The 278,498-nt window shown below is 57.9% G+C and overlaps 3 protein-coding genes and 1 long non-coding RNA gene across 30 annotated transcripts in view; 3 read left to right on the top strand and 1 right to left on the bottom strand.

Moving 5' to 3' along the window:
- The window catches only part of ABLIM2 (actin binding LIM protein family member 2), a 142,283-nt gene extending 24,398 nt beyond the window's left edge, over positions 1 to 117,885 (top strand). Inside the window, exons 1-23 of one of the 19 annotated variants that reach the window (XR_008421862.1) lie at positions 149 to 264; positions 14,770 to 14,913; positions 21,668 to 21,851; positions 29,464 to 29,579; positions 35,104 to 35,230; positions 37,990 to 38,083; positions 48,281 to 48,368; positions 50,786 to 50,844; positions 56,887 to 56,964; positions 63,920 to 64,066; positions 66,531 to 66,563; positions 68,421 to 68,541; positions 71,059 to 71,157; positions 77,519 to 77,620; positions 78,061 to 78,114; positions 83,305 to 83,424; positions 84,460 to 84,512; positions 85,237 to 85,378; positions 96,881 to 96,942; positions 101,838 to 101,892; positions 103,328 to 103,393; positions 103,545 to 103,625; positions 116,081 to 117,885. Coding sequence is in view for 3 of the 19 variants with exons in the window: in XM_053901738.1 (XP_053757713.1) it covers positions 10,109 to 10,160; positions 14,770 to 14,913; positions 21,668 to 21,851; positions 29,464 to 29,579; positions 35,104 to 35,230; positions 37,990 to 38,083; positions 48,281 to 48,368; positions 50,786 to 50,844; positions 56,887 to 56,964; positions 63,920 to 64,066; positions 66,531 to 66,563; positions 68,421 to 68,541; positions 71,059 to 71,157; positions 77,519 to 77,620; positions 78,061 to 78,114; positions 84,460 to 84,512; positions 85,237 to 85,378; positions 96,881 to 96,942; positions 101,838 to 101,892; positions 103,328 to 103,335; positions 103,545 to 103,625; positions 116,081 to 116,194 (2,013 nt within the window). In the remaining 16 variants the exon portion in view is untranslated. Of the gene's footprint in view, positions 1 to 148; positions 265 to 10,093; positions 10,161 to 14,769; positions 14,914 to 21,667; positions 21,852 to 29,463; positions 29,580 to 35,103; positions 35,231 to 37,989; positions 38,084 to 48,280; positions 48,369 to 50,785; positions 50,845 to 56,886; positions 56,965 to 63,919; positions 64,067 to 66,530; positions 66,564 to 68,420; positions 68,542 to 71,058; positions 71,158 to 77,518; positions 77,621 to 78,060; positions 78,115 to 83,304; positions 83,425 to 84,459; positions 84,513 to 85,236; positions 85,512 to 96,880; positions 96,943 to 101,837; positions 101,893 to 103,327; positions 103,394 to 103,544; positions 103,626 to 116,080 lie in introns of those variants that run through there. The other 18 variants (XR_008421861.1, XR_008421860.1, XR_008421864.1 and 15 more) reach the window with 18 other exon arrangements.
- On the top strand, positions 68,717 to 71,052 carry LOC128776682 (uncharacterized). The gene is made up of 3 exons (XR_008421877.1): positions 68,717 to 69,620; positions 69,923 to 70,090; positions 70,350 to 71,052. It is a non-coding gene; the product is annotated as an uncharacterized LOC128776682 (long non-coding RNA).
- An 8,300-nt stretch (positions 117,886 to 126,185) lies between the features above and the next one.
- AFAP1 (actin filament associated protein 1) lies at positions 126,186 to 272,223 on the top strand. 9 transcript variants are annotated; one of them, XM_053901721.1, is made up of 20 exons: positions 126,186 to 126,395; positions 181,233 to 181,420; positions 181,708 to 181,823; positions 188,029 to 188,157; positions 190,071 to 190,168; positions 201,308 to 201,416; positions 209,408 to 209,619; positions 212,948 to 213,127; positions 226,164 to 226,259; positions 227,888 to 227,969; positions 233,226 to 233,375; positions 239,914 to 240,125; positions 244,964 to 245,109; positions 251,713 to 251,830; positions 255,202 to 255,459; positions 257,583 to 257,697; positions 261,444 to 261,608; positions 263,203 to 263,393; positions 265,584 to 265,745; positions 268,065 to 272,223. In XM_053901721.1, exons 3-20 carry the CDS (start codon positions 181,793 to 181,795, stop codon positions 268,089 to 268,091), a joined length of 2,481 nt encoding a protein of 826 aa, XP_053757696.1. In that variant the 5' UTR covers positions 126,186 to 126,395; positions 181,233 to 181,420; positions 181,708 to 181,792; the 3' UTR covers positions 268,092 to 272,223. The 9 variants fall into 9 exon arrangements, with proteins under 9 accessions (XP_053757696.1, XP_053757698.1, XP_053757699.1 ...); XM_053901725.1 differs by lacking the exon at positions 126,186 to 126,395 and adding an exon at positions 158,386 to 158,407; XM_053901719.1 differs by lacking the exon at positions 126,186 to 126,395 and adding an exon at positions 169,463 to 169,483.
- LOC109269560 (proline-rich proteoglycan 2) lies at positions 126,286 to 127,260 on the bottom strand. Its single transcript, XM_053900724.1, has one exon. It carries the CDS (start codon positions 127,258 to 127,260, stop codon positions 126,286 to 126,288), a length of 975 nt encoding a protein of 324 aa, XP_053756699.1.
- Positions 272,224 to 278,498: the final 6,275 nt, after the last annotated feature.

Below are 278,498 nucleotides of genomic sequence, written 5' to 3'. Positions count from 1 at the left end.
AAAGTCCCTTTCCCGGACGCCCGGGGAAACAGGTGCACCTTTGGGGGTTGGTGGGAGTCTATTTCGGTGTGCCGGGAAGGGGTTGGCCCTGCCCTTCCTCGGGCGTGTGGATGGCAGCTGCCACGTGACCTTCTGGAGAGTCCGGGTGGAGACGTGCCGGCCCCAGAGACTCTTCTGCTGGTTCAGCCGCGGCCCGCAGCCTCACCCGGTGCCGGTCCCCGGAGAGGAGGCCACGCTCCATGGGGATGCCGGGAGGAGACACAGGTAAAGCTGGCAAGTGCCCTTTTGGCCGAGACCTTCCGGGCGGAGGGGAAAGCTTGAGTCCCACAAGCAAGCTGTGGGGGGTCTGACACGAAGGGAGGCGGTCTGACGGAGCGCCGCTGTTTGTGAACGTGGTGAGGGCCAGCACTTGTGAGCGCCGACTGTATGCCAGGCTTTGGGGACTTTCCGTGACGGCGTCTTGATAACAGCCCTGTGGAGTGACCCATCTCACAGACGAACAGGCCGAAACCCGGGGAAAGGGAGCTTGGACCCCCAGGAACAGAGGGAGGCGGGGATGTACCAGGAAGAGCTTCTGAAGCCCGGGCGGTGGGGGGAGGGGGTGCGGTGCCTGCCTCCCGCAGGTGCCTCGCCTCATGGGGCCTCTGTCTGGGCACGAGTGGGCACCTCATGTCCGGGCGGCTGGGACAGATCCTTCCCCTCACCGGTTCTTCCTGCAGAGTAGGGGCCGGGACCCCCTCACCCCTATCTCCCCGTCCACGTCTCACACTCCGGGGCAGCTCTGGGGCAGCGTGGCCCGGAAGCTGACCGGTGAGACCCGAGCCCCTCTGGCCTGGCCTTGCTGCGCCCTGGACAGGGCACTTGGCCGCTCCCGGGGGCGCCCCAGCGACCCCCCCCCCGTAACCTGAGGTTGATTGTGGCTCCGCTGCCCGAGGTGTCGCGAGCGGACACGGCGGACATTTGACACTCGTTTCCCCGAAGCTTGTGGCTTCGCCCCCGCTGGCCGTGCTTACGGCACCAGCTGGCTTGGGGTCAGGTGACGTCCCCCCGGCCTGGCGGGTGTGCCGGATTGTTCCGAAATCCCCAGTGGATCCCGGGAGCCCAGGCATGTGACCATGATGTGCGTTTCTCCAGTGGAATTTCCATGCTGACGCGGGATGGGTCTCCCTGCTCAGCCGGACACACCGTGTCCTTCGCACCGGACGGCGGGCGGGGACGCTGGTGGCGAGGGGCGAACAGGGGTCATGAAAGATGGCCCAGACCCTGTGCAGTAGGGACCGCTGCTCCCGGTTGACGGATGAAGAAACGGCATCTTGTGATAAAAATTGCAGTAAAGGAAATGTGGTTCTATTTATGTAAAATTATAGTAAAAGCTAAAAACTAAAAATGCTGTGGATCCCTCAGGAAAAAAAAAATCAGGCTAAATCTCTGTGCTCTCAGATGAAGCGGTGCTTTCTTAGAAACGACAGCACGGACACAGCCAAAGAAAACGCGAATAAACCGGATGTCGTCAAAATTAAACATTCTCATCCCGCGAAGAACATTGTGAGGAAGATAAAAACAGCTTGCAGATCTGGAGACGGCCGTCGCCAGTGTTGTATGTGATCAAGGACTTATGTGTGGAACATGCACACAACCCTTATAGCTCGGGTCTCCAGAAAGCACACTAAACGGACAAAGGGTCCGAATAGACGCTTCCCCGCAAGAGATTTTCAAGTCTGAACAAGCACACGCAAGGTGTTCAACGTCACTAGTCGTGGGTATGGGCAGCTCCCACCTGCTCAGTGGCCGTGGTCGGAAAAACAAGGATGTGGGGACTCTGGAGGCTCGCCCCCTGCGGCTGGTAGGAATGGGAAACGGCAGAGCCATGTAGCCAAAGGTCTGGCGGGTCCTCAAATGGCTAAACACGGAGTCACCGTGCGAATGGCCACTTCCCAATTCAGACGTACCCAAGGGAAATGGACTCACATGTCCACACGAAGGGGATCGTGCCCGAATGGTCACAGCAGGCCGAAAAGTGGGAACAACCGTAGAGCCCGTCAACTGACAGGTGGATGCGTTCGTGGGATGGAATGTTAGTGGCCGTTAAGAGCCCTTCAGCCCTGACTCACGCTCCAGTGCGGATGAACCGTGGAAGCCAATCTGTAGAGACAGAAAGTCAATTATCAGTTGTCAGGGGCTGGGACAGAGGAGGGATGGGGGGGGTGACGGAAATGGGCGGGGGAGTCTTTTTGGGACGATGAAAATGTGCTAAAATTGATCGTGGCGACCGACGCCCTACTCTGTGAAAACAGATGATGCCTGAACAACACAGGTTTGAACCGAGCAGGTCCATTTATACGTGGATTTTTTTCAGCAAATATACATACAACACAGGAAATGTGTTTTCTCTTCCTTATGATGATATTTATTTTTATTTTTTTTAATTTTTTTTAACGCTTATTTATTATCCAGAGAAAGAGACAGAGCACGAGCAGGGGAGGAGCAGAGAGGGGGGGACACAGAATCCGAAGCAGGCTCCAGGCTCCGAGCTGTCAGCACAGAGCCCGACGCGGGCTCAAACCTGAGATCATGACCTGTGCTGAAGTCGGACGCTTAACCGACTGAGCCACCCAGGCGCCCCCCGATGATAGTTTTAATAGCATTTTCTTTCCCCTAGCTTACGCTATTGTAAAACCCCAGCATATAGTCCACGTAACATACAAAATACACGTTAATCGACTCTTTCCGTTGTCTGTAGGCTCTGGGCAATAGGAGGCTAGCAGTCGTTAAGGTTTTGGGGACTCAAAAGTTATGCTTGGATTTTCAACTGCATTAGGGGTGGTTGGCGCCTCCAACCCCGTGTCGTTCAAGGGTCACCTTTACACCAATAGTCATAAAGTTGTGCATTTTAGGCAGGTGAGTTGTGTGGCACGTGAATTGTAGCTCAATAAAAGTTTCGTTTGAAGTGGACGCGGGGCACCTTCTGGAGAGCGGCGTGGGTCCTGGGCGCGTGCTCAGGGTATTGTTTTTGAAGAGAGTGCGTCTGGGACACGAGGGCAGGGCATCGGTTCTGTCCCCCGAGAAGATTACGTTGTTATATCGTATCGCATCCCAGGTCGTAGCATGTCACATGTCCTAGGTGTGCGTGTGTGCGTGTGTGTGTGTGTGTGTGTGTGTGTGTGTGTAAGAACGTATACGGATAATGTCTTATTTGCGGCTCACGGGGCTGCCTGCTGGGAGGGTCACGGTGGCTAATGTCAGCGTAGAAGGTTAGCAGGGATTGTAATTCTTCTTCAACTTCTGTGTGCTGTTTGGGTCACCAAAAAGAAGGTATTTTTGTTGTCGAAACCTAAGGAATTGTGGTCTCGGGGGGCGGGCAGCGGCTCCGGGACGGGCTCCCACGCGGCACCACGTGACATCAGAAGGCCACAGGTCTGGGCCCGTCCGGGTGGAGCAGGGGCCCGTCACCGAGGACGGGCTGTGTGACCGGGCGTCGGTGACCCTGGTGCACCTGAGCTCAGCGGGGGGTGGGGTCTGTGGCTGTTGGTTTGTGCACTGGACCCTGTCAAATGCCCCGGGAGACGTCGGGGTGACGGGCGGTGTGGTGTGTGTGTCGAACTGATGTCCTGCACGTCTCAGCTTTCCCTGGGCCCCAGGCCAGCACTCTGGATGCCTGGTTTTAATTAGACTCAGGACATGCTTCCCCTGCCACGGCCCTTCCGTGGCCCGGCGAGCAGGAGGAAAGCACAGAGGGGCCCGCACGTGAGTGGGGGAAGGGCCCGAGGAGGACAAACCAGTCCTGTGACCGCCCCCCTCCCCGTTCCAGCTACAGCTGTGTGATCTTCCCAAGCTGCTGAGCATCTCTGAGCCCCAGGCTGCTTATCTGCAGAGTGGGGTGGTCACAGCCCTCGGGCCCACAACGGACGGGGGGCATCGTCACACCCTGAACCCGCCCGCGTCTGCTCCTATGCCGTTACAGCCCCCAAATCACGGGAAGCTGAAGTTTGTCTCTGCCCGCTTGTAGGTCAGCGCTGGTGGTCGCCCCCCGCCCCATGACTCCAAGGGGACCCCCAACCTCACCCCCAGACGCCGCCCCGCTGGGCAGATGTGTCTCAGGGGCTCCCATGAGCGTCTGGTGTTATCCTCCCCAGGCCCTGGCGGTCCCACGGAGGAAGGAGGGAGGGCACGGAGGCCTGGAGGGGCACGGCTGCCCAGCAGAGGTGAGAACGGGGGCCCACAAGCCCCGGCCAGACGTCCCGCAGGCTCCCCGCCCCTCCAGGCTCACCCCTGCGTCCTGGTGGCCTGGGGTATCTGGTGTGGTCGGATTCCCCGGCAATGACCCTTTATCACCAACACAGACCACTAAACAGGCTGGTAACGCTCACGTTTCCCGGAGAAAAGTGGCATCGCCCAGCGGGCCCCTCGCTGCCCTCGACGCTCGCCGTGGGCGGGGGAGGTGCCGCACGAGCCCCGAGGAGCCTCAGGAAATGGGCGGCGTCCTCGTGGGACACAGACAGGGAGGCGAGGTCAAGGGGGGACAGTGACCTCTCAGACCCCTGTGGCCACCCCTGCCGGATCCAAAGCCAAGGGCGCTCCCAGGGGCTTGGACTTGCCGACGGCGTCCAGTGGGGCAGCTGGGCCCCCGTCCGGGCGGGGTGTCTCCGGGTCACGGCTGCAGCCCTGTCTTCTGAGTCCTGGGCTGCACAGGCCGGTGATCCTGACTGGCCAGGGTGCACCGGGGCGCACTGGCAGCCTCCGGCCAGCGGGCCCCACACCGACAGGGTCCCGTGGCAGCTGGCCCGGCGGGAGGGCCTCGGCCCTCACAGACCTCGGTGGGAGGCCACAGCTGGGGCCGGAGGTCACGTGGCTCGCGTTCCTGTCTCAGCTGTCCCCCGTCCCCGTATCCTGCTCTGGGAGCCGATCGGGGACGGAAACCGCCGAATGCAGCGCCTGGCACTTAGCCCGGGCACGGGAACCGAAAGATGATGTCACACACGTCATTGTCACCCGTGCTGATGCCCCGTGCAGTGCTTTGAGTCATCAGATACGTGTCCTGTTCCCGTTAGATTTGAGGAACGTTTACTGGGGCATATGCCGGGTACTGGACCCTGGGTGTACGTTCCGACCCAGACAGGGTCGCTGTCGGACTCTGGCCTGTGGCCTGTGGCCACGTGACCGGAGGGTCAAGTACCGGCCTGGGGGCCTGGAGACCCCAGCCCCGCGCCCGGCCTGCCCAGACTCTGTGTGACCTGGGCGGGGCCCGCCCCTCTCTGCCATTGGCCATTCCCCCTGGGCCTGTGTGGCGCCAGGACGGGCCCAGATGCCCTGACCTTCCGGAATGCCACCCGTGAGGTCCTCAGATGCCTCTCCGGTCAGGAGGAGCCGCTCTTCCGGCAATGAAATAATACCCTCGGGGACGTGGGTGGAGAGGCCTCCCGGACCAGCTGCTTGGAGCGTGGAGCATCCTGGGAATTGCCAGGAGCCCCGGCTGAGGCCTGCGGGAGGCCCTGCGGCCAGCCTGAGCTTCCGGGGGCTGCTCACGGCCGCGTTACCCCCCGCTTCTGCCTCGGGGAGGAGCCCCCCCCACCCCATGGGCCAGCCCTGCCCCGTCTCCCTCCTCAGAAAGCCTGGCGGGGGGGTGGGGGTGGCGGGTAACATCATCGTCCCCCTGCGGATGGAAAACAGGCTCGGGGGGGGGGGGGTGGGGTGGGGCACCAGCACATCCCAGGCCTGGCTTCCAGCTCTTTCCACCCGTGGGGATGGTGGGTTTTTTTCCTGGGGATGCAGTAACAAAGTCCTACCGACTGGGGCTTGTCCAGTAGATGTCGGCTCACATTCTGGAGGGGGGGGGGGGGCCCTGAGATCAAGGTGTCACCAGGGTGGGGTCCTTCCGACGGCCGTGAGGGAAGGACCTCTCCTCGGCTTGCAGACAATTGTCCTGTCTCTGTGTCTGCACGTGGTCCCCTCTGTGTCCTGATGTCCGCTGTGCATAAGGACGGTCGTGTTGGAGCAGGACCCACCCGATGATCTCACTTTAGCTTGACCACTTGTGTGAAGACCTTGCCTCCAAGTCAGGTCATATTCTGAAGCGCTGGGGGCTAGGGGGTCAACGTATGAATCTGGGGGGGACACAATTCAGCTGTCACAGACGGGCTCTTTCTGTGGCCCCTGGGACCCCCCTTTTGACCACACACACTCTCTGCAGGGAGGGAGGGAGACAGGGCCGGCTTTTCGTCCCTCCCCCCATCAAGTATGAGGCTCATTCCAGGCTCCGTGGGGCTGCCTGGTGTCCCTCCCCCCCCCGCCAGGCTGTGTGTGGCTGAGAGTGACTTTGTGGGAATGTGCTCCCATCTCCGGGCAGGAAGAACCACGGGGCAGCGGGGGTCTGAGCTCCGTCCGCCGGGATCCCGACGCCGAGCTGCTGTCACTCCGATGGAGAGTGATCTCTGACCCCCGGCCTCCCTGGGTCTGGTGGGGTTGACCCTGTGCAGCTCCCCCAACCTACCCAAAGGGCCCGCAGCAGTGCCCTGGGAGCAAGGGGCCCACGTCGGGCGGGGCGGCCCAGGATGCACACCCACACCCGGGCCTCTTGGACGGGGAGCGTGAGCCAGGCGGTCTGAGGTGAACTGGGTCCTCTGTTTCCCCAGCCCCGTGCTGGCCTTTAGGGGGCCCCGGAGAGAGACGGGAGCCCCCAGTGGGGTCTCCAGCAGAGGCGGCCAGAGGTTCACTGGCCGTTTTGGAGAGGAGATGTCGCTTGTTCCAGGTGGCAGTCGGTGGCCCAGGGGGACCCCCCTGCCGGGTGTCAGTTTTCAGGTCTGTCAAATGGGAGCAGCATCCTGACAGGGCTGCTGCGGCATCGAGAGGAGCCAGTGCCCAGAGCGCCCCCCAGGGCGTGGGGCTCAGCACGCGGGCTCCCTGTGAGCGCGTTGTGGGTACAGAGGAGGCCCGAGAGGTCAGTCGTCTTCGCGGGTGAAGGGGCAGGAGCCGCACTCCCAGGAGACGGCGTGGCGGGGGCCGGGGCTGGTGCTGGGACCGTCGAGGACAACTTTGGGAAAGGGTCTGGGATCAGCAAGCAGGGGGGGAGAAGTCAGGGAACCAGGTGGGCGCGGGGCGTGGAGGCGTGGGGGTCCCTCGGGGACATGGGTCCTATGGGCTGTGGGCAGGGTATTGAGCAGGTCAGGGACCCGAGCAAAGGACCTGACCTTGCTGGTGCTCAAGGCCGCCTTCCCTGGTCCTGCCACCTTGCCAGCTGGGAGAGCTTGCCCTGGGGGCTCCGTCGTCCGTGCTGTCCCCTTGCTGTGAGCCCGTGGGCACAAGGGGACAGTCTCCCACCAGGTCCAAATGGGGACCTCCCGAGACACTTGGGACTTTGGAGCCAGGGTAGGTTGGCGGGAGGAGGGCAGACCGGGGATTGAATCTTGAGTCCACCCCTCCTGGCTGTGTGGCCTTGGGCTGGTTAGCTTACCTCTCTGAGCTTGGTTTCTCACTCTGCCAAAAGGGCACAAGAGTGTCTACCCCAGGGTGGCAGGAAGGACTCCAGACAAGGTCATGCCAGACTTTGGGCATTTCCTTCCCTGAATCAAAGCAGCCAGCACAACCTCGCGGGACTTGGGCCGTGGAGGGAGGGAGGTTCCTGTGTCTGGAGAGGTCTGGAGTGAGCCTCAGGCCGGCTGTGTGCAGAGGTGGGAGGCACGCCATGTCGGGACTTGGCAGGGGATTCTGGGGGTCTGGCTGTGGTTTTCTGCGACCGAATAACACGCCGCCCCAAATCTTCAGCACTGAACGTGCATTCTGGGACATTCACGGGTTCCGAGGGTCAGACATCCAGAAAGGGCACGGCAGGGGCGTTTTCTGTCCTCTCCACGATGTCTGTGGTTTCGCCTGGGAAGACATAAAGACTGGGGGTGACCCGAGAGCTGGGGATGACGGAGCCCCTGGAGGCGTTGTGGCTCACGTGGCTGGCGGCCCATGTGGCTGGCGGCCAGAACAGCTTCACGTGCGCGCTGCGTGCGATCGCTCTGCATTTGGGGTGCGCAGCGTGGCCTCTGGGCTCCAAGAATGAGCGTCCTTAAAAGCAAGTTTGTGGCATGATGATCTGGCCTGGAAGCCACGTGGAGTTGTTTCCATCACATTGTTGGCCGAGGCTGTCCCCAGATGTCCACCCGTGTTCCAGGGGAGGGGTCTCACACCCCGACACTTAGTGGGAGATGTGGTAAAGCCACCTTGGAGAAGAGCTTTGTGGGACGGGCACTGCCTCCCGGAACTGCTCGGAGCGGTGAGCGTCCAGACCTCCAGAAGGAGGGGCGGTCACATCGCCGGATGCCCAGGCACGCGGCGTGCAGGTGGAGACGGGCACCTGTCCCAAAATGTTGCAGTTCAGTGTGGTATGTGTTGATTCGTCCTATTTCTCGATCGCCTAGCAGGGGCCAGGCGCTGGGCTGGGTGCGGGGCCCCCGAGGGTGAAGGGGACGTTCAGCGCAGTGGGGTGAACAGGAGAGGAGGTTCGGCTCAGCCACCCAGCAGACACTTATCGCCGTGTCCCCGGCCCTGAGCGGGGCCCAGGGGACCCCCGGTGGCTCTGCCCCCGGACGTCATGGTGTCGGGCAGAAGTTGGCCGGGAGTGTGCAGCACTTTAACGTGCTCAGTTCTGCCTGCGAACGTTTGTGCTGAGCCCACGTCCCCGTCCTAGAACCCGGTCAAGCAGAGCTGATCGCTGCCGGCCGAGTGCAGTCTGGTCCTGGGGCAGGCCAAGGGCTCGTGTGGGCGCACTCAGCCCCACAGAGAAACCAGAGGCCACGTCTGTGGGGAGCCGGCCGAGGGCCAGGTCACTCCCGGGGGGTGGAGGGAACAGCTTCCCACGAGGTGGCATCCCCAGGGGGACAGGGCTCCCTGCGGTCCGACGGTGTGGGTATCGAAACGGGCCTGAGGGTGGCTGCTACGGGGGTTCAGGCGTCTGGTGCAACGAGCTTCTGGGTGGGGCGTTCCTGTCCCCCAACTCTGTGCCCTGGAGTGCAGACCCCTGGGGGTGGGAACTGCCGGGGCCCTGGCCCAGCCCCGAGCTCGGCAGGGAGCAGGCACCCGCAGCATCTTCGCCGGCGCTGGTGGAGGACTGGATGAATGACTTCCTGGAAGGGTCAGACAGGATCGCCCCTCTGGCCCGTCTGGGGAGCCTGCTTGCTGGGCCCAGGCTGCCGACGGCCTCGGAGAGAACGGCCAGCTCCGTGATTATAATTAGCAGTCGGCCCGTAAGTAGGTTAGTGAAGGGAGCGCTCCCGTGTGATTTGAAGCGATTTTCCGACACGCAGCACGGGGGAGGGCGGCGGGAGAGAGCGGGACCTACTCCCGACCTGAGGCACAGCCTGTAAAAGAGCGTTCTGAGGGCAGGGCAGACAGACCCTCCAGGGCGCGGGGGTGGGGGCGTCATTAACTCTGTACTTAGAAAACCAGCGCAAAGAAACACGCGTGCCGGAGGGGTGCGCAAGCCACAGGGATGCTTATGGCCACGTGGGGCGTGCGAGAGCCATCCCCCCAGACCCGGCCCGAGGGACACACACTTCCCAGACTTGGCCCCTGGCCCTGGGGGCCTTCCACGCGGGGGGAGGCGGGCACACAGGCCGACGGGCAGGGGCCACCCGGCGTGGTCGGGACTGTGATGGAAATGAGCACGGTGACGTGCACTTGCTGAAGACCCAGAAGGCACCTGCCTACCTCGTGTCACCTCCTCCCGGAAGTTCTCCTTGATTGCACACAGGCCCATGCCCCCCTGTGTGCCTGGGACCCACCCTGGGCGTAGCGGAGTCTCAGGAGTGGGTGTGCCCGCATGGTTTAGGAGGCTATTTGATATTAGAACACAGTCACGCAGCTTGGAACCCCGGCCGGTGGTTTGCAGGATGCAAACAGCAGAGGGGAGAGCACAGCGAAGCCATCACGGCTGGCGGGGCCGTGGGGTCCAGTCAGAACCGGAGCGCACAGGGTCCCACGTCCTGTTCCGAGGTGCGTGTCCGTCCGGAGCAAACCCTGCACCAGATGACCAGGGACTGTGGGTCTTTGGCCCCGCCAGGCACAGCCAGCTCGGGCTCCAGCACGAACTGGACCCTCGGGGAAGGAACAGAACACCAGCACCAACATGAGAAAACGGAAGAAACGGCTAGAAATGTCCCGAGGATCACGAACGGCAGGTGCCTTGCGGTCTGGGAAGTGGGAGATGCATCGGGGTCCCCCATCTGGGAATGCCTATCCCCATCGCGGAGGTGGAAACAGGCTTCGGAGGGCATGTGACCTGCCCAAGGTGTCAGGGCCAGGGGCGGGCATAGCTCGCGTCAGTACGGCTCTCCGCCCCCCACCCCACCCCCACCGTCGTCTACCCCGGCACATCACGAGGTGACTGGAGTGTGGAGGCAAATCTGGGGACATCTACAGACGAGGCTGGCGATTGAGCCGAAGCACGGCCCTCTGGGAGCTTCCGGTCTCCCTCCGGGCAGCCTTCTCCCCGTCCCCACCCCCAGCTGCGAGGAGGCCCCTGAGATCTGGGGACCTGGGGACCACCAGGCCAGCCTTGCCCCAGGGGCTTCCTCGACTTTAATGGAGCCTAAAACAATTCCTCAGGAGACCGAGCTCCAATGTATAGATGTGAAAACTGAGGCTTCTTGGGATTCGGTCAGCTCTCCAAGGTCACGCGGCCGCCCCCGGATGTCACAGCCCGCCCTGCTGGCTCCCGTCCCAGCTCCAGCAGCACACGGCTTCTCCTGGAGAGAGAGCACGGTCGCAGCCTGGAGGGGCTGCCGGGCATCGCGGGGGCTGCGGGGCCGGCCCCCGGTCAGGGCGCGCTGGCCGCGTCCCTCCCCTGTGACCGCGGGCGTTACGCAGTGATGGTGCCTGTAGTAAGTCCTGTTCCCTGCGAGGCCCTCGGTGCCGGGATTTCACTAGCACAGGGGGATTAAGGGGCCACAGCCCTTTGTGGGATCGATTCGTGCCACTCGCGTTTGTTTTACGTGATGATCACGGCTGGGGGTCTGTCGTGCGAAGAGCCCGCTGTGCATGTGGTTAGGGCTCCGGCGTGGCCGTTCTCTCTCTCTCTCTCTCTCTCCTTTTCGTTTAAAAATTTTCCCCGACGTCGTCTCCTAGAGTGGCCTTCCGTCCACAGCAACACCGAACAGACAGCGGGGTTCCCATGGACGCCACCCCCGGAACTTTCCGCTGGGGTTTGCATCTTGCGGTGGTGGGGTGTGCTTGCCGTAGAATGAGCTGAAGTTTCCGCTGGGGTGACTCCAGGCGGGACGAGTGTGCCACGACAGGTGTCCCCACGGGGGTCTCGTGGCCGTAAACGCCCTCTGTGTGCCCGTTCACCCCTCCCGCCCCCACGCCCTGGCGACCGCTGATCTTTGTTTCCTGTTTGCATGGTTTTGCCTTTTCCAGAATGCCCTGTGCGTGGGACCCTACAGCCCTGTAGCGGGCTGGTTCTCTTGGTAACGTGCATGTAGGATTCTCCCTCTTTTTGAGGCTTGGTAGCTAGTTTCTTGAGAATTCTCTTTTTTTTAACGTACCACCCACACCCCGGACACCAGGCCTGGCCAGAACAGCCCATCCCTGTCCCGGGGCCGAGTGGAGAAAACCCTGGGTGTCGTCACGCGCCGGGCCTGGGCCATCTCTCCGGGCCTCAGCTCCCCCGGCAGCATCAGGGACAACAGCTCACCGAGGACACATACCCCAGCGTGGTCTGCGTACGGGGGTTTCTTGCAAGTGGGCATGTGCAGGAGGCGCAAGGGGTGAGTCCGTCTCGGGGGGTCAGAGGGCCCACGCCACGGTCTGCAGGATTCACGGGTGGGATCCGAGCAGGCGCCCGGCCGGAGGGAACGCCTGTGCGCGAGGCCCACGGCTGTCTCCGTGGCGCAGTGTCTTCTTCCCGCCGCCAGAGGGCAGCACCACCGCTCTCACCGCCCGGAGGTCCCAGGAGGCTTTAGAGGGTCCCCTCCTCCGTGGGCAGGGTCGGGTCCCCTCAGCAAAGCGTGTCTTAAAGCAGCTCTGCCCGCAGGTCCGATATATCTCCAGGAGCCAGGCAGCTGAGGGTGTCAGGCCGTGTGTTCTGGAAAAGGACAATAGCTATTGGGTACCCAGCCCACATCCTAGCAACGCTCTGGGGCAGGTGATTGAACGAGGCAGCCGGGCGGAGGGACAGCTGCGTGGAAGGCTGGACGTTCCAGGTCACAGCACGTAGGAGGTGAGGCTGGGGCTGCGCCCAGGCCATCTGCCCCCACGGCCTGCACTCCCCCCGGGACTCTGACAGTGACCTTCCCTCCCTGGACTTGAGCCAGATCCCAGCAGTATAAAAACTTGCTTGTCTGCTCACGGACAGACGATCGGCTGTTGTCCTTTGTGTGCCGGACAGATGAGAAGATAACAGTGTCCAGTGTCGAGGATCTCAGTCCTCCCTCCTCCGCCCCCCCCTGCCCCCACCGCCCCTGCACAGTCTCCATGGAGCCTCGGAGGAGGACAGGGTGACTCCATAGCCCGCCGGGCCATTCACTGGCTTCAAACCCGGATTCCAGCGGCTCATCCCGCAAGGGGAGTCTTAAATTGAAGCCCGGTCTTGAATTTCGAGTCTTAAATTCAAATCCCGCCGTCTGCCTTCTTCCGCTAATTTTATCAAATAGTAGATGAGACAATTTCTGCACTCGTTCTGCAGGAAGGAGAAGCCCAGGGAGAGCCCAATGTTGGCACTTCAGCTAGAGCGGGGAGGGTCGCTGTGGCTGCAGGAGGGCAGCAGAACTCGAGGGGCCCCGCCGGGCTCTGCCCCCGCAGTCTGCTGTTTGGATCCCTCTGGAGACACAAGGCAGGCGCTGACTCCCGGCCCAGGGAGACGCCAAATTACTTTTCATGCCGCTCACCTCCTTTCCTGCACCTGCTGCTCATCCCCAGATAGCCGGAACCCTGCTACCCTCGGGGTGTTCACAGCCTTCTCCTCCTCAGACAGCCTGCTGTCCCCAGCATGGCCCGCTCCCCCTCTGTGCCGCCCACGCAATGTCCCCACCTCGGGCGGGGACCGCAGCAGAGAGGAACCCCGCCCTGGTGGATGGGGGGCCGCCGGGATGCGGGGTCCTGGGGGCAAGGGGTAGGGGGGGGAATTGGATGGAGAAATGTCCTTCTCTGTCTGGCATGACCTCCTTGATGTTTGCGAGGAGACCCCGAGGTGTGGTGCTCGCTCAAAGCTGGCATTAGACAACCGTGTTCGTGGATACAAGTAGCTTAATGCTCCAACGAAGTGTGGCAGGTCCTTCCTCGGCCACCCCACACCCCTCAGCCCACCTGGGCTTTCTCCTGCAGGCTTCCTGCCCCAGGTACGCCACCTGCACCCTGTCCAGACCAAGAAAGGAGGGTGGCATTAGAGGATGTGAAAATAGGGACGCCTGGGTGGCTCAGTCGGTTGAGCGTCTGACTTTGGCTCAGGTCATGATCTCACAGCTCTGTGAGTTCGAGCCCCACGTCGGGCTCTGTGCTGACAGCTCGGAGCCTGGAGCCTGTTTCGGATTCTGTGTCTCCCTCTCTCTCTGACCCTCCCCTGTTCATGCTCTGTCTCTCTCTGTCTCAAAAATAAATAAACATCAAAATAAATAAAATAAATAAAAAGAAGATGTGAAAATAAGCAAAGACCCCCAAATGAGAAAGTCAAAGCTGTCTCCCCGGTGCTGGCTGGAGTGGGAGGTCGTCCCCCCTCACTTGCGTTTGCCAGAGCCCCCGAGGCAGGCAGAGCAGTGGGGGGCTTCCCAGAGGAGGAAAGAGGCTGGGGTGGGTCTGATGGGAGGCCGGGGAGGCCGGGAGGCCAGGAGGCCGGGAAGTCCGCTGAAAGGGGTGACCACACGGCTGGTCAGGGAAGCAGGTTTGGCTTTCTTGGGTTGGTCCTGAGTCGGAAGGATCCAGGTGACTCAGGTCCCTGCGTGGGCCATGCTCTCTGCCCGGCAGGCCTCCGTGCCAGCCTCCAGCTCTGCCATCGGCCGGCTCCTCCCTGTGTTTCAAGCGACTCTGCTGGTCCCCAGCCCCTGGGCCTCCCCCGGCATCAGCTCTGCCCCTTGGGCTGTCTTCACCGCCAGGCTGGGGCTCCTTAAGGGGCTGGCCTGCTGTGGGCCCCTGTGTCCTGTCCGCTGGCCTCCACAGGTGCTTTTGGAGGATGTGGGAGAGGAGCATATGGCCCCCCCAGACCCCAAGAGCCCCAGAGCCGGGCCCTTTGACCATCCACCCCGACCTGCCCCTCAGTGGGTTTCTACACCTCCACAAACACCCCAGGCCATGGCTGGCTCGGAGGAGGGCCGCACCAGTACTCAGGTTCACGTCCCCGGGACACAGAGGGACTTTGAAGCATGCTCCAAGGAGGACCGTGGCTATTGCTGTCGCAGAAGAGAGGACTGTGGGTCTCCCGGCCATAGACGGGATGCCCGGCTCACTGGGCGGGGGGAGGGGGCTGCTTCTGAGGCCCTGCTGGTCAACGCAGCAAGAGACCAGGATACCCTTTGGGACGGGGTCGAGATCTCCCCACCACGGCAGGCACGCACACAGCGATGGGGGACCAATGGCCCGCGTGTGGGGGCGCCAGAGACAGGAGCCGCTCACTGGGGTTGACCAGATGGCCTCAAGTTATCCGATTCTCTCTGGTCCCCCAGGAAAGAAGATGGGCCTGTGCCCCGACGCCCTATGGGGCTTGAGCTGGCGGGGGGGGGGGGGCGAGCGCAGTCACTGGTTTACTCGCCTGCGCCTGGTGTGTCCCACCCTTTAACGTGACCTTTCTTCCCCCAGCAGTGTCGGAGCCCCAGGCTGCTCACAGCCCCCTGGAGAAGTCGCCCAGCACGGCCATCCTGTGCAACACGTGTGGAAATGTGTGCAAGGGGGAGGTGCTGAGGGTCCAGAACAAGTATTTCCACATCAAGTGCTTTGTCTGTAAAGGTGAGCATCTCTGGTCTCTGTTCTTTGAGGTCTTGTGAGGACATAGATACACCCGCTAAACTAAGGTCTGGGGGTGGGGGGTGAGGAAGGGTCTGGAAGCTTCCAGGGAGGGCTTCGCAGAGGAGGTGGTGTTTGGGCTCTGACTTGGAGTGAGGAGGAGCCCGTCAGGCCGACCCAGGCGGCAGGGGCAGGTGCACACGGTGTGGGGTGCAGGTCGGCGGTTGGACTGCGGGGTGCTGCAGGGCCGGAGGGGGATGGGGCTGGGGGCCCAGGCTCCCCCCTGTGCCAGCGGCCCTGCGAGGGACCCAAGAGTGTCACCCGAGGGGGCGGCTGGGGCCTGGAGATGTGGGAGCCTGTCCAGGGCTGGATGGTGGCCTCTGATGAGTCCCGGGCAGGGTGCCGGGCGGAGTGCCGTGGGAGACTCGGGGGTCCTGCGGGGGCCAGTGGCCCAGGGAAGACCCCAGCGCCCCCAGTGGCCCCCACCCAGGGACCTCTGGGGCGACACCATCTCTGGCAGGGGTGGGCGCGTCCTGGGACCCTCGGTCTGAGGGTGACCCTGGCCCTGCCCGTCAGAGGGGCACAGCCTGCAAGTGGTGTTTTCTGGGAAAGGACGGGGCAGCGCCGTGTGGACGTGTGAGAACGGCGACCCTGTAGCATCCTGGGGACACCACCTCTGCCTACGACGCGGCTCCCCCACTGCGGACCATGCCCCCACCCCTTCTGTGGCCGGTGCCCCACCCCCAGGTGGAGAGTGCCCACCCCCCTCGCCTGAAGCTTCTCCTTTTCATCAGAGCTTCCCAGGGATTTGTCTGGGTTAATTCTCTCTACTCTCCAAAAGATCAATTTGCTGTGTCCGAAAAGCAAAATCCATTAAAATGCTCTTTTTCGATGCTGACTTTAAAAGACGGGGGAAGTGGCCGCTGTGTTTCAAAGGATTGTCCGTAAGCACAGGCCTTAGGAACGCGATAAAAGGCATCAGAACGGAGTCCTGGTTTGACCCGGGGGGGTTGGGAGGAGGGGAGCCCCCGCCGTCCCACAGCGTCACCGGGGACAGATCACTTTGTCCTCCGTGAGCGGCCCCTTCGTCACGGCCCGCAGGCGGGTGGTGCTGGCGGGCACCCGGGACGCGCCTCTGTGCGCCGCGGCCGCTCCCAGCGCTTGCTGTGGGGGTGGCACGGGGGGCGGGAGCCCGTGGGCACGCGGGCCCCCTTTCGAGACCGCTGCCCACACGCGCAGGCAGCCACAGAGCCTCACGCTGTGCCGGGCGGCCGTGCCCAGCGGGGCCCCTGCCCTTGGCGGTGGGGGCATCCCTGCTTCACCTGCTCGGAACGACGTGCGGCGGCTGAGGTTGCCTGCAGGCTGGAAAGAACGGCGTTTGTTTAAGCGTGAAGGTTACACGGCCTCCGATTGGGCTTCTATCCAGTTTCTCTGAAAGTGCAAAGCCTCTGAGTCACTGAGGGCACTTTGGGATGAATCAAAATGAATTATCCAACTCCTAGTGTCTTAAACAGCATGGATACTTATCATCTGGTTTTTAACGCTTATTTAGTTTTGAGAGAGAGAGAGAGAGAGAGAGAGAGAGAGCAGGGCAGGGGCAGAGAGGGAGGGGGACAGAGGATCTAAAGCAGGCTCTGTGCTGAGTGGAGAGCCCGACGCGGGGCTCGAACCCACGAACTGTGAGATCATGACCTGAGCCGAAGTCGGACACTTAACCGACTGAGCCACCCAGGCGCCTCGGATGTTTATCGTCTTAACGTAAAGCCTGGAAGTGGCCCCTTTCCCCGGAGTTGGGTAACTTAACAGCTCAACGGGGTCATTAAAGATGCAGATTTCTTCACTGCCCCACCCCCACTTCCCCTCGCCCCCCCCCCCCGCCCCGCATCCTGTGCATGGCAGAGGTGCCTGTCCTCATGGTCTCAAGGTGGCTGCCATAGCTCCAAGCATCACATCCTCACAGGATAGTATCCAACTCGGGAAGAGGGATAGACACAGGCAGAGGCCTCCCTGCTCACGTGACTCTCCCTTCTTTGATCAGGGAGAACCCTTTCCCTGAGGCCCTCCCAAAGACTTCTAATATGGCTCATTGGCCGGAACTGGGTCACGTGTCCACCCACAGGGCCACAGAGGACCCAGGAGGAGGATGGCGATTCACAGAGACCAGTCATGTCTGTCCCTGGGTGGGCACGTTGCCAGGCGCCCACAGCATCTCACAAGAGGCCCCGGTGGGATGGGTTCTTGCCACCTCGGCACGTGTTTGGCATGCCTCAGTTTGCCTGGGAGAGCCCACGAAATAATTATGTAATTACACTCTGCCTCATGGATGCCCCAGGCTTGGGCTTTGATGCTTGGAGGTCTGGGCTCAAATCCCACCTCTGCCACCGCCTGCTCGTGTGGGTCCTGTGCACGTTTCTAACCTCGGGGTTTGTACAGCAACATTTCTCGGGCCGCTGCCACGCTCAGGCGGTGTTCTGGGCGCTTGAGATGCATCCGTGAGCACGACGGACACCCTTGTTCTCATGGAGATCACGTTCTGGCAAACGGGGGACGGACGGGAAACACTGGACAGGATAGAGACATCTTACCGTGTGCCGGAAGGTGCCAGACAGGAAGGGAGGGAGAGGGGCAGAGTTGCTGTTTCCCGTTGAGCAATCAGGGTGGGCCTCACAGAGGAGGTGACCTGAGTGAAGACTTGAGGGACGTTTGGGAAGAGCCTTGCAGCCGGAGGGAGCAGCTGGGACGAAGACGAGAAAGCGGGGTGCGTGCCTGGTGGACGTGGGAAAAGGCTGGAGCAGAATGAGCGATGGGCAGGGGTCCGTGTGAGGCTCTTGGCTCTGGGGCCCAGGGGCAGTGGACAGAGGAGGGCTCCGGTCCACCTTCGTTTCCCCAGACCTCTGTGCGGAGGGCCACGGTGGGCGTGGGGAAGGGGCCAGGGGCCGGAGACGGGTGTCCACCGTGCGGGGACGTGGGATTCCGGCTGTGTGTAGGGATCTTGTCGCCTCTATTCTCACGCTGCAACATGTGATCCAAACGTGGAAAACACCCAGCACGTAGTAGGTCCTCAAGAAAGAAGTGAGAGCGTGTTTACCAACAGCTTGAAATTTGCCTGGAGAACCCAGTGTGGTCCCCTTGACTTTGTGTGTGCGGCCAAGGTCTGCGCTTTTAGGACCCTGGTTCTTGATTGCACCCTGCTCGTAGCGCCCTGGAAACACAGCCCCGGCCCCTAAGTGACGACCACAGGAGGCCACATCCACCCGTGATGCCCAGCAAGCGGGCGTTTTCTGATCCGAGAAGCAGCAGGGCTGAGCAGGACCGGGATGGCGGGAAAGTCCCCCCAGGAGGGAAGGAGGTGGGCAGGGCAGCGAGCCCACTGGCTCTGCCACATCTCTCTGGGACCGCCACCGGAGAGCTGCTCTGGGCACCTGGGGGTGACAAGGGAGTGGTACAACATGCCCACACTCTCTCCTTTTGGGGTGCCCCCGGGGCATTTATGAGAAACCAACCAACGGCTTCCAGAACCAAAGGAAAGCTTCGTCTGCCGGCCCCGGGCAGGTGTCCTTGTGCACAGCCTGCCCCTCACAGGGCGATCCAGGACCCGCGGGCCCCGTGGCAGGGAGGTCGCTCTGGGGACAGGGGCCTGTTAGTACAGATGGAGGGTCCCGGGCAGAGATCGGGGCGAGCCCTGGCTGGCAGTGGCCGTGAGCCCCGAGCCAGCGCACTCAGATCAGGCCGCGGGGCCGCCTCCGTCGTTTCCTCGTGCTCTGATGTTAGCGGCTGCCTCCTCCCTCCTCCACCCACCAGCGCAGGGAGGCGTAAGGGAGAGTGGAAACACCCCCCAGGGGCCCCCCCCAGTGGACTCCTGTCGGGTTCGGGTCGGTAGGCAGCCCCTCCATCCCGTCCCTCGCGAGTCTCTTTAATTGGAGGTCTCGTTACATACGCTCCTCTGTGTCCCGATTTATTCACCTCCCGGACCGTGGGCGCCCTCTCCCCATCATGCAAATCCTTCCATGTCAGTTTCAGTATCTGCCCCGATTCCTCACAGGCAAGGCCAGCGGTGACCTTGGCCATTCCTCTGCCGTCGGACACGTAAGCCGGTTCCATCCGGCGCTGAGCGAACCCTATGTTGCAGGGGACGACTCGGAGGTTCAGAGAGGCTAAGTAGCTCGCCCAAGGTCACACAGCTGAGCAGCAGCGGAGGGAGGGTTCCGGCCCAGGCTGCCTGGCTCCAAAGCCCGGCGTTAATTGCCTACGTCGTTTGCATCGCGGCTGCAGCCTACACTGGCCAGCAGTGCTCTGTGGCTATTCCTGGTCATTTCCTGGGAATGAAGTCCCAGAAAAGAGATTGACGGGTCGGGGGGGCAGGAGCGGTTTTCACGTTCTGTAGCGTCCGTGCTAAGTGGTATTCCGGGAAGAGCCCCCCACCCCCGTCCCCGCTCCTGTTTCTGGAGAAGGACCACAGTGAAGGCGCAGGACCGAGCCTCGGGGAGGCCCTCTGCAGAGGCCCAGAAAGGTTAAGGAACTTGCCCAGGACGCACAGCCGAGGGCACGGGCAGAGCTGGGGTCCAAAGCCAGGCAGCTCCAGCGTCTGGGCTCAGCTGCTCAGCTGACGTCTCACCTCGTCTGCAGAAGCTCACATCTCCTTGGAGAACCGCTCCTGGTCTCCACAACTGGCACATCGCACGTGCCACCCTGTGGCCCGGGCGAGGGGTCCACCACCCACCTTGTGTGGGGGATGGGAGCTGAGCTGAGGGGGGGCTCCCCTCCCCGCGGGGCCGCCGGAGCCCCCGGGCAGCAGGCGACGGGGCAGGTGGTGGGCACTGAGTGGGGTTGTGAGCTGAGGGGGGCTCTGCGGACCGGGCCGAGCGGACCGGGCCCCCGGGAGGACCCCGACTCCCAGAGGTTCAGTCTCCAGACTCCAAATTTCCGCAAATGCTCTTCCGAAACCCGAGCCCCCGAGAAGGCACCTGTCCGGAAGGAAGGCCGCCAGGCTTCCCCTCGCCTCCCAGACTCCCAGGGCACCAAGAAAAGGTTCCACGGTCGGGGCTCCTTGACCGGACACCGGGCGTTCCCCTCGGTCAACACCATCCGTGGCACCGAGAGCTTACGTAGAAAGGTTTTCTCTGTCTCCAACGACTTATCCGAATTTATAATGTATGTGTTACTTTGCTAGCTTTCTACTCATCTTAGTAAAAAAAAAAAACCCAATCCAGAATAACTTATTAAATATTTAGAGCCTTGTGACCACAAGGACATTCCCAAGAAATCAATGTCCACGTTGACTCTGAATTTTTTCCTGCGGAGAAGGCGAGGCGGCACTTCCGGTCTTAAAACACGTTACGTTCGCGTGCGGTTCTTTGGGGAAGTAGAAGGGAACTAGGCTTTCCAGGCAAAGGGGGACAAGGTGAAGTTTCCACTTTACGAATGCTGGCTGTGGGCTTTGCTAGAAGATGCTGGCGGTCTCGCTCTGGCGAGACCTCCCACTGGATGTGCTCGAAAGGACGACATGAGTTAAAGCAAAAGATTGCCGATACTCAGAATTCCCCAGAAGCAGCATCCTTTGCAATCAATTAATGTTTTAATGAAAAATTTTAAGTGCTGATGCAATATTATGATGAAGAAGGAAGGAAGGAGAGAAGGAAGGAAGGAAGGAAAGGAGGAAGGAAGGAGAGAAGGAAGGAGGAAGGAAAGAAGGAAGGAAGGAGAGAAGGAAGGAAGGGAGGGAGGAAGGGAGGAAGGAAGGGAGGAAGAAAGGAAGGGAGGAAGAAGGAAGGAAGGAAGGAGGAAGGAAGGAAGGAAGGAAGGAAGGAAGGGAGGAAGGAAGGAGAGAAGGAAGGAGGAAGGAAAGAAGGAAGGAAGGAGAGAAGGAAGGAGGGAGGAAGGAAGGGAGGAAGAAAGGAAGGAAGGAAGGAAGGAAGGAAGGAAGGAAGGAAGGAAGGAAGGAAGGAAGGAAGGACGGATGTGGTTTTCAAGACTCTGCTTGGGGGGCTGTGACCCAGGAGGACCCAGGACTGGCCCAGCTGGCAGGGTCTGGAGCTGCAGGGGCGCCCTCTTGGTCCCCAGCAGGGAGGGGCTGGGCCAGCCAGGGAGAGCATAGGCTGCTCCCTCTGAAACCGTGCATGGCTCCCACGTGCCCCTGGGCTGGAGGGGGGGTGTGGGGGCGGGGAGGGGAGGGCACGGGTGTCCCGGACGCACACCGGCAGGCTGTCCTGAGGCAAGTCGCCCCGTTCCCCACCTGGCAAAGTTCTCAGAGCCCCTCCGCGGGGCTCTTCCTGGGGCCACAAGAGTGTGTTTAGGGCACAGGGGACGAAAGGATTTGTGCTCAAGTGACCATGGCCTGTGGGAGTCTGTGGGAGTCTGGCCTTGGGAGACAGACGTGAGACGTGGAGACGGACATTGGAGGGGGCGTCGGGACTTCCTCGGTGGCCTGGGGACAACCACGGCGACGCGTCTGCCCTCCGCCCCGCGGGGCTTCCTTCCCAGGACGGGGCGCCTTCCGGGCCCCTGTGTCCCGTGCTGGGAACGGCCCGGGGAGCGGAGGGTCTCGGGGGCGTCGGCGCTCCTTCCCTGCCGGGGGGCCGAGGGGGCTGGCGAGGCGGCGCGACTCCCGGCCCGGGTGGGGGCCGCTCTTCCGGAAGCTTCCGCGGGAGAGTCCGCGACCCGCGCAGGGCGGGGGTGGGGGGGTGGGGGGAGGGGGCCGCGTGCGGCGGGAAACCCGCCCGGGGTCCCCGCCCTGCTGACGCCGCGGCCCGCCCCCCAGCGTGTGGCTGTGACCTGGCCGAGGGCGGCTTCTTCGTGCGCCAGGGCGAGTACATCTGCACGCGGGACTACCAGAGGCTGTACGGGACCCGCTGCTTCAGCTGCGACCGGTTCATCGAGGGCGAGGTGGTGTCCGCGCTGGGCAAGACCTACCACCCCGACTGCTTCGTGTGCGCCGTGTGCCGGTGAGTGAGGCCGCGGGCTCCCCGCGCCTTCCCTGTCCTTCTCCCCTCCGTCCCTCCCTCCCTCCCTCCTCTCCCTCCGTCCCTCCCTCCCTCCCTCCCTCCTCTCCCTCCCTCCCTCCCTCCCTCCTCTCCCTCCCTCCTCTCCCTCCCTTCCTCCTTCCTTCTCTCCCTCCCTCCTTCTCCCCTCCCCCTCCCTCTCCCTCCCCTCCCTCTCCCTCCCCTCCCCCCTCCCTCTCCCTCCCCCCCTCCCCCTCCCTTCCTCCTGTTGGGCCACAGCTGGGAGCAGAGGCAGGTCCCAGCCCAGGGCCGGCAGGCGGACATGCACCCAGGCACATCCTCGCCCGGCCCCGACGCTGCAGGCGTCCACCCCTTGCCCCCAGCACAAGACCAGGCCCCCAGGCCCTCTTTCCCGGGGGGCACAGAGTGCAGCGGGTTCTGGGCTTCTGGGAAGGGGCTCCCTCCCCGCCCTCCGCGGCCCCCTCGGTCAGCTCCTCTCCCGCCGGCACTCTCCACACGTTTCTTCTCTTGCGTTGGTGCCTGTGGAGGCCACGCTTAGCCCCTCCTCAGCTGCCCCTGTCCTCGATCTGTGGGTGGCACCCCACCCGCCCCCCCCGGGGGCAGGACCCCCAAGCGTGAGAGTCTCCCGGATCTGGGGAAGGGCCCCTCCCTTGCTACGCTCTCCCCAGCCGCGACCCCCACCGAGGCTTCAACACGTGCCTGCTTGGGGTCCTGCCGCGGCCTCCACGCCAGGGTCCCCGCCTCTGTGTCTGTCGCTCCCCCTCGCTGCCCCCCCCGCCCGGCATCCCTGAGAAAGTCCGGGCTCCTCAGCCTGGCTGAGGGGACTTCGCAGTCTGCTCTAGTTCATTCATTCATTCATTCGTTCGTATCCTTCCTTCCTGCAACCAGGCTTTTTCAGCACCTGCGTGGGCCTGGTACAGGGCCAGTGCTGGTGACTCAGGGAGGCATTAGCCCAGACTCTAAGGGCTCAGCACCCAGAGACCCTGAAGTACGAGGGTGCACCGTCAGGGCCTTTCCTACCCTGGGGGGCAGCTCCCCTCCCTCGTCAGGGCACCACTGTGCCCTGCACAGGTGCTCACCTGGGCCCCACGGCACCTTCCCAGCAGCACGTCTCTGGAGTTGCGTGCGGGCAGGGGCTGGGCCTGCTTCCTCTGTGGTGCCCTGTGCCTGGCCCAGAGCAGGGGTGAGGCGGAGGGTCGCTGGAGATGGACTGAGGGCCTGATCCTCATGGCAGGGCCACAACCGGCTCCCCTCTCTGCCCTGCACCTCAGGGGGCTCAGCAGGGAGGCCAGAGCACCCTGCTCTGGCCAGAGCACAGGCCAGTTTTCTCATGAGCACCCGGCCCCCAGACACATGGCTCCAGCCCCCAGGAACATGTTCCATTTCTGAGAGACAAAGAATAATAATAAAAAAAAAAACTCCCCAGAGTTAACTTCTGCTCTGTGTTCTCTGTCTCACCACACCCAGTTTCAAGGGCAGTTTTTGAGCTGTTGGCTGTAGTTACAGCCTTGGTGCCAGACAGAAGTGGATATTTTCGTCAGGGAGGTGCAGAGACGGGGGAACGATGACAAGGAACGTTTCTAATGACAGTCACTGTGCTCTCGTGCCACGTTCAGGCCCAAGTTCCCATCAGGACTATCAAATAGTTGGTTTCTGTGCATGTAGCTTAGAGACGAGGAGACGTGATCACCATTGGCTAGAAGGATCACCTCTGGATAATCTCCTGTTTTGAAAACAACAGCAGACGGTTCTGTCACGCTGCATTGACCGCGTTGCACTTACCAACCTCCGTACACGACTATAAAACTGGACAAAATACACGAAACAACTGTTTTCAGGCACCGGAGCACAGGCTGCTTGGGACTAAGCCTGGGGACACAGGCAGCAGACTCTGAAAATACCCAGCTTTGTGCCCGGAGACAGTTTCTGGAGCCGTAGTACCAGGAGGGGAGACCGAGTCAGGAGGCGGTGATCCGAGCAGCAGGAGCTGTACTCCGGAGGGGAGGGGGCCCCGCAGAGCGAGTGCAGAGAGCAACGTGGGGGCGCCTCTGAGCCTTTGACTGGACACAAAGCCACCCAGGCAGAGAGGACATTTCACCAGCTGGACAGAGAGCGACCGGATCGCTGTAAGCTGAACCGTTCCCAGGGCTGGGAGACGTTCAAGTTGTGACCAGGGCTGTTGAACACCCAGGTACGCAGTGGGGGGTCGTGCCTGATTAGTGGGGCTAAAATAGCCTGTGTGCGAAAGCTGCAAACACCTGCTGCCACGAAGAAAAGGGTCAAACCCACAAAAGGTCGCACTGATCTACAAACGAGCCTCTGCCAGAAGAGACCCGGCACTCTCCATAGGAAGAGTGGGGTCCAGCCCTCGGCATCATAGAATGCGGCGCCCAACATCCGATCAAATAGGACTAGTCACAGAAGAAGCTGGAAAGTGAGACCCAAAGCCAGGAGAAAAACGAGTCAATAGAAGTAGACCCAGAAATGAGAGTGATGTGAGAGTAGCAGCCGGTGGCTTGAAAAAGTATTGGAAATATGCTTCGGTATTTAAAGGAAAATGTGAATATAAGTGGGAGTGCCACAGGACGCATGAAAAGAAACCGAGTGGGATTCCTGCAGATGAAAATTACAGTTTCTGAGACGAAAATTCCTTCAAAGGATTAGCGGTAGAGTAAGTATTGCAGAGGAAAGGCTTGGTGAACCTGAAGACAAAACCATAGGATCTATTCAGACTACAGCAAAGAGACAGAAAAGACTGGGAAACATGGGGACAAGCTCAGGAATCTGAGAATAAAGGATCTTTTTACCTGTCCAAGGGGGGGGGGATCCAGGAGGTGGGGGAAGAGCGGATAATTGAAGCAATAATGGCTGAACGATTTCTAGTTTGATGAAAACTGTTAACTCGTGGATCCAGGAATGTTGATAAATCTCAAGTAGCATAAACACAACAGAAACCTACTAAGCCCGTCGTCATCAGATTTCTGAAAAATAGTAACACATCTAACAAGGAGCAAGAGGGGGGAAAAACCCCACATCACAGACGATGGAACAAAGGAATTATTACAGACTTCTCACCTAAAACTATGCCCAACAGAAGACAATGGGCTAGTATCTTTAAAGACTTACAAGAAAGAAATCAATTCCATGCCAAGCCTCCCGCCCACCCCCCACACATCAAAAAAGAAAAAAAAAAAAAGAAAAACACTTTCAAAAGTGAAGGCACGACCACTAAGGAATATGGGGTTTCTTGTTCGGGGCGACGAAAAAGTCCTCAAATTGATTGTGGGGATAAACGCCCAAGTCTGAGTAGCCTAGAAACCACGTTGAATGACATGAATGTCACACAGGCACCCTCACTTTGTTCGCTTCAGTTTATCGTGCTTTGCAGACACTGTGTGTTTTACAAGTTGAAGGTTGTGCCCAGCGCTGCATCGAGCGAGCGTGTCGGTGCCATTTTCCGACAGTATCTGCTCCCTTCGTGTCTCTGTCACCTTTCGGTCATTCTCACAACATGTCAAGCTTTTTCAGTTTCGTATTTGTTGGGCTGATGTGTGATCAGTGACTACGACTTACTGAAAGTTCGGGTGACGGTTAGCATTTTTTAGCAACAAAGTACTTTTTAAGGTACGTACGTGGTTTTTTTGACTTTGTGCTACTGCACATCTAATAGACCACAGCGTAAACATACCTTTTCTACGCCCCGGGAAACCGAAGATCCATTTGACTTGCTCTGTTGCAATATTTGCTTTATTGCAGTGGTTTGGAACTGAACCCGTAGTATCTCTGAGGGATGCCTGTAGTGTGTGATTAAAATGACATCAATAAATGTGTCCCCCTCCAAAATAATGAAGGCAAAATCAAGACTTCTGTCAGCACACAAAAGCTGAGAGAACTTGTTGCCAACACCACCCGCGTGACGGGAAAGTTAAAGGAAGAAAAATAATGTCAAAAGCTATCAATAAAGTTCCGAAGCAAGCCATCAGCTGGTAGAGAATATACATCTGATGAGGCATCGGCATCCAAATACGTACAGAACTTCTACAAGTCAGCAGCAAGAAGGTAAACCAAAATCCTATGGAAAATGGGCAGAAAGGTTTAACAGACACTCCACAAAAGAATATAGACGAATGGCCATAAGCACATAAAAACAGTGCAGATTGAAATGGTGAGGAACCATCAGCTAGCCACCAGAACGTCTAGAACGGAAACGGAAGGTAATGGCGATTGTTGGCGAGGGTATGAGCCTGAAGGAACCCCTCACGTGTTGCCGGTGGGAATGCAAAGTGGTGCGACCTCTCTGGAGATCAGTTTGGTGGTTCACTACAAACTTAATCACAGAGTTAGCATATGCCCCGGGTACGTACCCAAGAGCAGTGAAAGCACGTGACCACAGAATGACTTGTCACTGAACGTTCTCAGCAGCTTTATTTGTAACAGCCCCAAACTGGAAAGAACCCAGATGTCTGTCAACGGTGAATGGAATCGTGTTCCTCACCTGTCCAGGGGAGCACCGCTCAGTAGTAACGAGGTGCAAGCTATTGATGTGTGCAGCATGCGAGTGACTGTCAGGGGCAGGACGCTGAACCAGACATCAGAGGCTGTGTCCTGTGTGAGTCCATGTATATGTAGTTCCAGAAAAGGCATATCCGATCCATGGCGACAGAATGCCCACCACGGTTGCCTGGGGTCAAGGGTGGTGGTGATGGAGGGTGGGGGAGTCATTACAGAAAATCACAGGGGACTTTTTGCAGTGGATGGAATGTCCCATATCATGACTGTGGTGTTGATAACATTAATGGGAACATTTTTCAAAGTATATTTCAATAAAGTTGAGCTAATACAATCATAGCTATCATTTATTCAGCCCCTCATGGTCCCAGGCAGTATGCTAGAGCTTTCCATACAATTTGTCCAATGGAGGGATGGATGGATGGATGGGTGGATGGGTGGATGGATGGATGGATGGATGGGGGATGGGTGATGGATGGATGGATGTGGGTGGGAATGGATGGATGCATGGATGGATGGATGGATGGATGGATGGATGGATGGTGTATGGATGCATGGTTGGGGATGGGTGATGGATGGATGGATGATGGATGGATGGGTGGATGGATGGATGGGTGGAAGGATGGGTGGGTGATGGATGGATGGATGGATGTGGGTGGGAATGGATGGATGCATGGATGGATGGATGGATGGATGGATTGGTGAATGGATGGGTGATGGATGGGTGATGGATGGATGGGTAGATGGATGGATGGGTGGCTGGATGGGGGATGGGTGATGGATGGATGGATGGATGGATGGATGGATGGATGGATGGGTTGGTGGATGGATGGGTGATGGATGGATGGATGGATGTGGGTGGGAATGGATGGATGGATGGATGGATGGTGTATGGATGCATGGTTGGGGGATGGGTGATGGATGGATGGATGGATGAATGGATGTGGGTGGGAATGGATATATCCATAAATGGATGGATGCATGGATGGATGGATGGATGGATGGATTGGTGAATGGATGGGTGATGGATGGGTGATGGATGGATGGGTAGATGGATGGATGGGTGGCTGGATGGGGGATGGGTGATGGATGGATGGATGGATGGATGTGGGTGGGAATGGATGGATGGATGGATGGTGTATGGATGCATGGTTGGGGGATGGGTGATGGATGGATGGATGGATGAATGGATGTGGGTGGGAATGGATATATCCATAAATGGATGGATGGATGAATGGATGGATGGATGGATGGGTTGGTGGTTGGATGGGTGATGGATGGGTGATGGATGGATGGGTGCATGGATGGACGCATGGATGGATGAATCGCAGCCCGATGAGACAGGTATTTTCAGTCTCACTTCACAGGTGAGAAACAGGACTCGGACAGGGTAAGTAACCTGCTCTGGGTTACACAGCCAGAGACCCTGTGAGTGCACATGCAGGGAAGGTGAGGACCCCCCACTCTGTCCTAACACCGCACATTAGCAGGCCAGATGCAAGAGTCTAAGAGGGAGCAGCAGAGCACAGCGCTGACCACAGGTGACACAGCACAAGGCGTCAGCTGTGAAGGTTCCGGGCCCCGAGCAACCAGGTCTGCAGGGCTGTCTCACAAGCCTGGGGAGACAGGCCAGCTCAGCTTGTATTTGTCGTCGGTCCCCAAGAGCAGGAACTGGCCCAGTGGGGACCCGAGAACACACCTGCCGAATGACCCCCGGCCGCACAAGGTGGGGGCGATGGCAGGCTCTGTTGGGGGGACCCCTGCTGCAGGGTTCGGGCTGGCCTGGGGCCGGTGTGACCGGGCAGGCCTCGTGGGGAGGCCAGCCGGGTGAGGACGGCTGAGTTAGGCCTCCTGGGGGCCTCTGGTCATTCACTCGTTCACTCACCCATTCACGCATTACCAAGCACCTGCTGAGCGCCTGGGGTGTGCCGTGGACTGTCCAGCCCTGAGAAGGCAAAGTGGAGACGACACAGGTTTAACCAGAGGAAAGGGCATGTGCTGGTCCAGGCTCCTGGCCCAGAGAGTTCTGCAGGCTCCTGGCCCAGAGAGTTCTGCAGGCTCCTGGCCCCAGAGCACGGCTTCTCCGACCAGGCTGAGCCGGGGAAGGAACATGGCCCGGGGGCTGCCAGGAGCTCAGAGGCAGCAGGTGGCCGGGATGGGACATGGGCAGGACACTCGGGTCCGTCTTCCGGCCCCCGACTGCAGGTGGCCTGTCCCTGGCTCACCAGAGAGCCGGAGGGGAGGTCCTCGGTGAAGGAGGCTAGTAGGCTCCCTGCTGCCCCTTCCAGCCTGGCTCAGGGCAGCCCCGGGCCATGACCTACCTCGCACCGGGGCTGGGATTCACTCTGGATGCAGAATTCAGCAAGTGCCAGAACGCTCAGCAATCCAGGTAAACGATATTTCAGTGGGGTAGTCTCAAAAATTAAACTGTCTACAGGCACTGACTTTTTAGAGGCCTCAGTAGGTAAATCATGCGGCTCTGCAGCGGGGCAGGCCTTGCTTTGACTCCGGTTCTGACATGCATCTGCTGTGTGTCCTTGGAAAAGTTAACTATCCTCTCTGAACTTGGGTTTTCTCACCTAGGGAGCCAAAAATGAAGCAAACTCCAGCTTGGACAAATGTCCTCAAGTTATTAAATGAGGCATGCATGTGAGGCATCTATGGTGAGACGTGGCAGCTGGCATAGAGTAGGTGCTCAATAAATGCTCGCCATTGCCATTATCATTGAACTGATTTGGACACAGCATCCTGGGCGGTCAGAGGAGGCAGGGTCGAGTGGAGGAGGGAGTCGTCGACGCTGCCTGGTTGGTTGCCGTGAGCCAAGCACGGGGCTGGCCCTCGCTGCCCCTCACCGGGGCGTTGCGATTCTGCCTGTTTGCACAGAGAGGAAACTGAGGCTTAGGTGTGGGCGACTGGCCTGGGCTCGCAGCAGGTCGGGGGGGCCCTGCGTGTCCTCAGCCTGCGGCACCCGTCTGCGCGAGGCCCCCGGGGAAGCGGTGGTATACGGGGCAGGGGGGTCTCGGTCCCCCACCCCGGGAGAAGAGCCGGAGGCAATGCTGGCCGGTCACACGTTCTCTTATTTCAGGTTGCCCTTCCCGCCTGGGGACCGAGTGACCTTCAACGGGAAGGAATGCGTGTGTCAGAAGTGCTCCCTGCCCAAGACAGCGGGCGGCAGCGTGCACCTGTCCCAGGGCCTCTGGAGTAAGTGGGCACCGAGCGGTATGTGGGGGGAGGGGGTGGCTGGCCTCGCGGTGTCCGGGAGGGACCTGACCTCCCGGGGCACAGGCCGTGGGAGTGAACCCCTGACTGTGGACAAACACAGGGGACAGAAGGGGACAGAAGCCTCTGGGGCTCCTGGACCTCCAAGCGTTCGCGCAGCGATGAGGGCGAGGCAGGGGCTCTTCCGCAGACCTGCAGCTCTGCTGGGCCGGACGTGGGGCGCCGGGACTGGGAAGGGGGCCCCGCGCTCCCGGGCCTGCTGCTGCCTGGTTCCCTGGGCAGGATTGGAGTTTCCGGGCCCACCCGCATGGAGTTTCCGGGCCCACCCTGCGTGCCACGGCCACTGTGGTGTCCCCGGTGCCTGAGTCACGTGTCCCTTGACAGAGGAGGGCTTTGTGCTGACGTCTATCACAGTTCATTCCTGCTCCCCCCCCCCCCCCGTTAAGCACCTTCTTCTTCCTCGCCCACCTTGTCTGCCACGTTGAAAATCTCTCCAGGAGAGATTGTACCTCCAGCCTTCCAGAAGCTCGGTGCTCCAGGGCCTGGTAGTAATTTCACTCTGTGGAGGGAGGCGAAGCCCTCATCTCTTGGGGAGACAAACTAGCAGCCGCGTCCGTTGGTGAGGCTGTTGCTTTGGGGCTTGCTGGGAGAGTCCTCCATTCAAGGATTTCTCTCCCGCTGAGGTCTGCATTGATTGAACTTCTGGCGATTTGCGTCGCAGTTGATGCTATTATAATTAAATCTGAAATAGTAATAAAAAGCTCTAACAAGCAAGATTAGAAGGGGGGAGGTTAGTTTGAACAGTTTGTCCAGAGCTCCCCGGCAGCCAGAGTAAAAAGAGAAACGTGCCTGACGACAGACTCCTTGTCTAAGAATTTTTTGAGTTGGGAAAGGCTCTGCCCTTTCCAAATATAAAAGTATTTTAAAATACCAAATTTACATTTCCAGAGAACAAATGCTCCCTTGACCCCCAGGTGATCTAATAACGTAACCCGCCCCATCTTCCAGTCCGCACTGAAAATCTCCCGCCTAGAACCTTTTTGGTGTCTGGGGACTGTTAAACATTCCCCACCGGCTCCTGCCTCCTGTGTGGATATCTGCAGAATCCTCCCCATCAATCCCCGCTTCCTTGTGTCCCCAGAGCAGCCCCGTCAGGCAGGATGCCTCCTCTCCGTCCCAGAAGTGCCCTGAGTCGGGCGGGGAGGTGGGTGTGTGTGTGCCAGGAGCCGGGTGTCCCGCTAGGCTCGAGCCAAGGGCTTCAAACTCCAAAGCAGGGGTGCAGGTGGCCCTTGTTCTGAAACTTGAAACACAGGTTCCAGTGGGTGGACACGGAAAGGAAGATGCTACAGGACAGGGAGAGAGCGGGCAGCCACCCGATCCTCGTGAGTGGACCAGCGGGGGGCTGCTACGTGGGGGGACAAGGGACGGAATGAAGCGGGAGAGACGGACACCAGATGGCAAAGCCGTGCCCAGTCCCACTGCATCCCGGAGGCAATGAGGAGCCATAGATGGCTGTTGAGTGAGGGATGCCAGGAGAAGCTTGAGCGGCAGCGTGGTCGGCCCGCAGGTCTCGGGGCCGGAGGAGCGCGGTGGGCGGAAGGGGGAAGCGGCTCTTCCCCGGGCAGCTGTAGAGGTCGGAGTCCAGCTGGAGCCCTGGGGCTCTGAGCGCCCCTCAGCATCCGTCTTGGCTCTGGCCCTGTGCCTGTTGCTTAGCAACAGGATAAGCGCTCTGCACTGCACGCCCACGCTGTTCCATCCCTGGAGGAGACACCACTCCTTCTGAATCTTGCACAACAGCTTCTGCCCCGGGCTGCCTCCCCCGCTGCCCCGAGGAGGGTCTCCTCCCCGAGAGCTCTTTTTGCTTCTCCCTCCCCCCCCCCCGCTTCCCTTCCCTGGGCTCCCCCCTCCCCGGCCTCCAGCTCCGAACTGGGAGCTGGGGCTTGGAGGCCCCTCCAGAGTCAGGAGGGGTGGTGCACCCTCAGCAGGAATGGGGGTGGGGGTGAGGGTCCACGGCCCTCCCCTCTGAGACCCGTGGCCTGTGGCCCTTGGGGCTTCCCCGTCTTCTGCCCGAAAGAGCCTACGTTGCTCAGGTGCTCAGGGGTCGGCGGTGGGGCCCTGGAACCCCAGCCCCCTCGCTGGCCCGCTGCTGCCTGGGAAACGGGGCAGCGAGGCCGTGAGGTCGCATGCCCAGTAGGGTACGGTGACGGCTCTGTGCCCTTAATGGGGTGCTTCTGTCTTAGGGTGCGTCTGCCTTGGGGGGTGCTGCGGCCCCCAGGAGTCAACACGCTCTCGTCCCCGCGCTGCCGTCCGGGGTGGGTGTCGCCAGCTCAGCTCAGAGCCCCGGTGCGTGGGGGCACGCTCGATCCGGTTTATCTTTCCCTGCCGTTGCCCCAGGCCCTTCCACTCAGTCCGGGCTTTCAGAGCAATGACGGGCCCCCTCAGGACGTGTCGGGCATTTTCAAGTTTTAGACGTCAGTCGGCTCCGTGCTTTCAAAAGTCAATCTCAGATCCGACTCTGAGCCCTTCCCTGCTCCCCGACCCAGTTTGACCTGGGGGCCAGTGGGTGACGGTGGGTCTGTCCCGCCTTGACCATGACCCCCCTCCCCCCCCCCCGCCCTGTTCACAACCGGGCTTCAGAGAGGCCGCCCTGCACGTCCTGTGTCCCACGCAAGTTAGCGGCAGAGCTGAAGATCTCATGACCACGTCCGCTAGAGGAGGGAGCGCTTTGGGGCAGACAGGAAGCTGTCTGGAACTTTCTAGAAGGGTCATGCTGGGGCAGCGGCCCAGGCTCAGCCCGTTGCTGTGACGGCAGAGCCAGTCCCCTTTGCCGACAGCTGTTGTCGGCGGGATTCATCACACGGGGTTCTGTACCGTCGTCTGCAAAGCCCTGCAAAGCTATGCTGAGCTCCAGTCGTGTTTGGAGAGTGGCGATTGCTGTTGCCGTGGCAACGGTCCTTCCTGCAAGCGCTCTGGCCTCGGAGTTCACAGCCCACTATTAGCGAGACTCTGCCCCAGGCTCGCTGGGGTGGGTGTGGGGTCCCCGTCCTCCTGCAGACACAGCCGGCTCGCTCCGGGAGCCTCTGGACGCCCCCCCCAGCCCCCCGGGGCCGGACAGGCGTGAATATGGTAGCTGGCGGGGGTGACAATGTGGGAGATGTCCTCAGGTGGCTTCCCGCAGGGAGCTGGGCCCCCGGGTCTTCCGGCAACAATCACGGCGTTGGGCCTCTTGCGCGTTTATTCAGTTATCAAACACATCCACGGGCCTGTGGCCTCATAACAAGCGTGCGAGCCTACACTGCTGTTGGCCCCGTAGAATGCACCCCCTTCGTACCGGGCACAGAGAGGCCAAGCGACTAGCCCACAGTCGCACAGCGGGTGAGGGCAGCCAGACTCCAAGGGCCAGGTTTCTAACCACTGCGCTACCCTGCCCCCTCCCCCTCCCCCCGGCCCTGGGCACAATGCGGCGTGGCCTGCTCCCTCACTTAGTCCATGTACAGAGAAGCAAACTAAGGCTCCAAGCCCGGTTTCTCGACTCTGGAGCCACTGACAGTTGGGGCCGGATGATTCTGTGCGGTGGGACCATCCTTGCACGCCGGAGGGCCCCGAGCGGCGGGCCTGGCCTCGCCCGCCAGGTGCCTGGGGCATGCCCCCCGCAGTGGGGACAATCAAAAGTGTGTCCGGACATTGCCAGGTGTCCCCTGGGGAGCACAGCCGTCCTCGGTCGACAGGCGGTGATGTGGAGCTTACGGGGCGAGCCCGCAGTCGAAGCCAGCCCGCGGGAGTCCGGAACTGGCGAGCCGCCGTTGCCTCCGTGCTGCTGGGGACCCACGGAGGTCGACGGTTGGGGAGGGGCTCTGGGTGCTTCCTGAACTGGAGAAAGGAGGGCGTTCTCTCGGTCCCCACTCATTCATTCACGCGTGCGCGCACGCACTCATTGGCCCAGCGTTCTCCAGCTGCCGGCCGCGCTGGGCCTCGAGGGGCCCCGGCTGAGCGAGCTGCCTGCTTCCCCCGCCCGCAGTCTTGGAGCAGGAGTCTGTTCTTTGGGCGTTTGGTGCGCAGTTTGCGTGTGATAATTTAGGAAAGCCAGAGCTCGACCAACGGTTCTGTGGGCGTCAAATGGTTTTTTTTCTGAAAACAATAGGACGCTGCCATCTGCCAAGGAGAAGAGCATTTGTGGAGCCCCCGCCGTGCGCCAGGCCCGTGCGTGCCCCCCGCCCCCGCCACCCTGTGCCTTTGTGTTTTGTCATTCGATGGGATGGCCCCACCCCCCACCCCCCCAGTGAGGACACAGGGCCCAGAGGGGACAGAGCTCGGCCCAGTGCGGCCCCGTGAGCCGTGGGGGCCAGGACCGGTAGCCGGGCCTGTCGTGCCCTGGGCTACCCTCTCTCATCTCGGGGTGCGGGGTCCCCGCTCGGCCTGCGAGCCCCTCGGCTGAGCCCGGGTTGCTGCGGGCTCCTGTGGGCCGTGGGGGCCGTTTGCCAGATGCCTTCTCCTTGTGTCTGCTCATCAGGACCCTGCGGGGCCCCCGAGGCCCATCCTGCCCCTGACACACCCAGATACACACACACACACACACACACACACACACACACACACCAGGCAGGCGATGCCGCCAGTGTCTGTGCCCCAGGCTCCCCTGGCCTGGCTCCACCCCGTCATCCTGGGGACCCCGGTGCGGTCCCCAGGCCAGGCCTCAGAGGCCTACGCGCTGAGGGGTGGGCCTGGGACCCAGGGGCCATTGAGCAGGGAGGGGCACACTGGGAGGGGCAGCGGGGGCGTGGGGAGGCCAGTGCCCCGATGGGCGGGGGCCACAGGGTGAGGGGTGCGTATCACCTGGGGGTGGTCCACCAAGGGAGGAGCCCCCAGGCTGACCGACCAGGGCCCGGCTCAGACGTGGGCTGAGGCCCGGAGCACAGGTGGGGACGGGGCGGTCCGTATCGGGGATGCCGATGTCTGCATCGGGTACAGACGGCCACGGGAGGAGGTCCAGACAAGTGGGTCGGGAGGGCTTCCTGGGGGGGGGCATCAGGGCAGGCGAGGGCCCAGAGGAAGGAATGGCAGGGGTGACAGCTCAGACCTCCCTAATGCAGTGCATTTCCTCGGGGGGCACGTTGGCCGGGTCACTTAGGTTCACTCTGCTTTAAGACAGAGGAGGACGCGCTGCCCGCCCCTCCAGGCGGCCCCCACCCTGCAGTGTGGTCTTGTCCCAGGACACACCCGCTGCCAGGCCCCGGCCCCATCCTCTGCAAGGCAGGGCCCTTTCAGCTCCCAGCCCAGGCTGCATGCAGTCGGCGCTCAATGCCTGCGGAGACGAACCTCGTGGCTCGTTTCTCGGCACTTGTGCCGGCTGGCGTGTAGCAGGGTCCCTCCAGCACAGCCAGCTGGACTGTCCCCTCTGTCCCCTCCCACAGACCGTGGGCACTTCTGAGCCCGGAGGCCCGGCGGGATAGGCCCCCACGCCTCCTGGCCCACGATGGCCATGTCTGTGTCCTGCTCTTTCTTTCAGGTTGCGGGGGCTGCGGCACGGAAATTAAAAACGGCCAGTCCCTGGTGGCTTTGGACAAACACTGGCACTTGGGCTGTTTTAAGTGCGAGACGTGTGGGAAACAGCTGGACGCGGAATACATCAGCAAGTGAGTGGTCGGCCCTCCTGCGTCTGCCTGTGCTGACGGTCCCTCCCGGGGCCGCGGCTGCCCCGTGGCCCGCGCGGCCCAGGCCCCTGCGTGTCTGTCCCCCCGCCCGGCGCCCCCTCCCACCAGCCTCGCCTCCAAAGTGTTTCCGTGGATCGAAGCAGAGACCGTGGCCCCCACCTTAGCCTTTGTAAGTTGCCTCCCTACACCCGTCCCCGGGTGTCACCCTCCCGTGGCGCCTGGATCGCCTGCAGAGTGCACCGAGCGCCGGCTGACCACAGCAGCGGGAGCGAGGGGGCGAGGGCTGACCAGCCTCAGCTGTCACCGACGTGGTGGCTCAGCCCCACGCAACAGCTTGGGCGGTCCCTGGGCATTGGGCAGCTCCCCCTGGCCGGCCCGGTGTCCCCACGCGTGCAGCCCGGATGCGGTGATGGCTGGTTTGCGCGGGGGTCGGAGGGCACATCTCATCAGAAGGCCGTGCAGAGGGAGCCTCTGGGGGCGGGGGGGGGTGGTCAGCCCCGAGCAGGAGCAGCTGGCTTGCCAGGGAGGGGTGCGTTTGCTGGGATCGGCGGACCGAGTCAGGGAAGGCCCCACCGTGGCACAGAGTCGGGGGGAGCTGAGATGTGCAGGCTCCTTCCTGCAAGTCAGGGGGCGCTGTGGGCCACTAACGTGAGGGACCCTGCTGGCTCCTGATGCCGGAGGGAGCGGGTCTGTCACAGGAACCCACCGTGCGGGGGAACCGCGCAGAGTGAACCCCGCGTGCACGCACACCCTCACGCAGGAGTACCGGCCACACCCGGGGAATCGGAATCAGGCCGCCGACGTGCCAGCTGCTCTGGTGCTCTCGTGCTGCACGAGGCCACCCCGGGGGCAACGGGGCGAAGGGGGCGCGGGGTCCCTCCGTCTCCTTCCTCACGGCTGCGTGAGAGGGCACGCTTCTCTCAGAACAAAACGTTTTCAGTTAAAGCCCCCAAGCCAAGACGATCCAGGCTGGATGGGGCTGGGGGAGGTACCGGCCGTGCCTCTGTCGTAGTAAAGGAAGGGGTGACTCACGTGAGGGCAGCCCGGGAGGCCGAGCCCTCGAAGGCACCATAGCGAGCGCCCAGCCCCCAGCGCTGGCTGCCTCTGGAGCCCACCCACACGCACGCCTGTCACTCAGCGGCCTTCAGAGCTGTCCCAGAATTGTCGGGGAGGCTGCGTGGGTGTTGCCATGGAGACGTTATCTTTGAACCTCCTGGGTTTGGGGCACAACCGTTCCCAGTGGGGGATAACAGGGGCCCTGAGGTCAGCAGGCCTTTGAAAGCAGATCCTGAGGGCTCGATTTACAGGCTCCTCTGCTGGAAGGCAGCGCTTCCTCCCTCCGAGGCTGGGGGGGGGTCGGAGAAATGCCCTGCGGCCACCACGGCCCCGGGGGCTTGAACCCCACCCCCCCCACCCTTCCTCTCCTGCCTGAGGCCTTGGGACCAACAGAAGGTCCAGAGCTTTGAGGGAAAGACAGCGGCATTAGCTGCGGTCTCCCCACAGCTCGAGAAGCTTACCCCTGTCGGCAGCTGGAAACCTGGAAACCAGTCACGACCACACTGGGAGGAACGTGGCAGCTTTGGCAGTGGGGGGAGGGGGGATGCCCTGGGGCAGCGGGTGTCCCCGCGTGCCCGTGGCCTCTGCGCCCGACTCCCGCTGGGCGGGGCCGAGGGCCAGCCCCGGTCAGCAACGACAGCGGCCTCGGCCACCAGTTGGCGAGTGCCTGCCCTGTGCTAGGCGCTGACCACACCTTCTCTTCTTTAGACCTTACGGTCACCTCTCCCATTTCACAGCTGGGGAAGCTGAGGCTCAGAGAGGTTAAGTGACCTGCCCAGGGGCACACAGCTGGGCCTTGGCGTTTGAGGGCAAGCCTGTTCACTTCGCCGCCACACGGCCTCCCGCCGTGCTGTGTTGACCTCAAAATAGTCATTGCAGTCGCTGGTAGAGGGGCTCCCACCACGTGTCCCATGCTGTGCCGGGCGACGTGCCTGCACTGTGTTCCCTCGTCAGCACCCCGAAAACCGGACCAAAGCCCGCCCAAGCCCGCCCAGTACTCGGGAGCAGTGCCCCACACGCGGTGTGCCCCACGCCACGAACAGCACCCGCGGCAGATACGCGTGCCCTGTGGCCCTCCCGCTCCCTCCCTCGCAGCCGGATGCCTCTGCCACCACAGCCGGGGACAGCGAGGGTTGTCCCAACCCAGCCCAAGTGCCAGGCCCTGATGGTTCGTCACACACCCTTTGTGGCTCGTGGTCTCGTAGGGCAGCCCGGACCCCTTTCGGAGGGAGTGGGAAGCCACCTGCTGAGTAAATAGGCCGCCTCCCACCCAGATGCCGAAGGTGGGACAGAATGAACCGGAAGCAAGAGCCACGTCCCTGGAAACATCTTTGATTTCCCAGATACGGCTTTTATTCTCTCGGCTGAGCCTCCGGAGGCGGCTGCCACCTCTGCCCCCCCCCCCCAGCTCCACTGCTGGGCCCGGGGCGCCCCGCTCTGTGCGCCTCAGTTTCTGCCCCTGTAAAACGGGCCCCTCTTCCCGGCATTTCTCGTGGGGCCAGGGCGGCGGTGGAGGAGGTGTGCTGGCACCCAAAGCGCCCAGGAAACGCTGATGGTGGCCATCTGGAGTAGGAGGAAGTGGCGTTTCCCCCTTTGACGCGGTCCCTCTCGTTGGCAACGGCTGTGGGGTCTCGGGGGCCCCGGGGTGAAGCCCCCGCGCGTCCTGACCGCCCGTCTCGTTGCAGGGACGGGCTGCCCTACTGCGAGACCGACTACCACACCAAGTTCGGCATCCGCTGTGACGGCTGTGAGAAGTACATCACGGGGCACGTGCTGGAGGTGAGTGGGCCTCCGGGCGCCCTCTCCGGGCAGGTCCTGCTCTGTGCCTCGCGCGGAGCCCCGTGTTCCTGTGTGTGCGCGCAAGGATACGTGCCCCCGAGCCCTTGCCTCCTCACTCCTCTCGGCTCTGCCGGAAGACAGCTTCCTCAGCCTTCCGGGGCCTGCTCGCTGGGGGCCACCTCCTCCAGGAAGCCCTCTCCGGACAGTCTCCCCTGTGCCCTCTGCAAGCTGATGGAGTCGGTGGGAAGGGTTGAGATCTGGGTCCAGCCCTTCCGCATCTAGATGGGGGTCTGAGACCTGCAGGAGGTCCAGGCGGCAGGACCGGGTGCCCGTAGGAAGCCTAGAGTGGTCTCCCGGCAGGCCCGGTCACACGGCAGCCACGGGGCAGGCAGGCTTTCTGGGGTGCCCACGCTGTGTCTTTTGATCCCGGTGGGAGTTACGTGGCTGTGTCTCTTTGTGGAAGTAACATATATCATGCACTTCGGTACATTTGTTCCCAAGATACATCTCATGGGACGACCGAACCCCAGCCACCTGGTCGTCAGACCCAGCTCGTCCCCGTATCCATTCTTCAGCCCCTCCTTGGCTTTGTCCATGGGGAAGGCACAGGTGACGGGGGCCTCAGGGGACAGGGAGGGGGGTCACAGAGGAGCCCCCGGGGGCGGGAAGATAGGGGGCCCCCCCCGGCCATCCCCGACAAAGGCTTTTGAGCCAGGGAGTGCCTGGGGGCCAGGGACAGTGGGACACGTGGGGTGCCCCTCGCGTCCCCAAGGATGTCTGCCCTGCCTGTACCCACAGCCAGTGCCTGGCCCACGAGCGGGGTCTCAGGTGCTGCAGTGGAATCATACCTGGAACTCTGAGTTGCTTTTCTCGAAATTACACCTGGCATCTGAGTGACGGGGACAGAGTTGCTGCAGGCCCTCAGCCCCACCTCTTTCCACCCCAGCCCTCTCTTGCCCCTGCACCCAGGGGTGGGAAGGGGAGAGGGGAGAGGGGTATCACACCCACAGGCAGCAGACCTGCCCCTCTCCTCATTCCCGGGGTGGGAAACCCTGGAGACCAGCATGGTGGGGGCAGCCCTGCCTCTGCGGAGGGGCCCGAGGATGGGTGTGGTCACACGCGTGCGGACTGGGGACAGGGTGCAGAGTCCAGAGAAGGGGAGAGCCGCGGGTAATGTGATCCGGGGTAGCTTCGCTTCTCGGCTGGTTTCCTTCCAGTTTTTTCTCTCTTGACGTAATTACAGTTCAGACCAAACTGTTTGTGCGTTATATCCTGATTCTGTCCGGTTCACATTTCCTCCTTAGCAGATTCTCCTGTTTTCGTTTTTGTTTTGTAAGATGGGCTTTTAAATTTTTTTTTTATTTTTTATTTTTATTTATTTACTCTTAATCTAATTCATCATCAAGGTGGCTAACACACAGGGTGTAGAGCGTGCTCCTGGTTTTGGGGGTAGATGCCCGTGTTTCATCGCTTACATACGACACCCAGTGCTCGTCCCAACACGTGCCCTCCTCAATGCCCGTCACCCATTTGCATGGGCCTTTTCTCAAACCGCTCGATTGGAACATAGCTCACGTGCGGCTCCGTGGCCGTCAGTTTCTGCGTCGACGCACGCACCTCGTGCCGTTGTTTTAGAGCGTTTCCGGCACCTCCAGGAGAACCCGAGGTCCTGGCTGTTCCCGCCCCACCCAGCCCTGACACCACGGCCTCTGTCTCTCTAGACTTACCTGTTCTGCACAGTCACACAAATGGGGTCAGACGGCGTGTGGCCCTCTGACTGGCTGCTTTCTCACGGGGCGGGTTTTCAAGTCTCATCCACACTGAGCGTGGCTCCGTCTTGCGTTATCTTCTGCCCTAGGACTATTCCAGAACCCAGTAAGCTGATGGTTTATTGTCAGGCGGAGCATGGCTTCCTAGTTTTCTTTTCTTTCTTTTTTTACTACAATAAACAGCACTGAGATGAACATCTTTTTCTTTTTTTGCATTTCTAATTTTTCTTAAGATTTATTCCCAGAAATGTCGAAGTTCAGCCAGCAACTATGAACTTTACAAGAGTCTTGATGCTTGCGAAGCGCTTTCCAGAAAGATCATTCTAATTTACCCTCTTACCTGCAGAGCTTGGTGTCCCATCCCCCACGGTGAGTGTGGTCTCTGTGGAATCCGAGCTGGTTCGACAGCTGGGAACGTGGGTCCTCGCTCGCTCTCGTGACTTTCTTCCGGCCCTTGAAGCTGGTCTTTCCGACGGCTGAGCGGACCCCAACGCCTGCGTCGTAGCCGCTTTCCACGCGCTGCCTGGTTCCACACGGGGTCTTTGACCTTCAGCTCTGTCTGGGCATGCGGGTCACGTGACGAAACTGTTGGCATTTAGTCTGAGGGCGTCTTTTACCCTGTTAGCGGGGTAGTGACCATACCTAACGCTTATACCCACACTCTCCGAATCTGTGGACGGAGGCTACGCCCTCTCTGGGGTTCCACGTGGCGCCGTAAACATTGGGGACAGGACTCCACGGCCAGCAGCTCAAACCGTTTCTCTCTGTTCCCCGCGAAGTTTGGTCCCGACCTTCCGCTGTCTCCTGGGCTCCCCGCGCATCTGTGCTGGGCCGTCGGCCACCTCCAAGCAGGTGGCGGAGCCAGACTGGAACCCAGGCCGCCCCGGGCTCCCGGTGCCGTCCGGTCCCCTCGTGGGGTGTGAACGCTGCTTTGCACTTGGTGTTAGCACCGTGCCCCACTGGGATACCTGACGGCTGCCAGCGGGGTGCGTCTCGGGCTCGGGGGGCGCTGAGCTCTTGCTCTGTGGCACGAGTGTGGATCTAGCCTGGCCTGCTTCCTGGCAACCGTGGGCTCCGGTCACTGTGCCCTGGGGCAGGGGTGGACGCCTGACCTCGACCCTGCTGCCTGCCCTGACCCAGAGAACACTCCAGAACCTCAGGGATTCAATGAGACGTCGTGTGTGAAGTGTTCTCCAGCCCAGTAACGGGGGCTGGGGGCTTCCTTACTGTCACCGGGCAGTCAGTGGGGCTCCCCTTGAGGGGTCGAGGGGGAAGGGTGACCCCGTCTGCACCGCGGGGCCTGATGCTTAATGCTGGGCCAAATACAGAACGTGGGGGGGCTCGGTGCCTGAGCCCCTCCGGTGCACTCTGGTTTGCCCTCAGGCAGGGGACCGTCCTCATTGCGAAGAGCAGGAGAAAAACAGGTCCGGGTTTTCCTCCTCGTCGGTGGAGGATACGGGGCCTCCCGGGGAAGATTCATGCTTTTGTTCGCGAGCTCCCTGGCGCGGCTGAGTCGGCGGGCTCTGCAAAGCTCTGAGCAGCCTCCTCGCGAGGTGGCAGCTGCGGGCGGGCAGAGACGAGCCCGACTCCGCGGAAGGGGAGCAGCCGCCACGGCGGCGTCACCTGAACTTGGCCCGGAGCGTGCTGGCGCCCCGCCGGGAGGGCCGTGGGCTCTTGGGGGCGGCCGGTGGCGGGTGGCAGGAGAAAGAAGGGAGAAGGATCCGGACCGCTGGCTGAAGGCGGGGGCTGGCCGTCCTCACGGGCACGCCGTCCGTTCCAGCTGACTGTCTGGGGCGCGGGCGCTGGACAGGGGCAGTGGGGGCCGGCCGATCGGACCGGGCTCCGTCGCGAGGACCCCGTGCAGGTAGGGAGCCTGGCCGGGCGCTTCGGAGGGCCGGTGGTGAGGCCGGAGGGGCCGCGCCGGGTTGCAGGAGGGTGGGCTCGCGAGGAGCTGGGCCACGTCGGCCAGGTGAGACCCCCCCCGACGCCCCTGTCGTCCCCCCACCCCGTTCTGTCCTCCCGTGAGATGTGTGTCACACTCAGAGCTTTCCTGCCCTCGGAGCCCGAGCCGGAGAGCAGCCCGGGCCCCCCTCCCCGCCCGCGGGAGCCATCGATCTGTGCCGCGTCTGTGTGCGTCGGGCAGCATGCCATGTCAGTGCCAGGCGCCCCAGAGCCCGCCTGTCTGCCCGCGAAGTGTGCGTTCGGTGGCGACGGTGGGGCCCTTCCTCCCCCTGCCTCAGCTACTCCCAAATCTGCAGCCTCCCTTTCTGCGTGTTTTCTCGCATCCTGCGTGTCTCGGGGCGTCCCCTGCCGCGCGCTGGGGCGCAGGTGGAGGAGCCTCGTGGGTCTGGTGGGGACTCGCAGGGGCCGTGTGCCCCCACCCTACTGCCGAGACGGGCGTCTGGGAGTGTGGGGAGGGCTGGGGTGGGGGTGGGGGCCCCGGGCGGTCCTCTGCAGGGCTGGCTCCAGGGATGGACTCGCCCCCCGGGGCAGGGCTAAAAGGTGGCTGGAGAACTGCCTGCCAGGGACAGCGGTGTCAGCCAGACCAGCTAGACCAGAGTCTGATAAGGGGGTGCTGAGTGAGGGAGAGTCCCTGGCTCGGTCCTCCCCATCACCCCACCCCTGCCTTATTCTCCTTTGGCTGGAATGCTTCCCTGCACAGGTGGGAGTGCGCGGGGGCGGGGACTGGCCCCGCCCTCCTTAACCCCTGCCTTGCTGCTGTCTGAGCCCCTCCTGCCTGGTGCAGCCTGCCTGTCTCCATGGTAACCAGAAGCCCAGGGTACCTCTGGGACCACTAATGAATTCCTCCCTCCCTCTCTCCCTCCCCCTGCCTGCCTTCCCGTCTTTCCATCTCCCTCAACCCACCACTCACCTCCAGACCCTCTGAACATGCGTTGTGTCCTCCCCCACTCCCACCCCCCCGCCCCGGGCTGGAGCCTGGGCTCGATGCCTCCCCGCTAGGAGCCCTGGTGGGAGGGGGCACCCTGGCCAGCTCCCACCCTGGGTCAGGCAGCCAGCTAAACGTTTCTGCACTTCACGTAAACCACCACTGTCACTGCGGGGCATCGGTTACTTGCTTTCTCTTGTCTTCCTTCGGCATGTCCCATTTCGCCCTCCTACGCGGGCGTGACTTTTATCACTGGGAGAAAACAAACCATATGTTCCAGAGAAATAAACGCATTATCTCAGGACAGAAGCAAAGTCAACTTCCCCAGGCCCTACCTTCTCCCCCTCTTTTTGCAATTTAATGGCTGCGTTTATTTAACAAACATATTCAGAACCAATACCTGTTTATCATAGAGTAAACTGAAAAATCATCCGTAATAAATGACATCACCCAGACTAACTACCATTGGCGTTTAGAAATCACCATTTTAGGTTGTGCACACACGTACGCAGATGAACACAGGCACACGCACACACACAAATACACACACAGATACAGGAGTGCATACACAGACACACACAGATACAGGGGCACACGCAGGTATAGACACACATTACAGGCACACACAGATACACGCAGATACACCCAGATATACACGCGGATACAGGCACACACTGACACAGACAGAGACCCAGTGTGCGACGTGCTCTTAGCCTGATACCGTGCCCCTGCTCATGCATCCAGTAACGAATGGGAGCCTGGGTCTTTACCCTTCCCACTGCATCTACGCCGGTGGGGCCGTGTCCCCTGGTCTTCTGGGTCTGAGGTGCCGGGCAAGGGCACTGAGCCGAGGCCTTTGCTGAGGGCCTCTTAGAGCCGTGATACGCTGATATGCCCACGGACACACCCAAAGGTAGAAGGGATGATTCATCTGCTCCCACACTCACTTGGTCCAAACCCTCCTTTTGTCCTGTAGGGGCCACTTAGGAACAACTTGTCTCTACCAGCCCACTCCTGCACGTGGCTCTGCTGCAGGGCCTGGGGGACCGTGGAGAACAAGGGGACAGCGTGCGGTGCTCCTGAAGGGCATGACCTAGATGGGGCTCGACGGCGGCGGCGGGAACGAGGGAGAGGGAGCAGGAGAAGGAGAGGGAGCGCGAGGGAGCGAGCTGGCTCAGCCCGGCGACATGCGTTCCGGGCAGAGACCCCACCCTGAGCATGAACACGTGGGGTCAGCCGCGGGAGAGTGGCAGGGGTGAGGTCAGGGCTCCCCTCTGGGGAGGGGGCTGCAGATGGCCCCGCATGGCGAGGAGCTGGGCTTCTCGCGGGGAGGCGGCTCCCGGCAGGAGGGCATTTGTGCAGCTGCCCTGGGAAGTCTGTGCGGCTCCTGCCGAAGGTTTTGATGAGCTTCGACGTAGATTTCGTCATGTTGGCTGGTGACGAGGCCTTTTAAGATCCGGACTCGGTTCTAGGCAGTCAACGAGGAAACTCAGCTTTGAATCGGGCTGGAGGATGTGGACGCCTGGCCCCCCGGGAGCCGTGTGGCCCGGTGGGGGGCCTCGACGCGGCACAGGCCCCGCCCTCGGCGGTCTGGAATCCAGGGATGAGGGGACGCCTGCCTCACGCGTGCCGGGCATGTCACGGTCGAGGGCTGTCCCTCTGTGCTGCCGTGGCCGGGTGAGGGAGGGAGGGGCGGGGGTCTCTGGAGCCCAGAGGCATTGCCCCCGGTCCCCAGTGCTGGTCGCCCCTGCGTGCCGGCCGTGGGCTGTGCTCCAGGCTCGGCTCCCACTTGCTTCTGAGTAAGACACGGTGTTTTTTGCGTGCCCCTGGAGCCAGAGTTCCTGTATTCCTCATGAGCGTTGTTCTGTCTCATTAACGATGACAGCCGCTTGTCAGAAGGCACAAGACATCTTTTTAAAACCACGCACCGAAAAAAATCTCATGGGCTTTTAATATTCTTTAAAAACACCTGAGCCATCTTGAGAGACCCAACTAGCAAGGGGCTGGGCCACCTGCCCGGCGGGGGGCTGGGCGACGGGTACTGGCGTTCGAGGCCTTTCCTGCGTGGCAACTGGGAGGAGACGCCTGCGAGAGCAGGGGTGCGGCAGCGTTCCGATGACGAGGAATGTCCGGTCACTGTGGCCGTGGTGGGGGTTGATACGAGGAGTGAGGGCGCCTTGACGTTTGACTCTATCGCCCGTCCTGGGCTGCTGGGGCTGCTGCAGCCACGCTGGACCCTGTGTGCTGAGACCCCAGGCCACGTCTTTCCCTGCGCAGCAAGCCACAATTCAGGTGCCGGCCCATTCGGTTCCTGGGGACAGTCCCCCCCCCCCCCCCGGACCGCAGACGGCCACCAGATTCTCCCTGTGTCCTCACGTGGCGGAGACAGAGCTCTGGCGTCCCACCTTGACATCAGGGGCCCCACGAGTCAGGTCTCCTTCCCTTCTAAGGCTGGCTAATATTCCGTTGTGTGGATGGGCCACAGTTTGGACCGTTTGCACCCTGTGGCCTCTGAAAATCGCTGCCGTGGACGTTCACACGCGGGCTGCGGGGCAGACCTGGGTTCGCTTTGCTTACCACGACCGTCGGTTTTCTCACTCCCACCAGCAGAACTGCTGGGTCACGTGGTAACTGTGTCACCTTCCCAGGCACCGGGCGCTGCCCCAGTCACGTCCCTGCCGCAGGTGCACGGGGGCCCCGGCTGCCCCACGTCCTCGCCGGCGCTGACTTCCCGCTCTGGCTCGGTTCGCTTTGATTACAGCCGCCCTCACGGGTGCGGAGCGGCCTCTCGTTGGGGTTTGGATCTGCACTCCCTCCGCGGTGGCGATGTGGGGGCATCCTCTACGTGCTTCCTGGCCGTTTGTGCACCTTCTTTGGAAAAATGGCTCTTCCGGTCCTTTGCCCGTTTTCTCATTGGACCGGTCTTCTCTTTGCTGCTGGGCTGTGAGAAGTCTCCATTCTGGATGCGAAGCCCTCGTCAGATCTACGATTTCAAATGTTTTCTCCCCTTCTACGGGCTGTCTTTCCACATTCCCGACGGTGTCCTCAGATGCGCGATAGTTTTAACTTTCGTGAAAAAAAGAATCTGTTTTCGTTGTTGCTGCTCATGCCTTTGGTGTGAAACCCAGGGCTCTGTTGCTAAATCTGGGGTCGCGAAGATGTGCTCCCGTGTCCTCCTCTAAGAGACGTACAGTCTCGGCTCTTGCTGGCATGTCCCACAGAGGAGTGCGCAGATCACACGTGCGCAGCTTGGTAAATGCCCACAAGCCAGACTCGTGGGTGTGCCCGGCACCCAGGTCAGGAAGGAGGATGTGCCCAGCCCCCCGGGACCCCCGGGGGCAGCCACCACCCTGACAAACCAGACTCGTCTGCCTCATCCTGAACTTCACGCGGATGGAATCCGTACTCTTTAGCGTCTGTTTCTCGACTCGCGCTCAGGGAGTCTCCGTGTTGATTGCCTAGGGCGGGGACTGGGGGGCATGTGAGGTCGGGGTCAGCACCCTGGAGCCGGGACCGCCAGGCCGGGGGCTGAGAGGCCACAAAGGGCCACACTCCTGGGCTCCACTCCTGTTCTGCCACCTGCGTGCTGTGTGACCTTCCCCAGCTTCCTCCGCCTCTCTGTGCACCATGCGGAAAATGAGGACAATAATGTGCCTCGTAGGGCTTCTGGAGGGTGGAGACAGGTTAGTGCGCAAAAGGGCCTCTGCTCGAGCTGTAGTAACGGTCGCCGAGTCGCCTTTATTTTTGGAGGTGGGGACGTTCGCCAGGCCGGGGACGAGAACGCTTCCCGGATGGCAGAGAGTGTGGACACAGGGCCGGCCCCCTCACAGCGGCCCAGGGCTGCGTCTCCCCTCCGGATGAGTCTCATCCGCCTGGTTGGGGTTTCGAGCCTGTTGTCTTAGAAACCAGCCCCGCATTTTTCTCTCTCCTCCTACTCAGGTGTAGACCTGACTCGTAGAGGCCTCGTGTACACCCCACGGTCTGTTTTCCCTCCAGGGCGAGCTTTCTCCTGCACGCGGCTGTCACAGAACCCCTGCTGTTTGAGGTCACAGAGTCCGCCCCCCACCCAGGGTGAAGGGGGGGCCTGGGTGACGTGGGTGTGAGGACAGGTCCAGGGGCACAATGTTTAAATCACTGCAGGGCCGCCTGGGAGGCTCCGTCGGTTGGGCGTCCGACTTGGGCTCAGGTCACGATCTCGTGGTTCGTGGGTTCGAGGCCCGCGTCGGGCTCTGTGCCGACAGCTCGGAGCCTGGAGCCTGTTTCAGATTCTGTGTCTCCCTCTCTCTCTGCCCCTCCCCCGCTCACGCTCTGTCTCTCTCTCTTTCCCGAAAATAAATAAACATTAAAAACATTTTTTAAGTCCCCAGAATGGCTGCTTTGCCCCGGTTCTGCCTGGGCCAGGGCTGCCGTGTGACCTGCTCCCCCGACAGACCCCCACAACTAGCAGTGGCCGTGGCGGGGCCCTGCCCCCCAGGTGGGGAAGAGGGAACTGCAGGAGCCCAGGAGGGAGGAGTGCCCGGGAGGCTTTCAGGAGGAGGCACCTTTGAGATGAGATAAAGAACATTCAGGGCCCCCGGGCAGGAGCGGGGGCGGCACTCCTGGGGGAACAGCTTCCTGAGGCAGACGGGGTTTTGGGGGGGGGTGGCACAGCATCTTAGAGCTTTGCCCGGAGACACCGGTGGGCCATGCCCGTGGGCACCCCACTCGGGAGGGGAGCGAGCTCTGGATTCCTCCTCGCACAGGGGTCCCCTTGGGCCAGGCTTCCGCCGGGGGCACCAGTGATGGGGCGAGCTGTTCCTGATGCGGTTCCCCCACTCCCAGCTCCTTCAGGGAACCGGTTATTACCGGCTCACACCCTGGGAGTGATGCTCAGCCTTCTTGCCATTTTGGGAAAGAGTGAGGCACGGGCCTTAGCGCGGCCCGCCTTCCCCAGGGTGGAGGGTATGGCCACCAAGAGGCGCCCAGTACGCTCTTCTGGGGTGATTGCCCTGCACCACGTAGAACGAAGCCAGACCAGCCACCATAACCTGTTCAGGTTATTCCGGTGTTAATGTTTCCACCTAGTCCAATGGTGATGTTAGGAATTATAAAAATAGTAGATGCTAAGTAAGAAGCCTGAGCAGTACAGGGACCCGTGGGACCGTGACTAATCGTCTTTCACCCCACTCGTCCTGTGCCTCCACCTGGGGAAATCACGTTAGCTCCGGCCTCCCCTCTGCCATCCCCCACCGCCGCCCCCCTGCCAGCTACAGAGATGGACGGGACCGGGCCCCCCTGCCTTGTGAGGATTTGCGGGGCGATAGCCCTGCTCCCCTGGGGACGTCGGGCGGCACAGCTGGGTCTCTGCTCCCCCCACTCAGCACCCCAGAAAGCCTGGGAGCACCCACTGGCCCCGGACTCTCCGTGGTGCCGTCCCGAGCCCCCGGGGCGCACGGGAGGCCCCGACACACCCTCTGCTTCTCCTGAGGACCCCACGTGCGGGCGTGCTCCCTTGACCACCCTCCCTTCAGCGGAAACACCTCTGCTCCGTTCTTCCCACAGGCAGGAGAGAAACACTATCACCCCTTGTGTGCGCTATGTGTCAGGTGCGGCCGGATGTTTGCGGAAGGCGAGGAGATGTATCTTCAAGGTGAGCACACGACCAGGCCGCCCGGTCCCCTAGGGCCGGGGATTGCTGGCGGGTCACCTGCGGTAGCTCGAGTGCTGCTTGGGAAGCCGGCCACGCAACCCGGGGCTGGGGGAGCAGAGCCCGAGCGGGCTTGCCCGGGCGACGCGGTGGGATGGCGGGCAGCGTGCGGGCGGCACCCGTGGGACCTGGTGATGGCCGGGACGTGGGGGCGGGGACCTTCCCCCAGAGGATGGGCCCCTTCTCTGCGGCCACCATTGCTTCTCAATGCTCCCTCTGTGTCCAGCGTCCCTGGAGGGGAGCAGAGCGGGGCTGGGCGGACGGCAGGGCCACACACGGGCTGTTCCATGACCTCACGCGGTGGTCATCCCAGGGCGGTGTGTCAGACAGGCCTGCCTTTCTGAGCCGGACCTCGTGGGCTGATGTCAGCTGGGACGGCCTCGTCCCCAGCGTCCCCTCTTGTTCCTCAAGTCGCTGCTTGAGAGTCCGTGAAAGGGGTCCTTTGCTCTGCCCCCACCCCACCCCCTGCTGCTCGGATGTCTGGGTGGGAGGGGCCCCTTGCCCCGGGCACCACCCCTGCTGTAAATAGTGCCTTCAGGCCTGCCCGACACCGAGCATGGGGACACGAGCTCGCCATCAAGGGGCCCCAGTGTCAGGGAATAAAGATGCTCGTCATGGCTCTGGGCTGAGGCCGGCGCCCCGTGTCTAAAGCGGGCCCTCCCGTGACTTTCTGTGGGACCTTGGAACCAGTCCCATCCCTCTCCCAGCTTCAGATTTCCGGGTCGGTGTGACAAGGGGTCAAAACCCAGGTCAGAGCTTTTCAGTGGTACATTGTGGAACCCCGGAGTCCTGTGGCCAGGGGGTCCTTGGGGGGCCCGGCCCCCACCCTGCCTGGTCCGCCTGGATGCTGGGGCGCCATGAAGGCATTGACAGGTGAATCCTGTACAGCCGAAGCTGTGAGAAGCAGGGGGCCCGGTGAGCCCTGCAGCCTTCGAGGATGGTGAGACAGGCCACCCCCTCCCCGCTACCACCGGCACCCCTACCGTGGGCAACACCTTCCTGATAAATATGACGGAGGGGCTGTTGACTCCCAGGAATTGTCGGGGAGACCCGGATGAAAATAATAACGAGATGCTATTTCCCCCCATTCGATTGACAATCGAAGGGCACACCCACGTTGTGAGGAACCTGGCTGGTGAGGCAAGAATTGGGAAATTGCCTTAAAAATGCCCACACCCTTTGAGCCGAGACTTCACTTCTTGGAGTCCTCAAGTAGGAGGGACGTGCTAGGACTTGGGTGCTGTGGACCCCCTCCCCCCCCAATGGGACTTAGAGAGAAAACCCCACATCCCACGGCCAGGGACAGATCCATCCTCTTTCCACGTGGTGGAATGCTACGCAGCCCTTAAGGGTTACGCTTCTGCTGTTTAAGTGTATGAGGAAATGTGCAGGACTCGAAAACAAAGCTCCCAAGACGTAAAAATACGTACGTACAACATTATCCACATTCTACGACCAATGCACGTGTGTGCCCGAAGGCTGCCCGGCCAGAAGTGGCTCGGAGATTATAGATGGTTTTCATTTTCTTACTTCTATTTTGTTGGGGTTCTTTAATCTTTAAAAATTTTTTAATGTTTGCTTATTTTTGAGAGAGAGAGAGAGAGAGAGGGAGGGAGCGTGCGTGGGGGAAGGACAGAAAGAGAGAGAGAGGGAGACACAGAATCCGAAGCAGCTCCAGGCTCTGAGTTGTCAGCACAGAATCTAACGTGGGGCTTGAACTCATGAACCTTGAGATCATCACCTGAGCCGAAGTCAGATACTTAACTGACTGAGCCACCCAGCCACCTTATTCATTGTTAATAAGGGCCATCAATTACTCATCTATGACTTTTGTCATCAAAAACGTTGTCAAAAATGACTGTTTTACACACACACGCACACACACACACACACACACACACACACACAATTAAATCGTGGTCTCCCCAGGAGCTCCAGGCCCGTGCAGATGTTTTCCAGGGAGGGACAGTGATAAGTTCCACCCCCAGGCGTTAGCTCCTGTGACCTGGGAGGCTTTGCAAGCAGGAGATAGGATGTAGCGCTTTCCTTCACATGCACCTGTCAGCCCCATGAGGTGCCAGGCTCTGTGTGCCTGGTCTCTGGGGTGGAAGAGACACCACCCCCTCCTGGCTGGGGCACGAACCCACACACAGAGCCGCAGGGAGAGGGAGCAGGGGGTCGGGCTGAGGTCCAGGGGGAACCCGTACGGAGAGCAAGTGCTCTGGGCCCTGGAAGGAGGGCTGACCTGTGCCGGGAGTCCCAGGGGAGCGCCGCGGACGTATAGGCGGCCTCCGACTCTCCGCACGGCCCCTGCATCGCGGGAAGGGACACTGAGCGCTTCGTCTTGGGTCTGTCCGCAGGTTCCTCCATCTGGCACCCGGCGTGCCGACAAGCAGCCAGAACTGAAGACAAAAACAAGGTTGGTGGGGTTTACGATCTGCTCCCGTGCGTTCTTCAGCGCCGTGTGCGGTCACCCGCTTCTGTAGACTCACCGGCTGGTCATACCCACCCACGGGCCAGGCAGACCCGCCCACGGGCCACCCCGGGGAGGCCTGGGGGTGCCGAGGCGCGCCGGGTGGATCCACCGAGGGGCTGGTGCGAGGTGGGGCACGCACGGGCATCCCGGGGCCTCCCAGCGCTGGCCCGCTGACCTCCCCACGGGTCCCGTGGACTCGAGGGCCGCAAAAGCTTGGGGACAGCTCTGACGTTAGCAGGTCTCCAAATAGTCTCCAGACTGCCCACACTTATGACACCAGCTGCAAGGTTGAGGGGCCCCAAACTGCCCTCGGTCTCAGTCGTTCGTTGGAAAGACTCACAGACACGCTGAAGGCTATCCTCATCATGGTTACGGTTTATTGCGCGAGAAATCAGCCAGAGAAAGAGGGCACGGGGCAGGGTCCGGGAGCGGTCCAGCCCCAGAGCCGCTCCTCTCCCGCGGAGACAGGACGTGGCACGCCCCGGCCCACGCGTGACCGCACACGCCGGGTGTTACCAACCAGGGAAGCTGTGTGTCCAGAGATCTTACTGGGGCTCCACTCACTGACTGACTGACTGACTGATTGCCACATGGTTGATTTCACCCCAGATCACACGGTGTCTCTCTGGTGCCGGCCCCACCCTAAGCCTGTTGGGTGAGGGTGACCCCCTCCCCGAGCAGACAGTCCATCAGGTGGACACAGATCACCCCTCAGGGTCGAGGGCGCAGGCCAGGCCTCTCTCTGGACAAGGCAAATCCCTCGCTGCCCAGAGGCCCAGCTGGGCGCTGGGCACAGAGGCGTCACAGTGAGGAAGAAGGGTGGCCCTCTTGGGACCGAGTTCTAGGGAGAGACGGAAATCGACGCCCAAACGAGCAATGATGCGACAGAGGCTGGTGTCGGGGGCAGGACGGATGGTCAGGGAGGGCCTCGGGAGGACATGGGGTGGGAGCTAGGCCTGCGGGATGAGCCGGGGCGGCCCTGGCGGGAAGGAGCGGGGAGGGCTGCCGGGGGGCGTGCAGAGTCCCCTCGCCCTTAGCCCTGCAGCGAGGGCAGGGCTCAACCGGCAAGCCCCAGCTGGGCCCGTCTGTGGGACTAGAAGGTTTTTGGAATTTCCGTGAGGCTGGATGGAGAGCCCATGGGCTCAGGCCGCTGAGGTTCACAGGGCTGTTGGCTGGCGGAGGAGACGCTCCTCCGGGCCCCCGCAGGATGGGTGGGCTCCCCCAGGTCGGCTGTCGCTTGCCAAGCCTGTTCTGAAAGACCCCAGCAGAGGGAAGTGCTCCCGCATCCTGTAGAAACTGAGTCCGGTGGGTTCGGAGGCCCCTGCTTCTCACGCACTCGCTCACGGTGCTGCCTCTTTCGTTTGTCGTTCATTCAGCAGAGCTTTACCCAGCGTCCGGTTGTGCCGAGCCCTGTTCTTGGCCCCGGGGCCCAGAGGTGACTGAGTCCTGCCCCAGCGTGCTGGGGACGCAGGGGGAATGGGTGGGCACACGGGGACGCCCAGCCTGTCACCGAGACACGAGGGCGGGGGGCCCTGGGCCGGGGCAGGAGGGCTCCGTGGAGGAGAGGGGCCTCCTCTCGCGTCCCCAAGCCTCCCCTAACCCGTGACAGCCTCGCATGGTTGCTCAGCCCCTTTCCGTGGACGCCGGGCCGGCCCGAGGGAACCGTGCCTCTGAGCTCTCCTCTTCCGGCCTGACGCTTCCTTCCACCTGCCAGCTCGTTCCTCCCGATTTTAAAGTAGTGCCAGTTGCTTTTCTCAGAGTTGTCAAAGTGCCTGCACAGGGCTCTGGTTTAATTCAGGTTCAGATGGTCACCTTTGATGGCCACAGAGAGGAGGTCCACTCAGCGTTAAGCGCTGCTGGGCACAGACCTCCATGTGGCCACTGCTCCGGCCTCGGGCCTGGGGGTGGGCAGAGGCAGGGGACCCGGCCCTGGGTACAGGGAGCCACAGGAGTGGAGGGCGGGGTCTTGTCCCCTTGGGGAGGGCAGGTCTGTGGCCACTGGACCCTGGCTTGGGCCACTGCCCATGTCTGCTGAGACTCAGGAGGCCGAGGGACTGACGACCGTGCAGAGGGAAGCAAGGGGCGGGGGAGCCCGACAGCCTGGGAAGAGACCCCGGGGGCTTCAGCGGCCGGGCTCACTGTCCCCTGTCACCCTTCCGGCTAGATTCCCAGACTGTAGCCCCAACTAGAGAACACTGGGATTTGGGCTGCGAGCCGCCCGCCTGGCCTGCCCCCTGCCCCTCAATCTCGGGGACTGAAGCTACTGTGCCCTGGGGTCCCCCCCACCCCGCTGCCAGGGGTGGGGTGCAGAGGTTGTGAAGGGTGGTGCCCCACCCCAGGCCCTGCGCGGGGGGACTGTGTGAAGGTGAGGAAGGGGGACAGGCCCACATGACGGTGGTCCTCCCAGCTACAGGGACACAGAGCCGTGGAGACTGTGGCTTCCTGTGGCTGCTGTAATGAATTACCACAAATTTAGTGGCTGGAAGGAGCACAGATGTATCCCCTCCCTCGGGGGCCGGAGGCTGAGATGGGCCAGCAGGGCTGTGCTCCCTCTGGAGGCTCCAGGGAGAAGCCCCTCCTCATTCGTTGCCACATCTGGAGCCTGCGGGGTTGGCTCCCGGCCCCACGTCCTTCAGACCCCGCTTTCGTCGCCACATGGGCCCCGGCCCCCCAGCCTCCCTCAAACGACCCTGAGACCCCAGGGAGCCCACCTCCCAACTCGAGCTCCTTACTCCCGTCGGCAGAGACCCTTTGGTCACACGTGGGCATCCTCATGGATGTTACTCTGCTCCCACGGTGACAGGATATGCCCGGTTGGTCTCGTTCACGGGCAGGGTCACAGTAAGTGGCGGGCACGCCCCACTGTGCACCATATCCTCTCACATCATACAGCCCACGATTCCCTCCATAACCCGCCCCCGTGCCACCCCGGGCACATCCCTGCCCTCACAGAACCAGCGTCCCTGACCCGGAAGTGACCACGGGGTCCTGTCTGCGGGACTCCTCCCCGAATCCCAACCCAGAGGCCTATCGGAGGGACCTGCCGGAGGGACCCCCACATGCCAAGAGGCCTCCAGGCCCGTCTCCGGGGCGTGACCGGGTTAGAATGGGGGACCCGGGCCAGCCTGCTCAAGGACAGGTCGGGTGGCCAGCCCTGCTCGTGGCCTCTGGACCCGGCTGCGAGGCTGGCCTCGGGGCCTGTGGGGAGCCCGGCTCCCTCTGCTCTCAGCCCGGGGGTCCGCCTGTGATGACCGCAGCCGCCGGCCCGAGGAAGGGAGGCCCTGTGAACAGTGGACGGGGAGAAGGAGAGGGCACAGCCGGAGCTGGCTTCCTGGGCTGTGTCTCCACAGACGCCTTGGGAACATCTGGGGCCGAGGCCGTCCCATGAGGACAGCTGTCCCCTCGGTGCTGCGCCCTGGGGCTGGCACGGCTCGGGGCCCGCCCCTCTGTGTCCTGGGATGGCATCCAGGCCCCGGCCGTGCCCTGCTTGCCCCTCACTTCACCCTCCCTCGCTCCAGCCCCTCAGAGCCTCTTCTGTCTCGCCTGAGAAATGAGAATAGACCCGGGCGGGGACGGGCGGTGAGCGCCCGGGTGACAGGAAGGCAGAGCCCTACGCGTGTCCTGTGTTGCTTCCTGCAAGCTGGTCGGGGAGCACGAGCCGGCAGCCCCGGCCAGCGTTGGGTCAGCGTGGCGGAGCCAGCCCCGGAGACACGCAGCAGAGGTGGTGTGGGCCTCGCTGAGTCTCTGGTGGGGGGTGATCCAGACAAGAGGCACCCGCCAGGAACTGACCAGCAGCCCCGTCATTTACCAAGTGCCCTGCCCCTGCCAGGCTCCGGGACCCGTAGGACCAGCTGGGTCCCGGCCTCCCAGTTGCTCTCCAGCAAGAAAGGCTGGCCCTGGGGTCCCTGCAGGGACGGGCGAGGAGGCAGAGGGTACTGTGTCCTCCCTGACCGCATACCCCGGGGGCACGGCCGCTCCCCAGGGCAAGGATGACCCCTGGGTGTCTGCTGAGGGCGCTCAAGGAAAGCCTTCCGGAAGGCTGTGGCCCTGACTGCCTGTCCCCGGCACGTCCTTGGTCATTGGGTCACTCAACACACAGCCGGCCCGTGAGTGCCCATCGGCTGGGTGGCAGAACACAGACGCGGGGAAGACTGGCGGCCTCCCTGCCCTGGAGGCACGTGTGGGATGAGGGGGCTCCCGCAGGGTGCCCCCCGGGCGACGGGGAGGGGCGGCCCCCCTGGACGGGCCTCGGCGGCAGGGTGGGGGAGAGGATGTCTTCCTGGAGCCGAGCCTTGGCAGGTGGTGCGGGAGGTGGGTCTCGGGGCCTGTGCCTGGGGAGCCGGGGGTCTGCAGGGCACTGAGACTGAGGGATTGTTCTAGAGCCTGGCCGAGGGTGGCCCCAGGCCTGCCAAGTAGCTGGAGAAGAGCTCCAGGGGGCCTGGAGCTGGGGCCCAGCGGCCCTGGGAGACAGGGCAGGCCCGGAGGGGAGGGGGCGGCCCCACGCCCAGTCCTGGAGGAGGCCGTACCCAGGAGCGTGGAGGGGGCGGCCGGCGCTGATGAGCGGGCGAGCGGGCGCCTCACTGAAGAGGTGAGCCCCGGCATCACGCCCTCTGCCTCTTCTCTTTCCTCCCCAGATGCAGAAGCAGGCTTGCAGTCAGGTTTACCCGGGCACCACCCCCTGTGCCTTGCAGGTTTGTCCCTCCCACTGCCGTGGTGGCCTCACATCTGCTCCTGGTGTTGTCCTGTCCTTGCTGCTGTCCTGCCGACAGTGTAGGAGGTGCTGGGCATCCTCCAACTGGGAGGGCAGGGCTCCACGGCCCGTGCCAGTGTCCTGGGGCCGCTGTGTACAATGGTGCAGGCTGGACCCTCAGCCAGCAGGGATTTATTCTCTCTCGGTCCTGGAGGCTGGGAGTCCTGGCTCAAAATGTGGGCTGGTTAGTTCCCTCTGAGGCCTCCTCCTTGGCGTGTAGACGGCGGTCTTCTCCCTGTGTCCTCACGTGGTCGTCTCCTGTGTGCATCTGTGTCCTGATATCCTCCTCTTGTAAGGACACCAGGCCCACCCTAGTGACCTCATTTTACCTTAATTACATCTTTAAGTGCCCCGTCTCCAAACATGGTCACACTCTGGGGTGCCAGGGGTTAGGGCTTGAACATGCGAGTTTTGAGAGATATAATTCAGCCTGTGATGTGGCCCCTCCCAGGGCCACTGCAGCAGGTGTGGGCCACCGAGAGGGATAGAGACAAGGTAGGAGGCAGCCAGCCGGAGCTGTCAGGAGGCAGGGGGAGGCCAGGCAGGGGTGGAGGCTGGACCAGGAGGGGCGAGCACGTCCTACCGGTGGGGTTGGATGGACGCCGGTATGAGTGATGGGAGCCAGGGAAGAAGGGTGTCCACGCAGGGTTGGGCCGGCCTGGCGTGCAGAACAGAGGAGGGGCCTGGGGAAACTGTTGCCTCCGGGGAAGCAGGAGATGTGGCCGAGGAGGGAGGAGGGGCAGGGGTGGGCACTCGGGGAGCGGGTCACAGATGCGGTGGCCGCAGAGTCTGACAGCAGAGGACCGGGTTGGTAGAACGAGCTAAACACGCCCCCCACCCCTATAACCTGGGTGGAAAATAACATCTCCGAGCAGCAAAATTCTGGGTAAAAGGGACGGCCTTGGCCTCTGGAGTGCGCAGAATCCCTTGCTCTCGTCCTCCGAAAAACAGATAATTTCCTTGCGTGAAGCCGGGTGATCATCGGAGCGTTTCCAGCGGCGCGGAGAACGTGCTGGTCGGCTCGGAGTTGGCGTCACCTGCCGCGTCTGATTACAGCTTTCCAGCCGCTCACTGAAGCCCGCGTGTTTATTTTAAGAACTCTTTCAATCTGAAAAAAAAAAAAAAAAGTCGTTACTGGCATTTCTGTCGGAGTGTGACCTGTGATCATTGCATCTGGAAGGTTCTGGAATCAACATATCCCGCTTTCAGTCTCCTCCTGTCGCCTTCCTTTCCAGGAAACCAGGAGCTCCTCAGAGAGCATCATTTCTGTACCTGCTTCCAGCACCTCGGGGTCTCCGAGCCGCGTGATCTATGTGAGTTGGAGAGTGGGGAGGCCCGTGGTGGGAGGGTCCGGACCTGGGTCATGGCCAGGGGTGCCCTTGGGGGCCGGGGCGTCCTCAGGTGCTGGGGTGCAGAGCCGGGGCTCTCGCCGCGGCCGTGGGGTGCAGACTGGTGCAGACTTCGGGAGGTTAACGCCGAGCTTTCGGTGAGGACCATCACGTGACCCCGCAGCTCCTGGGTGACGCGGTGGTGGTGCCCAAAGAGATGTGCTCACAACTGTTGTCCATAATGGTGTCGGCTCAACACCGCCCGAAAAAGTGACACTCGGCACACGGGGGACCGGGCTGGTGTCACCAATAGGCGTGCAGATCTGCACCTGCTACCTGGGAAGCGTTTCTAACGTGCTCCTACGCGAGGCTTGTGAAGGATAATCTATGTTATGCGGTCCCGTTTTCATTAAAGAGTATACGTGTGTATGCGTGTGTGTGTGCGTATGGGTATATATGTGTACAGATGTATGTGTGTTTACATACGTGTGTGTGTGCATATGGGTATATGTGTGTATGGGTGTGCATATGGGTGTGCATATGGGTATATCTCTGTACAGATGTGTATATACATGTATAAATGTGTGTGTTTACATATGTGCATGTGTGCATATGGCTACATATGTGTATGGGTGTATGTATGTGTGTGCATATGGGTATATGTGTGTACAGATGTGTGTGGGCGTGCACCTATGAGGATATACGTGTGTAAATGTATGTGTTTACATATGTGTATATGGATATATATGTGTATGGGTGTGCATATGTGTGTGCATATGGGTATATGTGTGTACAGATGTATGTGTGTTTACATACGTGTGTGTGTGCATATGGGTATATGTGTGTATGGGTGTGCATATGTGTGTGCATATGTACAGATGTGTATATACATGTATAAGTGTATGCGTTTACATATGTGCATGTGTGCATATGGCTATATATGTGTATGGGTGTATGTGTGTATGTGTGTGCATATGGGTATATGTGTGTACAAATGTATGTGCGTTTACATACGTGTGTGTGTGCATATGGGTATATGTGTGTACAGATGTGTGTGGGCGTGCACATATGGGGATATACATGTGTAAATGTATGTGTTTACATATGTGTATGTGTGTGTATGGATATATACGTGTATGTGTGTGCATATGGGTAGATGTGCGTGCAGGTGTGTGTGGTATGTGCATGTATGTGTGTATGCACGCACATGGGTATACACGTGTGTAAATGTATATGTTTACATATGTGTGTGTGTGCATGTGGTATATGTATATATAGGTATATTGTGTGTGCACAGATTTATATGTACATGTGCATATGGGTATATGTATGTGAAAATATGGATTTGGCAGGACCTAACCCAGTGCATAGTGCATCGCTGTCATTAAAAATAGTAATCGTGATAGTATCTTTTTAAATGTTTATTTTTGAGAGAGAGACAGAGAGACAGAGCAGAGAGAGAGGGAGACACAGAACCCGAAACAGGCTCCAGGCTCTGAGCCATCAGCACAGAGCCCGACGCGGGGCTCGAGCCCATGAGCCGTGAGATCGTGACCTGAGCCCGAGTCGGACGCTCAACTGAGTGAGCCACCCAGACGCCCCAAACACGAACCACTCTTTTAAACACACTGGCGTTTGTGAAAGACCAGGTATTGTTGTGACCGTGCAGTGAGCAGAGACACTGGTCACTGTTGTCACAACTACTTGCAAGGCTCCGCGACAGTCCACAGTGGCGCTTACTGGGTTTGCCTTCGACTGAAGCAGACGGGCCTCAGGCCGGAGCACCCCGGCTGTCCCTCCCCCGTTAGCGTGGTGCCCGCTCCCAGTTGGCGCACGTCCTCGACCTCCCTCACCGAGGAGGCGTGAGTCCTGCGAGACGAGCCCTTCCTATCTCGGGGCTCTGCCTTGCTTTTGCTTTCGTGTCTTTCCTGGCATCTGCTGTTGCCCTACTGTGTTGCCTGTGTTCACCATGGCAGTAAATCAGTAACTAGGCATACGTAACATCAGCGTTATTGCGTTATGACCTATTATTATGGACAGCTATCGTAAGTATGATGTCCTGTGTGGCCGTGTATTGTTATTGTTTATTATGCCGGGTGGAGTGTGGGAGAGAGAAAGGCGCAGGGAAACCACATGAACCTGTACACACGCCCCAGTGGCCCTCCGCCAGTCAGAGAGCCTGTTGTCACGGCGACCGCCGAAGGCTTTGGCGGGAGAGGAAATGGGTCTGTGAGCCCCGCTGGGCGGGACAGATGCCCAAGAGCCAGGCGGAGCCACTTTCCGGGGTGGGAGCCGGCACGAATGGCGCCATCAGGCCGCCTCTGCGGTCCCTGCTGTCAGGGGCCGACCCAGGGCAGGGCCGGCCTCACTGACCCGGGCACCGCGGGGCTGGGACGGCCGCGGGCAGATGCTCTGATCGGGGTGGGGTCCCGAGGCAGGGACTGGGGGGAGGCACCTGCAGACCTTGCCCCGCCCCTCACTCCACTGTCAGCTTGAATTTGATGTCCGCGGAATCCAACAGGTGGTGTCCCCATTTTACATGCGGAGACGGAGGCCCAGAGCGTCCTCCTGACTTTGGCAAATGCCCCGTGGATTTTAATTCAGTTCTCAAGCACGTCCCAAGGACCTTGCCGTGCCGGGCACGGAGTCAGGGAGAAGGACTCCATCATGAATCCTTGGAGACTCGTTGGGCCCCCAGGAGCCGCAGGCCCAGACAAGGGGAGACAGACACACCTACCAACGTCTGCACCTTGACTTAAAGGAGACAAACACAAACGTGAAACCAGATGGCGGAGGGGAGCAGGGACAGTCTCCCAGACAGGGAGGCCTGGACTGGGTCTGGAAGAACAGCCAGGCAAAAGGGACTGCGATGGGCGTGGCCTAGAGAGAGAGAGAGAGAGAGAGAGAGAGCGCACGGGAGTGCAAGCTCACAGCAGGTGCCAGGCCCCCGGGCTCTGGATGGCTGGGCAGCCATAAGGAGCTCCTTGTGGCAGGTAGCATGGCTCTGAGGGGCGGGTCACTAGGACAGGCAGAGGCACAGGGTCCCCTGAGGGACAGCTCAGAAGTTCTGATCAGGGTCCATCCCGACTACGGACAACAGACTTAGAAATTTAAAAAAAATTTTTTTTTAACGTTTATTTATTATTGGGAGACAGAGGGACATAGAGCGTGAGCAGGGGAGGGGCAGAGAGGGGAGGAGACACAGAATCGAAAGCGGGCTCCAGGCTCTGAGCTGCCAGGACAGAGCCCGACGTGGGGCTCGAACTCAAACTGCGAGATCATGACCTGAGCCGAAATCGGTCACCCAACTAACAGAACCACCCAGGGGCCCCCAGACTTAGGATTTGAACTCAGGTCCTCAGAACCCTGCCCAGGCTCCAAAGGGAAGAGTAAGAGATCTGAGACCTCACACATTCACTCTCTCAACCTGTGTCACAAACGGCAGCATTCACCCCGAGAGCACCCACCAGACTCATGAGAGCCCTGGGGTCAGGTGGTCAGGGAAGGCTTCCTAGAGGAGGTGGGCTGGGGCTACTGAACCGGGGGCTGAGCCTGGCATGCGGGGGCACAGGGAGGAGGCCCCTCAGGGCCAGCAGGCTGGGAATGTCAGCAGCGCACTTGGGGAACCACAGCGAGGGCTTGCGTCACCCACCCAGAGGGGCTGGAGGGCAGGGTGTCGTCGCTGGGGCTCCAGAGACGCGGCCCTGGCAGGGAAGGGGGCGATGGTGGGGAGCACGGCTCTGGCGTCAGACAGCCTGGGCCTCTTCCCGCCCACGCCTCCCTGGCTGTGTGACTCTGGGCGAGCTACCTAACCTCTCTGGGCTCTGGACTCGTCGTCGATGAAGTGGAGCGACCGTGGGTGCCCCCAGCACGGGCTCGCTCTGAGAATCTGGTGAGCCAAGAATAGAAGGCTTAGTCTCGTGCCATCCCGGGCAAGAGCTCGTGGTATCGGCAGCTGCTGTTGGCGACGTTTGTTCGGAGCAAGTGCGGCAGGAAGGCCCCCAGGAGGCTCTTGCTGGGTCCAGATGTGAGCGGTGAGGGCCTGGACCAGAGCCGCCTGGGCTGGAAAGGGACAGCTAGTCGCACAGCGGACAGGAGCGTGGGACCCGTGCCGGCCCTGGTACGGATGCTACGGGACACCGGGGCCGAGTAGAGGCTTCTCTCCGGGTCTGGGGAGAGCCGAGCCGGTGGGGACAGCCTGACCGCCACCTTTGCCCACGGCCGGCGACGCCAGGCTGAGACGGATCCCGAGAGGGGAACGCGGTGGGGAGGAGGTGACCCCGTGCGTCGGCTCCGGGACGGGTGGGCACGTGGGCACCTGCAAGGGGAACGTGGGGACCGACACAGATAATCGTCCCCGCCGTGACCGCTGGGGGTCAGGTTGCGTGTGTGCTCCTGCCCAGCTCTAGCACCTGTTTGAGCCCGTCGTGTGCCCCCAGGCAGCCCCCGGAGCCAGGGAGGGGCGGCAGCCGGGGGCAATAGCCTGGGAGCAGTGGGGGGCGGTGCAGGGGGGAGGCTGGGCCGAGTCACAGGGGAGCAAGGGGCCAGGGGGCCCTCACCAGCGCAAGCGAGCGTCACCAGTGAGCGCCTGCCGTGGGGCGGGGTGCGGTCCTTGCCCCACCTGAGCCCGGGGCCCAGCCGGCCTGTCAGACGCCAGGCACTTTGCTGCCGTATCTCAAGAGCTCAAAATTGCTGCGTGTGCGTGCGTGTGTGTGCGTGCATGTGCGTGTGTGTATGGGTGTGTGTGCGTGCACGCGCGTGTGTGCGTGCGTGTAAGGGTGTGTGTCGATGTGTACTGGTTTGGGAGGGTGCCGTTATGTGTGCAAGTACGTGCTATTGCACAGGAGTGGGTGTGTGGGTGTGAGTGTGTGTGCGTGTGCGTGCGTGTGTGTGCCTGCATGTGCGTGTAAGGGTGTGTGTTGATGTGTACTGGTTTAGGAGGGTGCCGTTATGTGTGCAAGTATGTGCTGTTGCACAGGAGTGTGTGTGTGTGTGCGTGTGCGTGCGTGGGTGTGTGTGTAAGAGTATGTGTTGATGTGTACTGGTTTGGGAGGGTGCCACTATGTGCACAAGTATGTGCTGTTGCACGGGAGTGGGTATGTATGTGCGTGCGTGTGTGCGTGCATGTGTGTGCGTGTAAGGGTGTGTGTCAGCAAGTATGTGCTGTTGCACGGGAGTGGGTGTGTATGTGCGTGCGTGTGTGCGTGCATGTGTGTGCGTGTAAGGGTGTGTGTCGATGTGCGCTGGTTTGGGAGGGTGCCGTCATATGTGCAAGTATGTGCTGTTGCACGGGAGTGTGTGTGTGTGTGTGCGTGTGTGTGCGTGCGTGCGTGTGCATTTATGGGTGTGTGTCGATGTGTACTGGTTTGGGAGGGTGACGTTATGTGTGCGTGTGTGTGTGCGTGTGTGTGCGTGTGTGCGTGTGCGTGTAAGGTTGTGTGTCGATGTGTACTGGTTTGGGAAGGTGCTGTCATGTGTGCAAGTATGTGCTGTCGCACGGGAGTGGGGGTGTGTGCGTGCGTGTGCGTGTAAGGGTGTGTGTCAATGTGTACTGGTTTGGGAGGGTGCCATCATGTGTGCAAGTATGTGCTGTTGCATGGGAGTGGGGGTGTGTGCGTGTGTGTGCGTGTGTGCGTGCGCGTGCGTGCGTGTGCGTGCGTGCATGTGCGTGTAAGGGTGTGTGTCAATGTATACTGGTTTGGGAGGGTGCCGTTATGTGTGCAAGTACGTGCTATTGCACAGGAGTGGGTGTGTGGGTGTGAGTGTGTGTGCGCGTGTGCGTGTGTGTGCGTGCGTGTGCCTGTGTGTGCATGTAAGGGTGTGTGTTGATGTGTACTGGTTTGGGAGGGTGCCGTTATGTGTGCAAGTATGTGCTGTTGCACAGGAGTGGGTGTGTGGGTGTGAGTATGTGTGTGTGTGCGTGCGTGGGTGTGTGTGTAAGAGTATGTGTTGCTGTGTACTGGTTTGGGAGGGTGCCACTATGCGCAAGTATGTGCTGTTGCACGGGAGTGGGTGTGTATGTGCGTGCGTGTGTGCGTGCATGTGTGTGCGTGTAAGGGTGTGTGTCGATGTGTGCTGGTTTCGGAGGGTGTTGTCATTTGTGCAAGTATGTGCTGTTGCACGGGAGTGGGGGTGTGTGCGTGCGTGCGCGTGCGCGCGCGTGTAAGGGTGTCTGTCAATGTGTACTGGTTTGGGAGGGTGCCGTCATGTGTGCAAGTATATACTGTTGCACGGGAGTGGGTGTGTGGGTGTGAGTGCGTGTGTGTATGAGCGAGCGTGTGGGCCCGGGTGGCGCGACCGTGCATTGGCGTGGGTGTGGGAGTGAGGGTGACCGGTGCGTCTGCGAGTGTGGTGTGGGAGAGGCTGTGGGTTGTGCAGACGTGTGTGCCAGTGTGTGGCCGGGGGCACGAGCCAGTTGGCGGCTGTGTAGGTGGCTGACTTCCACAGTCTTAGACGGGACGTCCTCTGGGCACGCGTGCGGGTGCAGAAGCGTGTACCCCGGTGTTTGCACACTTGCTTGCATCGCACACCGTGTGCGTATAGACGCGTGCGTGCGTACGTGTGTTTGGGCGGTGGGCCGAGCCTCACGGTCTGCCGGGCTCCGCACCAGGCAGGTCACGGGCTCCGCGTCTCTGATCCCTGAGCCGTCCCTGTGGAAGCTTCCGGCTCGGCGGAGGGGGTCTGCCTGAGGGACGCTTCCTCGGGACCACGTGGTCTTCGGAGGTGGGGCCGAGGGCCTCAGGCCCACGTGACAATGAGACACACACACACACACACACACACACACACACACACACACACGTGCCCCTTCACCCCGTGTCACCGCGACGTGGCTCTGGGCCACGCGGCTGCCGGAGCACCTGCTGCGGGCCGGGCCCCGGGGCCGCTGCCCTGTGGCGTGTGGGGCCGACGGCGCCCTCTGCTGGCTCTCTCCTCTCAGGCGAAGCTGGGCGATGAGATTCTCGACTACAGGGACCTGGCCGCCCTTCCCAAAAGCAAGGCCATCTACAACATCGACCGCCCCGACATGATCTCCTACTCGCCGTACATCAGCCACTCGGTGGCCGACAGACAGAGCTGCAGCGAGGTAGGGCACCTGCAGGGAGGGGGTGGGGGGGGAGGGGTGCCCACGGCAGGGGCCCCGTCCGCTTCCGCCCCCTCTGACGGCCTGTGCGCCTCCCCTTGAGGGAGGCCGCGGCGGGTGCTGCCCCTAGCCTCGCGGGCCACGCGCAGCAGGCTGCAGGGCTGAGTCGAGAGGAGCCCCCCGAAACGGGAGGGAACGCGGGAGACGTGCCCGAGTGTAGCAAAGCGCCGGGAACCGAGCGACAGTCTCCTTTTCTTCGGTTCGGGACGATTCCCCTACTGCGTGAATCGTGTCCTTCTCCTCTCTCCAGAACATTCCTGGCCTGGCCGCCGTCCTCAGCGGCTGGCCTGCCCCTAAGTCTCGGGACTTCCTTGTGTTGGTTCGACCCCCTGTTTGGGGCGCAAATGACCGATTCCCTAGTGTCCGTGGGCAGTGTCCCTCCGTGGTGAATCTGCTCCACTTTACGTGCAGCCCCCTGCTGATTTTCCCTTGTCTTCGGTGGCGTTGAGGCTTGCGTGTGGCTGTGGGCGCCCGGGATAGACGAGAAGAGCATTTGGCCGGCTGTCGGCCTGAGCGTGTGTGCTGTTCGTGTGTGGGCGACCCAGACGGGCCCTCCCCTGGGGGCAGGAGAACCCGGGACCTTTGCACATCTCCCCCGGGCCTTCCTGTTTGCTTCTCTGGGAGCGAGGCTGAGGCTCGGGGACACCATGCTCGGGGGCGGGTGCAGCCACGGAGGCAGGTGGGAGGGTGAGACGGACCCCGCTTCCCTTGCTCCGCGGCCAGCGGGCACCCCTCCTGACTGGCTTCTGCCGCAGGGGACCCCTGGGACCTGAGGACCAGGCGATGAGCCCCGTCAAGAGGCAGGGCAGGGAGCGGTCACGGACCTGGGCTCTGCACGGGGCTTTGGCGTCCAGCACCGGGTCCAAGCTCCAATGGACAGCGCCGGAAGAGGGTCAGAGAGGTCAACGCCCTTGGCCGTGGTCCCCCAGGTGGCGAGCCCCAGCCGAGACAGGATCCTTTCTGCCCCAGAGACCACATTCTGGCTGTTTCCTTAACCGCCCCTCACGCCGCCTCGAAGACAGGGGAGCCAGGTCCAGAGGGCCGGGTTCGAGTTCCCCGTCCACCCGCTGGCAGCCGTGCGACACCCCGCCCTCGCTGGCTGGAGCCTGAGGTTTCCCGCGCAGACGGGGGCTGGGAAGGGCCACGCGCGCCTGTGGGTGCGGGGTGTGGTCGCTGCCCGTCCTGCTTCCACGGGTCACATGAATGTCGGCAGACACGCACACGGTCCGCGCTGTGGCCTCTGACCCTGCACCCCTCCAGTGGGGCGCACTGTATGCGGGTGCTACCCGCGGGGGGGTGGGGGTGGGGGTGGGAAGGGAGGTCCCGGGTCACATGTGTTCACACTGAGGCTCTCCTGCCAGATGCAGGGCAGCCCGGGGCACAGAAATCCTCTGTTCAGGGACCGGTCACGCCGTAGTGTCACGGTCCCTACTCCCCCCAGGCCTGCTCACTCTGCACGGACACCGGGCTTTCCTGTGTACCCGTGGCCCGTGGCCCTGCACCTTGGGAGTGACTGTCCCAGGATACAGATGAGGACGCAAGGCTCAGGGGCCGTGCTGGCCCAGGGCCGTGCGGCTGACAGAGGCAGAGCCCTGTCACCAGGGGTCACCAGCTCTGGTCACCGTGGCACCCCTGCCGGCGTCTGCCATTGTCCTGAGGTGTCAGAGCGCCCTCACTCCCTCAGCTCGGGGCCCCTGAGGGCTCCCCCCTCTCCAGGCCCTGCCACACCCTGGCTGGGAGCCTGCTTGGTGCCAGTCTCCCCGGGGACCCTTCTGTGGGCACATGACGGGGTGAGGACTGGGAAGCCACAGGAGGCTCAGGGCACCGCGCTGAGCAGACTTGGGCCTCAGGGCTGGAATTCTCTGGAATGGCAGCCGTCCAGCAGTTGAGCACCAGTGCGGGAACCCAGCAGGGAAAGGAGAGCAGGCTGGAAGCTCAGAGATCTGGCTTCACCTCTCTGAGCCTCAGTCTCCCCTTCCGTGAAATGGGGAGATTGGGAGACACTTGCCCCTTTCCATTCTGAGGAGAAGGAAACCCCAAACCCCGAGGCCCCGAATCACCCTCCTCTTCTCTGGGCCCCTTTTGTCTCCTTTCCGGAGAAGACCGAGGCAGATGGACTCAGGATGTTGCCACCCTGGGCCCTGACCGTCTCCCTCTAGGAAAATACGTCTTCACGGGAGAGCAGTGGGCGTAGGGCGCACTCAAAGAAGCGTCCTGGGGAACCTCTTTCCTGGGGTGCCATTGGCCCTACTTCTCCAAAAAGGTCTTGGCTCCTGGGTCGTGTCTGGTGGTAGGTTCCTTGCCCGTTTGGAGGAGGGTCTGGTCGTGAGGATGTGTCTGTGCCCTGGGCTGTTTCTTCTTCCCCACGTGACCAAGGCACTAACAGGCCACTCTGTTGTGTCCACAGTCCCCACAGGTACTCTCGCCAACGCCGACAGAGGTAACCGCCTGCCCCCCGGCCCGCCACCCTCCCACCCCGTTTGCTCATGGTGCTTCCCCCCCCCCTCCCCGGGTTATAAAGATAACTGCCACGGCACCCCCAGCAGGGCCTCTGTGGCTCCTGACCGTGGGGTCTGGGGCCACGGTCCTTGGTGGCCTTAAGTGCTGTCCTCGGCATTGGTTATTTTTATAATCACGTCTCATCACGTCTCATCTGCATGCCCCCTGTGCACCTGTCGGCCCTGTAGTCACAGACACGTGGGACGTGGCTCTCTCGAGGTCTGGGTCATGGCTTTCTTTTAATTTTTTTTTAACGTTTATTTATCTTAGAGAGAGAAAGAGAGAGAGACAGAGCATGAGCAGGGGAGGGGGGGAGAGAGGGAGTCACAGAATCCGAAGCAGGCTCCAGGCTCCGAGCCGTCAGCACAGAGCCCGACGCGGGGCTCGAACCCACGGACCGTGAGATCCTGACCCGAGCCGAAGCCAGATGCTCAGCCGCCTGAGCCACCCAGGCGCCCCACGGCTTTCTTTGGAGAAAAACCCCGGGAGCCTGGGTTGGCCCAGGGCCCACGTCACTCCTCTGAGTGGGACGAGGAGGCAGCCAGACCCTCGCAGATGAATATTCCAAAAGCGTTCCTCTGTCAGATTTATAGTGAGCGGCTCCGGGTCCCTGTTTCCAGCCTCAGCCAGTGACGTGGACAGCTGTCGTCAGTCAGACTTCCATCTGCACTGGCGTCGGACCCTCGGGTCCGGGAACGCGGCGACACCGGGACGGTGGTTAGCTCGTGTAGAGCTTCTACAACCACACGTGGCCGGCGAGCCCCACGGACAGGCTAGGCGCGGAGACAGGGCGCCCGTGGGCTGGAAGCCGGCCCGAGGGGCTGAGCAGAGGACGGCCAGAGATGCCGCCGCCCCTGGGGCGAGGGGGCCCCTCACCGTGGGTGGGGATGAGCCACACGGGCTCAGGGCCCGCCCGGCAGGTGCAGTCGCAGCACGAGGGCCGGCTTGAGCACAGCCTGGAGGCGGGTGTGCGGGCAGGCTTCGGGGACGGCGGCTCAGTGGGTTCGGTCGGAGGGCAAGCCTCAGGAGGCAGAAGGTAAAGCCCAGAAAGGGCGAGAGCCGGGAGCGCCAGACCCACACTCTCGTCGCCCGTGCTTGTCCTCGTGCCGGCCTTCAGGGCCCAGCCAGTGGCGTCGGCACCACGGCATCCTGGGCCGTCTCACGACTGCGGCCTTCGTGCCCTGCAGCCTGGCCGTCCCCCGTCCCTGCTGCCGGGTCATCTCACGCCGCCTGCCGCCCGCTCCAAACGGTTGCCCGTCCTGCTTGAACGGAGTCTTGTGGGCCAGTGTTTGCGGGTCCGATTCAACTGAGCCTTCGGGCCTGGGAGGGGTGCTGTGGTGCCTCCCGGGCCCGGGAGCCCCCGTTGTGGGGCAGGCGGGGGCGGGGGTGAAGAATGCAGAAGCTCAAGGTTCTCAGAGACCTGGTGGTTGCCAGGACCCCGGGTGCCGGGGAGGGGGTGGGGCAGGAGCACAGGTGCAGCCAGGTCCCTCTACCACCTTTTGGGGAGCCCGGACACAAGGAGGGGCTGGTGGGGACCCTGCCCTCTGGGACCCGGGGGCACAGGGACCGGGCTCAGGCCAAGGCGGGGTGGTGTGAGGTCCCCCCCACCTGGTGAGGTGAGGTCGGGCCCCCACCTGGCCCTCCCGATGTGCCCTGGCAGGTGCAGAGGCTTTCTCCCTGGGGCCACATTGAGTCAGCCCCGAGGGTCTGGGGGGCGAATGCCAGGAGGAGGGTGGGCGGCGGGCGGGGCGGGCAGTGCCCTCAGCTCCTGCGTTCACCAGGCCGCCTTCCCTCCCAGGGGGATCAGGACGACCGTTCGTACAAGCAGTGCCGGACCTCCAGCCCCAGCTCCACCGGCTCCGTCAGCCTCGGGCGCTACACCCCGACCTCGCGGTCGCCCCAGCACTACAGCCGTCCAGGTACTTGGCGCCCGCGGCTTCCCTGACCCCGGATGAAGATCTGCTTCCTATTGCCCTCCCTCTCTTTCGAATCGTGCCTTACTTTACACACCTGGTAAAGCGACGGGCCGGGCGTGGGGTTCCCGGTGGGTGACGGGAGAAGCTGTCCGTTTAACTCGCCCATGGTGGTGGGGACGGCAGAGGCGGCTGGTGAACCCGTGGGTCAGAGGGGCCGTCCGGGAACACGCAGGCAGCACCGAGCGCTCAGAACCGAGCTGGTGTTTCGGTCACGGGCGGCAAGAAGGTTACGGAGCGTGAGTGTTGGAGACCAGAAGCCCGTCAGTCCCGGGCTCACCTGGGGTCTGAGGGGCTTCGAGCCGTGAGGACGGCGTCAGCGGCCAAAAAGAGAGCCAGCTTTCTTCACGCGCAGCTGGGTTGGTGGCCCCAAAGACAGCCCCGTGGAAATTGGCGAGAGGCCAGGGGCGGGCCCGTCCCCGCAGGGGGACGCCCGGTGCGGGGTGCTCCCCCCCCCCCCCCAGCGCGCCTCCTTCCCTGCCTGGCGCCCGGCTGCGTATTGCTGTCCCTTAGCTTTGAAAGCCCGCCGCCGCCCTCGGTGTGTCAAAGCCGCAGGACGCTCCACGCACACTCTGCCTTCGTGAGGGGTTTTTCCAAGCCGCTTCCTCCGTGGCGGCTGCTGCATGGCGCCATTTCCACGTCCATGGACTCCGGCTCTTAGTTTCACAGCCTTTGTGGAAAAATCAACTCATTCGTCTGCAGTCCTTTCCATTGACTCCCTGCTGTGTCCTTGGAACGTCCCGCTCACTGGGTGTCTGGAAAGTGGATGAGTCAGTGTGTGTGTGTTGGGGGGGGGTGTGGATGAGTGTGTGGGTAGATGGAGGGGGGAGTGACTGTGTGAATGAGTGTGCATCTGGGTGTGTGTGGGTGAGTGAATGAGTGAGTGAATGAGTGTATGAGTGTGTGTGAGTGTATGGGTGAGTGAATGAGTGTGTGTCTGGGTGTGTGTGTGTATCTGGATAAGTGGGTATGTAGGTGAGTGTGTGAGTGTGAATGTGTGTAAATGGGTGTGTGTCTAGGTAAGTGTGAAGGTGAGTGCGTGTGGGGTGTGTCTCAAGCGTGTGAGTGGGTGAGCGTGGGTGTGTCTAGGTAAGTGTGTGAGTGAATGTGTGGGTGACTGTGAATGTGTCAATGAGTGTGTCTAGGTAAGTGTGTGGGTGAGTGAGTGGGTGAGTGTGGGTGTGTGGGTGTGTCCAGGTAAATGCATGAGTGTGTGGGGGGGGTGTCTGGATGAGTGTGTGAGTGGGTGTGGGTGCGTCTAGGTAAATGTGTGAGTGAGTGTGTGGGTGAGTGTGAATGTGTGTGAATGAGTGTGTGTCTAGGTAAGTGTGGGGGGAGTGTGGGGGAGTGTGTGTGTCTGGATGAGCGTGTGAGCAAGTGGGTGAGTGTGAACGTGTGTGAATGAGTGTGTGTCTAGGTAAGTGTGTGGGGGAGTGTGTCTGGATGAGTGTGTGAGTGGGTGTGGGTGCGTCTAGGTAAATGTGTGAGTGGGTGTGTGAGTGTGGGTGAGTGTGGATGTGTGTGAATGAGTGTGTGTCTAGGTAAGTGTGGGTGTGGGTGGGTGTGTCTGGATGAACATGTAAGTGGGTGAGTGTGGGTGTGTCTAGGTAAATGTGTGAGTGTGTGGGTGTGTGTGTGGGTGAGTGTGAATGTGTGTCAATGAGTGTGTGTGTCTAGGTAAGTGTGTGGGTGAGTGAGTGGGTGAGTGTGGGTGTGTGGGTGTGTCCAGGTAAATGCGTGAGTGTGGGGGGGAGTGTGTCTGGATGAGTGGGTATGTGGGTATGTCAGTGAGTGGGTGAGTGTGAACGTGTGTGAATGAGTGTGTGTCTAGGTAAGTGAGTGGGTGAGTGTGGGTGTGTCTAGGTAAACGTGTGAGTGAGTGAGTGTGTGGGTGGGTGAGTGAGTGAGTGTGTGGGTGAGCGGGCGAGCAGGCGGGTGCGGGGTGAAGGGCAGTCAGCGTCCTCGCACGCCCTCTCCGAGGGCCCCTCTCCTGACCCCCGGCCACCGTCCTTTGGGTCACCTGGGCGTGTGGCCGTGCCTGGCCGGGTGGCCACCTCCGAGAGCTGAGACGTGCGCCTCAGCGGGGCGAGGCCGGGCGACCGTCCCGTGCGCGCTCGCCCCGGCCCGGCCAGCCGCTCTCCGCCTGTCCTTGACCCCACGGAGCCCCCCCCCGCCCCGGGGTGGAGTGACAGGCAGGCCTCCGGGGGCCGGTGGCGGCCGTCCGGCCACGCCGGGGGCTGCCGCCCTGTCCCCTAGAGAGCGGGCCCCCCCCCCCCCCCGGCGGGACCGGAGCCGACCGAGCTAAAGCGTCCTCGGCGACTCCCCCTCAGGTGCCTCGAAATGGTGCGCTTTCTTCGGGAGAGGAAGCAAAATGTTCCTAGCAGAGCGGGGCCTAGGAATATTTTGTGGCTTTGCGGCCGGCGAGCACGGGGTGGGCTCTGACTTGCTCTCTGTTGCCCGCAGCTGGTACTGTGAGTGTTGGTACCAGTAGCTGCCTGTCCCTGTCCCAACACCCAAGCCCTACATCCGTGTTCAGACATCATTACATCCCCTACTTCCGAGGTAAGGTGCGCGGTGCCGCGGGCTGTGGGCGCTCGCAGGGCCTCCCGCCACGCGTCTGTGTCTCGCTGTCCCGTGTCCGCCGCATGGCTTCCCCGAGCCCTGTGTGTCCGCCCGTGCCCCTTGCTGTGTGTCTCGTGAGTCCAGCTCCGTCTCTGTCGGTGTGTAAATGTTCCTGGGAGGAGGCCGTGGGCAGCTCGTGGCGAGAGGAGTGAGCGGTGAGGGCGGAGCTCGAGCCGGAGGGACAGGAGGCGAGGCCGTCCCCCGGCGCCCGGCCCCGGGGCCCATTGTGAGAGCCCTCGCCCGTTGCCCGTGTTCCTTCCCACGTCAGCTGCGAGGGGCAGAGGGACCGCTCCCGGCCGTTACCTAGAGCAAAGCCCAGGAGGCCGTGACGCGTCCGTGGCCTCGGGCTCAGGGTGGCCGGGGCAGGATGCGCCCGGACAGGCTCCGAGGTCCCGCCTCCTCCCGGGGTGCAGACCGCCCGCCGTTCGCATCCCTGCACGGGCATCGTCGGACACAAATCACACCAGGGAGATGGCCAAGCTCTTCTCCTGCACGTTGGGAACTGAATTGCGTCCGACTCGTGTGTTAGAGCCCCACCCAGCAGCGTGACTGCCTCTGGAGATGGGTCCTCGGGAGGCCGTCGGGGTTACCCCAAGTCACTAAGGCGAGGCCCTGATCGGTGGCCTTACGAGAAGAGGAAGAGGCACCAGGACGTCTCTCTCGCTCCCTCTGCACGTGGTCGGGGGAAAGACCGTGAGGCCACGTGAGACCAGGGTGGCCGCCTGCGAGCGGGGAGGAGGGCCCTCGCCGCACACCAGACCCCGCCACAATTTGGCCTGGGACTTGCAGCCTCCAGAACCGCGAGAAACACGTGTCTGTTGCTGAAGCCGCCCGGTGCGGCACTTTGTCGAGAGGCCCTAGTGGCCGGAGACACCCTAGGAAGACCCTCGAGGCGTTAGAGGAAGCAGGTAGGATGTTCTTGCTGACGCCCCCGAGATGCATGAAGTCCCCAGCCCGTACCGCGCCGGGTGGAAGACGTCCGGCCCGAAGGGACCGGGAGGCGAGCCAAGCTCAGCTGGATCGTTCCACCGTGTGCCGGTCTCAGACGGGGCTCGTCGGAACTTGTGCGTCCCCCGCGTACGTCACCGGTCGTGTAGGCGCGAGCCCCGTCGGTCAGCAGCAGAGCCGGAAATGGTGCGCCCCGCCCCCGTGCGTGGGAAAGCCGGAAATGGTGCACCCCGGGGGGGAAGTAGCCAGCACGGCCTTGCCACACGCATCCGCGTGGCACGTGAGTGTCGAATGACCAAGAGGCACACGGAACACTCACAGCAAACCAGAGTGAATTTGACTGTTAGGTCACCAGGGAGACGTGTCTGCTTCCTTTGCTCACACGTCCAAAGGCCCTGGGCACACGGCTCCCCTCCCCACCCCCCAACAACCACCGCCACCTGCCGCTCCGTTTTGGGTGGGGCTGTTCCCCCGGGGGGCTCTGGTCGAGGCGTGGCCCGCAGACCACGGGCTGGGAGCAGACCCTGTGAGCCTCCTCTGCTCCTTTCTGACCCTCCACCCTCGAGTTCTTTCTGTGCCAGGGTGAGGAGAGCCACGTGGACCCTCGGCCAAGGGCAGACACCCCGGGCGGCGCCTCAGACCTGCAGCATGCCTGCTCCGGGCGGGTCGGGGGGAGCAGCACCCCGTCCTCAGCCCCGTTGAGAGGGGGCCAGGGAGAGGCAGCCCCATTGTCCTCGGACAAGAGCAGCGAGGCCCTTCCCTCCATCCCGTGTGGGGGAAGACTGTGCAGACAGACCCCGCCCCCCGCCCCCCAAAATGTGGTCCAGAAACTATTTCCTGGCTGGGCCAAGGGCATCCCCCACGGGCAGGGGCTCAGTCCCCGTGCGGTGCGGTGGCCGGGTGGGTGGACACAGGCACCCGCCCAGTGTGGGGCCTTTGAGGCCCGTGTCTGCCCTGGCTCCCTCCTGGCTGCTTTGGCCACCAATTCCCTTTGTCAGAGGTCAGACACAGCCTCCCCACCCTGCTCTCGGGGTCAGACGTGGGGGAGCCCTGACCGCATGGCTCTGCCCCACGCCCGACTTCCAGGGCCACGTGTGACCTGGGGTTTGCCCAGCCTCTTTCCAGGACTCACCCCAGAGGAGACCGAGGCTCAGAGACACCCGGGCCCTGAAATCCCAAAGCTCCTTGGGACAGACCCGAGTCAGGCTCCCGTTCACAAGCCGTGTCCACCACAGGTCCCGGGTCCACCTCAGAGGCCACACCGAGGGAGCCCGTGCCCTTCCCCTTGATGCTCGTTCAGCCCCGCGCTCTAGTGCGTCCCAGCCTATGGGCGTTCCAGTGGCCAGCTGTGCCCACGGCCTGCCCTCCTCCAGCTGGTCACGGCCCTGGGTCTACCCACAGTCCCCGGAAAAGCTGTTCCCGGCCTCTCCTCATCCCTCCTTAGCATCCCTGACTCCACTAGGTGGAAATTTCCCTAAGAATGCTGCTGTGGCTGGAGGGCTCCCCGAGGGGAGGCATGCCCTCCCCACGGCCAGCACCTGCCCCGACCCGCCAGATGCTGACAAGGGCCCCTTGCTTCCCTCCTCTTTCCCTGCTGGACGCCCCTCCCAGTCACACCTACCCACCCCTGTCTCCGTGCCTAGGGCTGCCCCTCCACCAAGACCTTGCCCACAGCAGCAGTGCTGATGGTAGTCAGGTACACTTTAGTATGAATTCCGGGCAGTGTGGGCTTAAGGCTGACCTGTCACCTGTTAAGGAGCGGGCAGGTGTGGGAGGCGGTTGCTGCTGGAATCTCTTCACCGGGCAGCTGCCACTTACCGCCCAGCGAGCCTCCTCCCCACGAGGCATGGGAGGGAGAGGAGGGAAGGGGCTTCTGGTGCAGAGCCTCAGGTCAGGGTCCTCTTCCCACCGCTCGCTGCGCCCCAGAGGTACCTCTCCATCCGGCCCCAATCCCTGGGCCATGCACCTTACCGGGTGGTCGTGGTCGAGGCTCAGGGGGCCTGTGGCGGAGCATTGCACACGGGAGGACCCACCCACGTCTCGGCGTTCGTCCTTAACGCTCCCCTGCGCACGGATGGGGGCTGGCCTTGCTTCTGGCCGCCTGGAGAGGAGCCAACTGGGGGCAAAGATGGGACAACTGAAGAGTGGACTGAATGAAGAGTATTGACCCAAGAGTATTGACCCAAGAGTAACCCAAGGTGTGAGATGAGGGTCCGTGAGTCCACACTGACACGAATACATAAAGGAGGGAGAAGGGACAGATCTCTCCCCTGCAGAAGAACCTCCAGTGATCTACGTGGAGATATCACCCCCGAGGAGGGGGGCCCCCTCCCCAGTCCTCAGGTGGGCGCTGAGCGCCGTGACCTCCCGCTAAGAGTGCAACGCGGGACGGCAGGGAGGGGGCCGTGCGGTGGGGAAGCCCGGCAAACCCGGCCGGGGGGTCAAGGTCAGCATCCCGGTGACGGAGGGTGCCCTTGACGGGACGCGAGGAGAGGGCACTCCACCACCCCGGTCTTCCTCCCGGGGACCCGCGATCCCCGTGTAAGCACGGGAGACGACCAGACGAGTCCCGGCCGAGGGACCTCGCAAACAACCCCTGGCCGGGACTCCTCGCAGAAATCGTCACAACATGGCAAGTCTGAGGAACCGTCCCAGCCCCGAGGAGCCGGGAGACGGGCGGACAAAGCGTCACGTGATGTCCTGGGCGGGCTCCTGGGCAGGGAGGGGACATTGGGGGAAGTAAGGAAATCCAAACAAAGTGTGGCGTTCAGAGAGTACCAAAGGGGCAGTGCACGGCTGTGACGTGGGCCCTGAACCGGCGGGGACTGGCCAAGAGCACACAGGAGCCTCTGCACAGCCTGAAACGGCTCCAAAATAAATCACTTACTTAACTTTTAAAAGGAAGAAGCGCCCCCCCCCCCAGTAGAGCTCAGGTTCTGCCCTCCTTCCTGAACTGCCTCCAGAAGCCACGAGCCTCCTCAGAAGGGGCTTCTGTGCCTTTTCAAAGTCACCGCACAGCCAGGCTCTCCTCTGGGTTTCCCACATCCTTGGTGACATCAGTGGTTTGGGGTTTTTACCCTGAAGGCCCACGGGGGAAGCTGGCCCCCGGGGCATGACGGGAGCCTCTAGAGGGACTCGGTGAGCGGGCCGGAGCTGGGTCTCACCGGGGCCCTGGCACCTGTCACCCAGGCCCTCCCGGCCCCGCCCTCCTGCAGATGGCAGCTGAGGTGGTGGGAGCCCTGCAGGGCCGACGCGGGCCGAGCACCGCAATGGGCCCTGGAGGTTGACGTTGGCGGTGTGCGATCATGAAGTGACGAAGCGAGTCCAGAGAAGGGAGTGGTCAGCAGTGGCCTGTGTCTTCCGGGGAAGCTGGGTACTGGAGCCTTGACCCAGGAAGTCTTGACTAGTGGGGAAGATTACAAAGGGGGTTCTGGCGGGGGCGGGGAGGGGAAGGAGGGCTGGGGGACTGGGACAAGGTGGCAGAGTTTGGTGACCAGTGCGTCCCTGGATGGCAGGTGCGGGCGGGCATGACGGGCCACTGTTTCTGTGTCCCCACCTGCCTCTGGGTCTTGTGCCCTGTGAGTACCCGAGGGACGCTGCGGGCGCTCCCCAGACAGATGGGCACATGTACACGGGGGCTTGCGTGTGATGTAAGAGGGCACCGCGCTGTAGGCTTGGGGACTGGGGGGACAGGAGCCCTCAGGAGCCTATGTTTGATGGCCTGGGGCCGCCTGGGCAAGAGCTGGGTGGACCAGGGCCAGTGAATTCCGGGCAGAAGGAAATGAGCTGTTCGAAGCCCCCCGGATTCTACGGGCCAGCCGGGAGCACGCCCAGCCTAGCCATGACACCCCGAATGCGCCGTCCTCCGCTGCTCTGGAGCCCATGCAAGTAGATTTTTTCAAGCCTGTGCTTCCGCCACGTTTCTCTGCCCTTGGGGATGGATCCAGTCGCAGCCACAGTTGGTAGAACCAACCCGCGGTTTCCTTTGTGTGCGTGGGGCGTGGTTTCCCCGGGAGCTAAGAAATGGCCCGGATTGGCGAAGAGCTCTGGAAGGCCCTGGAAGGCCCCACTGGAGGGGCGTGGCTCAGGAGAAGGCGGGGTTCACGCTGCGACAGGGGGCAGTCACCTGCCTGAAACTCCATCAACGCCGACGGGTGAAATTGGAGCCCAGGCGTGGGAAGATGCTCGAAGCTGCGGTCAGCAGCCCGTTTTGTGGTCTCAGCCCACACAGGTGTGCCCGCACGCCCTCCCCGGTTCCCAGTGCACCTGCCCCGGGCCACAGCTCGCTCTGAGCCCACGCCCGCCGCGCCATCCTTGTTAGCCACTGTGCGGCCCCCTGCCAGTCCACTCCCAGCCCCGCGGAAGGGCTGCTTCACTTCCCCGTCACCTTGGGGTCCCGATGCTACAACGCCCAGAGCTCCTTCCAAGGCAGGAGAGCCCCTTGCGTTCGCCAGGCCGCGATCTGAGGCAGCACAGGGTTCCCGAGGCTAACGGGAAAGGAAAGGAGGTGTGCCTTATGCGTGTGTTGCTAAAACGAGCCGTAAACCTCATCATCCAAAGTGTTCAGTGCCCATCGCATTCTGTCTATCATGCCATTCCTCAAATAGGTACCTGTAGGGCGGGGAGGTTCCCTGGGGGCGGGGGGGGGGCGGGGGGACCGTGGCCGCCTGAACTTGTGACTTGATAATCCAACCTTGTTCAAAACACAGAAATTACAAATCCACCCGGGATAAGGAATCGGAGCCAGAATTGGAGACTCCTTTTCATTTGATTTGCCAAAAATAGCTTTATTTGGGAGCATGGCCGCTGACACCAACTTCCTCTTATTCTCCTGTGGCCCGTAAAAGTTTACTCCGTGGCTTTGAGGGACAGATTCAGTGATCCTGTGCTGGATGGTTAATCCGCGGGTTTTCCAAGCAGGCGGCATCTTCTTACACAAGGATACTCAGAAAGGGAGGCTTTGGTTTTGGTGACTTTGCGGTTTGCTGGATGCAGGCATCAGCCGTGGCTGAGCAGCGGGCCAGCTGTGCACCCCAAGGAGAGTGGGGGGCCAGCCCAGAGCCAGGCCAGCCTCCCCATGAACTAGCAACCAGCAAACCCTTTGCCTTCAAGGCCACTATTCCTTCGCCACGGGGCCGTTGGACGGGGTCCACCCAGGTTGGATTAACAAGCCATGGGGCCCGGTCTGGAAATGTCAGTGGGGGCCACCCTCCCTTCCCTGTGCAGAGGGGTGGGGGTGGGGGGCCCCACCAGGCAGGGGAGAGGGCTCGCGGGGAACAAGTGTTCCTATTTGACGTACTCTCCTTTCCCTTCCCCTTCCTCCCTTCTGCTGTCTTTGCTCTTCCGTCTGGAGGCAGTGAAAGTGGCCGGAGTACCCCGAGCCTCTCGGTGCTCTCAGACAGCAAGCCTCCCCCCTGCACCTACCAGCAGGCGCCTCGCCACTTCCACGTCCCAGGTAGGCACCCAGGACGCGTGGTGGGGCTCGCCATGCAGAGCGTCTGTTTGCACGGAAGGGCCATGGTTCCCAAGCCTCTCCGCCCCCCGCCCCCCATTCTGCGGGTTTGCACACCCCGCAGCTGGCCTGTGTTTGAGCTTCTCCCGAAGCCATACAAGCACCAGGGAGACGTTTTTGCCCTCCTGGAAACGCGCTGGAGGGAAGGCGCCGTCCGGCCGGCCGTGCACCTTAGCCGCCTCCCTCCCTCTGCCCCTTGAACTAGGTTCTGGCATCGGGCTGGGCGACGCTTAGCTTGCGGTGTGGGTCCCGGGCATCAGTCACCTGTGGGGCGCCAGATCCTTTCTGGCCACTTAGGATCTGGTGCCTGAGGGCTGACGTGGGATGGAAACCTCCGGTCTGCTGGCTCACCCTGCTCTTCTCCTCTCTCTCTTCTTTCCCAGACACTGGCGTAAAAGATAACATCTATAGGAAACCCCCCATCTACAAACAGCATGGTACATTCAGCTCTCCTCTGTCGCTGGCTCCCTGCATGCCTGTCGCACTCTCTTGCCGTGACCCGATGGGCGATGGGGAAGGCTCCGCGGGCAGTCTTGAATGTTACATGTGTTCGCTAGCAGGCTCCCCGGAGCCTCTTCTCAAATCGCTACAGAGGGTGCCCCTGAGTAAGGGCGCCTCTGTGTGTCGTAAGGCCGAGGCTGACACGCGTCGCTGGGCTCGGGGAGGGTGTTCACAACCGAGAGCGGGTTTCCATGAAAACTGCTTCGCTTTTTTAAAAAAATTTACTTAATGTTTATTTATTTCGGGAGGGAGACAGAGCATAAGCAGGGGAGGGGCACAGAGAGAGAGGGAGACACAGAATCCGAAGCAGGCTCCAGGCTCCGAGCTGTCAGCACAGGGCCCGACGCGGGGCTCGAACTCACGGACCGCGAGATCACGACCTGAGCCGAAGTCGGACGCCCAACCGACTGAGCCCCCCAGGCGCCCCAACACTGTTTCGCTCTGAGTGAAGCAGCCAGATTGGCTTTAACCAAGGTGGTGGGGGACAAAGGCTTCTTGGACCACAGCCCAACCCAGCCTGATTTTTGGGAAACATAACAAACCAGATTTAGTCATTTATTCCTGCGTTTTAGGAATTTCTGACGATAGAATTAATAGCTAGTTTTCAGGTAAAGAGATTGTTGCCTCAACAGATAGGGGCTGGGGACGTCTAGCAGCGAGGGGGTCCCCTCAGCCCCCAGTTTCTCTCTCTAAGCGAGGGGACTGCCCGCCTCCGCTCCACCGGAGTCTGCCCGCCTGGGACAGGTGCACAGGCAGCACGTGGCTAGAGCCATGGAGCAGGAAGCAGAAGGCTCAAGGTCTCCCCTCTGTTTCTTGACGGAATTGCTGGGCGATTTGGGCATGTTGCTTCACCATCCTGAGCCTCTGTTTCCTCATCTGCAAAATGGGACCGAGCCCTCTGCCCCGCCCTTTCCACAGGCCGGTTCTGAGACCAGATGGAATAATGAATGTGGAAATGCATTATAAACCGTGACGTGCTGTGCACGTGACGGGGAGATGGGAAGAGGAATTCTCACGTTTACAGTTCTTGTCTAGATGCGCCCAGAGAAAACAGCCACGTCCCGTGTTGACCACTGCATCACTGTGAGACAGAATCCTGTAAGAGTGTGCTTTCTGTGACTTACTGGTAAATCAGTGCTCTGACCGTACAGACAACAAGGTTCTTACTCTTTCCTTGATTGCAGTAGGCCCCGTGCTTTGCGCCTGCACGTGTCTCCTCTTCCCAAGAAGGAAGAGAATGGATTCCACTCTCAGGTGCCGAGAGGGCAGTGACTTTCAGACCGTGGCCTCTCAGCCGGGGAAGCTTGGAGCACAGATCTCCCAGAGGGATCAGAGAGGGGTGGGCTAGTTAGACGCCAGGGCTCGTAGAGATTGTCCAGACCAGCCCCCTCTTGTTACCAGCGGGGAGCCTGAGGCCCAGCCGAGGGAAGGAGCCGTCGCGTTAAGTGCCGTCTTCACATCACGGCACCCGTGTTCGAGCCTGCGTGGAAAGCGGCTTCTGTTCTGTTCTTGGCCCACAAGTGGGATTCACAGACTTGGCCTTTTATTAACCTCAAACATGTAATTAACGCACGAGGTAGAGGAGGGACCCGCTCCTTAGAAAGCGGAAGAGGCCGTAAATCAGATAATGAACCTGCTCGACGACATCTGAAAGCCAGTTCGGAGACAGAGGACTTCCGACATTAAGTCCTTTGATTAGATCGCCCAAGGGAGACATTTGATTTTTACTGTTACCAGCGATAATCCTGGTGCTGTTGTTTTTAAACTGGATGCGAAGGCCCCTCCTACCCAAAAGCGAGTGAATTCCAATATAACTGAGCCCCGAGCCATGACTGAAGCCCATTGATTTCGGGCATCTGGCATGTCGAGTCTTTTATGAAGGAAGCTCTGTGGAGTACCTCCTGTCCACCGGGCATTGGCCACATTCCGGGGATACACACGAATGAAGTCTCTCCCTTTGTGCACGTACATGGGCTGTGAATGGAGGGGTCAGCATGTGGCGTGCACTGTCCTTGACCAGGCTTCCTTACGTAGCGCTCGGCAAATGATGGTTGTGTTAGGATACGTTTGGTTTTGAACATATTTGAGATGTTTGGGTTACAAGATTTCCCCCATCCAGGTGAGCACATCCTGTAGAAGTATGTGCGTGTGAGAGTGTGTGTGTGTGTGTGTGTGTGAGTGTGGGCATGTGTTGTGAGTGTGTGTGAGTGCGTGTGTGTGCACCTCCCCCCCCCACTATGTTGAGCAAAGTGACCACCCATCATCTCGCAGGAGAGAGGAGTGTAGTTCAGGTTTAAGAAGCCATTCTTTGACTCTCCACCTGTCTTGGGACCCTCTGGGTGATGATGTTAAGTTACTGGACCATTTAACTACTTTAAGATAACATATCTATTTAACTACTTTAAGATGATATATCCAACCAGTTTAAAAAGCATAGTTTTTTTAAAATTTTCTGTTTGAGTTTATTTATTTTGAGAGAGACAGAGATAGCATGAGTGGGGGAGGGGCAGGGAGAGAGGGAGACGGAGAGGATCCCAGGCAGGCTCCGCACCGCCAGCGCAGAACCCGATGCGGGGCTTGAACTCACGAAACCGCGAGATCGTGACCTGAGCTGAAACCAAGAGTCGGACGCTTAACCGACTGAGCCACCCAGGCGCCCCTAAAAATCAGTTTTTAATCAATGCGTTTACTTTTCAATTCCCTGTTTCCAACCCATAAAAGGTTTTTGTCGTGGTTGTTTTTAATTAGCATCCCGCTTTTCTGGGGCTCGCGTCCCATTCCTGTTTTGGGGGAAGCGAGCCTCCAGCCTACCGGCTGAGGACGAGGCCGGTTAGCGCCCCATCGGCCGCCGTGAATGCATCCCTGCTCTGCACAGGCGCTCCATCGCTGTCAGTGCCTTTCCTGTTGGCCACTCTGAGGGGGGCACTGAGCCTGGGGACGAGAAGTGGCCGCTCTGTGGCCCAGCTGGTGCTCACCCCCAGGTCTGCCTGACCCCCGACCTCCAGCCCCCGACCTTTCTGCTCTCGTACAGCATTTAGGGCCCGACGGTATATTCTTGTACTGTATTTGTTCCAGCTCTGCTTGGTTGTGATTTAACGGCTTTAAAACAAAAATAGTAAGAAGAAAGGAAGCAAAAGGGAGTGAATGGAAAATAGGAAACAGTGGGGGGACAGGCCAGGCCAGGACGAGAAAAGCCCTTTCCTGCACAGTCAGGGACAGACGCGGAGCAGGGCCAGCCGCGGGACGCTGAGTGCAGGCAGGACCAGGGCGCTGTGCTGGGGAGCCCGGTGACCTTGGTGAGGCAGGCACGGCTCCGGCCTCGGCCGCTCCCCGTCCCCGCCTGAGAGTGGGCTCCAGGCTGCTCTGCCATCGAGCTTTGACGCGAGGCGCAGAGCGGAGCTTTCCGGTGGTGGATGCCCCGGGTGGGGCAAAGCTGTGCTAGGTTTCAGACTGCTCCAAATGAATTCCAGAGGAAAACAGAACACGTTCCCCGCCCCCCCCCCCCCACCTCCCAGGAAGCCGAGTGTCCAGACGCAGGCACGGGACTTGCATTTTCCCAAACGCTGTCTCATTTGTAAGCCAGCAGAGCTCTCGGCCGGCGGCCGTGGGAGTCGAAGTCCCTGCCCAGGAGCCCTGCACCTGCAGCCGCCCCACTGGCGAAGGAAGGGTGCTCGCTCCATCCTCCCGCCCGGGCCAGACAGCAGACGTGGCCCCGTGGGGCATGCACGCTATTCCTCTGGTCCCTGGTGTGAAACGGGAAGCGATCGCTTCTCATGTGTGTCTCTGGGATTCCTTTGTGGTGAGGTTGAGCCTCGTCTTGGGGGTTTGGGGAACGTGTCTTGGGATGAGAGGAACGAGAAGGCAGGTGGGCTGTGGGTCCAGAAAGAAACTCGGAAGCCTGCCACCCTCCTGGGGATGCCTCCGACGGAGGGTCCCCGGGGCTGTCCCAGGAGGGCTCCTCACGGCAGACGCATCCCAGGCTCGGAGGGAACTGCCTGGTGTCTTAGGACAGACACAACCCGATTTCCTGGCCGTCTTCTGCCCACACTGTGAGACACCCTGCTGCCAGTCGGCCTCAAAGCTGGCCTCTTGTTTTCTCCTGATTTTTCCAGACCTCTCCCAGCGTGTTACCGCATCCACATACGTTATCTCACACATCCTTGCAACTTGAGGGTGGGCGTCACTTGCCCGCTTTACAGATCAGGAAACTGAGGCTCGGGGTTGTTAAGGAAGCAGGCCACAAATTATACAAAGTTCTGGGTTTCCTGTATTTTCCTCCCCCTGCTTCCGCATCTTAGAATCTGTCGTGTGTGTCTCCGGCTGGCACACTTCGCCTTTGGAAAGCCCCTGGTGTGAGCCTGGCTCTAAGCTGTGCACGCGCATGTGGCAGAGACTCGGCAGAGAAAGTTGCTAAATCCCGGCGGGATTCTTCCTCGTCGGGTGGTGGGGCCATGTTTTGAACCCCGAGGTCGCTCTGCAGCCGGCACATGTGCGGCCCAACCTGTCACCCACGGCTGTGTGACCTCCTCAGACCCAAGATGGCCTCTGGTCCCTGTGGCCTGAACTCCAAGGGCTAGGATTTCACGTCCCAAAGAGCCCCTTGGCTTTTTTTTTTTTTTTTACACTCGCAAATTACCCCCACTGTGGGGTAATTTGGGGGCCCCCGAGGGCTCGTGAGGGGTGCGCTCACTGACTCACCCGTGAACCCAGCCCTGGAGGCCTTCTCTGGGCTGGGCGATGGCTGTGCTCCCAGGGCTCCAAGTAGCCACTAGCCTGATTGTCCCCAGGGCTTGCTGGGCCACTGGCTGCCAGGAGTCTTGGCTGATGTTCGGCCAGACCCTCGGGGCTCTGCTACCCAGCGAAGGCCGTTGTCTGGGCAACGGGCGAGCCCTGGCTGGTGGGCATGCGTCTGCCTCGGTTCCCTGCCCCCTGCTCTCTGCCCGTCACGGTGCTTGTCACGCAAGCTGGCTGTAAATTGGCCTCCAGGAGTGGAGAGAGCAGGGTTTTCATTTTCATGCTGGAAAATCACTGTCTCTCCTGGAAGAAGGAGAAACAGGTGGCCGTCAGGAGTAATGAGATGTCAGCGTATCCAGAACGGTCTTCAATTGTGACCTTATCTTGTCAAGGTCCTGTAGCCCAATCCCCAATTTCCAAGCTCTCGGGCCTGATGTCAGTCTTGTCCTTGGTGGTGCACAAGGCAGGGTGCTCCAAAAGGCTAGAAGGTCCAAGCCCTCCGTGGGCTGCAGGTAAGAAGCCCACCCCTGGCATGTCCTTCCCGTGGCCTCGGTCCCCGTGGAGGGTGGGGAAGGACCCTGGGGTTCTCCTTTCATCGCCCGTGCATGGGGGTCCGTGTTCTTGTATGGGAAGTCCCGAGTCAGATCCTGAGAACTGTCGGGATGCCCTTGTACGATTTGCTTGATCAGACGTCCTTGGAGGTGATGTCAGCCCAGCTGGGTGACAACCCCCACCCCCACCGAGAAAAAAAAAAAAAAAGCCCAGTGGAGAATACAGACTCCTTCCTCCTCAGCTCCAAATAGCTCTCTTGGTAGGCACACTGCTGCTAAGTGGACTTTCGCTTGCTCGAGTCCGCTGAGGTCGCCTCTGGCTGTATGTCGTACCTCCTTTCCTGCTCTTCGAGGACCTTCTCCAGGGGCAGAACTCACTGACTGCTGTGTGCTCTGCGGGAGGCAGGAAGCGAGGGGGGCAGACAGAGGGAGGACTTTGGAGACAGACCATCTGGGTTCAAACGTCAGCCTCTGCCACCCCCCATCCATGGTCTTGAGCAAGGCCATCATGTCTCTGAGCCTCAGTCTCCCGATCTGTGAAAGGGGTTGCATGGGCATGAGCGGTAGTGCCTTACCGGCTGAGTCGGACACAGTAGGCGCTGGTTGGCCAAAACCTCCTCTTACTTTATGTTAAACTGGGAAAGCAGAGAATGCGTTCTTCCAAAGGCCAAGCGGCCGCATCGGAAAACACGGCTCGATCTCTCTGTTGTGTGTGGAGGGCGGGGAATTGGCTGGAGTTTTAAGAGCTCATCACTGTGCACACCGCTCTTGGTTTTAAGAATCGTCACACGTGAGGGCGCGTGGCCGCTGCCCACGGTGTCCCCGCGGGAGCCTTCTCCAGCGTGTCCTGTCCCCCAGCCCCGAAAAGGCACTCGTAGTGTTGACCTTGGCTTGATCACCCTCTGTCTCTGAGCACACTGTGGAGCGGGAATGCTGTGGCGGGGAGGCGCGGCCTAGATGCTGCATTACCCTGACAGGCCGCCTCTTCCCTTCCAGCCGTGAGGCGACCGGACGGAGAGGACGGCAGTTTCGAGCAGGATAACAGGAAGGTAATACGGGGGCAGGTCTGGTTTAAGGCCACCCTGCCCGGAGGGAGCCTGGTTTCGTGGGGATTCTCCAGCGGAAACCTCAGGTCCCCTCGCTGACATTCTGCTCCTGGTTGGGTCCCACGAGGCTGTGCGCCCCAGGGGCCAGATTTACGAGGTGCCCCCCGCCCCCAGCCTCCTCCTCACACGCAGGAGTAGCTCGTCTCCTGCCGAAGTCCCCCTTAGGTGCCCGTGTCACCTTCCTGGTTCTATAACTGAGCAGATGTCCGAAAGTAAAGGAAAATACGTCAGCGTGTGTTCTGGGGGCATCTGGGTGATTGCTCGAGATCGGGCTTGGCGGAGTGCTCCGTAAAGGGTCCGAGGGTAAATATTTAGGGCTTGGGGGCCGTGCCGTCTCTGGTGCGGCTCCTTTGCTGTGAAAACAGCCAGGGGTGGAGCGTGGAGTCACGGGCACGGCCACGTCCCGCAACGTGTCAACTACGAAAGCAGGCTGCGGGCAGGGTTTGGCCCCCGGGCCGAGTTTCCCCGGCCGCCCCCGCCTGGAGAGCCAGGGCCCTTGTCGCCAAGGGAGGGAGGCGTGTGTGGAGAGAGCCCACACCTGGCTCCCCGCCCCCCATGCACCGCCGTGAGAAGCCCTGACCTGCTCGAACCCATTTTCTCATCTGTAAAATGGGGCAGTGCCATAGCCGATGACCTGGAAATTCACGTGACTTGTTTTTTCTCTCAGCAGAAGACCAGCTGGCTGATTCTCAAGGGGGACGCAGACACTAGGACTAATTCTCCAGACCTAGACAGCCAGTCTTTGTCCCTCAGTAGCGGGACCGATAGAGACCCTCTCCAAACAATGCAAGGGGACAACTTTTACTCACGTGAGTGGTTCTTTTGAGCAAAGAGCTGTACGTGTGGCTTGAGAGGCCTCACAGCAAAGGGGCCCCGCAGCCTGGAACCCGTCCCCCCAGATCCAAGCCTTGCTCATTAAAAAAAATACATAAGAGCAAACCAGGTGGGAGTGAGGACCCTTTTCTGTTTGAGTTTCCCTCGGACATCGTCAGCTGGCGAGCTGCCAGCGGGCATGCTGGCTTGTCTCCTGGAACATTCCGGAGCCGGCCAGAGCCCAGAAAGCCAAATGGGGCTCCCGGGCTCTTTGGCAAAGAAGGCGTCTCGGGCCGCCAGGCTGCAAGCTGAGGGCCTGTTTCCCAGAGCAGACGTAAGCATGGTCCAGGCAGGGGAGTCCAGACTGGGAGTCAATGACAGGGCACTGCCACCCGGTGCTGGTCCTGAGCAGAGATCCGGGGACTGGGGGCTTCCCGTCCCCAGGGAGCACAGATGACGACTGTCTGGCTCTGGGGGCCGTGAGGGCTGGATTAGGAGTGGTTTTCAGATGTAGGGCGAGGCTCCACACGGTATTCTAGAGGCTGTGAGTTCCCGGGGAAACCACGGCCAGCTACAGGGGGATGCCCCCGGGAGGTCTGGACGTGGTCTTCGGGCCCCAGAGGGGCCGTGGGTGGTGCCCGGTGGGTGAGCGTGAGGTGGAGCGCGAACGCGAAGGATGAGGACGGGCGTGAGAAGGCAGAGAGCGCAGAGGATGCCGGCCGGGCCGCTCCTTCGTCGCGGGGCCTCTGTGCCACCCACCTGCCTGGCCGGGCGGGTAGAGACCAGAGGAGGGGACACGCACGCACAGCCAGCGCTCTGCCTGGCCCATAGTAGGTGCTCAGCGAACAGACCGTCATTGTCATCCTCACCTCCATGACTGAGCCGTAACGGGGCTGACAAATGAAAGCCTTCGCGGGCAGGGGAGGGGTGGAGAAGGCCGGGCATCGCCGATGGTTGAAAAAGAGGCCCAAGCACAGCAAAGACGCACCGTTTTGTGGATGAGTTTCGTAAGCAGACATCTGTGAGCCCACCCCAGCCCCGCCTTGCGCCTCCGGCCCTGCCTGGGGTGCAGACTTCTAAATGTGGGGATCTCTGGGCCGGCGCAAAGGGTGGTTGTCACCGCGGGAAGGCCACACCAAAGCAGTCCCCCAGAGTGACCCGTCCACCACGGGGGCACCCCTCCCGGCTGCCCGTACCGCCCGCAGGCAGGGTGCAGGCCCGGGGCCGGTCCCAGCACGACCCACCGACCGGGCAGCCGCAGTCCATCCCCCAGCCCGTCTCTCCTCCAGGCACCCGGCGCCCCGGGTGGCTCAGGACTGACACCCGGGCCCCCGGCCGTTGCTGCTTTGTGTTCCCTTGTTCCTCACGGCAGCTGTTTTGGAAGGCGGTGCCTCCAGCCGCCCTCCTGTGCCCGGATGTCCTGGCGTTCCCGGCGAGGCCCAGGAGCTCTCAGGAAGCCAGTGTCTGGGGACGTCAGGGTGGCCCTTTCCAGCCTTCCGCCCTCTGCTTGCTTGGCGGGGCTCGGCCCCTCGCCTCCCGCTGACCCAGGGATCCCCTCTTAGGCTCGCAGGCCACCCGCGGGAGGAGGGGCACCACGCGGGGAGAAGCCGAGGCGGGAGACGGGCTGCCGGTGGGGACCTCCTCGTGCCGCCCACCTGCCGTGTGCCCCACGCATGCTGCCTTCGCCCCGGGAGCGGCGTGAGCTCGCCTGTACCTGCTGCAACCAGGTGCCCCGGGTGTCCCAGAGGTGGAGGACCCCGGCTAGGCCCGAGGCTGTGTGTGCTGATTTGATCGGCCAATCACACACCTGCAAGGTCTTGTTTCGGCCCCGCCCCCACTGTTGCCGCCCCATCACTGGGGCACAGGCGACCACAGATTGGGGGAGGGGGGTGCTGGTGCTTCTCATCCGGGCACACCTGGCCTGCAGGAATCACCATCCACTGGGGAGGTTCCTCCAAAGTGCATACAACGTGTGTGTGTGTGTGTGTGTGTGTGTGTGTGGCCTTCCCTTTACCGATGCTTGCTTGTGGCAATCACCATGGTTCTGTCATTCCTTCACTTTCTACGGTGTCCCGATGTCGGCTCCTCTGAGCAGGAAGCCCACTGTGCTATCACACGTGTCCTGAAGACACTGCCTTGTTTACCGATGTGCATGGACCCGGGCTGCTGGCCATGCCCACATCGAGCGTGCCTTGCCAGCTGCCAGGCGATTGAGAAATTCGGGCGGGGTGGGCAGCACCCAGAATCCGAGGGCCAGGTCCCCTCTTTGCCCGGGGCTCCTTGGACTATCCCCGAGCAGCTCCCAACGTGAGTGCGTCGACACCGGTCCCATCGGGAAATGACTGTTCTTGAACAAAGCAGTCGCACACGGCAAGGCACGCCCAGCCGCGTCCCTGGGACACCCATCTGTAGCGCGCCCAAGGAAGGTAGGATTGTGACACTCAACACAGTGGGCGCTCAATAAATGTTTGTTGAATTGAGATGCATTAAATTCAACGGGTATTTATTGAGCACCCACTCTGTGCCAGACGCTGTGTGGGGCGCGAAGGGGGGCACCGAGAAGACGAGAGCGGCCCCCCCCCCCCCCGGAGAAGCATACGGGGCGCGAGAGAGGCGGAGACGCCGGCGGGAGCGAGCACACGGGCACCCCGCCGCCACCCACCGGGGGCCTCCGAGGGCCGACGGGGAGGGGGCACGGCTCATGCCACCCATGACACCATCGGCACATCTCACCTGGGGCTGAGCTCACCATTCAGTGCTTCATCCATCCCTCCACCAAACATTTATTGAGCACCTACCATGTGCAGGGCATGGTGCTAGGCAGCGGATGGGTGGAGGGGAGTGTGGCGCAGGGAAGCAGATGACTGAGGCGCAGTGACAGAGCAGCGCGGGCCCCCCTCCTTTGTGGCAGCGGCTCTCCGCTCGCACCGTCACCCCCTCTGAAGAGGGTCTCGTTGAAATATTTTATGAGAGACTGCTTTTATTTTCCTTTATCCTGCACCCAGGGTCCTATCTGGACCGTGCCTTTGGTACGTTGTGGCACCAGTGAAGCTGACTTTTGCACAGGGAAGGGTGGCACGGAGCGCTTGTTAGAAGCAGAGGGTCTTGAGCCCCCAGAAGAACACGAGGCGACGCGAGCCCCCTTCCGCAGCCTGGACCCTGCGGACGGGCCTGCTGCCTGCCCTGGGTCCCACGTTCCGAGCCCCTGAGGTTCTGCCTTCTCCTCTGAGGTCCCCCATGACGCCCTCTGCGTGGTCAGGGGGGTGTCGGCATAAGACAAAGCCCCAGCCGGCTGGAGACCCCACCCGGAGGACTCAGGGACCCCTAGAAAGACCCCAGCGCTTCTGAAGGAACAGGCCCTTCCTCAGGCCCCAGCACACGTGAGGGATGGAGAAGGGGCCGGGAGGGGGGCGGGGGGGAAGCTCTGCTTTGGAAACTGAGGCAGCACAGATGGTGGTCCCTGTGGCTTTGGCTTTTGCATCCCCTTCTGTGTGTCCCTCCCTGTGGAGTCCCGTGTTTGATGGGACGCGCTGGTCTTTGCCCGGGGTCCTGGTGTGGGGCCTGGCCGCGGTCGCCTCCCTGGGTCCCTCCCAGCGCCCACGGGCACGGGGGTTAGGAGACAGGGCTCTGCGGCAGCTTGCTACCGGCCTGAGGTTTGGTCAGAGATGGCCTTTCTCCCGTCCCCTGTCACTCCTCCAGAGTTGCAGGATGGCAACAATTGCTCCCACGTGTCCCAGTCCACGACTGAAAGAAAGAGACCCCGATTCACCGTCGGCCGGTCTCATGACAGCATCTGGTTCACGTGGGCCCCGCGGCCCCCGGGGGTGGCTCCACAAACCTCAGGACTGAAGAACGACGTCAGGGCTGTTTCCTCCCTCACGACGGGCCAGACAAGGCCCAGGGGGAGGGCGCCACCCTCCCGACCTTCGGCAGATACCTTCCCGAGCACCTTCCGTATTCAGGCCCCGCCGTGGGTGCTGGGGGTAGAGCAGAGGCCCGAAGAGATGACACCCTGGCCCGAGGAGCCCAGCTGCTCGTGGGGTGGGGGCTCAGGAGCAGAGTTAGAAACTAAGTTCCATCAATGCCGTGCAGGTAAGGAGGCCAGGAGGTGCTGGGGACAGTCTTCAGTACGGCGGCCGGGGAAGGGAGACCATATCTGAGCGAGACTCGAGGGGGTACAGGCTCGAACCAAGTGGACACTTAGAGGAAGCCTGGCAGGCTTGTGGGTGGCAAGGGGGCCCGTGTGGTAGGGGTGAGGGCTGCGATGCGCGGGGTCATGGGGGACTTGGTCACCCGGGGACGACTCCAGCCTGGCGTCCAAATGGAGCTGTGGTCCTGGAGGGTTCCCGGCAGAGCCCTGACCTCGTCGGGCCTGACTGGGGGCACAAAAGAGCATATGAGGTCATTGCCATCTTCCAGGTTGGGGGACAGTTACTGGGAGGGTGTCCTGTGGGTGTGCGTTCCTAGCAGAGGGTTCCTTTGGGGAAGGTGTCCTGGGGGAAGGGTGTGTTCCTGGGGGAGAGTGTCCGGGGACAGGGTGTCCTATGGGGAGGGTGTCTTGGGGGGGGTTTCCCTGGGGGGGGCATCCTGGGGGATTGTCCTAGGGGAGAGGGTCCTGGGGGGTGCTAGGGGGGTGTCCCCGGGGGGTGTTCTAAGCACACGCGGCGTGTAGAAACGAGCTGAGGTGAGAAGCGGGGTGGCCATTTGGGAAACAGGAGGCCAGTGGAGTGGCAGGGGAGGGACCAGCCGGGACCGAGCTGGTCTGTTGTGGTGCCAGGAAGCCTCTCTGTCTGCTGAGGAACGGTCCAGCAGTGCAGGGGTGCGGGCAGGGGGACGAGGCAGTCCTTTCTACGTATGGAAAACCAGGACGGACGGGCAGCTTCACAGAGGGTAGAATGGAGGCTGCCAGGCCAGGAAACGAGGGATTGGGGTGTCCACGGAAGCAGCGGGGAGCCCCTTGAGTGGTCTGAATGGCAGGACCCTGTGTGAGCAGGTAAGGCTCGTGTGGCCGGGGGGACAGAATCAGGAGTGACGTGGGATAGATGGAGGTGCCTTTCTTCAGAGACAGGGAAAGAACCAGGTGGTTCTGGGAGGAGCCCATCGAGCCGGAAGCCTGAACATCCAGGCCCAGCTGGAGGCGGGCGGACGGGCTGGGGGCTCAGGAGACGTGTGAGCTGAGTCCCCGAGGGTCCTCAGCTCCCGGAGGCGAGTGGGTAGCCTGAGGCCCAGGACTTTCCGCAGACGTGTGCCTGATAGACCCGTGTTCCTGAGATCGCAGTACGTTCTCCAAAGGGTCTGAGGCCCAAATAAGGTGTGGTCCTCTGGGTTTACTCCCAGCTCCCTCTGGGCCCTTCTCCTGTTTCTCGTCTCTGCTGAATCCTGGAGGAAAGGGGAGAGAAAGAGCGGGCGGGCGGGCAAGGCGCCGTGTTGGGGCACAAGGAGACCCGGATGAGCCACTACGGATGGAGACAGCCACGGCTAGGGGACTGGGCCACGGAAGCCAGGGGCGGGGGGGGGGGGGGTTGGCCACCTGATCAGCAGGTGGTCAGCTCAGCTGGCGTGGAGGCTGCTGGGGGGGGGGGGCGTGGCCAGCCGCGTCTTTCTGCAAGACCGTGGCCTCCAGCTGCATGGACAGATCGCTCTCTTTCTCTGCTCACGTCCAGTCCCTAGAAAGAGCAGTGGACCCGCCAGATGTCACGGAGGGGACCCTGACCCAGAAAACCCTGTTGGCCCCTCATCGCTAGAGACCACCCCAGCTGCGAGAGTGGGGCACCCCGGGGCAAAGCCCACCGCCCTTTGATGGGGGTTGGCTGGGGACTCTTTGCTTTTAGCCAGATCCCCTGTGTAACCGCTTCCCAGCAGGCCTGCCCTCTGGGACCGGGCGGGGTGCGGCGTCTGAGTGGTGGGCAGGGGCATAAGCCGAAGGCAGTGCCGTGTTCCTGGGAAGGAGCCGATGTCTCAGGTCACACCTCTCGGGGCTTCCTTTGCTCCCCTCCGAATCTGCCTTGGGGTCTTGAGACACCCCCACCCAGCTGGAAGCTGGCTCCCCTCCCCCATCCCAGGCCGGGAGCACTTGATCAATGACCGTCTGTGTCCTTTCTCCCCCGGGGACGGGGACGGTTAGCGCCCGGGGAGCGCCCGCTTCTCAGTGCTCGGCAGTGCTGTGCGCTGGGCTTCGGGGACCAGCCCCTCCTCTCTTCGTGGGACACAGGATTGCTTCTGGTGGGGGTGGGGCATGACAGTGGCTGCCGCTGATACAGGCAGCAATGGCGTCCACGAGGTCACAGGACGGGCCGGCAGGGAGTGCTAGATCTGGTGCTGGTCCACTCGGACGTGAATCCCAGCTCGTCACTTGCCTTGTGACTTTGGCACAAAAGCAAACTTGTCTGCTTTGAAAATGGCCTCGTCGATGGGGATGATCCGGTCGTCCTGGGAGGAAGCACCTGGGCTTTGGGGGCTGACGTGTGGGCACCCGGCATCCCGCGACCTGAGCCTTGGGGGACGTCTCGGCAGAGCGCGGTCAAGTCCGCGGCCCGGGTCGCGGTGAGCCTTCCGCGGCCCCCTCTCGCCGGCTTCTGAAGCCTGGAGCTTGGACCGTCTTCGGGCCTCCTATTCACGGTCAATCGGGGCGGAAGGCAGTTCCAGCCGGTGCAGGACCCAAACCTGTGCAGGGCCACACAGCCGCAAAGTCACGGAGCCACGCGTCAGTGGAAAACCCGTTGTGGTTCTGGCAGAGCTGACAAAGGTCTGCCCAGGGAAGCGCCTTACTGGTCGGTTTGCTCCGAGAATGCCTGGAGGCTGTGATGCTCTCAGCTGCTCTCCAGCTGCATCGGGACCAGCCACCCCCCCCTCCGAGATCCTCCCCTTGAGGATACTCCAACCGGTCGGAAGCCAGCCCAGAAGAGGCCCAGACCCGAGGAGACCGGGGCCCTGAGAGCGGTCCCACAGGATGCCAGGGGCAAGGCTGACACCGGTGGGCTTCTGAGAGGAGGTGGCAGGGGAGCCCGTTTGGCGAGGACTCGGGGACCGGTGGGTGTCCAGCACCAGCAGAGGTGATGAGACTGACGACGACCCAGCTGCCGCCTCGTCCCAGGGGCAGTAGACCTGCCTTCTCTCAAGTACACACAGCGGGCACTCTTCTGGCCACCCAGTGTCATGTGACAGGCAGGTGCCTGAAAATCCCCACCCCACCCCACCCCCCCCCCCCCCCGCCCTGCAGAAGCCACACCAAGCAGAACTTCTGGAGTGGAAGGGATCACTGGATCCTGAAGCCGGAAGTCCCGGGCTCTTGCCGTGCCCTCGCTGTGAGCAGACCTTGACCTTTAGGGGTCATTTGTTCTCACTAGGCTCCCGCTTCCTCACCCGTAAAGGGGAGCCATATGTAATGGGAAGGCTTATGAGGGTCAGGTAAAGTCTCTGAATGTGTGTGGGGACTTTTTAAACTGGTGGCTCTCAACCCTAGCTGCACATGGGGTCCCTGGGACCTCTAAAATCCACTGATGGCTGGTCCCAGCCCCAGAGAGACCAAGTTTGACGGGTCTGCATGGCAGCCTGGGGGGGAGAGAGTGGACCCTCCCCTGCTATCCCTGCTGGTCCCCACTACGTATAGCCAAACCCCACCCCCCCCCGAAACAATACAGCAGACAGATCACAGAACTCTCAAGGGTGGAAAGAGGAGGTGGGCTGGACCCCAGGACTCAAGGGAAAACACGGGACCCACGTCTCCCACCTCCCATGAAGTGGCACCAGGGGCCAGGTAGACGTCTTGCTCCCCTGACCACGCCAGCAGATGTGAAGCGGGAGGCCTGCTGGCTCCTGGCAGCCTGGAGGGTGGGCCTGGGAGGCCCTCTCCACCACGGCTGGCATCTCCCACCCCCACCTCGGGGCACAGAGCCACCAGGGAAGCGCATCTCGCCCCCGCAGGCAGTGCCGACGGGCACCGGCTGGACTCGGCCGGTCGCCAGGGCCCTTTGACAAATGTTCTGAAAACCGGCTTGTCCTCGAAGCCGCATCCCCCACAAACCCCATCTGCCAAACCCAACCAGGTGGCAGCGGCCTCAGTGGGGGGTTTTCCTGGGACCCGGCGTCCTCGTCCTCCGACGCAAAGTCTCAGATGTCTGGGAAATGATAGAGGACTACCCCAAGAGCCATGAAGATAACAATTTGGGTAAAAACAAGCAACAAACACGACGTGGAGAAGGACTGGATGTTGGGGCGCCTGGTGGCTCAGTCCATCGATCTTCTGACTTCGGCTCACGTCATGACCTCACGGTTCGCAAGGTTGAGCCCCGTGTTGGGCTTTCTGCTGTCAGCACGGAGCCTGCTTTGGATCCTCTGTCCCCCTCTCTCTGCACCTTCCTGCTCGCTCGCTCTCTTTCTCTCTCTCACTCACACACACACATAAATATTTAAAAAAGGAACTGGATGTTGGGGTTCCCAGACAAGGACCTTGAGTGCCAGCAATCAGAAGAACACTTCAACAAGCAAGCACAGATACTCCGGAAACAACCAAAAATTTAAAAAAGAGCCAAACGGGAACGATAGAAATGAAAAAGAAAATAATCAAAATTTAAAAATCATCGTGTGGATTCGATAACACAGCAGCAGAACATGACAGCGGAAAGCTAGTGGTCCCGTAGATGGAACAGCAGAAGGGACCCGGTCGGCACAACAGAGAGAAAACAGCAGGAAATAAACGAACGGGGCCTCGGAGACCTGCGGGGCAATATTTGTAGCATTGGAGTCCCAGAAAGAGAGAAGACAGTGGGTTTGAAAAAGTACTCAAGGATGTGGCCGAACACTTACCAGATGTGGCAAAAGACATAAACCCACAGGTTCCAGAAACTGCGTGAACCCCAAGTGGGATGAGCCCAAGGTAATTCACTCCAGAACCCATCACAATTGAACTTCTAAAATCTAAAGACAGAGGGTCGAAAATCCTGAAAGCAGCCGAGACAGAAGACAGACTCCCTGTAGGGAAACGCCGGTCTGGAGGCAAGCATTTCTCATCAGAAACCACGGGGGCCGAAAGAAAGTTGCTAACAGAAGATAGACTCCCTGTAGGGAAACGCCGGTCTGGAGGCAAGCATTTCTCATCAGAAACCACGGGGGCCGAAAGAAAGTTGCTAGTCCGCGTGAATTCCATATTGGGGGAGCACATCCTTCGGGAATGAACGGGAAATGCAGAAATTCTCAAAGGAAAAGTAAGAAGTTTTCACCAGCAGACGTTCTTTCAAGAATTGTGGGCGGAAGTGGTCCAGGCAGAAAGGAAATGCTAAGAGAGCGTTGGAGCTTCTGAACAGAAAGCCCATCAGAACAGGCAAAAGATGGGGCAAACGTGATTGGCTATTCTTTTCATGAGTGTCTGAAATCCTGTTTGAATCCCGGTGAAGCGAAATTTCTCACGTTATCGGATATGGACGCTCAAGGTAGGTGGAAGAAATAGCTGTGACAAGTGTCACTAAAAAGGAGAACAGGATGGCCTCTGGGGAGTAGGGTCTCTGCACAAGAAGCAGTAAAAAACAGAGGCTGGCACGTGGCGGTCTGAACAGGGGACATTGTAACAGCCGTCCATGTGACGGCAGTGCCTCCAGGTGACGGCTGGAGGTGAGGGCATTGCTGTTCTTGAGGCCCTAAAGCCGTGCTTCCCGAACCGTAGTGCCCGTCACGACGCCCCGGAGGGCTGGTGAAAACCCAGCTCACGGGACCGCAGCCCTGGATTCTGATGCAGGAGGTCGGGGGCGGGGCCTGAGAACTTGCCTTTCTCACCAGTTCTAGGTAAGCCGATGCCGCTGGTCAGGGACCCCACTTTGAGAACCACTGCCCCGGCATCTTCGGCTGATGAGGGCCTCCTGTGTCTCGGTGGAGGGTCCCTCAGATCCTCGACCGGACAGCCCCACGTCCCCAAGTGTGCCTGGCTCTGTGCGTAAATTAGGAGGGACCCCAGGACTGTGAGTCGGGAGGCCTCATTTGCATCACGGGGCTGGGCGCCCTCGGGCAGCCCCCCACCCCCCCTCTCCCCACCTCCGCGATCTCTGAGCCTCGATTCGCCTTCTGTAGAATGGGAAGCTAGTTGAGGACCTGGAGGAGGCCTGAGAGAGGCTGGGAGGAAGAGGGACGGCAAGAGTGGGGCTGGCCCCTCGCCCCTCACCCCACTTCTGTCTCCCCTTCCTCCTGTTTTGTGTGTAAAATCTCGCGTGGCGAGAGGGCGCCTTTGCTCAAGGAAGCTTGAGAACCCTGCCCTCGATGTGGCAAAAGGCCCTTTCCGACCCGCATCCAGGGCCTTCCCACGGGCCACCCGGGAGCAAACACGTCCCCAAGACCGGTTCCCCAGCTGAGGCATCGCCTACAGGCTTGCCTGTGTCCACGTGCATGCAGAATGTCTGCTTTGTCCTCACAGACTCGGCGAGGACTCCCAGAGACGAGGGCATCTGGATAAGCGTCCTTTGCTCAGAGCAGGGCCGTCCTGGAGTGGGTGGGTGGGCAGTTCTGCGCGCGGCACCCAGCTCATCCGAGGCCCTGTCCTCCGCCCTTGGGCCGGCGTGCACACGGCCTTGTGGACACAGAGACGTGCTCCGCCCCCCGCCGGGCCCAGCAGCCTGGAGGCTCCCGGGGTACGTTGCTGCCTGGGCTGCTGGGTCCCGGCCCGGTGCTGGGAGCCAGGACCCCCGGGTGGAGCAGACGTGGTCCCTGAGCGTTAAGGGCCCGCAGGGACCGGGGACAAGCCTCCTGAAGGTGCTCCCCCAGAGTGGGGGTGGCCCGGCTCTGCCACCCGTCCTCGCCTTCAGGACGCATCCCACACTCCCCTCTCGGCCAGAAGGACGTCGCAGAGAGCCTCCGTGCTGCCCTCGCCGGGCACGTGCTGCAGGGGCGTAACTGGGAGATCTCAGACCCCGGGGCCCTCGCGGGGCAGCCGGGGCCGTGAGCCATGGAGGTGGAGCAGGTGTGGGGGTCCCACGGTCTCAGGCCAGCCCTTTTCTGCTTCAAGAGAAGCTGGACATGAGGCTTTTAATGGGACCCCCCCACAACTGCAAACAGCTTAAGGTCTTTTAAAAAATAAAATAGTTTTCCTGCCACCTTCTGCTGGTGGCAGGCCTCCGTGTGCGGCCTCTGGGACAGGAGGGCACAGCCCTACCCTGCACAGGGGTCCTGACTCTGCCCCCAGCTCGCCGGGTCCACCAGGCAAGGAGCGCGGCCTGGGGGACCGGTGGCACCAAGGCCTGAGGCCGTCAGAGAACACAGGTGCCCACCGGGACCAGGGCTGGGCCCCAGGGTGTTCCTGGGGTCCTAGGCGGGCTCAGGGACATCACGCCCTTGCTGGCTTCCTCCTCAGTCAGCGCCCTGGAGACAGAGGCCACGACTGAGGCGGGTGGGGCGTGACCTTCAGGGGCCTTTCTGGGTGTCACCACCCAGCCCCGCCGGCCGGGGCTGAGCCTTTCCTCCCCTGCCTGGCCGAGCCTGCGTGCGTGCGTGACAGAGCTGTGCTGTGTCTGTTTCAGGATCCCCCTATTCCAAATCTGACCCTCTCCCAGGACACGGAAAGAATGGCCTGGACCACCGGGTAGGTACTCGACCCCTCCCTGGCTCGCGGTGCACTAACCGTCACCCGCCGTGAGCCTGAGCGCGGGGCCCACACGGCCAGAAGGAGGGGCCCGGGGACCCCGCTCGCCCACCACCTCTTGCCTGCTGTCCCCAGGGGCCCTGCTGTCCCCCCTGCAGACCAGGGCCAGACCAGAACTGGGACACCCCCCTCCCCTCTGAACCCGGCCCCCGGCTCCCAAGGAGACCTCAGTGTGTGGGGACAGGGGGAGACAGGGGCCACCCAGAGTATTCAGATCCTCTGAGGCCCCTCCTGGCCCACGTCCTTCTTCTGTGACCCAGAGCCTATTAAGGACCTTAAAGGGTCGGCTGGCTCACGAGCAACGTGAACCGAGGACCTACGTCCATTCCTGGGGTGTCGTGACCATCAGGACCGTCACCGCTCGTGGTGTCATTAGCATCTGTGACTGTTATCCCCGTTATCATCCCTAATGGTGCCGCTTCCACCTGTGATCATTATCGGCTCCCACACCGTGTCCTTGGCTTCTCTGGCCGCCCCCCAGCTAAAGGCTGGTTTGACCTCCTCGTCCGGTTTTCCCAGTCTTGGGACATGGGAACGTGAGCCCGGGTAGTTTGGCACCTGCCTTGTCCCCACGGGAGGTCTGGGCTCATTTTTGTTGCTGTTTCTGTGGCTTCACTAGTCCCCAGTGAGGACTGGGGTGGGGCAGGTGTGATGGAACCAGAGCCCCCCCCCCGCCCCCCCGGCAATAGCCCCAGGAGACCCGCGGTCGGGCAGCCTCTGTTGTCTGAGGACGTTTGTCTAAAACCGAGGCAAGTCGTTCCGCAAGAGAAGCCGCTCAGAAGTCACCCCCTGTGATACCCTGCAGTGGTCTTGGCAGTAAGTGCATAATGCTGGGGACAGCCTCCCCCGGTCCCCCAGGGCAGACCTCACATCCAGGGTCCCAGACTCTGCCGGGACGATCCAAGAACAGGGATGCCTCGGGCGTTTTCTCCGCCTTCTCTGTCCTCCTCAGGCTCTGGCCCACCTGCTGCTGTGTCTGTCCTGGGCCCAGGCACCTCTGCATGGTTTGACTCTAGCGAACCCCCTCTTGCCACTAACCGCACCCGCGTTCTGGAAGGGGCCAAGTCAGGGCGCACGCATGCGGCATGCTTCCCTGAATTTCCTTCTAAGGATTTCTCCAGCCTTTATCCTCAGTGGACGGCGGGGAGGGCACGGGGTGGGCGGGAGATGTAAACCCTCGGGCTCGGGGTTAGGCGTCCTGAAGGTGGTGGGGAAACCATCCCAGAACGTTCTCCGCACACGTGGAACAGCTCTTGTGTGGCTCGGGGGCCTACGAGGGCGGTGGTCACAGGCTAGGCCATGCCAAGGTGCCCCACCCCCCCAGCCAAGTCCTGGGACTTGCCCTCGTTAAGAGAGGAATTCTCCGCACTCTGGTCTTGCTTCATCGGTGCCTGGGCCGTGCATCCTCTGGGGAGATGCCCTCCTTGGTACATGCTGGAATGACCCGGATTGATGCCCCAGCACCTGCAGAGAAGGCTGTGGCGTCACACGCCCACCCCACCCCCCAAAAGAGCTGGGAACGGCTGATCCAGACACCCCAGCATGGATGCAATGTTCGTTCCCTCTCCTAGAGCTAGTGAGAGCAGGGGCTCCAAAGCACAGGTGCACTCAGACCAAAAACCCATGACCGCCAACCACAAGGGAGCAGAGGAGAAAAGTATGGAAGAAATTACGTACCAGGATTATACAAGAAACAGAAGAGCCTGGTATGAGCAAAACTGCTGAAGCTTAGCTCTGAGCTTCCTAGCGGCCAGGGCAAAGAGGCAAACGGGACTGGCTGTGTAGTTCTCATCTGGCGGGAAGAAGGAACTCAAGTTCATCAGGGGGAGACGGAGGTTTCTAGTTCTTGCTCTGAGAGGGATTTGTCACAAGGGGTCACCACCCCGTGTCCCAAGGCTCATTAAAATACCCTGATAAGCAGCCTGCCACAAAGCCTACCTGTGGTAGCTGGTCACCTCCGTGGAAGGACCAGGGCAGTGGCCACTGGTGGCCATTCCTGTGGCTGGCAGCGTGGCTCCCACTGTGCCGCCTGGTCTGCTATTAGGAGAACGACCGCCGGCCACCTGATGGCAACGAGGAGCGTAACTGAATTCTCCGACTAGAAGGCAGAGGCTGTCACGTTGTAGTAACAGCAGGCAGAGGGGACGCTAGTTTGTGAGGACACCCGGTGTCAGGCAGCTATTGCCTTCGTACGTGAAAATGCCCTGAGCCACCCGGCAGTGCCGGAGACCCGGATAGAATACAGGGCGGCAGGCGATTGGAACATGGCTTTTGAGATCAGACGTGTGGATCCGTCGAACCAAAAAGGCACGGGAAGCGAACGGCACAAGCGAACAGTGCGGACGGCAAGCAGCCTAGGGGGTCTATGGGGGAAAGCGTGTCTTTCGAATCAGGCTTCCACGTGTCCATCAAGCGTGTGCCAAAACGTCTGTGTACAAGGAAAACCTCGGCGAAGAAGTCTCAGGTTTTCCAGCCGTGACCCTGGAAAGCACACGTACCGCGGTCAGCCCTCGGTTGGCCCCCAGCTCTGCCACCGGTTCCGGGCGCGTTTTCGGGCCACCCGCTCGCATTTCCTGAGGCTCTCCTTCCTGGTCTTTGAAAACACCACCCTTGCCTCTCAAGGGCGTCGTGAGGACCCGCGACCGTTCAAGCAGGTGGCGTCTTCTCCTCCGTGCGTTCCACGGCACGGTTCCCACAGGGAGTCGTCATCAAGGCAGAAGCCCCCTGCCCTTTCTTGCTCCCACACGGGTGGCTGTTGACACGTACCGACAGGAGCCTCAGCCGGAAAATAACGGTGACCGGCCACCGTTCCTTTCCTACTGCTACCAGTTGCGGTCTGATGTTTGAGAAGTGAAAGACGTGGGTTGAAACGGTCGCAGTTCTGTGGATTCGCTGTAGGACCTCGGGCTCGTTGCTTGACCTCTCTGAGCCTCGTCCATAACGTGACGTGATGGTACCCGTCTCCCGGGTTGGCGGCAAAGATTGTGGGATGTATCTGGAGGGCGGCTGGCACACGGAGACTCCAGCCAGCGGGAGGGGTTACTAACTGGTTGCCTTTAAATTCCCTGGGGCCTCTGTTGAGACCCGTAGGGGGATCAGCCAGGGACGTGCCTATTGGCATCGCGTTCCCGGGGCTCCCCTGGCCACCCCGTCTCTGGAGGAGTAACCACGAGACTCCCTCGCACCAGGGAGGTCTTGAAGATCTCAGACGCTTGGAGGACCACGGGGAGACCGCTCTTCCCCTGCTGTGGACTGATCCGCGGCCCCCGGCCCTCCACCCCTCTCTCCTGGGAGTCTCTGTCTGGTCTCAGAGCCTGGCAGACCACAGGGCGCTTTTGCTGCTGAGAAAGGGGGCTCTAACTGCCCAGGTCGGCGGCGGGGGCCTGTGATGCAGGGCAGTGGGCACTAGGGGGAGGCATTTCTCTTCCGCACCACAGGCCAGCCGGGCGAAGGCAAGGGACGCAGGTTTGCCTTGCGTTATGCGGGAAGAGGTTCCCCAGCCAGACAGGCGCCCCCTGGGGGTGCTTCCTGGTGTCCTGAGAAAACGTCTCAGGAAAAACCCCCAAGGAGAACTATTCTGTGATGGTCGTAAAAGGGAGTGGAGGCGAACGCACCTGGCTCAGGGTCGTGAGGCCAGTGAGGCACCTGCCCAAAGGCTCGGTCATCAAAGTAAATAATGGTCCAATGCGATGCCTTCTTTTTTTTTTTTAAATAGTGATTGATCACAGATGTTATTTATTTGTTTGTTTGTTTATTGAGAGAGCGCCTGCAGGGGAGGGGCAGAGAGAGAGAGAATCCCAAGCAGGCTCCGGTCTGTTAGCGCTAGGGCCTGACACGGGGCTCGAACCCGCGAACCACTCCCGTCACGACCCGAGCTGAGATCAAGAGGCAGAGGCTCGACCGAGCGAGCCATCCAGGCGCCCCTGATGCAGTGCCTTTTAAAATCCAAATGAATTCGTGGTGAACAAAACGCCAACCGTTTCCACGGAGACTGGCCCCAGGCCCCCACTCGTGCCCGCCTGACTCACCACCCCTGTTTCCCCTGTTGGGCTGCAGGACCGTGGGCTGGGGGCTCTCCGGGCTGGTCTCTGCCCCCACACTCCCCGGGACTGCGCCTGCCCCTCGACCGCCACTTGCCCGCGGCAGGAAGCGGCACCGAAGGCGCTCTCCCCGTGGCGCAGTCCGGGGCGAAGCGGTCACCTTGAAGGTCAACCCCTGCACCCAATTCCGGAAGCGCCGGCCGCGAGCGCCCAGCCCGTGTCAGACCCCGTGTAGGCGCTGGGCCTGAGGAAGCGGTGTCCTTCGAGCGGCTCAGCCCGACTGGCGGGGCTCACACCAGGCGCAGGAGGCGGGGGTAGAGATTCAGGGGCTCGGCACCCACTTTGCGGGCCCGGGCCCTCCTCAGCCGTTGCAGGATGAGTTTTTCAGGTGGGCTTGCGGGGTCGTGATGCACCGAAATGCCAGCTTGCCGATGAATGCCGCGAAGCAGGGAGGGCGGCCCGTGTTTTCCGAATGTCACCACCTGAGTGCCCCACGCAGGGCTCCGTCCAGGGGCTGTGCCGGCCCGGCACGCGGGAGCGCTGGGGCCCTCGGGGTCCGGTCTCCGCGCTGTGCGGGGCCCAGAGAGCAGGTGCGCGGGCACGGCTTGAAGGGCGGCAGGAGAGCCGGGCCAGGCAGGGTCCGCGCAGGCCTGGAAGGGGCGGGAGGACCTTCTGGAGCCGTGGCACCGGGGGCTCCTGGCTGCCCGCCCTCCTCCCACCTGGGCCAGCACCACCAAGGCGCGGCCACCCGCCCCTACAACCTGCCTCCTGCCGCCCTCTCTCTTTCTCTTCCAGAACGCCAATCTGGCCCCTTGTGGAGCAGACCCGGATGCCAGCTGGGGCACGCGAGGTACAAGACGCGGGGACCCCCGTGGGTCCCTGGCTGGGGCAGGGGTCACTTACACGGTTCCATGAGTGTCATCCTGACCCGGGCCCCTCCAGGGCCAGCTGGCAAAAGGCTCTGAGCATCGTGCGGTGGGCGGATCAGGGAGGGCGCGTGTCCACGCAAGGAGCACTTTACCTCCATTCTCAGGTTACCGAAGGTGCTCCCCTGGCTCGTAGTGCTCCCGCTCCTACTTGAGGGGCTCCCCTCGCTCCTGGTGCTCCCTCTCCTGCTCCCCTGGTTCTCTTCTCTCCCACCTCAGATGCCCCGCTCCCCTACCTCAGGCCCTCCCTTCTCTGCATCCTTGAGAACAGCCGACCCTGTCCTGATATGTTTGTCTCTCTGGTCCCTTGGGGAGAGAGATCTGTGTTGGACTAACCCTCCTGTACCAGCACCGAGGACAAGCCAAACACCCACTGGCAAATTTCGGGGCAGTAAGGGAGGAAGTCACAGCAAAAAGCCTCTGGGGTCTGAGCCGGATGGATTCGGGTCACCTCCTGCCTCCCACCCTTGCTGGCTGTGTGGCCTCCTGGCATTCAAACCTGGGAGGCTGCTGTTCCTGGAGTGACCCTGTTCATATGGCAGGTGCCTGACCGGGGGCTCTGCTAAGTTGGAGCCCATCCCGCGCAGGGCCATGCCGCTCACCCCTGTCACCCCAAGAAAGACAGGGAGCGTGCCCTCAGGGGGGGGTTCACAACAGACAGAGGAGCGATGGGGTGTCACAGCCGGCCCCCCCCCCACGTGGCTCTCCAAGCTCCCGGGCTCAGAGCTGGCATGTCAGGATGTCGCATGGCATGCCGGGAAATTTGGGGACCGTCCCCTGTCACCCAGGCCCTTGTCGGGGCCTCCCTCCCAAGACCAGCTTGTGACCCAGGTCTGCTTTCTGTGGGTTCTGCATGGTCCCCGAGGCCCTCCCATCCATACGAGTTTGTTCTTTGACATGACGATTTTAGTCTGGTGGAAAAGCCTTTAAAAAAGCGTACGGAACTCAGTAGTCTAACAGGAGGACCTAGGGGGTAGGAAGGTAAGCAGTGCCCCCAAGACGTCTACCCCGGAATGCCCGCTCCGCAGGTGGGTGAATCGAGGCAGGCAGCTTTCTCAGGGTGGCCCGGACCGCCAGGCAGACAGAACCACGTCCGAGGAACACAGCACTGCGTCCGGCTCCCAGTCTGGCCTCCAGCCTCCTGACCATGCCTCCTGCTCTCGGTTTCCCTCTGGAGAATCTGCTCCCTGGGGGACTAGACCCCCGAGTGCAGGCCGCCGGGGGTGGGAGGCGGGCATGCGCAGCCAACTGCAGGGGGCGGGGAGGGGGGTCCCCAGGATGGGAGGCTGCTCCCACCTTTGGGATGAGTTCCCACGCTTCCTAAACCACCACCTGTGGTCTCTGCTCCTTCTCTTACAGAATACAAGGTAAGAGGGGCCGCCCGCTGCCACGCCGACCGCTTCGTGCCAGGCCGCACCTGCCCAGGTTAAAAGTTCCTTTTGTTGTGCTTTCCTATGAAATGTGTATGTCAGATGCAGACACAAGTATGTATCTTCGCGTTGGCCTTCGGCTCGGCTCTTCGGTCCCGGCTCGCGCCCGCTTCCTGGGGTGAACCTGTGGTTTCTTCTCCCGACAGATCTACCCTTATGACGCCCTCATTGTCACAAACCGAATTCGCGTGAAACTGCCCAGAGATGTGGACCGCACGAGACTGGAGGTAGGAGGGCGTCTCCGGCCGGGACGTTCGTTCCGGCTGGGTGATCTTGGGCTCCTCCCGTCCCAAGGATCTTGGGCTCCTCCCTTGGGCTCACTCCTGTCCCTGCTGTCAACACTCGGCCCCCTCCCGCGCGTTCCCGCCGCGGCCTCAGGGCCAGGGCCCCTCGTTGTCTGAAAGGCTGGAGGACGGCGGGCGCGTGCCCCCGAAGAGATGGCTTTGCAGAGGGCTCTGCTGTTTCTAGGGGCGCTGAGTCAGTAGTGTCCGTCTTTTCCCCAAGCACTGGTGTTGAGAAGGCTGTCGTAATCCACGGCCTCTCGTTTGACCACGTCCACACCGATCTAGAACAACAGGCCGGTCTGTGGGGAGCAGGTGTAGGTTTAAAAAAGCAACGGGATGTCAGCACGGAGTAGGTGTTTAGATAATCTTTGCTGAGCCCTTGCTATGAGCCGTGGTCCCTAGCGGCTTAATCCCCACGATTGTCCTACAAAGTAATTAACGTCCATCCAGTGAATTTCACCTCCTGAGCCCTGTCACAGATGTTTTGTGGCCTGTTAACATCCGTTTTGCTGGGAGTGTGGGGTCTGGAGGCTCCTGAAGGCCCAGGGCCCCCTGTCCCATCGGTGACCCAGAGCTGGGCACAGAGTAGGTCCCGGAAGCGTCTCAGGCATAGTGTATGTGCAGACCCGCCAGACGGCCCATCTGGGAGGGAGTAGTAGGGACCCGGACGCAGCCGGGGGGCACCCAGTGACACCCGCGGGCTCAGCCGGGCTGCCAGGAGAAGGCCAGGTGGCCACCCAAGATGGGATGGACGGAGGCCAGGTGGGGAGAGCTGGGTGGGGAGTGGGGACACGTCCACTCCTCAGCAGGAAACACTGAGCTGGCCCTTGAAGGAGGGACGAGATTCTCACCTGCAAAGAGGGGAGAACATAGGTCTGGGCCCGGGAACCCCAAGTAAAGGCTTCAAGGGGGGATCTACAGGATGTGCCCTGGGTAAGAAGGGAGCCCTCTCGGTGAGACTGATGAGGCACAGACCTCCATGCACAGCCTTGACGATGAAGACACTGCTGTCCTCCGCCTGGGTCCCTGGGCTCCTTGCCCAGGGCCCAGGAAACGGCATCGCTTGCAGGGGGGAATAGTGGTGGCGGTGAGGGCTACGCAGATGCGGTGTGGCTGCAGCCCTGCAGGGAGGCACATCGTGCCGACGCTTTCTGTTACGAGTGACGAGAGCCTGCCCACGTGACTCAGGCAGAAAGGGGGTTACCAGCTCATAGGATTGATGGGTCCCTTCCGGGTGGCTCAGTCATATCTCGGGCCCAGCGTCTCTCCTGCAGTCTCTTGGCCGTATTTCCTGTGTCCTGGCCGCTAGACCGACTTTGACCTCACCTCTCCCAGGCTCAGAGTCTGCAGAGAAGAGGTCAGTGTGCTCCGTCCCCCCTCTCCTTCCTTCTCTCTCTCCCTCTTTCTCCAAAGTCCTAGCCTCATCTCCGCCTCTGGGCGGGTGATCTGACCACCCTGAATCGACCAGCTTGTCCGGGGGACTGTGATGTCCCCTCTGGCCAGGCTTGGCCGCCGGCCCTGGAGCAGGGGGACAGCTCCGAGCTCTGGGACTTGGTACTTCAGCTTAGGGCCAGACGCCTGCAGAGAGGCGGGGAGCCGAGGCCGGGGAGGAGGGGACAGCGCGGCCCGGCGAGCCCACGGACGCCGCAGTCGGGCAGCGCGGCGAACCCACCAAATCCTGCCATCATCCAGGACACCGGGGCATTGTGCCGGGCAAAGGACCACAAAGCCAAATGACACACGAGCTCCTCTCTCAGGAGACTGTCCATCTATCAGGACATTTGGACCTTACCCCACAGCAAAGCAAAGATGTGTAGAAAGTTCTGACCTGTGGGGATAAGCTCAGGTGGCCCGTGGGGTCAGGGGCGGCCAGCTGGGAGCTGGTGTGTGAGTCCAGGGGAGGGGAGCCGCGGAGCCCCCAGTCCCCGGTGCGGCTCCCGGGACGTGGGGGCCCTCAGAGAGCACAGGCAAAAGCTGCAAATGCGGGAGGGCCATCTCACGCCATGGGGGTGCCTGCTGTGGGGAAGACAGGGTCCTGGGCAGCCTCCGCAAGGGGCTCACGTTTAACAATCCCCACTTTCTCTGCAGGGGACACGCTCTCTGGCTCCTGCTGAGTGGAGTCCTTGTTAATTGTGCGGTCACGTCCCCAGCCTGGAGGGTTCCTGTTTGCTGCGCGTCTTTGCTCCTTAAAGGGCCAAGCCCTGTGGGCTGGTTGCCCTCACCACAGAGCTGAGCTCAGAACAGGATGCCTGGGGCTCCTGGCTCAGCAGCGTTAGGACTAGCTGCTTCCCTCTTGGGACTGGGGTGCACTGTAAATGACGCCCGCCTCCCTTTGCTTTTTATTAAACATGGCACGAAAGGGGCAAAATAGCGGTTGATAGCTATAAATGTTTCCTTTTAACAAACTCTGAGGACTGGTGTTGAGTTTAATCATCCAGTCTCCAAGAGCACATCCAAGGGTGCATCTCTGTAATCATTCTCTTCCCCGTCTGAGCCCAGCCAGGAGGCAAACTGGGACTGTTACCACAAGTGGGGCTCGTCCCACATTCTTCGGGGCTCGGAGCTGGGAGGTGAGTGGGAGTGGAGTAGGAGGGGCCACATCCCAGCAGGACACGGGGGACCCTGATGTTTTTATGGCGGGGGAGGGAGCTGTATTTTTTTTCTTTTTTTTTTTTTAATGTTTATTTTATTTTAGAGGGAGAGACAGACAGAGTGAGCAGGGGAGGGGCAGAGAGAGACACACACAGAATCCAAAGCAGGCTCCAGGCTCCGAGCTGTCAGCACAGAGCCCGACGCGGGCTCAAACCCGAAAACCGCGAGATCAGGACCTGAGCCGAAGTCGGACACTTAACCCACTGAGCCACCCAGGCGCCCCGAGCTTTTTTTTTTTTTTTTTAACGTAAGAACAATTTCTAACTCTTGTAGAACTTCAGAAAAATACAAAGAAGAATGCAGACATCACACGGAAATCCCCCCTACGAGTCATAACTCCCCTTAACTCCGTGGTGGACATGTTTCCGGAAATCTCTTTTTGCGTAAACCCCCGAGACGGCCGAGTCCTGTTTGTGATGAGTAGGTACATGCTGTCGACGCAGTGTGAGGTCAGCTTTTTTCTTTTCAATTTGACGTGAACGTTTTCTCTGCCGGTGGACGTAGATCTGCTCGTCCTTTTAAACGGCTGGATGATGGTCCCACATCCACACATGGGAGGGTCCGAAGGGCCAGGCTTCTGCTCACGCCCCCACGAGCCGTGGCTCGGTCACGTGGCCAAGCGCCACGCAAGGCAGGCTGGGCGTGCTGGGTGCCCAGCGAGAGGAGAGGGTGAATCTGGTGGACAGCTGGCGAGCCCGGCACATCTCTGTAGGGTCCGTCTCTGGAAGGCGGACTGTTCCGCCGGCTTCTCGCCCCCTCCCGCCAGAGCGCTCAGCTGACTCTCTCAAGCGTTCGGTGAGTATGTGGCACCGAGCTGGGTCCTGGGATGTGTGTGATGCGCAAAACCCGGCCTGAGCTCTGCCCTCCCAGAGTAAGTCTGACCGGGGAGACGGAATCAATCAACCGATAACCCAAATGAGTATATGTAATTATACGCCAAGATAAGGGGTTTAACGGGAAGGAATGTGGGCCTGTGAGCCTTTGGAAACGGGTAGAAGTTAATCGGATGTAGTAAGTGTTGTGTCTGTAGAGGTGTGTGCGTGTCTGTAAGGTGAGGGAGGCACATAGGAAGAGAATTCCAGGAGGCACAGACTGTGTGTGCAAAGGCCCTGGGGTAGGAGGAAGCAGGGTTTTTTGAGCAAGAACTTTAAGGAGACTCAGGTGGCTGTAGTTGAGCAGGGTGAAGGTAAGGGTGGGGCCAGGCCGTTCAGGGCCCTGGGCCATGGGAAGCAGTTTGGATTTTAGTTTTAAGAGCAACGGCTTTTAGGTGGGGGAACCACCTGATTAGGCTTGTCACTGAAAGCATCAGCGGGGCTGCTCTGTGAGGCCTGGGTTGGCTGTGGGGATGCAGGGAGACCGTTTGGGAGACGACTGCGTCCTCCAAGCAAGACATGCTGGCATATTGGTTAGGGTGGTGGCAGTGTCATTCTGAGAAGTGGGCCCTATTCGGGAGGTCGAGGGAGCAGGACCGGGTGATGGAAGGTGCACTGTGGGGTGACGGGCGTATCTGGCGTGACTCCAGGGTGTCGGGAGGGGGTGGCGGCCACTCGGAGCGCGGTGAGACCGGACCCCGATGATGGTGGACACTACGAGGCTTGGCCGGGGGAAATTCAGGATGCTTAGCCCAGGAAAACGAAAGGTGCCACGTAGCTGCCCTCAGCATGTAGTAGGTGCTCCATAAATGTTGGTGACGTATGCAGGGGGACGATAACCCTCTGCGGCTCTGGAAGTGCTGTCAGATGAACCGTGTGACCCACCACCCCTCCCGCAGAGGGCAGGGCAGGGGTCAGCGGGCAGACTTCCAGGGACACCCATCTGAAGCCTGGCTGAACGCCATTCCCGAGATCCAGGGCTCTCTGTCCTAGAGGGTCTGGCCCCTGGTTCCCAGGACCCGAGGGCCTCGTGCCTGGGAGGACCTCGGGCCCTTCCTGATTTGGCGGTGCCCCTCCAAGGGTCCGCTTCCCGGAGCTTCCAGTCTGAGTGGAAGGAGCTTTGCCTGTCCCTGGGAAAGACTCAAGTATCCTGAGACCCCTCCCCGCACACCTCTGCCTGGCACTTGCCAAATGACATCACCATCCTGTTCGTCCGTCCGTCTCCACGTCCTGGAGGAGAGAGAGCTCACCCAGGGTCGGGATGACCTGGGTGTGAATTCAGTCTCCGTAATGTCTAGTTATGTGACCGCAGGCGGGTTCCTTCACCACCCTGAGCCCGACTTCTCCCCTGTCAAATGACATTGCTGTGCCGATCGTGCTGGCTGGTTTGAGAATTTATTCTGTTGTTCGGAGGTAGTCATTAAACACCTCCTGGGGACAGGCCCCAGGCAGGTGCAGGGTGGGCACGAGTCAGTTTTTTTTTTCCACATCACCTCACTTCACCAACCTGAGATTGAGCCACATAGATGACTATGGATTAGAATACGCTTTTCGTGGAAACGAGGGTTACAGAGTGGCCGACACAATGATGGCTAAGAACTTCAGAAAAAGCAAGGTGGCTGTGTGTGAAGGGAGGGGGCGTCAGCGGAGGCCCAGCCACCAGGAGGAGAACGGGAACCCCTTCCTGAGGCCCCGTGCTGGGAGTAAGTAGGACTTTGGAGAATGTATCGGGTTTGGTTTATTTAGTAAGTACTTCTCCCGCCCGACTCTGCATCGCGCTGTTCCAAGGACGTGGCACGTTGGCCCACTGGGTTTTTACCACGCGATGCTGTGGCCACTGAGGAGGTCCCGGGGCTGGCCGGCAGCTCGAGGACTTCCCAGCCACGCTCATGACAGGCGGAGCTGGGATTCAGGCTGAGGCATAGGAGCCGGTGCCCTGTGCCGTCTTCCTGGGTTCCAGTCCGGAGAATGAATTGCTAACCTCTCTTCCGTGCCCCGACTCCCCAGCGCACGTCGAGGGACGTTCTGCTCCTTAGGGAGGGCGGTATATCAGCCAAGGTCCTCCAGAGAGACGGAGTCTGTGGGAGATAAAGGGGTGAGCAGCCAGACAGACACGGACACGGGCACGTTTGCAGGAATTGGCTCACGTGGCTGTGGCGGGGGCTGGAGGGTCTGAAATCTGTAGGGCAGCCTGGAGTCCCAGGCGGGATTTGACACTCTGAGGCACAATTCCTTCTCCGAGAAGCCTCTGGTTTTGCTCTTAAGGCCTCCAACAGGCTGGATGAGTCACTGGAGGGTCCTCCTGACTCAACACCTCTGGGATCTGCGAGTACTCAGGTCCGCGGGGAGGGGGGCAGGGTGGGGGAGGGAGTGGCTCCTTGCAAGGGAGTCTTGTGGTTTCTTGACTGCCTCCACCAGACCTTGAGGCTAAATGCACACCTTACTTTGCTCCAACAGTAAGAGCCCAAGTGGGAATGTGCCTGAAAAATAAGGACCCTGTGCTAAGAATACCTCCTTTGTTTAAACCCATCCAACCGGTCTGGTGAGAATCTGATAGACTGATGTAGACTGATGGCGATACTCACGGGTGGGGTGCATCTGAGGGGCTGCACCAGAAGCTGGGACTCCAGGCAGGGCCTCCCGGGTCCGAGCATGAGCAGTCCTTGGAGGCCAGGCCATCGCAGGGGTGGAGGATGGGGAGGGAGGAGGGAATGGCAGGGGAGAGTAGGGTAGGGTGGTGGAACCAGCCCAGATGGAGTGGAGAGGAAGCTGGGAGGCAGTATGACAGGGACGTGAGAACACAGATTTAGATTCAGGAGTGTGCATGGCCAACATGGATTGTCCCTGGAAGAGGGTGGGAGACCAGGCTGCATAGACAGGCCCGTGCCCACCCTCGTGGAGCCGGAAGCCACGTGAGGTCAGCCGGGGCCTGATCAGCTAGGGCAGCCTAGGAGGGCCTGCTGGAGGAGGGGACATTTGAGCTGGGACCTGTAGGATGAGGAGGATTGAAGCCCTAGGGTGGCAAAGAGCCTGGAATGTTCTAGAACCCACCATGGAGCAGAGTGGCGGTGGGAGAGGTGGGCAAGGACACACTGACGGTGATGCAGGACCTTGAGGCCACCTGACAGCCTCGTCACTCTGCCCAGCATAGCTTCCGTTTCTTCCCTACGGCATGGGCTCTGGGCAAGGTCATGTGACTGCCTGTGGGGCATTTCCAGAGACCCCTGGCACAGGCAAGCACTCCCCACACGGTGGCAGCCATTGTCATGATGACGACTGTGTCACAGTGATGGTGATGTCACGGTGACGATGACGTGATGGTGATGTCATGCTGATGATGTCATTGAGATGGTGATTCATGATGATGATGTCATGCTGATGATGTCATGATGATGGTGATGTCGTTACAATGGTGATGTCACAATGACGATGATGCTGTTGCAATAGGGATGTCGTGATGGCCATGGTGCCATGGTACGACGATGCCACTAGAAGGGGCTTCCCGCTAAGGGGCTGAAACTTCAGAGTGTGGGCCCCCCTAAGCGGGACTCCCCTCTGCAGTAGGGGCCCCTCTTCTTGGAGGCTAAGCCGTGGGATTGAGCAGAACTGTACTGTGAGGGGCACCCGGGTGGCTCAGTTGGTTGAGCATCCGACTCTTGATCTCAGCTCAGGTCTTGATCTCCGGGTCCTGAGTTCAAGCCCCACGTTGGGTTCCGTGCTGGGCATGAAGCCTACTTAAAAAAAAAAAAAAATGCACCTTGGAGCCCAGTCCTCCAGAGAAAAGCGGCCCACCCTCCGGCCCAGGCATGGCAGGCTTCGCAGGCCTGGGGCTTGAATCTCACCGGGTCAGCCCACACCAGTGGCCGGTGGGGGGCGGGGTGGTGGGGGGTGGGAGGAGCAGGCGAGGGTCAGCCAGGCCCCTCCCAGGGGCACAGCCGGCTGGGAGAAGAGAGGGGCAGCCGGAAGTGCCCTGCTGAGGGGAAGGCTAGAGGAGGGGCAGGCTGGTCCCAGCAGGGTGGGGGACGCGGGGTAGCCCGACCCTGCTGGAGCGGAGGCAGCATGGCTGGGCTACCGGCTACCGGGCCTGGTTCCAGGCTCCCGGGCTCTTAGGCCTGGCCCTGTGGCTTCCTGACTGTGCGACCTTGGGCGAGGCACAGGACCTCTCTGAGCCTGGGTTTCCTGAGGCAATGAAACGAGAGTCTCAGGGTGTGGGGGTGGCAGCGAATGTGGTGAAGGCTCTCACCACCACCTGGCCCGTGGTCCTCAGTCAGTGCAGGAGAACTGTGGGGTTTGCGTGCCTAACCGGGGTCCCTACCTGGGCCCAGGGTGTCCACGGAGCTCCCTGGCGTGACACCAAGGGTGTATGAGTGACGTGTTCCTACTGGGATGGGCCACTTGGCCAACGTCACACAGGGTCTGTGAGGCAAAACCGTTGGGGGTTTCTGCCACAAAGCGGTGGTGCGGATGTCCGGGCCTCGGGGCCGGCAGGCCTGCGCGGGGGGCCCTTCTTCCGGCGGGGGAAGCTCTGTGGACCTGCCTGGCTGAGCTGCACGGTGGTCTTGCAGTGCTGCGGGGGGCACACAGCTCTGGCGCCTCGGGAAGAGCCCTGGGCCCCTGGGCGGAGTTCGGAGTGCCAGCGCGCCGATCGCGGGCTGTGTGACACAGGGGCATCCCCTGTCTGCGGCTCGGTCTGCAGCCTCTGCAGACGGGAGATGACCGTACGAGTCCCCTGCGCCTTGTACACGCATACTGATCACCGCCCTCCCCTCTGTGCGAAGCAACACGGGAGAACACGTGTGCGCGCATCAGCGGTCGCGGGCTGTTCCTCCTGCCGGGAGCAGGTGGTTAGTCCGTATGAGTCTCGTGTTCGGGAAGCCTCCCCTGGTCGGTCCAGGTCACAGAGTGAAGTCAGAGGTCCATTTCCCTTAGGAAACAACCTTCTGGCTATGAGATGCCAGCAGAAACATCATTAATGCCTCAGAAGGCATCGAGGCTTCCGGGTCACGGGTGTCTCCTGGACAAGGCCCCCCTGGGCCACCCCTAGTCCCGGGGCTCCCACAGGAACCAAACTGCTCTCTGAGCTGCCTCCCCACCTGTGTGAGATAACTGTGGGGTGAGGGCGGCCCGGTCAGGTTTATTTCTGTGTCCCGGCAGCTGTCCCCACCACCCCACCAGTGAATAAAGGACAGGCCCAGAGCAGGCACCGAGCTCAGCCTGCACACACCCACCCCCAGAGATCCTGCAGCCCACTGGTGCCTGCGAATGCCCTGCGCTGGGTCCTGGGCACAGGTTGGGGAGTCCCCGTCTCTGCCCGGGGTGGCCGTTACTGAGGGAACCACAGTATGGGGCGCTCAGCACCTGCCAGGCTGTTCCTATTGCTTCATTTTCAGGAATTTTGCATGCGGTGCATTAAGCCCAGCCTCTACTGACAACCAAGTGAACCTGGGATGTAATAAATTCTATTTAAAGCAAAGGTGCTAAGTACCCAAAACTCAGCCCTTCCTGGCTCCTTTACTACATTTTCTATCACCCACGCTCTCGAGGTTACGAACACCGACCGCACCTGTACAGGAGGAACGTCTTAGGACCCCGTGCTACTTGGTCCCTCTTCCCAACTCTGCACTCAGTGACGTCACGATAGCAGCTTGAACCTGGGGGTGCGTCCTCACACCGTGCAAAGAGGCCTGCGGGCTCTGGGAGCCTCCGGTGAGGGTGCCGTCAGGGGGCGCTTCCCGCAGGAGCTGAGATCCAAGGCCAGGTCTGAGGAGTGAGCGGGAGTTGCCTGGGCACGTGAGGGGGGGCCGGCCTTCCAGGAGCGCATGAAGGCACAGACGTGCTTGTTCCCATTTTCCAGAATCATAAGTGAGGCGAAGTCACTCAGCACAGCTGGACAGGGATGGAACCGAGACGGGAATCCTGGCATGTCCGGCTCCTGGGCTGCAGGTCTTTCGGGATGCTGCCCTGGGGGGTCAGATGCAGGCTGACCCCCAGCAAAGCGTGTAGGGCCCCCCCCCACCCTGCTGACAAAATGGCCTCCTCCCCAGGGGCGCTTTCTGGGGAGACCGGGGTGCTCCGGGAGTGAGGCTGTGCCTGAGCGAGGCCAACCCACCCCTCGAGAAAGGCTCCCCGCCCTGGGCTTGCCTCCTGCCGGCTCAGGAAGGAGCTTGGCTAGGCCTGACCTTGGCGGGCACCTGGTGGTCGGGCCGCCCTGCCCCCTGGGGAAGCTTCAGGAGCCAGGGCCAGGGGAGTGGGCCCAGGCTCAGAAAGCTGGCCACGGGGGTCAGCTGTACCCCACATGTCCCGCCTGCTGAGGGGCACAGGGTGAAGGGGGTGCGTGAGCCTGCCACGCGGCCTGGAGCCAGTTTATCTGCTTTGCCAATGAACAGGGCCCCTCAGCTCCTTGTTGCCTATGCAACAGTGGAGATTCATCCAGGCTAGCTGGGCACTCAGGACCCACAGCTGGGGCTGGGGTAGGGCGAGGGAGGTGGAGACAGATACCTGCCGGGCTTTCCTCATTTGAGCCTCGGCCGGCCCTCCCGGGTCCTCAGGGAGCCAAGTTCCGTTCTCGCTCTGCAGCTGAGGTTGGGGGTCCCTGCTGGCCTCTAGGGCTTTCCCTTACCCCAAGGGTTCCCCAACCCAGCTGCCACCAGCCGCTCTGGGCTCTGGGAGGCATGTGACGCATACGGGCTCCCGGGTCCCGTGCCACTAAGCCTACCTGGGCAGGCAGTTCTCAGCTCTGGCGAGCACCCAGGGGGTTGCCAAGGCCGGGGGGGCTGGGGACTCGGCTGGGACCCCATGTAGCCTCCCCCCTACTCTCTCCTAATCCCACCATCATCGGGCTCCTGTTTGCAGCAGGAATGCAGGACGGCATCATCAAGGTTGAGAGCGCTCGCCTCAGGCTCACCCCAACCCATCCCTGGCGGGGGGGGCTGGCACTGGGGACAGGTGGCCTGTGGGCAGGCTCCAGCCTGGCTCCTCCCTGTCCCCCGGGGGGCCTGCCTGCCTCCCTCCTGCCACTGCTCCACCACGTGGCAGGTGTACAGGTCCCGAGGGTGTGTGTTTCCCTGACCACAGCTTTTCTGATTCAGTTCCCAGGGCGTCCTGGTACGGAGAGTGGAGGTGAGCCGCCTGGGCCCGCAGTCAGGGGTCTGTGGCTCCTCAAGTACCCCCCCCACCAAGTGCCCCGGCTTGGGGGAGGCTCCCAGGCGCTAGGTGCACACTCGGCCCTTAGCACTGCCCTCCCCACCTTCCCAGCCAGGGTGCTGTGCCCCTCCCTGCTTCTCCCTCCTGCGTATCCCCTACCTGGCTCCCCTCAAGGGCCCTTAACCGCCTCGCCACTGGGATCCCTTCCTGCTCTGCAGGACCATCTTTGGGCACCTCTCCAGTTGCCTCAGGCCTCCCCCTGCTCATTGCACTGAGGACAGCACCGAGGAGGCGGGTTGCCTGCCCAGCTTGGGGCTCTGAGCTGATTCCTGTTCACCTGCACGCATGGTACCTGCCCAGCCCACTCCCCCGGGGGCCTGGGTCCAGGCAGCCAGTGGGTGTCGAGAAGAGTGAGAATGCTTTTCCTCTTGGCTTCCTTGTCCACATCTCGGTGACCCTGCAGTATTCGGGAAGGCTGTGATGCGGTACCCGGAAGCAGGGGTGCTGTTGTCCGATGACAATCCTGTATCTCCGCGGGCTGGCTGTGGACTCCTGAGCACTCCAGGTCCACACCGTGTAGGTGGTTCATTTCTGGCAGGATCCCTTCCAGTCTGCAAGTTCAAGATACCAGCGGGCAGCTGCTGGCTTCTTCCTGGCAGAGACTTGCTTGATGGGGTGTGTGTGTGTGTGTGTGTGTGCGTGTGCATGCGTCCTGAGTACTCTGGGCCCGGACCCAACAAATAGGGCCTTCTGTGACCCAGCACAAGACAGAGGGTGTCCTGAGCCCCGTCCTGTGGATCTTGGCGGCATCCGGCCTGCACCCCGCGCCCCTGCCACACGACGCGGGGATCTCTGTGAAGCCGTGAGTGGTGACGACTGACGTGTATGCTCTCCTCAGGGTTCCCGACGTCTTCACATCCACTCCTCTCGGGATCATCGCAACCTTTTATATGAGTAGTTTAGTGTCAGAGTCAAGGAAAACGCGTTTGGGGCAAGAATGGGGAGAGTCACATAAAATTCTCCGTCGTAACCACTTCAAAGTATGCAATTCAGCGGCACCTGGCAGATTCCCCACATTGTGCGGCCACCGCCTCGACCTAGTTCTGGAACGTTTGTGCAGCGCCCCCCGCCCTGCTCCGGGAAAGGGAAACGCTGGCCCTCTCCAGCCCGGTCCCTCCCCAGCCCCCCGCAGCCGCACATCTGTTCCTGGTCCCTAAGGATTTGCCTGTTCTGGATGCTTCCTAGCGATGAAGCCGCACAGGATGTGCCTTTTGCATCTGGCCTCCTTCCCTCCGCCTCCCGCTGCGCGTCCTGTTACCGCGCGAGTCAAGACGCCACTGCCGCTGACGGCCGAACGACACCCCACCGTGTGTGTGCACCACGTTTTGTGGATGCACTCGTGCCTCTGTGGGCAGTCGGGTCGTTTCCACGTTTTGGCCTCGGCGAATAACGCGGCTGTGAACACGGGTGTGCAAGGACCCGTTTGAGTCCTGTTCAGTCGGGTCCCCCAGCGAGTGTCTTTCCCTGCGCTTGGTTATGTGCACTGCTAAGTGGGAGCGGCAGGGATGCAGAGGGAATCAGGGACCTGGAAGGCCCCGGGCCGGCAGGGAGAGCCCCCTGCGTCCCCGACGATGCCGACCCTGGCTCCGGACAGCCCGGCCGTGCGGACGGAGCTGGCCTGACAGCAGAGTTGCTAACCGCTCCTCTCTGGGTCTCCCGGTTTGTTTGCAGAGGCACCTGTCGCCCGAGGAGTTCCAGGAAGTGTTTGGAATGAGTGTGCAAGAGTTCGACCGCCTGGCCCTCTGGAAGAGGAATGACCTCAAGAAGAAAGCCCTGTTGTTTTGACGGCCTCCAGCGTGCCAGCGACAGAGCGTGGGACAGCTGGCGAGAACCACAGAACCCCCTCCTCCCGCACCTGGCTCTGGCTTCTCTGTGTCCCTGCGGGCGGGCGGCGGGCCCCTGGAGAGGGCGGGGCGGGAGGTTGGGGCGGGAGGATGTTCCAGAGCACGTGCGGCCTCTAGTTTCTGCCAGCTACGCTCCTGCCCCTAGTTCAGAGCCCAGACGCCTTGCTTTGCGCTGCACGTGTAACCCACATCACGGAGGGGCTGCAAAGACGCTCCCGGGGCTCGAGGAACATTTACCTTGACCGTGTGGCGCCCCCCCCCCACCCCTGTGCAGTGCCCCACCCCCCGTGATAGGCCCTGGGGGCGCACAGAGGTGCCTGGGCCTTGGGATTTGAGGAGGTCTGTCCATGACAGACGCTGGCACGACACAATCACGGGTGGGTGGGCCTATGGCTCCCAGCGCCTGCTCCCCGCCCCCCTCCCCCGCTTGCTCAGCCCTGGGGAGGCACAGCCTCGCGCACAGACAGGCCAGGCCTGGCCAGGGAGAGCGCTGAGGAGCACCCAGGGCCGCTCGAAGCGAAGCGTGGGGTGCATGATGTTTGCCGCCGTTTGTGACGAGTCTGTTTTTAGGGACAACCGTCCACCGGACAGGGTACCTTCGGCCGGGGCCCTCCGTGCACTGCATTTTTCTTCCAGATCATCCCCTAGATGCCTAAATGATATCTTTAAAGTAACACAGAAGTTTTTATTTTATTAAAAAGCATAGCCTACTTCAACATAAGACGACATAGATAAGAGTTCCATTTTACGGTCCCGCGGAAGGGGAGCGCCTCCAGCCTTACTCTCCAGTGTCCGGTCCTGTGTGGTTTCGCTTCCCCGTGTGCTCCTAGCACACACAGCTCCTTGTTGGGTTTCTTTGCTTTTCTTCTTTTTCACCTGCCACACCGGTGCCCTTAAGGGCAGCCCTCGGCCACGTAATGCCGTTTCTAAGTATGCGTGACGTGTCGCCATCACTGTTTGCCTGGCTGTTATTTTCCGCATCCCGGAGAGAAAAGATTCTCCTCTGATGGCCAAAGCCGCGGAATAAAGGATTTCCACGCACCTAGCCTAACACCCAGCGTAGCTCTTGGGGTGCCCTTTTGTGACGTGGCCGGTGGTGCCCGCCTTAGCCCGGTGCGTGCGTGGTCCCGAGGCGGGCACCGGCCGCTGGGGAAGGAGGAGGGAGACACCCCCCCTTTTCTGACCTGCCCGCTCCGCAGCAGAAGCCCGGCCGGGCCCCCAGCTGAAAGGCGTCCGCGTCTGTAATCGGGTGCGGGTCGGGGCGCGGTGCCTGTCGCAGGCGGCTTGTAGAGTGGGTTGAGAGCTTCGCGAATCAGTAGGAAGGTGTCACCGAAGTCTGTCTTCCCTGTCTTCTGTGGGGCTGTGTCTTTCTGTGCGTCCTGAACGCCCGTCCGTGAGTCAGTGTCACTCAGATCCTTCCGGCCCCCGCCACGCACCCCGTCGTGCACCGGCTCCTCACCGGCCCGGCTCGGCCAGGGAGGGGGAGTTTCTAGCACCTAATGCACTTCCTTCCATTTAGCAGAGCCTGAGCAACTGGAAACCCCCATTTTTCTCACTAGTGCAATGTCATGTCAGCTCCCAGGGGAGCCCGGAAAAATAAAGGTCGGTGTATCCTAACTTGTGAAGGTCAAAGCCGCTTCTCATAAACGTGTGTCATTTCTAACGGCACGGGCTGGCGCCCGGGGAGACCGCCTGCTGAAAGCAGTGGCCCTGGATGGGCACAGGGTGGGGGCGGTGCCTCGAGGGGCGGGACCCCCATCCACATGGGACACCCCTGTCTCAAGACAGCAAGTCAGAGGCACTTGCCAGCCAGCACCAGGTGCCAGTGATAGAGACGGGGGGGTGGAAGCTGATGCCTGTCCCTGTCGGGCTGGGGAGACCAACCAGCAAAGACAAGACTGACCGCTGCCCTCCGGAGGGGCCCCTGATACACCCAGAGGTCAGTGAAGGGAAGGGCATTCCAGGCTGAGGGAACAGCAGGAACAGACACAGTGAGCTGGAGATAGCCTCCGAGGTTCTGGAAAGTTCCGTAGCTGGTTAAGGCTGGAGCACACCGCTAAGGAAGGGAGGAAAATGCAGGTGGGGCTCCCTCGAGGGAGGGCCCAGCAGGTCTGCCCCCCCACAGTCGCCAGTGCCACTCTGGGATTAAACGTCCCCTCATCTCTCCTTTGTTCAGACGACTGACTACTCAGACTCAGTATACCACTACCGAGAGACTCCTATGACAAAACACTGTTGACTGGGTGGCTTAAACAACACACATTTGTTTCTGATCGTGGTGGAGTCCGGAGGTCCAAGATCGAGGTGCTGGTGAGACTGCGTAGTGAGAGCCCACTCCCTGGCTTGCTGCCCCTTGCTGCGTCCTCCCTTGGTGGACAGAGCTCACCCTTCCATTCTGCCTCATCTTCCTGGAAGGGCACGGTCCCATGGTGAGGGCCCCACCCTCACGGCCTGATCATCTCCCAGAGGCCCCATCGCACCGGTTAGGGCTTCCACACGCTTTGGGTTTTCCCCCTAAAAGCCGGTCCACGTGTACCCGGTCAGCCCATCTTGGCAAATGGCACAACCGTATCCCCCGTGGTAAACGGGCACGCTTCCCTCAGCCCCCGAGGACCCAGCAGAAGGCCTGACTCCACGGCAGGTATCCCCCTTGTGTCTTTCCGCCTCCTCAGACCCTGTCACAGAATCGTTCACGCCGGCGGCCCGTGCGGGATGGAAGGCGGCTCCCTTACTGCCGACCTTGGGAGGCTGGTGTGCACCTGGCCGGGCCCAGGCAGACTGGGGCACGTGGTCGCCCCGACCACACTGAGCCCATGCTCACCCCTCCCTGGATGGACACAGCACGTCCCAGGGTCTCTGCTTCTTCCCCAGGCGAGACCCTTCTCTACCTTCTGGGCTCAGCTCAGAAGTTCCCACGCCAGACGGGCTGCTCACTGGCCCTGTAGAAAGTCCGCCCCGGGCCCGTGCTGGGATTCGCACTTGCCCGTTCTGTTTAGGCTCCTTCCCTCCACCACCGGTAAAGCCAAGCGGGCGGACAGTTTTACAGTAGTTTGACAACAGTGCTCTGTGACCCAGAAGTTTCGTTGGGCTGTTTGGTAGCGAGGCTGGAGCCCATCTGGACGCTATACTTTGCCCCAAGGTTGGCCTTCTTAGTTCCCAGAGTAGAAAACCGTCTACTACATAAGGAGCATTGCAGAACTGGTTTCCATCCCCTTGTCTCCCGCTCCCGGACCCCCACCTTCTGGGTGGAAGACACCCCCGCAGCCGGAGAGGTGGCTCACCTGTGCTGGGAGTTCTGGAACCCAACACAGCCCTCTGGGGGGTGGGGGTGTCCCTAGGGAGCACGCTTTGGAAGAGTTTAACAAGTAAGGACATCAGTGCCACCCTAGTGGCCACCAGGGGCTGCCAGGCTATTAGGGAACTAGGTTTCACGAATAATAGAGGCTCCCTTTCCTTCTGTCTGAATCATGAGGCCCAGGGAACGTTCTCAGCTGGACATCTTTCCGGAGAGTTCCATCGAGCAGCCCTACCTGCTGATAGCTCTTCCCGCCTCTGCCCCCTGAACATGTCTCTACTCAACACTTAGATGCCACGTCATCCCCTCTGGTCCATCCCGTGCTCAAGAGCCCATAGAAATCTGTCTGTAGCACACACTTGCCCATGAGCCTGGGTGCCTCGCTGGGGCTCTGGGGCCCGTTCCCCGACTCCTTCACTGGCACCGCCTGGCCACTGACTCCCTCCACAGACTCCTCCTTCCTCCTCCCCTCATACCCTTGTTTCTCAGGCAGCACCTTCTCACCTCCCTCCCAAACACAGTGCCCTTTGCAAAGGCTCTTTCCTCTCCCTGCGATGCCCCAACTAGCAAACCCCTGTCCATCCTTCAATACCCAGCTGAGATACTAACTTCTCCGCAAAGACGTCCATGAGATGACTCCCCCCTCCCCCCATTGTTATCACTCTTCCTTCCGTCCAGATAACCTCCTTCCTCAGCAAATATTCACTGAACTGGGCATGAAAAAGACACCGTCCCTGACCCTCAAGAGGAGGAAAGGTACTGTGGATTGAACTGTGTGCCTCACAAGTTCACACACTGACCCTGAGCTGGGGGAGGGGCGGGCATACCCTCTATCCTGTCCGAAATCTCTGCTGTCATTGACCTCCTGCCTTGGACTCCATCTGATCCATCTTCCCTCAAGGGGGCCTTCTTCCAGCTGCCCTGGGTCACCGACTCCAGGCTGGCTCCTGACAGGACCCCTGTCCCCAGTGAGTCTGAGCATGCACAGACCCCAGTTGTGCCGGCTTACAGTCTTTGCCCCCAGCACATGAAGGCCTCAGGCGTGCTCGGGTTGCCGGGAACTTGCTTTACGGGCCCCCAGCACTGGTTGGGGCTAATATTGAGTTAGATGCTCCCAACAAGTCCTACGAGGCTTTGGCGACCCCTTTCCGCCAGCTGCCAGTAGCCCAGTCATTCTCGCCTGCCTGAGTCTTTTCTTACCTTCCCTGCACTAAACCCTTGATGGTCTTTCACATGTTTCCAGGATTTTTTCTGCCCTAGACAAGTCGATAAAAAGGACAGCCTTTCGGTTCGGGTTTACGGTCACTCTCTGGACTCAGATGTTCTCAAGAGAGCCCCGTAGCACAGTGGGCAGTGGGGAGGCATCCCCCCATTCCCCCTGGGGGGTAAGGCCATTCTAGCTCTGTGTCCATCTTTTCCAATGCTGACCAGCTGTGGCTTCCCCCAGACCCCCGGCTCTGCCGAGGAGGGGCAACTGCCTTACAATCAAGAGGTCAATCGAGAGGTCAGCTTCTGGGGCAGTGGCTCACCCCCTCCTCTGGGTGCTCCCAAACGCGCCTGCTGATCCATTTTCGTCCAGAGCAGTGCAGCTCTCTGCCTCAGCCCAGCCACCTATGGCCTATAGTCGCCTCTAACCTTCCTTTCCAGTGGCTTCCCAGACCAATACTTGTGCTTTTCTCTGGGAAAGGAATTCTGAGGTTTGCTCTTAGAGCACTATCTCTGCCCCTCTTCCTTTGCCACGAGCTGTCCCCGGGAGAAGAGGTTGGAGGGGCCAGGCCTGGGAGAAGGAGAATGATATGGATGCTTTCGCCACAATTCTGGGGAGAGCTGCAAAGGCTGAGGGGGGCTGTGGATTCCGGAAAGACAGCCAGCAGGACCTGGAGGTTGGGTGTGGGGACGGGGGAGAGGGTGGGGACCCCACTCACTGGCAGGGCAATGGGGAGATGCTGGAGTCACTGGTGAGTGAGAAACCTGAGAGGAACAGCAGGTCCGGGATGTGGAAGACAGGTGCGGGCCACGGCGTGTCCCGGGTGAGGTGCCCAGGGGCTGCCCCATGGAGGTGCCCCAGGCACCGCTGGGCTGACAGGCTTGAGACTCGGTGGATGGAGGTGGCAGGGCGGGAGGTTTGTGAGGGATGGCCAGAGTCACAGGCCCTCACGAGCCATCCCTGGGGACGGTGCAGAGTGAGAAGAGGGGACCTAGCGGAACACTGGCTTTTTGTGCACTTGGACTTCCTACGTCTGTTGCAGGAAGAATGGAGTACAGAGGTGACTGAAGAGGGCAGCAGGACAGGGAGGGAGGCAGGCGGGTGTGGCACAGCTGAGGCCGAGGGGAGAGAGGGTTAACAAGAGGGCAGATGGCAAGGTGAGATGCAGACCGACGGATGAGACGTGGGACGGAACCGTGTGGGGGTGGAAGAGGCAGACGGGCACCAAGGCTGGGAGACAGAAAAGCACATGCTGGCCGTATGTGCCCGGGTCTGAATGCGGGAGGGACTCTGGGCAGCAGTCAGGAGGGCGAAAGAGGAGATGGAGGGCTCGTTCGTGTGGATGAAGGTCTGGGTGCTGATTGATTGTTGCAGGGTGGTCAGAGAAGGCGGCAACTGAGTCGATCCAGGGGAGGCGAATCCGTCCTTCCAGGCTGGTCCCTGCTCCCTCTAGTCCCAGAATCTAGGAAGACTGTGTCAAAGTCATCATGGAAATGTTGCTTACCTTGGCATGGAAATATTTCATAATCATGTTTTTTCCTCAAGAGACTTGTTACTGGAAAAGTCTGGGAAGAGGTCTCAGGTCACGAACCCCACCAGGTAGCCCTTCACAGTATCAGAGTAGGTCAGGAGCTTCCATAAAGAGCGTTGGTGCAACTTTGGGGTCATTAAGCTCTGATTTATTTTCCTATTGAATGAATGCTCTCTTTCTATTAGGACTGTGGTGACAGACAGGGATTGGGCTTATTTTCTGAGGTTCCGGGAGGTCCCGACATTTTATTTTCATATAGGACAAACCTTTCTACGAGTCAGAGCTATGAAACCTGCCCGGACTGGTTCACTGCGTGGTGAATTTCGTGTCAGTGATCGTGGGGCCCAAATAGGATGGCCACTGATGAGGAAGGAGAGAGTCAGGCTGGGTTTCTCCATGTGACAGACACGTGTTGAATGCCTATATATGTCGGTCAGGAGTTCCGTAAGTAACAGAAGAATTGACCAGCACTGGCTTACACAGCCAAGGGGGTTTGCTTTTCCTGCTCCACAGGGAATCTGGAGGCAGGCGATTCCTTGTCTTGATCCAGTGGCTCCAGGATGGAAGGGTCAGGATCTGCTTCTGACTTTGCTCGTTGTCAAGTGGCTGCTACGGGTCCAGGGGTCACATGTGTGTCCAAAGGTAAATGAATGAGCTCCACTGCCAAGAAAAAGCAGCATCAGCGGGGTCTACCCCTGTTCTCGAAGAGGAACACCTTCTCTGGAAGCCAATGGTGTGCCGGTAGATCTTTGCTCCTCGGCTTTCTGGGGGCTGGGAAGGAGGAAGATAGTCCTGATCTATAGTTGTTACCAATTTCTGCGGCATAAGTCCTCCCACCACATCTAATTTCAAGCTACCAACATGCCGTTGCTGGCGGCAGCCGTGAGAACAGATGTCAGTAGCACCACATGATATAGAATTTCTATCATACAGTAGATCTAAAATCTTCAGTAGCATAGATAGTCACAAACCACAGTAAAATGAGTAGGAGCCAATTCTGGATATTTATTTTTGATTTTTTTTTTTAATGTTTATTTTTGAAAGAGAGAGACAGAGCGTGAGCAGGGGAGAGGCAGAGAGAGAGGGAGACACAGAATCGGAAGCAGGCTCCAGGCTCCGAGCCATCAGCACAGAGCCCGATGCGGGGCTCGAACTCACGGACGGTGAGATTGTGACCTGAGCCGAAGTCGGACGCTTAACCGACGGAGCCACCCAGGCGCCCCAACTTTTGATTTTGATATAACTTTTGTTTTTGATATAACTTTCATTGTAAGTGGATGTAATTTAATTTTTAGGTAGCCATTTTGTTTAATAAGTGACTTTGCACCATTCCCAAAGGGTGAACAATCAGCTCTCAAGGCCTGCTCCAAATTGGCCCCAGGGCACCAAATGCTGGAAACCTTTCAGCCAACTTCCACCAGGTCTCACTGGCCAGGACAATGTCACATGGTCCCCTCAGGCTGCGAGGGAGGCTCGGAAGACAAGACACTATTCAGGCCTATATGATGGAATAGGGCCAAGGAAAAGGGGTCAGAGAGGACAGTGGGGCCAGCCAGCCAGCTGACTGCTTGGTCTCCTCCAACCGACTGCCCTAGAACAGGACTGTGCTGGGCATTTGGAGCACAGTGGGGAGCGAGACAAAGTCCATTCCTGTTCTCGTGGGGCTTTCAATTTCATAAGAAATAATCACAAATGTAGAAGCGTAACACAATGCACACATTTCTTTTTTTTTAAACTATTTTTAAAAATTTATTTCCTTTTTTGAGAGAGCAAGCGAGCAGGGGAGGGACGGAGGGAGCGAGAGAGAGAGAGAGAGAGAGAGAGAGAGAGAGAATCCCAAGCAGGCTCCGTGCTGTCAGTGCACATTCTGACGCAGGGTTCGATCCCCTGAACCGTGAGATCACGACCTGAGCCGAGGTCAGGAGGTGGACGCTTAACCCATTGAACCACCCAGGCACCCCCATGATGCACACATTTCGTAACTAGTTTCTGAGTTAGAGTTTGGCACGATGTAGATGGGTCCTCTGCTCAGGGTTCATTCACCAGGCTACATTCAACATTTTGGCTGGGCTGCATTCTCACGTGGAGACTTCACTAGGGGAAAACCCATTTCCAGGCTCATGCAGGTTGCTGCCTGAATTTATTTCTGCGGGCCTGCATGACATGGGGGTTAGCTTTTTGCTGACTATCGGCTGGAGAGTGTCCTCAGGTCTTCGGACTATCGGCCGAGGTGGGCTTCCCCAAGGCCATCTCATCTAGAATGGCAGGTGACATCTTCAAAGCCTGTAAGTGTGACCTCCTTCCTGGGGAAAGTGACACTTCGGGAGAGACTGGAAGGGTCAGTAGGAGGTGGCTAATACAGGGAGAAAAGCGTGTCAGGCAGAGGGCAGTGTGTGCGAGGGTCTGAAGCCTGGGTGACCATCCTTTGTTGAAACTACTATACTCCCTGGGATTTTATTTTCCTGTTCTCTGAGGACATCCCCAGACCACAGGGGGACTCTGGCTGGAGAGGAGTAGGGAAGCTTCTTATATTCGTGGAGGAATTTGTCTGGCAAATCAGCTTGGAAGTCAGGCTTTCAGTGTTGTCCGTGTGTGCGAGTGTGTGTGTGTGTGTGTTTCTGCATATTCAAGTAATGAGTGAGTTGAGGAGGACTGAGGACAAAGTGCAAGCTAGCGTACCCCCGACCCCCCCCCCCAGGTGGGATGTGTGTGTCATTCCTCAGGCACTCCCGGCTGCTCAAGGACAAAGAAAAGGAGAAAACGAATGGGCAGCTGATAGAGATCGCAGTCCTGCAGGACATGGGTTTACTAAGCTCTTAGTTTAGAAACACCTTAGTAAATTACAAGAAAAAGGCAATCTTATCAACAGCCTCGTCTCCAGAAACCCATGGACTCAGTTTCCTGGAGCCCCAACATCACCCTTCCATAGTGATACGGGGAACAAAGGCCGAAGGAAATGGCAGGTAGAATTTAATTTATAGCCTGCAGCCCGTTGACAAATACTTAAGGCAAATACCGAGTAGAACCCCCTGCTGTCATAATGTTAATGCCTCAGTAGAGGGAAAACAACCTTAGCTTGACTATAGCTGGGCCTCCCAGCTTAGGACTCCTCGTTAGCACATCAAAGTCCCGCTGGAGGCCTCCCTTTGACTGTACTTCCCCAACTCCATAGTGTAAACCCAGCCATTCTTCACAACCCCAGCGCAGCTCTTCCAGCCCTTGGGTCCCGTCCCCGTGCTTTAATAAAATCCCCTTTTTGCACCAAAGAGGTCTTCGAGAACTCTTTCTTGGTCGTCGGCGCCGGCCCCCCCCACCATCACCCGCAAACCTCATCACAAGGAGATGGGACTTTATCCATTCATCCATCTGTCCTATTAGCATTCGCTGAGCGCCTTAGGGCACCGGGCTCTGTTGTGTGCGCAGAAATGAATCAGAGTCCGACTCTTGGCTTGTCCTAGAGAGAGATCACGCTTCACTGAGGGTGGGGGGGGGTGGGGTACCCACTCAGGCAAGTCCAGCTGGTGCTGTGACAGAGTGGCAATGCAGACAGACACCGCACGAGGGAGTGAGGGAAATAAGACACTCCACGGTGATTTCAGATTTTAGCCTGAGCGACTGGGTGGATGGAGAGGCCATTTACCGAGAACGAGAAGAATGAGCTTCGGGTTCCGGCTGAGCACACAGCCTGCCGAGCAGATTCTGAACGGACTGGGCCGCGGACTCACCGGGCCGGCCCCGGCGAGACCCCCGCAGCCCCGCCCCGGCGCGGCCCCGCCTCCTCCTTTGTTTCCTTCGGCCCCGCCCCCTGCGCGTGGCTTCCTCCCCATTGGTCGGGGGGTGGGCCCCGAACGCCGGGCGCCGCCGGGGGCGGGGCGAAGGGGCGCGGGTGGGGCGAGTGCGCCTGCGCGGTGCCCGAGGCCGGCCGCAGCCTGGCGCCGGCTGCTGCTCCGCGCGGAGCCCGAGCCCGAGCCCGAGTCGGAGACGGGCTGAGGCGGCGGCTTAGGCGGCCCCGCCCCGGGGCTCCATTGTTGCGGCGGCCGCGGCTCTGCGGGCTGCCCGGCTCTGTTCCGCTCGGCCCGGAGCGAGCGCCGCTGAGGCGGTGACCTGAGGTGAGGCGGCGGCGGCGGCGGCGGCGGCGGCGGCGGGGCCGGCCCGGCCCGAGTCCGGGGCTGGTGGGGGGACGGGGGCTGGACGGGGGTCTCGGGGACCGAGCCCGGGACAGGTAGGGGTTCCGGGCCCGGGCGAGGGTCCAGGGTCGGTGGGGGGCGGGGGCTGGGCGAGGGTCTCGGGGCCGGATGGGGTCCGGGGCAGGCAGGAGTCCCGGAACTGGGTGAGGGTCCGGAGCCGGTGGGGGCCCAGGGACTGGACCGGGAGTCTCGGGGGCCGGCGAGGGTCCCGGGCCGGTGGGGGGACGGGGGCCGAGCGGCGGGGCTGGCCTGACGGAGGTCCCGGGTGGCAAGGGTCCCGGGCCCGGCGGGGGGTCCGGAATTGGGCGAGGTTCTTCCTCGGTGGGGGACAGGCGGGGGCTCCGCCGACCGGACCGGGGTTTCGGGGCCGCGCGCAGGCCCAGGGGTCGGACGGAGTCCCGGGCGGCGGGGGTCCCCGCGCCGGGTGTGGCAGGTCCAAGCGGGGCACCGCGGGGTCGCGGCCCGAGGTGGCAGCCGCCACCCTGAGCCTCGCAGGACCAAGATCGGGACTGACCCCGCGGCCGCGCATCCGGGGCGCCCGGGCGTTGTCTCCGCCTTGGGTGGCACCCAGGGGGCTCTGCGCCTGCTGCGACCCCGCGTGGCCCCCCGGCGTGAACGCCCGCGGGGGTTCTGATCGCCGAGAGCGGGGGGGGGGGGGGGTTCCGGCTCCGTCCTGGCTCCCCCTATGGTGTGGCTGGTGCACTGTGTCGGTGAAGGTGGGTCTGCGTCGGCCCTTGCGCGTGGGGAATCCGGGACGTCCTGCGTGCTGTGTCCTCCCTCCGCCCATGGTGTGGCCGGCCTACTGTGTCTCACTGAGGGTGACGGCAGGGACTCTGAGCGTGCGGGTCCTGGTCCTCCTGAGTGTGAGCGGCGCTGTCTTTCTGCCCCCCTCCATGACTGGTCAAGTGAATGTGTGTTACCCACGGTGGCCCTGCGTGGACCCCTGCCGCCGGTGTCCTGGCCACCCTGTGAGTTGGGAGACGGCCCCTGCCCCCCGCCCCACCTGGGGGCTTGCAGGGGTGTGATCCCACCCCTGTGAGTGTGTGTGTGGTGGCCTGTGCAGTGAGGGCGTCCTTGTGTGGGTGGTGGCTCCCGGCAGGGTGTAGCGGGGTGCACGGGGCGCAGCTGGCCTGGGTAGGACAGCTGACTCCCTTTTTCATCGCCTTCGTTTTTCTTCCGCCAAATGAGCAGAAATGGGGAGCGGCATCCTGGGCTGCACTTCTGGAACCCACGCCTCTCCCTGGCGGGTCCCTGGGGACCGCGAGGCTGTCACTGGCCCGCCCAGGGACCGCGCAAGTCAGGCCGCGGCGTTTCCTGCTCCGGTGCAAGAGCAGGCTCTGATTGGAGGGAGCCGAGCCCCTCTGCCCGGTGCTTCTTGATTTCTTCCGTTAGGATTGGGAAGGAAAAAAAAAAAAATCTGGAAAGCCAGATTTAACTTTGCAGCTCTCAGCGCCTGGAGAGTCGAGGGAACTCTCACAAGAATTTGGCGGGCTGGAAAACGCATTTGAAGGAGGAGCATCCACACCCACGGAATGAGGCCAAGGCAGTTACAGTTAGAGGTCAAGTCGACAAAGGGATAGCCAGGGTGAGGCTGTGGATGGAGAAACTCAGATTTCAAGACTGGATGCCCCGCCACCTAAATAAAGCGGAAACGCCGACAGTGTCCCCGGGATGAGTCTCTTCCCTGGGGGATGCACAGCTGAACAAGACAGCCTCTTCTTTTCTTTAAGAGTGTGGTGTTCTGGCCCAAGACCGAAGACTGAGGTGTAGGCAGAAGTAGTTCTGGTGGCCAAACTGAAATGCTTTGTGGGCAAGATAGCGTGTAAATAGCAGTACTGGACGAAATTGTGCTGAAAATGCAGCTGTTGCTTTTGTAAAACCCAGAAGGTGCAGACCCTTCTCTGCGTTCCACTCTTCCCACCCCCCCACCCACCTGTAGCTGCTGTAGTTCTGACTCCTCCTACCCCTTCTTTTTTTTTTTTTTAACGTTTATTTATTTTTGAGATAGAGACAGAGCATGAACAGGGGAGGGGCAGAGAGAGAGGGAGACACAGAATCGGAAGCAGGCTCCAGGCTCTGAGCTGCCAACACAGAGCCCGACGTGGGGCTCGAACTCACGGACCGCGAGATGGTGACCTGAGCTGAAGTCGGACGCCCGACCGACCGAGCCACCCAGGCGCCCCTTTTTTTAAATTTTTTTTTTAACGTTTATTTATTTTTGAGATAGAGACAGAGCATGAATGGGGGAGGGGCAGAGAGAGGGAGACACAGAATCGGAAACAGGCTCCTACCCCTTCTTACCTGCCGCTTTCAGCAGCGTCTCCTGTCCGAAACCTTCCCTGAAATCTCTGTCCTGCCCTCTGTTGTCTTCAGGGACAGAGTGGTGAGCCGTGGTAGGGCCCGCCGGATGCTCCGGTACAGGTGGGCGCCCTGTGTGCGCGGAGCTGAGAAGAGGTGTCCTTTAAACGAGGGAGCTTCGTTTCTATACCGTGGTTCCACATGTCAGCTCTCCAAAGGGGTCGCGGTTTCTTCCTGGTGTTTGTCGCACCGTGCCTGCAGGGTACTGGCTTGGCATTTATGCCTTCTAATTCTGGCTCCAGAATGGATGCTGTTTGTTCCTGCAAAGCCACCCCTCTGGGCATCACGTTCTTCCCCTCTGAGAGTCTTAATCGAGGGAAGAAACTTCTCAGCCCTAATTTTTTAAATTATTTCAACAGAATAGAGCAGAGGAACGTTCTCTTAGCAGGAGTGTATAAAAAGTGGAGATCTTTGAAGGCGTAGGATCCAAAGTGGAAGTTCTTTTATTTTCTTTTTTCTTCGGAGGGTTTAGTCGCATGGCTGTATACTTTATCTCAGATTTGAGGACCAGAGCGTGTGATGGAAGCTTAAGCAACGTTTCGATCGTTCCTCGTAACTGTGCTGTACTTGCAAATCTTCGCCGTATCAGATTGATTTGATGTTTTCCTCTATGAAGTTGGGTGCAGAACTCGTGTCTGCAGCATTCAGTCGATCGTTTGAGAGAGAGAGCGAGCGCATGAGTGGGGGCGGGGCAGAGGGAGAGGGAGACACAGACTCCGAAGTGGGTTCCAGGCTCCGAGCTGTCAGCACAGAGCCCGACGCGGGGCTCGAACTCAATGAACCTGAGCCCAAGCCGTGTGAAGGCTTCCGTGCGTCCCGTCTCTAGCAGACATTTTAATTTGGGGAGTCGGAAATGAGTGGAATTTGGGAGTGCCTTGAGTAGGTGGATGTGACTTTAGGAAAAGGCGCCAAGCACAGTGTAAAATGGTTACTTGCAAGAAATCACAGCCTACGTTAAATGGCCTGTGAGGCAACTCCAGTTCTAAGGAATATGGTAATTAACCCTTTCAGCTGTTAATCTCCTCTCCAGTGTATCTGTTCGGTAAAATGGGAATTTGCTGTGCTTGATTCACTGAAAGCCACTTGTCTGGCTGTAGAAAGGAAGGATACACAGTTTTCTCTGATATTCTTGTGTGGGTGATTCAGGGCTTAAAAATAGGGGATAGCTGTGTGGTTGCGGTGCCGCTGAATTAAGCTTTTTCACTTCACGCAGTAGGAGTTTGGTTCCTTTTTTCGGTTTGCAGTCTTAATTAAAAAAAAATGTACTTTGTTACATGCGGCATGTGGTTTGTTTTGTTAGCGATTTTATTTTAGGAGGGGCCTTCAGAAACTCCACGGGATCTTCTCTGCGGTCTTCTTAGGATGCAGTCATGTCCTCACTGAAAGCTAACTGGTTAATGCTCGTTTTGCTTCGAGAAGACCATTTATTTCGTGTGTAGCTGGCTGGGTTCGTATATGGACCCAATGGAAAGGAGCCTCTCGGGAATGGAATGCCCGGGGATAGAGTTTGGACTCTGCATTTCAAAGCTGTCCTCTCTTGCTCTTTACTGAGGGAAGAGAGGACCCCTCCCCTTCCCCCAGGGGCCCCCACCCAAGGCCTCATTCATCCTGCTTTAGAGCCCTGATGGTGCTTCCTTTTTTTATGATTATGATGTTCTGTAAATCACCTTTTTCTTTTGCGTATCACTTGGCTCAAAGTCAGCCTTTGGTCTTCAGGCCTACCCTCCACCCCACGCCCCGTGTCACCCACCAAATGGATTTTCTTCTCTCTTTTCCACTTTAAAGTCCTTACCGTACACGTGCCTGTGATTAAGCCTCCTCGAGATCCTTTTGGATGTTGGCAAGATGTAAATTCAGGTGACGCATCGAAGGTCACTCACTTGGGATCTTTTGGACGGGATACGTCAACGAGGGACGTGCTCCCGGTGAGGCTTTCGTGACGTTCGAGTGCTTCCCGGGGACTTCAGCTCCCTCAGCTGTGAAATGGAGTTAGCTGTTAGGGTGCTTCTTCCATGTCGCTCAAGAGATTGTTCTGAGGATGAAACGAAATCAGGAATGTGGCAGAATTTGTAAGTTGTAAGATATTTTGTTGCCAAAGATTTAAAAAAAAAAAAAAGGCTTGATTACGAATGTAAGGAATCCAAGTTTTTCAGACGCACATATGAGCCCTTACGTGAGTGTATCGGGCAACTTCATCTAGGATTGTTTTTAGTCTGTAATTGGCATTGTTGCTGGACACTTCAGCATTGTGGGGAAGCACCGCGAGCAGTTGCCCCCGTTTTCCGTAAGCAAGGCCCCTGGAGGCGTGGAACCGAGCCCTTAACAGTGTCTTCAGTTTTGTGCCATCCCGTGGGTGCTCCTTTAACGAAGCATACTTTCTTGAGGTTTCAGTACCTGAGCGACCTGTCGAGGTGAGAAAAGGCAATAGGCAGTCTGAGGTCAAGGGCAGCCAGGCATTCCTGCCGTTCACATGAGTGAGCAGCGGGCATCAGTGCAAGCCTGATTTCAGCACCCAGTTTTTCTCAGGCCTCCCTCTCCATCGGCCAGGCTGCCCTGGAAACTGCAGTACCTCCCAGTTTCTCTTGTTCTCCCCCTGCCTTTTCTTCCTCTCCACCAACCACTCTGTGCCTCTGAGCTCCCAGGCATGGCAGTGGGAGGAATACGGAGGCTAATAAAGCACAGCACCGGTCCTCAAGGAACCCACTTTATATGACGGTGTACCGGTCACATAGCTCAGCAGACGTTTGTACAGATTATCTGTGGCATGCCCGAGTACTGCGGTCAACGTGCAGATACAAGCTGGGGCGCGGTGACTTCTCTGGGAAGAGCTGGGGCTCCACAGTCCAGTGGGAGAAGCAGACCTGGGTGTCATTTCAGTGCGGTGCAGTTAAGTGCCGCCACAGGTATGCAGGAGAGTTTGGGGGCTGGGTTGGTGCACGCAGTCCAGCATTTATTCTCCTGCGTGGCGCTTAGAGTTTATCGGGCAAGGCAGGCATTGGGATGTTTCTAAGTTGAAGGGCAGTGAATTACCCCAAACCTGAAATCTGCAGAATGTTCCGGGCAGTTTGTAATTCCCCAAATCTGCATGTATCAGGACAGGTCCGTAATGTGTTGTGTTGGATGGCCATCCTTGCCTGTTGATTTGCCTGTTGATTCGCTTGTTGATTCAAGTCCGTGTCCTCTTGCTGAATATGTCAACAGCGTGACCAACACTCTGCTGGGTATTCTTGCATCGACCACCGTATGGGTCTCCTGCGGCTGCTGTAACAAATTGCCACAACGTTAGTGGCTTCAAACTACACGAATTTGTTTGTCATTGTTCTGTAGGTTGAAAGTCTGCCTCTGGCTTCACCGGACAAAAAACAAGGCATTGGCAGGACTGTGTTCCTTCCTGGAGAATCTGGGGGAGAATCGCTTCCAAACTCATTCAGATTATCGGCCGAATGTAGTTCCTGTTGGACTGAGGCCCCCCGTTTCCTTTCTGGCTGTCGGCCGGCGGGCCGCCCACGACTCCTAGAGGCCTCTTCTTTTTGGTCCTTGCACACAAACCCCTGAGCCCAGAACCAGTAAGGACCACTGAAGCCTGCCGCAACTCTGCCATATCTCTTCTCCATGTGATTAGATGGGGCCCACCTAGGTAACCCAGGATAACCTCCCCATCTAAGGCCTGTAGCAAAGTCCCTTTGCCATGTAATGCGATCTAGTCACGTTCCAGAGATTGGGTCATGGGCGTCTTTGGGGGCCATTACTCTGCCTCCCACAAGTAGCTGATCTAATTATGACAACATCTGATCAAGTTGTTGTTATCCTAGTTAATATATAAGTTAACTAAGGCACCAGAATTTTAAGCAAATTGGCAGGGCTGTTAAGATTCCTAGTATATGACAGGACAATTCTTCTGACTCGCTGTTGTGCTGGGGGTGGGGTTTTTTGCATGAGAGGTCAGTCAAAAGCCAAGAAACTTTTTTGCTTTGGAGTATTGAAGTGGTCCGCTCTAATTAGAGAAGTTTTGCCAAGAAGTCATTAGAGTAATTCCTCTATTAGAAAAACCACCCATGGGGTGCCTCTATGGCTCAGTTGATTAAGCATCCGACTCTTGGTTTCAGCTCAAGTCATGATTTCATGGTTTCGTGGGTTTGAGTCCTTTGTAGGTCTCTGCGGTGACAGTGCGGAGCCTGCTTGGGATTCTCTCTTTCTTTCTCTCTCTCTCTCTCTCTCTCTCTGCCCCTGCCCCACTTGGGCTGTCTCTCTCTCTCACAGTAAATAAATAAACTTAAAAAAAAAAAAAGGTACTCGTTGGGATGAGCACTGGGTGTTATATGTAAATGATGAATCCCTAAATTCTATTCTTGCAATCAGTATTACGCTCTGTTTTAACTATCTTGGATTCAAATAATAAAAAAAGAGAAAAGAAAAGAAAAGCCACTCATGTGGGGCATTTGGGACCTTGTCTTTTCAAGGTTTACAGGAAGGACTGACCCCATGGGGCAGAGTGCATGAATCCACATCCATTTCTAGAATGGAAACAGCTGAGTCAACCCAACAGGGAGTCACATTCCTGAGTTTAAGAGTCTGTTTCACGGCTGAGGCAAAACCCAATAAACAACGTTTGCACTTGGATTGATAGTTGGGAATGAGGTGCCTTTTGTGGTCAGGGAAACAACTGGTGACAATCACCAGCGCGTACTCAAATGAGCATGACCGCATTTGATCGCGGAGGTGTTTTTAATGATTGTTTCATGAGGATGTTTTTTTCTTTTACGGTAAGTGACAAGCTCTGATTTGAAATAAGCTGCCTGTAAGAAAGAAGAATCTAGAATTCTAAGGCTTTTAGGCTGGCCTTCAGGAACTCAGGAACGGCCTGTAATCCTGGGCAAACATTTTGTGTGTCTGTGCTTCCCGTGCGTGTTTAGCGGGGAGAGGAGTTCCAGTTTGCCATTCGAAGGGGTTGGGTTCCAGACCGTTGAAGAACGTATCGCTCAATGTGATATTGAGTATCAGATTTTGTTTAAAAATTTAATACTCATTTCGAGCAAAGTTATACAGGCTCATAGTTTTAAGAGTCAAAAGTTCTGCGAGACTTAGAACAAAAACACAGCCGTCACCTACTCCACCCTTCTCCACCCTGATTCCTGTTCCTCAGAGGCCATCATTTTAATGCTTCAGCTCTTTCTTCCAGATTGTGCGTGTGTGGAACATCCTACTACTTAGAAGCCAATTTGGGTCACTTATCCCACCCCTTCCTCCCACTGCCACCTCTTTCCGCCCTGTGCTCCCTGTGCGATTATGTCAAAGGTTCTGCTGAAGTATTCAGCAGCACTTATTACAACTGTGGAAACGTTACTCACAGCTGAGATGTTTAGTCTGTTTTGATTGCATTTCCTTTCTTTTTCCTAGAGTTTGTTTTGCTTAGTTTTTTTTGTATCTGTGCTTTATTCACCCCTCACCCCGGCAGTGTAAATCTCCTCTCAGTACATCCACAGGCACCGGGGAATCATCCATTTTATCCTTTTCTTAGGATAACTCTTCTGAACCTCCCATCCTGCTGCCTTTCCTCTCCAGTGGTTGCTTGCTAGGCCTGCTGCCACTGTCCTCTTAGACCTTCCCTGTCACCCTGAGAGAGAGCTCCTTTCACTCTCTGGGGTCAGGATCCCTCCTTTTTAAGTTTTGTCTCTTACTTTGGTTTCGCATATCCACCAGTAGCTGTCAAAAAATATACATACATATATACATACATACATACATACATGCAGAGTTGAGATCTTACATAATGTTGGAATATTTTCCTCTCCTTGTTATATTTTCCTTTCCATGTTATTGGTCATTTGAGTATAGAGTTCTGGGCTAGAAAGCATTTTCCTGCAGAATTTTGAAGATAGTGCTCAGATCCAGCCTCCAGTGTGATGGTCAATGTGTCCAAAGCCTTTCCTTTGCATGTGACTCGCGTTTTCTTCTGCATGATCTTTTAGGCCTCTGTTCTTCCAGGTGTTTAGAAATTTTGTGACGGTAATGCCATGATGTGGGTCTTGTTTTTGTTCCTTGTGTCGGACACTTGGTGAGTCTGTCCCGTCCGTGGACGCCTGTCCTTTATTCTGAGCATTGAACTCCTCTATAGGTCTGCGTTCTTCTGTTTCTTCACTTCTTTGTCTTTTGTTTTCCTTTTTTGGAAGATTTCTCAAACATTTTCTCTAAACTCTTCTATGAATTTTTCATCGTTACTATTTAAAAAAATTTTAAGAACTCCTTTGTAATTCCTGAAAAAAATATTTTATTTATTTATTTATTTATTTATTTATTTATTTATTTATTTAGAGAGGAGGGTCAGAAAGAGAGAGGAGAGAGAATCCTGAGCAGGGTCTATGCTGTCGGTGAAAACCCCAACCCAGGGCTTGAGCCCATGAAACCGTGAGTTGATGACCTGAGCTGAAATCAGGGGTTAGACACTTAACTGACTGAGCTGTCAGGTGCCCCTATATATATTTTTAAAAGTCCCATCCTTTCTTGTTTCAAGGATGTGGTCAGATGTGGTTTTATTGTGCTCCTCATCCTGGAGGAAAGGTTTATTTTAAAAAACCTGTTTTTTAATGTTTATTTATTTTTGAGAGAGAGAGTCAGAGCATTAGTGGGATAAGAGGAGAGAGAGAGAGAGAGAGAGAGAGAGAGAGAGAGAATCCGAAGCAGGCTCCAGGCTCTGAGCTGTCAGCGCAGAGCCCGACGCGGGGCTTGAACTCAATGAACCTGAGCCCAAGTCAGACGCTCAACCGACTGACCCACCGAGGCGCCCCGAAAAGGTTTATTTTTAAATGGCTTCTCGGGGTGCCTGGGTGGCTCAGTCGGTTAAGCGTCCGACTTCGGCTCAGGTCATGATCTTGCGGTCCGTGGGTTTGAGCCCCACGTCGGGCTCTGTGCTGACAGCTCGGAGCCTGGAGCCTGTTTCGGATTCTGTGTCTCCCTCTTTCTCTGACCCTCCCCTGTTCATGCTCTGTCTCGCTCTGTCTCAAAAATAAATAAATGTTAAGAAAAAAAATGGCTTCTCAGTTGGATTATCTAACACAGCCTGAAATATTGGATAGTAGTTTCAAGAATTACCTTTCCGCCCATTATCCGTTTTCCAATATGGAAAAGAAGTGACCTTTCAATCCTTGGAGGTGTTAGAACATAGCTTTTGTATGTTTTCAAACACCCTCTTCCAACGTGTTTCTTCCCTGCCCATGTCATAGCTAAGTTGTGCCCTCGCTTTGTAAACCTCACGTTGTCCGCTCAGGTCTGTGTGCTGCTGCGTCAGTGAGTTCAGAGTTTGGAAATCCTTGTCTCCTTTTGCTTGAACAGGTGCATGCTAGTCGATCGCGCCCGTGCGTGTGGCATGCGGTACCGCTGGAGGCAGATAGCTCCGAGGAAAGCTCCTTTGGGGGGTCAGTTTTTAATCATAAAAAATATTAAGAAAAGTCAAAAAGACGGAGTAGTAGTGATGGGTTCTTGTGCTGGACACTAGGTAATGGTGCCACAAAAACTAGGGTATTTTTAGCCACGGTGGGTGGAGTTAGGTTTGGGGCTGTCAGCCCGTGTGGAACGTTCTAGCAGGAGCTGTGTACAGAAATGGCTTCTTGGGAGCAGGACACAGGCCTCCTCGTGGGTGTTTGATGAAGACACGTGTAACAGATATCCAAAGAGAAAAGGGGAGTGCATTCGAAAATTGTTCTGGAATCCTGTATTTTGAATGACTCTTGAACAGTAAAGGATTTCTGGAACATTTACAGCAAGCAGTTCTCAGTTCCGGTCTGTGGAAACGAATGTGACGGGGACAACCAGGATGAATCTTGAGGACACGTGGCTTGGTATTTTCTCGTTAAAATCCCCTCTTCCCGATTAACTCAGATTTGTGTGTTAGGAGGTCATACGTCACTTGATGTTTTTCTCCAGATGGGTTATTTGGATTTTCCGGTTCTTGAAGAGTGGCCCTCTGTGTCAGTCTGCTCAGGCTGCTGTAGCAGAATACTGGAGACCGGGTGGCTGGCAAACAACGGAAATCGCTGTGCAGGCTAGAAGTCCAAGATCAGTGTGCTGGCAGATTCGGTGTCCAGCGTGGGCCCGCTTCCTGGCTTCCAGAGGGTGTCGTCTTGCCGTGTGTTCCTGTGGTGGAAGGGCACTGGGGCTCTCTGGGGTCCCCTCTATAAGGGCACTGATCCCACTCGGGGGTCCACCCTCATGACCCGATTGCCTCCCAAAAGCCCTGCCTCCTAAGACCATTCATTTGGGGGTTCAGTTTCAACGTGGGAATTTTGAGGGAACCCCAACATTCGGTCTGCGGGACCCACTGAGAAGCTCAGATGTGCCATATCTTTATGATGAGGCAGACGACAGGGGTGGAAAAGGAGACTGTAGTATTCATGTTAGAACTTCCGGATTCTGGAGTTCTGTGTCCCCTCCACCCTCACGACCGCCTCGGTTGGTTGAGTGCTTTCCGGGTCCCATGCACCTGCCTCTCGCTTCATCTCTGCGGCCACTCCGCGGGGTCGGCATGTCCAAATCTTGCAGGTGACATGAGATGAGACTCCTGGGGACTACAGTTGTCAGCACTGTGTCGCCTCTTTTTCAGTTCTCGTGACGAGAAGAAAAGCTGGCAATGCTTTCCAAGTGGTGATTCACGTGAACTCGGCTTATGGGGGTCACGTCACAGTGCGTCAAATCCTCACGTTGTATACCTACAACCGGTACGCTGTTATGTGTCAGTTGTATCTCAGTTTAAATTTTTTTTTTATGTTTATTCATTTTTGAAAGAGAGAGAGCACAAGCAAGGGTGGGGCGGAGAGAGAGGGAGACACAGAATCCGAAGCAGGCTCCAGACTCTGAGCTGTCAGCACAGAGCCCGATGCGGGGCTCGAACTCACGGACCGCGAGATCATGACCTGAGCCGAAGTCGGGTGCTCAACCGACTGAGCCACCCTGGGGCCCCAGTTGTATCTCAGTTTAAAAACAAGAGGTGAGGAGACGTTGAATAACTCGCTCAAGATCACAGGGGAGGTGGGATTCGGACGCTAACGCCCAAGCCTGGGCTCTTGGCCGCCACACCGCACGGCCTCTGTATGTGCTGGGACTTTCTGGTGTCTTGGCACCGAGTTGACTGGTGTGCCCAGGGACTGTCACGATGGAGCTGTCCAGGGCGCAGCTCAATCGCTCACGGCGACTCCTGCCCGGAGGCCCAGTGGCTCTTGTCGCCTTTGACCTGCAGGACGCCCGCCCCTCGTGGTGCTGCAGGTCGTCCGTGTCCGTGCCCCCTGCAGTCCCTCCCTCAGCCGTGTGGCAGGTAGGGCACCTGTCTGTGGGGAGGATCCCAGCCCCGGTGGCCCTTACGGCGGCACGGGGCGAGCGGCAGACGCTGGCAGAGGCAGGAACCAGATGCTTCGGGCTGCAGGGGGCGGATGGGAGGGCAGAGGACGCGGTTCTGAGGTGGGCCGCGGAGCAGGAGTGGGACTCCCACAGTGGCACCGAGCAGCCGAGGCTCTCAGCTCCGCGAAGATTCCAGCCGGCCGGGCCCACTTGGGTGGCTTTCCCTGAGTTCTCTGCGTGCTTAGTGCAGGGAGGAAGTTATCACGGCAAAGGAGTCCTCCGGACGCCGTGACCGCATTTAGAGTTTTCGATGTTCAGCCCGTTGGGCCGGCCTGGGCCGGGAGACAAGAGCCTGTGCCTCCCTCCTCGTTGGACACCTGTCCGGCGAGGCCCAGTCGGGTGTCACCACGCCTGTGCCCCCGATGCCAGCCGCGCCTGTATTTGGGGAGTACGAAGGGAGCTGCTGTTCAGCGCGTGGAGAACATCGCACGTGGCACTTAGTCCGTCCTCTGGGTGAGACAGCCTCACGGATCCAAAGGGTTCTTGCTGATCCACACCCTGCCTCCTCGACGCCGAACCCTCCATCGTCCCGCCGCGGAGGGCACTTCTGAAGCCTCCGAACGCTGGCAGTCTGTCCGCTGCCCGCCGAGCTCGGGGAGAGCCGTGGGGGTGATGGCAGAGACCCAGGCCCCCAGACCCGGGCTGGCTTTCTGGCTCTGCCGCTCAGGTACTGGCCGTGTGGAATCCGGGGCTCGTCGGGGACTTCTGTGAGCCTCCCGGACCACGTGGAAACACCCCTGCTTGGAAAGGGGAGCGGGGGCGCGGGCCGACGGCCACCGGGAGCTTGGTGTGGGCCAGGCGTGCGGCGAGCGCCGAGCGGGATGGGACCGATCGGCGTTACCGGCTGTCGTCACGGCTCGCCTCCGGTGGGAAGGGGTGAGGAGCGTCACCCGGCCTGGGTCCTTGTGGCAGCGGTGAGGGCTGGGAGCCTGCCACCTGGGGCGTGTTGCCGTCGGCAGCGAGATTTGGAGCGCTGCTGTGCAGCCACGTGCCGGCCCCCTCAGGGCCGCCTGGGCCGGTGCGGCGGGGACCGGGGGGAGTTGCCGTGCCGCCGAGGCTGCCCGGGGCCACCGGGGCCGGCGCGTGGGTGCTGCGGGAGGAGGGGCTGTGCGGCCGAGTGCCCGGGTCCTAGCTCCGCACGGAAGGCACTCGGAACGGTGTGGCCGATGCAAGTTTTGTTGTTGGTGCCGAAGAGGAGTTGAGAAGGCGTTACTAGGGCCGCGTCCGAGTTGCTGAAGTGGAAGTAAGGGCCGACGTGGGAAAATCACCTCCCGGTGACGGGCCGGGGAGTGTGAGTTGGAAGGACCTACGCCCAAGCTGAAGAGTGGAAACAAATGTTGTCCTTTGGTGACCCTCCGTGAGTCTGGACGCCACTGCACGTCGCTGAATGAAAGGCGCCGGGGCGCGGGGTCACCAGCCTCGTCCCGAGGCGTCTGCTGCTCTGTCTGGGGGAGAGGCGGCCGGGGCGACGGTGCCCACAGCTGGGACCAAGTGTGAGCTACTGTGAAGCAGCGTCGCCTTTGATACGAGCCTAGCGGTAAATACGAGTTGTGTTTCACGCGAAGACACAGGCGTAGAGGTATCGGGAGGTTTTCAAGGTCACACGGTTGTGAGTGGAGAAATGAAAGGCTCGCGAACTGTGGGGTTTCCCCCCGAAGCCCTCGAACTTCCCTTAACGCTTGGTCGTTCCCTGGCCGTGCGGCAGCGACTGAGAACTCCAACGCGTGGGGCTTTGCGGCAAGGACCGGGGGGATATGACGATGTCTGCAGACCTGGGATATGCCGCAGCGGGCTTCTAAGTTACAGAGTGTCCACCGGGAGAGAAACCCCTGCTTTTAGACCTTTTTGTGTGGAAACAGATGAAGACCAAACATGAGAAAGGCAAAAGCTGTTGATTCAGCGCTGGCTGGAGCAGGGGGTCAGCCACCCACACTTGTGTTTGGAGGCGGGCAGAGCAGTGGGGGAGCTTCCCAGAGGAGGAAAGGGCGCTCGGGTGGGCCTGACGGGGACTGGGGAGGCCAGAGAGGCTGGGGAGGCCGGGGAGGGGAGGCCAGGGGGGCTGGGGTTGCTCAGGAGGCTGGGGAGGCCCACTGGAAGGGGGCGTCCATGCGGCTGGTCAGGGGAGCGGGTGTGGCTTTCTCGGGTCGGTCCTGAGTCTGAAGCAGGACAGAAATTAGGGACGCTGTCCGTTATCGACCAAGTCCTGGCCGAAGGTCACAGGGGTCATTGTTTGGGTTCCTGGACTGTGATTAGAGACAGCAATCTGACTTCCTGCAGATCTGACTTACAGCTCCCTGGGTGGGTCACTGTGGGTCAGGGGGTAGGTTGTTGTGGGTGAGGGGCCGGCTCCCTGGGCGGGTTGCATTGGACTGTGGGTCAGAGTCGTGTGTATACGTGGTCTGGCCCCTTGTCTTTTTGTAGATTCAGTCTCTCATCTTTCTCTTGAGGGTAACAATATGAAATGACAGATGTGTTGGGAATTCTGTAACAATCGTATGGTCTCTGGAAGTTTTTCACACAGACATTTAAATCAGAGCGACTGTGCACTCTGGGGCCATCACCTCGGAGATTTAAAAGGCTTCAGTAATATTCCCTTGGTATCACTATGCTTTTCATTCATTGTTATGAAAGTCTGCCTTTGTCCACAGCTGGCTCTTGACTGTCCATTTTGTGGTGGACCCACATCCCTGCGGATGTCATCTTTTGTGCCCTTCACCGTTGGTCTTAGCTTGTCCGCCTGGCCAGTGAAGTTTAGTTTTCTAACCTTTGTTGGTACTAAAGTAGGGAACTGTGGGTCAGCTCACTGACTGCACTGGCAAACTGGGAAGCGGGGAGAAGCTATCGTGGTTTTTGGTGGTAAAGCCGGGAGTAAAAGTCTGTGTACCTGCCACGGTGTGACTGAGGGAAGGCTAAATGTGCAATCTGCGGTGAAATAGTTTTCCTTAAAATGTTTCTTCATTCATTTTTTTAAAAAAATTCTTTTAACGTTTATTTTTTTGAGACAGAGAGAGACAGAGCATGAATGGGGGAGGGTCAGAGAGAGAGGGAGACACAGAATCTGAAACAGGCTCCAGGCTCTGCACTGTCAGCACAGAGCCCGACACGGGGCTTGAACTCACGGACCGCGAGATCATGACCTGAGCCGAAGTCAGGCGCTCAACCGACTGAGCCACCCAGGCGCCCCTTCTTCATTCATTTTGAGAGACGGTGAGAGTGTGAGCAGGGGAGGGGCAGAGAGAGAGCGAGAGAGGGAATCCCAAGCAGGCTCCACGTTTAGCACAGAGCTTGGTACAGGACAGGGCTTGATCTCACAGCTGAGAGATTATGACCTGAGCTGAGGTCAAGAGTTGGACGCTTAACCAACTGAGCCACCCAGGCAGCGCCCCCTACCCCCTGCCAAAATGAAATCGTTTTATAACTGATTTTCATTTATCTCTGCTTCTCGTTCTTTTTATAACAGAAATTTTATAATTTTTTTTAATGTTTATTTATTATTGAGAGAGAGACACAGAGCATGAGCGGGGTGGGGGGAGGGGTGGGGCAGAGAGAGAGAGGGATACACAGAATCCGAAGTGGGTTCCAGGCTCTGAGCTGTCGGCAGAGAGCCCGACGTGGGGCTCAAACCCACAAACCGCGAGATCATGACACTGAGCTGAAGTCGGACGCTCAACCGGCTGAGCCACCCAGGCGCCCCTTATCACAGAAATTTTAAATTGGCCTTTATGGTTATCATCAGTGTAAACGATATTAACTTATTTACATATAATTTACCTTTTTTCCTATTCATTTGCTGTTTCCACATGATCGAAAGGACGTTGTTACGGGCCCCCCAGATTCACGTGGAGAAGCCACATGACTGCCAATGTGGTGGGAGTAGAAGTGAGTCTTTCAGAGGTAGATAGGGTTAGACGAGGTCGTGAGGACAGGACCCGGTCCGATGAGATGAGGGTCCTTGTAAGAAGAGACAGCGGGGAGCTCGCGTGCTGTCCCCACGATGAACCCACAGTGAGGAGACTTGCCAGGATCTGCATCGACAGGCACCTTGATCTTGGACTTCCAGCCCCCTGAACTGTGAGAAATACGTCCCTGTCGGTCATGCCCCCAGTCTGCGGTGTTTTGTTACCGTGGGCCAAGATGGTTAACACAGACATGGTTCTCGGATGCTGCGGCCTGTATTTAAGTTGGCAGTCAGTGCTATAGAAATAAATGCCTGGTGCTTGTACGCAGAGAGCACTGTGATTCCAGGGCCAGTACCCCCGGTCAGTCTCCCAGTTGTGTCTTGTCTGTATTAGGATAGCTTCCTAACCCCTCTCCAGCCTATCATATGTCTGGATGAAATCACATACGGTATCCTGCTCTTAGCGTTCCACGTCTGTACAAACCCCCTTTGTGGTCTTCCGTCGTTAAGACGTACAGATTCCTTGGCTTGGCATTCAAGGCCTTCATGATCTAGGTGCAGTCTACAAATGTGGGCTTGTCTCTCTCTCACTGTCACCGACCTTACACTCCAGCTCGTTGCGTAAGCCCTTTCCCGAAGCCCCGCGTGAGAGCTCCGCTTACGGTTCGTGCTTTCCCGCCTCCTCTGTGTTCTGTTGCCTCTTCCCGCCTTGTCATCCTTTGAGCTGTGAACGGCTCCCTTTCCTTGACCGCTTCTCTGACACCCCGATTAAAATTGCGCCGTCATTTTGTTCCTTATTTAATCAACACGACGATCCCGTGGGGTCACTATTCGTAGTCACCTTAATTGCTCTTGTAGTCAAGTCAAAAATGCTTGCTTTAGTCCTGGATTTTGAATGTGTTGAACAGGCAGCGGGGCGGCGTTCAGAAGGGGCCCCGCTCCAGTCCCCCATCCGCCTCCTGTAACCGCGTGACCTGCTACGTTTGCACCCTCGCGAGGTGGTCTGAGCACAGCCAAGCATTGATGGAGAACTGTGTCTTCTTTTAAAACCACGGATGTAGGTGTAACCTAAACACTATTTCCTGCCAGTTCCCTACTGCTGGACGTTTAGGTGCTTCCCAGTCTCTTGGAAGAAGAAGCAGTGGGTCTTCTTACTGCTGGATCGAGGGGCGTGCACACCTGGGGTCGTGACTGGTGGTGCTGTGTTCCCTTTCATCAGGGTTGGGCCGTGTTACCCTCGCCCTGTCGGTGTTTGAGAGTGCCTGCCTTCCACACCCTTGACAATGCGGTATGTTCTCAAATGTCTGTTCCTTGCCAATCTCATAGCTAGGTTAAAAAAAAAAAAAAAAATTGGGCCTATTTTAAAGAGTAGGGAACCGAAGCCTAGAGAGATGAGGTAGGTAATTTGTCTGGTCTCATATAGGTGGGTAAGCCGTGACCTGAACTTAAGCCTTCTAAATTTCCAAATTTGTTTGCTTTTGCGGCAGGCTGGCATAAAATATATATCGCCTTTCACAAGTTAATAATTATGTGCCACTGTTTAGTCCTCCTCCTGGATTATAAGCCATGTGTGTGCATGCACGCAGAAGGGAATTTTCAGAGTGAGAGAATTTTTTCGTTGAGTCTAGTCGAAAGGCAGTGCAGGTGGGAAAATAATGTAGGTTTTTCTGCTTTTAAATCTCAAAGCATATCTAAATTGTCTTGACTCTTCAAACCATTTGATACAGATTTGTTCTAAGGGAGAAGTCTAGGCCCTTTTTCTTTTAGGGATTGTGGCTTTCTTGATAAGAGAAAGGAAACCTTGCTAGGAACCCTCTCAATTTGTAGACGTTGTCTGTGTTAATTGTATTTGCCATGTGACTTACAAGATTGTTTTGGGAAGCAGGTACGTTGAACAATCAAATCTGCTTCCTTGATAATTAAATTCGTTTTTCTTCTTTCCTTTATCCAGTGTAGTGACAGCATGAAATCTGTGTATAAAGCCAAAGCCACTGGGTTTTGCTGACATCCAGAGAAGGGTGACTCCCCCCACCCCCAAACATGGACCACCGCATACCACACTCTGAGTTTCTTCATACCAGAACGATTTTGCATAATAATCGTTGTATCGTCACACTTCCCAGATATGTGAACTGAGTGTGTGTGTGTGTGTGTGTAATTCCCATAGGTATGGTGTGTATGTGTGTGTAGAAACGTACATTCATTTTTGTGGTGGGAATCAAATGGTACCATTTAAAATGGCCTTTCCGACAAATTCCAGAGAGCCCTCTCACCCCACAAGTTCGGAGGTTGTAGGTCCACGGGTAACGTGGACGCAGCCTGTCTGCTGACCCTGCGCCTCGACGACCCTGTTTCCGGTGTTGCGGATCTGTTCCGAATTTGCTCATCAGACTTCATGCTTCCCCTCAGGGGGATTGTTTCGTTTTGTCTTGCTTTTTGTGTGTTCTGATGACGGACTCATCGTAGTCTGTGAATTCCCTTCCCTCTCAGCTGCCTTCTCTGTCCGATGGATCGGCAGGAAGTCGCCTCCGAATGTCCTGCTTCTCCAGCAGCCGGTGTTCGGGACTCTGGGCCGCGCAGTCCCAGAGGGAGCGTACTTACCCTCTGGACGTTCAGCGCTTTCGGGGCGAGCCAAACCTAGGAGTAGTTTTTGTGGGACTGGGTGCCAGCACCCGTCTGGGGGTCGGGAGACCTGGCCTTGTCCTGCCGCAGGCGGTGACCCGCCGAGTCACCAGAGACGCGCCGTGTCCGCTCCCGGGAGAGTGAGGATGGTGTTTGCCGAGCTGCCTCCCGGCGTGGTGACTCCCCGACCCGCCGTCTGCACTGTGCCAAGCGCGGTGGAAATGAGCGAGCGTGAGGCGCCTTTGTGACCACGAGGCGTTGCGGTCCAATTTCAGACGCCAAGGGACGGGCCACCCGCGCTGGGCACGGGCGCACGCTGGTGGAGTTTGGAAGGGCGGTTCCAGATCCCGCAGGGTGGTTGACGGGACCCCAACCCCCCCGCCCCGACCACGCCGGGGGAGACGCGTGCAAAAAGCTGAGCTCGCGTAGACAATTCGCAACATCCGAGTCTTGGATTATCGCCCGAGAGAGAAGGTGGAGGGACGGTGCTCTGTGTTCACAGGAAGTTGTGCTGTGGCTCCTGGGCGCTCGTCACGCCTGGGCCCGACACCCGGGTTCGCTCGGCTTCACTGCGTCCTCCTGATGCAGCCCGCTCCTTCGAAGGGTGGCGGGCAATCCCTTTGACGAACTTTACAGGGGGCATAGATGCTCACTGAGGACAATCCCGATAGTTCCGTGAGAAGGAGAGTGAAAGGTGGATGCTTCTTCCTCACGGCCTTTGGGGTAATAACCACGAGTAGCATTTGGGGTATTTCCTCCCGGATCTTCTCCAGCGTACGTGCAAATACAAGCGTGCTTCTTGGAGGCGTTTGTAAAAAGAAATAGCGAGCACCTGACACACGCTGTTCACACCTCCACCCCAGTGGTCACGGGGCCGTCCTTCTGTGATGATGCCTGCAGATCGGATAGACTCTCTTGCCCTTGGAGCGCTGGCCGGTAACCACTAATGATAACGACCTTTCCTGGGCGTCTGTCGGGTGCCTGGCCCTGGACGCCGAGCTTGTTTCACGAGTTGGGTCACGTGGTTTTTCACGACAGCCCTGTGGGTGCGCGTGGCTATCGTCAGCCTTTGTCATTTTACAGACGAGAAAACCAGAGTAGAGACAGGCATAGCTGCCTGCCCCAGCTCGTGGCCTCATTTCCAAGAGGGAACGCTTTTGAAAAGGCTCCTGTTAAGTTAAAGCGGTTGCCGTTTACTCATTTCAGGGAACATTCGCTGACTGCATCCTGTGCGGGGTGCCTTCCGAGGAGCGGCTCCTGAAAGCGTGTTTGGGACGGGGGGGAGGGGAGAGCCCGCCGGGGGCACGGGGCCCCACAGGTGCAGGGAGGGACGGGCCCTGTCAGGGAGAAGGGGTGCAGAGGGGAGGTCTCTGGGTGGTCCTCAGGACGGCCAATTCTGCCACATTCTGTCCAGGTCTTGTACGATTTTCAGAGATTCGGTGTGGGTCCTTACGATAGCTCACCCGACACCGAGTGGCTGTGATTTCAAACCGCCTGAGTCAAGGTCAGTGCTAATGCCCCTCTGGTGGGGGAACTGTTACCCCAACCCTGTGGGAGTCACCCGGGACTAGACTGTTTGCCTACAAGTGGCTAAGTGGGTTTGATGCCTGTTATGGTGGATTAGACTTTCCTGCTCTCTAGCACTTGGAAGACATTTCACTCGTCTGTGGGTTTTGCTGAGGGGCCGTGGGGGTTCGGCTAGCAGGGCTCTGACGTTTGTGGGTTGATACACATGTTTTGCCAGCGCAGCGAGAAAGCATCATGGAATGTGGAGACAGGACAGAGCAGGGGACACGGGCTAGGGGTCCCCGTGACTGGGGTGTAAATGTTTCTGTGACCGGGCAGCATCTGATTTGTGCCCACGCTGTTGGCTTTCCGCTAGGCACTTTCTCTGCTATTTTGGCCAGTTTTATTTGGGTGTCTCCTGTGCAGAAGGCATGACCTCAGCCTCTGCCACCAAGTATTTATAGCAGTTGGTACCTCCTATGTGGGTCACTTTCTCTGCTGTGGTTTCTTTAAGGAAATTGTAGCTCTCTTACCCAAAAGCACACCCCGCCCGCCCATTTCAAGGTGTCAGCCTTGAACCCATTTCTGAACACCTGGGGAGAGGCTGTCCTGAGTCGGGGCGGGGGGAGGGGGAGGCACCTGCCCGCTCCGACTGGTGGGGCCCGATGATCGCCTGAGCGAAGGAGGTCGGCAGTGAGTGCCGTCAGCGCATCTCCCTCCGCTGTCTCCCTCTCTTCCTCCTCCTCCCTTGTGTTTTGCTTTAAACGTTTCTTCTTAAAAGTTGAGCAAGTTTTTTGTTGTTGTTGTTGCTGTCCTTTGCTAACCGCTAACCGCATGTGGGGTGAGCCTGGGAAAGCGAAAAAGAAGGTTTTCACTTCCCTTCGATGACCGTGATGCTAGGTCCGGAGGGGCTTATTACGCGCCGGGCACTGTGAGGCCGCGAGGCCCACATTCCCTTTCAGTTTGCACTGTTAACTGGCCGAGAGAGGTGGGGTTTATCCCCGACTGCTGATGAGGGCGGTTAGCTCCAAGGGGTTGAGGGAGCCTCCCAGAGTCACAGAGCCGAAAGTGGCGGTGCAGAAGCCAGCACAGATCGTCTGAGTCAGAGGATGTGACCCCACGGGCTCCTGACTCCTGGAGGGTCCAAGAGCTGAACGTGGGTCGGAATGGCCACGAGGTGGTCGCCTTTTCATAGCTTTGCCATTGACCCTACACATTTGACCAAATTGCCCTGCGGTCACTGAGTGCAAAGTGTTTGCATGTCGAGCGTGTAGACGTCAGCCCTAACGTTTCATAAGAGAGAGCACACTTCAGGTTTGCGTTAGCACAGATGTTAACTATCCGCTCACGGGGTTTACGGTGAGGACCTCTTCCCCCAATAAGTGGGAAACAAACCCTAATCAGGACACACACATGCCCGTTGTTTTCCTTGCTGCGTGTTTTAGCTGGTTGTTTAGGCTTCATTTGTGATATTCATGTCAATAGTATCTGACACCATAGGTGGAAATCAGAATTTTAAGGTAAGAATACTCAGAACTATGCTTTTTCAAACTTTCAAACTGGACACTTCACATCGCCCCGAATAGAGCTGGAGTTAAAGTTTCCCAAAGAAGACTCAGCTGTCTTGGGGTGAGGTCCTGGCATCGCTCTCGCTGCGTCGCAAAGTGGAGCTGGTGGCCCGGAGCGCCTGGCCATCCACGGGCCACAGAACGAGCCCTGGCCTAAGTCTCAACCGTAAACGAGAATGAACTCCAGGTGGATTGTACACTTAAGTAGAAGATGCAAAACTATAAAACTTGAGGAAGAAAACCAGACATCTTGGAGATGTGGGGCTTGGCAGGGAGCCCTCCCTCCTGCCGCGCAGTGACGCGCGGGCCGCAGAAGGGAGAGCTGGTGGACGGCTTCATCTGCGTTCAAAGCTTTTGCTCTCCCGGAGAGGAGCCGCAGACCGGGAGGAGATATTACAGACCGTGTATATGGTAAAGGACCCTTATCCAGAATGCGTAAAACTCTCTCCAAGTTCAGCAAACAAGCAATGCGGTTAGAAAACAGGCGGAGGACACGAAGAGCCCTTTCGTCACGGAGCACGTGCCGGTGGTCAGCGCGCACTCGAAAGGTACTTGAACTTCACCGACTGTCAGGGAAACGCGAACTCGACCCCAGCGAGGTGTCACGACGCACCTGCGAGAGTGGCAGCGTCAGGGCTGGCGGGGACGCGGGGAAACGGGACCCCTCACACGTGGCCTCGGCGGAAGGGGGCGGTGATGGGACCAGAGCCGCGGACAGCGGTCTGGCAGTTTCTGACGGAGCAGAACAAGCCACCACCGCGTGACTCAGCAAGTGCCCCCCACCCCGGGCGTCTGTCCCCGGGACGCGCAGACTCGTGTTCACGCAGAGCCCGCCCACGGGAGTCCCGGCGGCCTGACCGCACGGGAGCCGGAAACCGGAAACACCCAGGTGTCCTCCAGGGGGCGTCTGGTCGAACAGTGGTGCGGCCAGGGCGTGGAACATGACTCCCCGGTGACAGGGAGCAGGTCACTGACACGCGTCACCACCTGGGTGAGTCTCCAGAGAATTACACTGAGTGAGAAAAAGCACTTTGCAAAGATTTCATACTGTAAGATTCCATTTATATGACATTCATGAAGTGACAAAATTACAGAGATGGTGACCAGAGGAGGGTCAGGGCTTAGGAGGCAGGGAGGAGACGGGAGGGAGGGAGGTGTGGCTGTAAGGGGGCCACAGGAAGGGTCCCCGTGGTGGAGAAATGTTCTGCATCTTGCCCATGTCAGTGTCAGGATCCTGGCGTGATGGTCACTGTGGTTTTGTGGGACGTCACCCCGGGACAGATTGGGTGAAGAGTACATGAGCTCTCTCCGCATTTGCTGTTACAATGGCATGTAAACCTACCATTATTCCAAAATAAAAAGTTGAATTATTGGAAAGATACTGGTTGCTAAGCATTTGATTTCATCATCCATGGGAAAACTCTTCTAGAGAATCTGTGTATGGACTTTTTTGGCCCTTTAAAAAATTATTCATGTTCTTCTAAAAAATGTTATATGCACCTTGCAAAGAAATCAAATAATGCAGAAATATATACAGATAAATGTTTTTTAAAAAATTACCCAAAACTCGCCCTTCACAAATTACCGTAAACGTAAAGTTCTTAAATACACTATTTCCGTCCCCACACATTTAATTTGTTCTTTCCTTCTGGACATTATCAGGGCAGTGCTCGCCCTCATTCTGGCATCAGGAATCCAAAGCTTGGAGAGTTTGGGGGACTCGATCAGCGTCGGGTACTGAGATAGTGTCCAGAAGCAGAACCAGCCCCCGGGCGTTAATAGTGCCTCACCTGGGGCCTGCCCTGCCTCTGTCTTCTCCCTTGTCCCTCACCGTGGCCCTTTGGTCCACGTACATACCACCGTCACTCGGGGGCTTGTTGGAAATCAAACTGTCGTGGCCCTCACCTTTGGACTCGGGACTTTTGCTCAGGTGACCCCCTGCGTGGTCCTTGCGATGCCCTGGAGGACTGAAGGTGCCGTGCCTTCTGGACGACGTCGGAACGGTGGGTGGGGGGGGCCTGAACACTGGGAGATGCGAGCGACCTCAGCCGCTGCTTCTGCGGTTCCTGCCTAGTCCTCGCTTCCGTCGTGATTCACGGACTGGCCATTTGTGCAGTTCGCCTCCCTTGTTGGCTTTGAGCTCGTGTTTAGCAGCGCCCTGCGGGGGCTGACGTGGCACCCGGCACATCCAGACGCTTGGACGCTTGTGGACGAGGTAGGTGAGTCTGTGAACTGAACACGGTTGTTGATGGTGGCCCGGTTTCTGTCCCTGCCTCCGGGACCCAGAGACCCACTACCTAATGGCCGTTTCCACCCCGGACCATTTCCTTCCTTCCTCCTGTTGTCTCTTCCGCGGACATCCCCGAAGTGTGTAGCCTGTGCTGGACTCTGGAATCAAAGTGGGTTCCTCGTTTGGTCCTCGTGCTTCTCAAGTCAAATATTCCCTCATTTCTCCTCCAAGCTGCTTCTCCTGCCCTGGTTTTACTTGGTTAGCGACGTCCGTCCTCGTCAGCCCTTTCCACTGGAAGCCTCCCCCTTCTCGCTCGCTCCCCTTCCCCCGTCCCGACGTCTCACTGGACTCCACGCGCACTGCTCGTCTGTGTGGTCCCCCCGTTTCAGCCCTGGCTTGGCACCTCGCCCGGCCGCGGCTGCGCTGCCGCCGTAGCCAAGTTCACTCTCTCTCTGCCTCGTCAGAGAGCTCTCTGCACCCATTCTGCACGTTGCTGTCAGAACCCACGCAGACCGTGCTGCCCTGCGTAGCCCGCTCGGGTAAGCACATGCTTTCTGATGGAGATGCTGGACTTGTCCCCGGCGTGGCGAGGGCTCTGGAGGACAGACCTGCTTTCTGCACTCCCGAGAGGAGGTGAGGGTCCCTGCCGGGACCGCGGGGGGATGCCGGCAACAGGATTGGTTCTGGAATCAAGAGACCTCGTGCCCCAGTTCCAATACTAGCTGGGCATCCTTGGGAAAGTCCCTGAGGGTCTGTGACGTTTGGTGACCTCATCTAAAAAGAGGGCACAATGAAAAGTGGGCACTCAGCGTGTCACACGAGGTTGCCGGGAGGCACCTGCGTGGTTGCACGGTGGAGATGCTTTGCCGTCCAAACCTCACAGACGCGGGGACTGGCGCTGGGGGAGCAGCATTTCTGGAATTCTTGTGTGAAACTCTTTAAAGCATGTCTGCCTGGTGACCCCAGTGAGCACCTGTGTTGCACATCCTGTGTCATGGGCGGGGGGAACGTGTTCTGTTTTATGCCGAGTTAGAGATGCCCCACAGGACACCCCCACTGCCACACACACACACAGACACACACACACACACACACACTGACCTAGAGAGAGAAGGCTCTTTCCTGTCTGTATTTGGTGGCATTGCCCGAATGCTTTAGGGACGGGAATGCGCAGCGAATTCTGGAGAGGAAAGCTGTCTTCCCTGCTGGCTACCCAGTCCGCACTCCTGGGAAGGACCTGTGGGGAGTCGCTCCGTGGTAGTGGACAGAGCCTTTCCTAACCCATCTGCCCACAGAAGTGAGCAGTGGGACAAGCAGGAGATCTGCTAGAGACAGATGGATGCATTAGCCCCGTGCATCTGTGGCCCTCCTGGCCTCGGAACGGCCCGCGACACTGGATAGCTATCTGGGGACCGCTGGGCCAGCCGAGGGCGGGAAGCAGCCAGAGGAAGAAAGGGAGCCATCGCCCAGGGGGAAGGTTCCCAGCCTCCCTGTGATAGTGTTGGCCTCGTCTGTGGCGTGGCGACCGACAGCCAAGGGGTCGGTGATGGTTAGACAGGACGCGTGTGGCAGCCGAGGGGGCTCGCGGTAAACGGCAGCTGGGAGTCGGTGGGGCGTGCAGCGAAGAAGGTGCCCCGGGTGCCTGCGGAACGGATGAGCGATCGCTGGCGGTACCCCTTCTTTCTGATGGTGTCCCCTTGGCTGTCGTGTGCGCGCCCTGGTCACCTGGCCGGCTGATTGCTGCGTTCTCCGCTTGTACTTTTGATCCTCGGGAGAGGGAAAAGGTGCCTCGGGTACTTCACTGGTGGACGGCAGAAAGCCCTTTTTTTTTAGACCCTGGAGCCTGAAGTAACTCCTGCATTGATGCTTTACCCTCTCATCAGCTGCTGGCCCGACCGTGACCGGGGAGAAGAGACTTACCTGCCGGGACACTGCTCGTTGTTCGGCAGTGGTACCAGGACAGGAGTCCCCGGCTCCCTGCCCCCCGGCTGAGCTCTGCCTCTCTTGTTTCCACTCTTGATCCAATGGTGAACCCGCAGGGCAGCCGGGCACTCTTTCTGGGGGAGGGCGCACGTGGAGTGTGACAGCCGGCCACGCCCTGAAGTTCTCATTTCTGCAGCCTCTCACGGCCCAGAGTGAGTCCCCTGGCCACTGACAGGGAGGCTAAAGGAAGTTGTTTGTATGTAAACTCACACAAGAGCATTTTTTCCGCCGGCAGTTTATTTGGTTCGGACTGGAATACATCTCTGACATTAGAGTCTTTATCCTAAAGGCAGAGAAAACTGTAAACCCTTTTTTTGGGGGGTGGGGTGGGTGGTGAGCACTCTTACTGAGCCTGGGTCCCTCAGCCTTAAGAGTTCCAGCGAGTGTTTGGGGAGCTGAGCCGAAGCGTGCGAGAATCTGGGGCAGTGGTTCCCCACCCTGGCTGCGTCCGGGGCCGGGGCCCTGGGAAGAGCTGTGTGCTCCCTGCACACCGGCTGAAATAGGCTCTTCAGGCACGGAGCCTGGGCGGCTGTAGGTCTGGAACGCTCCCCCCGGTAATCCCGATGGACAGTGAAGGTTGAGAACCAGTGTCAAGGCTGAGTGGGCGTTCCAGGTGGCACGAGTGCCCCCTGCTTTCACCAGCTCAGACTGGCTTTGGGTGCCGTGGGCCGATTAGAGAATAGTGTGCAAACAGATGCCACGTTCTGTGAACATCTGCCAGCGATTGTGTTCATTCCGGTGTCTACCCATCCCACTTTCCTTCACAGAATAATTGGAGGTAGTTGTACAGAATTACACCAGACTACTGGTTTGATTGGCACAAAATGATCTCGAGTGTGAAGTGCGCTATGGTACTGATTGTCCTCGTCTGTTCCCGCTCCATGCCACACAGCTTATAAACACCACCATTCATGCGGGGGCGAGGAGGCAGGCTGCCTGGGTTTTGCTAACTGTGTAATTTGGGGCAAGTTTTAAAACTTGTGTAAACCTCACTTTCTTCATCTATGAAATGGGATGACAGGAGCCCTTATCATCTCACAGGATTGTTCTGATGTTTAAATGCAAACATGTCTCGGGACACCTGGGCGGCTCAGTCGGGTTGAGCATCTGACTTCGGCTCAGGTCATGATCTCACGGTCTGTGAGTTCGAGCCCCGCGTCGGGCTCTGTGCTGACAGCTCGGAGCCCGGAGCCTGCTTCTGATTCTGTGTCTCCCTCTCTCTGCCCCTCCCCCACTTGTGCTCTGTCACTCTCTCTCTCAAAAATAAGCAAACATTAAAAAAGACAAATCAATACAAACATGTCTGAAAAGCGTATAGCTTGGTACATCTTCCTAGCCCATGGTAAGTGCTCAGTAATTTCCATGATCTTGTAACGGAAATATTCAGAGCTAATAAATTTGTCAAAAGAGAATTCATCCTTAGCCCTTGCAGCTCTAACTGGTAGGGTTAATTCACCACTTAGATGTCGGCCTCTAGAGTACCTTGAATTTCAAATGAGTGTAGCCACGGGAGTTCCTAATTGGAACATTGCCCCTAAATGCTGGTTTTAATCTGTATTCATGAGCAATCCTGGAGCTTTACCTCTTTCTTTGGTCTCTTCTCCTGCACACTGCTCTGCGGTGACTTCTGGCACGGAAATCCCCATACAGCACCTCATCAGCGGCCGAAGGGACGTGGTCACGCACTGTAGGACGCATGTGTTATCCGCGGACCGCCTGGTTAGGTGCATCCCTCGGCGGCCAGGGCTGGTTTTTCTCTGCTTTCTCACCAAACCTAATCTCGTTTTCATCTGTTCCCCATTAGACTCCAAGCTCCACCCGAACAGGGACTCTGGCTCCTGTCACTGCCAGGTCATCTGCACTTGGCCGTGTCTAGCACATAGTAGGTGCTCACGAAATACTTAGCAAATGAAATCTAGGAGAACACAGGATAAATCCGCACGATAAGATTTAAGCCGTGTGGTATGAAACCTCGTCAACAAAACGTAGTGAATCGATTTTGTTAATGCGGGTTTAAAATGTTTGAGTAGCTGAGTTTATTATTACCGAGTGTCGCATAGGCTGGGCATTGGGGATAGAAAGGTGATAGCAGCTGATGCCTGCCCTCGCGGATGTGCGGTCTGGGGAGGCAGGTGGACGCGTGGCTGTGCTATATGTACGGTAAGTAGTACGGTGAAGGGCGCGCTGTGTGCGCTTGGACCACAGGGCGGGTTTGTGCTTCATGAACACAGGCAGCAAGTGAAAATGCAGCTGAAATTACACGTTCATGCTCGTACAGTTGATGGGAAGTGCCTGTCTTTGAATGAATGAGTAAATAAATACATAAATACATGAAAGGTGCTAAATAAACTCTTGAGTGGCCTTCGTGTGGATGGAGTGGCTTTCGCGTGGCCCTTGCTTTACCTTTCTTCCTCAGGAAAAGAGAAAGGCAGAGCAGTGCTGCTGCAGGGGCTCTGGAGCGGGGCCGGGCCAGGGGGTTCTGGCTTCGGCTCTGTCACTAGGCCAGGCTGTCCTGCAGTCAGCTTGCTGTGCTGTAGCGGGAGGGTTGGGCCGTTTGATGCGTGTGGCCTCTTTTAGTTCTGACCCCAGACTCATCGTCTCCAGCCGTCTTCCTTGGGAGTGGAGAAGGAGTATGGCAGCCGGGGAGTTGTTCACCTACATTCACTGGGACCTCGCAGCCTGATTTGGGGGGAAAGCCCCGGGAGAAGTGTTGGTTGCCCCTCTGGCGCCCGGCTGAGGGGGGCACGCAGGCGTGTTAATTTTCCGTGGCGTGGGTACAAGCTTCGGAAAGGTCAGAGCGCCACTGGAGTCAGCTGGAGAGAGGCAGAGGACAAGGTGCCACGGGTGACAGTGAGTGTGCTGGCAGCGGGGTTCTCTGGCTCTTCCGTGAATTCGTTTCTCAGGGACTCTGACATCAGACGGTTTCTGTGGTTTAGGCCGCGAACGTCTCGTATCGTCACAGGACCCTTGAGTGCCCTTTGCGCTCTGCCGTGGAAATGTACAGATGCCGGCTCCTGAGTCGAGCCGTAGACAGCGCCTTGATTGCTTCGCCGTGCTGCGAGTTTGGATGACTTCAGGCCCGTCCGGGAAAGACAAAATGTGGTCTTGCAGCGTCAGTTGGGCTCTCTCAGTCAGAGAGCTTTGTCATCCCTCAGCGGAGTGACACAACACAGGTCCCGAGCTGTCTGAGGCCCTCCAGCCCTGGACGCTGAGGTTGCCCAATGACACTGCCTGTACTCCAGGGTTGGGAGAATGTGGGAGGAACGTGTGTTGCAAAACTCAGGGGATTTTTTATATTTATTTACTTTTGGGAGAGTGCGAGCAGGGGCGGTGCAGAGAGAGGGGGACAGAGGATCCGAAGCGGGCTCTGTGCTGACGGGCTGACAGCAGCAAGCCCGACGTGGGGCTCGAACTCCCCAACTGAGAGATCAGATCGTGAGCTGAGCCGAAGTCAGTTGCTCAACCGACTGAGCCACCCAGGAGCCTGGCAAAGCTCAGCTTTACGTGGTTGTTGTTAATGGTGATGATGGCTTCTTACATTTGTGTTTCACTTCATGGTTCACAAACAAGTTTACAATCCATTGTCTCATTTCATCCTCTCTGCAGTTCTGTGAAAAAGGCAGGTCAGTTTTTACATCTCTTGTTTTCCCAGTGGTTTTATTGGTGCTCCCAGAAGATCAGAGACCTAACCAAGGACTGTCCTGCACGGCATGGTGACCTTAGCTAACAATACCGTTTTGCATATTTGAAAGGTGCTGAGAGAGTAGATCTTTAAAGTTCTCATCCCGAGAAAAGGAAATTTTGTAACTGTGTGCGGTAAGAGATGTTAACTAGATCTACTGTGGCACAAATATCACATCATTACGTTGTACCCCTGAAACTAACATAATGTAATATGTCAGTAGCACCTCAATTAAAAAAATAAAATAAAGAAGAGTCTTAACCAAGGTCATGGACCGAGCTAGGGGCCCTGGGGGCCCTGTGTCTTCCTTGCTGTGCTACCAGGGCTCTGGGCTACGTAGTCTCCTAAAAACCCCTCGCCCATTTGGAGAGTTCTTGGGGTGTTTCTGTTCCGTTTGGAGCCTTTCGGTTTCCCGTTCTCTGTCCCTTCCTCCGGATGCCTGGATGTTCCTGAAGCTCCTGGGTTGTCCCTGTACTTGGGGGCCTTCCTCGCCTGCACGTGGCGTGTGTGTGCTAACCCCTCTGGACGAGCCCTTGACTACAGGCGCCTCCCCTGTGCCTGCCCCCACACTTTCAGCTTGACCTCTTGTGCACCTCTGATCACTTCTTATAGAATAAGGGGTGCTCTGTGTGCACTGGGTTCTTTTTTTTTTTTTTTTTTTTAAATTCAAGTTAGTTAGAGCCAAAGCTAAGCAATCAACACGCTGCTTTAAAACTGTGATTGTGTAGCCTTCCCTCCCCCAGCGCGAGCTCCTCAAGGGTGTGGCCACACCGCGTCCCTCTGTGTTGTCACCGGGCAGCTGGGTGGGTGTCTGGGGCATGGTCAGATTCAAGTGCCTAAATTCAAGTAAGGCCAGCAGAGGTGTGACATCTGGAAAATGACAAAGCCAAAGGAATTTTTACCTAAGATGTTCACAAAAGAATGTTTTAGAAGGTTGACCTGTTTCTTAGTGGGAGTTTAGTTTCGGCCCAGAGAGCAGCTGTGTGCCCAGAAGGCTTTGGGGTTTCGCTGTGTGACAGGTGACGTTAATTGTTGTGTGAACATGTTGTCCTTCTGTGGCTTCAGTAGACCTCCCAAATGGAGCAGCTTTTTCTATGAAAGTCACCCTTCCTGTTGGAGACGTGTCCCAGGAGTGCTGGGCAAGGGTCTCCTGTTGGTTTAAACCCAGAGATGACGTGCCGAGAAGCATACGCTCTGCTTTCGGCTCAAGGAGCAGAATCCGGTTTCTGCCTCCATGAGCGAAGGGCAGCAAAGCATCCTCAAGGCCAGACGACAAGACACTCACTCGTCTGCATCGTGGCCGTTCTCGGATGCTGTCTCAGGTGTCTGTGTTGGGATTTCCGTGAAGCTTTGGGAGCTGAGCAGGGATGTGCACATTACGGCGTTAATGGGCTCTGCTTGGGTCTGTTCCTCCCCGCTGACCGGCTTCTCGGAATTTGGGCAAGCCACACAGGGTCACCGAATGACCCTCCTTCTCCGTTATGCTTCTTTTGAAGGGTTTTTGCAACAGCCAGTAACGTAATATGGAAACATATGTAATTATTTTGGAAGCATGTTTAACTTAGTCACGCACTGAGCACTTGGCACTGTTTTAATGCCGCCAGAATGTGGCGTCTGAAAGTTTCTTGGGAATGCTGCTGGAATAAAATTCACTAGGCTTGCCGAGGAGGAGAGAGGAGTGTCTGGTCAGGGAGAATCTTGCTCAGCTTACCCACGTGCAGATTAGAGTCTCATTTACATCTTCTCAAAGGCCCTAAGATTCATATGAATTATTTTACAAAAGCGATCTCCACAATTCAAAATATTTTCTGTGGCTGGGCATGGTTCTGAGAAAGTCACAGACATTGGCTCATTAAATTCTCATTACAGCCCCAAGAGGATTGTAATCCTGCTGTTTTGGTCCTTATCTTACAGCTAAGGAAACTGAGGCACAGGGAACGGAAGGAACTTGCCCGAGGTCACGAGGCTCTCGTGTGATAGTCCTGGGATTGCAGCCCGGGCCTCAGTCCCAGAGTCTTTTCTCTGAGCCCCCACTGGGAAGCTGCACCTGCCATGACCACACCTTCCGCACGATTTCTTCCTTGAGTGATCAGTACACCCTCTGAGCTCTGCCGAGCCACATGTGTTTTATTTACCGCCGTACTCCCTGGGCCGGACACATATGTGTAATAGCCGACACATACGAGGCACTTGTGGAATGATTTTGTGATTTCAGAGTGGTTTCTGATATTAATATCTTAACACTAAACAAAACTCTTGTACCTCCGTTTTCTCACCTGACCCTTACAGCTGTGCGGCAGGCAGTATTTTCCCTCCCCTTTTACACAAGAGAGTGTCACCCTGTGGCATCTGGTTGAGTCACGGGTTGAGTTCCTGGCTACATATCTCCCCCGCCGCCCCCAACTCCATACCTGGTTTTTTTGTTTTGTTTTGTTTTTTTTTAACTTTCAGATTCTTCTGAAATTCTTCCTTTGGTGAGGGTCATCAGAAGGAAGCACAGGTAAGAAGATTTCATGATCTTCAAAATTCAGTGGCATTAAAATAAGAAACTGTCTTGACAAGCACTGTCACGCTATCTGCTGGGGGTGCTTGGAACAGAGATCTTTGCGTTACAAACAAAGCGGTGCCTGCCCGGAACCGTGAACTCTCACTATCTGGCTTGTTCGATTGGGGGCAGAGCTGGAAAGCTTGAGGACACAGGTGAGTTTTTGTCCTGGCACTTCCCCCCCAGGACGCCGTCCCACCGTGGTTCTTCTGCGGCCTCTCCCACCCTGCTCTGCTCTCTCCCTCTAGCTAATGCCAGTGCCCTGGCGTGTGTCTTCTTACGGCCTGTGTGAATATCAGAATTCCCCTGTACGTAATCTGAAAATTGATACGTAGGCGAAATAAGCGAAACAGAGCTTTTAAAAGAGTGTAAGGCACCTTCTGGATCGTAAAGGAAATACATGTTCATAGTGGAATGTTTGGAAACGAGAGGATACAGAAGAAAATAGGTCTCAGAAGCAGAAATCACCGCTATGGACGTTTCGGCCTCGTGCAGGACAGCTGACGTCTGGGACTTCCTCGTCAGGACGGCGCCCGCCACCGGGACTGGATAGGGCGGCTCCCTGTGCCTGAGCGGTTTTGCGCAGACAGCACCGTGCGCGCCTACACGCCCGATTTCCTCCCGGGAGTCTGGAACCGGTAGGTGCCAGGCAGAGGGGGCCCTGTGCCCAGCCCCCGACGAAACCCCTGACGCTGGGTCTCTCGCGAGCTTCCTCGTGACGGCACTGCCCACGTGTGTCCTGTGTCCTGTGTCCCATGTGACTCTGCTGCGAGGGAGACTGGAGGCTCGCACCTGCCATCCTTTGCGCCCGGCGCCTTTCCCTTTGCTGAGGGTACCTTGTGTCTTCTCGCCCTGACAGATCTTAGCTCCGACTACGCCTGTGTGCGGAGTCCCCTCGGGTCCTGCTGCCCGTCCTCGAGCCTGGGGTGGTCTTGGGGACCCTTGACCAAGGCCTATTTCTTGTCTGTTTCCAAGCATAACAATATGGTATATTTTTTCATAAGACGGGTTTTATTTCTTTTTGAGATCTCTCTTTTTTCCCACAAACACGAGTGAGCATCTTGTCACATGTCGTTAAATGTTCTTTCAAAACGTGATCTGCACTTAAATCGTACCTTCAGGGTCTGTGTGACGTGGGATGCTGGAGTCTTGCAGTTCATGTGCTGCTGCGGGTAGCGAGAGCCCTTGTTTGTGGTCCGTGTGCATCCCAGCGAAGGTTGTTCCTGGGGCGGGGTGAGAGAGGGCGCGGGGGTGTGTGTGATCTTGGCAGACACCGGTAAGGGTTCCTGAGAAAGGCGGCTTCCACCGGCCCAGGTGTCAGCCGCGCTCGAGAGTAGCCGTCCCACCAGCTCCTCTCCGGTGCTGAGTCTTAGCAGTGAAAGCAGTTTGTCAGTTGGATGAATACTGGACGGTGTCCTTTTGATTTGCGTTTTCGACTATGAGTGAGGTTCCAGTGATTGATTTTCCTTTCTGACTTGCCTGTTGGTGTCTTTTGCCTAGAGAGTTTCTCATCCCGTGCTCAGGTATCTTGTGACTATTCTGGGCCGGGGTAGTGACCTCCCAGGGAAAAGCCTGTATCCCCACTCCGCTGGACCCGCCGGGGCCTCTGGCGTGGTGCGTGCTTCAGAAGCGGGCTTGGCTTCCGGTGGGAGGCGTGACTTCTGATGCCCGCTAATGAGGCGCATCCTTAACCGAAGCCCCGATGTGCGCACTGGGGTTGGTACTCACCACGGGAGACAGCCAGCGGAGTCCTGCGGAAGACAGACCCAGCGGTGGCGGTTTCTGTGGGGGGAGTGGCAGTGAGGGGCCCTCTGTACATCGATCGCTTGCTGTAGCGGTACACACATCTCCACCAGGATGCAGGCGTGTGTATTCCTCACGAAATCTACGGCTCAGAGTGTGAAAGCCTTACCAAGCAAACTAATCCCCGGTGATTACAAAAGCAACTCGAGACGGTAGTGCGGACAGGAAGGCACGGAGGGGGACCGTGCTGGCTGCGGTGGCTGTGCGGAGGCGGATGTGGGGGGAGGATGTCAGCATCAGCAGGGCGAGGGGCAGGGGGGAAGCCGAGGAGGCAGCGGACCGCGATGCGGGCGTTCGGAGCCTCGGCCGGCCTGAGTGGTGTTCGGGAGCAGGGCTGCCCGACTGAGTGTCCCCTTTCGGACTAGCGTCGTCAGGCCTCTTCCCCCCTTTCGGGGTTCAGGCTGCCGGGGGGAAGGGCGGGGCCAACCCCAGAGAGCTGGACCACGCTCCCTGCAGCACGTCTCTGCTCGAAGAGGCAGCTGACCACGTGTGGGCAGTGATGGGGGGACGCGGAGCTGGTGGCCGGGATGTGCGTTTCGAAGCTGTGTTTGTGGGACAAGCCGAGTCTTTACTTTGATGGTTTATGTGAGGTGGCAGGGAAGGCGTGCCATGGATTGTGGTGGGTGCAGTCGCTAAAGCCCCCCAAGCCCCTCGGGCGATACAGCAGTGACGGGTGGTCTCTCACTCGTGTGTGTGCAGCCTGCTTATTTCTACACCCATGGAGGCGGCTCTGGGGGGATGTGTAACGTGGTCAGCACCGGCTGTCTCGGAGGAAGGGGTTGGGATTGGAGATTATAGCGGAGGGAGAATTTCACTGTTTTGTATGGATCCGAATCCGAATATTTGCTATGTGATTATTTCATGAGTCTTAGTTACATTTAAATTTTAACACTTGTAATGAAAGCAGTTTGCGCTTTTGAAAATTGGGGAAAAAAGCACGAAATGATCTGTGACCACGGACAAATTATTTAATCTTTCTGTGCTTCAGTTTCCTCATCTGCAAATTGGGGAATGAAATGGTACTGATTTTATAGGGTTGTAATGAGAGTTCCGTGAGATAAAACTCAAAGCCTGACACCTCCTGAGTGCGTAATAAATTACGTCAACATTCGAGGGGCGCCTGGGGGGCTCAGTCGGTTAAGCGTCCGACTTTGGATCAGGTCAAGATCTCATAATTCACGAGTTCGAGCCCCACGTCGGTCCCTGTGCTGACAGCTCTGAGCCTGGAGCTGCTTCGGATTCTGTGTCTCCATTCTGTCTGTTCCTACCCCACTTGCCCTCTGTCTCTCTCTCTCAAAAATGAATACACATCAGAAAAATTAAAAAAAAATAAACATTCGAGAAGAAAGAGAACGTGAATGGGTCATCGTGGCTTCCGCTATATCATTGTCTCTGGGCTGTGGTGGTAGTAGAAAGGGTCTGAATTCAGCCCCATGTAGAAATGTGATGGAAAAGAATCGCTTTGGGTATCAGGAGACTCTGGCCGTGGACAGGGCTGTCTCCTCGCGAGTGACCCCGTGTGTGATGGGAGCGGAGGCTCGTTCATGTGGCTGGGGTCCCCGTGGCAGGGCTGCTGGGAGGGCCCCAGGACATGCAGCAAACACGCCAGCCGTGGCATTACGAGGAGGAGCAGGTGGACACGGGAAGCAGAAGTTTCCAGAGAACGCAGCGCCGCCTGCCCTGTGCGGAGAGAAGGTTCCTCCCCTGTTCCTTTCCACCTTAAAGGAGAACCAGCCGGTCCGGAGCCACCCACCCAGCAGCCCCCGTGTGCTGTGCGGCGTGTCGATTTGGCCCCTTGCCGTTTGCCGGATCACAGCGGCAGCCGTGGAAGGGCCAGCTTGCCTCGATTTGTGGGTCTGGGTGTTTGCGCTCTTTATAAACAGTCAGAAAAGGCGTGGAAGGCCGTGTGTGGCAAGCTGGCAGATCCAGCAAAACGCGGACGGTTCCGTTGGCACGGTTTGCTTGAGCACGGGCTCAACGCAGTCACATAAACAGACACATCGGCCCGTATTTCAGAGCTTCTCTTAAAAAAAGGCGTTCCGCCATCTGCCATATGGCTTACGGGTTTTCCTTGAAATGCGTGAGTTTGATGGTCAGACATCTGAAATCCGAAACCGTAACCGTCTTAAAACAGTTTTATGCCCCCCCCCCGCCCCCTGTTTCCATTAAGAGAGGAATCGAGGGAGCACCGTGTCACTTTACAAAGGCTTTTGTCAGTCTGTCCTATTCCCCGTTGACCTGTGATAACGTCAGCATCTGTGCGGGTGGGGCGGAGACCCTTTTCTCCTCTTTCCGGTTGCCTTGTCCCCTCCGGCTTTGATCCCTCCCTTTGTCTGTTCGCACCTACAAAAACGTGGGCTCGAAGACCTGGGTTATTGTCTCAAGGCCACTGCTCTGTCGGCCGTCCTGGCGCACCGACGACGAGTGTCTGTTGCGTGAACGTGCTGGCCGAAACGGCTGCTCTTGGGCCGTGTCCTGAAACAGGCTTTTAGAAGCTGCGAGAAGAGGGTGTGGAGGCCGCGAGCCGCTGGGGCCGCAGGGGTGGCTGCGGGATGTGTCGTCAGCCCACATACCGACGCTGCAGGAGGGCGGGGTGCGGGAGCGGAAACGTGTAGACCACGTCTTCGGGAAATTAGCTGACGGTCACGGCTGCCACGTGTGTGCGTGTGCAGCGCTGCTGGGGCTCGGCACCACAGCCCTTTCATCCCGGTGCAGGTGGAAAATGCGGCGTGAGGCACCAGGAAGTGGCTAGGCCAGCGTCGCCTGGTTGCACGGGGGCCGGAGCCTTTCAACTGCTCACCTCACCGCCCGCCTTATAGCTCGGACCATCCTGGGGAGAAACGTACCCCGATGTCACGGGGGCAGAGAAAAAAACCCAGCAACCTAGAATCATGTTCACCAGTCTTGTACCTAGAGAAACTAGTGATTTTTTTTTTTTTTTTTAACCAGGCCTTTAAATTTCCCAATACCTTATCTTTTCTCCTAAGTTTTATAAAACAATACAAAAGAAGGCGTTTGGGGAACAGCGACTTGAGATAAAGGGGAAATGTCGGATAGACAATTGCCATTTTTATTTTATTCTCAGCCTAGAATTGAAGCACTTTGGACTCCTGTGTAAGGTACAGCTTGAACCATTGTGTGGCCAGTCATTACGCGTAATTTCAGAACAGCAGGTGCAAACACCAACTCTGCCCTCTAATGGTGGCCTTATTAATTTTAAATTCAAATGGCAGGGGAAGCAGATGGCGAGGCGGGCTACGTATTTAGATGTTTGGTCATTGACAGCTCTTTACTTCCGCGCATTATGTTGGACCCGGAGGCTGGCTGAGCTCACAGAGAACTGATCGTGATCTGTCGCCTCGCCAGCTGGGCTCTTTTTCACGCTGGGTCCAGAAGGGTTGCTCTCCTGCAGTCAGTGAAGATAGGTTGCTGATTGTTTTGGAATCACGACGGGTTATTTATGCCATCCAAAATTCTGAGGCAAAGCTGTCAGATGGCTGTCTTCTGTATGTATTTCAAATCCGCATTTCAAGTGTACGTAAGCTAATTAAGGCCTTCTTTAATGGGTAATTGAGCATATTATTGATCGATGCGCAAAGAGGTGTCCGTACTCCGCTGCATGGTCCCTGGCACGTTGTTTGCACAAGGGTGTGAGCCTTAGAACGTAAGCTGGAGTTTCTGAATGATTACCCAGGAGTGACGCCGAGCACCGAGAGGAACACTTATTAAAACGATATCCCTTTATTTTGTGCAAGTTCGGATTTTACAGCAGTGTTTAAAAGGCAGCAGCAGAATTGGCCCAGCACCCCCACCGCCTTGTGTAAAAATCCACGGGTGCTCTCCGGGCCTGCGTGCTCCCTGCCTTTCTCACCACAGGCTGTGCACCTGCTCTCCTGCTTACCTTCCCTACCTGTTCCCGCTCCTCTGGGCTCTCCTCAAAGGGGGCGGTCTGGCCACGGCTTCCCTGAGCTGCGTAGGACTGTGGCCTGAAAAGTGGCCCCACTGCCCGCCTGCCGTCCTGCGGGAGCCAGCCTTGCCAGCTGCTGCGGTCTGGTCACCGAGTGGCACCGAATGCACGTCGTTCTATAAAACTGGAGGCCACAACGGTGGCAGGAGAGATCGCTTCGTCAGGATGCTCTGGGCATTTTAATCGTGGGGGAAGTCTTGGGAAAATACGTGATTCCTGAAATGCGGTGTCAGAGGGAAGTCAGGGACTTGACGTGGAATGACAGCGGAGGAAGGGAGTGGAGGGGTAACAGGCGCGCTGGCATCTAGTGACTGAGTGCTTCCTCCGTGTCCCTGCTGGGTGCAGGCGGACACGTGCCCACATCCCACGTGTGACTTGGAATCTGGCCTTGCAGTCCCGTTTCAAGTGCCACGGTCAGGTCCCTCCTCGTGCGGCAGGCCTGCAGCTGCGTTCAGCCCCGTGGAAGACGCCGTGGCGCTCCTCGGGGAGGTGAGTCCTGCCACCGGGGTCCTGGACCGGGCCGTGCCACCGTTTCACTGCAGCCTCGCAGCCAGGCCGCCTTTGGACCTGCTTCTCGAGCCTGGAAGTCCTGTTCCTCTGCGTCCTGCACATATTTAGTCCGTCATTCGTTGTTGAGTTTCGCCGGGTTAACCGCGTCGTGGCTGTGTGACCAGACTCCCGAGTCCACGCACGGCAACGTGGATGCATTTCGTGGTCTTCAAGGTCCCGCTTACAGTTTCTCGTGGGCTGTACGACAGGCTTTCAGAATCACACACTGGGTGCCGCGTTCACGGGGGTTTACTTGTCAAGGCTACTCTGGTCAGAGCCTGCGTAGGGGGAGCAGGGCAGGCGGGGACAGGGGCAGTGGTCTGCCTGCTGCCAGTTCATTCTCCAGCTTGTTTGGCTGGGCCACTTTTCTGACCTCGTGGGGGGTGTCTCTGCATTAAGTTTGCAGCTAATGCTGGAAGAGTGGCCATTGGCACAGAGATACTAGAAGGACAGTTTGCTAAATAGACTGCACTGGAGAAATTTATTTTTATGTTTTATTTTTTAATTTTTTTGAATGTTTATTCATTTTTGAAAGAGACAGAGACAGAGTGTGAGCAGGGTGGGCCAGAGAGAGAGGGAGACACAGAATCCGAAGAAGCTCCAGGCTTCGAGCTGTCAGCACAGAGCCCGATGCGGGGCTTGAACCCACGAACTGTGAGATCATGACCTGAGTGGAAGTCGGGCGCTTGACCGCCTGAGCCCCCCCCGGGCTCCCCTGTGGTGGAGACATTTATGCACGGGCAGCTTATGCACGGGCAGCATGGGAGGCGCTCTGGTGTGTGGCGTGTTCTTTACGGCCTCTCCTTGCCGCGTTACAGATTTCTGGAGGATTCTGTGATAACCGGAGTCGCCAAGGGTGTCGTTCTTGCGGGCTGTAGGCAGTCAGGATTTATTCGGTGTTAACGTGATAGCGGCGGTGTTGTTCCTGGCCACGTATGTGAATTAGACGTTCTCCTGGCAGGGCCGCCGGAGGCGTTTGCTTGGCTCACACTTGAGGGGGTACGTGCACTTGGATCGGTGTGGACCGCGAGCGAGCGAGACCCAGCCAGGTGCTCTCAGCCCAATCGTTCACCCATCGCTGTTCCACCTGCCAGTCAGACTCCGGACGATGTCCCCTCCACGCACAGCCCCCCACTCGCCCCCACGTTCACACCCCCTCACATGCACACACCCCACACCCACGCACACACAGTCCACACTCATACCCACGCTCACACGTACACACACCCCACACTCACCCCCACAACCCCCACACTGACCCCACCACCCCACATGCACACACACAACTTCCTTCTTAACTCCCTGGGCCCTGGGCGGCCACTGTCAGGTCTCTATTTGCCTTACCTGCTTCCAGCACTTTCCCAGCCCGCTGCCCCTCTTGTTCTTACCTCCCAGTTATCTGTTGCCCCCAGTCGGCCTGCTGGCCTCGGCTTCTGGTGTTGGAGGCTCTTGGGGCTGGGAGCCACCCTCACAATGATCAGGGTTTTCCAGAGCTCGTTTTATCAGGCCCCGGGGATGGGAGAGAGGCTGAGGCTTATCGGCCGTGCACGCTGTTGGATAACGATGGGACTTTCTCCTGCACAGGGAGCCTTCGGCGTGCATGATGGTAAAGAATGCCTTGACTTCTGCCCTTCTGGGGAGAGATGGTTTGTGAACCGAGCCTTGCTTCCAACCAGAAAAGCATGGTTTGCACGCCGTCTTGTTGTGTTACTGAGTATTGCTGGACGAGCTGTTCTTGACCTGCTCACTCGTCCACGGTTTATTGAGCTGGGCCCATATTCCTGCTGCCCCTGGGACTGGCCCTGAGGGAGTGGATGGCCTGGGCGCACACATGTGCACAGAGCCTTGAAAGTGTGGTCACGGGGTGCCTGCAAGACACAGGACTGAGGTTCTGGGCCGCCTCTCCGAGCTGCGTGTCCCTGTAGCCCTGCGTCCCCGCCAAAGCACGCGTCACGTTATTCTGAAATGCTCTGCTTGTGTATCTGTCCTTCCCGTTAAACGGAGAGCTCTCGCAGGACAGTCTGTGGGTGGGTCCTGCGTCCGCTATTTTTACACCCCCCTTGCCAAGCTCGGTCAGACCAAAGAAAGACAAGGGCTCTTTACCGTCTTCTGAAAACCAGTGGGGCTGAGCAGAGGGGTCCCCCCAGCTGGGGGGCTGCAGGGAGACAGGATGGACTCAGAAGGAGGGAGTGAGTTTCGTTTGGTTTTGTTTTTCACTCTTTCATTTGAAACAACTCAGACTTAGGGAAAAGTTGCAAAAATCACACAAAGAATTCCTGTATGCTCTTCAGAGGATTCCCCAGACATCTTAGATTTGTGCTTCCGCCCTCCCTCCCTCCCTCTCTTTCTTTGTCTTGTTTGTGTGTGTGTGTATATTCATTCGTTCATTCGTTCGTTCGTTCATTCATTCGTTCCCAACTGTTTCTAGTGAGGCTAGGTTGCAGGGGTGAGGTGAAGTGGAGAGGAGGTGGGTTGGGAGCTCTCTCAACAACCTGGGCTGGCGAACGCAGAGGTTGGGCCTGGTGGGAAATGACAAGGGAGATGAGAAGCGGGTAGTCTGCTGTGTTTTCAAAGGAGACCCCGTAAGATGTGCTGACCGGTTGGGTGAGAGGCTTCTCGGGTTTTGGCCTGAGTGACTGGCAGGCCGGCGACGCCATTACCAAGATGGGGAAGGGCCAGCAGGAGCCCTCGGGCCAGGGGGTCGGTGGCTGGTGGCAGGGCTAAGACTGAGGTCCAAGCCCGAGGCCCTGGAGTGCGGGGGGCCGGGGGAGAGGCGGGGAGGAGCAGAAAGCAAGACCGCGAAGAACATGAGCAATTCACATAGGATTAGCTGATTTGATTCACAAGCAAAGAGGCCACAAAGGTGTAGGGCGTCTCCCGCTCACTCCTGCGGGACGGGGCCTGCCCGTGTCACACGGTGTCCACCACTGTGGACAGCAGCTGCCTCACATCGGCAGGTACACTGGGCTCCCTCTCATGTCCCAGTTCTCCTAATGCGCCATCCGTGTCCCCTGGCCTTCGCTTTCACAGCTGTTTGTCACCACCCTGTCCCCTGCGCCCGAGTGTCTCGTGCATGCGATCCCATCTCTCTGGCATTCCTCAGGAAGGCTGGATTCAGCTCTGTTTCCCCACAGAAGGCAGCTGGAAGTGTGGACGGGGTCTCAGCTCAAGACGGGAATTTAGGGGCCATGACAAATGGTAGTTAGATTCATGGAGTCGGAGGAAATCACCCGGATGAGTGTGATGATGAGGGAAAAAGCCCCGGGTCCGGGAAGATGCATGGCAGTAGCGGAGGAGGCCTGTCAACCGAAGGGAAGGAAGAGGTATCTCGGGAAACACAGGAGAAACCGTGTCCAGAGGGTGGGCGATGGGGGTGTGGTCAGATGCCGTCCCGTCGATGAGGTGAGGACAGATGTCACTGTGACTCCATGGGAGCCGGTCCGGGAGGGGGGGCGGCGGGGCGTGGGAGCCCAGCACAGTGGGGAGGAAGGGAGTTGGGGGCGGTGTAGACCCCTCTTTGGAGGGAGCTGGTGGATTAAGTAAGGTTTACTCTAGATGGTTTGTCACGATGGCGTGAGCAGGACTTAGTTCATTCTGTATCCTCTGGATCCTCATCCTGGGGGGCAGGTTAACGTCCTATACCCGGAAAACTAAATGTGTGTTAGAAATCTCTGAATTGTGGCTTATGCTGTATTTTGGACACTGTGAGGGACATGTTTTCCTGCAGGAATAGGGCTCTTTGCATCGACTTTGAAAAGAACTACTTCGAAGAGAGACACACACTTGCACGCGGAAATGATAACATGATGGCATAGTTTTCTGCTTTACTGAAGCCAGGATTACTGAGCTGGGGGTTCCCGAAGTTGCTGGTACTTTTATGAGGTTGCTGTGGTTACTCTGTCACTTGCGAGCCTTGTGTCTTCGAGCGACTTACCCTTCCAGGAAGTCCTTTCCTCATCTGTGAAATAACGTCTCCGCAGATTCTACCGTTATTTAAAGCAGCGTTGTGACGTGTTTGGAAGAGGGGTTCTCGCTAGGTTGGGGGGGGCTCTCGTGACATCTACAGGGGAGGTGAGGCTTGGTGCCTCCGGGCAGACTACAGTTTACTGAGGCCGGACAGCGTAGCCGCTGCTCCGTTCTAGGCAAGTTGCTATCGTCTCGTTTAATCCTTGTACCTGCTCTTTAAAGCAGAGATTAAACTTTACAAAATGCTCTTTTACAGATAATTATACTGATGATGGTGATGGTAGCAGTCACGGTTTGCTCACGGCTTATCCGGTGCTAAATGTTTCACCAGGCACATCTCAGCAGAGCCCTGGTGGCGAGGCCCCGTCCTTCCTTCCCATTCTGCAGAGGGAGGAGCGGTGATGTCGCTGTGTTCTTGAGGCCACAGCTAGGAGGTGGGGGAGAGGAATTTCAAGCCAGTTGCTTCAACTCTGGAGTCCGCTGGTTCTGTGTGTGACCACAGTTTCGTCATTGCATTTTGTCAGAACCCAAATCTCATCTGTCCTGGGAGCTGGCAGCTCCAGACCCTGAGAAGCTATTGTGAGGCCAACCGTCTCCTTTAATTGACTTCCATTGACACACAGACATATGTTACCCAGCCTTTGGTGCCCACCGCCCCTCCCCATCCACACGGGCGCGGTGGGGGCCCCATCTGCCAGGGGGTAGGGGCAGGGCGACAGATGGCCTTTCAGTCTGCTTTCCCTGCAGACAGACCCGTCGGCCCTGCGCTCCCCGTGCGGTCTGAGCCTCGGTTCTGTTCCTGCTGTCAGGAGCCCCAGAGGAGCACAGAGGGACCCGGATGGAGGTAGAGCCCGCAGCCTTGGCCCTTCGCGATGACCAGACGATAGGACCAAATTCACCCGAAGCCCTAACGCCAGCTTCTCCGCTGCTGGGCTGCTCCCTCACTGTGAGTCAGGTTTCCATGCGGGGCAAGAGCAGTTGTGGGGGCAGGTGACTCGGGTGCACGTCACGTTCAGCCGGTGTCCCTGTGAGGCCGGCTCCACACTCGCAGCAGGAAGACGTGAGCCTCAGAAGCGGATTCGGTCTTCCATTTCCGATTGTGTTTCAGCTCTTAGCAGATTGTGTTTCAGCTCTTAGCCGACATGCCTCACAAGTCCTTGCCCTGGGGGCGCCTGGGGGGCTCTGTCGGTTGAGCTTCTGACTTCAGCTCAGGTCACGATCTCACAGCTCATGAGTTCGAGCCCCGCGTCAGGCTCTGTGCTGACACCTCGGAGCCCGGAGCCTCCTTCAGAGTCTGTGTCTCCTTCTCTCTCTGCCCCTCCCCTGGTTGCACTCTTTCTCTCTCTTTCTCTTAAAAATAAATAAACATTAAAACAAAACCAAATCCGAACCAAACCCTTGCCCTGTCGCGACCGCCTCTGCAGTGTTGGGATCGTATGCCGGCCCTTGGCTTTCAGGCTCGCTTTTCTGGACCTCGTTTCCCTGAACCCCCTTCCCGCGTGGCGAAGATTTTGGGCTTTAGGCTCCGGTAGCCGCCCCCGTGGACCAGGGGTGAGTGGGCGTGGCTGGGTGCCAACCAAACTGTGTGCAAACAGAGGCTTCGGGCCAGATTGGGCCCGCGGCGGGTTTGTCCCCACTGAGAGGCAGGAGGCTGCAGGTCGAGCCGTGCTACCAAGTCTTTTCAGTCCGGTTGGACCTGGCCGTTCGGAGCTTAGCCAGAGGCCAAACGTGTGTTTGGGGGCTTCGTTCCTGGGCTAACCGTCCCCTCTCCTGATGACTTTGCTGGAGGCTTGAATCCGGTTTGCGGTGAGCGTCCCGCCCCCCTTGTGGGTGGGAGGAGGCTTCACGGCAGCAACGCCGTCCCGATTTCTTCCAGGAGCCCTGCTGCCGGCCGGCCGGTCGGTCCACTGGGTCTGCAGACTCAGTGAGGGCCGGGTGAGGGCCCGGGGGGACCGGACCCAGCAGGATCACGTCACCTGGGAGCTCCTTAGGAACGCAGCCCCGCGGGGCCCCCTTACCTGCGGAATCAGAATCTGCATTTCCACAGGAACCCCCCCGCCAGCTGTATTCCCATGGCAGAGTGAGAGTTCCAGTCTGGAGGACAGGGAGGAAGCATTTTAAAAATACTTTTGTCTCTGGTTTTTTAATATTAAAATATAATTCTGCAACGTGAGAGCTGTGAAGGCAGCTCTGTGTCTTTACAGACACGAGAGTCGTCACGGACTGTTATCTTCCTGACAGAGAGGGGCTGTCCGGCCCGCTAATGCAGAGTGGCGTAGAAAGTTCTAGACTAGCGAAACAATACGAGGCAGAAGTTACTGCCCCCCCCTCCCCCCCGGGGCGTCACTGGGCACACTGCCTTGCTCTCTCGTGCCTCAGTCTCTCCTGTATAATATGAGCCGTCGATGGCAGCCAGCGTTTGACTAAAGCTCCCCCTGGTTGCGAGAATTCTATTTGGTCTTTTTCTGGCGTGTGCTTTGATCCTGCCCCCTGCCCCTGCCGTCCATTCCCCGTCCTCACACGTGCCCTCTCCTCCCTTCCCGCTCTTGACCGAGGACTGCAGTTCGGGCACAGCTGGCGGGGCCAGGGGAGCAATCTGAAATGCGAGGTCACCGTAGAGCTGCAGAAGCGGTGCAGGGAAGAGCTGGAATTCGGGGAGGACCGCTTCGAGTTTGTGGGAGGTGAGCCGGCTTCGCCCGGTGGGCACGTCTGGAGTCTGGGGGCACTGTCCTCGGTGTCCTGGGGCCCTGCCTCCCAGTGTCCGCGGGTCGTCCAAAGCCGCGTCTCAGATGACTCAGGTAAGTGTGGCTGCAGGGCTCGTACCATCTAGATGGAAGCGAAAAAGGTGGAGCTTAGGAGGAAACATCCCTTGTCTCCGTTCCTGGAAACGTGGGCTCTTGCAGCTGGCGTGGGCCTCCCTCTCCCTCCGCCTGCCCTTCTCCCACCGCCCGGGGAGAGCGAGGTCTGCGAGCTGCTTCCCCACTCTGGAACCTCCTAGCCGCCCCTCCCCCACGAATCCTCTGTCCCGGCAGTCACTGGGGACATCTGCAGGGCCTTGGGCTCTCTGAGCCGGCCTCGTGGGCCAGAGGCTCATCTTTCATTCTGTGTGGAGCGGCCTCGGGTTCTTTTAAAGCGACGCTTCTGCATTCGGAGGTGGTGCCCGGCCTCTTCTGTGCCCTGAGTTAGCACCGTCCCTGCGGGTTGTGGAGGTAGGGTTGTTTCAGAGAAAGAGAACCTTCTGGGCAACTAGACTCTTCTGTCGGTCCTTTCTGTGCCCTTGGCCCGAAAGTCCCTGCTCCTCCCCTAGCTTCAGCGTCTGTGTTCATAAAACCATAGTATTAAGGGCGCCTGGGTGGCTAGGGTGATGAAGCATCTGACTCTGATTCAGCTCAGGTCATGATCCCAGGGTCGTGGGATCGAGCCCTACTTTGGGCTCCATGCTAAGTATGGAGCCTGCTTGGGATTCTCTGTCCCTCTCTCTCTCTGTCTCTCTCACTCTCCTTCTTCCCCTCCCTCTGCTCATGTTCTCTCTCTGTCTCTCTCAAAATAAATAAAACTTAAAAAAAAACACCCCGCATAGTATTAGGTGGGATACTGCCCAAGATCTCTTCAGCTTTAGGAGCCTCTGCCTGAAGAGGGAGACGAGTCAGCAGGGAGACAGATGTGCCCAGAGAGGGTGGGTGGGCTCCACACCTCGCTGCCTGCCCCTGGAACTCTGTGAGGAGGCAGCGGCTGGCGGCGGAGGCGGGCGCCGCGCCCCTGCACCTGGCCCGGCCCTGCCTCCCCGCAGGTGCGCGGGGACCCGGGCCTCACGCGGCCCCTCCATGCTTGCTGGACAGGGGCGGCTGTGCGCCGCTTTTCGCGGAGCCTTGACCTCCTGCTGGAGGGCTTCGTACTTGAGCAGGAACCTCTCGGCCCTGGGAGAAGGCAGAGCTGGCGAGGGTGCGGGTTGCCCCCTGTCCCCTGCAGCCGTGTGGGCCGTGACCCCTCCGAACCTGGTCGGCCTCAGCAGCGGCCTGGGAGAGAATAAAGCCTTCGGTTGTTTGAGTCGGACCCGGCTTACGAATTCAGTCTGCCTTTGTTTCCCCTTTTGTTTTTGTTCCTTCCGTTGACTAGAAGGAGAACGCATTCGTGAGTGAAGTTCCGAGCAGCTGTATGGTGATGAAGACACAACTCCGTTCCCTGGAACTTTCTGAGTCTCTGCGCCTGTGGTTAGGAGCCCTGCTTCCCTCCTTAGGAAACTGGAATTAGCCCTTGCTGTGCCGAGCCAGTCCGTGCTCCTGTTCCCTCTCTGCCGTGCGGCAGAATCTTCTCTTCACATCCCATTTACCTCGGTTTTCTCAGAATCCCGTTTGTCTGGCATTATCAGATTCAGTGTGCAGAGGTCTCCTGTTTCGTGTGGCTCCGCCTTGACTAGGTGGGGTCTTTTTCTCTGACCTTGAACTCTGTGCCTGTCACGTGATCAGCCCGCCCCGCCCTGGTTGGAGCCCCACGAATCCAGAATCCAGCAGGACGGTCCCTCGCCCACTCAGACCAGGGCAACCCGTCCCCCTCCCCCCTCCACAATCTGCTTTCTGTCACTTTGCTTTGCTGATCCTAGAATTGCATGAAAATGGGATCCTGTAGTGTGCCTCTTTGTGCTTCCTTCACAAGTGGCGCAAATGGATAGTTGGTTTCTTTTTATTGCGACCAAATACTCCGTCGTGGTTTATCTGGGTATTCGCTAACGATCTCTGGGCCAAGGGCAGCGTCTGGCTGTTCTGAGCGAAGCCGCTAACGTTTGTGTGCAGACACGCGCGGTGGAATTATCGGACCCCACGGGAGATGCACGTTTCACTTTAGGAGAAGCTGCCAGAATGTTCTCTGGAGTGGCTGCACCACGGAGGCTCCTTCCAGGAAAGTGCCAGTGCGCCGCACGCTCGCGGTTTTGTTTGTGCCTGATGCCGCCAGTCTCGCGAGCTCTGGTCATCGTGCTGCACGTGGAGGCGTGTCCTGTCGTGATTTTAACTAGCTTCACCCCGGTGACTGGTGGTGCCCACGTCTCACGGCCGTTTGTGTCTTTTGTGCGTGTGGGGCTGTCGGACCCCTCTGTTGTTTGTTGTTAGGTTCTCTGGACGTTCTGAGGAGTCAGTCTGTTGTGCTTTGTCAAATGTGCACTGCGAGTATTTTCTAAGTGATGTCTTTCAAAAGCCCAACTTAGCGAGTTCTAAATGTTACGTTAGTACTTTGTGTTCTCCCGAGAGCTCCTGGGCTGCTCCAAAGTCCTAAATAATTACTGGCATGTTTTCTTTTCTATTTCTAGATAGTTTATGGTTTTCCTTTTTATCTGCAGGCCTCTGATCCATTTGAGTGTTCATTTTCGTAGGCGGTTTGATGCAGGGGATGAAAGGCACTCTTCCATGGGACGCCCACTTGCTCAGAACCATTTGTTCCGAAGACCGTTCTTTCCCCATTGAAGTGACTTGGCATCTTTGTCTGAGACCAGTTGGCCATCGTGTGGGACTTTGCTCTGTTTCACTGTCCCTCCTAACAGCAGTACCGCATGGGCTTGGTTGTTGTGGGCTGGCAGTTAAGTCTCGAAGCTCGGTGAAGTCCCCCAACATGGTTTTTCTCCCCGCAGTGTTTGTCTATTCTTGTTTGTTTCATTTTCATGTACTTTAGATTCAGCATCTTTTTTTTTTTTTTTTCTCCTCTTTGCAAAAGCTGCTGGGACCTTGTTTGGGATTGTGTTGAGTCTCTGGGATATCTTGGGGGAGAATTGCTGAATTAACTACAGAGTCTTGCACTCTGCGATACGGTGTTTCTCCTTTTATTTAGATTTGCGTTCAGTTTTCTGAGCAGCGTCTCATAGTGGACAGTTTATACGTCTTCCACAACACTTTGTTCAACTCAGGTATTTCTTATATTTTAAGGCCATTATAAATGGAATGAGGTGTTTTTTTTTTTTTTTCTCTTTCACTTTTCAGTTGTTCCTTGCTAGGGAGTATCCGATTATTTTTCAGAGAAACTGGCAGGAGAGTAGACGGATGAGGGGCCTAAGCACAGGCCGGAGTGGTCGCCGTCCCCTGGGATGATCTGGGAAGGGTCTGCAGAGCGAGGTGGTGCTTGGTTTCACCCACAGAAATCTTGCTTGGGAGAGAAGTTGAGTGCTGGGGCAGGTGTATTGCAGAACATATGAGCCAAGGTTAGAGGAAGGAACACAAGAATGTTCTGGAAAGAATGAGCAGTAGCTGGATCTGGCCTCACGGAAGCACACACAGGCAGAGTGTGGAAGGTGATCCATCTGTGAGGACGCTGGGGCCACACTGGCAAAGGGTTGGCTGCTGGACAAGGCTCAGCTTTGCTCAGGGGGCGCTAGGGTGTTTGTGAGTGGGTGACATGGAGCCATTCTTCATTCATTCATTCATTCATTCATTCACAGATTGTGTGATATACCTGAAACTAATATAGTATTATGTAGTTATACCTCAATAAATAAAAAAAAGATTGTGATAAAACTGACCATTTTAACCCTTTTCAAGAATAGAAATCAGTGGCATTAAACACACCCGCACTGTTGTGGATCACCGCCCTCCGTCTCCAGAACTTTCCCACCTTCCCACACTGACGCCCTGCCCGCATTAAACACTACCTCCCCTCCCCTCCCCCGGCCCCTGGCGCCCCCCACCCGCACTCTGTGTCTGTGGATCTGAATACCTAAGGACCTCATCGAGTGGACTTCTACGGCATTTGCCCTTCGGTCACTGGTTTGTTTCACTTAGCACGGTGTCGTCCGTGTGGTGGCAGGTGTCCGGATTGGATTCCCTTCCTTTTTAAGGCTGAATAAAATTCTGTTGTCTGATGGCCCACACTCGGTTTATCCGTTCCTCCGTCGATGGACACTTGGGTGGCTTCACCTTTGGGCCACTGTGAATAGAGAACCATTCCTAAGGGCAGAGGACCTCAGAGATGAAGCAGGCATCTGGAGCTAGAAAATGTGACATAAAATTGTTGGCCGGGTGCTTCGTTCACAGCGTCTGTCCTCATTTCTGGCTCTTTTTCCCTAACTTGAGTGTAAGAGACCATGTTTGTGTTACTTATTATTGTACACCCCACACTTAGGTTACCCAAGTATCTGTGCCATGAGGTTTTTTTTCTAGTAACTATGTGAAATATAGTGCAGTGAATAGAGCACATTTCCTTCTCCATCCTCCCAGGGCTGTCGTTCAGATCCCCTGCCCCGCGGGCCTGTTCGTGCAGTAGTCTCACTCTCCACTTCCTCCTGGATGCTGCTGTCAGAGCCACCTTTGCGGACGTGGGGATCTTGCAGCGCCACCTTTTGTGAAAACCTGCGACTCTCCCTTTCATAGAATAAAGGATCGCGGGTCCAAATGTTTGTCTGCTGCTCTCCGCCGTGAACCGTTGGAAGTCGGGGCTTGCTGTTACTTCTGAGTCCGATGTCTTGCACGTGGTCGGTGTTTCGCAACTCACTACTGAAATCAGTTTCTATTCCGTAGAATGCAAACACCGTGCTCTCAGTATCATACTGGAACCTTTGTTAGCAACCGGCTTGCTTTTATCTGTGGTCTCTCCTGCCAGCCTAGGAATAGGGCTTCAGGGGGTCAGATGACATGATCATTTTGATTATGGAAGACAGCTCCAGATCTAGGTTTTGCTCCTCTGTTGCTTTCCACAAAGTCATAGGAGGATATTTCCTTTAGCGCTTTATTTTTTCTCCATGTGTTAATCCGACTTTTATGATGATTGCAAGAATGTGCCCTGTGGATTTTTACATCAATCCCTTGGGGGGCTTTTTGCTGGCTCACTCTGACCAGAAAGGAAGCGTCTCAGGACTCAGAATATATATGCATGCACTTACTCTCGTAGAAATGCAAGCTTTCCTCTGGGATGTTGACAGATCTTACAAGGATCAGTTCTCGGTCGATGCTGAAACTGGGCGGTGACCGCCAGGGCTGCAGACCCGAGAGAGTGACAAGTAGCAACTTTATTTACTTGGACTTTTCAGAATCAAATTAAACGAGCCTGAATGGAATTCCCCTGAAGTCCCGGGCTTTTATTTATAGCCTTCTTTGGATCTCCAGCCGTCTCGCGAGGCACATAACTGTTGTTACCCCCACGCTGTAGGGCAGGGCACCGGGAGCCCAAGACGTTTGGTCGGGTCCCGCATCCGGTCATTCGGATCGTGGTCGTCTGAGTCGTGAGGAATTTTGGACGTGGTCTAGCTGAGGCAAACTCGCCAGGCCGACCGCGTCTGAGGCTATGCTGCTTTTCCTGAGGTTTCTCAGATGGACCTTTCGGCAGCCCATTGAGATTATCTGCGGGGGCCTGTGGAAAGATTTGCCAGAGTCTGCACGAAGAGTCCTGACCGTAACCCTATAAGGGAAAATATGCTGTGCTGTGCTCGAGCGTCGGCTCCTCTGCTCCAGTGCCACACAAGCCCCGTCCCTCCTGAGCACGCTCCCAAGTCCTCCTGTCGGTGTCTCTGCTGACGGAGACGGGCATCGACCTGGCGGAGACCGTGAAGCTGTCAGAATCATTCCTTCGCCACTTCTGATCGCGTGTCCTAAGAATAGCACAGAAGACATGGCTACCAGGAGAGGACGGTCCGTGGTATTTTTCTCTGCAACTTTCTCTTCCACACGAATCTCAGGAGTTTTGTCCGGCATGGAGATGTAGAAACAAACGGGCGTGTGAATTCGCCAAGCACACTGCACGTCCGTGGAGTCACGCGGCGGTCCCCGACGTGAGGCCGCCCGCTGCCCGCCGGGGCAGACACACGGGTCCAGCCCCCGCTCCTGCGTCAGGTGTGGACTCTGCCGAGGGCAGGCCTGCCCGGTGGGGACGGCGCTGTCTCGCAGGGCGGCCAGGTAAGGGAGGCGTGGCCGCGAGAGGTGTAGCACGACACGGATGGGCAGGGTGGAGGCCACCGTCCGCGGGCAAGAGCAGGCCCGACGGGTGTAGGAAACCGTACTGTTTGCCGCAGTGTGAGGCAGAGTGGGGGAGTGGAGAGGATGACCCTGGAAACATCGGCAGGGGCTGGTTGAGATCTGATACAGTGTCAGGAAAAGTCACTTCTTAAGGAGGTCGGGGACAAGGGCCATTTTCTGAAAAGGAGGTTGGTCTCGGGACCAGCCATGGTTTAGAAACTGCTTCCTAACTGGAGCCTCAAATCCAGTGCCCTGGTCCCGGGGGAGGGGGAGCCGTGGAGGTTTCGTGCAACAGGCTCCCCAGCTCTGCAGCGACCCAGCCTCTGGAGACCGTCAGCTCGGAGAGATGTGCGCTTTCCCACAAGGCCCCGGTGCGCCGCGGGAGGCAGGTGTGAGCCCTGCCTCATCTGTGCTGTTCTTTCCGGAGCCTCCCTGACTCCCATTCTCTTGTGGCACCTGATTTTGAGTCCTAGTTAGAAGATCTTCTCCCAGGCCGGGGTTATAAAAGAATTCGCCTTCTGCTTCTTTGAGGACTCGAATGGCTTCGTCTTTGGTATTTGGATTCTCAGGTATCTTTGGAGTTTCTTCTGTTGTGTGATGTAAGTACTTAAATTTATCTTTTCTCTTCCTCCAAATGGCTGCCAGTTGTCCTGACTCCAGTTTGGGGGAGGGCCATCTTTTCCCCCTTTGTTTGCGATGCTACCCGTGTCAGGTGCCACATATCCGAACGCATACAGGTCCGTTTGTTGACTTTCTGTTCTGTTGTGTTGATCCACCTGGGAACATATGTGCCTGCATCACACCTTTTTAATGGCAGCAACCTTTAATAGGGGGTAGGGTCCGCCCTTCGTCATTGTTCCGAGACATCCCCGCATCCTCGCTGGTACATTAAATGGGTTTGTGACCGTGGACAGAATTAACATCTTTCTGATGGTAAGTTGTCCTCTCCAAAGGCAAGGGGGCACTTTTCTGTTTGTTCAGATTTACCTCTTTGTCTTTCAGGAGTGCTTTCAGTTTTCCTCATGGAGCTTGTGCACGTTTCTTTTTAAGTTACTTCAAGTGTTCTACTTTCTGATTACTTCTAAATGCTTGTTTGGTACGGAATTAATATGCAAAACTTCACTGAAAACTTTATCGAAGTTTGTTATTATTTGTGGTAGCTTTATCATTGGTTATCTCGGGTTTTCCATGAACGATTTCACATCAGCTCGGACAGAGATAATTTTGTTGTTTCATTTCCATTCGTAAATCTCTAGTTGTCTCTCTTCTCTAATTGCTTTGGCTGGCGCTTCCAATAGAGTGTTAAACGTGGTGGAGGGAACGGGCCTCCTTGACTTGTTTCCAACCTTTCCGGGAACGCCTGAAGTCTTTCTCACTAAGTAGGTTCCTCTTCTTGCTTTGGTTTGTCTGTTAGCGTCTTAGGCCGCTCGGGCTGCTATACCAGAGTAGCATAGACTGGGAGGCTTGTAAATAACCGACATTAATGTCTCCCAGCCCTGGAGGCTGGGTGTCTGCGATCGGGGTTCCAGCATGGATGGGTTCTGGTGAGGATCCTCCTCTGGGCTGTAGACTGCCTGCTTTTCGTCCTCACAGGGGAAAGGGGCAAGAGCGATCTGTAGGGCCTCTTGTGTACCATTTTGTACCGGGCACCATTCCCCTTTGAGAAGGCTCCTCATGACTCATCACCTCCCAATGGCCCCACTTCTGGTACTGTCACACTGGGCATCAGGTTTCAACATGAATTTGGGGGGAACACAGACGTTCAGCCTATAGGAGTTACTACATGTATTTTATCAAGCTAAGGAAGTATATATATCAATTCCCATTCGTTGATTTTTTTTTTTTTTTAAATTAGGAGTGAGTATTGAATTTTGTTGAATGCATTTTCCTGATCTATGGAGAGAATCACATGATCTCATTAGAGAAGGTATTAATATGATAAATTATATGAGCATGTTTTCTAACACCGAGTCATCCTGGCATTGCTGCAACGAACCCCATTTGGTCATGGTGCGCTATTAACGTATTGTGTTGATTTCTGTTTGTTAATATTTTAATTAGGATTTTTGCATTGGTATTTGTAAGTAACGTTAGTCTTTCGGTTTTCTCTTTTTGTGCTATCTCTGTCGGGTTTAGGCATCGGTTTTGTACCAACTTCTAAAAAAGAAAGTATTTGACAAATTTCTGTATTTACCCTCCGAAACAATTTGTGTAGTAAGGTTTGGTGTATAAGGTTTGGTAGAATTCCCCCGTAAAACCATCTGGGCCTGGGGCTTGCATTTGTGGGGCTCATTCTTTGACACGTTTCTCTGCTGCTTCTATGGAAAATTGGTCTGTGTATGCTTTCTAAGACAATCTGGTAAATTGTACTCCTTTCTGTGAGCTTATGTATTTCACCTACTTTTAAGTGTATTTGCATAGAGTCGTATAGGATAGTGTTTCATGACTTCTCTTAAGGGGAGGCAGATATTTAAGGACTTAGTTTCGGAAGGTAAGAAGTATGTGCGTGGTGTTTACCTACTCATCGATCCCATCGATCCCAGGTCGCACAGTGAACCAGGAAGATGAGCATATGCCAGTCGTAATGCCGACAGCCGCCAGTTGTGAGGTACTTGGCTCTGTGCGTAGAGCCCCTCCTTTAACGCTCGTTACAACACTGAGATACATGATCGGCATCTCATGTGAAGGATGAGATCGTTTGGGGGACTTACTCACTGACCTAAGGTCACACGGCTAGGAAGGCTCGGAACGGGGGGTGTGGATCTGATTTGTGTGGCCACCAACGCTGGGCTCCTTGTAAGCATCGGCAGTGAGGAGGGCCAAGCAGAGACATGGATGGAGAGATTCTGGGAAGGGGGGTCAGGATGGATGGAATGACCAGGGTGTCTTCGCCGAGGAGGCCGGACGTGTGTTCCGCTCTAGAGGACTGGCAGTTTGGGGAGGGAGGGGGAGATGGCAGCAAGGTGATCGTGGGTGGGCTGGCCGGCAGCAGGCGGTGACCGTAGCTCCACCCGGTGAGAAGGACACGTGGAGCCTGGCAGGTCCGGGTGCCAGCTGGGGCTGCGCGCTGGGGCTGGGAAGGGGAGAGCCAGGGGCACTGGGGAAGTAGGGAGAAGCCCGTACCTGTTTGCAAGTGACCCTAGATAAGGGGAGTTACCCACATCTAGTTTCCATGCAGTGGGTTAGAACTTGGGAGGGAGGAGCCACATGAGAGGGGTCTGGGGCGAAAACTTAACACTGAAAAGACCCCCTTTGGGGCGCCTGGGTGGCTCAGTCGGTTGAGCGTCCGACTTCGGCTCAGGTCATGATCTTGCAGTTTGTGAGTTTGAGCCCCACGTCGGGCTCCGTGCTGACAGCTCGGAGTCCGGAGCCTGCTTCGGATTCTGTGTCTCCCTCTCTCTCTGTCCCTTCCCCCTTCAGACACACACACTCTCTCTCTCTCTCTCTCTCTCTCTCTCTCTCTCTCTCAAAAATAAATAAAAATATTAAAAAAAAAAAAAGACCCCCAGCCGCCATCGTGGTTGCCCGGAGACACTGACCATCACTGAGGGTGCAAACAGCACGGGTCTCGTACACGCCAGCGAAGCTTGCGGACCGAGGAGAATGTGGACGTGGCAGCGTGTGCAGTCTGCTGCCGTGACAAATTGCGTGCCGGGAATCTGTGAACCGTTCCTTGCCCTTCCTGACAAAGAGGAGGGAGGTTTGGGCGGCTAACCATGTCTTCCTAGATAGACAGTAGCAGTGGACGTTATTTCTCGTTGCTTGCAGGATTTGTCCTCGGCGAGTGGCTCGGTGTCCTGGGAAACTGCAGGGGGACCCCGGGAGCTCTGTCCTCGCCCCTGGAGGAGGCGTGTGGAGAAGACAGTTCCGTGCAGACCCGGGCGCTCCGGCCTGGCCGTCAGGCCGCCCGGCTCCCGGTTGGGGCCTTTTAACCAAATACTTTGTGACCTCAGCAGGTAAGTCACTTTCCTTCTCTGGGCCCCGGGTTCCTCCCATCCGTCTGGCGTCCACATTCTGTGACGTAGGCATTAAGGTGGATAAAATTCCTTTAAAGTGGTTTTTGGGTCGCGCAAACGACAGCCCATTTCTTTTCTGTTGTTGAAATAAATCCAGCCACCACCAAACCTGAGTTAGAGGTTTTTGCAACAGTAGAGGGGCGGACTACAGAGGAAGCCAGTTGCTGTACCGAACTCTTCGTCTGCTGTGCTGCCCGGCCTTGCTCATTCTCTCCCTCTTTCTGTAGGACCGTGGAAGACACCACAAGTGCAGAGTCACTTGATTTAGTGCAAACAGCCTTTTGCTTGGGAGAAGGGAGTTTTGCTGTTCGGATGCATAGAATGTACCCAGAAATGCCTCCAGGTGATTTCCTCGTTGCCTTGGGAATCATAAATTCTGTAGCCAGATCTTTTGTGTGGTGTGGGCATTTGGGAATTTTGTGTTTTTTTTTTTCCTGGAAGCTAGTGACTACACCTGTGTCCCGGTCCCAGTCATCGTTCAGTGATTCCCATTCTGCCGAGAGGAGGGTAGCGGGTGTGAGGGTTGGGAGGTCGAACAGAGGAGGCGGGAGCCCCAGAGGGCCACACGGTGGTTCGAGCGTGGACGTGGCCTTGCTCTGCTTCCTGGCCTGGATCAGGCTCTTCACCGTTTTCCTTTGATCTCTGCCACCTGTGATATTTCCAAGACAACGTGATCGTGAGGGTCACGGGACGACAGGCACTGGAAGCATTTTGTAGAGGAGGGTGTCACTGGTTGTTATTCTGAGTGCAGCGCCCTTTGGCCTGTGTTCCGGGCCCACAAACTGGGGAAGAGGAGCAGACCGTGCCCTTGGTGAGTCTCCGACCCTGTGAGCCTTCCTTGTTCCGTCAGCAAGTTGAGAACGAATTGGCCACGGTTATAAGATTCTGGTTTTTCCTATAAGCAGTGTTAGTAAGAGAGCTAGGCAAGGCACCGTTTGAGCGATGAGCCAGAAGGCTGTGGTTGTGAGGGGAGCCTGTTGCCATCGTGGGAAGGAGGTTACTTGAGCGTGGACACAGAGGAGTGAGTGTCCTCTTCCGCCGAGAGTGAAAGGTACAGTCAGCGCGACGGTACGAAAAGCGCAGGCATCAAAACTGAGCAGACTTGGTTCTGACTCCCGTCCTGCCTCTCATGTCGAGCACTGTGACCTCGGGCCGCAACATAACCTTTCTCTGTCTCGAAGGGCTCATGTGCCGATGAGTCTGGCACGGGGTCGGCACTTGGCGGGAGCTCTAATTCCCCAGCAAACGTCTCTAAGGAGGGACGATGCTTCTGCGGGGGAGAACAGAAAAACCTGGGTCATGACGAGGACTCGGGCCGGGAGTGCTGCAGGAGGTCAGGTGCACGTGTGTTTCCTGGCCCCAGAGAAGCAGCCCGGCTCCCGAGCGAAGGAGAGGGTGAGTGTCGGGCAGTGGAGAAGTCGGGTCCCGGGGAGGGAAGTCCTCGGAGGCTCGAGGAGAGGGGCACTCGAGATCCATCTGTGGAAACCCAAGCCGAATCCCTGGACCCCGGATTGCTTTGCCTGTCCTACGAGAGCGGGCTCAGAGCTGGAAGAAGGAGTGGCCGCGCCAGAGGGCACGGGGCAACCTGGTGCAGTTTGAGCCATACGATGCCACCCCTGCGTAGGGGCACGTGTCCATTAGAGCCTCATTTCTAGAGCTCCTGTGGACACTGCCCTTAGACTTCCAGGGAAAGGCGGGTCCATATCCAGAGTTTTAGGCTGAAGATTGGGTGCGGGAACTTCTCGTTCCTCCCTAGCCTTGGCGGCATGTCTGTTAGCTCTGGGAAGTCACGCCCCTTCCTTCAACGTGCATGTGCTGAGTGCGTGGTTAATGCTGGACGCTGCTGGGCACCAGAGGGAACCCGGCGACGCACCGGATGCTGTCCCTGTAGGCCAGGACGGGCAGTCCAGTGGGGGAGGTAGATGGCTCAGTACGTAATTCTGATGCCCTACAGGGCACCACGTAGGCCCCGGCGAAATTTATCACCCCCCTAATATCTTCTGGTTCTTGCTGTACCATGTTCTTGCTCATAAGAAGATGGCTGTAGCGTCTCACCAGGCCGGGTCGTGTCAGGAAGCAACCATGCGATGATCATGGTGAAGGGGCCGAAGCAGGGCCCTTGGAATCAGATCTGCATTCAGGTTCTCACTGCTGCGCTCTCGCCGTGTGGCCGTGAGCAGATTATGAGCTGGAGAAGCTTAGCCACCTACTTGCCTGGTAGCCTTCGGCGACCTCCCTGAGCCTCCGTTTTCGTCAGCCGTAAGCTGGGATGACAACAGCAGCTAAGCCCACCGGGGCTGCTCTCCAGGGACGAGCACAGGGTGGACACTTGAGGCCGCTGTGTGAGCATTTGCTCGAATACAAGCGAGCAGACCGGGGCCGGCTTCTCGTTCCCCCGCAGATGGGGATGATGGAGTCTCACCCGGGAGGAGGCGGAGGAGGGGTCTTGTGTAGGTGCCTTTCACGTCGTGGGTCCTCAGAAAGTGTCTCTTCCTTACTGGAGAGTCACCCGTCACTCAGTACTCCGGTGCTTTCCGCGCACACGGTACCGCGGGGCCGGGCGTCCAGAGATGAGCCGAGCGCAAAACCTGCTCTCAACCAGCCGACCAGCTGTTGGGAGAAGAACAACACCAAAACAAAGCCTAGATCACTAAGTATCCGTTATCGGTTATGGGTGGGGCCGCCGCCAGAGGAGTGAGTCTTGGGAACGAAGGCAGAGCCCCGTGGGGAGGGGCCGATTGGGGAGGATTGGTCAGAGGGGGCTGGGAGGAGGGGGACGCGGGGGGCTTTAAGTGTTTGCAGGGGCTGCCAGGGGCGTGGTGTGGTTTGTGGAGTCTGTGAAGGTTTCCCAACAGTCACGCTCTCTGATGTGAGATGTGCCGCACCCTGCGGTGGGGAGAGCCGTGCTCCGCGGATCTTGGTTTGCAATTTCAGGTGAACAGAAAACCATACGAGGCAGCTTTTCGTAAAAAACAACGAAACGAACGTTTGTGAGCAGGCTCGGGCGTAGGTGTGCCATGCAGCTCCACGGATGACGGAGGAGGGGCCGGGAAGCTCTCGGGAAGCCCATCGGTGTCTGTCTGTCTGTCTCTGGCCTCTGAGCGTGTCTGCCTGTATTCCAGGGCATGCTGATAACTGAATTCTTTCCTCCTCTGGTACTGGCTTCGCCCTCCGGCACGTATGTGCTTAAACATGGCTCCTGTGTCTGTGTGTCTTCTTCAACTGCAGAGATCCAACTGCCCACGAGTCCCTAGTCCCGGGCAAACTCCACAGGAAGGAGGGAGAATCGGACTGTGCGGCTTGGTTGAGGGTGGCCCAGCAAGTTATCCTGGGAGTGGAAGGTGGCTGTAGGCTGCGTAGGGTGACAGGGATATGGATACGGCTGCCCAGAGGGCGCTGGTCTCTTGAGGAGGGGAGTGTGAGCCAGGAGGTGCCCCCCCGTGGTCACAGGAAACTCACAGCCCGGAGAGGTCTGTGTGAGTCCTGCGTGGGAACTCCGTAACAGAGCTCAGGCCCTTTAGGACAGATGCAGTCTGAGGCCCCCTTTATACATTTTCATGACTCATGCTGGGACCGACGTGAAATCTTATAGGATGAATATAATTTGGTTACATGCAAGAGAGGCATTTTTGATTAAAAAAGTAGGTATGAATGAAGGCCGAGAAGGGGCTATCGTGAGTTTAACATAGACCCATAAGCATTTTTAACATTTTTGCTGATAGCAGCCCATCGATTTTTGGACAAGGTTGATTTTTTTTTTTTATTGTGGTAAAATATACATATCATAAAATTTGCCATTTTGACTCTTTCTGAATGCACATTTAGTGTCACTCAGCACATTCCCTTTGTCAGGCAGCTGTCACCACTCTCCATCCCCAGAACTTTTTCATCTTCCCAAACGGTAACTTATCATCCCGGGCTGAAACCACCCATTGAACCCTAACTTCCTGTTCTCGCTCCTGGGCCCCGGAAGACACCACGTTCTGTCGCCATGATTTTGATGACTGTAAGTACCTCGCATACGTGGAATCACACAGTATGTGTCCTTTTGTAACTGGTGTATTTCACTGAGCACGAGGTCCTCCGGGTTCATCCATATTGTAACAGGCGTCATAATGTCCCTCCTTCTCAAGGCTGAAGAATATTCCGTCGTGTATAGGCCATGTCCAGCCATCAGTGGACGTGTGGGTTGTTTCCACCTTTTGAACTATGAACAACACTAGGAGCCCACCACTTTTAAAGTATAGATGAGATTGTTTTCCACTTAGAATCATCAAGACATTGTTTGACTAATGAAACCTTTAGTCAGTGACTAAGTAAATACTTACTCAATCCATCCTCTTCATTTCATAGAGGGAAACTCGTTCAGTTAGGAAAAGTGAACAGCCCAGGGATACACCTTGCCTACTTTGGACTCATTTGCCATTTCTTCATCCACGTACCTAAAATTATGAGAGCTTCTGTAGTTTCAACAGCATGGCCTCAGTTAGGATCTTTAGTCCTGAAGAGTGTTGTAGACTTGGAAAGAATCCCATAGACCAGTGGTTCTCAAACCTTTTTGCTTAGGACTTTTTGGTTTCAAAATAAATACTGAAGATGTGTGGCTTATCTGTACACATTATAATTAAAACTGGCAGAGTTTTAAGGAATTTCTTAATTCATTTAAAAATAATATATGTCTATGAAAAGTAACCACATTGACCAAAACAAGCTAATTTGTGAGATAGTGCTGTGTTTCAGATTCCTGCAAGTATTTCCCATATCCGGTTTGATAAAGATGACTGGATTCTTGTATCTATTTCTGCACTCAGATTGCTGTGAAGCATTGTTTTAGAGGGAGCACATAAAGAGGATCTGGCTCACACAGACCCACGGTCAGAGTACCTCAGGGCCTTTTCAGGAAACTGTCAATATTCTTCTTTGATACTACACCAAAAATCGTCAAGTGGTAGTTTCTTAGTGTGTTAGTTGCAATGTGGAATCTGGAGCTGAATCAGACAAGAAACACTTCATCCTCCGTTACGTTAGAACATTTCAGCTTATTTTGTACGTTAGATGGATCTTTGCCCGTGTGTGATTTTGTGACGTCACGGTTCACTGGGTTGTGTGGCTCTTCCAAAGGCTGACCTGCTGCTCTGTACCGTATCAGAAAGGCCTGCTGGTCAGTGTCACTCCCGTTCTGGTCGGGAAAGTCTCTGCTGAGAAGCTGTCGTGCTCACGGTGGTGGCTACAAGTGCTCGAAATTCTCACTCTTCCATTTGGAAGCTCAAATTTTACCCTTGGCAACCGACGCTGCCGTTGTTTACCTTGGCCCGATTAGGTCATTTTGTTCCCTGTTGGGAAGATGTCAGTCGTACAGTCAGTCTGTGTCCTTGCAGTTCGTGTATCATTTCTTCCTGGGGCCCCGTGACAAAGCGGCTTAGTGTGACCTCGAACAGTGCACGCGTGCTTGCCCTCCGACCCCCGTTGTCTGTCAGTCTGCGCGGAGGGGCTGCTTGCTTGCCTGCTTCCCGTTTTATCGTACAGGATGCCAAAAACGTGCATCCCCTGGGGCGGACGCTTCGTACCACTCCGTCAAAGCTCTTTTTCTTTTAAAGTTTATTTTATTTTGAGAGAGGGCGTGAGCAGGGGAGGGGCGGAGAGAGACGGAGCACAGAGCCTGACGTGGGGCTCAAAGTCACAAACTGAGATCGTGACCTGAGCAGAAATCCAGAGTCAGACACTCCACCAGCTGAGCCACCCAGCTGCCCCCCAAAACACTCTTAAAGTAACATTTTGATTTTTACTGTCAGTGTGTGGTGAGGTATACAGTGGCCACAAGTTTAGTTTGCCGTCCCTGCTTTGCTTTGTGCTAAGAGGGTGGCAGTTTAAGCCTCTTCGCCTTTGCACCATTAATGCCGGACAAGAAGAATAAAGCTTCAGTACTATAAAAATAGTTGGAGCCCCTGCACACCCTACAAGGGCTTTGGGGTCCCTGAAAGGTTCACGCCATGAGACGTCAATTGCTGACTTCAGCCACGTAGCCTGGTCTTGAGTCTGCCTTGATCCTATAAGGGACAGACACGGTGAGGAGCCCGCACCCAAGTCCTTCTTGGCATCGGCATCTTTCTCGTAACTGCACAGACATGCTCACGGCCTTCTTGGGGATGGAAGCAGCCCTACAAAGGCAGAGTTGAGTGTTGAGTTTCTGCAACCACGTCCTAGTGGTTATTTGAAAACTCTTTGGCGTTTCAAACTGCCAGCTCCTTCTCAACATTGAAATTTAATATGCGATTGACCCCATGATATCGGGCTTTTGGGTCACGGCTCCATCTGTTGGCAGCACGGCTCTGGAGCTTGTCCGAGACGAAACTCGCCGCGTCAAAGCCGAGCAAAGCAGTGTGTTTGTCTAGAAGGTGCTGCCTGGATCTTCGTCCGCCTGGCTTCGGCAAACTTGCTTTGCACGTGGGAACGCTGTACCCAGTCCAGCTGAAATGAAACGCATTTATCCTGTGGCGTGTGCACACCGGTGGGTCTGACAGTGTCCTTCCTCTCTCCTTTGTTCGCAGCAATGGAAGAGTTAATAGTTGAACTCCGTCTCTTTCTTGAACTCCTGGACCACGAGTACCTAACGTCAACCGTCAGGGAGAAAAAGGCGGTGATTACCGACATCCTGCTGAGGATACAGTCATCCAAAGGTGCGTCTGCTCTTTCTTCCTCCAGGGTCTGTTTTGCCTCTGAACCTTCTTCAATACCACCATGTAAACACGATCGTTTGTTCATTAACCTATGAACCTATCGATTCACCACGCTGTCCCCGAGGGCCTCCCCGTGTGCCCGGTGCTGGTGGGCTCCCCGCGTGGGAGGGCAAAGCCTTTGAGGAGCTGACGGTGACCACGCTCTACTTACTTCCTCTCTGTACACTCCTCTCCTCATCGGGAGCATCCGCCTCGGACGAACGTCGTGGGAGTCAGAGGCGATGACATAAAATACCTCCAGACAGTGTCTGACATGTGGTAAACCCACGATCACTGGCTGTGATTTCCTCCTGTTGCTTTTTTTTCCCTTTAATATTTATTCAGTTTTGAGAGAGAGTGAGTTGGGGAGGGGCAGAGAGAGAGAGAGAGAGAGAGAGAGAGAGAGAGAGAGAATGAGAATCCCAAGCAGGTTCCACACTGTCAGCACAGAGCCCCATGCGGGGCTCGAACTCCCGAACCGTGAGATCGTGACCTGAGCCGAAGTCAAGAGTTGGACGCTCAACCAACCGAGCCACCCAGGGGTCCCTTTCCTGTGGCTTTTATGGGTGGAAGGGGCCCCGCTTTCCAACCCCGCGCCCTCTGCGTGTTCCCTTTGCCCGGCTGTTCCTGACAGGCGGTCTGGACGCACCACCGCATGCGGGCCTCCAGCCTTGGGAGCTGCTGTTGGCTTTCCCCGATGCCCCTTCCTGTCTCCTTCTGCCCGGTGGGTTCCGACCCTCTGTCTCTCATGCTGTGCTCTGTACGTGCTTCCGAGGCTTTCCACCTGTCTTGTTCTCCCCTCCACTCTTTAATTAGCCTTGAACCTGTCTGCTGATTATTTTCAGTGGTAGAATTCCCATTCGTTCTTTTTCTGTCTTTTCACTGTTGCCAGTTCCGTGCCAGAATTCTCCACCGCAGCTTCTGGCGCTCAGGGCTCTGGCTTTTCACAGCCCATTTTCCTGCCTGCGTAGCACATGCGGCCCAGTGCAGGCGAACCTTGTCGAGTGGCTGTGCTTGTGGGTCTTTCCAGGTGGGTCCTGGCCTATAGATAGTCCCGTGTCCATATGAAACCCGATTCCTTCCACTTTCCTGCCTTCACTGACCTGGTGCTCACTGTTGTTTCTAAGAGTTACTTGTGTGTAAACTTGTCTTCCCAACTTGAATACGAACCCACTGAGAGCATGAGCTCACACCAGCCATGGCACTCACCGCACTCGTCTGTCCCAGTGTCTGACTTTAAGAGGGCACCTAATACAGGGGTGCTGGGGTGGCTCAGTCGGCTGAGCGTCCGACTCTTAATTTTGGCCCAGCTCATGATCCCAGCGTCGTGGGATCCAGCCCCGTGTCAGACTCTGCACTGAGCATGGAACCTGCTTGGGATTCTCTCTCTCTCTCTCTCTCTCTCTCTCTCTCTCTCTCTCTGCCCCTGTCTTCCACTCATGCTGTGTCTCTCTCCCTCTCTCTCTCCAAAATAAAAAAAAAGTTAAAAAATGAGAACAAAAGAGGGCACCTAATACACACGTGCTGATTCCCAGGAAAGCGCCCGCCCCCGGAGTCCGCAGGTAATCGCTGACCTGAGGGGAAGTTCAGGCAAAGCACCTCACCTTGGCGAGGCCGGTGGCTTTGGGAAGAACGTGGCTTTGGTGGCCGCTCCCTCATTTGCACCTGCTAGTGTCTCCGTGAGTTCCGTAACCCTTTTTTTCCAGCCGTAGATTCCTCACCTGTGAAGTAGAGAATGACAAAGTTGCTGTACACGATTAGAGAAAACAAATATTTGCAAAGCATTCACGATGGGGCCGAGGGAGTGAGAATGGCTAGCGCCCCCCCCCCCACCCCCCGCCACTCAGTTCTGTGGTTTTGGTTGATGCTCACAGGTTTCGAAGTGAAAGACCATGTTCAGAAGCAAGAGACCCCCAACAGCCTGCCGGCTCCTCCCCAGATGCCTTTGCCGGAGATCCCTCAGCCGTGGCTGGTGAGTGAAGGGTCCCCCCGGGGCAGCAGCAGAGCCCCCGGGCCCCGGGCTACTCAGGGCTCCGGGCAGGTGATAACGGCTCGGGTCTGGGGGAAGGGAGGCCTCGTCTTGCTAGAGGCTCTCCTTCGAGTGGTTTGTAGGGCTGCGAGCGGGAGGCTGTTCACGTAGCTTCCCTTGGGAGGCTGGTGTTTCCTTTAACAAGGGCTGGAGCTCCAGGTCCGTGGAAATCTGTTCTTAGGTCAGATTTTTTTTTTTTTTTTTTTTTTTTAAATTAAAATCAGAGGCTTTAGCAGGCACAACAGTGGCAGCAGAGTCTAGGGACCTGACCGTCTGGGTGAGTTCTGGAGTTGAATACCTTAGTCTGACACTTTAATATTCATTGTCATGCTTCTTCTGGGGCAAAAAAATACATCCACATCCCAGGAATGTGTGTTGGATTGGATTGGATGCATCCAGAAATTGTTTTGGAAGTCTTTTGCCACGTTGGCCGTTTTGGGGTGCTCTCACATGCACCTTCTCACGGGCCACTTAGCTCTTCCTGCCTTGCTGCGTTCTCGTGTGCTCACGTAGGAACGTTGGACATGCCGTCAGGACCAGAGCAAACTTGGTTACTCGACGGTTTTCTTTTTAATGTTTGCTTTCAGCAGGGACACGTCACCATCTCACCCTCAGGACAAGGGCTGTGGGAGAGCAGGGCCTGTCTCCGCCTGGGTCCCCGCGTCGTGGCCCGTGTCCACTAGACGCCCATCAGTTAGCATTTCAGAGGGGACAGAGGACGTTAGCACCCGTCGGCTCCCTCCTGCGTATCACACACCTCACTCGGTATTTTTCCACTTAAAATTTCATGTAATCCTCACGGCTTGACCTTAGAGAACCCCTACAGCACCTGACCATGTGACTAGGACGCACACCCATTTCCAGACCAGGAAATTTAGGTCAGTGAATATACGTGGTTGGTTCAACACCACACGAGAGTCAGGAAAGGCAAAAATTGTAGCAGGTTCTTCGGATTCAAATCCAGTCTTTTCTCAACGCTACCGTTTTGGGGTGTGGCCGCACAGCCCAGGCAGGCATGGCTCCCGGAGCAGAGAATGTGGTGTCCGGAACCGGAAGCCTGAAGGGTAACCGTGAGCTCGTCCCGAGACGGTAGGTCTCCGGTGCTTAGAGAAGGTGCCTGGCAGGTGCCAAGCCCCACGCAAGGGCCTGCCGCTCCTGGAGAGAGCCGTACTTCCCAGACTTTCACGGCCCCGAATCCCCGGGGATCCTGTGAAAACGAACCTTCTCATCCACTAGGTCCGCATGGGGCCTTCGGTGCTGCGTTTTCAACAAGATCACAGAAGAGAACTGGGGGGAAAGCCCCAGAAGTAAATAAAAGTCACCCACTTTTCCTTCTTCCTGGGAGAGGCGCCTTCTTCCTCCACCCTTGCCGTCCGGGCGGGGGGGCCACAGGCCTCAGGTCCGAATCCCGATGTGTTGTAAGTGGCTCGTGTGCACGGGGTTACAGCAATAAAGTCAACTTGATCAATTTCCGCGGCCACCAGGGAAGTTTACTTTACACGCGGGGCTCTCGTGTGTAGCTTGCCTACTTGTTTTACACACTTAGCCTTTTTGCGGTCGAGAGTGTATTGAATATATGATTTTTATGCACCGTGTTTTATCATTTTAACATGATGTGTTTCTCCCTCTTTATAAATTTCTTTTTTAATTATTCGTTTCCTTCTTAAAACTCATCCCGTTTGTTGTAGAAACGGACTTGTCATTTGTTTTTAGATGTAACGCGGAACCGTAGGCCAGAAGTGTTTGTCCTCATACACGTCGTTTGTGTGAAAGAGGCAGAACAGGATGGAGGTCAGCGGTTCATTCCTTTCTGGGTCTTATCTTCCGGCTCACGTGTGCTTTCCTGGTCTGAGCCCGGGGCCCTCCCTACACTGTGGCTTGTCTTTCATCGCTGCTGTTCAGATCGGAGAGCGGGGACGCTTCTGTGAATGTCGTGGACTCTTCGGCTGCCACGTAAAGTGCCACATACCTGGTCCGGACTGAGACCCGTGTCTCAGTCTGAGACCTGAGACCTGGTCCAGACCAGACAGATTGCCGCTTTCGGTTTCAATTGCAGACAAAGCCTGCTCATTGAATAGCCAGCATTCTCTACCATTTTGGCCACCAAATAGTCAACCCGTTCCCCTGGGTTTTTTCTCAGATGGAGTTTGCTATTCATTCACTCGTTTGTGCTCTCTCTCTCTCTCTCTCTCTCTCGCTCCTGTTTCTCGCCGTGCCAGGCCTATGCTCTGTCCCTGCCTTTGGCTGCAGTGCTGCAGACTGTCCTGGTCTAAGGTGCACGAGGAGCCCTCCTATTGGTGGTAGCGGGGTAATCAACAATGTTGGTCGGGGCGCCTGGGGTCTCAGTCGGTTGAGCGTCTGACTCTTGGTTTCAGCTCAGGTCATGTTCTCATGGTTTGTGCGATCCACCTCACCTTGGGTTCTGTGCTGACAGCATGGAGCCTGCTTGGGATTCTCTCCCCACCTCTCTCTGCCCCTCCCCTGCTGTTGCTCGTGCTCTCTCTCTCTCTCTCTCTCTCTCTCTCTCATAATAAACATTTTTATTTTTTTAATGTCTTTTCTAAATTTATTTTTGAGGGAGGGAGGGAGAGAGACAGAGTGTGAGCGGGGAAGGGGCAGAGACAGAGGGAGACACAGAATCCGAAGCAGCTCCAGTCTCTGAGCTGTCAGCACGGAGCCTGACACGGGTCTCGAACTCCCAAACTGTGAGATCATGACCTGAGCTGAAGTCACACATTTAACCAACTGAGCCATGCAAGCACCCCTAAATATATTACATTTAAACGAATAGCTTTTGAGTAGGAGTCTGACCCATGGACAATCTCTCCCTACTGGTGCCTAGAACATGGGTATCTGGGGTTTTCCCGCAGCCTCTAAGCCAGGATGTTCCTTGCTACGATTCTCCTGGGATTGTGATGTGGGGCCAGGGGCTACGCCCTGCATTCTTCTAGTCTTTTCTGCGTCATCTCTACCTGTGGCAGTTAGTGATTTTCGGTTTTTGTTTCCTTGAAGTGGAGCAAAATGTACACTTGTGAGCTGCCCTGAGTTTGGAGCCTGTGCAGCTAGCTTCAAGTGCTGTGCTGTTCTTTCGCAGTCGACACGCCCTCCCTTGATTGAATGGTTTTCTTTTCTTCTTTTGTAGTTTGTCTTGACCAAACCTTTCTTTTCCTCCCTCCCTCCCTCTTTCTTCCTCCCTTTCTTTCTTTCTTTCTTTCTTTCTTTCTTTCTTTTTCTTTTCTCTTTTCTTTTCTTTTCTTTTCTTTTCTTTTCTTTTCTTTTCTTTTCTTTTCTTTTCTTTTCTTTTCTTTTCTTTCTTTTGATAAGTAATCTCTATACCCAGTGTGGAGCTCGAACTCACAACCCTGAGGTCAAGAGTCGTACACTCCACTGACTGAGCCGGCCAGGTGCCCCCTGACTGAAGCTTTCTAAAGAGCATCGTCTCAAAGAGGCATCACCTCGCCTTTTGCACTCATTATTTCACTGGCTTATTTGTGTAATAGTTACATCAATAATTACTGTAGGGAGTGTAAGTGCTTAAGGAACGAGGCTGACTCCTGGTGCACGTACAACTCAGTGGATGGGACCCTTTGCAGGGGGCACCCTGGAGAGGAGCCTGTCAACCATGGATGTTGAGCACTTTCCGGACATCCATCAGGGCGCTTTCCATAGGGAATGAAGAAAGCCTGTCACGTCAGCAAGTCCGGGGAGTAGAGGTGGGTCAGGATGGCCCCACTGTCTTTTTCTGATGGTGCTTCAGTGAATTCATCATCCAGTAAGGAAGCCGGTCTGTCATTCAGTGGATTCAGTCTGCCCCTGGTGAGCTGGCTTTTGGCCGGTCGGTCATTTGCTGGTGGCAGGCTGACTTTCAGCGGAACTAGCAGGTGCTGGGGCAGAGGTGGAAAGGACAGGCAGCCACTGGGCCACGGCCTACGGCTCCCCAAGGAAGGCGGGGTGGCCTGGAGCTTGGCACGCGGCTCCGTGTGCCGGGGAGCGACTTGGCCAGGGGCCTGCCCGTGAGGCTGCCACGCTGTAGGGGTTCGTCCCGAGGCGCCCGTGGGGGTTCCCGTCTACGCCGCCCATGAAAGGCTGAAGAATGTGTCGTAGGGCAAGATACGTGATACTCCGGCCACGTCCTCTTCTCCATCTGAACAACTGTTAGAGATGAGTTATCTTTGACCTAAAAAGGTCAGCGGTCCCTTTCAGTGCCCAGCAGGGCTTTATGCAACGACCACCGACCATCGCCCGTTATTGCGTCTCCCCAGGGGACCGTGAGGGTCTATTGAACAGCAGCGGCTCCTTTCCACACCCTTCTAAGCAAGCGAAGTCTGCACTTTGTGGAGACGGTTTGTCTCTGTGCTGCTTTGTGTGCCGCGTGCTGTGCAGAAGAGGCCTCTGGCTTCTCAGGGTCGGGGAGCGCGTCCCTAAGTCTCGTTAGCATTGACGATGCGCCCATGCACCGAGGGAACATCTGAGTGTTCCTGCTCCGTCCTGGGAGGAAATGTGGTGGTGGCCGAGGGCGTCCCGTGTGACCTGGGGTCCTTCAGTGTGGCCATCAGGCTTCAGAAGTGCTCGCAACAGTGTGGACGCTCGGAACTCCTCCCAAGGCCTCGAAATCGCAAGCGTGGGGCGAGTGGTCGCACCCCCTTGCTCTCCGACGGAGACTAGAATGGGCCGAAGGAATGGTTTGTTTGATAAAAGCCTTCTGGGAAGAGCTGTGCTTTTCCACAGAGGTCCGTGTGGTTTCGCACCACAGTGCGCAGCTGTCACGCCGATGCCCTCCCCGCGTGGCCAGGGCGCAGAGCGCTTGTGACGGTGGACACGTCCACGTGGACACGGCTGCCGGCTGGCACCTGTGCTCACGGGGCCGTTTCGCGGGGGGCCGGGTGCCGTCGGCGGTGACTCCTTCCTCCCCCTCGTCGCGGAACAGCGCTGAGCCCAAACCCGGGGACTCTCAGGTCTTCACGGCTGAGCGAGGAGAGCTGTCATCAGTGTGCTGCCCAGTCGAGGCATTTAGAAATGTTTTCATTCGGTAATTCAGTGGCCGAGCGCCACACGGTGTTTGGATGGGGTGTGAGAGAGCCACTGAGTTCTTTGATGTTTTAGGGCCAGAGTTCATAAATGGTGATCGCTTATTATGTCAGCGGATAATAATGAAGACCTTCTGGAGCGGTGTTAACATATTCATGACCTAAGTTCCAGCATTTTAACCATCATTAGGCGTCCAGTTCGCTGCGTCAAGTGCATTCACGGTGTTGGGGAGCCCCCCCCCCCCGCCCCGCCCCCCTCCGTCCCCGGAACTTGTCCCTCCTCCCCAGCCGAGACTCTGTCCCCAGGAAGCCAGCCCCCCCCGCCCCCCGGCACCCACCGCTCTGCTTTCCGGCTCTGTGGAACTGTCAAGTGTGGTCCCGGCGTCCCCTCCGCCCCCGCACCGTGCTTCCCGAAGCACTTTCACGGCAACTTTGTCCGACGGATGAGATTCCGAGGCTCCTTGAGGTTGTCTGACAAAGTGAAGTACTTTTCCAGTGCACAGTTGAGACCAAAGCCCGAGACTTAAAACAAGAAAGCCATTTATGTCCTGGTGAAATCAGATGTGATCCTCTTAGTGAACACGAATCATTTGTTCTTCTTCTTCTCCCCCCCTTGTCTTCCTGAGGAGTTCAGTCTCCTGTGTAATTCCTGTGGCATCTTTTAGAAATTTAACGTGTGGCCGCGCTCCAGATACGTATCCTGTTTATACTCCTGACGGACCGTTTGGCCTTCCCTGCGGATGCCTTCCCGCTGGTGGAGGAGGGGGAAGAGGACACGGCCCCGCGGGGCTTCCACTCTTTGCCACGCGTGAATGAAGCCACAGGAAACTGAACAGTGTGAATACGGTCCCACTGTTTACGCACGTGCTAAGCGGAATGCGAATCTGCAGGGTGTGACCTGGGCGAAAACTTGCCTTTTGCCAGGAAGCGTACTTACTCAAAATGCTTGCTGTTAGGGCCAGACCCCTTTGGCTGCGTAGACTGTAAAATTCTGTTACCATCGATGGTCACCCCACGCCAGTCCTCAGCGGCGCGGACAGCTTCGCCGCGAAGCCGTGCTGCCCAAAGGAGGTTGGCGCTCGTGCGTGGGTGCCCTGCCGTGCTTCCCAAACGCTGTGTCAGCTAGAAAAGGCTCTTGCTGATGTGTAACAGACCTCGACCCTGAACTCTGATGTTCTTATTTCACGTTATGTTACTCTTGATGGATTTTAGTCACGCCAACCAGAAAAACAATCTGGATGCCCAACGTATGTATAGAATTCAAGTCAGAAAGTGATTCCAGGGGCCCCTGGGCGGCTCAGTTAGTTACGTGTCCGACTCTTGATTCTAGCTCAGGTCAGGGCCTTCTTGGGATTCTCTCTCTCTCTCTCTCTCTCTCTCTCTCTCTCTCTCTTTCTACTCCCCCCTCCCCCCCCGCCAAACAAACTTAAAACAAAAAAGTGATTCCAGGTGATTTCAGACTCTTGGCTAGAATCAGGGCTCTTAGCTTATCGTTTCTGCCGCAGAGGCCCGAGAGACGGGTTGGGGCAGCAGGGAAGGTGGTGGGGAGCAGCGTGACAGGCAGGGAGCCCCAAAGGGCGCTGGGCAGGTGGAATGGCCGCCTTTGTGAGGAGACGGTGGGAATGACCCTGGACCCAGCGCCTCAGCGGGCTGGTAGGCTCCTTCCTGTGGCGGGCATGGCAGCAGGTGCAGTGGGATAAGGTCGAGGCACGGAAGTGTATTGTGTCCCGGTCCCCGGCCTCCAGCTCAGCCCCGGGCCTCTCCAGCCGGCCTCCCGCTCCTCCACCAGTGAGCTCCGCGTGTGTGTGACCTCCGTGTGGGGGCCTTCCCCCTCCTGGCCTCAGTTTCCTCATTAAGTAAAATCATCATCAAAATACCAGCATCTCAGTGTTAATTTCTGAACCAGAGAAAACACATATAAAGTGTCCAGAACAATGTCTGACGTGCGGTAGGCCAGCAGTAAATGGCAGGTACCATTGTTTTATTGCTGAAAGGGTCATAATAACGATGATAATTACGCTTCTACTATACACTTATATAAACATGATATTTATTATTATCAATGGGAAAATAGGTCCCTGAAGGCTTCTCCTTAAATTAGCAAAGGCAGATGCTGATGGGCTTTTCCTTCCAGAAAGAGAGGAATTGGATTATGGCCGATGCGGAGAGCCAAGCAAGCCTGTAGATTGGATTTCTGTCCAGCCGTGGGTGCGGGTTCCTCTAGTAAGACATGGACGCCTCGGAGGAGAAGCTTACCTTAAGGCAGGAGAGAATTCCTAAGCTACGGAGTAACTTTCTCTGAAGTATCAATTTGAGGGAGAAGTGTTTCCGTGGATCTGACGATGTCTAGTGACTGGTGCGGTGCCGGTCCGTTCGTGTCTGGGGCGCGGCCAAGCAACCAGGGGTCAGTCATCCCTCCAGGAGGACGGTCTCTCGCGCGTCTCCCCAAGTCTCTGCAGAGGCTGTGGGGGTGGTTTGTGGGGCCAGCGCAGGAGACGCGGGGGGCGGGGGCGGGACAGCGGCCAGGCTCCGTGTGCAGACTCTGTCTTCTGTATCGAGGGCAGCGTGCACGGTCCAGGTTGGCGCCACGCTGGCGATTGGTGTCGCCGTTAGAAGGTGCACCTCAGAGGCCGCCCTGGCCAGAGACTGGTGTCCTTACCACAGAATGAGGCCCCAAGCTCAACTCTCCCGGGACTCTCCAAACCGGTCAAGCTGGCGTTATGGCCTGCTGACCTGCAGCTTTACAGGAACGCCGGAATGAGCCCGAGAGCTGGGGTGGACGTCACAGGCGCCCTCGTTTGCAAGTGAGGACAGCGGGGCCCAGAGCTGCGGGGAGGTGACGCGGCCCCGGGACGGCGCTGTCCCCACACGCGGTCCGTGCCAACGAATTGGCCTTCGTCCTATTTGTGCTAGACTCCTGTTTCCTTCCCCTTGCCTTCTCTGGTTTTCCATGAGCCCTTTTGGAAATCTGCCTTCTGTGTTTTGTACTTAGAAAAATTCCTGTTTGTTTGCTTGTTTTTCACTTGGAGATAGTGTGTGACTGGGGGAGGGGAGGGGGGGGGGGAGAGGGAGAGAGAATCCCAAGCAAGCTGTGCACTGTTAGCACAGAGCCTGACCAGGACCTCGATCTCACGAACCGTGAGATCATGACCTGAGCCAAAATCAAGAGTCTGACACTTAACCCACTGAGCCACCCAGGCTCCCAGCCACCCTCTAAAAATTCCTGGTAATGGTGATTTCAGTGAACTCTTACTATTGAAAAGGCTCAGAAAGAAGCTTCTCCTCTGAAAGCAACGATACTAACGGCTCGGGTCCCTCTGTTTAGCCTTTCCCACACTTGCTGTTACTTAACAAGCCGTGGTTTCTCTGACTGAAACCCAGAATTTCCAGGATAAGGAGTATTTGGGAGTGGAGTGTAGGCCCTTTGGGGAGAGAGAGGGTGTTCCCCCGTAAGAATGATGTTTTTGAGGGGTATTTCTTCGAAGCCAAGGTAGCTTAATTTTTTACTGATTTTAGAAACGGTAAATATTACGTGGACGAGCCAAGCTACACAGATATGCAAATGCTTGTTAACACGTTGGTGAATGACCTCCCGTCTGTGTATGTGTGTAAGCCTAAACACACACATTTTCCACGAAGGGCTCCGGCGTGCCGGCTTTCTCCCACCGAACAGAGTCCAGGGAAGGTTTGCCAAGAAAGTGACCGTAGCAGCTGCGTGCTGCCCTTCTGACGTCTGCACGTGAGTGGGTCGGCACACCTAAGCGTTCTTCTCTTGGTGAACTTTGAGATTGTTTTTAGATTTTGCTAACTAAGCTTTTATTGAACATCTTTACACATTTTTGCTCTCATGACTGGTGGCCCTCTGGCCATGCGTTTCCAGAAGTGGAATTATGGGGGGGGGGGGAACGCCTGGGGGGCTCAGTCTGTTGAGTGTCCGACTTCTGCTCAGGTCACGATGCCACAGTTTGAGTTCGAGCCCCGCGTCGGGCTCTGTGCTGACAGCTCGGAGCCTGGAGCCTGTTTGGGATTCTGTGTCTCCCTCTCTCTCCCCCCCTCCCCCTCTCATGCGCGCTCTCTCTCTCTCTCTCTCTCTCTCTGTCAAAAATAAATAAAACATTAAAAAAAATTAACGGAAACAAGAGGTGGCGTTATGGGACCTGAGGGCACACCTGCCGAGAAGCTGTGCCAAACCCGCGACCAGCAGCAGCGGCTGGGAGTCAGTTGCGGGAGCCCGTCAGCTGGGAGGGGAGCCCCTCACCCCGTGCGGCTTAGCGTAGCTTGCGGCTGTAGGAACGGGCTCTGTGCTCCCCCTCAACGTCTGTTTGAGTCAGCTGTTCGTAACGCTCTCCCAGGCCGTGAACAATTGGCCTGTTCCAACTTCCAAGAGGAAGTTGAAACCCTCTGTGTTTCATGAATAAAGACACACAGTGAGGCAGGCGGCTCTTTTCCACGAGTAACAAGCAGGGATTTTAACCCGGGCACGGGCTCCTGTTCGGACCTGGCCTGGGGCAGAGCATGGTGTAGCGGGTTCCGTTTTAAGCACTGCCTTTTCGGGAGGATAGGAGGGAGCTGGGTGCCGTCCAGCGGACGACCACAGAGTGACGACAGTCGGGAAGGCAGCCCGGCGGGAGGCGTGCGAGGAGACGGGGGTTGCGTAGTCCGGGGCGCGGGCCCGGGGCGGAGGGCAGATAACGGGCCTCAAGCAGATGGAGGAAGATTGTGAAAATGACCCTGCGTCTGGCGAGAGGAAGGAGTGGGTTGGATGCACGGTGGGGGATTAGTCATTCACAAAGGACTTTTGGATCCGGTGCTGAGTTGCACTTTCCGTGGTGGAGTCTCACGTTCCAGAGAGTTAGTATAAACCCTTAGGATTTCTTCGAAACGTGTTGTGCTTGGACACTTAACTTGGTGGATCGTCCGTCCGGGCCACTGTTCTGTTCCTTTCTCAGTGACGTCTTTCTAATGTGCTGGATGTGGGTCGTGTGAACCAGTCACAAGAGGGAGAGAGAGGATGTGAATACAAAAAGGTCTTCGGTGGACAGGCCTGGTGTCGGAAAAAGCCCGGCTCGATTTCAGGGAGGCCGTTTAGACCCCCGGCCTCACGCTCCGTGTCTGGGACGCGTGAGTTAAGGTAACGTCTGCCGCGGAGGCCTCCGGAGGCGGCTGACTGAGCCACCTGCGGCCGATGCACAGGCGCCCGGCACGGCTCCGGGCGGGTAGCAGGTTTTGGCAAACGCTGGCTTTCCTTGCCCTCCCCTCCCCGCCGTCTGCCGGCGTGAGGACCACCGAGTGAGGGAAGCGGCAAACTCCCGGGTGTCCGTGCGGCGCGAGGTGAGGACGTGCTCCTCCTCGGGCACGTGCGAGGGAAGAAGGCGGCCTCTGTCCCCGCCGGCTCTCGCGTGTTCGGAAGGTATGGCCTCAGGACCAGGGTGCCTCAGCCCCAGAGTCTGACCAGAAACTGCGGCGGGATTGGATTCCGCCACGGCAGACTCCTTCTCGACAGAAGTTTCTCTCAGAGAGCAGCTCGTAGGCGACTTTCTTTCATAATTCTTTAAAAGCGTCCGTGGCCGCGGGAGGGGCGTGGTGGGAGTGTGGGCCGGCCACGTTCGTCTGTCCAGCCGCTGCCTACCTACTGCCTCGCGGCGGATCCGGACGGTTCCCGCGCCCCGGAGCCCTGGGGACGCAGGAGGGTCAGTGCTGTGGGGGACGGGGGAGGGGAGCCCCCCTCTCGGCTCTGGGGAGGGTCCGAGAGAGGGCGGCGAGTCCGCCCCTGCCCCGGAAGCAGGCTGTGCCGGGGTGCGAACGGCCGCTGGCCGCTGGCGACCTGGCGTGGACCCGGTGGGGTACGGCCAGGGCCGGGCCGGGGTGGACGTGGCAGGGAAGCAGTAGGGACCCCGGCAGGGCCTGAACTCAGAACCCCTCTGTGGGACGGTGTTCTTTTTTACCACGGACTTCGCAAGGAAAGGGGGAAGTGCTGGGCAGCACCTGCTAATGCACACTACAGAATTTTCTGGCGACAGTTCTGATCTCTGGTGTCTCCGCTTCTTCTCCTCAGCCACCCGACGGCGGGCCGCCACCGCTCCCGACGTCCTCTCTCCCGGAAGCTTATTACGAGGAGGCCGTGCCCCTGAGCCCTGGGAAGGCTCCGGAATACATCACGTCGAGTGAGTGTCGGGGCTGCCCGGCCCGTGCCGGCCGCCTCGTCTGCGGGGCGGGGAGAGCGCGGCTCGCTCTCTGGGGAGGAAGGGGAGGAGGGGCCTACAGAGCGACGGGGAGCGTGGAGCGGAGTCCCTCTGGACCCCGAAGGTAAGTGCCGGAAGGGCTGTGAAGCCTGCAGTGCCTCGCCGGCCCCTTGGGGAACTCACTGTCCGCTTCCTCTGACCCGTGCTGAAGCCTTGTAGCCGTGGAGTCCTAGGTCTCGATGGAGCGTGTCCCCTTTGGTCACAGGCAGTGACTTCCGTGGCGGCGTGTGTTTGCGGCTTCCCCCCGGGTGCCGTGATGGGTGGAGCCGCAGCTGGAAAAGCCTGGGTACAGAACCCGTGGGCGTCCCAGTCACAGGCCTTCCTTCCCGCCTGTTTCTTCTTCCTTTCATATAGGGTTTTCTAGAAAATTCTTGCCTAGGCTGGAGCCGTCCTGGCGAGGCTCTGGTCTGGCGCCTGCCTGGTAGCTCTCAGAAGTACCTCTGTTGGGTCCCAGCCCCCACATTCACACGGAGCACCTTTCTCTCAGCACCTCTGGACTTTGGTGCCGGATCACCGGCTTCATCTCTCCCCCGATCCCCTGTCAGGCAGGGAGCTGTCGTCCCCGAGCGAAGTGCGGGGACGGCATCCGGGTCCCTGTGGACGAGAGAGCCGTGCTTTTCTTAGACACATGAGACGGGAAGTCAGGCGGGTTTGCTCATTTTGGTCTCGGGGCTTCCGGCACGTTAATATTCGTGGCACACGGTCCTCCTTCCATCTGTCGTCTCACGGAAATGCACGCCTTCTCCCGGGGCCGTCTTCCCGTCCCCCGAGGTCTCTGCCGTGCGGCACTTCGCGGTCTCTGACCTCCCTGTCCCCTGGCAGCAGGCAGGCGGAGGTGCTGCCACCGTCTCCCTGGATCGTTCCAGGAGGGCCTCCTCCCGTGGTACGTCTTCTGCGTGAGAACCCAGCGAGCGGGACCGCCGGCCCTTTGAGGGCAGGGTGCCAGTTTGCCCGGCTTCCGGAACAGGTGCACGCTGAGGGAGAAGGGGACGGCTCTGCGACAAAGGCCAGGCCCTATCGGGCTTTGAGGTCTCTAAGTCAAGTGTTCTAATGTTTCTTTTCTGTAAAAACTACTCATGGAAAATGCGTTCGAGGAATTTCTAAGTGTCCACCATCTCAGAAATCAGGGGCCTACTCAGAAAACATGGAAACAGAAACGGCCCGGTGGATTCAGGACTTCACTGGAGTCCTTTGCTTTGTCACCGCGCTGAGCACAGGGAAACGGGTTTTTCGACAAGGGTTGCCCAGCAGTTGGAACAGTCTGGCTCTAGCTTTCTCCTACCTTCCCTCTCCCCCACCCTCAACACACTTTCTGGGCCAGAACCTGGTAGTCATTTTGTTTGACGTCGGGGGGCCTGTCTGAGGAGCCCCCCGTCAGCGAGGTGTCCTGGCCTGTTCCTCAGAGAAGCCATCCCACACTTGCTGGCGGTGGGCAGCTTTTGTTGAGCTCGCTCCGGAAGCAAGACCAGCGGGACGCACGCTCGGGGCCGCGAATCAGCGGGGCTGATGTGCGTGGCTCCCTCGGTCCGATGTCTGCGGCTGCACAGCTGGCGGTGAGGACCTCCCCCCCGCTCCCGAGAAACCGGGCAGCGGGCTGGCTTCCAGATGGTTCCTTAGGGACTCGGCACCGGCTTGTCGGACCCTGGGTCAGGTGTGGGTGTAGCAGAGAAGCAGGCTGTCAAGAGTGTCGTGGAATGAAGGGTCTGTGAAGGGAACGAGGCTTAGGCAGCCGTGGAAACGGCCAGAAAGGCCCGTGGAGCAGGGCTGGTGGTTGGGAAGAAACGCTGACGATCCGGAGGAACGGGGAGGGCAGACGGGGACGTGCCTCCGCAGAGCTGCACACGCCTGGCCGGGCCTCCGACGACGAGGGACAGGACCTGCACGAGCTGCCCGGGCTCTGGGCCCAGCGAGGGCTGGCCGGCGACTTGTGTGCGCGCTGGGGCAGCGCCCGGCCCCCGTGCCAGCCTGCGGAGAGTGCTGGCGGCCGCTCCCCTCCGGCCTTCCGGACTGCTCGCAGACCCCTCTTGTGGCCAGAGCCAGCCGAGAAAGGGACTCTGGGCAACGTCACTGCAGCCTTGCTCGGTTGATATCGTGTAAAGCTACCGCTGTTTCTCCGGCGTCCGGTGTCTGGCACCCAGGCACACGCTCTGAACCGCGTTGGGTTTCCAGGTAGGGACAGTGCAGGGTCACAGTGCAGGGTCATGGGACCCAACTGTCCCCCGTATCACAGAAAGCTCCCCGGCCCTCCACCCCAGAGGAGGCAAAGTCCCTTGCTCTTCCCGCGGGGTCTTTCTCCCCTTTGGGAGCCCGTAACCTGAAGGTTGTGATGCACGACCACCTGCCGTTAGAGTTTCTGCCGTGAGATTGTAGGGAGTGGGGGAGACACACGCAGACAGCAGAGTCAGGATGAGTAGCCTCGTGTGTAACTAGTCCCGTCCTCATTTCTACAACTGGTCAGTGGTCATGGCTCGTTTTTTTAACTTCCTTCCTGTTCCCATTGGCTTCGGCAAGCACCTTGGCCAATCACCCGGTAAGATGACTCACCTTTCCTTCCCGAAAGGTCTGTGCTGCACTGGATGGTTCACTTACAGGGAGCGGGAGTACCGGGGCCACCCTAGAGACCTGCGCCCCCCGCCCGCCTCGCCCTGGTGTGGCCGTGACTAGTCACCCCAGCCACTGGAATAACCGCCGCCCCCCCCCCCCCCCGTTGTCTCCACTTTTGGGTTAATGGAGCAGTCACTGTGTCCTTTGGAGGGAACGTTCTGCCCTTAGAAACTAAGACCTGTGGGCTGCAGAGCCAAAATTGTCAGGGAAGGGAGGCAGAAATGTCCGTGATCGCTAGGGGTAACAGAGATAGGAGCCACTACCGTGTTCAGCCCTAGATTCCCAGACCCGTGAGCCCTGGCTCTGGGGGAAACTGAGGCGCAGCACACACTGCTGGAAGGTATTCTTGAAGATGGCACCCCCAGCCTCCAGGGGTGGCCAGTTCAAGCTGGTCCTAGAACTGGGTATTCGAAGGGTATTCCACTCGCCTGTTGGGTCACCTGCTTCAGGGGACGGGGACACAGCATGGCCAGTGGGTCTCACGAGCACAGACCCATAGCACGGGCTGCATCTGCTGTAACAGAGTTCTCTGGTCACAAGCAACGTCGCAGGATGCCGTGCTGGTGAACGGGGGCGTTCTGCAAGACCGTGGATGGGGCTTTCGGCAGGAGCATCGTGGCGGGGAGAGCGGATTGTCTTGAGTGATCTCTTCCAGTGAGAATGCACCGCTGCCCCTTCCGTGGAGGACGTGGTCCAGTTCCAGGTGGGTCGGCTGGGGCCGCGGGGCACAGGGTCATGTGCGGGCAGGGCCCTCAGCAGGGCCGGGAGTCAGACTGAGCCTGCCGAGCGGAAGTCCATCCCCGGACCACGGCCACTCATGCGTGAATGCATCTGGACGGGCAGCCTGGGGAAAGAGGCTGGCCGACGCTCGTGGAACGGGCCGTGTCATGTCCCCGGTCGCGAAGCCCCTCCGCGGAGGCTTTGCCGAGAGCTCTCCCAGTACGTCAGTCTTCACCTTCCCAGCGCATCTGGGAGGCCCGTCCGCACCCCTCTGCAGACCTCCTTGCTGCCAGTTCGTCTCTAGTCTTGACCACGCAGCCGAGCCGTGGGCCGTGCCGAGGGGTCCCTGTTGGGAGAACGAGCCCGTGTGGCAGGAACAGGACCACGTGCACCTGAACTACTAACTTCTACCTGTTACGTACAGCTTCCGGGCCCGGAGGAGCCCGATGGACGCAGACCGCTGGGATGTGAGGGTCGGGTTCTCCGCGGTGGGCCAGGTGACACGGAGCCCGTGTTGGGCAGCTGGGGCGCCCGTGACCAAGCATTTAGACGCCACTAGGGTGTCCGTGAGCCAAAAGCAGTCTCTCCAAGGTAAGCTAAGTGTTTCCAGAGGTTGGTGTCGCCGTGCCCTGAAATCCTAAAGGGTCTGTACCGAGCTTCACCTCTAGGGGCCTGCCCTCCGTCAGGCTTCTGCTAGCTTCTAGAACAGGGTATGATCCGAGACACAGAGCCACGGTGACGTGGACCTCACACAGTCACGGCAGCTGTAGAAGTCCACGAAAGCCGCTGCCTGCGCATCTGGTGGCTCGGAAGTCTGGAAGAGCAGCCGGCTGGAGGTGGCGGGGCTCAGGGCCTCGCCGAAATCCACGAAGACAAGTCCATCTGCCTGCGAGTCCCTCCACACTCGGCAACACGGGCGACGCAGAAGATGCCGGCGCTCTTGGCCGTGGCACAGGACCGAGGGGATCCGAGCTGCCCCAGGAGGGGGCCCCGCTGCAGGGCGGGCGACACTTCCGGGACCGGGGGCCGAGCCCGGCAGCGCCTGGCACCCTCCGGTGACCTCGACCTTCCTTCAGAGTGGAGCTGCCGCCGTTCCTTCTGCCTTCCGGTCTGCGTCTGGTGGCGGCCCGTGGTGCTGGCCCTCGCCCTGGCCACACAGGCCAGGAAGGCTGGAAGCCGGGTCCAGCCTGGCTGAGCTGGCGGCAGTCGCCGCGGATCTTGCTGAGGCTTTGGGTTCAGATCCACATTTCATCTTGTTTTTGGTTCCCGGTCGCCCGCGCCCCTTGTCCTCTCGCTCCGCAAGGGCAGCTGGTTGAAATGTTCTGATTTCTGGGCTATGGAGATATGTCTACGATACGCATTTTAACGTTTTTGGTTGCAAGTAATCGACCATCGGAGTGTTCTTTGGTTCCGTCACAACTGCCCACGGGACTAGTGTCTGGCCTGAGGACTGTTTCCTAACCAGCGACTTCAGGCACACACACAGATCCACACAGGTCTCTGGCTGGCTCTTTGGGCTGCCTCCTTGCTCCATAAGGAGCGCAGACGTCTACACGGGATGCCAGGACACGCCGGGGGCTGGGCGCTTCTAATCAGCACCCTCTCGGACTTTGCCGAGAGGAAACCCTCCACCCATCTCCGAAACGCCCGTTCCGCTGACCTCAAGGTCTGAAGGCCGGTGGTGATTCCTTCGCCTCCTCCCCCGTCCCAGGTCCTTCTTAACTTTTCACAAAGTCCTCATTGTTTCCTAATATATTCCAAACCCCAGCCCCAGACAGTGAGCTCCTTGAAGTCCTGCTGGAGCCACCGGGAGGTGCAGGGAATGAGGAGGTAATGAGACGTCCTGCTCTCCGTTGGGGAGGCGTCGGAGAGACTTCTCAGAGATTGACTTTCCTTTAGGCTCAGACTGTGGTCAGTACCCCCGACTGCTCTGTGTTTCCTGCTAAGTTGGCTGCCGGTCTCCTAAAAAGGAATGTGCCGATTCTCTCTCAGAAGCGGGGGGGCGGGGGGGGGGGGTGGGCAGTGAACCTGCTGTCTTTCTCCGCTGGGCACCTCAGCCCTCCCCAGGACAGAGAGGGCCACCAGGGGCCCTGTTGGCCATCCTCCTCCGGGGGGGAGACGTTCCAGGACCCCCGTGGATGCCTGAAGCTGCAGACAGTACCCAACCCCATATGTGCTGTGTTTCTTCCTATACACATACTTGTGATAAAGTTTAATTGGTAAATCAGGCAGCAGGAGATGAAATGCAACCAGTGTAACAACCACTGTAATAAAAGTTGTGTGAATGTGGTCTCTCTCTCTCTCTCTCTCTCTCTCTCTGTCTCAACGTCTTACTGTCCTGCCCTCACCCTTCTTCTTGCGATGATGTGAGATGACAAGTGCTCACGTGCAGAGACGAAGGAGGCGGGTGACGTGGGCGCGCGACGCAGCGTGAGGCTGCTGCTGACCTCCTGACCGCACGTCAGGAGGAGAGTCACCTGCTTCTGGATCATACCGACCGTGGGAAACTGAAACCACAGAAAGTGAGACCACGGCTCAGGGGGGACCACGGTACCGAGGTGCGCCCATCTCAGGGGCGGGGGCCTGGTCTTCCATGGCTGTACCCGTGGAAGCACAGCTGGCCTGGGACACCGTGGGGGTGGGGGCACGGGCCCTGCGCACAGTGGAAAATCCGTGCATAACTCCTGACTCTGCGAAATCTTCGCTGCTAGCCTGCCGTTGGCTTGGAAGCCTTACCGTGAGCACAAATAGTCCATCAACTCCCGTTTCGTTTGTCATGTGTATCGTGTACTGTATTCTCACGACGTAAACTAGAGACACGAAAATGGTATTAAGGGTGCTGGACTCCCTTCCCTGACCGCTTCATCGTGATTGAAAACCCAGCCGAGCAGCTGTCCCCGCTCGTAGTACTGACTCTCCGCGACGACGTTCGAGCGCGGGCATGAGCGCTGAGTGCAGGTTGTAAGCCAGTTCCCAGCGAGCCAAGAGGCGGATTCTGCCGAGCGGAAGGTCTGCGGCTGCCATCGCTCCAGAACCGCGCGGCCGCCGCGGCCGCCGTAGTCCGTCCACCCGAGTCACGCGTCGTGTAGATGTCCATCCGTCTCTCAGACGTCTCCTGAGGAGGGAGGGTGTTCCGGATGTGTCTGGGGGTGCGGGAGAGTGCGGAGGCGACGCTGACACCCCGTGTCAAGGAGCCTGTCGTCCGGCAGGGCTGAGGCTGAGAAGACGCACGGTCCCTCGCTCTCGTTGGACTCTGCACCGGCCATTCGTCCGAGGGCTTGGCAGGTATAACCGGGTTCATCCAGCAGTCCGCCCTTCTGCAGACCCTGGTTCCTTGCCCCGGGCCAGGTACGTTGTCCTGTGCTGGGGCCATCGCATCCTGCAGGGCGGTCTCCCTTCCCTGGGGGGCTTGCAGCCTGACGCAGGGGGTCGACAAACAGCAGGACAGCACGGTGGAGGCTGTAGAGGCAGACACGAGGGGCGTCTCGCCCAGCGCCTCAGCCCGGGCTGCCGGAGCGAGACGCCGCGGGCTGGGTGGCCCGACACCGGACGCTCGTCTCCTCGCCGTGCCGGCGGCCGGATGCCCGAGAGCAGGGTGCCGGCCCGGTCAGGTCACGGCGAGGGCCTCGTCCTGGCTCACGGACCGCCGCCGTCTCCGTGTGTCCTCACGTGGCGGACAGAGAGCGAGACCCCGCGCCTGCTCTCCCCAGAGAGACACCAGTCCTACCGAATTAGGACCCCCCTCACATAACCTCGCTTAAGCGTCATTACCTCCCAGAAGTCCTGTCTCCAGATAGAGTCTCGCTGGGGCGAGAGCTTCAGCACGTGAATTAGGGAGGACCGGCTTTGGCGATCCACGGAGGGCATCGTGGAGGAGGTGCCCGTAAATTAAATCGTGAAAGGCGAGAACATTCATTCGGGCAAAGGGAGATAGAGTGGGACACACAGGAAGTGAGGCGAAGCGCCGCAGGAGCGAGGGAGGATGTGCTGCGTTCGGGAGGCCGGACGCCATCTGATACGAAGCGTTACTGCCTTGCGGCATGAGAAGGACGGGCGCACGCGTGTCCGGAGGCCCCGAGGAGGACTCGAGGAGAGGGGCGGCCTTGGCTTGGATCTGGAACGTCAGCAGCGAGGGCGTGGCGATGCCCCCGGGGCGACGCTGGAGACCCCAGAGAACCTTGACCTGGTGTCGCGGTAGGGGAGGGCCGCGCTCCGCGGCTGGTGGTTCACACTGCTGAACCGGGGGCCCGCTCGCCAGGCAGCGGCGTGGCCGAGACCCGACGCCGCGGGGTCTGCGGGCGGCCGATCCCTCGCCGGACAGTCTAGGGCTGCTTCTCACGGGTGAAGGATTCTAAGGCCCTTCAGTTGAAAACTTTTCCTTCGCTTCCACCGGCTGTCTTGTTGATTCTCCCCCCCCCCCCCCCCCCCCCGGTTTTACTAACTGCCCTTTGCGTGGCGCACGGAACCCAGAGCCCCTTCCTCGTTTACTGGCTCGGCGCACGTGCTCTGGAGCCCAGAGCAGCGGTAGCTTCCAGATAAGGCTTTTGTAGGCGGGCGCCTTACCTTTACCGCTTTCCTCACTTTGGCAGATTACGACTCGGACGCGATGAGTAGCTCCTACGAGTCGTATGACGAGGAGGAGGAGGACGGAAAGGGCAAGAAGGCGCGGCACCAGTGGCCGTCCGAGGAGGCCTCCATGGACCTGGTGAAGGACGCCAAGATCTGCGCCTTCTTGCTGAGGAAGAAGCGCTTCGGGCAGTGGAGCAAGCTTCTCTGTGTCATCAAGGACACCAAGCTGCTGGTAACGCATCGCGCACGGCTCGTGCTTGCGCAGGCTCGGCGGGATCGGGCGGCGGTCTGACTCGATGGGAGCGGTCCCCGGGTGGCGCGGACGTCCGCTGGGGGGAAGTGGCCGCCGGACGGTGGGTGCGCTCACCGCGGTCGGGCGCCGGGCAGTCAGCGCGGGCCGTGGGCACCGAGCCTTGCGTGCCTTCGGTTCCGCGTCCTGCCCCCACCGGTGGGCAGAGTCCCTCCCGCCCCGGGCCACTAACGTCTGTGGCGTGTCCCATGGAAACGCACGGGCTTTAACTTGCCAGACGGCGCAAGATGGATTTTCTTGTTTGTAGTGAGTCAGTGAATTCCTCAAAGCCAGGTCATCGAGTGGGGCGGGCGGGCCAGCCACGGTTTGCGGGGAGAGTGCCCAGGAAAGGAAATTCTTTTGGAAAACTAAAGGCAGATTCTTTTCTTGTTGTTTAATCTGAGGGGCTGAAGAGGAAGATAGGCTAAGAAACAGGGAAGCCGGGGACAGGGACACGCGGGCCGCCCGCTGCCGTGTCCTTCCCACAGGGGCCCCCCTGAGGAAGCCAGAGCCCTTGAGAGCGTGTGTCACTCCCCCCCCCCCCCCCCCCCGCTTCTGTCCTTCCAGCTTTCGTAGAAAACGTGGTTGATCATCGGAACTGTGAATTGTAGAGTGTATTTTTGCATTTGCTTTTTCCTTCTCATTGACCTTGGAGAAAAGGTTCTCCCCAAATTCTACCGTTAAAACAGAACACGGGAGGATTTATGATTCTGGGTGTCACCCTTGAGTGGAGCGGGTAACCCCGTTCTTTACAGTTTCTTCTGTGAATCATGGGAATGCTTACTGGATGCTTAGGGCGTTGTATATTTTTAAATTAATGGCTAAAAACAATTTTTTTAAACACTGAGAATACATATTTTTTCCACATGTGTGGCCTGAATTTCTCCCAAATTTAGAATATGCCAAAAATGATGCCATGCGGGAATTTTAAAGTACAGAATGAAAAAAAAAAACAGATTTAAAAGATTAATATGGTCCTTATTTACAATCTGACATAATGGCTGCAAGATGTGGACGTATTATGTAAATGCTTCAACAACGTGCAGTGGACTCATGTGAAAGGGGTTTCGAACCAGGAGCAGGAAGCAAGTGGCTGTGTGGCGGGCTCAGCAGTCAGGGAGCAGGGCCCTCGGCGCCCCACAGCCCCCCTACCCCTCCCGACCGTCTTCCTCTTCCACACCCTCCCCTCCCCTCTCGTTTCTTGCAAATGAGAGGATGCCCAGGATGAAAACACCTACCATTTAGATTCGTTGTAAACGTTTCAGAAGAAACTAACGGAAAAACCACGTGAAAACACTTTCTTTGACAAAATGCAGAATCAAAGTTAATTATTACTAGGATGAAGCTTTTTTTTTTTTTTTTCAAAAATGACCTATGATGCAAGTGCCCAGATGACCCCTGTTGACCCTGAAAAAACATCAACAGTGACAAAAGCGAATGCTTTCCGAGTTTGAACAGCACAGAAAACTGTCAGTGGAAAACAAAAAGCCAGGCCCTTCCCTAAGTGAGCCTTCCTGCCCATCGGCATCGTCATCCTCGGCTTTTCGAGCAGGCACCTGGCATCTGTGACCTTCCGTGCCCAGGCGGCCCTGCGGTGGACGCCGTGATGGGCCAGACGCCCCTCAGGACGGCTCGCCCAGGTCACGGCCCCTCCTCTGGGGTCTCCGTCAGGACGGCCCCGATGGTGCCTTCCAGCTCCAGAGATCCCGCAGGCTCAGCTGAGGTCTTTTATGTGAACTGCCCCTCTTACTACCCCTCCGTCCTGCGGGCGTGGCTCTCAGGGGGGCGCCCGTCCTCTGTTTGAGAGTCTGCGTCCCCGGGAGCCCAACCCGCAGGCGTCTCCAGCCTGCACTTTCACGTAGGGCTGGTGACACATCCCATTTTGAGACATTTAACTCGAGAAAAAGACAAGCTGTCACGTTTCCTGTCTAACTCCACCCCTTGTACCGTCAATCCCCTCTTCTCCGTTTCTTTCCTTTCTTGCGCTAACCTAGAATACAAGAGACTGCCGAACGGTAAGTATTCATAACAATCCAGGGTTAGTTGGATTCGGTGTATTTTTTTTCCTTTCTTTTCAGACCGGGGCAGCCATCGAGTGGATTTTTGTGAAAGGTGGACGTGTTCCATACCTGTGGTGCTCAAGAGCCGAGGTTTTAGAACTGGAAAGTAGAGGACTCTGGAAGTCATTTCTGAAAACGGGGGTCTGTTGCTCCTGTCCCTCCCCAGTGGGTAGTGGGCTTTGCACTCATGCCACGTGGGGCTGGGGTCTCCCACTTTCCAGGTGTCTGATATTGGCAAGCTATTTAGCCAGGTGAACCTCAGTTCCCTAGTCTGCAACATGGACAGCTGTGGCGATCAAATGAAATTGTGAAAGGCCTCATATGATGCTGACTTGGTGGGAGGTGTTATAGTTACTGGTAATTTAGTGACTCCATAAAATAGCGATAATCACAGCAATAGTTTGTGTTACAAATGTGGAAACAGGCTCAGAGAGCTTGAGAGGCTTCCCAGGGGCCAGGTTTAATCAGTAACAGAGTAGGACTTGGATGCCTGAACCCTCAGACCGTCTATTTCCATGAAGATGTGTACAATCGGTCCTAAGTAATACAATTAGACCCAAGGTGGGAGGAGAAACCTTTGGACAAGGTTTGATTCTAGTCCGGATTTTACAGATCCGGATTAAACGCCACTGATGCGAACTAACTCCGCGTGCTCGCCACGGCACTGAGATCTTTAGAGCGGGTGTGTGCTGTGTAAATGGAGCCGTGTGAACTTTGGATCCTGTACTCAACCGGAAAGCGAACGTTTGCAGACATGTCGTGTCGGACGCGTTGATGGGGACGAAGGGGATAGGATGAGACAGGCGGATACCCAGCGACGGAGGCTGTAGAGTAAGGCATCCAGATTACCGTCCGCCCGCATCAGGGGCGTGCCTTTCGGCAGTTCTAGTGTGTCACGTTCCTGTCACTTCCCGAGGACGCTCCGTTGGTACCTGATGCCCATCAGAGGAGGGAGTTTCTGTTTCTGCTGAGTCGGGTCATCGATGCTCGGTGGATGTATTTTCACGTGCGTGGGGGGGACGTGCCACGCGGAGCGCGCCCCGTGTGGGTGACGCGCGTGCGTCCGCAGACCCGGCCCCCAGCCTCGGGGCTTCTCCGCTGCTCAGGTAGACCCTCCTGCGGGCGCCGGCCCCTCCGTCGCGCCGGGGTGTTCTCAGCCTTTCCGCTTCCACTTCCTTAAGCCTGGTTCCGCTGTCTCGTGTTGAATGCAGTGCTACAAGACTTCCAAGGACCAGCAGCCACAGACGGAGCTGCCGCTGCAAGGCTGCAGCGTCACGTACATCCCGAAGGACGGCAGGAAGAAGAAGCACGAGCTGAAGATCAGCCAGCAAGGCACCGACCCGCTGGTCCTCGCGGTGCAGAGCAAGGAGCAGGCCGAGCAGTGGCTGAAGGTGAGGCGCTCGCCTGGCCTCTTTCCCACACCTGGGTCTTGTTTCGTCCTGTTTTTCTGGTTTGAAAGAGAGAGTACACGCACGCCAGCGGGGGAGGGGCCGAGAGGGAGAGGGAGAGAGAGGGAGGGAGAGGGAGGGAGAGAGAATCCCAAGCAGGCTCCACACCATCAGCACAGACCCCGACATGGGGCTCGATCTCACGGACCGTGAGCCGGGATCGGGAGTCGGACGCTCCACCACTGAGCCTCCCAGGGGGCCCCCCCAGACCTGTTTTTATTTCAGTTTGTATTTTTTCAGCTGTCGGCAAAAATGGGTTGACCTGAGCAGTTTTGTCTTTGATGGCAGAGTATTCTGATCACTCTGTGGTCAACCCCTCCACCTCTGGTCTTCAGAAGGCCGTCTGCCTCCGGCTCACGGGCTGTTTTACCGCTTTCTCTTTTCCTTTGATTTTCTTTGATTTTTTTTTTTTTTTTTATGTGTCTGGATGTGGATTCTTTTCTATTTATTCTGCTAGGAATTCGCTGGGCTTCGAAATCTGTGGATTGCCATCTTTCTAAGTGTTAGAAACAAATTTTCATCCGTGTCTCTTAAAAAATATAACTTTGTCCTATTCTCTTCTCCCTTCCGGCTATGTTTAAATATACATTAGGTGCTTTGACTATATTCTACTTATCTTCTCTTTGTATCTTCCTACCCTTTTCCCCTCCTTTAGTCTGGCTACTGTTTTCGTGTCTCTCTCCAGCTCACCGTTTCTCTTTTTAGCTGTGTCAGAGCTGCTGTTAAATGTGTCCCCATTCACTGGGTTCTGAGCATTGGGTATGGAACTCTAGAATTTCTACTTATTTCTTCTTCGGCCTGGAAATACCACTTACTTTTTACAGTTCTAAATTTCCCGTGGAAGTGATGGTCACTTATTTCCGTAACAAGCAGGTAACGGGTCTGGTTAGACAGGGGTTTGGGTCGCGGGGGGACCTGGTCCGCTCCGTACACGTTCTTGTTCGTGTCATTTTCCCTTCCTGTGCGCCGGGGCCTCCGACGACCATGCTGCTCGTTCTGTGTGGGGAAAACAATGCATTCGATAATTGTTTAGAACAGCTTTATCGAAGTATAATTCACATACCATACAATTCACCCTTCCGGAGCACGATTCAGTGGCTGTTAGTCTATTCACCACGGTGTAATTCCAGAACATTTTCGTCTCCCCCAAGAGAAGCACCGAACCCCCTGTGTGAGCAGTCACGGCCCCGCCCCCCGGCCCCAGGCCACCGCCGATTGGTTTTCTGTCTGCAGAGACTTGCCTGTGTTCCACATGTGATACAAACACACTGATACGGCGCGTGTCCTTCCGTGCCTGGCTGCTTTCATTTGGCGTAACGTTTTTCGAGGTTCCTCCATGCTGTCAGATGTATCGCTCGTTCATTACTTCTGGTTTTGCTTTTGCACCACGTCTGAGAAACCGTGGCCCGTTCCAAGGTGCTAAAGAGGTGCACCTATGTCCCCTTCTGATGGCTTCAGAGCGTCAGACCTTAAGCTTGGTCTGGGATCCATTTGGGTTGACTCTTCCACGTAGTGTTGAGATAGGGGACTGACTTCGTGCTCACGTATGCTGGTGTCCAGAGCCGTCCCTGCAGAAGTAATTCAGTCCGTGGCAGCACACTTTCCTCCATCAGAGAGCATTCTCCTTTGCCTCTGCCGCGTGCCGCGAGGGCATTAGCTCTCCGACATCAGTTTCGTCTGCTTGCAGGGCTCGAGCTTTTCGGAGCCACCCGGCCTGCAGTCCGTTCAAGGTTTCAGGTTTATATTCATTTCACGCTTGTTCCGAGGTGCACTCCCCACCCTAACTGTGGGTGTTTTGCCAGAGCCCTCATTCTGGGCATGCTGTGGACTCCAGCTTCTGACTCCCAGGCCCCTGGGGCCACAGAGCCGCTGCCTGGTCTCTCGGCTGCCTCCCCTGGGGTGGCAAAGGCAGTCCCCGCCGCCGGCCTACCCGTCCAGGTTTCCGTCTTCCTCCTCTGGGTTTCGGCCCACTATTCCTCACGGTGACAGTAGCTCTCTCGTGCTCTGGGAAGAAGCTGTGTCTGTCTCCTCTTGCCTTCCTGACGCTCCTCCTCGGGAAGGCGAGTCCGGGCCGTCTAGTCCCTCACTGCCTGCGGTACCTGCTTTGGGAAAAGGGGTGGGAGGAGTGGGAAGTCCTGATGAAGTGTTCTCTAACAGTGGTTCTTGTAACGTGCGCGTGTCCATTCACCCTTGAGCCTCACTGCCCTCTTCTCCCCTGGGAGACCACGCAGGCCAGACTGCGACGGCGCTAACAGTGATCACCTCTGTCTGCTGGTCTGAACACACAGGTGGCTTTTCTCGTGTCTGCACCAGGAGAGACTGAACAGAGCATGTGATGTTTTGACGGGAGCCATGTGATCAGGAACTTGTGCTCTGGGTGCTTAGCCTCCCGCACGGAGCTTTAATAAGGCGCATATCAACACCACCGTTAGCAGAATCTTTGAGGCCCTTCAGAGTTTACAGCATGCTTCTCCATCATTCTCTCTCCACGCACAGAGCGGCCGCCCGAGGAAGGTGTTCCGTTAGCAGTTTCGTTATAGGAGAGAGGCCGGGTCTCAGGAGGGACAGTACAGAGGCCTGCGAATGCTCGAGCGGGAACTGACCTCGGTTTCCCCTTCACGTTCCAGCTTCCTCGTGCCGGGCACCTGGCAGTTCGCCGTTTTCCCTTTCATTCCTTCTTGCCTGGTCCCAGCACCATCCCTTCAGGAAGGAGGCAAAGAAGGATGAAGGAAGCAAGGAGCCTCCTTTGTGATTCTGTTTTCTTGGCCTGGTCCCGCTCTGGGTGAGCTGTCTCTGTCCTTCTGCACTCGTGGGTTCGCCTGTCGCTAGTGGAGAGCCAGAAGGGCCAGCCCGAGACCTGAGCTTTCCTCTTCCCCCGCTCTTACAGTTTGTTGTGTCTTCCGTGCGCGCTGAGTCGCTCCCTTCTTAATGACTCGAGAATGTCGCTGCGTTTTCCCGTCTCATCGGGCAGTGGCATTGGCAGCTCGCAAGTAGACAGCTAGAGAGCAAACGTTTCCAAGATGTCAGACGCCAGTGGGGTGGAAATAGTCTCACGTCCTATCGCACCAGATGTGAGACGCCGATGGGAGGCGCTTAGCTGACTCACAGCCATGACTCTGTTGGTCAATGGAAGGAAGCTTCACTGCGAGATTTTGAGAGCGCTTGGCTGATGTTTCTCAAAAGGGAAATAAATAATAGCTGGTAAGTTACCTTCGTCTAAAGAGCTGAAGTTGATTTATGTCCGTTTAACGTTTGTGCTTTACTTCTATGACGTATGACATAGTGTCAGAAGCTAAGGAGTCTTTTTTTTTTTTTTTTTTTTTTTTTTTAATTTTTTTTTTTCAACGTTTTTTTTTTTTATTTATTTTTGGGACAGAGAGAGACAGAGCATGAACGGGGGAGGGGCAGAGAGAGAGGGAGACACAGAATCGGGAACAGGCTCCAGGCTCCGAGCCATCAGCCCAGAGCCTGACGCGGGGCTCGAACTCACGGACCGCGAGATCGTGACCTGGCTGAAGCCGGACGCTTAACCGACTGCGCCACCCAGGCGCCCCGAGTCTTTTTTTTTTTTAATTTTTTAACGTTTATTCATTTTTGACAGAGAGAGAGAGAGAGAGAGAGAGAGAGAGAGCGCGCGCATGAGTGGGGGCGGGGCAGAGGGAGAGGGAGACACGGACTCCGAAGTGGGTTCCAGGCTCCGAGCTGTCAGCACGGAGCCCGACGCGGGGCTCGAACTCACGGACAGCAAGATCAGGACCTGAGCTGAAGTCGGATGCTCAACCGACTGAGCCACCCAGGCCCCCCAGAAGCTAAGGAGTCTTGATTAGAAATGAGTCAGAGACAAAACTAGCTTGAGTCAGTGAGGGAGTTCTCTTTCTTTAAAGCCAACAGATACTGAAAGGGTCAGGGTAGTGCTTTCTCTACGCTGTTACTAGATTGGCTGTCTTGTCAGTATCACCTAAAAATTTAAAAAACGTAGATTCACAGTGACTCAGATTCATGAGGGTCCTAAGATCTTTTCCTTTTCCCTTTGTGTCTTCTTTCTCGAGATCTCAACTGCTGCAGATAGAATTGGGACACGCCTCCCCATTAGTTATTTCTCCTTCCTCGAAGGTAACTTTTATCCTAAATATTGCCTAGATATACTTTAAAAATACTTTTTTACTTATATATGTACTTGTGAACGACAAGTGATTTTTTTTTTCCTTACGTTTAAAAATGTTCACGTACGTGGCTCCACACCGCACGTACCCTGAAGCTTGCTTTTTCCGCTCCCAGTTTTATGTCTGTTCTGGGGTCGACGGCCACGGGGTCTGTCCACCCCGTCGCTGTCCTGGAGCGCTTCCGTGAGCGTTCTCGTGCACGCCGCTTGGTCTTGCGTGGCATGGCTTCTCTGGCGTGGATACCTATGTTGGCACGGCTGGCTTTCGTGTGTGCACGTGTCCGACCTTGCTAGAACATGACAAATGGTTTCCTGGGTTTGCTTGTGCAGTTCTACCTCTGCCAGCCATGTATGGGAGCAGTCATTTCTTGCGTGGCCTTCCAGGGTTTCTTTATCTGCATATGCAGGCAAGTAGAAATGCACATTTTAATTCCCACCCCCACGGACAAGACACAGCGTTCCGCCTCTTTCCCTGCACACCTAGAGTGTCTGGCAGATTTTTCCAATTTAGGGGATAGAGCCTCTCCTTTTTCTCTTTTCCAGTACGTATTGTGTCATGGTGTGAACAGGCCCCAATTAAAAAAAAATACTCTCCTATTCATGGACATTGGGTTGTTTCAGTCTTCGGATGTGACAGACAATTCTGTGATCATGAACCCAGTGTGTGTATCACCTCGCACTCTCGTCAGCCTGGCGGCTGACATCCCAGAGAGACTAAGTGCTTGCACGGAGGTCGTAAGGACTCGCAGCCTTGATACACGGCCACGTCACTCTCCGCAGGAGGTGTGCCAGCTCGGCTCCCGCCAGCGGGATGTCAGAGTGCCTTTCTCCCAGCCTCGCCCACCGTATGTCAGCGAGCGTCGGGGACGCGCCCCGTGATGGGGAAGGGCCACCTCTCCCTCTAGTTTAATCTGCATTTCGCTTCTTACGGCTGACACAGAGCAGCACCCTTTTGCTCGGTTTGAGAGCCTATGGTCGTATTAATGTTTCTGTGACCTGTCTGTTTACACCTATTGTCCGTTTTGTAAATGTCCTTTGCTTAGAAGTCTTTTCTTAAGGGGCACCTGGGGGGCTCCGTCGGTTGGGCGTCCGACTTCGGTCAGATCGCGATCTCACCGTTCATGGGTTCGAGCCCCACATCGGGCGCTGTGCCGACAGCTCGGGGCCTGGATTCCGCCTCGGATTCCGTCTCCCTCTCTGGTTGCCCCTCCCCTGCTCGTGCTTGCGGTAGGATTTAAGATACCTGATCTGACTGGTTTTGTGGTCCGGCGGGCAGTTGACGTGAAGGGCATTCCAAAGCCATCTGGGGGAAGTTTTATTTGAGTTTCACCACTGTTTCCGAAATTCAGTACGGTGGATAGAAAAGCGCCGGGAGAAGGACGTGAGCGCCAGTGTCGGGCACGTGGCGTCACTAGAGCCCAGGCCCAGGCGCCCTCGGGTGGTGACCTCAGCCGGTCCTCACTTCGCGCCTTGGATGAGCTACTTGGCTTCTCTGTGCCTCGGTTTTCTCCTCTGTGAAATGGGAGGAGGGTCCTAGTGGCTGGCGCCTGCTCTCTGACCTGTCAGGATAAAATAGTACGTTAAGGTGGACACGTTGAGAACAGCGCCGGGCACGCAGCGAGCGCTTCTGCGAGTGTGAGCTGCCGTCTCCGCCGCCGTTTGTTCTCGCTGTTACCGCGGTGCTGCCGCTTCTAGGTCTCAGCAGACGTACGAGCGCCAGCTGGAAGCAGTGTGAAAATCAGGATGAGAGCCGGACGCGTTCGAGGCCGGAGCTGGGGGCGTCCACATCACGGCCTCCAAGCCTCCTTCGCTCGGGACGGCGAGATGCCTCCCGTGTGCCCACGGGGCCTCCCCGAACCCAGCCCCCTCGCCTCCAGCCATCGTGTTGTTCCCGCACGCCCAGTAAGGGCGCAGGGGCGAGGGCTGGTGGGGGGGGGCGGGGCGCAGGCTCGCGAGGTCTTGGGGGCTCCTTGACGTTTAAACCATCGTGCCGGCCCACGTACGGCTGCTCGGATGTGGCTGGTTTCTCCCCCAGCCTCCGCGGTGGGCGTCCCTGCCTCCCGCCGCCCGGCCCGTCAGGAGGCGGCCGCGGTCACCGCTTTCTCGCCGTGGGCTCTTCCCGTGTGGGAACGTAATGTGTCCAGGTTACTTCTATCCTCCTTCTGTGATGAGTGAAAACTGCGGTGGTGTTAAAAATATATCCACCTCGTCTTCTTTGTCAAGGGGAGAGTGGCGGTTACTGTCTTCAGTCACCAGAATGGAGACACCTGTGCCTTCTGTCCTTCAGCCCTGCCAGACGGCCCCCCTCTGTGCTGGGTCTCTCGAGAAGCCACATTTGGGCTCTGTTGGTTTTTCACCCTCGTACTCTGGTGTTCTGTTCTCAGTTCTCTTCTCCACGTCTTTCTTTTGGCTTAATTCTTTATAGTTTTGGACTTCTATGGACTTGGTTGAATGATGAACTTCTCAGAGTTCATACTTAGATAATAGATTCTTAGCCTTTTCCTTATATACGTGCATCCACGTAAAGTCTCTGCAGAGACTTTTAAAGTCTAGCTGCGTCCTGTACATTCTGATGTTTGTATTTTTATTGTCATTCAGTTCAAGATGTTTTCTTTTTTTTTTTTTTTTTTTTTAATTTTTTTTTAACGTTTATTTATTTTTGAGACAGAGAGAGACAGAGCGTGAATGGGGGAGGGTCAGAGAGAGAGGGAGACACAGAATCGGAAGCAGGCTCCAGGCTCTGAGCCATCAGCCCAGAGCCCGACGCGGGGCTCGAACTCACGGACCATGAGATCGTGACCTGAGCTGAAGTCGGAGGCTTAACCGACTGAGCCACCCAGGCGCCCCAGTTCAAGATGTTTTCTAATGTCCGTTGTGATTTCTTTTTTGACCAGTGATTTATTCGGGAATACGTTGCTCACTTTCCACGTGTTTGGATTTTTAAAAATAATCTATTTTCTTTTAGTTTCTAGCTGAATCTCGCTGTACTCGGAACTTCATAGGATTTCACACTGCAGAGGTTTGCGGACTTGCGGTCAGTGTTGGGAAATGCCCTGAGTCTGTGCTGGGGGACGTGCATTTTGCGGTTGCTGGGTGCACGGGTCGACACGGGTTTTTCAGATCACAGCCATTAACTGTCATCTTCAGGACTTCTGATTCATTGGTTTTGTCCATATATATTGGTTTTGTGTATGGGATGAGATGTAAGGGTCAAAATCCATTTTCTTCCATGTGGATAGTCTGTCGTTTTAGTGCCGTTGATGACCTGAACTGCCTTGGTTGGAAATGTATTGACCGTGGGCATGCGGGCCCACCGCTGGGCTCCCGTCTGTTTCATTAGTCTGCTCGCATGTGGCCGTGCCGGTGCCACGTCGTCTTGATGGCTGCAACTTTATACACAGTCTGGAAATTAGCTAGTCCGTGTCTTCTAACTTTGTTCTATTTTTTCTAAATGATTTAAAACTTTGAAACAATAATTTTCTGTGAAATAAGCCAATGCTGTCATCGTGGCTTTTTATTTCACATTGTCAAGCCCACAAGTTTATGACTGAAGTAGATTTTCCCCCCGAATCAAAGAACTTCTGTCACAAGAGGAACAGCCCTCATTTATCTGAGAGACGGCATGTTAGAGCGTGAGCGAAGGCTCTGAAATCTGGAATATATTCCCGGAAGGGCTTTAGCCCATCAGGATGTTCGAGGTCAGCAAACTCTTTCCCATTTATCTGTCAAGTGGAGGTGATAGTGATCAGAATTATCACAAAGGCAGGCTGAAAAGTTACACAAATGCACACTTAGAACTGTAATAAACTGTTGGAATGTAAGTGTCACCCCTTAGGGTTCCTCGTGTAGAAACTCTAAAACAACTCTCTGACGTGAACTGTGGTGTGAAACAGGGGCCGTGTCTTTGTTAATAGAAACTGCTGTGTTGTTGTCCCAAACTTATTATCCAGGCTTTTGGTATTTTGAAGAGCAGCTTTAATGGCCCAGCTGACGTTCTCTGAGGCCGCTGTCAGGTGCGGAGAGCAGGAGGGCCTCGTGGGGTCTGCACCTGACCTGCCCCGCGCCTCTTCAAGAATTGTGGCCAAGTTTGTTTCTCTTCCTCTGGTCTGCAATGTGCATTACCAGCTGCTCAGGCCAAAACTGACTGACTCTGGGTGTGGGTGTGGGTGTGTGTGTGTGTGTGTACAGATGCTGAAAACATGAGCCATTTTGTAGGGGTCAGTCAGAAGACAACAGCCAATGTTCCCAGAAACGGAGTGGTCAGGTTTCCTTAAAAAATGTGCAGAGATTGTGTTTCTGGAGATGAGGGCTCGGCTTAAAAGCAAACAAAAATACCACAGAACATATAACAATTTGTTTCCTGAAGGGTTTGTGATTCTGAATTTGGATCCCGTTCTCTTAAATACCTATTGAACCTCTCGTGGAATGTGGCTCTTTAAAAAGAAACACATTAATACGAACTCTTCATTTGCAGCTATCCGAGCAACGTGGGTGATAAACCCTTTCTTTATTACTTCTGAATTAACCGTGTGGGGGCAGTTTGGCAATGAATGAGAAAGATAGTTTCAAAAAAGAAATCGGAAGTAATCCAGCTGGCTGGTTGGTCAAAACCGTGGAAGGAGACCGGCTTACGCCCCCCCCCCCCCCCCATCTTTTCCACAGTGCCCTTCTCTGTACCTGGGCTGTAATTATGGTTGAGTCTGGGGGAAGGGAAATGATCCCATGTTGGCGGGATGCCACGGATGGCCCCGAGCCTGGCCCCAGGTGTGTCCGGGTCCCCTGTGGCCTGCTGGATGCCGTCTCTTTCCCAGGCATCGCCAGAGACACTGCACTCTGCACAAGGAATTTAAGTTCGGTCGGGGGAGCGGGGAGAAGTCGGTCGAGAACAAAAGAACATCCTTTATGTGCAGAGTTCTAAGCCTGCAGATACATGGGTTGGGTTTGTTAGGAAAGGCTTCTCAGGAGAGGTGAGGACACCACTTGGCCTCGATGGCGAGGCCACCGCATCTGGCGATGTCAGTGCGCCGTCCCTTGGACCTTCGTGGGCAGAACGGGTCCCGCTGTGGAGCAGGGGAGAGGGGACAGTGCGGTGAGTGGGAGAGAGTGTGAGGTTAGCCTCCTGTGGGTGGGGTCGGTGCCACAGATGTGGCTGTTATCTGCACACTCCTTTTTCGTGTTTTAACTGTTTGTTCTCCAAGGATTTCAGAAATCTGTGCAGAGGCTTGGGGACAGGCTGTCATGAGAATTTACTTACTTTATGTGACGGCCCGCTTTCTTTCCCCCTGGATTCCATTCATTCATCTTTCTTTCCCTATAGAAAACGTCAAGTCCATTTTATTTCCTTGTTCCCTCCTTTTTTTTAATCTTTAATCAGATCTTCTTTAATTTTTTGAAAATGTTTATTTTTAAGCGAGAGAGAAAGCACATGAGCAGGGGAGGGGCAGAGAGAGAGAGGGAGACACAGAGTCTGAAGCAGGCTTCACGCTGTCGGCACAGAGCCCGATGCGGGGCTCAGCCCCGTGAACCGTGAGATCACGACCTGAGCCGGAGCCAGACGCTCAATGCACTGAGCCCCCCAGGCGCCTCCCAATCAAACTTTTTACGTTGCTGTTATGTGCTCGGCTTTGGGAAGACCCACATAAGCAAGATGCAGCCCCACATGGGAAAGCGGGCCCAGCTGAGGGGAAGACACGGGCCGGTGGGCGCACGGGGTGCGAGAGCCGTGTGCACGTGAGGACGGGGGTGCCGCTGCACACGCCGTGTGGGGCTCACACGCCAGACATGTGGCTCCGAGGACGAGCCCCATCCGGCCGGGAGGAGGAGCACAGCTCCCCCCACACAGTTCGGATGGCCGCCCGGGAGGCCGGGAGGGACATCGGAGCCGCGTCACGGCGCCGTGGGCCCTCCCGCGTCGGACAGAGCGAGAGTGAGAAGGGGCGGTTGCTTCTTGCGAAAACGCTTTGCCAGAGGGGGCTTCCTGCAGGTTGTGTTCTGCGGTGTGAAACGAACTTGGGAGCTTCCGGCCGGTTGGCACGGTTGTCCTGTGGTGCGTCCTCTGGGGCAGGCCACCGGGACGGGGGACGGGAGCCCACGTGTGCCGCTTGCCTGCTCTGGCAGGAGCGCGGCTGGGCACCTCGCGTTCTGCGGTCCTGCCTCCCGTGGTGGCCCGGGGCCTTGTGTCCTGCATGTCCCGGGCGAGGGCACTCGGCCTCTCGTATGGAGAAGGCAGTAGCATTGGGGTTGAAACCCCGTTGCCGCCTGACCCCAGGGCCCCGGAGATTGCGCTGCGTTGTACTCTTTCCCTTGAGAAAAGACAGAATCTTGTTCTTGGATCGAATGAAAATTTGCCTTGTCGACTACAGATCTGATAAAGCCGCAGGGGAGGTGTGGGGACAGAGGCCTGGCACAGGGCAGCAGGAGCGGAGTCAGCACGGACAGAGACTGGGGTGTCCGGAAGGCCCGGGTCGATTCGTGTCGCTTCGGTGATGCTTTCACAGCTCACAACCGACAAGGAAAAAAAAAAAAAACTGTGGCAGCAAGTCCTCTGGGCTTTTCTCTCTTCTTCCTTTTTTCTATTTTAGCCCCAAACGTGTACCTTGCTTGATAGTTTTCTCATAAAACGGCTGAGCAGGAAAATGGCTGGCCGCGGTGTCCTGGGCTCCTGCGGGTTCCTGGCGCTCATCCCGGCGTCAGTGCAAGGCGGCGAGTTTGGGCATGTGTGCTGAGATCCCGTTGCAAAACCCCTACCAGGATATCTGGGGCTTTGGCACTTCAGTTCTGCCCCGAAGGTGCTTGGGTCGGACTCAAAGTGCAGTTTAGTTCCAAAAGGAACAGAAGACGTTTTGAAGGAACCGCCGGCTGACTTCTGCCTTACCGGAATGCACGGCCCGCCGCCCCGAATCCCGGTCTGTCCTGTTCGCTGCACGTCCCCGGTGACCACAACCACGTCCAGCTCACTGCTGGAGCTCAGTGGTGATGGAGGGCACGGCGGGTGACCGCGGGGACGCTGTGAGCACTGGCGGGGCTGAGGATCACCACACCCGTCCGTCGAGGGCGGGAGCCCCTCTGAGCCGTCGGCGTCAATGGTGAGGACGCTCCCCGTGGTGACGGTGACGATGACCGGAGCAGCACCGCGTGCCGGGTGCCGGCTCAGGCATTTTGCGGAGCGGGTCTCGTTTTCTCTTAATTTAATCACAGCCGTGTACATGGCGGGACAGGCCACCCTGACCCTCCCTCCTTTGCCGGTGAGGACACAGAGGCTCAGCGAGGTCGGGGCCTCGAGCTGGTAGCTGAGGTTCTGGCTTCACATTTCGCTGAGAAGACAGAGCCGGCCAGACAGGAGCGTCCCCAGACTCCTGCCACCAGATACGCCGGCCTCTCTGTGTCCCCCTGCCTTCTCCGGACCCCGCCCTCCTGCCGCCTCTGGAAGACCCTCTTCTGCTCGCCTCCTCCCCGGGAGCCCCTCGGTCACTCCCCGCCCCCAGCAGAGGGGCTTTCTCTCTCCTCCTCCGTGCTCCGGGGAGCTGCACCCTCCCGCCTCGCCCCCGCTTCCCTGGCCGCTCCAGCTCATTCTTGCACGAGCCTCGCCCCTTTGGCTCAGCCCCCAAGTGCTGACCGGCTCTGGTCCTCCTCCTGGACCTGCGTCCTGCTCTGTCTGCCCTCCCTCTGGCGACTCACACCCCCCACCCCCGGGCTCTTCTCCCCTGACTGCCTAGTTCACTTCCAGCTCTGTCTGGAAGCTTGCCTTTGCTTCCACTCACCCGCCTCGCTCCCCCCCCACCCGCTGCTGCTCTCCGCCTCCCCCGTCGTCGGAGTAAATGGCAGCACCCAGCCGCCTTGGAGTGGGCACCTCCCTCCTGCCCCACCCACCGGCAGGGCCTGCTGGTTCTCCAGAATCTTCCAGAGGCCGCAGTTCAGCTCCTTCCTGCCATCGCCCCAGCCTGCACTGCCCCCTTCTGTCCCCCGAGCGCCGCACGACGGCCCGACTCCTTTCCTTGTACTTGTCTGTGTTCCTCCCTCTGCAGCCCGCGAGCGTCTAGCTCTTCTGCCGGGGCAAGCTCCCCGTTTCAGGCACTGCCTCCAGCCATTTCAGTCTCACAGGTGGGGCCGTCACGTGTCTGCGTGGCCGGTGGGAACGCTGAAGCACAGAATAGGTCACCGGTTTGCCCAAGATGCAGGGCGGGACGAAAACCCAGGCAGTTGGGCACGGGGGCCCATGTACCACTTCTCAGAAAGTCAATCCCGTCACCCCTGGGCTTCTCACTGGACAAACCCAGCCCCCCTCGCTGGCCTGAGCGTGCTCCGTGACCCTCCTGGTGGCCTCTCCCCCGTCTCTGCCACACGGTACCAGGTGCCGTCCTGAAACACTTCACATCCGCCACGGGGCCTTTGCACCCGTTGGTCCCTCTGCCTGGGCGCCTTTTCCGCCAGTTCCTCACGTGGCCACATCCTTCTGGCCGTTCGACTCCCGGCTTAAGTGTCACCCCAGCGAGGCCCCCAGATCTTACAGATCAGCCACTCCCCTTTTGGTAAACATCACCTTCCGGTCTTTGGGCCCTTCTGCTGTCTTACTTTCCCTTCGTGTTTGGGGGGTGCCCCTTGTTCGCCGTGCTCTCTAGATAATCCTGGACGGGAAGGCCCGTGAACGCAGGGCATGGCCTGTGTCAGTCCAGGATCAGAGACGCGTCTGGTGGGTGAGTGAGTGAACAGACGGCGTCTTAGGGCTTAAAGCCACGTGCTTTCGCGCCCACGGGTTTTCCTCCCATGCCACGTGTCCCTGCCTTTGCGAGAGCTCAGGCGTGTCTGCACCTCTTACAGGTGATCCGAGAGGTCTACAGTGGCTGCAGCGGCCCAGCGGATTCAGAGGGGCCTCCGCCCTCAAGCTCCCCGGTGCACAAGACGGAGCTGGAGAAGGTAAGGGCGCGTTTCTTCCCGGGAACGGTGCTTCTGCAGCCGATGGAGGCCTCCCTCAAAGTTTTGGCGACATCCTCTGAGGATTCGAGCACTTAAGGTTGGGAGAGAAAATGCAGTTCAGCTGCTTGCGCCTCCAGTGCCTACTCCGTGCGAAGCCCGAGCCAGTCACTTCGTAGACTGCACGGTCGGTTTGAGGTTCCCAGCGACAGACGCGGAAATGGGGCTGAAGGTGTTAATGGACTGGAGCCGCTCGAGGTCGTGGCTGTGACGCGGCTGTTCTGCGTGCCGCTCTGTCTGTGTGTGTCTGGAATCCAGCAGGCGCCGCACAAGTGCGCCTTCCCGAAGACCCGGGATACGATCATTCCCTGCAGACCGGGGTGCGTTCCCTCTCTGCTCCGCGTGCGTTTCACCCGTGGGAAGACGCAGCGAGCGCCCCGCACAGGGGCCGGAGGGTCGGCCTTTCTTGCCAGAAACGTGTAAGCCCATCGCTGTGGCGCACACGCCCGGCCCCCTCTGGCCGTGCTTCCTGCGTCTGCTCGCGCGGAGATCTCGTTTGCGTGGAGGCCAGGCGGTCTTCTGTGGGTAGCCCGGGTCCCGGGAAGCTTCTGAGTCCCCCCTGTCTGGCCCCCACTGCCAGGGAATGGATCCTTCTTTGTCTCTTCTCGTTTTAGTCTGGATTCTGCCGGAAGCAGAACTGACAGGCTGTGTGCGTTATCAACATACAAAATTTAAATATAAAATGTTTTAGATAAGATCATGTGTGTATGTGCACAGATACACACACACAAGTACACACTCATTTATACGTGAGGAGATTTGTGATGAGGAATTGGCTTATGTGATCACGGAGGCTGACAAGTCCAAAATGTACGGTGTAGGTCTGCGGGCTGGAGGTGAAGTCTGCGGGCAGTCTTCTGGAGAATCCTCCCTTGCTGGGGAAGGCTGGTCTTTCTGCGCGGTGCAGACCTTCACCTGATTGGGTGAGGCCCACCCACACCGTAGTGGGGCAGTCTGCTTACTCACAGACCACTGATTTCAATGTTAGTCTCATCCACCCCACCCACCGCCTCCAAGTTGACACGTAAAATTAACCTCACAGGCCTCGCCCAGACATTGGGACACGGCAGATGCCGGACGCAAACGATTGCGCGGATGCGCGTGTGCCCTTGGGTGCTTTTGACAGCGGCTGGGCTCTGTGTGTCCTCGGAGTGTTTGTTACGAGCAGATCTTTGACCTTCCCCCATAATTGGCAGGCGACAGGAAGAAAGGAGATGGGTGGTGGGCTGTTTATTTCTGGGAGGATCCTGTGGCTCGGTGAGGCTTGGTGAGGGGAATGTCCTTTTGCAATCTGAATGTTTTTCAGAATTGCTTGCAAGAGGTGACGTGGGCGAGGGGCGGTGTAGAGCGCCTCCTTGGCGAGTTCTTCCCTCTTCCCCGCCGTCTGGGAGCCGTAGCAGCGAGCCGGCCAGCCGTGCGTCCCCGTGCTCGAGCCCCGGCTCCTTCTGGGCTGTCGCGAACTTGGCCCACGCTTCCTCCCACTGCGGAGAGGGCTTTTGACTGACCCGGGATGCGTCGCTCGGCCAGCGTGAACCACCGTGAGCGTAACTTGGTCCTTTGTGCCCTCACAGAAACTGTCTTCTGAGAGGCCGAGCTCCGACGGGGAGGGCGCTACCGAAAACGGAATCACCGTGTGTAATGGAAAAGAACAAGGTGAGTTCTGCTCGTGCCGAAAACACGTAAACCACAAAGCAAAAACCAAAGTGAGAAACACAATTTAAGAAACTGCAGTCGGCTCTGTGAACTCTGAGACCATCTGCTCGGTGGCTCGGTCGCGTGTGTCATCGCCCAGAAGTGCACGGAAACCCCCTTGGACGATGCGAGCCCATGTGTTCGCCTGCCGTCCTGCCGAGCCCTGGCCTCGGTTTTTCCCCATCGTCCTGCGGGTGCCCTGCGCATATTTAAACCTTCGGGCTCCCGGACCTGATGTATCGCCAAGAGGAATTTGCAGTGGGGAGACCTGAGCGTCCGTGAAGAGTGGGTGGGCAGTGTGGCCGGCAGCCCGTGGCCCGCTCCACGTCACCTGCACGTAGCCCAAGAGCCCAAGCAAGCCTTCCCGCTGCGTGAGGGCCCTTCCCAGCGTCCCCTGTGCGGGACGCCAAGGCCAGGCTCACAGACTTCTGGTCATTTGAAATCAGAGGTTCCGAAAACGTCTTTTATTCACCTTCGCGTAAAAACCGTTTGTGTAAGCCGTGGTTCAATACACACGACATAAAATTGACCACGTCGACCATTTTGCGTCCACCTCGGCCGCGTTAAGGACGCTCACGGACTTGGTGCCGCCGCCCACCATCCCCGTCCAGGGCTCTTCTCGTCTCGTGAGACTGGCGCTCTGTCCCCCGGAAGCAGTGGCTCCCCTGCCCTCCTTGAGCCCCTGTGCCCACCGTTTTCCCTTCTGTCTCTGTGAGCCTGACAGCTCGAGGAAACGCACGTGAGTGCGGCCGTACGGTACTGTCCCTTCGTGGCCGGCTTGTTTCACTCACCACGATGTCCTCGGGGTCCGTGTACATGGGAGCAGCTGTCAAGGTGCCCTTCCTCTTAAGGCTGCCTGCCATCCCTTTGTCTGGACGGACCAGGCTGGGTTTATCCGTTCCTCTGTCAGCAGACACTTGGGCTCCTCCGTGTTTTGGCCGTCGTGAATGGAGCTGCCGTGAACGTGGGCGTGTGGAGTTTGAATTCTCTTTTTCTGAGTCAGCTTCACAAGGCGTAAACGTGTGCAGTAAAATCCACGCTTTTTGGCACATGGCTCTTCGAGCTGAGACAAACACGGGCCTCTAACCATCACCGCGGTCAGGATGTGGAGCGTTTCTGTGACCCCGAAACGCTCCCTCGAGCCCCCGGCAGCCACTGGCGCGTGTCGTGTCCTCTCCAGAAGGCCCTGCGGGTGGAATCAGGCGGCGCGCGGCCTTTGGGTCTGGCCTCTCTGTCTAGCTCAGCGCCCTGCACCTGCGCCCACACCGTGGCACGCCCCACAGTCTGCTCCTCTGTGTGACCGAGCCGCATGCCGGTGTGTGCGGACCACGGCTTGGGTATCCCCCCACCGCCTGGACAGCTGGGGGTTTCCAGGCTTGCGCGCAGTGAGTAAGGCTGTCCTAGACATTCGCAACAGGTTTTCGTTTCTGTTGGATAAAAATCTAGGGGCGTGGCTTGTCAGGCGTGTGCATTCTCACCACCTTGCCGCTGTCATTTTGTCTTGTTCTATATATTTCGGCCCTTTCTGTGGGTGTGGGGAGCTACGTAGTTGTGGCTTGAACTTGCACTTCCCTGAAGACCAGCCATGTTAATTGAGCATTTTTAACGTGCTCATTTGCCAGCCACATCGCACCTGAAGACACGTCTGCCCGGATCTTTTGCCTGTATTTGTATTGGGTTTTTGTTCATATCATGGACTCTAGAGAGTTCTTTAATGTTTTGAATATGAGTCCTTTATCAGTGTGTTTTGCGTGTAGTCTCTCCCAGCCTGTGGCTTGTGTCCTTCCCGGGGTGTGTGGCCTGAGAGGAGGCTGGGATTTGTGGGTCGTGGGGACGTTTCCCCTGTGCAAAGCCAACGGCCTGTGTGCTCGCAGCCCCGTGACCTTGGCTTCCCAGGGGAGCGGTCCGCCCACCCAGCTCAAGTGTGCTGTGCCGAGCAGGCGTCTCCCAGCTCTGAAAGGAAGTCCCCTTAAACCAAATAGCAATCCAGGCACTAAGAATGTTAAAACCCAAGTAAGCCGGCCTGCTGCGCTACCACAAGCTTCGCGCCGGAAGGTCACGACCTCTGCCTTTGCCCCTGCGATTCCCTAGCTCGGGCGTGTCTGGGTGTAATTTTAGTCTTCTCCGTCGGAAGGTACTCGGTGGAAGGTATCATCTGTGTCTTCCGTGGGCACATTATGTGTAATCAAAGCCCGGAAAGCAGTCTTTACACTTTGCCCCAAAACAGAATAACATACAATCTCCGGTCCCTGCTCGGACGTTGAGGCACGGCACACGTTGTTGGTCTCTGTCCTTGTTTGCCATTTCCTCTCCTGGGTCCCTGCTGGAAATTAGGTTCACAGAATGATACGAATGTCTGTATATACGTGTTAGAGAATATACGTGTGTATGTGTGTGTGTGTGTGGAGAGAGAGAGGGGGAGAGAATATATCTGTACCTAACCACCCACCTTCTCGCTCAAGACCGATTTGCAGTCGAGAGATTTCAACACAGCTCCCCATATCCCTAGCCATCTTGTGACTCAGGTTCTCCACTGGCCGTAGGGATGTGTCTGGGCTGATGATATTTATGGCTTTAAAAATGCTGGGAGTTGGCTTTGCTTCGGTGGTCTGTCCCTCACTGCCTGCCAAGCACTGACGGCGTGTGACGTTTGGACCCTGCGGCTTTCCTGGTCTCTGAATTTATTGGAGAGTTCTGAGTCTTGGAGGTGTCTTCGTAATTCCATTACGTGTGTCAAATCCTGCCTTCTGTGTAGCGAGTAGCATCAACACATTCTCACGTCCCTACATACTTTGGCTCTTCCTTCCAGGGAGTCCCTTCTGCTTTTGTAAAAAATTAATCAGTGGTCCTTCAGGGAATTAGAAGCATCGGGTCTTTTCTTGGTGGTCAGGTCCTTCCCCAGCAGGAGAAAATGCTGGTAGAGTCAGAAGTAAATGTAACGTCTTCGCTTTGAGCCACAAGGAAGAACTCCGTGTGCTCCCCAAGCTCTGCGGAAGGGGGTGTTCAGGGCACGCCGGGAGCGCCTTCCTTTCAAAGCTCAGTTTGAACGGGACTGCGGTCAGAGGTGGTCTCGAGGCTCTTCTGAAACGCTTCGGTGTGGCCACACGGAAAGCACAATGACAGAGTTGTCCCGACTGCGGATGCCCACGTCTGGGGGTAGCTGGGGGGGGGGGGGGTGGGGTGGGAATGTGCCAGTCCACCAAGATGGCGACAGGTTCTTGGTGTGTTATTTGAAGAGAGGAGGGGCAGGTGCTGAGAGAGCGTAGGGGAGGCGGGGTGCTTGTCCTGTGCTCCATCCATGCGCCTGTGTCACACCAAGGCTTCACGAGATACCACAGCCTGGAGGCGGAAAGCACGCATGTTCATTTCTCACGGTCCGCAGGCGGGAGCCCTACCTGGAGGTGCCATCAGAGCTGTCTGCTGGCGAGGGCCTCTTCCTGGCTTGCAGACGGCCGCCTCCCGCTGTGTCCTCACGGGGCCTTTCTTCCGCGTTCAGTCTCTTATTAAGAAGGGCACTGATGCTGCGGGATCAGGGCCCCACCCTTATGATCCTGTAACCCCATCACCAAATACAGCTGCGCTGGGCTTGGAGCTTCAATGCAGGGGTTCTGGGGGGCACCTACTTTCAGTCTGGAACAAAGGCTGTGTTTACCCAGAAGTTTGGCTTGGCTTCTTGTCTTTCAACTGTCGTTTCTTTCTAGAGAGGCAATAACGGTGAACACAAAGTGACTCGAACTCGGGATGGTGCTGAGTCTGCCGGGCCAGGGAGTGCGAGAGCAGACCGGGTGGGACTGGGGTGTGGGCCCGTGCCTGGTGTCCCCAGGGCCAGGTGGGATGTGAGCCTGCCCCTGGTGTCCCGTGGGTCAGCTGGGACGTGGGCCCGCGCCTAGTGTCCCCAGGGCCAGGTGGGACGTGGGCCTGTGCCTGGTGTCTCACGGATGGCAGATTGGGACTGGAGGAGCGAGAACTACCCAACCCCCTCGCCCACCCCCATCGAGAGAGCGATCGTGTCAGTCTGTGTTACAGGGGCCCTTAGGAATGAGGCCTAGGGTTGTAATCCCTCATCCCCCAGTCCCCTGTCTCTGAAATTATTCTGTGTGTGTTTAAGGTATGTTCCTTTGGGCCCAGGATGAGCAGGAGGGGAGAGAGTTCCTCACTTTCATTACATTGTCAAAAGACCCCTTGTGGGTTACAGATCGGGAGGCTCAAGTCACCCTGGACAGGGCGACACCAGGAGGGCGATGGGGAGCCCCTCTCCTGGCCCACCCCCCTCCGTAGTGAAGCCACACTTGCCCCTCCCGGAGGCTCATCGTCCTGTGCGATTCTGGCAAAGGTGCCTTTTCCCCTTGGATCCAGGACCAGGCATGCAGTGGCCCTCAGGTGATGGGGGTGAGTGACCTCTCCTTTGCACAGTTGCCGTGGGAGGAAAGGTCTTCCTTGGCCCCCGGTTCCGGGTGCGCTTTCTCACGCACCTTCCGATCCCTGCGAGATCCCAGACGGGGGTCCCGAGTTGCCAGGTGTTGCTGTTTCCCAAGGGGAGCCGGAAGTCATTTTGGTGCACAGCGTCTGCGTATCTGGTACATTTGCGACCTCATAACTTCGTGCCGTGCAGGCCAAAGCAGAGCGTAATGGGCTCAGATGGCAGCTGCCGTCCTGGGCGTTCTGGGGAGGGTGAGGGGCTGGTGGAGGGCTCCTGGGACTGGGGAGGACCCGCGTCCCCCTGTCCCTCCGCCAGCCCCTCCCCAGGCCGCTCTGCTTCTTTCCATCCCTCCCTCCAGCCTCACAGCCTCCGTGTTCCTGATGCTCCCCCTGCCCAGAAGGGTCTCGCTTGGTCCGGCTGCTTCCTCGTCTCCCAGCTGGCGGTTCAAAGTCGCCCCTCCAGGCGGCTTGCCCACCGCCCGGGGCCTGTCCACATCACCCAGTGTAGACCGCGCGGGCCCGGCTGCCATCAGGCCTCCTCTGCGTGTGACTGCATGTGTGCGTGTGTACACGTGCTTGCATACCCGTGTGCATCGTCGCTAGCACATACGCTCCTTCTGAACACCTGTTTGCTGTATTCTTTTGTGTCCACACCAGCAGTCGGCTCATAGCAGGTGCTCAATGAGTACAAATTGAGGAAAATAAAATGGACTGCGATTTATGCTCTGTCCCTAATATTTCCGTTAAAGTCTACAACTGACACTCTCTCTCTCTCATTTCCATCGTCACTCTTAACAGTTAAGAGGAAGAAAAGTTCCAAATCAGAGACCAAGGGAACCGTGTCTAAAGTCACTGGGAAGAAGATCACCAAGATCATCGGCTTGGGGAAGAAAAAGCCCTCGACGGATGAGCAGACCTCGTCCGCGGAGGAGGACGTCCCCACGTGCGGTAAGCCGGGGTTCCCCGGCCGGGAGCGGCGCTCACCCCACTTGTGTCCTTCTTTCCTGGAGTTGCCTCTGCATCGCGCGGGCTTTTCCCAGTCGGGCTTGTGATCATCTGAATGGTGGAAAAGGCGCTACGTTTCTGCCGCTTATTAATAAAAGATCGTGCCGGGGTTTGAGATGATCTCAGAGGTTCTTTCAAGATGAAAAACAAATTCCTGCTGTGATCCTGTGAAATTCTCCCAGAGTCCTTTTAAGCATTTCTGAGCTGGGGCACACGTGCCTTGGCGAGCGAAGGAGGGAGCGTGGGGCTCGGAGCGGCGTGCGTGGGGTTACCGCTGGCGTTCTCCCCGGGCTACAGCGGTAGAACGAGCATCCTGGCGGTGCTGTCGCTCAGCCCGTCACCTCAAGTCCCTTCTGAGGGGCTGCCCTGTCCAGGAAGGGGTGGGCACCCGTAAAGCGGCCCCGGCCCTCCCGTGTGAACAAGGAGTCACGGGAGGAGACGTGCAGCGCGGCCTGGTGACAGAGGAGGGAAGCCGGCACAGCGGGAGAGTGTCACAGGGACCCTGGCCAGGTGGAGGCCCGGTAGGGCAGCCTCTGGGGACAAGTGGCGGGTGAGGTTGGACAGGTGTCCTGTTTCCTTGGCCACCGTGCAGGCGTTCTCAGGAGAACAGCACCGAAAGCCGGACGGCGGGGCTTTGGCTTCTATTAGGAACCGAGGGTAGGCCGTGGGTGCTCGTAGAGCCGCGGCACATCCAGGGTTCTGTCCCTGCAGGTCCCTGGTCCCCTCCCTTTGCAGACTCGCCCTGTTCACCCCTCTCTCCGCGAGCATCCATCTGCCCGGGGTATCGGGCTTTACTGGGAATGCCGCCCCAAGTGCCCGAGTTGGCCATACAGACAAGGGGAAGTTAATTCAGCAGCTGCTGCGTGCCAGGGCGTGAGCCGTGTGCCGGGAGGACGCTAGGGACAGGTAGCGCTGTGGCGGAGGGGCAGGCTGCAGAGTGCCGGACGCAGGCACGTGCCGTACCCCGAGGGCAGGTCACGGGGAGTCCCGGCTCCCTTCTGGCCTTGACAGTCGGGGTTCGAGGAGGCCACCCGCATGAGGCTTCCGCGGGCCCTGTAGAGACCCGTCCTTCGTCAGGCCGGGGCAACCCTGGGTGGTGGCGCACGTGCCGTGGAAGCTGGCTGGGGGGTCCTCTCGGGAGGTCCCGTTAAGCTGCCATCTCTGGATTGTCGGGGAGCGCCCTGGCAGCTGAAGGAGGCCAAGGGTCTAGGAGCCCGTGCATTCAGGTCCTCGAACTTGGCAAATGGCAGCGGGGTCATAGGGGCGGGCCGACTGATGCTCTGTCCACTGCCCTACGTGAAGGAGGGGGCATCACCTTGTTGAAGTTACAGCAGGGGTGGGGGCGGGGCTCTAGCACAGAGGGGTGACGCCAGGATGCTGTTTCCCTTTTGCCTCTGACTTTCTTGGTGTGGCAAGAGTCTCTGGGTGGTGTGGGACTGTCCCTCCTTTCGCACTGGCCCTGGAGGAGAGTTAGGGATTAGAAATGCAAGGAGGGAGCCATCCAAAAAAGGAAACAGAAATTCTGTCACGAAAAGCAAACATTGACGTGGGAGGCGAGCTAGACCACAGGGTCCAGACGGTGAGCTCTGGAAGGCCTTGGCCTGCGGGAGCCTCACAGCCCGCGGAGGCGCAGCTGGCCCACGGGCCCGACGCTGCTCCTTCCCTGGAGCTCCCTTCTGCATAGCCCTTCGCTCCCCGGGAGACTCCCCGCTCATAACCCCTCGCACACGGCCTCATTGTATTGGCCATTCGGCACTGCCAGAAATCCTTTGCTGGCACTTTCTTGGAAACGCTTGGTCACTCAGAGGGCAGAAAGGGTGAATCTGAAACCTGTGATATGCAGGTGTGGATTTCTATCAAGCTGCTCAGTGGATATTTTTTGTCTCTGTTAAGAGAACCTTCTCTGTCCACAAGATTTTAAAATTGTCATTTAGATCTTCGCTGGGTCCAGGGGCCACAGAAGGGGTCTGTAGAGAGAGGCAGGAGGAAAATGACTATCCTCAATTATTCTAGTACCTCTGTAAAGTTTTACGCAGAAAATGTCAGCTGGATAAAGGCCGGAGACGCCAACCCTGCCGAGTGGTGGCCGTGCGGCCGCTGGCCCCGTGCGGCAAGCAGAGGGGAGCTGAGCCGGACGGGCCGGAAGGACCGTGCCGCTGGGCGGGCAGACGCGAGCTCCCCGGAGCGATCGAGACCTGGGTTCAAATCCAGCCCTTCCGTGAAATGCGGCCCAGCAGGTGGGCCTCCGGGTGCGTGATAACGATGCAGCGGGGGTAGGAGATGGTTTCTGCAGGCGCTCCACGGGGAGTGGGCTGGGGCAGTGGGTCCCGCGGCCGCTGACCGGGTCAGCCTAGCCAGCCCTGTACCGCTGCCCATTACCGCCCCGAGGCCCTGAAGTGATGGTGAGCGTCAGCCTGGTGCGCTCACATACCGCCACGCGCAGGCTGCGGCCTGAGACGTGCACCAGACCCCCCCCCGGCAAAGAGGGATCTTCTGTTGGCCCCCTTCTGGTGCTTGCCTGTCCCTGTCTACATTCGGCAGGGGTCGGGAGACACGTGTCCTCATCCTCTCCGCCCCGTCTGTCCACTGCCGGACCAGCGTGCAAGCCCCACCTGGCCGCCGTCTCTGTGCCCTCCAGGCCACCAGGCGTGAGCTGTGACAACTCAGGGTCCTGTGCTGAAACGAGACCTGTTTCTGCCTCCCGGTTCAGAGCCTCTGATAGTCGTGTCCCAGCCTGATTCCACAGCTGTCCCTCCCATCCTCCTGGGTCACGTTCACACTGCCTGGCTCCCTAGTCACGCCCCAGTGCCCGGCGCAGAGCCTGGCAGACAGGGGCAGTGCAGCCCACGCCCGACTGGCTGAATTACCTTCAGCAAATTGTGGAATCTGTCTAGGCCTCAGGTTGCTCCTCTGGGAAATGGGCCCATGCTTACTTTGTCTTCTTAAGAAAGATGTCTTCTTAAAGATGAAATCATGAAACACTAAGGTCCATGCTTAATAAGTAATGTTGTTGTTATTTGCTCACCTGATGAGCTTATTTTAAAAAACCCAAGCAGACAGACAGACAGACAGACCAAAGCAGCGTGAGGGCAGTACCGGGGGGAGCAGCCTGGGTACTGAGAAATACAGAAGCGGGTGGAAGGAGAGGTCCCGGGTCAAGGTGGAGGTCTCTGTGGAGGCAGCATGACCTGAGCTAGTGAGAGGCCTTGCTGGATATTCCCAGGGTCCCTCCTACATCAAGCATTCTGTGACTTTGTGGAGTTTTCAACAGTAGGGTTTTTTGGCACGCGGGGAAACTCTATACCTCTCCCCTTCTGTCACAACCTGCCCCGCAGGACATCAGGTGACCTTTAATCAAGGGGGAGGAAAAAGTGCGTGACATAAGTCGCTGCCCTGGGGTGTTGGCATCCTCGTTCTTGGACACGTGAGCCTTTGGGGGGCAGGCGTCTAAGGTGGGCAGGGGAGTTCTGCCGTGGGCGGGACCGGGACCAGCCAGTGGCAGCGTCAGGACGTGTGGTCTCCCCTCCTTCCCCTGGGCGTCTCCTCCCGGCTGATTGTAAGCCAAGGCTCACCGCAAGTGAAACCACCATCGCACTGGGACCAGAGCCCTCCCGAGAGGGGACCAGAGCCTGGCAGGCAGACGCCACGTTTCTCGCCCTGCGGAGAACGCGGGACGCTCGGCCCCGCTCCCGCCTGCTCTCCCCAGCGGCTTGTGCTTGAGAGCACCTGGCGCTGAGGCCTGAGACGCCAGCGATCCAAACGGCCGCACGCGAGAGCGTGTGTCCAGTCTCCGGCCCATCGAGCTCTCAGGGAACCTTGAGCCTCTTGCCACGGTTTTGCGAGAAACGTAGCGTTCAGAGCAAGACTAATCTCAAAACATCAAACTGAAATTCCCAAACTGTTAAGAGACACTGACGTCTCACCTGACACGATGGGTGGGATCTTATAAAAATAAAATTGCCTCCGAATTGCCTCGTGCGGTTACTGGATCTGACCCGGACCAGGGTGGCCGTTGAGCCTGGGGGGTACGGTTCTCGCGGCAGGACCCGTCCCTCCCTGTCTTTAGCGGGCCTGGCTGCGCTTTGGCACCATCTGGTGGTGGGGGTGTGCTACAGCTGAAGTGTGCATGGGGCCCATCGGGATCCGTGTCCCCCGACCCTGTGACTCCAGATGCCCTAGATGGCTGTGTGTCATTTCCCTGTGCTCCCTCCCCGGAAGATGGGATCTTTAGGCCACCCCTTTCTGGAAGAGCAAAGGGCAGCGAGCCTGGTGGTGGAGGCCTGCTGCCCGATGTGAACACGTCACTGTGGTGTTCACTGTGTGTAGAGACGGGCCTCTCGTGCACTGTGATTTTCCCTTGTGCCTTTCCCGTTTGGGAACTGAAAACAAATCTGAGGAAGGCGTCAAATACGGTAATTTCATATGGTATCATGCTCAAATAAAATGAGAATTTGTCCAGTGTAACCATTCCATTCGGGACTCCGATGTCAAGAAATTGATAGTTTTGGTGACTCGCGGCCAGATTCAGCCAGGGAAGAAAATATCACGAGAGTGCCCGGACCTGTTCCAGAGATTACCATCGCCCTGGCTAGTGGAGCCGGGCTCCGTAACGGCCCCTGCCATGCTGCAGGACCATGTGCCCGCGCGAGAGTGCCCCCACGTGCCGAGTTCTGCAATAGAAAGCCATGTGCAAGTGTGAAGGCAGTGTCGTCACTGTTCCTGAGAAGTCATCTAGCTCCTAGGTCTTGTCGCTCACATTCCTCAATAAATATCCTAGCGTCTCACTCCCCCATCACCCTGCGCACCAAGGCCGGGTTCCTGTGATGGTTTCCGAGGTTCTAACAATCCAGGCACCTCCTGTCCCCCCAAGGCCGCCCTGTCCCTGAAATGCTCCTGCCAGCCCCAGTCACAATGTCTGTCAGTGCCCTGGAGCCCACCGCCTCCTTGTGAAACTTGGTCACCTGTGTGTCCCCTAAGTTCCTGGGAGCAGTTGCTGGCCTGAACAAGTCACAGGTCCAGAGAGACCCCCCTCCTTCACAAAGGAGCCCTTTCAGACTCCGGTTGGACTCCAGCCTCTTTTCCTGTCCCTGTAGCCTCTCCTAGATGTGTAAGACACGAGGAGCTCGGGTCCCAGGCACTTGAGCCGATGGGCTGGCTTCTCCCCTTGTTCCCCAGTTTCACAAGTACAGCAACTCAGGCCCCAAATGAAAATTCTAGTTCCAGGAGAAGCAGTGCACCTTGCGGTAGAACTGATGTCACCCTGAGCCAAATGAAGACTTAACATTTTACATGTGCATTTTATGTGTGAATTCATTGAGCAGATGATCATACGTGATGTAGAAAGCATCGCTATGGGCCCTGTAACTTAGCTGTGTGTTGGGGGTTTTGTTTTGTGATTGTGATTTGTGTATAGCATTTATCCTTTGCTAATGGAGTGTGTAAGACACAGGACTGTGTGTGTTAGACGTGGAGAGAAGCAAAATGCGTGCTCCTAAACCCTTTGGAAAAGGCGATACAAAACCCGAATTGGAGAGAGTTTATTTTGTCTTGTTTTTGAGCAGGGTGTGGGTGTGGGTGTGTGCACACGCATGCGTGAGTGGAAGGAGTAGTGCAATGACTTGTGAAATCCTTGTATCGTTTCTTCCTTTCTGGCCAGGGTCCTAAGCCCCACGTACTCCCTTCCTGCGTCTCAAGGGCGGGGGGCAGCCATCTCCTAGCATCACGGAGCGGGAGGAAGCAGCAGCCACCCTGTGAAATCTGGTTTCCTGCCCTGTTAGTTCACATACTGATGGTGTCTTTAGTGTCAGAGACCTACGCCTTCAGACTCCGGCGTTCCCGTCCCGTCTGGGCGCGCTCCACCAGTCGGACAAAATCGTCAAGCGCGAGGGCTGCGGGAAAGGCCAGGAGGACATCTTTGCCTTCTTTCTGTAGGACTCTCGTGCCCAGGACCTTCCATCATTTGCTGGAATGCGTCCAGCGGCGGGGGACTCAGCGCCCCCCAAGGCCTCCTATTCCTTGCAGAGTAGGAGAATCGAGTTTCCTTTTTGGGTAGTGTTTTTCTCGCGTGATGCTATATCTGCCTCCCGTAACTTCTGCCCCGGCTGTGTCATTTTGCAGCTACCCGGAGTGAATCTCGTCCTTTTCCATATGGTGTCCCTTTGGTCATGTAAGACGACCACTGCGTCCTTTCCCTCCCACCCTGCAAACACCGAGGGCTCAGCTCGGCCAGCCCGACCCCAGATCGCCACGAAACCCTTAACCTTCCCAGAACCACTCCCTGGCATGCACCCCTCCCCCCCCTCCCGCCACTGCGGGCCCTCAGGGGCGTCTGGAGGGAGGGGGCGCCAGCCTTCCCAGGAGTCCCCGACTCTGCGTGAAGTGAGCCGCTGGGTGGGGGCGGCCCTTCCCGTTGGCGTAAACTTGCACTTGCACGTGTGCGGGGGGCGGTTCTGCGCTGACGGTCTCCGTGGTCCCCTTGCAGGCTATCTCAACGTGCTCTCCAACAGCCGCTGGCGGGAGCGCTGGTGTCGGGTCAAGGACAACAAGCTCATTTTCCACAAGGACAGGACCGACCTCAAGACCCACATCGTTTCCATCCCTCTGCGCGGCTGTGACGTGATCCCTGGGTTGGACTCCAAACACCCCCTGACCTTCCGGCTGCTTCGCAATGGACAGGAGGTGGCGGTGCTGGAGGTGAGCTGCTGCCCGAGGCCACCCTCGGAGACCCGCCGGGCGCTTTTCCTTCCTGCCCGGTCCCCGCTGCCGGCCCCGGGGCACCGTGCTTCCGGTCGTGTCCCTCGCGCGTGCCGTGGGGACCCCCTCTCTGCGATGGTGCACGTAGCCAGCGCCCCCTCTCACTGCACGGTGCAGGCCCCCCGTCTCCAGACGCCGCCTCGCTTCCTGTCGTCCGCGCGCATTGGCGCGGTTAAATACACGGTTCCACACAGCGCACTGCTTTTTCAGAGTAAAGTCACCCCTTTCTCCCCTGACGATGGTCTACCTTTGAAACAATGGTATTGCTTTCACTTGCCCTTCGAATGTTCTTCACAGACGGAACAGGTGTTTTTAGACAACCTTACAGACGGCGGCTCACGGGCCAGTCACACGGAAATCCCAAAAGAACACCTTTCGCTTTCAGGAGCCCCCTGCTTGGTGTGCATGTGTTACGTGCTTACCTGCTTTTGGGGAACTTCTTATTCGCTGACGCGGAAAAGCAGTCGACACTGGTTTCTTCACTATCTGCTGGCAACTTCCAATTTTATTTTCCATCTATTATACTATTAATTTATTTCTACCCCCTAGTAATTCAGACCTTCTTTTTTCTGTCCCTCTGTTCATTCACATTACCATGACTTAGACACAAAGACACGCACACACACGTGTCCACAAACACCAGGCGTGTGAGCTTCAGAGCACGTGGACATGGGCTGTGCAGTTGATGGTCTGGGAGGTCTTGATGGGAGACAGGTGTTTGTTCCAGAGGCTCTTTTCACAGAAACTGTCTCCGACAGGGGCAGGACCAGACTAGCACGGAGTGCTCCCTCCCACGGGGCTGCGGGCCTGCGAAGCTGGCCAGGACCCACTATGTGCTCCGGGCCCCGGGCCCCGTGCCGTGGAACAGCGGGATCACACTGTGTCTTTTTTCCCTCATGGCTTTTTGATTCGCCTGTAAAACAGGAGTGTCAGGCTGGAATCTGCACTTTTGCAAACGTGGGCCGAAAACCGTAGAGTGGGCGCAGGGGAGAGAACTGAAAACCCAAAGGAGAAGACAACGTCCTCAATGTAAAGCAAGGCGGGTCGGGTCTCCTGTGCGAGCTGAGCCTGGGCAGCAGGCCTGGGGCGGGGAGACAGGGACGGAAGGCGCCCTTGTGCGTCTGCGGCCCGCAGGCGGGGCGGCCCCTTCCCCGTGTTTCCTCCCTGTCCCCGTCATTAGTCACGCGCACACACACGGCCCCACGCAGGCAGCCCCACCTCGGTCAGTCATGAGATGCGGCACGCCAGCCAGTAACTGTAATCTGTATGTCTTCTAAGGTCACTTTAACTTTTATTTGGAGGCGATTTCAGAATTACGGGAAAGTTGTGCTAGCAGTGGGAAAATCTCCAAGCACCCTCCACCGTATCCCGCAATAGAAGCATCTTGCCGTGTGCGGGATCTCGGGCGCTCCCCCTGCACCCCCTTCCTCTCCTTCTGTGTAACGTTTCTCAGACTTTTACGGCCACGTTGCCCCTTTATTCCTTCAATGCTTCTTTGCACATGTGCTAAAAACAGAAGTATTCCCTTACTGAAACCACAATATAATTATCAAAATCAGGAAATGGTCATTCACACCCTCCTGTTACCTGATTCTTCGACCTTAGTCGGCTTTTCTGATCTCCACAGTGTTCCTCGAAGGCACGAGGAAACCCCAGCCAACGCCTCTTTGTCCAGCTGGCTCTTTTCCTGGCACAGAGACGTGCAGAGGTTACAGACCAGTTACTGCATGGAGGCCCTCAGTCTGGGCGCATCTCTGTCTCCTCGCCGTTAGACTGCGGGCAGGCCTCCCTGGCGGGAGCCGTGGAAGCGGGGCTGTGTGCTGCAGGCCACATGGGCAGGCGCATCCGTCACTTGGCCCCTCGGCTGGTGGTGGTAACTGATCCCTTGGGCAGGGCGTCTGCAAGGCTTCCCCCTGCACAGTCACTGTCTTCCTTTTGTCTTTTTTTTTTTTTTTTAAATTTTTTTCAGTGTTTATATTAGGAAGAGAGAGAGCATGAGCAGGGGAGGGGCAGAGAGAGAGGGAGACACAGAATCCGAAGCAGGTTCCAGGCTCTGAGCTGTCAGCACAGAGCCCGACACGGGGCTCAAACTCACAAACTGAGAGATCGTGACCTGAGCCGAAACCGGACGCTTAACGGACTGAACCACCCAGGCGCCCCTCCCTTTGTTTTTTGGTTTTTTTTTTTAATTTTTTTTTTTTTAACGTTTATTTATTTTTGAGACAGAGAGAGGCAGAGCATGAACGGGGGAGGGGCTGAGAGAGAGGGAGACACAGAATCGGAAGCAGGTTCCAGGCTCCGAGCCGTCAGCCCAGAGCCCGACGCGGGGCTCGAACTCACGGACCGCGAGATCGTGACTTGAGTTGAAGTCAGACACCCAACCGACCGAGCCACCCAGGCGCCCCCCTTTGTTTTTAAAAGCATCATGGGGAAGTTACTTTGAGGCCGTCTATGTAGATACCCTGTTATCACTCAGAATTTCACCTGCTAATTTTGGCATCCATTGATGAGGCGACCATCGTAGTGGCAACTAAATCACACTTTGGATTCCCATTATTCCTTCTGTGCTCCTTAGTTTGCCTCTACTGTAAGGAAGGGTCTCCCTTCCTCCCGTTAATTATTAATCCCTTATGTACGTATATCTGCGGGGATTCACAGCATATTGTTTTTCTCAGTGATTATAATGCCTTATTGTCATGATTTACTTTGGTGGAAAACTCCCAGATTTGGCCAGCAGAAGTCCCTCTGAACTTTGCCCCTGTGGTCCTTGCTGTGTCCCTGTAATAAAATGCCACGGTCCCCTTCATTCTTTGAGCACTTTCCTTACGTTGTGATACAGTAAGATGCTCCAGACTTATCTCGTACCTTCCCTTGGCCCAGGCCTGGAACCAGCCATGTCTCCGGACAGCTCCTAGTGGAATCCCCCCGGTGGGAGTAGGAAATAGGGGTGTGTGTGTGTGTGTGTGTGTGTGTGTGCATGTGTATGTGTTACATGTGTGGTACATATTTCTAAGTGTGCATGTATATACATATGTGCATTCACACACCTACATCTGTGTTAAAAGTTATGATCATAACCAAGACCTCTAATTTCAGTCCAGCATCAGAGGGTTATTTTTTAAAAAGCCTATTAGAAAATTCTATAAAGTATGAGGAAAACAACGAATAAACTCTAGTGTCACTATATCAATCACACATTACATGGCGTGTTAAAACGCTTTTAAAAATGCTTAGATAAAATAGTTACAGATGAATCAGTGTTGATTGAGTCATAGATACTTTCTTGATCCAGATTTTGTTTGGGGAAGGACAGAAAGATGAAAGAGAACAACACATTTGGGATTTTTATTTACCCAAGTATTTATTTATTTATTTATTTATTTTTTTTTTAATTTTTTTTTTTTAACGTTCATTTGTTTTTGAGACAGAGAGAGACAGAGCATGAACGGGGGAGGGGCAGAGAGAGAGGGAGACACAGAATCGGAAACAGGCTCCAGGCTCTGAGCCGTCAGCCCAGAGCCCGACGCTGGGCTCGAACTCACGGACCGCCAGATCATGACCTGAGCTGAAGTCGGACGCTTAACCAACTGAGCCACCCAGGTGCCCCTACCCAAGTATTTAAATGAATTCACTTTTACTCCCCAAACTTTGGTTACATTCTCCCCCGGGGAGGCGCGTAGCTCGAGTCCATTTGCTTTGTCCTGGGGCCTCACGCCCTACCGGCCAGGAGGGAGCTGTTACCGCCAGCCAATTTTATGATCACAAGAAAAATAGCTCCTCTCGTGTTAACGGCTCTGGGAATATTTACAACTATGTGTATTCTGATCAGCATTCCAACTTGCCAAGGCTACGAATACAAAACTTCATTTTCTTGGAGTCTTTAAGCTTAACTTAGCAGATCTGTCTTTATATTAAAATTTAGTCATTTGAGTAAAAATATTTCTTTCTCATTCTGTTAACTTACGTGCTTAATAACTCAGCATCCCCTACCTTTTTAAACATTGTATTTTGATTAATCAAATGCTTCAAATACCGTTATAAAGTAAAGTATCCGATTTTCTAAATCACACGATAAGGATGATTTAAAAATTTAATGAACAGGATCTTAAAGATATATTTCCGACTTGCAAATTCAACGGATCAAATTTGGGATGGGGACCATTTCGAACATCTTAAAGCTATAACCATGCACCAAGCGGGGCAATGACTGTGAAACGTGATTACGCTTATATAAAGTTATATAAACTCGTCTACACTTATATAAACTGGTAGAAAACTTCGCTGATTTTTTGTGCTATCTTAAGAGAATTAAGATTGCCATTTCAGGCCCATTTAGGAGACCCCACCAAGGGCCGCAGTGGGACAGGGTTTGGCGCCCCCCAGAGGCGTGGGCCCCATCGAGATGCCAGGTGAGGCTGGCCGGGGCTGGGGGGCTCCTTTTTGCTGGCCACTTTCTAGGCTGCTTCCTTCAGCTGTGATTTCACTCCCATAGCAATTTCCACACCTTGCACCTGCTGCCGTCCCCCAGACCGGACGGCATCGCGGGGCTCAATCTTGTTCCTTGGGCGTAAGTCCATGCGTGACTTCCGGTGTCCAGGCTTGGTGTGCACGCAGCGTGGGCCTGTCACTCAGGCCGGGACCGCGGCTCCGTCCTCTGTGCCCGCTCCGTGCTTCCTGTTCCCTTCCCTCTTCTGCCGCTCCGTCTCTGCTGAGGTTGGGAAGTGTGGGGCTCGTTACCATCACTTACGTAAATGCACGCTTCTCCCTTCCCCCGCTAGGCATCCTCCTCAGAGGACATGGGCAGATGGATCGGAATTTTGCTGGCTGAGACGGGGTCCTCCACAGACCCCGGGGCCCTGCACTACGACTACATCGACGTGGAGACGTCCGCGAACGTCATCCAGACAGCCAAACAAACCTTCTGGTAAGACCCCTGGGAAGTGGCACCAAAGCTAAACAGTGCTCCCTTTTCACGGATTTTTTCACTCCCTGTGTGCGTAGCCTCAGGGGGAAGGAAGACTACTAACGACTCTCCCTTTGGCATTACATTGATCTGAACTTTGCTGAAATGTTTGCCGTTCCCACTTTCTGTTGGAGCGCTTTCTGTTGGAGCAGAGGTTGGCAGGCTTTTTCCATCAGGTGCCAGAAGTGTTTTCGGCTTTGTGGGCCACGTTCCCTGTTAAAACTGCCGGGCTCTGCCACCACAGCCACAGACCCCGCATCAGCGAATGGCCGTGCTGCGTCCCGATAAAACTTTATTTGCGGAAACAGGCAGTGGGCTGGCCGTGGCCCGCGGGCCGTAGGTCTCTGGCCCCTATGCTCAGGGAACGCTTTGATGTGACACGTGACTTCCATATCGCTTTCACCGGGGCAGAATTTTCAGAGTCATCAGTCATGTACTTCTAAAACTTAAATTGCGATTTCATTTTTTAAAAAAGGCTTGTATGTCTGAAAACATCCCTTTGATTCCTATTTCTGTAACGCAATGATGACAAAGCAGCACCTCTCAAGGTGAGGGCCCCAGACCCCTGAGGGCATTCGAGACTCTTGCGGGCAGTTCCAGGGGCCAAAACCAGTTTCATAATAACACTGGTCTGAAAGCCTGGGGTGCCCTGGGGTTGTGCTGGGGAGGTGCTGGGTGAGGAGGAAGGAACCCAGGCGGGTCCCGCGCAGCATTTACTATGTGGAGATTCCGGACAAGGGGTCTGTAGGCTCTCGGTGCCTCGGCTCCCTCTGGAGAGGCTAGGCTTTTCCCGGTCTCGCGTCTCCGATCCCCAGGCGCCTGCTTCTGCTTCCCTCACAGACAGTCTGTAGGGACCGAGGGTCTGCGTTTGGGGCCGAGGCGAGGTGGGTAGAAACAAAGCGGGTGATGGGGTTTACCATCCACACGTGGTGCTAAGCGTGCCGGCAGCCGTGGGCAGACCCTCACTCAGACGGTGAGTCCCTTTGAGTGCGGAGAAGATGAGCCCCCGTGTCCACACTGGCACTCACCTGCTCCCCCCAGGTCCCGCCATCCGTTTTGCCACACACGTGGTGTCCACGGCGAATTTGAGCCGTGTTCCTGTGTCCCTCGAGCGGCCCTGGGGACTGAACATTTCTTGCTTGGCTGAGATGTTCTGGGGCGAATAGAGGAACGTGGGCTCATGTTAGGGATCGAGCCACGTGTTACCCCCAACTGAGGTGAATCAATAGCCTCGACAACATGAGTTAGTTTGGGTACAGCTTTTCCAGCGGATCTCCAGTAACGCTTAGCGGTTTTTCTCAAGGGCGGACTTCCTGTTCTTAGTGTCAGAATCAGAGTGACTCAGTCAAGTCACTGAGTCAACTGACTCTTCTGTTCATATTCGTCGTTTCTCTGTGATAACACCCTGTCTAGGCAACAAAATGCAGGTGAATCGCAGTGAGCCCCCCCGTCGTTCGACACATGCAGTGATCGAAGAACGTTTAATCAAGCGGCTTTTTAAGAAATGTACTGTCACACTGGGTTTTGCAAAATCTCCGTGTCTAGAGTGACGTGAAAGAAAGGAGGTTATGGTTTTTAGCTGCTTCTTCGGGATTTACTAGATTCTGGAGCCTCTCCGAGTGCACCCGTGACCTCAGCTGTAATCACCAAAGTACTCATCGCGTGTCTGACAGGCCCCGAGTGGCCGCGTTTCCCCCAGAACAAAACTTGGCTTTCCAAATGAGCGGAATATTAATCTAAACCAAATGTGGGAAGGCCACATTTTTGAGAAAGGAACGTAGATGGCAATAGTGAGAAATCATTTATTAAAAAGATGCGTGCCAGGAGTTTATGGCTGCAAGACTCTTTGGTACCTCGTTAAAATCTTTATAGATGTTAGCGATACAGTGTATTTTCGTTTGTCAGTTTGCAAGCTAAAAATTCTTACAAAACTTGAGAGAAGACGTTTAACAAGTAAATAATGTTCAGAATATAAATTATGGCAGCTCGCCAGTACAATAAATGTCCTGGGAGTAAATTAATTTTTGCTTTGACGCAAATGGCAGCTGGTTACTGAATGTTTCCAAGGTCTTGGTGGTGGGGGGATGTGTGTCTGTGCATCGGGTATGTGTGAGGGGAAAGGACAGTGATGTGTTTTGGGAAGAGGGCAGTAAAAAAAAAAAAATAGTAACTTAAATTCTCCCGGGAAAAGTAGCGTATTTCAGAATATTAATAATGGTAAACAGTTGGAACCTGTTTTCCCACGGCCTAGCCTAGCTTTAAGTGAGATGTATCGATTATGTGGTACAAGAGACACGTTCTGAATGTTCTTCCCGAAACTGACTTCAAGTCATACTCCCTTGGAGACCCACGAGGAGGCTGTGGAAGTAGTGGCGACACGCTAAAAGGCTGTGGATCAGGGTGGACGGAGAGAGGGCAGTGGACAGGCCGGAAGGGAGCCGTTGTCTTGAGTCGCCTTCCCGTGAACCCCTTAAAACAGGGATGCACCTTGCGGGGACGGTGCTCGGTAAAATAAGCCAGATGCAAGAGGACGCGGTCTGTCTGCCTCGCTCCCATGGGGCCTGAAGCTGGCGGATTCGTAGAGGCCGGAAGCTGATGCCGGGCCCAGGGCCCCGGGGGCGGGGAGGGAGTGAGGGTGTCATGGGGACGGAGGTTCAGAGGAGGCCGGTCTGGGGGTGGAGGGCGGTGCCGGCCGCCCAGCAGCGTGAATGCACTCAGTGCCCCGATCCGTGGCCTTGGCAGTCCGTATCTTACCACGGTACGTGTACTTCTGTGAGCGTCTTACGGTTTTGATTTAGCAGGTAGCGTGTGCTCTGTTGTCTCATGTCCACTTTTATGTTTGGTTAAAACCCCTATTGTGGAAAGAGCAGCAGGCAGAAGACGGGGGCCTAGCACGCAGACGGGGCTCGCCTTGCAGCTTAGGGCCCGGAGACCTGTGGGGGGTGCGGGTCCCCCGCCGTAAGGCCCAGGCCTCTTCCCGCGGGGCCGTCCCGCGTGTCCGCGACCTCTCTGGGGTCTGTTCCCAGCTTCTGTCCCGCCCCTGCTGGAGCCCACTCCTTCCTGGCGACTGTGCCCCAGCGTGCCCACCGCCACACGTCAAGCACTCGACGGTCCCCGCCGTGCGTGTTCCCGACACGCGGTCCGTGACCACCCTGTGTGTCACAGTGCTCGCCGACCACACATGCACACGGTGACTCAGCCCATGATGCCTTCAAATGGGACATTTAAATTAGAAAACCTTCAATACATATCTTTGCACAAAAAACCTTCTGTCATGGCAGAGTTCTTAAATTTTTTGTTTAAGTTTTTTCTCTTCTTGTCTTTTTCTTTTCTACACATTTCCTGTTCCTATATGTAATTTCATAGAATCATCCTACACATTTGTGTCCGTTCTCTTCACGTTGAAGAGTGCACCTGTGGGGCGGGACCACGTGGCCTTGGCCCAGCAGAGGCGGTGCCTGTGCTTAGACGGATGGGACAGACAGATGGGAAGGGGCCCCCTCGGACCACGGGCTCCTCCTCTCCTCACAGAACCACAGGCTGGCCTCGCTGTAAGACCTCTTTCCCAGGCCTGCCCTCACCAGTCTCATTTTCTCCCATTTTTATGCACCTAGCTACCATAGAAATCTAAGATCCCGTGAAGAAACACAATTTTTTCAAAATACATGTATTTTTATTCCAGACTATTTTTTTTCCGTAACTCTTTTCATAACATGATTATTTCACATTTTATTAGTTTTCATTAAGAACTTTTCCTTTTTGTAATATTACATTAGTTTTGTATTTGGAAAGCCAATTATATAAACAAAACCGGGCAGATGATAGAGACTAAAAACTATTTTCTCACCTCAATGATAATAAAGGTACAGCATATAGTATTTGTCCTGTGACTTGCTTAATTCACTTGGTGCGGTGTCTTCCAGATTAATCCATGTTGTCACATATGGTAGGATTTCCTCCCTTTTATTTATTTTTAATTTAATTTAATTTAATTTTTTTAAATTTTCATCCAAATTAGTTAGCATATAGTGCAACAATGATTTCAGGAGTAGATTCCTTAGTGCCTCTCCTCCCTCCCCCAACCCCTCCAGTAACCCTCAGTTTGTTCTCCATATTTATGAGTCTCTTCTGTTTTGCCCCCCCCTGTTTTTGTATTATTTTTGCTTCCCTTCCCTTATGTTCATCTGTTTTGTCTCTTAAAGTCCTCATGTGAGTGAAGTCATATGATTTTTGTTTTTCTCTAATTTTACTTAGCATAATACCCTCCCGTTCCATCCACGTAGTTGCAAATGGCAAGATTTCATTCTTTTTGACTGCCAAGTAATATTCCATTGTATACATATACCACATCTTCTTTATCCATTCATCCATTGACGGACATTTGGGCTCTTTCCGTAGTTAGGCTACTGTCGATAGTGTTGCTATAAACATTGGGGTGCATGTGTCCCTTTGAAACAGCACACCTGTATCCCGTGGATAAATGCCTAGTAGTGCAATTGCTGGGTCGTCGGGTAGTTCTATTTTTAGTTTTTTTTGAGGAACCTCCATACTGTTTTCCAGAGTGGCTGCACCAGCTTGCATTCCCACCAGCAGTGCAAGAGATCCTCTCTCTCCGCATCCTTGCCAACATCTGTTGTTGCCTGAGTTGTTCATGTTAGCCGTTCTGACAGGTGTCAGGTGGTATCTCATTGTGGTTTTGATTTGTATTTCCCTGATGATGTTCATGTGTCAGTTGGCCATCTGGATGTCTTCCTTGGAGAAGTGTCTATTCATGTCTTTCGCCCATTTCTTGACTGGATTATTTGTTTTTTGGGTGTTGAGTTTGATAAGTTCTTTGTAGATTTTGGATACTAACCCTTTATCTGATATGTCATTTGCAGAGATCTTCTCCCATTCTGTCGGTTGCCTTTTAGTTTTGCTGATTGTTTCCTTCGCGGTGCAGAAGCTTTTTATTTGGATGAGGTCCCAATAGTTCATTTTTGCTTTTGTTTCCCTTGCCTCTGGAGACGTGTTGAGTAAGAAGTTGCTGCGGCCAAGATCAAAGAGGTTTTTGTCTGCTTTCTCCTCGAGGATTTTGATGGTTTCCCGTCTTACATCGAGGTCTTTCATCCATGTTGAGTTTATTTTTGTGTCTGGTGTAAGAAAGTGGTCCAGGTTCATTTTTCTGCCTGTCGCTGTCCTGTTTTCCCAGCACTATTTGCTGAAGAGACTGTCTTTATTCCATTGGGTATTCTTTCCTGCTTTGTCAAAGATTAGTTGGCCATACGTTTGTGGGTCCATTTCTGGGTTCTCTATTCTGTTCCATTGATTTGCGTGTCTGTTTTTGTGCCAGTGCCATACTGTCTTGATGGTTACAGCTTTGTAATATATCTTGAAGTCCGGAGGCTGCTTTAGTTTAGCTATTTACTTATTTATTTTAGTTTGGAGAGGGTGCTGTCTGGGTTATCTCCTCCCTGGGTATTTACATCTTTCACTTCTCACAAACATAAACTTCACGAGTAAACCGTTCACACGTGCACACATCCAGCCACGTATCGGCCGAGCGCCTTGTGGCCAGATTCCTGAGGTCCAGGAATGGGCAAGAGTGACCACAGCCATGTTCTCCCGAGGCTGACGTCGTGGGGGACGAGCATAAAGACACATCAGGTGGCGATTAGCAGTACGCACAAGCAGAAGGGTAGCGGCACTGAAGCCCTTACTGTGGGGTTTCGGGGAGGGGCTCTCGTGTACCAGGGTAAATTCCCACCGGGGCTGAAAGACCAGAGGGACCTCGGGCGCAAAGCTGCCGCGCAGGGGGGCCTGCAGGGTGGTTGGTGAGAGGGAGACGCAGGGAGGTAGCGGGCTGGCGGTGGAGCCCCGCAGGCCACGCGGCACTCTGACTGCCGTGGGAGCGTCACGGCCGCCAGGGCAGAGCAGGGGGCGGCCCCACCCGGCTTTCCCCCTGGAGACGTGTTGGCCGCTGTCAGGGAAGGAGGCGCCCGCGGGAGGCGAGTGGCTTGAGGTAGCGATGCTGCATGAACACTGGGAACTGGAGAAGCGCGTGCTGACAGTGCCCTAAGGAGCTTGGGCTCCACGAACAGTCCCCAGAAAGGCCGCATAGTAAATACCTCAGCTTTGCCAGCTGGGAGTCTCTGCCTCAGGGCGTTCATGTTAGCAGGCTCCTGGAAGAAGCACGGAAGCTCTGCAAAGCAGCCACAGACGGGGCACGCCCAGCGGAGGGTCAAGGCCGAGCCCCAGCCAGCGGGCAGCCGGCCGGGCGCCCCTGCCGCGCACTGCAGATAGGAAACCCGTCGCTTGTGTTGAACAGCTGGGTCACGTGCCGGCACCGCGTCATGTCCCGGCATGCGTGATCTCCGGTCCTGGCCGCAGCCCTGCAGGCGGCGTTCCCTAGTCTTACAGGAGAGCAGCCTGTCCTTGCCGTAACCCAGCACCCCACTTCTGCCGGCGTGCCGGCTCGCGCTTCTTTCTGTCCCCCGTCACCTCCGGTCTGGCCTGAGCGTCCAGCCCATCTCGGGTGAGACTCTGGGTGGCTCGGAGGGGCCTAACTCACCTCCTTTCTTGCAGCTTCATGAACAGGCGTGGCGTCTCCACTAACCCGTACCTGGGGAGCACCTCCAACGGCTACGCCCACCCCAGCGGCACGGCGCTGCATTACGACGACGTCCCCTGCATTAACGGCTCGGTGAGTGCGCCACTCGTACGGGGGTCCGGGCTCGGCTGTGTCAGAGGCGGGGCAGCGCGAGGGTTCCTGTAATCCGGGGCCCCGATTTCCGGCCAGGCGCCAGAGGGCTTTTGGCCGTGCTCTGAGGCGGGATGGAACCCGTGTCCCTCTCTCCCGGGCTTGTTTGTGACCTTAGTGTGCATCTGAGCAAGTGGGTACCTGGACACCAGTAGGCTGCCCTTCAGCGTCCACGTCATTGTGTCTCAACACGTCCTAAAATGTGGGACGTAGGACGGCACCTCAGATATGTCAAAATAGGGCCCAGGCTCGGTTCTCAGGGAGCAGAAGGGACACGTTGCCTCGGCGTAGTGGCCGCACCTCAGACTCAAGGCGTCTTCCCCCTTGGTGGCCTTGGAGCACCCGGGACGCCCGGCCCCTGGTCCAGAGCGGCTTATCTGCCCGTAGGAATGCAGTGCAGGTGCTCAGTGACAGCTCTGCGTGGCCTCAGGCTGGCCGGCTCGGTTCTCGGTACTTTGCGTCCTGTACGCAACGAGCGGACCTCATCAGTAAACTCTTACCACGTCTCCACATTCTTTGCCGAACAGAACAGCCGTCACTGAGCACACTCCCTGGGCCAGGCCCCGTGCCGTCCTCCGGGCCACCAGGGGAGAGGCCCTCGAGAAACCATCTTACCGTTGGTCCCCCGGTATTGGGTGGGCTTAAAGTTGGCATCGTGTCAGGATACGTTTCAAAGTTTGGCATAGAATGTGTTTATTGTTGTGTTTCAAATCTTGGAAGGTATTTTGGACTTTTTTCCTGCTGTTTTGCTCACCTGTTCTTTTCTCGGTACTTGGATGGACGTCCCCAGTCAGCCCCCTCTTTTGTGTGGTCATCAAATCCACACCTGCCCAAGGCAGGCACCGGGAGATCACGGCCTTCTCGAGGGAAGTGCGGGGGTCAGGCAAGGACTCCTGGAGCTCAGAAGTAGAAGCAAACTGAAAAGAAGGTTACGTGGTCTGGGTCGGAGGTGACCAGCTGGCTATCAAATGCAGTGAAGTCATGTCTGTCCCCAGGGTCTTGGATAGCTTGCCCTGGGCGTTCCTCCCTCTACCCCCTCGGGCCTGCCCTGGGGTTCCCCTTAGGGCCCCGTCCGCAGGCTCTTTACTGGATTCCTTATCGCGCAGTCCCTCCTCCCTGCCTGCCCATCCTCTCTCCCTCCTTCCTGATTTGCCGCATGGCCCCTAGCGCCCAGGGTCTGCACTAGGGATTGAAGACACAACGCAGGAGTTGTAGCCTCCGTCCCCCAGTGGCCTTCGGACTCAGGGAGGGCTGCATGGTGGCCCCTGTGAGAGCAGGTTCTCGGGCAGTCTCTCTGCCTTCCTAGGCACTGGCTAGGGCCGGCCCCTGGCTGTGCTGGCCTCCGTTTGCTCCGTGCAGCCACCAGCTCCTGTTGACAGAGTGGCCTTACCCCTGGCGTAGGCCCAGCCACCCACTCGCTCCCACGTAGTCGTGAGCTTCTCTGAGCCCTTGGTCCCAGGCGCCCCCCCCCCCCCCCCCCCCGTGTTGGAAGGACAACACACAAAACTGTCTCTGGGCCTTCCCACCCAAAGGCCCTTCTGCGTCCCTCTTCCTCCAAGGGTTTTCTGCCTTCTTCCTTACCTTCCGCACGGAGGGCTCAGGGAGAGCTGGGTGGGCTGGCACGAGCACGCCCCATCCACCCCTCCATCCCTTTAGGTTTGTGTCACGGGGGTTCAGCCCGTCCCCAGGAACGAGCTTTCCTTGGAGCACCCGCGGCGTCGTCCGATTCAGACATAAAAACCCACCATTCTGGAAGGACTCTGCATTTAGGAATTGTTTCTGCACGTGAGGTCCCAGGCGCAGTATCTGTGGCTCTCTCGCTTGCTGAGGGCTTCCTGGAAGCCAAGGCCCCTCTTTAAACTGCTTCTGTTTTCCGGGCTCCAGCACCAGGCCGTCCCTTGTTCGGGAGGCTTCCTTCCTCGGTTTTACGAAGTTCGTGCTTTCTGACCCCAAACCTGGCATTTTGTCAGGGTCTCGACTTCCGTGATCCTTGACCCTCGGTGCCCCCCTGACGCCAGCGCAAGATAAAAGCGGGTCTCAAAAGGGACCTTCTGAGGTACTTTTAATCTAGAAACGTCCATGGAGTATCAGTTTCTAAGTGTTCCATGCGACTCGATCCTTTGGCATTTGGGGAGGTGATGGTCCAGTCTAGAGCGTTCAGATAACCCTGGACAGCTGTGTGCCGGGCTGCCCCAGCGGGGCCGTCAGCCCAGGCTTGTGCGCAGGGGCCGCGGCGTGTAGATGGCGGGCGGGTCCCCGCATCACAGAAATAGACACGTCAAGTGGCTGCAAGAGACGGAACGTCCCTCCCGTGAGACTCAGACTGCTTCTATTTTTGTGACAAAAGGCTGTAATTACAGTGTGCTGCCAGAAGGAAGTAAAAATAGGGTAAAATGAGCACAACCTAGGAATTAATATTTCTCTCTTTTGGAAAGTGCAAAGCAGTTTGTGAAGACCTTTAGGTCTCTGGCTGTGGTTCTGAGTCTGGGTTTAGTTTACACTTGAATGTCCTTGTTCTAAAGTGGCCCCTAGTTATTTTAGTCCTTTGTAAAAACCTTTCCTGCTGAAACAACACCATTATATCCGCTATATTCTGAAACGTCCTCTTTTCTGTGATGATTTGATTTCTTTCTTTCAACAGACTGTGTTTGGGTCGCTGTGCTTTCTTCAGGTAGAACAGAGTGTGGCACCCGGGTGCACACTGACGGTCACCTGTAACACCTGAGCCGCTGACGCGTGCGTGACAGACAGGCGGAGTCAGGAGGTGGTGTTCACCCTGGCGCACCCGCAGCTTGGGGCAGCGCCGTGCGCGGCTGGGGCCGGGCTCTGTGCCGCGGTCTCCTCCCGCATCTTGAGATTCCCCGGGCGACATAGAGGGGTCAACAGTTTCGAAGCACTTAAAACAACATCTGGGCCGTAGTAGTTACTGTAAAGTAAAGTGCTTTCTGGGCCGGAGCTCGAGATTTCTGGGCCCCCAGGCTGTCACATGGCTTCCGCTCTCTGGATTAGGACTTCCAAAATTGGGGACTTTAAAGAAAAAATGTCAAATCCTCTTTGTTTTCCCCTCTACTTTTAAAGAAAGGAACGAAACAAAAACTTCATAAGCCGGCTACCCTGGGAACGATCTTAAGGAAAAAAGCAACCCCTCCTGAGTCTCCCAAAGTAGAAAAGTTGTCCGCTTACGTGTGTGTGCATGCGCGTGTGCGTTCTTGGTAACGGCGTGGGGTACACGTATGCGTTTTGGGGGGTACTAATAATGTCTCTGCTGTGCTTTCTGTGGCCGAGGGCACTAACGACGAAGCTGTGTGTTGCAGTGGGACCCTGAAGACGGCCCTCCTGCTTCCCGTGCCAGAGGCCTGGGAGAAGAGGTGCTCTATGATAACGCAGTCCTGTACGATAACTTGCCGTCTCCGAAAATCTTTGCGCGCTACCCGCCTGCTGACAGAAAGGCTTCTAGGCCGTCTGCCGACAGACTGTCCTGTAACCATTACAAATACCCTCCCTCCTGCACTCAGTCTGCCACTAACACCTCTTCTCTGGGGAGGGCGTCTTCTGTCGGGCTCAGCTCCCAGGTACAGCATCTCCTTCCATCCTGTTCTAGAATTGTCTGAACCGCGGGCCTCCTGCAGGGCGTTACAAGGATAGTGTAGCCCCCAGCTCGCAGTGGCTGAGACCCATCAAGGGTGAAGCGGGATTTTGTCCTCAACTAGAACAGAATTTGCAAATGCAATCGATGTTTTGCTGCCCAGGAACTGATCAAACACTCCTATCTAGTTCATGGCTTGAGCACTGTGTTTCTTGGCCTAAATCTGGCTCTTTTTCTATTCTTGGAAAATTCCCCAGTGGATATTGTGCATTACGTTGCCTTAAGGCAAAGGTTTCAAAAAAGGACAGGGACAGTATAACTTTCCAGAACATTCTTGCACTGCAAGCTCCTTACAATATGTTCCCATCGCACGTACGTGAGGAACGCTGGACTCCAGGTACGACTTGCTTTTGGTCTTTAAACATAGAACAGGATCTTCAAGATGCTACAGTGTTTTTCTGTAACGAGTCTAAAGCGTACTGCCTAAAACCAAGTAGTAATGAGGATTTTGGATTATCACTGAATAAATAAGCTGGGTGTTGCACTGCTGTCTGCTCTGTACCTCCTAGTTACGGCAGACGAGAACATTGCAGTGTCAGTTCTAATCTGGTGTGTTCATGCATTTTCCGCCCGAGGACTTTCTGTACTCGGCACACAGATCTAAGCACCACGATATGAGAATACTCTGCAAACATGAAGCAGAGGGGTACACTTTAAATTACATTCTTTTTGCTCCATTTTTGGGGTACCCGTAGGAAGCAGTGACTGCCTGGTAAGGTCCTAGCGCTTCGCGTGGCGGAGGCTGGCAGAGCTCTAATCAGCTCATCGATTTCACCAAAATCCCAGGGAAGGTTTGTTTGTCTCTGATTTTTAACGACCGCTGCTCAGATCTGTGAAGATTCACTCAGTGAACACGAATGCGTCTACGGACTTCTCTCCTTTTATTGGCATAAAAGTTCTGTTAGGTGGAGATTGTGGGACAAGTATGCCATCTGGCACATTTGCTTTGTCCCCAGATTAGTCTGGAATGACTCGATAACGTCATTTCGATGTGCTTGTTTTTATTCGTTTTCACTCTGTTTTAAGGTAGGAGACACTTTGTAAGTTGAATAGTAGCACCTTTAGGTTTCCTGTGCTAGTTTGGTCATTTTGACCAAATAACAAGGGACCTGTTGTTTAATGCAGAGGTCTTTCAGTTAGTGAGCACCTACAGTTTGCCATATGTTGTGCACGTGTCTGGCGTGTCGCCTGACTTATTTAGGAACCCTGTGGGGAGGACTCGGTATATTTATGGTTTTTTTTAATGAGCGAATGGAAGCTCCGAAAGTTGTAGCGACTTGCTCAGCGTGTCCCAAATCACAGAGTCAGAGCCTGAAGCTCTGTCTGTCCACCTCCCCACCACTGGGCCCACAATAGCAGCAAACGAAGCATCGTGGGCAAGCGTGGGTCTGGAGTCGACGTTTGCCGCCACTCTGGGTTGATTGATGACATAAGTCAGGTCCACGTGTGTCACGTAAGCAAAACCCAGCGTCTGTTGGCTTGCAGTGAAGGAGTAGAGGTACCGTTGAATCTTTCCCAAGAACCGACTGCATTCATACTGGTCCTGTGTCGCTCTCCTTGCTTCTGTCGTCTGACCCACCCATGAATCAGAAGGTAGTTACCTGTCCCATGAGGACGTCAGGCAGTGGCAGGGCCCTTTGAGCAGAAATCTGATGCTCGGCCATGCCGCTCCCCTGAAGAGAATCCCCCAGAAAGAGGAGCCGTTCATTTTTAGAAACGCAAACTTTTAGGAATCTCCACCGAATGCTCTCGGACGTTCTACTGCCTGTGCCAGCTTCTTGGTTAGCGTTTATGATCTCCCAATAGAAGCGTATATAACTTTCATTGCATCCCGACTGGAGGCATCCAAGTTCCTCACTGGCCTCGGACCTCCGCTCCAGACCCACGTAAGCCAGAGCAGGAAAACCACAGCAGCTCAGTGTTTGGAAAGCACGCTGGCTTTCCGTCCGTGCTAGGTTATAGGAAGGATTCAGAGACTGAGACAACTTACTGAAAACAAAAAGTATTTTTTATTGTCTGTTTTTAATTTCCTTCTGCTTGTTTTGACAGCTGAAGGGTAAAAAGCCCCCCGCAGCCTCCGGTGGGGTCCCGGGGAAGGGGAAGACTCCAAGCAGTCAGCAAAAACAAGCCGACTCGGCATCCAGCGTGAAGCGCACGCCTTCAAGTAAGTTCACCGTCCGGATCCTTCCTAGTTTCAGGTGCGGTTCGCAGGGCTGGGGCCGTAAGAGCCGTCTCCTCACCTGCTCGGGTAGAGATGCCGGGTGTGGGGGTCCGGTGGAGAGTGGGGACTGCGTTCATCGTCACCCTGCCTCCTTGCCGGGTTGAAGACGGGTGACGGTCTCTAACTCCGCTCTTCTGAGTGCTGTATGAGAGGAGAAGCAAAGCTGACCGGTTGGGCGTACAGGTGGCGTGCAACCGCTCTGACGCTGTTTCCCTAGGACACGATTGTAGGCGCCCTGGGCTTCGGGTCAGCAGACGTCAGCTCGCGTCCCCAGTCTGCGGGTGACTTAGTGACTTCTGTCAAGCCACACGAACGCTCTGTGAGCTCGGCTCCCCGTGTTGGCGGCGTAGACAAGTGGCTGTGGTCTCTGTGATGTCTCTGAGGTGTCCCGTGGGTCTCCAGGCACGAGAGCGGCGGAAGGTTGACGGGATGCGTGTTCGTGCCCCGCCTTACGGTCTGCGAGCCGATGTTCGCGGTCCCCTGTTGATTCGCCCGGCCTCTTTATCAGGGCAGGTAGTGTCGTCTGCCCTGCCGTGCAGACGCAGAAATCCTCTCCGAGAGACCGAGGGGCTCCCGCAGCATCTCACAGCTGGCCAGTAACGGAACCAGAGTGAGCACTGCCGTCAGACTCCACATCTGCAGGGGGCCGAGCAGAGCAGAAGCAGGACACGAGGGGGGACCCAGCCCGCCCGAGCGCCCGGTGCCCTTCGCCACCTGCGGTGGATTCACCTCAGGTGACAGCGCCGTCCACACCCGTGCAGATTTGCTTCGGCCCCGGCGGCGCTGGGCCCCGACTCGTTCGGCCAGCGGGGCAGCTGGGCCTGTTGCCCGGGCAGCACACGCAGGGTGCTTGCCGCCCAGCTGCTCGGGTCTCCGGGAAGCTCTCGGCCGGACCTGCTGGTAAAGGGGCTGTGGCTCAGGCCGTTACGAGGTCCGGGAGCTCCTGAGCAGGTGTGGACGTGTTAGGGGAGGAGGATGGGAGTCAGACTCCGGAGATCGCGTGGGGAGTTGTGTCTGTGCTTCCTGAATCTGGCCCGGTGCCGCTGGCTGGTAGACGGTCTCCGTGGAGGCGACGATGAGGCCAGCTGGCTCGTTAGTAACCCCTCGCAGGTGTTCTCAGCACCTGACTTAGTGACCTCCTGTTTGCACTGTGATGGACGTTCGGAGTGTGAGAGTGTCTGGGGATGGAGAGGGCGGCCCTTTCCTTGGCCACATACAAGGACGAGCCTTGGACTTGACCAACAATCCTTGGCCGCTTGTGCCCCAAGGGGGCTTCTCTTCTGTACATCAGCTTGTCTCTACTTCCTTCTCCTCATATGTGCGCTTCGAGCAGATAGGTCAGGAGCCGGTTGGACCAAATCCCCCTCGTCACAATGTTATTGTGCTGGTTAATTTTGACCTCATCTTTCTGGCAAATCTTATTTCTCTAATGCAGTTGGATCTATTCATAGTCACTTAAAAGGTTAGCGCTCTTCATTCGTGGAGGGACGTGGGGGAAGGAAATAGCTTGTGCCCCAGAACCTTGCTACACGGGACCCGACCCTTATGAGATCTCTGTCTTGACAGCATTTCTCCCAGGGCCCGTGCTCCTTTCATTTCCTAGGTGATTTATTCCTTTATGTTATGAGACCTTCTGTAGGGAACCTGTATTAACTTTGGTGACATCTAACGGTGACAGAAGAAAAAAAAAATTGCATTCAGTGTTTTTGCTGAATTCAGCCAGTTGTGTTACAGGCTGGACGGGGTTTATTGCACAGGGACCCAGAGAGGTGGACATTTATCGGTTAGTGCATGCAGCTCTGTTGGGAAAGCCTCTCCGGTTAGAAGTCAGCGAGCACTCTAGCCGGTGCCTGCGGTGCTTTTGTTTCAAATGGCCGATTTCGTTACCCTCGGGCTGCGATCCTTTTAATGTCGTGCTCTGTGTGTACTTTTTCTTTCGGTCTGTCTGTCTGTAGTGAGGGGAGGTTGCCCGGGGACTGAAGATTTGCACCTGCCTTCCTAAACGCAGGGTTTCATTGCAGGAGTCAGCGCCTTCGGCATCTAGGACAGGGGCCGGCTGGGGCTCTGGGGACTCCGTTGTCACTGACGGTGACTGGAGCTGCCAGTGAGGGTCCACCCCGTCCCGGGCACCTTGTGGTTTTGTTGGGATGGGTTTTAGGTACAGATCTCAAATTTTGTTGGACCTCCAGGTGGGCTTCTCGCTTCTGCTTCATGGCAGGGGGCGGGGGGGTGAAGCTGAGCCTCGGGGAGATTCGTTGCCCAGTCCTGGCGGCCTCTCTGGCATCACACCACACACCTGCCCAGGAGTCACTGCCAGTCCCCTGGGGCAGCAGACACACAAGCCGACGATGGCGGTGCTGTGGGGTGTGAGGCGGCGGGGCGCAGGGGTGCGGCTGACTCATAGGAGGCCCCTGAGTCGCAGTCAGGTGCAGGAGGCAATGGGAGCTCCGAAGTCAGTGACCCTTGATCACATGTGTGGCATCTCTGTCTCTTCAGGGTGTTTTTCCAGGGAGGGTTTCTCTGAATTATTGTCCTCATAAGGCCCACATACTCAGAGGACAAGATTTAACGCAGTAGCGTTGGCCAGATCTCCGACTAGTTTCCCTAAGACTGGTTTCCTCTTCGTTCGTTCGTTCGTTCGTTCGTTCGTTCATTCGTTCATTCATTCATTCCTCTTATTTAATGAGCATTTAGCAAGTGCTCATTTCATGCTTGTTCTGAGCGCTCCATAAATCTTAAGTTAGCCCTGGTAACAGCCCTGGGGGTCATTGTGTCACAGTTGCGGGAACCGAGGCATAGACAGGCGGGGCGCGTTGTTTCAGGTCGCGCAGCTGATGTGGCATGATGGGATTCCAGCCCAGCCAGCCAGATCCAGACCCCGCTGCACACAGACTCCCCGTATTTCTGTTCATTCCTTCACTCGTTCAGTGGAGCACCCGTGTGCTCGGTCCAGGCCGGACATCCACCGCAGCACAGGGGACAGAGCTGCGTCCAGCCGGCCACACTGCCAGGCGGCTCAGTCATGAGGCTCGGATGTGCCGGTGTTCACGGAAGTCTTTTGAAAAATACAGAGAAGTGCCCACATCCGGGAGATTACTCTTGGTGTGGATTAGAGAATGCTGAGCCGCAGCCTTATTGAAGATTGTTGCGTGCTGCAAAGGAAAGTGAGTTAAAAAATGTCCTGATGTTCTGTTTGTGTTCCCTTAACTCAACTCAGGGACTCCTGGGAAGCTATCGAAACTATTCGAATTTCTCCATTTTCTACTCAAGTCCAGCTTCCCATTCTTTGTCTTACTGAGCTAGCGAAATAGCTAGGTTAGAGTGTCTTTTACCAAGTTGGCTGATTTTTTAAAAAAATTTTTATTAAATATATTTTTTAACGTTTATTCACTTTTTGAGAGACAGAGACAGAGTGCGAGCAGGGCAGGGGCAGAGAGAGAGGGCGACACAGAATCCAAAGCAGGCTCCAGTCTCTGAGCTGTCAGCACAGAGCCCAACACGGGGCTCAAACCCACGAACCATCAGATCACGACCTAAGCCGAAGTTGGACGCTTAACCGACTGAGCCACCCAGGCGCACCTCGAGTTGGCTGATTTTAAATAGGCTTTATGAATTACCCTGTTATCTGCTTAATTAAACCTAATTTTCTTCTGTGGCTTTCTTTTTTTTTTTTTTTTTTTTTTTTTAAGATGCTGACCAGTACAAATATGGCAAGAACCGGGTCGAAGCCGACGCCAAGCTGTTGCAGAGCAAGCAAGAGGAGCTGCTGAAGAGGAAGGAGACCCTGCGGAACAGGCTGGCCCAGCTCCGGAAGGAGAGGAAGGACTTGAGGGCCGCCATCGAAGTGAATGCTGGTATGCGGGGGCACCTCCTTGGGTTAGAGTGTGCACTTCCTGTCCTGCCTTCAGTAAGACCGCCCGTCTCCGTGCTGGTAAGCCCAGGGTGGCACCGCAGAACAGGCAAGAGGAGGCCAGGGCCGCCCCTCAGCCTGCTCGCCCGCTCTCCAGGGCCGGTGGGTGGGGCCGCCGGGAGCTGTCCCCTCTTCAGGTGCTGGCAGCAGAGGCTGTCTACGGGACAGGCAGGGCTCAGCAGTTTGAAGTCGTGTGTATGATGAAGCAGTTGGGGCTGCTGGCAGGAGAACAGTCCACGGGGACAGGTACGATTCAGGAGCCCAAGCAAGAGGTAGAAGGAACCCTTGGTGCCCCGAGAAGAGACAGCGTCTGAACTCCTGGAAGGGAACAGGGAAACAGGCCAGGATAGTGGAAACACGCCCCAATGGCCGTTGTTGGAGAACCGAGTCAGGACCCGAGAGAGGGGTGTCTCTGGATCAGGCAGGTTTGTTCTTGCTGGCGGGGGCAAGGAATATGGGGTTCGTGGCTGTGCGGATGGAACCGGTGTAGGTCGCCTCAGCTCAAGACTGGTTCTTACCCTGGGGCAAGATTCACGCTTTAGGTTTCGGTTTTGCTGGCCTCGGGGTGGAGCAGAGGACCCAGGGGTCCGAAGGGGAGACGCCTGCTTTCACACGGCTCACCTGCAGGGAGGCCTTGGCGTACCTGCACGTGAAACAGTTCATCAGCCTTTCCAGCCTTTCAGTCCAGCCTTTCCGGACTTCGGGGCCTAAATGAGTGTTGGGACAGGAAGCGCTTTTGGAGTTCAAAGACTGGGAGGTTAGATACAGGCTGAGCAAGTGAGAGCTAACCCGCAGGAGGGGCCGGACGTGGCAGCCGGCCGCCTGCCTGCGGGGAACCGAATGCTAAGTCAGAGACCTGGGTAGGAGCCTCCAGGCCCACAAGACAGAAGGAGGATTTCTTCCTTCTGTTGTTTCAAGCTTGCAGGGTCGCAAAGATGCAGACAGGTTAGACCAGCTCCCACGCGGTGACACCAGGCCAGGGCCACACACGCGAGCCGGGTAACCCCTTGGGATCGGTTTTCCTGCACGTGCAGTGGGTACGTTGCCAGCCGCCTTATGTCCGTGGGACACATTTCAAATAAAGTGAGTCCAGTAAATGCACCTTGAAGCGACAGGTGCCTATTCTGTGGGGGTGAAAGCTTTATTGTGGATCCTCCGGGAGGAGAGAAGGCCCAGGAATCATGGGGGGGGGTGGATTGGGACAGGACAACCTCCAGACTTTCCAAGCCAGCGGCACCCCTGCAGGCATCTGCCCTGAGTCCCATATGTTGAAGTGAGTACGCTGAGGCCTGGGCCCAGAATTCTGGGATTTGTGGGAATCCAGGCCTCCGGCCTCCAGGGCCACAGTCTCCCAGCTGCAGGAAAGCAGAGCGGTTGGAAATGGTCGCTGTTCTTTTAGCGAACAGCTGAACTTGAGTTTTGTAGAAGGGAACCCAGGTCAGGGCCGCTTGGCCCACAGCGCTGTGCAGAGCTCGCGCGAAGGGCAGCGGCGTGTGCCATCTATTGGCCGGAGCGACAGCGTGTCCGTGGGCTTGCAGGCAGGAAGCCACAGGCGGTTCTGGAAGGCAAGCTGAAGCGGCTGGAGGAGGAGTGTAAGCAGAAGGAGGCCGAGCGCGTCAACCTGGAGCTGGAACTCACGGAGGTCAAGGAGAGCCTGAAGAAGGCCCTGGCCGGCGGGGTCACCCTGGGCCTGGCCATCGAGCCCCGATCAGGGACGTCGAGCCCACAGGTAAAGTCCCTGCCAGCCCAGCGAGCACTCAGCCACATGCCAGCTCTGGATGGGTTCCCGGCTGTGCTCTGAGCCACTGGCCTCACGTTTTCCCTTCTTTGGGTAAGCATGGTGGACACAGCGGCCCCCCTCCTCTCCCTTCCCGGATGCCGTCATCGTAGGACACAGCAGCCCCCCTCTTCTGCTTTCCTGGATCCGGTCATGGAACACAGCTCTCTTTATCTCTTTCCAAACACGTCCTGATTGGATTCCAGCTCAGTAGCTAGAAATCTCAATCCCACGTAGCAGGTTTTCACGAAGCGTCCAGCACATGCTGGGGATCCCGCCAAGTTGCAGGGGGCAGAACCCTTGTCAAATCTGACAGGACGAGGGGAAAGAACTTTCGAAACACAAATTAGTGCCTTCAGGGGCTTCCTGTTCACTCTCTGGGACTCATAGTCACTGAGAAGCTACCAGCATCCTTCTCATAACTATTCTGTCGGGTCCAGATGACCCTCAGAGTCTGATGTCACTACTTCCGTTTTACGGTCGAGGAACGTGGGACCCAGAGAAGTGAAGTGACGCCCCCCCCCCCCCCCGCCCCGAGCACACGTGGCCAGGGGGGAGCCCTGAATGCGGTGCCTCCTTCTCTGCGGGAGCCTGTGACCCCCCCCCCCCCCCCCCGCCACCTGACCCGCTTCCCAGGGCTCCTTTCTGTCCCTCTTTCCAAACTTCCTGGCAAAATGTGGAGCCTGGGTGAAGCCCCCTGCCCCTCCCCTCAGCACTGGGGTGGACCCGCGGGGAAGACTGATGTCTTTACGGATGTATGGCACAGCTGAAACCCCGCATCCCCCCGGGGGTTCCTCCTCTCTCTAGCGGTGACCCTGCACCCCCCCCCCCAACCAAGAGTCCCCATCTTGGCCCCCATTTATCAACTCTTCTCCTTTGGGGCTCACAAAGCCAAGCCTGTCCTTGGGAAGGCTCAGGACTGGTCTGTTTGAGCCTCCCCACCCAGCCCGCAGGGCCCGGCCACGTCCTCCCTCGGGAGGTCTCTCCTTGGACCTTGGTGCTGTCATCGGTCCCGGCACTGGCAGCTCCCGGCTCTACCCGCCCGGACCTTGTCCTGGGAATGCGGCTCATGGGACAGATGTCCCAGAGGAGCATCACGGGCTGCCTTACGGACCCAGCTTGGCCTCTCCCAGGGAGAGATGGTGTTACTCTCTCCTTACCAACCATTCTGTCCCCCACTCCCTCCTGGCCAGCATGGCCTTTGAAAAGCATGTCCAAGTGAACCGGAACATGGGTACAGCTAGCTGCTTGGCATCCAGGGCCAGCAGCCCCCGTAGGGGGTTCCAAGTGACCCAACTGAGTGGTGATTGAAGCAGTGTTCTACTCAGTGGTGTGCCGTATGACCCAAGCAGCATGCGACCGTGTGTTATGCCGCCATGATGGGGAGCTTGGTCCTGGGCCCCCATCGGGGTGGGCACTGCTCCCCACCAGTCCTCTTCCCCAGGGAGCAGCCTGTGTCCTTGTGGGGGGGGGGTGGGGTGCTGCCAATTGTAGGCACATTTGGTCACATGCTAAGCGTTTCAGAAGACGTCTTCCTTTGGTGTCCACGAGCTGTATGGGCTGCAGGATTATCCGGGCTGGGGTCACTCCAGGGAGCTCTGCGCTGCCACCAGCCACGGTCACAGTGACTTTCACTGCCTGGTGGCACGCAGAGCTCTCTGAAGGTACAAAGCACCGTGCAAATGGACAGCTGCCCAGCTCGACCAGTCGTCCCGTCTGAAATGGCGTTTCGAAGGTGCTCTCAGAACCAGGTGCTAACCATGCAGGGCCATTGTCATTGTTGTCTCTGCCTGTTTCCAAAACCCATGTGTTTTCTTTAAAATGAACGATTCTCGGGGTGCCCGGGTGGCTCAGTCAGTTGAGCATCTGACTTTGGCTCAGGCCGTGATCTCACCGTTCGTGTGTTCAAGCCCCGTGTCAGGCTCTGTGCTGACAGCTCAGAGCCTGGAGCCTGCTTCGGATTCCGTGTCTCCGTCTCTCTCTGCCCCTCCCCCACTTGTGCTCTGTCTCTCTGTCTCTCTTTCTCTCTGTCTCTCAAAAATAAATAAACGTTAAAAAATTTAAATGAATGATTCTCCTGCTGGAAAATGCTGATGGCCTGGAAACCATACCTCACGAGGGGCCTTCTCTCTGCGTTGACAGTCTCCAGTTTTTAGGCATCGGACTCTGGAGAGCTCACCCATGTCCAGCTGCGAGACCAGCGATGCCGAGGGCCCGGTGCCGGTGAACAGCGCGGCCGTGCTGCGGAAGAGCCAGCCTACCGGGAGCTCCCCCTGCCGCGGGCACGTGCTGCGGAAGGCCAAGGTGAGCTCCGCCCTCCCGTGTGCAGAGGCATCCGCCCCAGGGTGTGCTGGCTGCTGTGGGAGGGACAGGTGGGGGGGGGGGGGCTCCAAGGGCCTCGCCGTTATCCCCACAGCCAGGGCCTCCTTCAGGGTCCTCCTCCTTTTCAAAGGCCAAGAGCCCCAGAACCTAGCTCAGGGCACCGACCAGCTGGTGTCCCTAGCAACTGTGGCTCTGGGAGGACCTGGGGTGGGGACTGGACCAGGTGACCTCTGGTTCTCAGAGTCCAGGCTGCCCCACTGCCTTGCCGGTGGTGCTGGGGGCACAGGGTGAACCCCTGTGCCCACCTGTGCTCTCCAGTCTCCTGTCTGGGATCGGCCCTGACAAGCTGGGATGCTAGACCGAAAACTCTCAGAAAATGTTAAATCCGTTATAGTTTGTCAAAGTGAACGGTTCTTGACTGCGGTGACCGCAAGCGTGGCATGCAGAGAAGTCGGGCTGGGAGTAATTACCTTAATTCATCAGATGCATGTAATTTGCTCTGACGCGTGTGGAGGCGGGCAGCCTCCCTTTGCCGCCTCTGGGCCCTTCGTCGCTGTGAGAACCTGCCCGACCTGGCTAGAGATGCAGTGTCTTCTGAGAGGTGGCTGTGTGTGGGTGAGAGCGGCCCTCTGGGTGCCCACGGTGGGTGCTGGCGGCTGTGGCTGCGGGCACGTCCTTCCTGGCACACGCTTGACTGCTGAGAGGTGTCCCTGCCGTGTGCCCGTTAGCCCCCCCAGGGAGCGCACAGAGCCGGCCCCCCTGGTGCCGCTAATTGTTTGTAGATGAGCCGTGCAGTAAGAGCGTGGCAGCTATTTTGTTTCTCTCCTGTGGAAGAGATCAGATTTACCACTGAGCCGCGGCAGCCCCCCATCCAGCTGTATGCCCTGGGGGTGCCGGCGGCCCCCCGGCTTGGGGACGGCAGCTCCTGCCGCTTCTCCATGACCTCGGCCGGTTCAGATGGGTGGCAGCACTGAGGCCAGCCCAGGCCCACAGAGGTGAGCCGCTGTCCCTGTTTGCGGGTCCCTCACTGAGGGAGGGGGGTCGCACAGGGGTTTCCCGGGATCCCTGGGAGGCGACCCGGGCCTCATGGCTGGGGTCAGGGCCAGGGGCTTTGGGAACAGTAATCCACACTTAGGGGCATCACACGCGTGCTCTCAGGGGCCCACCCCAGCCCCTTTCTGAGGACCAGGACAGTCGGCTCGTTCTGGGCACGGGAGGGGTTAGCCCAGATGGCATCCCTTAAGTGACTTCCGGGTCCCGATGGGAACCCGGATGGTGGGAGGCACCTGTCACGGGCTTTCAGCTCCAGGCCCGGTGCTCCCCCCGGCTCCATCAGGAAACCTGCACGCTGACGGGTGTTCTGGAAGCCTGGTGCCATGGCCTCAGCGTGCCTTTGGAGCCTCCACAGGCAAACCCTTCCGGAGGTGGCGGGTGCCGGGCTGCTTCACGGTGGCGCCCGACCTCTCCGCAGACTCTCCAGCGAGGGCCTGCAGGGCTGTGGTCTCCCTTCCCACCTTGTCCTGCTTCGGTGTGTTCGTGCAGCTCTCTCTGTCCCTCCTGGCTTTGGCCACTGTGACCCGCGCCTGGCGATTGCATTACCTTTGCTAAACTTGTCGGGGAGACACGTGGCAGCTTCTGTGGACAACACGCACACCCGTCTTCTCTCTAAACCCTGCACGGCCCCGGGGCACATCGTGAGCCGCGGCGGGGGGGGGGTGGGGGGGGGACGCGGCCTCCTGGCTTTCACAGTGGACACCTGCCCACGTGGCCGTCTTGGGGAAGCAGCAGAAGGGCCGAGGGAGGACGCACTGGAGGCCGGTCCTCTGTCTGCACAGCCTGCCTGACCGTGCTCACACGTGGTTTCCTGGGCGTGAGGGCGGCTCGGTTTTGCTTCTGTTTCCGGCACGTTGGCCAAAGCTGTGCTTTTAAGTGTAACTAAGCTTCGACTTTCGACCCCAGAAAAGGTGAGAAATCCCCCGTTTCATGCCATGTGCGCAGGTGCGCAGTGAACAAGCCCCGTTAGTCCAGCAGGAGTCGGGCGTGCACGTCGGCCAGCGCTGCCCCCGGGGGCGTGGGGGATGGAGCGCGGCCGCCCCGCTCGGCCCCCCGGCCCCGCGCCCACACATACCCCCTCCCTGCACCTCCCGGCGGCCCCTCGCGTGCGTCTGACTCCCGGGTGGGACGGCCATTCTCCCCGCCGTGCCGGTCCCCACACTGCAGGCGGCCTGCGTCCCCGGGGCGCAGCCCTGCCTCCTGGCCCTGGCCACCGTGACCTGTGCCTTCCTCTCTCGCCACACTTAGGAATGGGAGCTGAAGAACGGGACGTAGAGCACGGCAGGACGCCCCGCCCGCGTGGCCCCGGCACAGGACGCGAGGGTTTGTGACCGAGCTCCGACGCCAGCGCCCACGCCCGCCCGCGCACACTCTCGCTACTGTTCACGTCCCCCTTAAAGAGACTTCCTGGTAACACTTTGGCTTCCGCCTCCACTTGCCAAAGAGCAGAGAGTACAGGAAGGAGCCCCGTGGCGAACGGGGAGCTGCACCCCTTTCCCGGGTTCCGGGAGCGCCGGGCCCTCGCGGGTGAGCGCGGCCGGCGTGGGCAGGGGCACCGCCCTACCCGTCTGCCCAGAGGCCGGGGTCTCCGCGTCCCTCCCCACGCGCCCGTCCCCCTCGTCACTGGAGGCGGGCACGTGACGCATCTGTGCTGTGAAGCATCTTTCCCCTTTTACCGTCTTTTTTCTGGACAAAGGCTTTCGTCACCGTGACGTGAAAAGCTGCCATTCTTTTTAAACTTTAAAAAGATTCTCCTTTTATCATGTGTTGCACTTAGCTCTAAGGGTTCTTCAGAGGTTCTGTACCATATTTTATTAATTATTTGTACTGCTTTTGAAAGGCAGCGGAGTGTCTCTGCTGCTCACCAATGTGTGTCCTTGTCCCCTTCCCCGCTGTCCCCGACCCTGCCTGCCACTCAGAGCCCGCAGGTGCCTCGCGGGATTCCAGTGAAACCTCCACTTACAGACGGGCCAGTCCCGTGAGAGAAGCAGGTTCTGGAAGCCGCCCGGCCACAGAACCAGAGCATCCTCGTGCGGGACGAGAGCACGGCCCTGCCTCCCGCACGCAGACCCGGAGCGCAGGGGCACTGGGCTGCTCCCAGGCCCGTGGGCCGGGGTCGGGTCCCTGCACCCGTGTGGCGTTTCTAAGAGCCAGGTAATCTGCTGTGTCTCCAGAGGGACCCTCTCAGGAATCCTCAGTAATGGGGGGCGCAGCTACCGACGGAATAAAAGTCGGTCACCCCCAGGACCCCTCTGCAGACAGATTCGGGGGCACGCGTCACACACGCGCGGAGGTCGTTTCCTGCACCATGTGGAGCCGCGGCGGAGCAAGGCTTCCGTCCGCCACGGGTTCCCCACCAAATACGGGAACCGCAGACAAGAAGCCGTCTCCCCTGCTTTTCCCCCAGGCGCCCGCGTAGCCTGTCCTGGGCTCCGCCACGGCTCCCACCGCCCTTTCTTCTTAGGGGTCCTGAGGCTGCCTGTGACCTTAGCGAGACAGTTCACAGCAGGGAGTGTGAGCTGTGGAGGTGGGCCGAGCGGAGACACAGCTGTCGCCTGGCCTGTCCCTCAGGGCCCCCGTCACCCGTTAGCAGGTGGAGACATATCTCCCCAGCACCCAGCCCATTCGACCCCCTGGGACATCGAGGGGGAATGCCCCCAAGACCTCAGGGCCCATCTTCCCAGCACTGCTGTCGTCCGTGTGGGAAGCTGGACCGCCTTGCCTTCCTTCTGTGAAACTGATTTTCTGTAAAAGCAAAAAGTGTGATCCACCGTAGATTTTTGCTGCCTTCCGGTCCGGTAAAATTTCTCAGCGTAAGGCGCTGGGGCCTCTCTGCTTGACAGCCGACTTTGCCCGAGACAGCTGCCCGGTTAGGGCCATCAGGAGGGAAAGTGTGCAGCCTGTGCGCCCGACCGTGGACGGCACAGCCGGGGAGACCCCAGGCGGTGCTAACCCTCATCCCCATGAGTTTGCCCAAGGACACAGCCCATTGGAGCCAGAGCCTGGACTAGGACTCGGACCCTGGTCCTCACGCTCCTGACGAACAAAACTGGTGTCTAAAACGCCAGGTTTTAAATTCGCTTTCACAGCCACGAACCCTTTAAAGGGGCCAACAGGCTCAGGCGGGTCCTGCGTCCCGCGGAGCCACCTGTGGGGGGTCGCGCGGAGAGCAAGTCTGCTGACATTGGGCTCCTTTGCTGTGCGTTCCCCTCGATGTCTTTAGATTTGGTCAGAAAGTTAGGTGAAGGGATTTGCTTCAAATTAAGTTATTTATTTGTATATGTTCAATAAATAGAGTTTTTAATTTATGTCTGTATATATTAGACACACATTAGCCATCTTGTCAGAATCCTGACAGTGATGTCATTTTACCACCTTCCCCAAGCGCCCCAGGGCTCGGGCCCTGCCCGGCGAGGTGACGTGTGCAGCGGGCTGAGGGTCCCTCGCTGCGTGGGTGCCGGTCACGTCCCACTGGAGACATCACCCGAGCCGTAACAGACGGTCCTGTTCATGGAGTGATGGCCAGACCATGATGGGGCCCTGACCCAAAGTGGGAGGCACGCGCTGGGCTCGCAGATGGGAGCAGCTCTGAGGGTGACGGGCCACTTCCATTAGCACTTGAAGCCACACCGTCAGTCTCCAGGCGCTGCCTCTCGTCACATGTCATCCATCTTCAAAATCCCCTCCCGCCTCCTGTGTTTGTAATGTTTGAAAGTCACCCACCAGCCTTTTGCACAGAAGCAGATGGTCACCTCAGTGTGGGCACAGGTGGGCAGAAAATGGTCACCTGGTGTGGGCATAGGTGGGAAGGTCACTTTTCCTTTGTTCAGAGTCCGTAGAGGGTTGGGCAAGGCCCTGCAAGCTGGCCACACCCTTGCCGGGCGTCTGGAAGGTTCCACCACAGGGTAACCAGTGTGGGTCTGGGGAGCGGTCCAGATGGCCGTGGAGCTTTCTGGAGTCTTCTCTGGGTGACCTTTCACGCCGTGGTGTGAACCTGTCGTCCCCCCCCCCCCCCCCCCCCCCCCGCCATCCCATTCATCCGCACACCTCTGTGTTGCCAAGCCTGATCTCCCCCGCATGCGTTTCAACAAACTACCCGAATGGTTTGCGGATTTACCTTTTGTCAAGTCTGTTTGGAGCGGTCTGTGCCCTCAGGCCTGAAGGCCGCGCCCAGGAAGGAGACTCAGAGTTGTTCACTCACAGCCACAGTCTGGAACCTGTGTGCAGCTTTGCAAGGGGATCAACCTGGGGGCAGCATGGGTGTTTCGGGCAGGACCCATTTGTCTGTGGTCACATCTTTTCTGTCCAGAAGGGAATGGCGACCGTCCCCGCGTGCCCTCTGGCTGGAAGCCTCATCTTGGCCACACACCGGGCCGTGCACTCGGTCTGCCGGCCGAGGCGTGTGACAGGACCTGCCGAGGGGCAAGGCGGCATCGCTCCCATGGCCCACTGTGGCTGCCCTCTTTTTTTTTTTTTTTTCTAAGATAATTTTTTAATGGGAAAAATTTTAAGTCTGTCGTGTCGTTTTAAAGAGAGCAATCACTCTTTGTTCCTGTTGTCATTGCTGGCTGCTTGCTGTCCCCGTGGGAGGGCCGGGTTGATACTGTGAAGACGTGACGGGGAACGGCACCGCGTGCCCAGAGGCGGGCTCAGCCTCTCCCGCGAGCGCCCCCAGGCGGTGTGTCCGGGGCGAAGGCAGGTGGCTGCGCCCCAGGGGTCGCCGGGCTCCCTCGATTCCGCCGCCCCATCTTTTGTGAACCAGTTCCAGCTGCGATCTTCCAGAAAAAGTCCCCTTTCCGGCAGCGGGCACGTGTCCCCAGGCGTTCCGAGCTGTCGCCATGGAAGGTATTTTCAACATGGGATCGTCAGATCGTGACTCTTAGGGACCAAAGGTGTTTTTAATGAAATTATCTTTGTATTTGATTTCTAGTGAGAAGGGAAGCAGTGACTTTAATTTTCACACCAACTTTTGCATCATATTTAGCATTAATTGACCACGGCTATAAGTTGTAAAATGTTTTCATATTAAGATTGTAATTATTTCCTACTGTATTTTAAAAAAAAAAAAACTAAAGTCATATTTAAAATTCTCTTTGAAAAAAACAAACTAGAAGCGTCAAAGATTTTTTTTTTAATTAAATATGTCACCGGTGCCCATTTTAAATGATTGTAAATAGATTTTCACTGTATTTCTCAATGTATTTAATTCATGAAGTCAGAACTTTTATCGGTGGAAACTGCCAATGGAGATACCAGTTTTCAGGCCGTTTGCTCCATATTGTAGTAAATCACTTGAATTTTCTGCTTTACTAACTGATTTTTCTACTGTTTTACACGGTGTAGCGCACGGACTGGCGCCCTCCGGCGTGCCTCATTTGTGTGTTATCAATAAAGCGGTACGCGTCCAGCCAGCCTCCGGGTCTCGCTCACTCGGTTTGCAGAGCAGCCGGGAACGGGGCGAGTTGCGGGCAGTCTCCTTGGGGGGTGGGGGGGGGGGAGAAGGAGCAGGGGAGGAGCAGGTGGGGGCTGTGCTTTGTTTCCATCCGCAAGGACCCTCTTTCATGAAAGAGCCTGAGCTGTTGTGTTTTTAAGTGGTTCGTAGTCTACAGACCCGAACTGAAGAAACCCTTGTGCACCTGCTGAGTGCCGGGCTCCGGGCCAGGTTACGGAGATCGGACGTGTCTTGCTCTCGGGGGCTCGCTCACGTCCACAGTCGGCCGGGACGTCCCCGGCGAGTGCAGGGCCGCGTGGAGACGTCCGGCATCTCCAGGAAAGGTGTGGCGGCCTTCGAGATGGTGGGGAGGGTGTGCAGGAGGGTGGGTACTTGAGCCAGGCCGTGGTGTTTAAATAGGAGTTCGGCAAGGAGCGAGGCAAGGGAAGGACGTCGCCGTCGGAGGCAGCGGCAGGAGCGGAGGGTGGAGAGTGAGAACAGGGGCCGCTCGGCCAAGGCCGGGCTGTGAGGACACGGGAAGGCTGGGGGTGGCGAGGGGGGTTGGTGGAAGGTGAGTCTAGACCAGCGGCTGGAGAGACCGGAGGGCCCCCCCTGCGTCCTGTGGAGAAGAGGGAGCTGTGGGGCACGTCCGGGGCTCCGCGCGTGGGTGGGATGGCCCCATGTCTGTTTGGAGGAAGGAAGACGGCCGCCGGCCGGGACCTGAATGAGAGTGACAGCCCGAGGCTGGGCTCGCAGCGGTGCAGAGAGGCAGGGATGCCCCCCGCGGGTGCATGCGCCCAGTCTGAGCCGCAGATGGAGCGAACCAAGCCCCGCCCCCGCCAGGTGGCCGGCTCCTGCCCCCAGAGCTCTCCTTGACCTGGTCCTGCCTAAGGAAGGGCTGGCACGGGCAGGAGACGGCCCCAGCTGCGGGGCTGGCCGGTCGTTGGACAAGACGACCCTGGGGTCCGAGGAGCCGCCCCTGGCGAGGTGAGGGGGGCCCCGCAGGGTGGAAGTCCCGCTCGACAAGCAGGGGGGCCGGGTCTGACCCCGGGTCGGCGAGAGCTGGAGTCGCTGCACGAGTACCTATGTGGGACCCAGGGACGTCCGGGTGACCCGAGTGCCCGCCCAGACCCACCTTCCAGGGTGCCCCTCGCCCCGAATTGTCTCTCTGTGGTGTGGGGTGGGGCTGGGCCCGTCACAGATGGCGAAAGGGCCTTTCGTTCCATCCGTCTTAGGTGGAGGGGGGGTCTCGGCATGGCCGTAACCCTGTGTAACCCCACTCAGGAGCCGGGACAGAGCTTTCCCTGCCCCAACGAGAGCTGTCCCCCCCCCCCCACCCCAGGCAGTCTGTCCCCCGGGGAGATTTGGTAAGTCTGTGTTGACTGAGGCTCTTTCTCAGGTCTCGAACACAGGTCACGCCCCGCTGGGTTGACGAAGGAACAGGAAGTGCCTCTTTAATTTCTTTTAAAGCTCAGCCAGAAGACCCAGAGACGACTCAGGATACTCATCATGTGCGTTATAACTTGGGGCGGGGGGCAGGCGACACAAAGCCTCACCAGCGTAAATCGGGAGCCCAGCTCCTTAAGGGGAAGCAGGGAAGACGTTAGCTGGTGTCTGGGATCCAGAAATTTCATGATGGGAACTTCATCGATCTTCTGATGAGTGGCTGTCTTTTCGTACAAAGGGGACCAACTGGTCGAGAAGGGGGGTGAGAGACACAGGAGGGGTGCCCACCCAGTGCGAGGGGTCAGGTGCGCTCACCTCTTGACCTGGGGGGGCTGGTGCCAGCCGGCCCTGACCTCCGAGAGGGCTGGTCTGTCCTCGAGCTGCGCACGGGGGTGGGGGCGCACGGAGCTGAGGGCTGCCTGCTTCCTTCCCGGGGGGCGGCCGGCCTCACCCCTGGACGCACAGACTGCCCTCCCGGGACCAGCCAGTTCCTGGAGATGGTGAAGGGCTCGCCCGTGAGCACGCTCTCACGTGCAGACCAAGCATTCTGGAGCCCAGCCCCCAACCGCCTCCCGTGTGGGGCCCCTACGCTCTGGGCCACCACCCTCTTCCCTGGTCCCCGCAGGACCTCTGCGGCCCAGAGCCTGGTGAAATCATTCCGAGTCGCCAATCCCAGGCCTGTCCGTGCCGGCCCACCTGCTTCCTTCCCGTGAACCCGGTTCTCCGGTCCCTCTGCCTCCTGACCGGCCCCGGTGCTGCCCCGCGTGGCCCTGCCGGTCGGCGGTCTCTGGTTTGAATTCTGCCTCGTTCTCTTCTTTCTTGGTGTCTGAAGTGCCATCTGGCTTGTCTCTGAGGGGGCCCCTCTCTCTGCCTCGCTCGTTGCGGGTGGACATTAGAGGGCCGCTGGCGGCCGCGGCCGCAAAGGACTCTGGGGCCCGATGCTCCGAGCCCGACGCTGCTTGCGCTTCTCCTGGGGCCGGACGGAGCAGAGCAGCGGTGGGAGGGCCCGACGCCCCGGGTGGCGGTGCCTCATCCTTCCCGAGTCCCTCCAGCCACGGGAGAAGCACCTCATCGGGCCTGACATTCGGGCCCCGACCGGTTTTGTTGAACAGACTCTCCTGAGCACCTGGTCAGGCCGTCCTGGGCGCTGGGAGCACAGAAATGGGTTCGACCCGCTTCCACCCTGGGTCACAGCAGGCAGTGGCCGGCGGGGAGGGGGAGCAGTCCGACAGCCACGTCCTGCGCCCAAGACTGTTCTGGACACAGGGCGGGCGGGGGACGCGGACGCACCGTGAGGGTTCCCGCTCCCGCGGGGCTGAGCTTCCCGAGCGCGGCTTGGGCAACGATAAAAAACAAACAAACACTCAGCCTCGAAAAGCTCCAGCATTCGGGCCGAGGGAAGCCAGGCCCGCAGGCCGTAAGGCAGGAACGAGGGGCCGTCGCGGGAGAGGGCAGGGCGGAGGCTGGGGGAGCGCAGACCACGCGGGGCCCTCAAGCCCAGGGGAGGTGGGGCAGCTCGGTGCTTTCGGCTGCGGGTCAGGGGGGACACAGTCCAGCTTTGGTGACTGGGTCCCCGAGCAGGAGGTGGGGGCGGTCAGCACCCCGTCCCCGTCAAGGAGCCCAAGCCTGTGTGCAGGCACAGCCGCGCCCGTGGAAGAGAAGGCCCGGTCCTCCCCACAAGTGCCCCAGGGGTGACGTCTCTGAGCTGTGGCCGTTGCGGCCACCGTGGGGTCCACCCTGTGCAGACAGAGCAAGGCTCCCCTGAAGAGGGGCTCAGGGAGGAGGCAAATGCTGAATGGAGGAAAGGGGGTGCTGCTGGGTTGGGGGGCTGGGCTGGGGGCGTGCAGGGGGGCGGGGGCAACCAGCAGAGGCTGCTTCCGACGGAAAGGAGTTTCCCGGTGGGGCTGGAAGGCCCTGGAGGGTTCCAGGCAGGGAAGGGAAGTGTTTCAAGGCTCTGACGACTACACCAGGCAGAACTGGCCACGGGAGGTGGCAGAGGCCACAGGGAGGCCAGCCGGATGCACGCACGACCACGCCTTGTCCCCCAGCCCCTCCCCGCCGGCAGGCCCCTCAGGTGGGCGTCCCCACATTGCAGGGTCGGCCCGTCTTCTCGGGGAGGCTGAGGGTCCCCACGACTGCCGTGTGTAAGCTTCGTGCTGCGATGGGAGTAAAGTCATGGGAACTGGATGCGGCTGGATGCCAGGCTGGGGGTCCTGGGGCACTGGAGGGGGCATTTCAGGGGGCCCGGGGGCCAGGGTGGGGCGTGTCAGGGGTTCTGGGGCGCCCGGGCGGGGGGTGTCAGGGGTCCCAATACGCCGGGGCGGGGGGGGTGTCAGGGGTCCCGGGGGGCCAGGGCAGGGGGGGCTGTCAGGGGGGCCAGGGGATTTCAGGGGTCCTGGGGGGGCTGGGGGGTGGCAGGGGCACCAGGGGGTGTCAGGGGTCCAGGGACACCTGGGCGGGGGTTGTCAGGGGTCCCAGGGGGCTGGGGGTTGTCAGTGGTCCTGGGGGTCCCGGGGGTGTCAGGGGCACCAGGAGGTATCAGGGGTCCCGGGGGGCCAGGGCAGGGAGGGTGTCGGGGGTCCCAGGGGGCTGGGGGGGGGTATCAGGGGTCCCAGGGGGCTGGGGGGATGTCCGGGGTCCTGGGGGGGGCCGGGGGTGTCAGGGGCACCAGGTGGTGTCAGGGGTCCAGGGACACCTGGGCGGGGGTTGTCAGGGGTCCCGGGGGGCCGGGGCAGGGGGAGTTGTCAGGGGTCCCAGGGGGCTGGGGGGGTGTCAGGGGTCATGGGGGGCCTGGGGGTGTTAGGGGCACCAGGGGGTGTCAGAGGTCCAGGGACACCTGGGCGGGGGTTGTCAGGGGTCCGGGGGGCCCCGGGGTTTCAGGGGCACCAGGAGTGTCAGGGGTCCAGGGATACCTGGCAGGGGTTGTCAGGGGTCCCGGGGGGTTGGGGGGGGGTGTCAGGGGTCCTGGGGGGGCCCGGGGGTGTCAGGGGCACCAGGAGGTATCAGAGGTCCCAGGGGCCAGGGCAGGGAGGGTGTCAGGGGTCCCAGGGGGCTGGGTGGTGTGTCAGTGGTGCCAGGGGGCTGGGGGGATGTCAGGGGTCCTGGGGGGGCCGGGGGTGTCAGGGGCACCAGGGGGTGTCAGGGGTCCTAGGGGGCCGTGGGGCAGCAGTGCAGGGAGAGGAGGCAGCAGGAAGCAGCAGACCGGGCAGCCGGCCCCATCTTCCTTCCCCCACCTCCTCTGCCTACCCCGCCCACGTCTGTCAAGCCGTTCTAGACTCCATCTAGAATGTTCCACGGCGTGTCTCAACTACGCGCCTCCCGAGACACTGTCCTTCCCATTTCTGGCGGTGGGCACGGGACTCGCTGTCCCCAGTAGGACCTCTTCTCCCCACGGGAGCCTCGGCCTCCATATCCCACCACGCGTGAGGGCTCCTTGGGGAGCGACCATCGGCGCCCACGAAACGGTAGAAGGCGCCAGAGTGGCAGGGCCTCACCCCTTTCCGCCCGCCTTCTGACCCAGGACCCTGCTCCGTCGACCCTGCCCGTCGCGGCTGGCCTGCCCCACGTTCCCCCCCTTCCTCCCTTCATCTCAGAAGCGGCGCTCCCGGGGCGACCCGGGGACCCCTCTGTACCCGGGTGCCATACAGGTGTGTTTCCCCCCCCCCCCGCCCCAGTGCCCAGGTGAGCTGCTGCCTCAAGCCACGTGCATGTGGCTCTCCTGTCGCGTCCCTCTGCGTGACCCCGACAGGATGAGCAAGAAAACCGGCAAAGCTGCGGCCCCTACGCCTGTCGTAAACGCGTCCCCGGGGCTGGGGGCTCTCTCGGGGCAGGCTCTGGGCCACCCGCTTCTGGACCTTAGCCACCTGGCATGGGGCTTGGCCCGGAGAAGCCGTTCAGAAACACGGGTGTGACAGCGGTGCCTCCACCACCACGGCCAGCGGTGACAGTGACAGCCACACCCGTCCCGCACTTGCACCAGAGGGACGCACTTGCACCAGAGGGACGGGGCCGTTCTGCAGCCCCTGAAGCTTTGGCCCAGCTGAAACCACCTTCTCCTCCCGACAGACGCTCCTGGGCCCCCAAGGAATCATTCATTCGTGCCTCTCATTCCTTCCCCCGAGGAATCATTCATTCAAGCCTCTCATTCATTCACGCCTCTCATTCATTCCCTCATTCATTCCCCCGAGGAATCATTCATTCGTGCCTCTCATTCCTTCCCCCGAGGAATCATTCATTCAAGCCTCTCATTCATTCACGCCTCTCATTCATTCCCTCATTCATTCCCCCGAGGAATCATTCATTCGTGCCTCTCATTCCTTCCCCCGAGGAATCATTCATTCAAGCCTCTCATTCATTCACGCCTCTCATTCATTCCCCGGAGGAATCATTCATTCTCATTCGTGCCTCTCATTCATTCCCCCCGAGGAATCATTCATTCGCGCCTCTCATTCATTCCCCCCAAGGAATCATTCATTCGGGCCTCTCATTCATTCCCCCCGAGGAATCATTCATTCGCGCCTCTCATTCATTCCCCCGAGGAATCATTCATTCTTATTCACGCCTCTCATTCATTCCCCGTTTGGTGAGCACCCACCGCCTTGGGGCAGCGCAGACTCTCGAGGAGCAAGGCTCAGAGTCCCGGCCTCACTGCGGCCGCCTGGTGCTGGGGACGCACGTCAAGCAGCCGCCCTGCTAGCACGCGTGCAATTAGAGACTGAAGCCGCGAAGAATGGTGCCGGCGCCTGGTCGTGGCGCACCGGGTCGGTGGGGCCGCGCTCGTGGGACACCCGGGGAGAAACCCGAGG

The sequence above is a fragment of the Panthera pardus genome, unplaced genomic scaffold (genome assembly GCF_024362965.1).
Source record: "Panthera pardus isolate Hobbes unplaced genomic scaffold, ASM2436296v1 HiC_scaffold_13, whole genome shotgun sequence".
Lineage (NCBI taxonomy): Eukaryota > Metazoa > Chordata > Mammalia > Carnivora > Felidae > Panthera > Panthera pardus.
The sequence above is the reverse complement of the archived record's forward strand: the minus strand, read 5'-3'. Positions and strand labels throughout refer to the sequence as shown.

Bases quoted from the DNA above. Each gene is read 5' to 3' on its own strand.
- AFAP1 (XM_053901721.1), top strand. From the start codon at position 181,793: ATGCATAGAATGTACCCAGAAATGCCTCCAG. The intron at 227,970-233,225 runs GTGAGTTCTGCT...CACTCTTAACAG, and splicing joins GTGTAATGGAAAAGAACAAG to TTAAGAGGAAGAAAAGTTCC. The intron at 255,460-257,582 runs GTACAGCATCTC...TTGTTTTGACAG, and splicing joins CTGTCGGGCTCAGCTCCCAG to CTGAAGGGTAAAAAGCCCCC.
- LOC109269560 (XM_053900724.1), bottom strand. From the start codon at position 127,260: ATGGGCGGAGGGAGGACACAGCACGCAGGACGTCCCGGATTCCCCACG.